The 288,358-nt window shown below is 38.0% G+C and overlaps 11 protein-coding genes and 1 long non-coding RNA gene across 28 annotated transcripts; 6 read left to right on the top strand and 6 right to left on the bottom strand.

Moving 5' to 3' along the window:
- Nucleotides 1-20,417: 20,417 nt before the first annotated feature.
- On the top strand, nucleotides 20,418-23,136 carry LOC127944915 (uncharacterized). Its single transcript, XR_008150475.1, has 4 exons — nucleotides 20,418-20,729; nucleotides 21,055-21,122; nucleotides 21,230-21,273; nucleotides 22,665-23,136. It is a non-coding gene; the product is annotated as an uncharacterized LOC127944915 (long non-coding RNA).
- Nucleotides 23,137-24,911: 1,775 nt separating this feature from the next.
- Nucleotides 24,912-29,208, bottom strand: LOC127957002 (uncharacterized). The gene is made up of 7 exons (XM_052555333.1): nucleotides 29,159-29,208; nucleotides 28,979-29,050; nucleotides 28,324-28,415; nucleotides 28,119-28,205; nucleotides 27,119-27,388; nucleotides 26,778-26,954; nucleotides 24,912-26,162 (listed from the first exon to the last, which is right to left on the bottom strand). Exons 1-7 carry the CDS (start codon nucleotides 29,206-29,208, stop codon nucleotides 25,957-25,959), a joined length of 954 nt encoding a protein of 317 aa, XP_052411293.1. The 3' UTR covers nucleotides 24,912-25,956.
- On the bottom strand, nucleotides 27,356-32,506 carry LOC127944874 (uncharacterized). The gene is made up of 11 exons (XM_052541239.1): nucleotides 32,026-32,506; nucleotides 31,120-31,200; nucleotides 30,624-31,016; nucleotides 30,262-30,363; nucleotides 29,882-30,114; nucleotides 29,159-29,252; nucleotides 28,706-29,050; nucleotides 28,494-28,611; nucleotides 28,324-28,415; nucleotides 28,091-28,205; nucleotides 27,356-27,388 (listed from the first exon to the last, which is right to left on the bottom strand). Exons 1-6 carry the CDS (start codon nucleotides 32,273-32,275, stop codon nucleotides 29,247-29,249), a joined length of 1,065 nt encoding a protein of 354 aa, XP_052397199.1. The 5' UTR covers nucleotides 32,276-32,506; the 3' UTR covers nucleotides 27,356-27,388; nucleotides 28,091-28,205; nucleotides 28,324-28,415; nucleotides 28,494-28,611; nucleotides 28,706-29,050; nucleotides 29,159-29,246.
- Nucleotides 32,507-52,172: 19,666 nt separating this feature from the next.
- rasd4 (rasd family member 4) lies at nucleotides 52,173-53,824 on the top strand. The gene has a single exon (XM_052538727.1). It carries the CDS (start codon nucleotides 52,402-52,404, stop codon nucleotides 53,026-53,028), a length of 627 nt encoding a protein of 208 aa, XP_052394687.1. The 5' UTR covers nucleotides 52,173-52,401; the 3' UTR covers nucleotides 53,029-53,824.
- A 4,002-nt stretch (nucleotides 53,825-57,826) lies between these two features.
- LOC127944762 (phosphoribosyl pyrophosphate synthase-associated protein 1) lies at nucleotides 57,827-69,716 on the bottom strand. 2 transcript variants are annotated; one of them, XM_052540992.1, is made up of 11 exons: nucleotides 69,422-69,704; nucleotides 68,954-69,006; nucleotides 68,380-68,446; nucleotides 68,107-68,279; nucleotides 67,770-67,885; nucleotides 67,606-67,661; nucleotides 66,881-67,026; nucleotides 65,369-65,407; nucleotides 61,445-61,515; nucleotides 61,217-61,363; nucleotides 57,827-59,550 (listed from the first exon to the last, which is right to left on the bottom strand). In XM_052540992.1, exons 1-11 carry the CDS (start codon nucleotides 69,502-69,504, stop codon nucleotides 59,392-59,394), a joined length of 1,110 nt encoding a protein of 369 aa, XP_052396952.1. In that variant the 5' UTR covers nucleotides 69,505-69,704; the 3' UTR covers nucleotides 57,827-59,391. The 2 variants fall into 2 exon arrangements, with proteins under 2 accessions (XP_052396952.1, XP_052396959.1); XM_052540999.1 differs by lacking the exon at nucleotides 65,369-65,407 and having other exon boundaries at nucleotides 69,422-69,716.
- An 11,183-nt stretch (nucleotides 69,717-80,899) lies between these two features.
- LOC127944755 (luc7-like protein 3) lies at nucleotides 80,900-89,181 on the top strand. Its single transcript, XM_052540978.1, has 11 exons — nucleotides 80,900-81,117; nucleotides 83,265-83,331; nucleotides 83,409-83,448; nucleotides 83,616-83,760; nucleotides 83,949-84,023; nucleotides 84,103-84,207; nucleotides 84,349-84,510; nucleotides 84,999-85,345; nucleotides 85,707-85,888; nucleotides 86,498-86,694; nucleotides 88,697-89,181. Exons 1-10 carry the CDS (start codon nucleotides 81,019-81,021, stop codon nucleotides 86,659-86,661), a joined length of 1,386 nt encoding a protein of 461 aa, XP_052396938.1. The 5' UTR covers nucleotides 80,900-81,018; the 3' UTR covers nucleotides 86,662-86,694; nucleotides 88,697-89,181.
- A 3,563-nt stretch (nucleotides 89,182-92,744) lies between these two features.
- LOC127944746 (ras-associating and dilute domain-containing protein) lies at nucleotides 92,745-127,275 on the top strand. 2 transcript variants are annotated; one of them, XM_052540957.1, is made up of 16 exons: nucleotides 92,745-93,271; nucleotides 94,228-94,551; nucleotides 95,263-95,498; nucleotides 97,619-97,947; nucleotides 101,116-101,778; nucleotides 102,101-102,138; nucleotides 104,150-104,325; nucleotides 104,513-104,625; nucleotides 108,464-108,683; nucleotides 109,029-109,201; nucleotides 116,666-116,810; nucleotides 117,028-117,206; nucleotides 117,958-118,297; nucleotides 120,727-120,851; nucleotides 124,813-124,952; nucleotides 126,369-127,275. In XM_052540957.1, the coding sequence occupies exons 1-16, from the start codon at nucleotides 93,144-93,146 to the stop codon at nucleotides 126,454-126,456; spliced, it is 3,417 nt and encodes a 1,138-aa protein (XP_052396917.1). In that variant the 5' UTR covers nucleotides 92,745-93,143; the 3' UTR covers nucleotides 126,457-127,275. The 2 variants fall into 2 exon arrangements, with proteins under 2 accessions (XP_052396917.1, XP_052396927.1); XM_052540967.1 differs by having other exon boundaries at nucleotides 92,758-93,271; nucleotides 120,742-120,851.
- Nucleotides 127,276-130,853: 3,578 nt separating this feature from the next.
- Nucleotides 130,854-214,397, bottom strand: LOC127944675 (NACHT, LRR and PYD domains-containing protein 12). 15 transcript variants are annotated; one of them, XM_052540858.1, is made up of 14 exons: nucleotides 214,238-214,333; nucleotides 213,335-213,387; nucleotides 210,422-210,534; nucleotides 199,948-202,045; nucleotides 192,221-192,304; nucleotides 189,781-191,721; nucleotides 184,154-184,324; nucleotides 177,553-177,720; nucleotides 177,184-177,357; nucleotides 170,882-171,043; nucleotides 156,353-156,526; nucleotides 151,506-151,673; nucleotides 132,542-132,588; nucleotides 130,854-132,197 (listed from the first exon to the last, which is right to left on the bottom strand). In XM_052540858.1, exons 4-14 carry the CDS (start codon nucleotides 201,987-201,989, stop codon nucleotides 131,650-131,652), a joined length of 5,679 nt encoding a protein of 1,892 aa, XP_052396818.1. In that variant the 5' UTR covers nucleotides 201,990-202,045; nucleotides 210,422-210,534; nucleotides 213,335-213,387; nucleotides 214,238-214,333; the 3' UTR covers nucleotides 130,854-131,649. The 15 variants fall into 15 exon arrangements, with proteins under 15 accessions (XP_052396818.1, XP_052396800.1, XP_052396808.1 ...); XM_052540840.1 differs by lacking the exons at nucleotides 210,422-210,534; nucleotides 213,335-213,387 and having other exon boundaries at nucleotides 130,854-131,543; nucleotides 131,654-132,197; nucleotides 214,238-214,396; XM_052540848.1 differs by lacking the exon at nucleotides 210,422-210,534.
- A 22,662-nt stretch (nucleotides 214,398-237,059) lies between these two features.
- On the bottom strand, nucleotides 237,060-237,909 carry im:6904045 (protein NATD1). Its single transcript, XM_052540786.1, has 3 exons — nucleotides 237,712-237,909; nucleotides 237,419-237,537; nucleotides 237,060-237,337 (listed from the first exon to the last, which is right to left on the bottom strand). The coding sequence occupies exons 1-3, from the start codon at nucleotides 237,863-237,865 to the stop codon at nucleotides 237,218-237,220; spliced, it is 393 nt and encodes a 130-aa protein (XP_052396746.1). The 5' UTR covers nucleotides 237,866-237,909; the 3' UTR covers nucleotides 237,060-237,217.
- A 310-nt stretch (nucleotides 237,910-238,219) lies between these two features.
- Nucleotides 238,220-241,755, bottom strand: dhrs7ca (dehydrogenase/reductase (SDR family) member 7Ca). The gene is made up of 8 exons (XM_052540733.1): nucleotides 241,610-241,755; nucleotides 241,197-241,231; nucleotides 240,719-240,875; nucleotides 239,750-239,862; nucleotides 239,428-239,638; nucleotides 238,898-238,990; nucleotides 238,601-238,756; nucleotides 238,220-238,493 (listed from the first exon to the last, which is right to left on the bottom strand). Exons 2-8 carry the CDS (start codon nucleotides 241,215-241,217, stop codon nucleotides 238,285-238,287), a joined length of 960 nt encoding a protein of 319 aa, XP_052396693.1. The 5' UTR covers nucleotides 241,218-241,231; nucleotides 241,610-241,755; the 3' UTR covers nucleotides 238,220-238,284.
- A 1,379-nt stretch (nucleotides 241,756-243,134) lies between these two features.
- LOC127944584 (splicing factor U2AF 65 kDa subunit-like) lies at nucleotides 243,135-263,913 on the top strand. Its single transcript, XM_052540631.1, has 11 exons — nucleotides 243,135-243,400; nucleotides 252,956-253,130; nucleotides 253,309-253,412; nucleotides 253,966-254,117; nucleotides 254,375-254,491; nucleotides 254,889-255,027; nucleotides 255,253-255,332; nucleotides 258,506-258,628; nucleotides 258,718-258,804; nucleotides 258,962-259,204; nucleotides 260,419-263,913. The coding sequence occupies exons 1-11, from the start codon at nucleotides 243,352-243,354 to the stop codon at nucleotides 260,548-260,550; spliced, it is 1,401 nt and encodes a 466-aa protein (XP_052396591.1). The 5' UTR covers nucleotides 243,135-243,351; the 3' UTR covers nucleotides 260,551-263,913.
- An 11,647-nt stretch (nucleotides 263,914-275,560) lies between these two features.
- On the top strand, nucleotides 275,561-288,100 carry unm_sa1261 (un-named sa1261). Its single transcript, XM_052540657.1, has 4 exons — nucleotides 275,561-275,751; nucleotides 280,532-280,754; nucleotides 283,908-284,110; nucleotides 284,992-288,100. Exons 2-4 carry the CDS (start codon nucleotides 280,583-280,585, stop codon nucleotides 285,838-285,840), a joined length of 1,224 nt encoding a protein of 407 aa, XP_052396617.1. The 5' UTR covers nucleotides 275,561-275,751; nucleotides 280,532-280,582; the 3' UTR covers nucleotides 285,841-288,100.
- Nucleotides 288,101-288,358: the final 258 nt, after the last annotated feature.

The raw sequence follows: 288,358 nt of genomic DNA, 5'->3' as shown, positions 1-288,358 counted from the left end.
TATGCCTAAAGCAAAGCAAAAGACCAAACATATAAAGGGCGATTCCAAGCCACATTATAGATTGTGTGTTCCTCCTTGCCCTCGCTACATTACGAGCGGGCATACACACAATCTGTGCGTGGCTTGCCTGGGATCGAGAGCTGAGTCGGCTCTCGAGGGGGCCGACTGTCCGCATTGTGAACGATTGCCAATGCGGACACTTCGATCCCGGAGGGCTCTCTTCGAGGAGGGAGCTTTCACCAGCGTTCCTCGCGGTGCTGGCCACGCTTCTGCCGAGGCAGAGCGGATGCTGCACTCGTGGGGTTTGCAGGTGGATCTGTCAGAGGGAATGGAGACGGGCCAGTCCTTATCTCCTTCCTCATCTGCCAGATCCGGCGCCCAAACCCTGGGTTCGGAAGCACGCTCGTCGGTTTCTTCCCCCCAGGGTGAGGGAGCAGCTCTTCACCTCTCTTCCTCCGAGGAGGTCGATGTGGAGACTGTTGCTGGGGATTCGCCACCCCTATCGCCCCAGTATGAGAAGCTTTTGGAGGTGGTTACTAGAGCAGTAGATAAATTAAAAATTGAATGGCCTGCTGAAAAACAAACTCAGTTATGCCACTGAAGTTCAAAATGCTCACTGTCAAGCAGGTTGTAGCTCAAATCAGATCCGAGGACTGGTTTGTCACAATAGATCTCAAAGACGCATACTTCCACATATCCATCCTTCCACAAAACAGGAAGTTTCTGAGGTTCGCTTTCAGGGGCAAAGCTTATCAATATCGAGTACTTCCCTTCGGCCTTGCACTCTCACCCCGCATGTTCACGAAATGTGTAGATGCGGCTCTGGTATCCCTCCGTATGCAGGGCATCCGCATTCTAAATTATATCGACGATCGGTTGATCCTAGCTCAATCAGAGCAGATGGCGGTTCGACATCGAGATGTTGTTCTCGCACACATGGGGGAGCTGGGTTTGAGACTAAATGCCAAGAAGAGTGTACTTTCTCCAGTTCAGAGAACCACCTATCTAGGCGTGGTGTGGGATTCGACCACGATGCAGGCACGTCTGTCTCCTGCTCAGATCAAGTCGATCCTCACATCAGTCGAGAGAGTCAAAGAAGGCCAGTCACTCACTGTCAAACAATTCCAGAGATTGTTAGGGCTGATGGCAGCTGCGTCCAACGTGATACCTTTTGGCCTGCTGCACATGAGACCCCTACAGTGGTGGCTCAAGTCCAAGGGCTTTTCCCTGAGGGGAAATCCACTTCGAGTTATCAAGGTCACGCGGCGATGCCTTCGTGCTTTAGACATGTGGAAGAAACCTTGGTTCTTGAATCAGGGCACGGTGCTGGGAGCTCCTTGTCGCCGTGTAACGCTAGCGACAGACGCGTCCCTCACCGGTTGGGGTGCGGTCATGAGTGGCCACCCTGCCCGCGGTCTGTGGAGTGGTCGCCATCTGACATGGCACATCAATTGCCTAGAGATGTTAGCAGTCTATCGACCATTAAAATATTTCCTCCCAGACCTGAGAGGTCACCATGTGTTGGTGTGCACCGACAACACATCAGTGGTCTCTTATATCAATCACCCGGGGGGTCTGCGTTCACGCCCCTTGTACAAACTGGCATACCAGATCCTTCTCTGGTCCCAGGGCAAACTCCTCTAGATCAGAGCAGTGTATATTCCTGGGAGATTGAATGTGGGAGCAGACATACTGTCGAGGCAGGGGCCAAGGCCCGGGGAATGGATGCTTCACCCCGAGGTGGTGAAGCAGATATGGAGAGTGTTTGGCAAAGCCCAAGTGGACCTCTTTGCGACTCAAGAGACATCGCAATGTCCCCTCTGGTTCTCTCTAGTTCATCCAGCTCCTCTGGGACTGGACACTATGGTACAGACCTGGCCGAGGCTTCGTCTGTACGCATTTCCCCCTATCGCTCTGCTCCCGGGAGTTCTGGCGAGAGTACGCCAGGACGGGGTCCGTCTGTTGTTAGTAGCCCCGTTCTGGCTGGGCCAAATATGGTTCTCAGATCTAGTCTCGCTCCTCGACGGCTCTCCGTGGGAGATACCGATCAGGAAAGACCTACTCTCACAGGCGCAGGGCACGATAATTCACCCTCGCCCGGAGGTGTTCAAGCTGTGGGTGTGGCCCCTGAGGGGGCACAACTGTTAGCAGCTGGTCTCTCAACCGAGGTTGTTGAGACCCTCCTCCAGTCCAGAGCTCCTCCAGTCTCAGAAACTCTTCACTTCATGGTGCAGAGATCGCCACCTTGACCCTGTTAACTGCCCAGTTGGTACAGTTCTGGAGTTTTTACAAGCTAGGCTCTCTGCGGGGTTATCCAACTCCACCTTAAAGGTGTACGTGGCGGCCATAGCTGCTTTCCATGTCCCTTTCAATGATCAGTCAGTGGGTAGACACCCCCTAGTTACACGTTGAGGCTAAGACCTCCAGTACGGTCCCATGTTCCCCCCTGGGATTTGGTTGTGGTTCTAGAGGCTCTTTGTAAAGCTCCATTCGAGCCAATATAAGATGTCTCAGATAGACATCTGACACTTAAAACTGCCCTGCTACTGGCAATCACCTCACTAAAAAGAGTTGGAGATCTCCAGGCCCTTTCGGTGGCCCCTACTTATCTAGACTTTGCCCCTGGTATGGCCAAAGCATTCTTATACCCTCGAGTGGGTTATGTTCCAAAGGTTCCCTCTGTTACACCACAACCTATCGTACTGCAGGCCTTTTGTCCTCCTCCCTTTCGGGAGCCAGACCAAGAGAAGATAAATTGTATGTGTCCAGTGCGAGCACTGGACGCATACGCCCACAGAGCTGCCCTGTGGAGAAAATCCGACCAATTGCTTGTTTGCTATGGTCCTACTAACAAGGGTTCTCCTGCCACCAAGCAGACCCTTAGTCGTTGGATAGTCGAGGCTATCAACGTCTCCTATGAGTCCTCTGGTCTTCCCCCTCCTTTGGGTGCCAAGGCTCACTCTACTCGGGGTATGGCGGCCTCCAAGGCCTTCTCAGCAGGTGTGTCCCTCTTGGACATCTGCAACGCTGCGGGGTGGTCCACGCCTTCTACATTTGTCAGATTCTATGATCTAGATATGCGAGCCGCTCCGGGCTCTTCTGTTCTCTCGCCTCAGCTGTGTTCTTCGGATACACACTAGGCAGGGATTTGGTAGTCTGGCAGCATGGGCACATCGTTCCCCAAGCGCTTCGACGCAGCTCGAGTTCCTGAAAAGGAACGCCTCAATGTTACGTATGTAACCCTAGTTCCTTGAAGGAACGAGACGCTGCGTCGCAGAGCCATACTTCCGGCACCCCTGCCGGTGCTTGCTTCCCCTTCCCTTCCGAACCTGAAGCCAGCCGCACGGCACGTGCTTTTATAGCTTCCTGGTCGCTACGTCACCCCGCTCCGTGACGTCACGCCCTTCCATTGGACAGATTGCAAAGATGTTCAGAGTCGGTCTCGTCAGGGACGTTCCCCAAGCGCTTCGACAAGCGCTTCGACGCAGCTCGAGTTCCTTCAAGGAACTAGAGTTACATACGTAACCTTGAGGCGTTATTCAGTACAATATGATAATTACTTTAATTTCACCTGAAAACACAAGTTAAGAACGACTGAAACCATAGATGTCTCTGTAGAGTTTAATTATGATTCAACACTTACCCAAGGATCAAAACAAACTACTCAGACTACTACTGGTCAGAAGAAATCACAGAGGGTTTTATAAAGCACCTACCACAGACATCCCATACTGAATAACCCATGATCCATCATGATGATCCATCTTTTATTTAATGGCACGCAATGTAGTTCAATAAAACAGACAGAAATTGATTTTATTTGTAGATATAAGTTTCAAAATCAGTCTGATGGTAAACTTAATTAGATTAAATACTTCTGTTTCTTTCCCATTCAGATCACAACATCTGTTCTGTAAGGGTGCTTTCACACCTGCCTCATTAAGTTCAGCTGAATCGCACTAGAGTTGGTTGTCCTCTTGGAGAGGTTCACTTGAGCATGTGTGATTGCAGCAATCGCAAGTGGTGTGCACTGAAAGTGGTCCAAACTAGGGTAACAAACTAGGGTAACGAGACCTCCATGAAGAGGTGGTCTATGCTTTTAATTGAACACTGGAGTGGTTCATTTCTGAAGGAACATGATCTGACCTCAAACAGACCCAACTGCAAAAAGCACTGTGCATTTTTGGACTAAACTAGCTGTGCTGTGGATTATGGGATGAGAACAAGTGTTTGTTGACAGTTTGCACTTTAGCAGCATATCACTATGGAAGCTTGCAGACAAACTTGGAGTTGTGAGGAGCTCTGGAGCCTCATAGAAGTTTGATCTGATGAGCTTATTAAAAAGCGGCATGTTGTCTGCCGTTTTATTTACATGAATAAATATTTGTATAGATAATGTGTATTTGTGTGTAAGATTAGAAAAAAGGAAGAAAATTATTAATAAACCATGACTGCATAACAGCTAAAGAAGGTGGCGATATGCTCACTGGATGCAATGCACCCAAAAAAAAAAAAAAAACCCAGGAAGAATAAGAAGTCATGAAAATACACAAAACTTCAAGCAGGGGCTTATAAAAATATGCCAATAAAACAAGACAAAATAAAATTATCTTTCTAGTGGAATGATTTGAAGTTTCTGCTGATAAGACTATAAAGGATGAACAGAGTTGGGTAAACTATATTCTTATCCATTAAAACGGGTTAAAAGAAATTATAATATTGTGTAAATAGGTAACAATCTGCTGATTTTCTTCATCAATCTGTGGTGGGTGTTCTGGCGCACTATGGCTGCCGTCACATCATCCAGGTGGAGAGGAGAGGAGATACCCCCTGACAATGTAAAGTACTTTGAGAGCCTAGAAAAAAGCTATATAAATGTAAGGAATTATTAAACCGACTGTAGAGTCTTTTGTTATTAGGTTAGAGCTGCTCACAGTGTGTTTCAGGGATTGTTCTCAAAGCCCAGTCAGTCTCACAGTCACACACCCTAGCTTCTGCCGCCAGAGCCACTGTTGACATGGTGAGCTCAGGTTTACAATGCTTCTAATGCCAGCTACACAACAACAGCTGATTAGCTCGAGTTATTTGATTCCAATGCACTCGAATTAGCCAAAGACACATTTGAAAAATCTGCAGTGCATTGTAAGAACAACCAACACAGTCTGATGACTAGCTGTAAGTCTCTAATGATTGCAATTGTTTTGTACATGTTTGTGCTGGTGGGCTTCTCACACCTATACTCTGAATAAATGTTGGTCCTTTCAGCCTGTACACCCAGAGGACAATCCCAGACATGAGTTGTACAAGTGAGTCAAATTTCATCAGCATAAACTGGTTGGTATTATGTCAGTTTTTTAAATAAACAAAATACATAAATGCCTTCGCAGCTAAAAGCAGAGAAAAATGAATTGTGCTAAGTTTGCTGGAGGACGCTGCCTCTGTCATTCTATTCCAAGAAGTACAGCTCACATAGCATTTATTTTAAATTTTTTATGACCTTTCCACAGTCCACACAACAGTGTTTCATTAACTGGTCAGAGCTGCATCATAATGTCTCTGCAAAGGTTTAATTTAACACAAGTAAACCTAAAATTATCAATGTTCTATTGTTAGGCTTTATATTATTAAGCCTGTTCATGTTAATAACTTCAATGTCTGAATTTGAGGACATTTAGATTTACTTTTGCACAGTAAGTTAGCCTGACTACGTCAGACTTCATACTTCCGCTCAATTTCACTTCTGTACTTAGTCTGAGATAGCAAACTATCTCCCAATTTTCCTCCAGCTCCAAAACAGCCAGCCAATCAATGAACAGAGGGCGGACTGAGAGCAGTGATGTAGACGCTAAGCGCCAAATTTAGGATTGTAGTTTAGGTTAAGGAAATCGAAAACGACAGTGGACATGGAGACACGGGATGCTACTCGCTCTGTTGTAGAGAATATTCCTGGCATTTGCCAAATGAAGCCAGAACAAGAAGAGTGTTTGTTTCAAATTTTGAATGGAGGTGATATAGTGGCCCTACTCCCGACAGGTTTTGTTTTTTACAGCACAGACTGGTTTACAGCGGAAGTTTTTTTTTTACAGCATAGGCTGGTTTACAGCGGAAGTTTTTTACAGCATAGGCTGGTTTACAGCGGAAGTTTTTTACAGCATAGACTGGTTTACAGCGGAAGTTTTTTACAGCATAGGCTGGTTTACAGCGGAAGTTTTTTACAGCATAGACTGGTTTACAGCGGAAGTTTTTTACAGCATAGACTTGTTTACAGCGGAAGTTTTTTACAGCATAGACTGGTTTACAGTGAAAGTTCGAGGCTGAGCCAGCACATAACACGTAAGCCAACACATAATTTGTGACTGCAGTTGTATCTGATCAAATGCTCATTATTATTCTTATGCTTGGGTCAAGCTAATTAATTGCTGTTAATAGTGTTCATCATCTGGTTGACTATATCTTGTATTTATTTTTCTGCAAATTCCTGTGACATAAACTGACAGTCACCACTTATGAGCTAGAAAACATAATTTTCTGTAAAGTATAATTGTATCGTAAAAAGCGCTATACAACATAAACTTGATTTGAGCCTAAAAGGCCTGGAAGAACCAGACGGAGAGAGCAACTCCTCATCTTTCCCTGGAATGTAGAGTAAGCCTATGTAAAGTATGACAGTAGGCTGGTGTTCTAATCCAGGTGGGTCTAGTCCTGTGTTTCGAGTCCCAGGCTGTTCTCGCTGGGTCTGATTGCCCTTTGCTCTGACCCCCAAACACTAGCTGGCTCTAAGGGTCCTGTGTTCTGACCCCCAGACTGTGTTCTAACTGAACTGGTTCTATCTGTCATCTGAATTTCATTTAAACATTTTGAATATTAGTCAATCTTCTATTTGATTTGTTCAGAGTGTGATTCTGTTACTAGTCCGACTAGTTCTGGAATGTGTGGTTGTCAAGCTAGCTGTCAGGATTCTAACTGTCACAATGTGTGGTACAATGTGTGTAGTTTGTGTAGTTAGTAGTGAGACCACTTTTTTAAAAACAATCATATTTTCACTCCCCTTCATCCTGAATACATTACGATAATTTCCATTGCTAGGAAATATCGCTTAGAGAGAAGCAAATGTAAAAAGATGTCTCACTTTACCCCACTCTCCCATATCATGATTTGCTGACTAAAACATTTCTGATAATTATCAATGTTGAAAACAGTTGTGCTGCTTCATATATATATATATATATATATATATATATATATATATATATATATATATATATATATATATATATTTATTTATTTTTATTTATTTTTTTTTGGAAACAGTGCTACATTTTTTTCAGGATTCTTATATGAATAGATTATAGTATAGAATAAATATTAGAAAAACTTGACCAGTTTATCGTGTCCGTACAATATATTAATTTCTCCCTTACTTTCATACGGCAATATTCATCTTGATGTCTGAATAATATGTAGTTCACTATGGAGCTGTAGGGGTTAAATTGCCAATATTTGTATTGAAATAAATCATGTGTAAATAGAGGCTATTTTAATCTTGCATAAGGTGGTAAAAGTCAACACCACCAGCAAAGCAAACAATTATTAAGGAAAGTGGTGAGCAACTAAGTGTTGAGGGTTGTTTAAGCAGATTTTAACTGAATGTAATATTGTTCACGTGAGCAGAAATAAATGCTCTTGCATAACAAGCATTCAGTACAGAGGTCAGTGTTTGTTTCAAATGCATTACTCCTTGATATAAGGATCTGTCTCCTAATCCAAACTCTGATCTTTCACGAAGAGCAATAATCATATTTGGACCCCTGGGATATAAAGCGCTGTAGAAATGCTTGGATCTGCACTCCTAATAATTGTCAGCTAACGCTCAAGAGTCTGATTTTCTCAGTTCTTCTAAACTGCATTAGTATCACAACCTTGTACAATCACACTCAGCAACTGAAGTGGTTTTATTCTCATGTATCTGAAAAGTCACTTGTGCTCACAGAAGAACCTGTACCGAAGCTCTTAGGAACACCACAACACTTTCTCATTAGACTCAGTGGATTTCCTGATTCTGAGATCAGAGATTCTGATCAGTGTTGCAGAACCGCACACACATTTAAATACAAGTTACATCTGTCTACCCACGAGTAACTGAAAAGTTCAGGAAATATACTTATTAAATTAATAATAATAATACTTAACTACTGATATGTAAGTGTTTAATGAACATACAATACTTCCCAAATGCTGTACAAGGATTTCACTACACAAATAGTTCAGAATCTCGAATTGATTCAATTTATAATAAGTTGATATTCTTAATCTTAATAAAGGTGCATACATTTATTAAGTCATTTTAAATGATGAGATTTTTTTTACTACTATACACTAAGTAAAATAAAAGAGCTAAGCGTGCATGTGTAACATACTCGAATAATCTTCAAAAAATAACTTCAATATTTTTACAGTGAGGATAATCTTAATATGCCCTGTAAGAGATGGATCTGTACTGTTCTTGTCATTATTTTGTTTCAGAGGACTTCCCTGTTTTCCTTTTTGATCAAACAATCGATGAGAACAAATTATCCTAGCTGCTTGAAATAGACCTGATATATAGATCTTGGTATGATGTTATTAAATATTTGTTTATCAAGAAAGTGCTTTGTCTTTGTTTGCTCCACATATTTCCTCTTCATTATATAAAGACGAGGAAGCAAACATTGTCTGTCAGATGAACAGGTTTACTTTTCCCTACCTTATTGATCGACACACATCTGTGTTCATGCACTTCACCTGACAAGGCCAGTCAGCACTTTAAACTGTTCATTTAGTGCTTTCATGCGGATTTTAAACTTAGTCGTGTGACCCTCTCCGGGTTTAGTGGTTGACGTCATAGCTGGCATTGTAGCCCATTAATATATGGCACATTAAACCTGCAAACACATCATGACCACACGAGCGCTCAAACCCAAACACTGAGTCAGTATGGTTGACTACGCTGTGTTGACACTACCGCAAATCTTACACATTTACACACATGTTTTGTGTTTTTATACATGTCATGCCCTTAATACCCTTTATGCAACACTGAAACTCGATGATGCATTTTCAAGTCAAGCAGGATATTCAGTGAGAGAATAATTTAAATCTGAGACTTCACTGCACAGGCTTGCCAAGTCTGCATAACCAAACCATCCCAATAGGTACTCAAAACTAGCTTAATCACGTTCCGGGTGAAAATGGTTATTTGTACTCTAAACCTCCTTCCTGGGGTTCAACATATGTCAAAATTGCATTCCGGTATCAGAGGCTTTTTCGGCCCATTTCTGATGGAAAATGGCAGACTTGGCAACACTGTTACCGTATCGATTGGCTATTGATTAGATTGTGAAAATGAGGCATTACTATTATTAATTCAGGTAGTTGAAACATGCAGGAAAATGCTTTAAGAAAGGAGATTGGGTCAATTTGAATGTTGAAATTTAAAGGGGGGGTTAAATGCACTCAATCTCCTGTTAATCTTGAGTACCTATAGAGTAGTACTGCATCCTTCATAACTCCAAAAAGTCTTTAGTTTTATTATATTCATAAGAGAAAGATAGTCTGTACCGATTTTTCCCGGAAAAACACGACCGCCTGGAGGCGTGACGTGTGGGCGGAGCTAAAGAATCACGAGCGCCAGTAGGCTTTGAGAGCTTTGAGAGCATGTGGAAACTGTGACATTACCGTGAGGGAAAAACCATCATCCAAAACAAACCATGGCTTACAGTCAGATTCAGCTGTTTATTTATGATCCAGAATCAGATCTCGAGGCTGAAACTGAACGAGAGCAGCAGCAGCAACGACTCGCTCCGAGCGGGGCTCGAACCCGGGTCTCCGATGGAAGGCGGACGCACTAACAAGGAGGCAGAGATATTTGAAGCAGTTTTACTCACCGCATGCGGTTCCAACACACGATCGTGACCCTTTTTCGTTGGGATTGCATCATCCTTAAGAAATAAACGATGTGCAAATCCGTCGTCAAACTGGGCCTTGTTTGTAAAACAAGCATCTTCGAAATGCAGGGAACAAACACAAACACTTGCACAACTCCGTTGATGCTCTGTAAAAATAAACTCCATCCACTGGTTCCTTGATGCTGTTTTTTTTTTTTTTTTGGTAATCTGTCCAGGGTTGTCTTGCCCTGGCAACCAAAAACACACTTCTTTTGTGACGTTTTGATCTCTCGCTCTGATCAGTGAAGTCTGTTGTGCTCTCAGTGCTCTGCTATACGGGAGCGCGCGCTCTTCCGGCAGAAGTGCGTCAGGACCCATATAAGGAAATTCCGCTCCATCTAACATCACACAGAGCCATACTCGAAAAAAACTTTCCGAAACTTGTGACAAACCGGAAGGAGTATTTTTGGAACAGAAATACTCCATCAAACGTACAACTTAATTTTTGAAACGTTGTCCATGTTTAGCATGGGAATCCAAATCTTTAACAGTGTAAAAAACTCAGTATGCATGAAATAGCATTTCACCCCCCCCCCTTTAATGAACATAAATGTAATTTGTTAAAAATTTTAATAGAGTTATTAGAGAGTATAGGCAACCGTAAATGTTAAAAGGACTTGAATTACAACTAGATATTATAACTGAAGGCAATACAACTTGACTGTACTGTATAATGTGAATCGGTCTATATGGCAGTTGTGCATGATGCTGGATCTTATTAACAGTACTGTTTGAAGGAATGAAATACAGCAGTCTGTATGGAAAAGCTGTTGTGATTGGTTATTGTCCTTTTTTTTTTTTTTTTATTAGAGGGTTATCCTTAAATATTTTTCTCCTGTGTCTGAGGGATCATCTATAATCTCTCATCTCTGTAGGTCCTGAAGGAAGTGCGGAATAAAGCCAGTGAATCTTTCCAGACTTCCATCTTTCCATTTGAATGTCAACGATGCAAATAAAAAGACTAAAAGTAGCCAAACAGAATTCTCAACGCAACTTAACTTGGTGACACTATTTTATATGTTTGACTCACTCATGTGGACTGCAAATGCAAATTAATAAAATGTTAATTCCAGTCTACTAGTTTAACAGGTTATACAAAATAAAAAATGGTGATCCTATCAGATTGCTCTGGTAGTTTAGACATGAGGAGGGATGTTTTATTGCACATCCTGTAATGAATTTATACAAAACAGTATAGTAACCATAAAAAAGTCCTGATTTCTTCCTGTGAATGACCCTTTGATTGCATTCCATGTGTTTAGTGTTGTGTTCTTACTTATGTTTGCCTTATTCTGTGATGTATCCTCAATGCTCACTAGAGAGGGAACTAAACAAAGTCATTAAGTCAGTTCACTGGAACAGGATCATTATACTCACCTCTACCCCATATCAAAGAAAGAACAGTGCATAATTTGTATACCTGAGTTACATAATGCTACTCCTTGTCAACACAATATTTGCTTTTTAGTTAAAGGTAAACTAAGCCACTAAGAGCTGTAAGTGTGAAAATGTGTCTAGAAGTTCATGAAAATTCAACATGAAGTCCAAATCTAAACAGTTTTTAATGTTCTTGATCTTACTGTGTGTGATTCATCAGTGCATGATATATAAAAAAGAAATAGTATGATTATTAACTTTGTAATACATTTATTACAAACGTATTGTCTTACAGCATTTGCTTTATATCTTAAAAAAACATATTGTAAATCTTTGAAAAGTGATATGTACAGCTGAGAAAGCATATTGAAATGAAACCCTGGAACAGATGATATAACCATCTCTGGAACACAGTCTTCTAAAAGTTGCACCTCCGAAGGCAAAGGTTGCTCTGAAATATCCAGCACAAACAACATGCCAGAAAGCTGGCAGTGAAGGACAGGCTGTGAACTTCAAGATTCAAAGCCAGCATTGTAGCAGATATCTCTGTCGCCAAAGGGAGTGTGATAGCATCTCATGGATATTCATGTGGGGAAGAAGGAGATAACACTGGCAGATTTAAAGTGCAGTGTTGTATGAAGTGAAATCCATCCACAGGGTCGGTTGCTATTCCTGTAGTATTCAGCTGGGCTAATCCATACGTACATCTACAGGTGATGTACTCAAACCCTTGCCATAGCTGCACTGCTAATAGCAGCCCTGCTGTCTCTAAGCCTTCCATGTTTACAGCCAAGCTGACGAGACAAGGTTTGTGATGATCCACAAAGGCCAATTCAATCCTCACAACAAAACCACTATCTACCAGTTCAGAGAACCTGGTACTTTCAAAGTCATCTTTGAATTATGAATCAAGACGATACCAGAATATCAAATGTCTTAGAATGTAACATTCTGTAATTAGGAGCGTGTTATCAAAAAGCCTCATTAGCCAACTATGGCCAGTTGTCACCCAACATAGTTTCCTGAATGCATAGTTAGAACATTTGTTAATTATCAGACCTTATCTGCTTGATCTGCTTTATTAACGAAAGTTCTTATCGACCTGACTATACGCACAGTAGCCAATTAAATGTATGTATTTAAGAGTATATTTGCATATGTGATGCGATAGTACATTAATATATACGTACACAAACATCATGTTTATTCATTAACAATGTCGTAATGGCACAATGGCACACTTTTAATGTGATGGAAAAGCCTGATGCTTTGCATAAAATAAACAATTCTGTTCATAAAGATACAGAATATAAATACTTTGGATGTTAAAATATGTCCTCAGAGTGGTTTACTGTTTGTTTATGGAGGCAGATCCCCACCAAACACGATTTCAGCTTGGGTCGAGAACCAGAGATGTTAAGGATGGAAAGAGAATAACTGGGACTGATCGATTGCACGTGAATGACTTCTTTTTAATGTTGAATTTTTTATTTCTAACATTTCTTAAACAAGTTTAAATGTAGGCAACATGTATAGCCTACGTATTAGTAACGACACAAACAATGCTGTAAATTATATAAATAAGGAAGTTATGCAAACCAGTGGTTGTGTGGAGTATTTTACAAAAGTATAGAGGATTTAAATTAATCTTTAAACATCATTTCATGTATGAAGTAAAAAATGTCAGTATTATAGTAAAAATTAATCAACCCATTATGCTGGGTAAAATGAACCCAAAATTATATTTATTTCCCATATTTACCCTGCCTTTGGGTTAAAAATAACTCAAATTGGGTTGTTTTAACAGTGTTTTATAGAGTGTATGTGTGTTCATTAGGGATAATGCATGAACAGTGTGACATCAGTCTTATTTCATGATTTTTCATGTCCTTTTTAGTTGTTTAGTTCAGTGTTTCTTGTTAGGTAGAAAAGGCTTACTTTGTAACATTAATTAGTTCACTCTAGCACAATAAATATAAGTAAAACAATGAATAAATACAAAAACAAGAATAATTTTGGGTAAATCTAGAGGTAAATCTACTTTTGAAAGTATTACATGTTTGAACATGGCCAGAATGTGTATGCATTGAGAAAAACATATTCAAATTTGTCATCTTAACAGGGTAAAAACTATGTCTTTAAATGTTTTATAGAAACAGCAAAAACTGATTCATTGAAGGCACTGACAACTGCCTTAGCACAGGCAGAATATGCGTGTCTACATATGCAAAAGAAATATTTTAAGAAGTGCCACGTTATCATGGTCAAACATATCAAGTTGACACAGTCAAATTTTACCTGTCCTGTTTGAAGAATTTTGGCTCCAGCTGCCTTCCATACGAATGAAGAATCTGCGACGGCTGTGGCTGGTTAGACAGCTTCAATTCATCAGTTACGCTACAGACAAGACCTTGATACCTGTGCAAATGTTTAGATATGCTGAAATTAGAAGATTTTGAAAGGTTTCCAGTGAGGACTGTAAATGAATTAAATGCCACTAAGCACACTTTCTAGCCTGCAAATGGCAGATCTTTTCTTCTAAAGGCAAATTCAAATACACCAACAAACAGCAGTGGTTGGTGGGTTTGGTTAAGTCAGTGACTCTAGTTGTTCCTGTTTTTCTGATGGTTTTTATTTATTTATTTGTGTCTTTTTTTTTTTTTGTTTTTTTTTTTTTTTCTGTTGCCATTTGTTGGTATTTGTTTTCACTGACTGAGCATGAACAGTCATGTTTGTTGGTATGGTGACCCATACTCAGAATTCATGCTCTGCATTTAACCTATCCAAAGTGCACCCTCACGGAGCAGTGAACACACATGCCTCAAGGGCACCTTAGTCATGGTATTGCCAGGCCGAGATTCGAACCCACAACCCAAGGGTTAGGAGTCAAACTCTCTAACCACTAGGCAACAACTTCCCCAAATAGTAATTAATTAATTAACACCTTTATACAGGTTTTTAGTACAGTTTTGCACTTCTGCAGCCAAGTGTATGTGTTGTTTCTAGTGTTGAACACACAGGCGTGGTCACGCAGCTCCTTAGAGAAGCAAGGGAGAACAAGGGAGATCAGGTGGTCCTCTGGTGAGATCTGGCCAATGCCTATGGCTCTATGCCCCACAAGTTGGTGTGGGAAACACTGGAGAGGCACCATGTTCCAGCTACAGTCAGAGACCTCATTCTGGATTATTACTGCGAGTTCAGTCTGAGAGTCTCACCAGGGTCAGCAACATTGGAGTGGCACAGATTGGAGGTTGGAATTATCACAGGCTGCACCATCTCCGTGATCCTGTTCGCACTAGCAATGAGCATGTTGGTAAAATCTGCTGAACCAGAGTGTAGAGGCCCCAAGACCAGGTCCGGGATCCGCCAACCACCAATCCGTGCGTTCATGGACGACCTGACAGTAACCACCGAGTCAGTGCCTGGAGCCAGATGGATCTTGAGAGGACTAGAGAGGCTGTTGGGATGGTCCAGGGTGTCTTTTAAGCCAGCAAAGTCAAGATCCTTGGTCCTGAAGTAGGGCAAAGTGGTCGACAGGTTCCGGTTTTCAATCTTCGGAACACCGCTGCCTACCATCTCTGAGAAGCCTGTGAAAAGCCGAGGGAGGTACTTTGACAGCAGCCTCAGGGACACAGCTTCAATAAAGAACACCTGTGAAGAGTTGGAGAAATGGCTGAAGAGCGTCAACAAAACAGGCCTACCCGGCAAATTCAAGGTGTGGATCTACCAGCACGGGATTCTGCTGAGGATACTGTGGCCACTGCTTCTATATGAATTCCCGATTTCCACCATTACAGACCTGGAGAGGAGAGTTAGCCGCTATCTGAGGAGATGGTTGGGTCTACCGCGGAGCTTAAGCAACATCGCACTCTATGGAAACAGCTGAAAACTGACACTACCTCTGAAATCTATCGAGGAGGAGTTTAAGGTTTTGTGTGCAAGAGAGGTGCTGCAGTTCCGGGAATCAGCAGACCCAAAAGTCTCTGGGGCAGGGGTGGTAGTTAAGACTGACAGGAAGTGGAGAGCAGAGGTTGCAGTGGAGCAGGCAGAGTCCCTTCAGCACTTCTTTGCGCCATGGAGTCCTAGTGGGAACTGTGGACAGAGGAAGGGCTGGACTAGTAGCCGTTGCAGCCCCCCGTAATGACCAAGCGTGGGGGAAGGAGCGGCGGCAACTGGTTCAGAAGGAAGTCAGAGCAGTTGTGGAGGAGGAGAGGACCAGCAGAGCGGTGGGGATGAGACAGCAAGGTGCATGGACTAGATTGGAGCAAGTTGTGGAGAGGAAGATCTCGTGGACTGACCTGTAGAGGGCAGAACCACACCGCATCAAGTTCCTGGTACAGGCAGCCTATGAAGTTCTTCCCAGACCGTCTAACCTGCACTGCTGGGGCTTGGCCGAATCACCAGCATGCTCCCTCTGCCAGAAGAACAAGGGGACCCTTGAGCATGTATTGAGTTGTTGCCCAAAAGCTCTGGAGGAAGGGCGATACCGCTGGCGTCATGATCAGGTGTTCAAGACTATAGCAGAGAGCATCTCTAGTGCTGTTTCCATCTGCCAAAAGTCCAGACCTAGGAAGCAAACCATCAGCTTCATTAGAGCTGGAGAAAAGCCAGGTACAAAGAAAGAAACAGCAGGGCTTCTCCAAACTGCACAGGACTGGCAGCTGTCAGTAGACGTTGGCAAGCAGCTCAAGTTCCCCCAGCATGTATTCAAGACCTCACCCAGACCTGACATCATCCTGGTATCTTAGGCAACAAAAAATGTTGTCATGCTAGAGCTCACCATGCCATGGGAGGAGCGAATGGAGGAGGCCTTTGAGCAGAAAAAGGGGAAATATCAGGACTTAGTCAGCGACTGCCACAAACGAGGCTGGAAGGCAAGGTGCTTGCCTGTAGAGGTAGGGTGCAGAGGCTTTGCTGGACAGTCCTTCTGCAGGGCATATACTGCACTTGGCATCACAGGTGAAAGGAGGAGAAGAGCCATCTGTAACAGCACAGAGGCAACGGAGAAAGCCTCTAGGTGGCTCTGGATTAAGAGAGCGGAACCGTGGTTGAGCTGCCAGGGCACAAGCCTTAGGCTTGATCAACCTCAGCTGTGTCGCCTGAGTGAGGGTGTCTGATGTTCAAGAGACCCGAAACACCCGATGACCTCAGGATACATCACTGATGATATGCCCTGGTGCATCAGAAGATGTATCAGTACAACATTAGGTCAGTAAACACAAGTCTTAATGCATAATTTGTATTATCAGTGTGAATATTAAAATCTCCCACGATTATCGCGTTATCAGCTGTAACCAAAAGGTCTGAGAAGAAATCTGCTAATTCTTTTAGGAATTCTGTATATGGCCCTGGTGGTCTATGCACAGTAGCCAGAGCAAGAGATACATTAGATTTATTTTGCATATCTGACAGTGTAACATTAAGCTGAAGTGTTTCAAATGATTTAAACCTGTATCCTGTTTTCAGGGTAACATTGAGGATATCACTATATATTGTTGTAACACCTCCCCCACGACCAGTCTGACGGGGCTCATGCTTATAACAGTAGTTTGGTGGAGTCGACTCATTTAGACCAAAATAATCATTTGGTTTTAGCCAGATTTCAGTCAATCAGAGTACATCAAAACTATTATCTGTGATCATTTCATTTACAATAGCTGCTTTGGCTGTGAGTGATCAAATATTTATGAGCCCCAAATTTTTCTTGGTTCATTTATTTTTAATGTTTCTGGTTTAATCACGATAAGATTTTTTCTAGACCCTTCATTAACAACACGGTCTCACTCCCAACTCGTCACATATGGACGCTTGGTCAGGACCCCTTGGCGTCACATTTTAACGCACTGGGTATCCCTTTGGCGTTATTTTTCAACGAGCAGGGCAGTCCAATTGACTTCTATGGAACCCTGAACCCGAGCCTGAGGCGCCGAAATTTGACGTTTTGGGTAAGCACGCGCAGCCCTTTGTTTGCTGTGGATGAAAAAAAAAAAAAAAAAAAAAAAGTTCGCTGTGGATGGATCTAGACTACAATAAATACGAATAGATAGGAATAGGCTACAATAAATGATCTATGCTGAGGCTGGTTAAATGGTGTCCCCCATATCATCTTTATCTGGCCACACAACTAGGTTTTAATGTTAAGAAATCCCTCGCTGTCTGATATCAAAGCGCCCTCTGAGAAATAGGGGGAGCGTTCGTCGTGCTGTTTAACAGCATTCAGCGGTGAGTTTAACAACGCTCTACTGCAGGTAGAACAGCATCCAGATGTGAGTTTACCAAAACAACGCTCAACTGCAGGTAAAACACTATTCAGAGATGAGTTTAACAACGCTCTACTGCAGGTAGAATAGCCTCCAGATGTGAGTTTACCAAAACAACGCTCAACTGCAGGTAAAACACTATTCAGAGGTGAGTTTAACAACGCTCTACTGCAGGTAGAATAGCCTCCAGATGTGAGTTTACCAAAACAACGCTCAACTGCAGGTAAAACACTATTCAGAGATGAGTTTAACAACGCTCCGCGGTGCGTGCAGTAAGCAGTTTAAGCGTTTTCTGCCAGGTCACAGGGTAAGTGACTAATTATAGGTGATGCATGCTGGATAATGTTTATTTTTATTTTTATAGGAGTCTGGTATTGATAAATAAATGCACATATGCTTGTGTTCGATTAATCAATGTCTTGTTTATTTATTTATTTATTAAATATCCTCTAAATTAATAACTCTGACGTCATTGTATGGCGCGATCGTGATCCCGAGGTTCATTGCGTTTTTCCCTTTCCACTCGGTAAGTATAAATTAATTAATAGAGATCGAGACTATTCTTAAATTTACACAATAAAACTGTAGAATCAGGACAAGTTGTGTTTAGAACTTTTAGACGTGTAAGGCAGCAATTTATTAGGACGGTTAATGATAGAAAATTAAATATATATATATTTAAATTACTTGCTGCACCACATGTGCAGTAGGCTAGCAAAGTTAGCTAATTAAATTCAAAGTTAATTTTTTTTCGCATATAATCATGAAGGTGCAATCATGGGGAATACAAGATTTTCAGTACTGATGTGTTTCCAGTTACCTATTTTATATAGCTCAAACTATTAAGCCATTTTAGCTAACATTATAAATGGTCAGGCCAGTAATTGTTTAAAATCCACGGATAATTTGATAATAAATGCCTAAATATTATCTATAATAATCAGTAGAAACAAATTCATAACAACAACAGTTTTGTGTCTCAGCACAATTTCTCACTATAAAATAAATAATTTAAATGTTCTTTCAGAGGTTATATAGGAGGCTATGTTGAACATTGCAATTTTTCTATTTCTTTCTTTTGTATTAAAATAACAAAATTCCACCTTCCCAAGCTCATTTATTCACACATGGTGCAACCCAAAATCAACCAAATGGGTGGAAACACTGTTAAATCTGGTAACATTAATGAAGAATACTGGTGTAAAGTGTAAGGCATAGGTGTCAAACTCAATTCCCGGAGGGTCGCAGCCCTGTAGAGTTTAGTTCCAACCCTAATTAAATGCACCTTACTCAGCTAATCGAGTCCTTAAGGTTTATTTGAAAGTTAAAGGTATGTTTCCTGGAGCAGGGCTGAGCCCCTTCAGGAACTGAGTTTGACACCTCTGGTGTAAGGTGTTCAATTATTAATATATTTTTTTTCTCTCTCATCAGGTCTTTCAAATTTGCCTGCTCTTTATTCCAAACCTCGACCACACATACAGACAAACACACTCACTCACTCACTCACACACAATAAAGGCACTTTTAAGAGCCACGTCTGTCCTGTTTACCTGTCTGTGCTGTAGTTTACTTGTCACTCTCTTTTTAGCTCTCTCTATATCTTTATCTCTATTTTCATCTTTATTTGTTTTATTTGACCATCCTTCCAGTTCTCTTAATAGTTCCTAAAAATCCTCTTTATCGTAACAGTTTGTCCATCTGTTGTTTGTTTTTGTGTATATTTCTTGTCTAGTCATGACAAGGCCCAAATTCAGGCCCTGCCCTTCTTGCCAGACTCCCAATCAGGCAAGCAGGAAAACTTGTCATGTCTGCTTTGGAAGCCTGTCCACCAAAAACAAAATAAAAGAAAAAGTGGCATCACTGGATAGCCAGTGGGGGAAATCTGTCCTTAAAAGCAGAAATGCTGGGCGTATAATTGATTCTGCCCGTATTGCAGTAAGTTAAAAGTTCATATTTCATACATTATTGTGAAGTGAAACCGAAAGGCCATGTTTTTGACATACTAAATATCATACTAATATGATCTGGCCTTTACAAACATATTTACATACATCTTATTTCATACATGGAAGAATCCATCTTTACTTATACATTTTGTTAAAGAGTTACTAAATTGTATTCTGTGTCAAGTATTAAATAAGTCATGATGGCAATGGCAGAAACTAGCAGTACCTCTGTCCTTACCTTATATTGATGATCGATTGTATACAGTTCAAGAGTAATGTGTCTTCTAAAATAATCTTAATGAAACGGGTTATGGCTCATTTTCTTGCATTGTTTTTCATTAAATGAAATTTATTGTTTCTAATACATCAGTGGGTGTACTGTAACTAATTAATGTGTGTAATAACTAATGAAGTTTAATAACTGCTTTTGTTCATTTCAGGTGCTGAAACTTGAGGCTGTCGGATACAAGCCAATTTTATTTATTGGGAAACAGGACAAAAGGGCTTCAAATAAGTGGGTGGCAGATATTATCACGCATCTGCACCCCACTCCTGTCACCAAAGTGTTTTTGGAGAAGATGCGGAGGGCTTATGAGTTTATCTTAACAAAAGGTAAGAGTAATGTTTTTGTTTAGAATACATGTATATTTCTTTGTTACTATGTACATATTAAATTTGTATTTTAGCAACCTCCACAGCGGAGCGGCCGGAGAGCGTCCCCGCGGAGCGGCCGGAGAGCGTCGCCGCGGAGCGGCCGGAGAGCGTCGCCGCGGAGCGGCCGGAGAGCGTCCCCACGGAGCAGCTGGAGAGCGTCCCCACGGAGCAGCCGGAGAGCGTCCCCGCAGAGCGGCCGGAGAGCGTCGCCGCGGAGCAGCCGGAGAGCCTCACCAAGCAGCCTGAAACTGTATTTGTTCTCAATCTTGTTCCTGTGCCTTGCTCGCTCTCTCCAACCTCTCTCTGTCCTCCTTCCTCTGCTACTTCTACAACTGTTCTTCCCTCACTTTCTTCCCCTCTTCCACCTCCACTGCGGCAGAGGAAAAGAAGGTTAAACACCTTTACCGCGTCAAACTCTACCACCCCTGTCTCTCCTCCATATCCATCTGCCTCTTCCATTTCCAAGCCTTTGAGTCAGGAGGTGCCACTGGTAAAGAACAGAAGAAAAGGTAACTTTTTGCATGGTACAACTTCACACTATTAATAAAATTGCTCCCAGTCAAAGCTGACTTCATCATTGATAGCCAGTTCACAGTATTTTGTTATTTACATATTTATTTAGCTCTGTGTTAGTGGCCAATGTCCAAGGGCGTTGGGAAACCAATCCTGTACATTTTGCTTGATTGACAAAAACAGGAACAAATTCACTTTGACACGAATGGAAAAGACTGCATATCTCCTCACATGTGAATTTATAAATATGGGCTTGTGTGATTCAGCTATAAAGCATGATGGCATTCGTGGCTTAAAAAACTTGTCTTTTCATTATTTCAGGTTGTCAAAAATGTAGTAGGCAGAAGGTTTTCCTTTTTGATAAAATAACTGGGGAATGAATAAATGAGGTAAAATGTCTTATTAGGCCATGTGCTGGCCTTTCAAAGGTAATATCCAGTGATTGCTTAAACAGTTAAAGTTAAATTATTACTTGTGTTTGTTTGTGTTTGTGTAGGGGAAAGCTGAATTGAAAGTTCACTGGTTGCCTTGCACTGTGTGGTAAGTCATGTTTTATTTCCTAGTTAATTCCATTTCAATGCAATGGATTAGTCCATTCCATGACCCAATACAATCAAGTATCGAGCTAAACTCTGCAGGACTGAGAGCTACAACAACCATCATGTTAACACAGCGCACACAACACCTCTTTAAATCTTTATTTCTCTCAACATTAGGACAGGAAAGCTGTCAGTCAATAAATGTGAAAAAGTAACTTCGATTTTTTTTGTTATAAGCTCCCAGATTTTGGCAGTAAATAATCCTCTGAGGTAGCCTGTAGAAAAACTGGTGTGAGGTCGATGGTCAGTACTCTGATTTAAATAGCGATGAGCTAGAGGCATTGGGAAGAGCTAGATCTGCAATCCTGAGGATCAGACAGAAAAAACAAATAAAGGGATTGGTGCGGGTGCCATTCACATAAAAAAAGAGTTATAGTATGTAAAGTGTGTTTGTGTGTGCGTTCTTGTATACATGGTTGTATACAAGGACACAAATGTGTGTAATGACATGGGTATTACAATATAAACATGGTTTATGAGGACACACTAAACAGTGTTTTTTTTTTTTTTTTTTATTAAAAAATGCTGACAGTTTCCTGTGATGGGTAGGTTTAAGCCAGGCACACACTTAAGGATTGTAAGGCTTGTTATGACTGTAATTTAATACTTACGACTGATCATGCCCAAGTGTGTCAAGTCATAGCCAGTTGCGTTTAGTCAGTGTTTACAGTCGCATTTAAATTACTTGTTAAATGTGCTTTAGTCAAAGAAAACTGTCTTTGTGTGTTGAACTCAGAATGTTTCAGCTAGTTGTTAAGTGTGTCCCTGGCTATAGAGGCAGAATATACAGTTTGCTAATGTAGAATATACAGTTTGTACAGTGTAAAAACATTACGCCTATAAAATGTCCCCACAATTCACAAAAACAAACCACTACCCTTATCCAGAGTTGGTAGAACTGCCAAATCTGCTTGGAACACAATATGATAACGTTGAAATTTCTAAACTTATTCTGCCTCTGCACGTCAGAAGTAGCCACTTTTCAACTAATCCAAGAGTGTTTTTTCTCCTAACAAATAGGAGATTTTCCTCAACCCACTAATATAACTTAATCCCTCAGTTTATCAGAAACAATTTGAAATCACTAAATTTTTAAGTACATTGCTTTCAGTGTACAAGAACTGTATGGAAAATTGTAATATTAAAAGTAACTAGTAACACTAGTAAATAAAGCTGCCAGACCTTGTACTTGAGAAAAAAGAGATGTAACGTTATAGAAGTATAAAACTGTGTAAAATGAAAATATGCCAGACATTAATCATAAACCTGACAGTGATCTTGATTTTTGCTCTGTGTTCTAATAACATTATGTGCACTTATGATGTTTTACAGTGGCAAAACCTGGGATGACACATGGGAGCCTGCGAGTGAATTCCAACACATTGTGCCAAAGTCCCCACATCCCAACCAGCTTTCAGCATGACAACATAGTCACCATAGACACCTGGACTCATCAAGCACCCTTCAATGCAGTTTATTTTTGAGTGTTTTTTCTTGCTGTTTGTTCTTCAGTAAAGTTTTTGCACAGTACCCAGTCTCTTTTAGTGTTTAGTCTCTTACAGTTGTCTTTTTAAAAAAAATTTTGCATTGGTCTTGAACTGCTTAACAGTGTACCTTGCGAGATCTTAAGTTTCTTGTCCGTGAGCATAAGCTCATAAATACCAAATAATACTCCAAAAGCTACTAAATTGTCACTCAAGTTTTGTAGTCATGTTTGAAGTGTTTGATTACAATAATAGATATGAATTACTTTATTATTTATAGTCATAATTGTAATTGCCAATTTATTATAAGTTTCCTTGCATTTAGTCTTTTTTTTTGGGGGGGGGTGCTTCTTTAAAGGGAAGAAAATAATATGTTTCCTGATGGCAGACTTGCATCTCCTGGTTTGTAAAAAAAAGAGAGGTAGGCTTTAAAAAGTTTTTTATTTAAAGCCTGTTGGGTCACATACCTGCAAATGTTACATAAGTATTTTATGTTTAATAGATTAACATACCTCTTATAAAAATTACTGCATGCTAGAATAACTATGACAGTAATTTTCATTTTGTAATAAAAAATGAAATATTTTGATATATTGAATTATTTAATTCACATACAGTGCACAGCTGCAAAAATTATTTAATATTAGTTACCCTCTGCTTCATGCTATGGAAACCAATGGACTTGGAAAAAATGTTTCACTGTAATCTGTTTCAGTGAATTTTATATTTATATATAAATTATATAATAATTATTTTTAATATTCTACTACATAGTAAAGAAACAAAAGGGCCCTGTAGACCTGCCAATCACACGTAATTCCATAATACCCGCAAGTCAACTCGACAAGAAAGACTAGAACGGAATGGGATATAGCTACGGCAACTGGACATGCGCACATCAATATTGCGTCATTTAATATTTATTTAATTAATTTGATAACTGTATTTGCAGTATTGTAATGGTAAGTTTAGGGTTGGGGTAGGGGTTGGTGTTAATAAAACACAATTTGATAAGTAACAAGTTTATTTCACCGTTATTTACCCTGAAACGTTGCATCACTTCCGGCCGTAGCTGTACTGTAATTACCATTTATGGACAATTATGACGTGACACAGCTCTAACAGGACACGCTGTGATTGGAGTAACTTTAAGGCCAAAATAAAAAGCGATTAATGTTGCAAACTATGTTTTGATATCTTTATTACGTAAGTCATACTGTCATTTATCAATGAGGTATTGCTATGTTAAAAGAAATTACCCTTTTACAGAGATCCTAAACCTAACCCTAGTGTAATTTCAATGAACTACAATTTACTGCGCCATTGTTTTCCGTTCCATTGATAGAATTACAGAGGCGTATGGGTAATGCAGTTTAAAAACATTTAGTAATTAAATTAAATAAATACAATCTTTAATGAGCAAAGGGGCATCAAAATATGTTCAGTGTATAAACCTCTATGACATATTTGAGAGTCAGAATGAAATTTGGTATTGTACTGTGAGCACTTTTTAAAATGCTTTTATAACGCTTTTCCATGCATGTCAGAAATCTCTGTTCAACATCATTTAGTAAACATAGCATAAATAGTTTTTCTACCAATTTTCTCTTCGATATGCTTACCAGATTTTGAGTTACAGCCATTTGAAATGTGCATTTTTTGGCTCTTCCAGGGGGCGCTACCGGGTCCCTGGGGGAGGTAAGACAGTAAAAATTACACAGATATGCTCTCTTCATTATGAACAACAAACTGTTGATTCACATTTATATCTGAATATTGTATTCTTTTCCCCATTTTCTATATTTACATCATGCTTGTGTTATGTTTTGCTGATATTGTGAGACTCTGAATACAGTAACATAGGCACAGGATGGTGCACAATAAAAAGAATCAGGGTATAAAAGACAACAATAGTTCATTATTGTCTCAAATTCCATTAATATGACTAAAAATGTGTATGTAAAAGAAGCATGGTAAGTAATTACAGTTGTTTTATTTTATTTTTTTACAAAATCATGAAATTTAACAAACTCATAAGATGATATAGTGCATTTTTTATTTCCAAAACAATTAACAAAATGTACTATACAATACACCATGTAAATCATTTTATTGTAGACTACAAAATAGAATAAAGATACTTTATAAAATAGTATAAAGACAAATTGGATTCATTAGAAATAAAAAGAGACTTAAAAAGTGCTATCATCATGCTGTTTATCAGGTCACAGCTGATGAAGCTACACAAGTGGTGAAATGTTTTGAGCACCACAAAATCAAATCAGTTGACTCCAATACTTTTACTAGATGACACATAAGCAGATGTAATATTAAACTGGGAAATAATGATTCCTCCTTATCATAATGCTTTTCTTCCTCATAATTAGCTTCTTCTGTCTCTAAAAAGGTTTCAGTTGTTATATTTGAAATACACTCTACACTTCCACAGCCACAAGCTGTGTTCTAATATTTCATTCCCCCTGTGAATCATATAACCTTAGATTATTATTACTCATGCAAGATTATTATTCATTATTTTGTACACAACGTACACTAATGATTATTTTCATAAATTAATCTGCTATTTATTTCTCAACAAATGAAGAGTTTTGTTTGTGAGCAAGTATGAAAATGAGAAAAACAGACACAATTACACAAAACCCCAAAAAGATGCATTGATAAAAGCTGTGAACAGTTCAAACCTCAAATTAAAAAAATACATGCTGGAACCATTAAATGTTTTTGCGTGAAAAATATTTGGCAATTCATTTTCTGCCAATCAACTAATTGTACTGTTGAGAAGTTTCTTTTGCAACAAAATGTCATTTAAAAGCTCTCCATGTGCTGTCAAGTGCATTTTTTCTCTCTCTGAATTGCAGTGGAGTATAAGTAAAGTTTGGATGAGAAGAAACTCTTACCTCAAATCTCTAAGTACCATACAATACTTCAATTAATGCACTTAATTTCCACCACATACTGGTTCTAGAGGCATGCATGCACACATTTCTATGTATGTGAAAGAAGAGGCAACACTTTTGGTTCCATTTATAAAGGTGATGAAAAGCAGATTTTATTACATTCTTTATATACAGAGTTAAGGTCATTGTCCAGAACGATGAAAGGTGTCACAGTCTTGTGGATTACAGTCCGTCATCAGACATTTCACAGTCACTGTCATACTCATCAGCTGAAGCACTGTACAAAAAGTTGATGTTGCCTTCTCCAGACAAAACTTGCAGGTAACAGTCTCTTGCTTGCACCTTCATTTCTCTGACTTTATGTTGCTTTCTCAGGATGACGCTCTGCAGACCTTTCAAACCCTCTTCACTTAAGCCACATGGTGAATCTTAAAAGAGGAACAAAATAACATTAAGCATGCTTTAGAAACTTTATAAACATACATCATAGTTATGTATATGTATTAGGGCTGCCCCAAAAAGTCAACGAATTGTTAGTCAGTCAGAATGACCATAGTTGGACAAATAATTGTTTTTCCTGCAAACAACACAACCAAACATAGCCATAGGTCTTGGTAATAATCAGACAGTCACGGACAGCTATTATGGATTAAACGGCTGGTCCTCATTTTCACTAGATAGTAAATGTCATGAAGGAAATTCAAAGTTTGAGCATTGCGAGGGCATCAAGGACAAGAAAGCATCATTCTCTAATTTCAGCTACCAGTTGGAGTGGAGTGGAGAATTAGGCCAAGTGTAATGACTTATAGAGCTAAAAGCCACTTATCGTTCAATAATATATATATTTTTTTTTAATTACTAGGCTACTTACTTTAATGAGAGGACATGTCCTATATGTAGTTATGGGAATATGCACTTTAGTAGATTTTAGTTAACAGATCACTCTTACTAACTGTATAAAAAAAATATTCTGACAGTTGGAAATCTATGGTCATAGCAACCCTAAATGTTTATGCCATTTTTTGTACAAATACAATACATACTTCTCATTGTCTCACTGGCAAACATGTGGGACAGCTCTCTGAGGGTATCAGCACGAGTTGAAAGAGATTTCCAGTGGTGGTCCATCTCTGCCACAAGAATCTTCAGCTCCTCCTCAAGTCTTCTTACTGACATGATGATGTCAAACGCTCTTCTTTTTGTCCTTAGATCGAAAGAGTCTGGAATGCATTTATGAGAAAGACTTAATTCATATGTATCAAACATCAACCTTTAAAGAATCACAGAAAAAAAGTCACAGAATGACATTTGAAGCATTGTGGGTAATGTGTCATAATGTGTATATCAGATTTGTCAGAAGCAGTCAACAGACTAGTGTACACACCACTGTGTGGTAGCTGCCATGGCCAAGCTGTCTCACCAGACAGAATGGTTTCCATGCAAAGACTTTCTGTGCTTGGAACCATTCTGTTGTATTTCTCCACAACAGATGTCAGGATGCCCTTCTCCTCCCTGATCTTGCGGCGGATTCTGGCACGACCTTTGTTCCCATCGGTATCTTTGTAGAGCCGATGGGAACGTCTCTTGATACTCGCTACCAGGACCTCAATTCTGCTGGTCAAGCCATCAGCATCATTTGTGGTTGTTACTCTTGCTGCTGAGAAGAAATAGGTAGTTTGCAGTTTAAATTAAAATAAAAGTAACAATTACAATTATTTGTGCACTGTAAGACCAAACAGTGTAATTAATTAAATGAAATGAGTTAGTTTCACTCAAATAATAATGGAAGTTCTCTGTATTTAATAGAAAAAAAAAGTATTTGGAACTCAAAATTTAATTGTAGTAAGCAGTTTAATTGCAGCACATTTCTAATTTCCTGCATTCTTTGTGTTAGACAGTATAAATAAATGTTGAAATTAAGTGTTATTTTGTGTGTTTTTGCAGATTATCATAGGCTATTCTTTAATATTGTTTTATTCTGGGATTTACAGGAGGTTCTGTTAAGTTAGTTTTGTAGGGTTACTACTGTGGTGAAGAGTAGAGCATGTGTTTTGGTTGAGGATAGGCTGCTAAACTTTTGAAACCACATGTACTGTATGTTGTTTGATTATATACATATAATGACAGTCTCTTTTATAGTTATATTAGCATGTGTTATTTGCCATCAAACATTGAAACAAGATCTGAATGTGATGTTTATGTAAATTAGCTGTTTGCAATTAACACTATGACGAGTGGGGTAAGGCTGATAACTGTGGGAGTGATGGGGTGTCTGTGATTCTGAACTTGAAAAATTAGTTTACCTAAATGTTTTAAGTATTCTGAACTTGAGGTTTAACAGTAATCATTTCCTCACCGCCTGCCCACTCCTTTACATCACTGACCCAGTCTTCCAGTTAGCTCTCTGTCACTGCCAATTGGGCTTTCAAGGACTCTAGGTTTTGTAACTGGCTTTGCAGAGCTTTTCTGGTCTACAATGACAAGCAATCACAGAACCAAGAAACAAGAACCAAATGTTCAATGCACAGCTTCATACACTGCAAACACACAATACTGACCATGTAAAACCAATTCTACAGTTGTCATTACCTTCTGATATCGGCGAGTCAGTGAAACTGCCAAATTTCGGAACTTTTGCTGATTCCATCGCATGGCCATGAGAGTCAGCATGTCTGTGCGTCCTGCAAACACAAAAGATATGATGCATAAAATATGTTATTATGTGATTATGTAACTAGAGCACTATGTGGTCATCTTACCTGCTTTTGACATATGTTTTGTTGTCACTGCAATCCTAGAGAGGAAGGCATTGCACTGTTCCACCTCCTCCCCTAGTGTTAGTCCAGCCCCATCCTGATACGACCCACTCCATTTCACCTGAGTAAGAAAACATAAATAAACAAAGAACAAGAAGTTTGCAGATGTTTGGTTTAAGATAATGTGGTTCTGTCACATAGCAACATTTTCTTACCTCACATTTAAAATCATGGGCTTTGGCATGAAATACCGAAAGGAATGGTCTCATGTTAAGGAGGTGCTGGAGCTCTGGGCAGCTTTTTGTAACTCTTTGCAGGTAGGGCCAATATTTGCAGGTCACATCCATACAAAAAAAAGTGACTTGCCTACTGGCCAACTTTTCTTGAAGGTACAGGGGATAGGCAAAAATTTCACCCCTGTACATATTTAAAGCACAGAGAAGCACTCCGTGCCGACAAACCGCAACCTCCAATCCCTCTTCGTCTACCTTGCTGGCAGATCTTTGTGAGGTCTCTCTGGCTGCTGACCACTCCCCTCCACAAACACCTCTCCCACTGACCTACAACATGGATAATGGTCAATGAAAACAAGACTCTTTTAAACAAACTCTTCAGTAAGAGGTTACTGTAGTATTGTAGTTTTATTTATCATCATATACACTTTTTACATGTTTGGTTGTGCTGTGAATGTGGTCCACAAATCTTGTAACATCTTCATCTTTGGCTATAAAGATGCCTTCAAAGATGGCCTGTTCCTCAGATCTAAAAAAACAACAACAACAAAAACAACAACAAAGGTACAAAACAGTTTATGATAACTTATTAGAGTTGTCATAAGTACCAACTTCAGTACCAGTCTGAAATTTAAAAAACGTAATGCTTTGAGCGCTGTTGAGCGGATTCATAAACACCTCTGATTGGCCATTGTGTTCACACACTCATTGGATATGTCTGAGAATGGCTTTAAATGATCAGCGCTAAAAGCGTCAATTTTTATAAGTCAGTATTTTCGACAACTCTATAACTTATAATGTAAGATTACTTAGTGCATAATAAAGAGCCATGTTATCTTATTAATATGTAAGAACACTGTGACACACAGTTTGAAGTAATGCTTGCGGTTTCCATCTACGGAAACGGCGAGCATATTTGGGGAGCATGCAGGGCAGATGAAGGGCTCTTCCTTGCATATACTGTCCACCTCAAATCGCACAGCCTCCCACTCAAAAAAACTTTTCTGAAAACTGTCTGCAGAGATCTTGCCAGTCTATTAAAAATAAAGAAACCAAAAGCTTATAAATGTACAACAAATACATTAACATCAAAGAGGTTTTCAGCCCACAATTCGAATACATTAATGATACTGCAGGATTTATACATTCAGTACTCACACGACCAAAGCGAACAGTTCGCTGATCCAGCATTCTTAAAAATGCTTGACAGGACAGTCCTGGTGCCACCATCTTCATTTCCTCAAATGAGAAAAATATATCGGTAGTATAAATTGTGGCAAACTGAAGAGTTGCCGGCCAGTAGTCACTGCTGTTAAGGTCGGCCACTGCAGCAGTCCAAGTGGCTTGGCATGCCTCACAAAATAACTCGGGCATGCTTAGATCATATCGTCCTGGAAAAATCAAAAACACATCCACTGTAATGCAATCCTTTGCTGGGTCAGTCAGGGTTTGGGTTCTTAATATAATTTATACATTACTTTGTATACTTCATAAGATGCTTATCAAACAGGACAAAATGAAGTTCTTCACATTCTTACCATTCATTGTGACCACAGCAACAGTCTTTCCTGGACTGACCCTCAATGACTCTGGTGAACAACCACAGATTTTGTCAGGCATTTCCACAGGTACAAGCCGCACTGAAAAAGATCACACAGTACATGTGAATTAACATAATTTGTATTGACTGAGTAATATAAGATTGTAATGGATCAATGTTATTGAAGCACATTGCTGAAAAAGAACACAAGATATGCTCAAAAAGCCGATTGACACAGGGTATCTACATAAATTCAAGCTCAATCAAAAAGAGAAAAAAGTGATCATTTAAAAAATAAAACTTATGAGCTTAACTATTCTGAAAATGAGATATGTTGTACAAACACAAACCAAAACTTACCACATTGGGAAAGAGCCTTATCGACCACGACAGTTGTTGGAGGCAATTGCTGGAAGAAGCCAGCAGTCATGGCATCTCTATTGTGGAGGACATGTCTGGTGTGCATGCTGATGTCACATTCAGCACAGAAGAAGGGGTGTGGTCGACAGTCACTGCACCGGATAACTGCTGGACTGCTCCAACACTGCTGGCAGATGTGTGTTGCCACACTTTCTTTTGCTGCAGCCGTGTTTACCAGACGGGGTCTCTCTGCCCTCCACCTCTCTGAAAAGAGACTCTGACGAATGCCCCAGTTCGAGGATGCCAGAAGAGGATCTCTTGGGGTTCCAAGAGGTGATGCCTCATCACCTGAGGAATCGCTCAGTGAGTGCTGGAGATCTTGTAGAAAACACTCTGTTAAAATAGCAAATTTAAAAATACAAACATTTATTAACATTCTAACCCACTGTCAGATATAAATGGAAACAATGAAAATGGTGTACAATGAAGTACACACCAACAGTCTCTGGAGCAAAGGCCACCTCACAGTTAGTGTCAGGAGCATTGAAGGTAGGATCAGTGTTCTGAATGTGATCAGCTGTAGAGGATAAAAACAACACAAATCAACATTTACATATATTATTCAAATTTACAACTGAAATTACCAGACTTAAATGGCACAAGCTCACTGTTTAGTGGGATAGTTCACCCAAAATTTTTAATTCTGTCATCATTTACTCACCCTTAAAGAGTTCTAAACCTGTATTAATTTCTTTGGTCAGCTGAACAAAAAGGAAGATATTTTGAAGATTGTATGTAACCAAACAGTTGCTGGACCCCACTGACTTCCATAGTATTTCTTTCTCCATACTAAGGAAGTCACCGGTGTCCCACAACTGTTTGGTTACCCATATTCATCAAAATATATTCCTTTGTGTTCAGCAGAACAAATAAATGAATACAGGTTTGAAACAATTTGAGGGTGAATAAATTACGAAAAGACCAGTAATAACCAATAACCAAGACCAATAACTTGCAAGCGATTTATTATGATGGTAACCAGGCAGGCACATTTTACTGCATAACCACAATATTGACAAGATTTCCTAAAATGTCATAACAGCCCACAAATAAAAAAATTTTTATGTGCTAATTTTGTAGTTCATACTGCTTTACAAAAATATTTAATATTAACATTAATGCCCCACTTTCACTTAATTTTTCACTTTCACTTAAGACTAGTGACATATTTAATAAATCTACTTTTTATGTCAGAAATCAAATCACTAGTTCTGGTTTGATTGTTTCCCTGAAATATCAAGCTAAACATGTATTCCTTCATTTTCTTAATTGCTTTATTACAAAATTAAGGTCCTAAACAATGTGATTTCTCAAAAAATCTTTAATGAAAAACAATACTGACCCTTTTTTGACTGATCCCTGCTTGATCTCGGCCTTGCATAGACAATATTTCCATGCACGTCTCTTTTTCTCCAGTGCACCTTTGGTTGCCTTGGCTCAGGTGTCTTTGATGGTGCTGCTGCCGCCTCCTCTTCTTGCAGCTCACCAAGAAAGTCATCAAGACTTTGGAGCTCATCCTTCAGTTCTTGATGATCAACCAAGTTATCCAAGACCATTAGATTTTCTTGGATTTCTGAATCACTCATGGACATAGTGATGGACAGAAAAACAAACAGACAGAAAGACTCACAACAAAGAGATGGACAAATAAATAAATATACAGGGAGGGGGGACAAAGAGAGACAAAGAGAGGAGAGGGGAGCGAGAAAGAGAGCTGAAGAGAGTACAGGTGATGGGTAAAGGTGAACAAGACGAACGTGACTCTTAAAAGTGCCTTTGTTATTTATTTGTGTGTGTGTGTGTGTGTGTGTGTATGTGGTGGAGTGTTAGAATAAAGATGCTGGCAAATTTGAGGGACCTAATGATAAAGAAAAAACATACAAACAGACAAACAAAACAAAAAAAACAGAATTTAACATTTTACACCAGTATTCTCTTCACCTGTGTTGTCAGATTGGGCTTGAATGTATGTAAAATTGATTTTATTAATTGTTAATTGATTGTGATTGTTAATAATGTAAGTTTTGCTCTATTTCGCCAACAAAAATAGTTCCAAACAAAACCACAGCAGAACTCACTGTAAAAAAGTACATGAATCAATCAATAACTTATGACAACATCATTTATTATTACATTAATTATACACATGGTTTTATTCTATAGTGAGAAATTGTGCTGAGACACAATACTGTTGTTGTTATGAATTTGTTTCTACTGTTTTTTATAGATAATATTTAGGCATTTATTATCAAATTATCCGTGGATTTTAAACAATTACTGGCCTGACCATTTATAATGTTAGCTAAAATGGCTTAATAGTTTGAGCTATATAAAATAGGTAACTGGAAACACATCAGTACTGAAAATCTTGTATTCCCCATGATTGCACCTTCATGATTATACGCGAAAAAAAATTAACTTTGATTTAATTAGCTAACTTTGCTAGCCTACTGCACATGTGGTGCAGCAAGTAATTTAAATATATATATATTTAATTTTCTATCATTAACCGTCCTAATAAATTGCTGCCTTACACGTCTAAAAGTTCTAAACACAACTTGTCCTGATTCTACAGTTTTATTGTGTAAATTTAAGAATAGTCTCGATCTCTATTAATTAATTTATACTTACCGAGTGGAAAGGGAAAAACGCAATGAACCTCGGGATCACGATCGCGCCATACAATGACGTCAGAGTTATTAATTTAGAGGATATTTAATAAATAAATAAATAAACAAGACATTGATTAATCGAACACAAGCATATGTGCATTTATTTATCAATACCAGACTTCTATAAAAATAAAAATAAACATTATCCAGCATGCATCACCTATAATTAGTCACTTACCCTGTGACCTGGCAGAAAACGCTTAAACTGCTTACTGCACGCACCGCGGAGCGTTGTTAAACTCATCTCTGAATAGTGTTTTACCTGCAGTTGAGCGTTGTTTTGGTAAACTCACATCTGGAGGCTATTCTACCTGCAGTAGAGCGTTGTTAAACTCACCTCTGAATAGTGTTTTACCTGCAGTTGAGCGTTGTTTTGGTAAACTCACATCTGGAGGCTATTCTACCTGCAGTAGAGCGTTGTTAAACTCATCTCTGAATAGTGTTTTACCTGCAGTTGAGCGTTGTTTTGGTAAACTCACATCTGGAGGCTATTCTACCTGCAGTAGAGCGTTGTTAAACTCATCTCTGAATAGTGTTTTACCTGCAGTTGAGCGTTGTTTTGGTAAACTCACATCTGGAGGCTATTCTACCTGCAGTAGAGCGTTGTTAAACTCACCTCTGAATAGTGTTTTACCTGCAGTTGATCGTTGTTTTGGTTAAACTCACATCTGGATGCTGTTCTACCTGCAGTAGAGCGTTGTTAAACTCACCGCTGAATGCTGTTAAACAGCACGACGAACGCTCCCCCTATTTCTCAGAGGGCGCTTTGATATCAGACAGCGAGGGATTTCTTAACATTAAAACCTAGTTGTGTGGCCAGATAAAGATGATATGGGGGACACCATTTAACCAGCCTCAGCATAGATCATTTATTGTAGCCTATTCCTATCTATTCGTATTTATTGTAGTCTAGATCCATCCACAGCGAACTTTTTTTTTTTTTTTTTTTTTTTCATCCACAGCAAACAAAGGGCTGCGCGTGCTTACCCAAAACGTCAAATTTCGGCGCCTCAGGCTCGGGTTCAGGGTTCCATAGAAGTCAATTGGACTGCCCTGCTCGTTGAAAAATAACGCCAAAGGGATACCAAGGGGTGACGCCAAGGGGTCCTGACCAAGCGTCCATATGTGACGAGTTGGGAGTGAGACCGTGTTGTCATTAAATGTATATTTTGACCTCAACTATTCGGGGAACAGACACAGTCGTAATAGATTGTACAGCGCAAGTACTTCTATCATTTGAGCATGCAGAACAAAAATCATCATAATTGTATTTGAGAATTGGCTTACTAGTCATATGGAGTGAAGTGTCCTGGAGATGTTGTCAGAGAACAGCTCCGCTCCGACTCTGCTGGGGTGCAGGCCATCAGCGTGAAAAAGCCTAAGACGCTCCCAGAAAAGATTCCAATTATTAACAAATTTACTGTTCTTTACGCTCTCTCAGCTGGGCTTGCCTCACCTCCAGGTCACGAATCTGCATCTCCACAGCCTCCTGCTTGAGCTGCATTCGGTGTCCTCCCCTGCAATCAAAGGTAGACATACATCCCCCATTAAAGTAAGTAAAGTGAGTAAAGCAATGGTAATGTGTCTCAATAGAATATTAGTAATGCAAGTGGTTTAGCGGCTACCATGCTGCGGATGCTAATGGGCTATAACAGCACTTCTCAAAGTCCGGACTCCGGTCTGGAACCGGACCCGGAGGAAATTCAGTCTGGACCCGCCTCCATTTCGTATTTCAACAGCAGTAATTGTGTGTAAGGGATTAAAAGTTTGGGATTTCCTACTTTGATAAACGCATTTCAAAATAATTTGTTTAGTTTATGTCTTTTTTGGGATGATTATGCATTATGCATTATGAAACAAAACATGGTCATTTTAAATGGCAATATCCACAAAATACAGAGGTATGGACACCAAAACTACGACAGTTAAAGTCTTCATATGAATCAACAAATAAGTTGCTTAGGAGAGTTGTGACACAGCAAGAGAGAGCTGCAGAACCATGTTTCTGTCTGGCCTGGGTACTAGGCAAAAGCAAGAAGCCATTCACTGATGCAGAGATAGTTAAGGAGTGTTTAGTGGAGATAGCATATGCTTTGTTTGAGGGAAAGGAGAGACAGGAGATGTCAGAGAAATTAAAGAAAATTCCACTGTCAAATGACAGTTCAGCCATTAGGACAGAGGTGCTTGCCCATGACTTAGTAAAGCAGTTAACTGATGATATCAAAGATGCACCCTGCCTTTCACTTGCAGTGGATGAGTCAACAGATAGCACAGACCAAGCCCAGATAAAAGGCACCTTATTTTTACATAAAATGAATGTTGATTTTTTTTATACATATTTATTAAATTAGTTAGTTTTGTAATTACCAATAGTTCTGGACCTTTGTCATTGATGAAAATTCATATTTGGACCTTTGAATGGAGACTTTGAGAACTGGTCTATAAGCTAATAGCGGACCGGGGAAATCAAAATAAAACTAGTGATATCGAGGCGCTCTGATTGTTCTTGTTGTAGAATACGATAGAGGATATATTCACATGTTAAAGAAACAAAAATTATGGTGTATAAAATAGATATTTAAGATAAAAAATAGTCTATTAAAAATATAGTGATGGAGCTCAAACACAGTACACAGGGCTTCCAACTGGTGATGGATGAGGAGATACACCCTGACAATGGAAAACACTTTGAGTGACTAGAAAAGAACTATATGATTGTAATGGATTATTATTATTAATAATAATAATTTTATTTTATTATTATTATTATTATTACAAACCCGATTCCACAAAAGTTGGGACACTATAAAAAATAAGAGTAAAAAAGCAATAGAATAATTTTGAAATGTCATGCCAAATATTGGCTCATTTTGGATTTCATGAGAGCTACAGATTCCAAAAAAGTTGGGACAGGTAGCAATAAGATGCTGTAAAGTTAAAAGTACATATAAGGAACATCTTGAGGACCAATTCGCAACTTATTAGGTCAATTGGCAACATGAATGGGAATAAAAAGAACCTCTCAAATTGGCAGTGTCTCTCAGAAGTCTAGATGGGCAGAGGATCACCAATTCCCACAATGCTGCAGTAAAAAAAAATAGTTTTTCAGAGAAAAATTGCAAAGAGTTTGAAGTTATCATCATTCTACAGTGCATCTAAAGATTCAGAGAATCTGGTACAATCTTTGTGCGTAAGGGTTAAGGCCGGAAAACCATACTGGATGCCTGTGATCTTCGGGCCCATAGACGGCATCACATACAGGAATGCTACTGTAATGGAAATCATAACATGGGCTCAGGAATACTTCCAAAAAACATTGTTGGTGAACACAATACAACCTGCTATTCACTGATGCCGGCTAAAACTCTATAGGTCAAAAATAAGCCATATCTAAACATGATCCAGAACCACAGGAGTTTTCTCTGGGTCAAGTCTCATTTAAAATGGACTGTGGCAAAGTGGAAAACTGTTCTGTGGTCAGACGAATCAAAATTTGAAGTTATTTTTGGAAAACTAGGATGCCATGTCATCCGGACTAAAGAGGACAGGGACAACAAGTTGTTATCAGCGCTCAGTTCAGAAGCCTGCATCTCTGATGGTATGGGATTGCATGAGTGCGTGTGGGCAGCTTACACATCTGAAAGGGCACCATCAATGCTGAAAGGTATAGAACAACATATTCTCCCTTCCAGACGTCGTCTCTTTCAGGGAAGACTTTGCATTTTCCAACATGACAATCCAAGACCACATACTGCATCAATTACAACATCATGGCTGTGTAGAAGGATCCGGGTACTGAAATGGCCAGCCTGCAGTCCAGATCTTTCACCCATAGAAAACATTTGGCGCATCATAACGAGGAAGATGCAACAAAGAAGACCTAAGACAGTTGAGCAACTAGAAGCCTGTATTAGACAAGAGTGGGACAACATTCCTATTCCTAAACTTTAGCAACTTGTCCCCTCAGTCCCCAGATGTTTGCAGACTGTTATAAAAAGAAGAGGGGATGCCACACAGTGGTAAACATGGCCTTGTCCCAACTTTTTTGAGATGTGTTGATGCCATGAAATTTAAAATTTTTAACTTAGTTTAAACATTTGATATGTCATACAGTACAGAGCAAAAGTTTGGACACACCTTTTCATTCAAAGAGTTTTCTTTATTTTCATGACTATGAAAATTGTAGATTCACACTGAAGGCATCAAAACTATGAATTAACACCTGTGGAATTATATACATAACAAAAAAGTGTGAAACAACTGAAAATATGTCATATTCTAAGTTCTTCAAAGTAGCCACCTTTTGCTTTGATTACTGCTTTGCACACTCTTGGCCTTCTCTTGATGAGCTTCAAGAGGTAGTCACCTGAAATGGTCTTCCAACAGTCTTGAAGGAGTTCCCCGAGAGATGCTTAGCAGCTCACCCCTAAACCATCTGGATTGGGTTCAGGTCCGGTGACTGTGGAGGCGCAGCACCCCATCACTCTCCTTCTTGCTCAAATAGCCCTTGATGCCTTCAGTGTGACTCTACAATTTTCATAGTCATGAAAATAAAGAAAACTCTTTGAATAAGAAGGTGTGTCCAAAATTTTTGTCTGTACTGTATATGTTGTATTGTGAATAAAATATAGAACATTTATAGAGAATTGCATTCTGTTTTTATTCACAATTTATACAGTGTCCCAACTTTTTTGGAATCAGGTTTGTATTCCACACTGAACTCTGAACAGAGGACATTTTTTTATCGCTCAATAGGGTCATTTGAGTTGTGGATGGCAGAGAAACATGCCAGAGGAGTATTTTTTCTAATAAAAGGTTCTTGGATGTCAAAACGATGAAATAAGAAGTGATTGGTTTGACATCTTTTGCTCTTGAGGCATAAATGACCTGAACCAAAAGCCTACTATCAACTCTTGATAGACGATGGCTTGACTTCTTCATGACACAATTATTCCAGCTAATGAATTTAAAATAATGGGATAATTATAAAGTATTAGCTAATGTCATGACTTAAGGCTTTAGATAAACTAATTTATTTATTAGCGATCAGAAGGTTAATAATAATAATTTGAATACACCCTATAGACAGCATCCCTATTACTACTGCATTTATTTTCACAAGTACATTAATGGTAATGAACAGACCATGAAGGTAAACCAAGTCGAATTTCTGCATTTAAATGAAATGACAAACGAATATACAATAATTAACCTTTTTTTATTAAAAGTAAATCATGACACCACAGAAAATATAAAAAAATTGTAACAATTTATACAGTTTAATAAAATAAATGAACACTTGTAAAATAAAGTTACAAACGCAAAATGACTATGACTATAAGCCATTCACACTTCCCATAAAGGACTGATTGTGGAAATATATATATATATATATATATATATATATATATATATATATATATATATATATTTTTTTTTTTTTTTTTTTTTTTTTTTTTTTTTTTTTGTGCTGTCCAAATATGATATTTGTCTCTGAACTGCTGCTAAACATTATTCTTTTGTCTATAATATTCATTCTGACCATTGGGGCCCGTCTCACACTTAGATTGCATACAATTCATATTTTCAGCATTGTTGTTTACATTATTCTACTCCCTGCCTCCAGCATGTCAGAATGTTCGGAAAAAGTCTACTGTTTTCCATAATGTTGTGGTTTTTCAATGTGGCTTTTCCATAGTGGTATCCCATTAAATAAGTAAATGCATACATACATACATACATATAGATAAAAAGTGTATGAGAAAATTTACTCTGACTGAACAATGTGTTTAAACATGATTAAGCATATCCTTAAATATGATGCTGAATAGATGTTTTTTTTTTCTGAATAACTTTGTTGAACAGAAAGAAAATTTCAGTATTTTCTCAGCAAACTACAGAGAAATTGAGATTAGTGAACCTATTAACAATATAAAGGTGATAAATAGGGATATGCAAACTAGCTAATGCTCATGATAAACATTTAAACATTTCATTTCAAACTTTATTCTGAATTTCCTATGAAATACATTCAAATATAAAAGTTTGAAAGTTAAAAAAATTATAATAATTATATCAGTATATCATTTGGACACAAATGGGGCACAAATGTCACTGTTTTTCCTGAGAAACAGCAACCAAGATATGGACACATTTCAACTATTAAAGAGAAACACTTTTAAAGATATACTTCAAAATAAATTGTAGATTTCCAGAGGAAAATAACAAAAGGATCCCAGAGTAAAAGTGGAAAAAGTCTGACTTCATTCCTATTACTGCTGTATAAAGAATGAGTCAGCAAAGCTTCTCTTCTCTCCCCACTTCTTATCTTTTGTGGTTTCAGACCAAAAAGCTCCTGAATGATACAAATTCAATTAGACCGCAAGCATTCAGAGCTTCTGAAACTAGGTCATGGTGAGGAAGTTCTTGTGTGCAAATAAAAGAGTGCTCACTTTAACATTTTGGATGAGTCATATGGGTCAGTGCCTGTCTGACAAAGCGGCCCGACGGACCCAGAAAACGAGCCTCTCATCTTTGAGTGTTTCTGCCCATGAGGCAGATGATGAACTGCTTCATCACAGTGAGAACGAGTGCACAGTGTTCTCATTACGACAAATAATCGTCAGTGTGATCTGCCTCTCAGTTGCATGGTTTGCTGATAAGTGCAGTCCTCAAGGTACTTGTTCTAGAGATCAGGGACTTCAGAGTCCCTCCAAAGCCAGCCAATTTTTTTTTTGTTGAAACATCTATATATATTAACTCTCACCGGGGCAGTACCCGGTCAAAAGCTTCTAATATATGCACCTAATGTATACATATGTACTTTTACTAATAGTTTTAGGGGTAAATGGTCCAAAGATGTACCTTAGCTTTCGTACCTGTGGGGACTGCCCTAGTCACAGCTTTCTACCCATTTTTCTGAGAATATATTTTTGTTGTACATATTGCTAGCAGTTCTGAGTTTGAGGAAACAAAACCTGACAGCAAAACCATGATGAATACCCATTCATTTACAGTAATATTTTTTTTAACAATAACATAAAAAGGTCTGAGGTTATTTGATGATACATACTTCTCTACAGAAGTCCAAATTCATTGTGATTTTAATAGTTCTAATAATAGTTCCTTTTCCCATTTTCCAGTATAGAACAACACTGTAAAAGGTGTGGTTTTACATTAGTGACAGTTTGGCAGAATTTTGCAAGTCTATTCATTGCCTGTTGTCAATACTGTAGTGATGTATGAAGCGCAGCTCGGTCCCTTTCAAACTAAGCAGCTTTCTGTTGGTCAACACTAAATTTGCGTCACCGACTTGAACCCATTGCAAAATCCAAATGGGGAAATCATTTGCCCTTAAGTGGGCATAAATTTTGAAAGGCCTTTTGGAAAACATAAATGGGAAAATATTTCTGAAACCAAGGCTGCTGAAAAACATACTGACAGACACTGCTGTTCTCTTGACCCACTGTATGAACATTGAGATTAAGTGTGCTGTTGAGCTTTTCACTGCCGTTTCTACCATTGTCAACTTATCCTGGATAATAAAATGCAGATGCAAGTGGGTGACGCATCACAACGATATGTCTGAAGAGGGTCTTTCAGGTACATCCACAGTCTGTACGGCTGATTGTAAACATGAAAGATGTGGAACAGGAATAGGATACTTTGATGAATCTCATCCTGTCAACACACAAGCTTTGAAACTTCTTACATTTTGACACTTTATGCTGGAAGGAGTGCATTGTGTCTCACATCATGGTTTATTTACACCATTATGTATGAAATGTATTAAACAAAACATCACATTAAAAATACAACCTAATACTTGGTAAATGAGGCAGTCCCAGTTGGACCAACCAGAGGGCTGGGCAACATACTGAACGTTCATTATATATTCATGATGATTTTCCTGGTGAACGAAATATTTGCATTCTCAATATCACAATGATTTCAACTGCCTTTCAATCTGCCTTTTGCCAATATTTCCTGAAGAACGCCATTAGACTTGTTTTTCATCCTTCCTTTTTAAGAGTGTTAACAATGTTTTAATTCTATAAAGCCTACTATATCATTTTTTATATTTTCAACAAATTTTAAAGAACATGATTTGGTGTAATGAGATGTGTTTATATGGTTTAAGTTTATGTCAGACACAGACGAGGACACAGAGGATTCAGTGAAACAGTATTTAATTTAAATCAGAGGTTTCAGACACAGGTGAATCTTGACACGTGGAAGACACTGAGACAACACAACTTTCCTTTAGGTGAATGGTGGTACAGATGGTGACTCAGACAAAGACGATGGTAGCGGGAATTCCGATGAGGATGAAGAGGGTAAGGCAGATCAGGTAGATAGACGAAAGGCGTATCAGGGTAGTGAGGAGATCGGTGCAAGACCAGACACTGAGTGCTGGTGACTGGTGGCTTTATATGTGGTGCTGGTGATGATGCACAGGTGTTTAGAATTCTGGTGATTGGGGACGAGTGGGTGTGGCGTGAGTGTCCGATCCTGGGAGTGTAGCAGGTGTGGTTGTGACAGTACCCCCTCCTCCACGGGCGGCTCCTGACGGCTGGGATCTTGTACGACGACGGGGTCTACCTCGGCCACGGGGAGCGGGGCGGTCTGGATGGTCTCGGTGAAAGTCAGTGAGAAGGCTGGGGTCCAGGATGTCGTTACGATTAACCCAGCAACGCTCCTCCGGGCCGTAATTCTCCCAGTCTACAAGGTACTCCAATTGAGGACCCCGTCGTCGAGAGTCGAGGATAGCTCTAACCCGGAAGATGTCGTTGTCTTCTTCTATGGCTGGAGGAGGAGGTACGGCATCATCACCAGGCTCTGTGGATGGAGGAGACAAAGGTTCAGTGAAGGGTTTGAGGAGTGAAACATGGAATGAGGGTGAGATGCGGTACTGTGCAGGTAGCTGGAGTCTATAGGTCACTTCATTCAGTTGCCGTTCAATTGTGAATGGTCCGATGTATCGGGGACTCAGCTTACGGCAGGGCAGCCGGAGGCGGATATCCCTCGTCGAGAGCCAGACTCGCTGTCCAGGTTGGTATTGCGGTGTAGGTCTTCGACGAGCGTCCGCTTGTTCTTATGCCTCCGCACTGCCCGCTGGAGATGCACGTGAGCCGAGTCCCAGACCCTCTCGCTCTGTCGGAACCAGTGATCTACCGCTGGGACCTCCGAGGGCTCACCTGACCATGGGAAGAGTGGAGGCTGGTATCCGAGGACACATTGGAAGGGGGTGAGCCCGGTGGTGGATTGCTGGAGGGAGTTCTGAGCGTATTCGGCCCAGGGTAGGTACTGGCTCCAACAGTCCTGGTTACGGTGGCAGTATATCCTCAGGAACCTCCCAAGCTCCTGTATCTTACGCTCCGTCTGGCCGTTGGTCTGTGGATGGTATCCAGAAGAGAGGCTGACTGACACCCCTAGAAGACGGAAGAAAGCAGACCAGACTCTGGAGATGAACTGGGGACCCCGGTCGGAGACGATGTCCTCAGGAATGCCAAAGTGGCGGAATACATTGTGGAACAGTGCCTCTGCCGCTTCAAATGCAGTGGGAAGCCCTTTGAGAGGGATGAGTTTACATGACTTTGAAAACCTGTCAACCACTTCCAGCACACAGGTGTAGCCTTGAGAAAGAGGGAGGTCAGTCATGAAATCTATACCTATATGGGTCCATGGCCGTTCAGGAATGGGCAGAGGCACCAGTATACCTTCCGGGAGTCTTCTAGGGGTGTCTGCTATGGCGCAGACGGAGCATCCCTTGAGGTAGCGGACAGTATCCAGAGCCATCGATGGCCACCAGTAACGTTGTTGAAGGAGCGAGAGGGTCCGCCTCCTGCCTGGATGTCCAGATCCCGGAGAGGTATGAGCTAAGTCCAGGAGGGTAATCCGATGTTGAGGAGGGACGAAGAGTTTCCCTCCTGGACCTCCCGGCGGAGCAGGGTGTTGAAGGTTTTCTTGTTCAATCAGATGATCAATATTCCATTGGATAGGACTTACAATCATGGCTGGAGGGAGGATTGGTTCCGGAGATTCGGGTTCAGGATCTGCTTGATGAAGACGGGAGAGGGCATCGGCTCTATTGTTCTGGGATCCAGGACGATAAGTGACCTTAAAGTTGAATCTCGTGAAGAACAAGGCCCATCTGGCTTGGCGATGATTCAGTCTCTTAGCTTGAACTGGGCTCCCTCCAGCCAATGACGCCATTCTTCCAGAGCCAGCTTGATGGCCAGTAGTTCACGGTTACCGATGTCATAATTCTGCTCCGCCGGGGATAGCTTCTTCGAGAAGAAGGCGCATGGATGGAGTTTTGGAGGATCCCCCTGCCGCTGGGATAGGACTGCACCGACCCCGGTTGATGAGGCGTCTACTTCCACAATGAACTGTTGCTTGGGATCAGGGTGGACTAGGATCGGAGCAGTCTTGAAGGCCTGCTTGAGTAGGTGGAAAGCTTCAGTGGCTTCGGGATTCCAGGACAGAGACTTGGGCCGGTTCCGGAGGAGAGAAGTTAGAGGGGAGCTGAGTAAACTGTAGTCTTTGATGAATCTTCTGTAGAAGTTGGCAAAGCCCAGGAAGCGTTGGAGTTCTTTAATGGAACCAGGTTGAGGCCAGTGTGTAATGGCGTCCACCTTCCCCTGGTCCATCTTCACGCCTTGTGGGTCGATGATGTATCCCAGGAACTGGACTGAGGGCGTGTGGAACTCGCACTTTTCAGATTTGAGGTAGAGATGGTGTTCCCGGAGTTTTCGGAGTACGAGTGTGACATGTTGGATGTGTTCCTCCTTGGAAGTGGAGTAGATGAGGATGTCGTCGATGTAGACAATTACGAACTGGTTAAGGTATTCTCTGAAGACTTCATTCATGTAATTTTGGAAGACGGATGGACTGTTGGATAACCCATACGGCATGACCCGGTATTCATAGTGCCCGGAAGGAGTAATGAAAGCAGTCTTCCACTCGTCTCCCTTCCGGATGCGGATTAAGTTGTAGGCGCTCCTCAAGTCCAGTTTTGTGAAGATCTTAGCTACGCGTAGTTGTTCTAATGCCGCTGGGACCAGGGGAAGAGGATAGCTGAATTTGATGGTTTGAGAGTTTAGGTGGCGATAGTCGATACACGGCCTCAAGCCTCCGTCCTTCTTGGCCACGAAGAAAAAGCTGGAAGCGGCAGGGGAAGTAGATGGTCGGATGAACTCCTGAGCGAGGGCTTCCTGTATGTACTCCTCCATGGCCTTCTGCTCCGGGATGGACAGTGGATAGACTCGTCCTTTAGGAAGGGTTGCTCCAGGCAGGAGGTCGATGGCGCAGTCCCATGGCCTATATGGTGGAAGTTTCGTTGCCAACCGCTTACTGAACACATCCTGGAACGCCCGATATTCAGGAGGGATGATATGATCAGCCTTGGTGTCAGGGCTTTCCACTGATGTGGACTGGACCGGTAGGGATGACTTCTTAAAGGGAGGAATGACCTTGGGAATTTTAGCTGGGGGAGTGATACAGGTAAGATGACAGGATTGTCCCCATTTCAGGATCTCACCAGTGGGCCAATGGATGTGAGGTTGGTGTTGATTGAGCCAGGGGCATCCCAGGATGATGTCTGCGGTGGATTCCTCCAGCACCATAAACGTGATGTCTTCCTCGTGCAGGAGTCCCACGCGGAGGATGATTGTGGGGGAGAAATAGTGGACACGACCCTTGCCCAGCGGTTTTCCCTGTATCGTCGTTAGTTTGAGTTCGACGGGGCTAGGATGATGTTTGGCATTTAGACGAGTTAATGTTTGCCGGTTGATGAAGTTCCCCGCCGAACCGGAGTCAATGAGGGCTTGTACTGAAACAGAAGAATGGAGATGTCTTAGAGTAACCCAGGTTTTAGTCAAAGGAGCAGTTAGAGGTGGAATATGGATGGTACTCACCGCTGGGCGTGGAGGTCGTACTGGACAGGATGGTAAGAGGTGTCCATCTCCCCCACAGTAGAGGCACAGCCCGGTGTTAATCCTCCGCTGACGTTCCGATGTGGATAGGTGGTTAGAATCCACTTGCATGGGCTCAGGTGCTGGAGGAGCGACAGATGGTATAGCGGGCGGAGGAAGTACAGCGGGAGTGAGCTGATGACAGGCAGTGAGTCTCTGGGCAACTCTAATGGATTTTTGGATTAGACACTCAAGTCCCAGTGAGTCTTCATATACCACAATCAACCCTTGTACCTTGTCACACAAACCGTGGCGATATGCTGTAATTAAGGCAGTTTCATTCCAGCCGCTTATGTAAGCGAGTGTACGGAAGCGTACGGCATAATCACTCACGGATTCATCTCTCTGTTGGCGTATTGTAAATAGTTGATCATGGACAGATAATGCCGAAGTTTGTTGACCAAAGACGGATTTTAACTGAGAACAGAAATTTGTGACTGATCCGATGGCTGAGGAGTTAGAGTCCCAGAGAGATTGAGCCCATTGAAGAGCTTTACCTGAGAGCAGGTTGATGATGAATGCTACTCGACTGCGTTCAGTGGTGAATAAATGAGCGTTGGATTCCATGTAGAGGGAACACTGTAGTAGGAACCCGCTGCAATCCTCCGCCGTGCCACTGTATGTCGCAGATTTGGCCATGGGACTCGCAGGGGCAACTGAAGAAGTGACCGGCGGTGTAGCGGTAATGGAACTGTTGACAGTAGGTGCAGAAAGTTGAGTTTGTTGTATTAGTGAGGACCGTACAGCGTGAACCAGTTCAGTGAAGGGATCCGCGGTGCGGTCCTCGCCTGTATCTGGAGAGCTCTGCATTTGGTCTGGTCTTCTGTCAGACACAGACGAGGACACAGAGGATTCAGTGAAACAGTATTTAATTTAAATCAGAGGTTTCAGACACAGGTGAATCTTGACACGTGGAAGACACTGAGACAACACAACTTTCCTTTAGGTGAATGGTGGTACAGATGGTGACTCAGACGAAGACGATGGTAGCGGGAATTCCGATGAGGATGAAGAGGGTAAGGCAGATCAGGTAGGTAGACGAAAGGCGTATCAGGGTAGTGAGGAGATCGGTGCAAGACCAAACACTGAGTGCTGGTGACTGGTGGCTTTATATGTGGTGCTGGTGATGATGCACAGGTGTTTAGAATTCTGGTGATTGGGGACGAGTGGGTGTGGCGTGAGTGTCCGATCCTGGGAGTGTAGCAGGTGTGGTTGTGACAGTTTAAAAAACACATTATTTTCCACATACTGTAGATTATTTTCTCCTCTGTTCATTATTTTCTCCTCTTCTGAAACCTGTTGTTTTATACAAAGCTCATCGGTCTGAAAACCGAGGTGTGCTCTGATTGGCCAGCTATCCAGTGCATTGTGATTGGCCGAATACCTCAAGCGTCTGACGGTAATGTGACGCCCCTTAACATATTGTGATGCTCTGTCCGACGGGAGTGACATCACATAAACATAAAACTCATTACAAACGTGATATAAACATGATTTCTAGTCGTGTCCTCTTTTGGAAGGCCAAACAAAGTAGTTTTTCTTTTTCAACAAAACAAAATATAAAATTTGTCATCTGGAAGCTGAATAAATAAGTTTCCATTGATTTATGGATGTTAGGATTGGACAATATCTGGCAGAAATACTACTATTTGAAAATCTGGAATCTGAGGGCAATATCTCAAAATATTGAGAAAATCGCCTTTAAAGTTAAAATAAAGTTAAAGTCAAAATAAACTCCTCAGCAATGCATATAAATCAACAGTAGGAAATGTACAAAATATCTTCATTGTGTTGTTATAGGAGAGATAGGGCCAAAGGAAAGGGAGGGCGTGTTTTAATTTATATTAGGGGTATTTATGTTAACACTTTAAGGGCCCTATTTTAACGATCTAAATGCAAAGTGTAAAGCGCATGGCGCAGGTGCACTCAGGGCATGTCCAAATCCACTTTTGAAATTTTAACGACGGAAAAATGTTTAGCTTTATTCTCTTAATGAGTATAGGGTGTTTTGGGGGCATAACGTGCAATTAACCAATCAGAGTCTCATCTTCCATTCCCTTTAAGAGCCAGTTGTGCTCGTGCCATGACGGATTTGCTATTTACACACCGGAATTGTTTAAGAAGCAGCGTGTACGTGCATTGTGGACCCGTCTATACTAACACGCTCTTTAAATAACAAAGAAAAAACATTGCGCCAGACTTTAGGCCATGTTTGAGTCGATCTACGGCACAGTCTATTTTAGACTCCTTTAAATAGCTGTACCTGAACACACCTCTTTTTTAGACCTTTTTTAGACGGTGCACAAATGGGCGCAAATGCATTTGCTAATTAAACGACGTGGCGCTGGATGGGAAAATGCGAATGCCGGACTGCAACTAGCAAACACACTTGCGCTGCACCTTGCGTCGCATTGCGCCTGGTGTATGATAGGGCCCTAAATGTTTAGAACTTGATCTAAAAGTGAACCTGGAATGATTAGGATTGAACGTAATTCTTTCTTCAAATATGAAATTTAATATAGTTGTGCTAAATAATCCTCTATGTCATGATGTCTATTTCTACAATGAACAATGAAATGACGTTTGGATAAACGTTTAGATAAACTGGATGGTTAAAAGTAGTAAATCAAAATTAAAATCAACTGCGGAGAAATTTAAATTCAAACAGCTGTTTGATAGATCCACTAGAATAACAAGAAAGAGTGAAACTCATATATATATATTCTTTTTTTTCTTTTTTTTTTACTAACAGGAAGAAAGAGTAACAAAAACATATAATCTCATTACTGGTCTTTCAGATCATAACATGACACTGATTGTAAGAAAGTTAACTAAAAACCTTCTACTTCACCATAATAAAATAGACAATTCAATAACAACAGGTATTCCCAAGTCAAAAATAGCCAGCTTTAAACATGTTTTGAAGGAATTTAAATGGGAAGAGCCAAGGTAATTAAAGAATCAGACTTAAACAAGAGCGCGAGCAATTTTGCCTCTAATTTAAGTGAATTAATAAGTAAACATTCAAAACCTGGAAAAGTAAGCCTAAGAAATTTTCTCTTCCATGGTTTAACAGTAACATCATTCGGATCATTAAAAAGCGAAATCTTGCTCTTAAAAGCTCCTTAATAACAAAAACTAATACTGATCACCTTATTTTTACTGGTTCGAAAAACAAGTTAGTATCAGAGCTGTGAAAGGCTAAGACTAATTATTTTTCCAAATTAATTGAAGAGGCCAATGGCAGCAGTTCTAAATTGTGGTAACATATAAATAGATTAACCATTTCAATAGACAAAAACGTTTAAAAATAAACTGTCTTAAAGTTTGTAATAATCTGATTCATATGAGGCTATTGCAAATGTTTTTAATAGTTTTTTTATTGACTCTGTACATGAATTAGCAAGTAATTTTAAATATACCGAGTCATCTCCTGAAGAGTTTTACAATGCTCATACAGGCTCCTTTTATATTAAAGAGGTATCTCGTGATAAAGTAAAAATGGTGATCACAAACATGAGTAACTCCAAGTCTAAGGACATTTATAACATCCATGCTGCATTGTTAAAGAGATATGAAAGTTCTGTGTTGGAGCCAATTTCTTATTTAGTCAATTTGTTGATACAAACAACATTTTTCCGAAAACAGCAATAATTACGCCGGTCTATAAAACTTTAGATAAGGATATAGCAAGTAACTGTAGGCCTATTCCTATCCTTCCTGTAGTCTCAAAAGTTCTGGAGAAGATTGTCGCCGAGCAATTAATGGAACATTTAGAGTCTAACCAGTTGCTTTATCAACAGCAGTTTGGATTTAGAGACAAATATTCCACTAAAGCTGCTAACTGCTATTTGAAAACATAAAAGCCTCATTGGATAAAGGGAATGTTGTTGGAGCCGTGTTCTTGGCCCTAAAAAGGCCTTTGTTAATCACAGTAATTTACTAAAATAATTCAATTAATTCAGTGGTTTAGGTCTTATTTGGATGGAAGACAGCAGTTTGTCAGGGTCAATGGGGTTAAGTCACCTCTGCAGACAAACAACACAGGAGTACCGCAAGGTTCTATACTCAGCCCTCTTTTGTTTACAATGTACATTAATGACTTACCAAATTGCTGTCCAGGTGACTGCTGCCAGATGTATGCTGATGACACTGTCATCCATGTGTCCACTACAACACCCAGCCTGGCAGGTGAGCACCTGACTCAAGCATTAAATAGCATCTCTAAATGGCTTGAGTTTTCTCATTTAACTCTTCATACTAAAAAAAATTTTTCCATGTGCTTCTGCATAAGAAATAGGCCTACAAGGGATGTATTTGAGGTGCAGATTAAAAATAAAGTAATTAAGGTAGTGAAAGAAGTCAAGTATCTATCTAGGGATTTTTCTAGATAAGAATTTTAAATTTGACAGTCACATTGAGTACATCTGTAAGAAGGTCAAACCAAACCTAAATTGTTTGTGTGTTATTAGAAGGGACTTGTCATGTCAAACTGCAAACCTGTACATGCATGCAATGATTTTTTTTTTTTTTTGATGTTGTGTCACATCATGGTCCCCAGTCTCTCCAAATAAAGTAAAGCCTATTATTTCAATATACAAACAGGCAATACAAGTTATGGACCAGAAACCCATGAGATGGTATCATTGTGATGTTCTAAGAAAGCATAACCTTCTTAGCTTTGATAGTTTCATTGATTTTAATTATCTCAAATTGCTTTTATAGCAAGTAACTGTAGGCCTATTCCTATCCTTCCTGTAGTCTCAAAAGTTCTGGAGAAGATTGTCGCCGAGCAATTAATGGAACATTTAGAGTCGACGGGAAGTCGTGGCCTAATGGTTAGAGGGTTGGACTCCCAATCGAAGGGTTGTGGGTTCTAGTCTCGGGCCGGACGGAATTGTGGGTGGGGGGAGTGCATGAACAGCTCTCTCTCCACCTTCAATACCATGACTTAGGTGTCCTTGAGCAAGGCATCGAACCCCCAACTGCTCCCCGGGCGCCGCAGCATAAATGGCTGCCCACTGCTCCGGGTGTGTGCTCACAGTGTGTGTGTGTGTGTGTTCACTGCTCTGTGTGTGTGCATTTCAGATGGGTTTAATGCAGAGCACAAATTCTGAGTATGGGTCACCATACTTGGCTGAATGTCACTTCTCTCTCTCTCTCTCTTTTTTTAAGTGTCTAATGAATCATGTTTCACCACTGTTTTCTGAATTGGTCAGTAGGCGGTCATTTTTCTTTTTTTTCAGAAGTAACATTATTATTATTTTTATTGTTAACATTGTTATTGTTATTTATTATTATTAGAATTGTTATTGTTTTTTGTTTTTGTTTTTCTTATAGGGAAAATCTCCTGTGTACTGGTGTTGAAAATTAGCATGCAAGTGCATATGGTTTGTCCAATGTAACTGTGATGTCCATGATAAATAAAAAATGTAAGTAAAAATAAATAAATAAATAGAACATGATCTTTACTTAATATCCCCTCATTATTTTTTGCACGAAAGAAAAATTGCTAGTTTTGACCCATACAAGGTATTGTTGATTATATTGCTACAAATATACAGCACCTGTGCAACTCATGGCTGGTTTTGTGGTCCAGGGTCACATTTGTTTAATGACACAGGAATTACAATGTGAAGGTGGTTTATGAGCACACTTCCTGTGTCCCCATAATTCAAATGGCTTAAAAAACATACTAAATGCAGAATGTTTTGTGTGAGAGGTAGGTTTAGAGGGATTCCGCTTTTATAGTAAAGAAAGCATTACACCTAAGGAGAGTCCCCGAAAATCAATTTATCAACGTGTGTGTGCACACGCACACCCCTCCATACACCACATGAGCTCACTGTGCCATATTATCTTTCCCAAGTCTCTTCCATGCTCATCTAATGAGTAAATTACTGTTCACATCAAAAATGTGAGAGGAGAAAGACATGTTCACATTTAGCCGAGTAACCCTCTCATTATTCACAACTGAACCTCTGAGAGTCATATCTATTCCGACACATTTGACTTATGGATCTAAAATCCAGAAAGCATTTACATTTTTTATTTTAAATACCTCATTTAAATGCAAATGATGTGCAAGCATACCCATTTCATATGCAAGATCACTTAATTTTGTGCATTACACATACGCTTCTTGAACAGAGGAAACTCAAAAAGGGCATAAATAAATGATAATTGTCATATGAATAAATATACTGGTTCAGACAAAATTATCTTATGCAATGCAGAAAATGTGCCTTTCCACTGAGAAGTTCAGAATTGTTCAATTATTAAACCATATTTTATCACTATATGTGTAATGACAGATAGATTTTACAGGACTCATAAAGAATATTTTTATATTAGAAAAACATTGTTTCAATGATAAGTCCATCCTTTGTATTCACAAGATTGCCTTCTGCCTGAAGGATACACTCTAGTGCATCAAAATAATGTAACTTGACAGCCAGTATGTGAAGAATAACACCCGTGATGCCTTAAAATCCAGCTGGATTGTGTTGGAACAGTGCTATGGTGTGCATTATAGATACACATGATGCTTTAATGACTGATGCTGTTTATATAATATCAGAAAAATAAGATTAACTACTTCTGGACTAGTCATGCAAGAACTTTACAGTGTTCATGCAAATATAAAAAATGGGCAAAATGCGAAATCCAAGCTCTTTGCATATTAAACTCACAAATCGTATTCCAAAACGCCTGATAACTTAAGTATTCAAGGCACAAAACACATTTGACAGCTCTCCTTCAACAGCAAGAGCTTGTATCTCATCTGCATAGCGTCTTGTGATTGGCAGCAGGAGATGCTGCTGCGAGCTGATTGGCTGAGCTCTGGAGAGGGCGTGGAATCCCTGCTATTGAGAAAGGCCATAAATAGGGCACGAGAACACACAAAACACAGATGGAGCTGCAACAGCTTACCGTTTGACATTTCACACGCTCTGAGACAGATACAATCAAAAGATCCAGAAGTCCGAGGTCTTCACAGGGAGCTGCAGGCAAATCCAGACTTTAAGACTTAGATACAGTAGAGAGAGCTTGGCTTTGGGATTGGGAGGGATGTCTCTGGAAGTGAAGGAAAAGACTGAAGTGCGCTTGGTGTTCATGGGAGCCGCTGGCGTGGGAAAAACAGCTCTGATTAAACGCTTCTTGCAAGACAGCTTTGACCCAAAACATCGACGCACGGTGGAGGAGCTCCACTTCAAGGAGTATGAGGTGGCTGGAGTCAAAGTGACCATTAACATCATGGACACGAGCGGCAGCTACTCCTTCCCAGCCATGCGGAAGCTCTCCATCCAGAATGGTGATGCATTCGCCCTGGTCTACTCCGTGGATGACCCCGAATCGCTAGAAGCCGTCAAGAGACTGCGTGAGGAAATCCTGGAGGTCAAGGAGGACAAGCTCACACCCATCGTGGTGGTGGGCAACAAAAAAGACAGACAGCTGGAACGGAGGGTGTCGGCGGATGATGTGCTGGTGAAGGTGGAGCTGGACTGGAACAACTGTTTCCTGGAGGCCTCGGCTAAAGAAGACGAAAACGTGATGGAGGTGTTCAAGGAGCTGCTCCAGCAAACAAACCTCCCCAGCCGCCTCAGCCCAGCTTTACGCCGTCGCAGAGAGACATTTCCCATGGACATCAGTCTACGGCCGCCCATGAACAAGACCAACAGCTGTTCTGTCTCCTAAAGTTGGCAAGAAAAAGATTATTGAGAACAGAGAGGGTTAAAGCAAAGCAGTGATGTGGAAGGCTCTTTCATGGCATGCAAAGATGCTTTTATTACATAGGGAAATATCCTATAATCCTGCTCAAAAATCAGCATCCTCCACGGTGATGAAGGGAAAGGACAATGATCAAAAGTCAATGAACTGTTGCATTTGTACAGTGAATCTCTTGAATGTTTTGACAGTGGTTTTGAGTTTAGTTGAGTGATGTGTAAAGAGCTTCTGCAATATTCAATCATGTTTATATCACAATGTTTTGTCTTTTATGACATTGCTTTTTTTTTTTACTCTAATTTCAAATTTGACTGTATTACATTCATTATTTTACAAATCATTGTACCAAGTATTATACCAAGTATTAAAGTCACTGTGTCCATTTTTCAAAATGTTTGGCACTGTGCACATGCACTTTTACTCTTTGAAAAACTCATAAGATGCATTTTATTTTATTTTGTAACTTGTAAAGGAAAATGTATGTATGTATATATTTGTTTTCCAATCTCCATTCATCTCAGAAAAAAAGGTACAAAAGCTGTCACTGGGGTGGTACCTCTTCAAAAGGTAAAAATATGTAACATCTAGTAAATTAAATGTACACTTTAGGTACAGATGTGTACCTTAAGGCACCTTTTATGGGTAAATAAGGTAGAAATGTATAACTTCTGAAAGTAAACTAATCTATTTAATAAGAATGTTTAAATTTTTGTTGTTGGATATGTTTTGAGATCATGAGAAATAAAACCAGTCCAGTGACCTCAAATTGTGTCCAGATCTCATTTAATTATGAAATTTTATCAGTCCTAAAATCCAGAGAGCAATCAAAAACCAAGTGTCTCCCACAGCTCAAATTCCATGTCAGCAAGGAAGCATTGAGAAACCTACAGGAATTGTCAAATATTGCCATCTTGTGGTGCATCGACTGACTTAAACTTTCTCACCTCACTTCACATGCTGTGTGTGTGATATGCAGTGAATACAGCAAACAAATAAAGCAACGGGGAAATGTGTTGTGTGTAACAAAGGCTCATTGTTCCTTATAGCCACAACAGGAAGTCAACTAGTTCCTAAAACACAGTTAATGACCTGCTGAATGACAATGTAGGGCCCGTTTTATGCGTGTTGCATCTGCGGCACATAACGTTTGTGCTGCATTAGAGCATTGCAGCTCTTGCAGAGTTGTTTAGTTTTTCAGACTCAATACTGCCTGAGAGAAAAGCTGTTCTTTTATCTGGCCGTTCTCGTTACTCAGTGTTTTACAGTGCTAACAAGAGGGCAAAAGTTAATAGAGAAAGGGGGCTGGATGTGTGGGCTCTAAAGTGATTTCTCAGCCCTTTCTCTCACTCTGGAGGTGTAAAGGTCTTAGAGTTTGTGCAGGGATGCACTCATTAACCTCTCAACGGTCCTGACTATTTGTCTCCTGATGTCTGATTTGGTGGCTGAACCAAAGCAGAGAGTTATAGATGAACACAGGAGGTACTCAATGACGGCCGAGCAGAAGTGTGTGAGCAGCTCCTGGGGCAGGTTGAAGGAAGTACAAACGCTGCTGGCCCTTTGCTTGAGAAGCAACACTGCTTAAAATATTAAAGGAATAGTTTATCAAAAAAAAAAAAAACATTTTCTGATTAAACTAACTTACCCTCAGATCATCCAAGATATAGATGAGTTTGTTTCTTTACAGGATTGGAGAAATTCAGCATTACATCACTTGCTCACCAATGGATCCTCTGCAGTGAATGGGTGCCGTCAGAATCCAAAAAGCAGAGAGAAACATCTAATAATCCACAGAACTCCAAAGCTGCGTAGTCATAATAAACAATTAAATCTTTTTTTCACCTGACCATTGCATCCAGCAAAAATACCAAAAATCCATAAGATTGCTTTCCTCAGTGAAAAGGTTGTCTTGTCTGAATCAGGAGAGAAATATACACAGATCCAGCACTGTTTATAGGCAGAAAGAGTCCAGAATAGTTCTACACAAATGACTTTTTCACAGGCAGAAGTCTTTTTATGGATTTTATGATTCTTAGGAGTGATGGTTTGAATGTTGTTAAACTGTCTTTAACGGATTTGTTTCTTACAAACACATAGCTCTCTTCTTTAAAATTCTATAATTGATGGACTGGAGTCATGTGGATTATTGTGATGTTTCTATCAGCTGTTTGGACTCTCATTCTGACGGCACCCATTCACTGCAGAGGATCCACTGGTGAGGAAGTGACATATCCACTCCAGTGAAGAAACAAACTCATCTACATCATAGATTGAAATGTCCAGCTTTCTAACCTTAACCTGCTTTCACTTTCTACACTTTCTGTATAGATAAAAACAAGTTAAATAGTGTTCCTGTGTCTCAGTGGTAGAGCATTGCATTAGCAGTGCAAGGTTGTGGGTTCAGTTCCCAGGGAACACATGTTAGATTAAAAAACTGTTAGCCTGAATGCACTGTAAGTCGCTTGGGATAAATGTTTGCTAAATGCATAAATTATTAATTCAATTAAATATGCCATGAAAATGTAACCGCGAAAAACACTTTAATTAATTGTTTTCACGTGACGTCACACTCTTTCATCAGGAACGCCCACATGGAGGGCAAAACACGCTTTCCTCCACTGACCACCAGTTATTTTTGTGAGGTTTGCATTAATGTGGTAAGCCAGTGATATATTAATGCCATAATCAGTATTCACCTTACTGATGACGCATACTTTGTACAGGCAAATAGATGAACTCAGAATAAATGCAATGCACAAAGATATGTTAAATATTTTCCCATAGCAAACGGTTAAAAAGAACTGTTAGATGAAAACACTTTCTAGCACATCTTGTTCAGACTCCGCTTGCCTATAATATAAAGTATGCATCATTAAAAAGGTCTATACTGAATTTGATCTTTCAATAATGTTTTAAAGGCACTTAAAGTGTTTTCACATGAAACGTTTTAGAATGAACAGCTGTTTCTAGTTAAAATATTGTTTTATATGTATTGCAAATGGCCAAACTCACATATCTTTGTTTTATCCTTTTGAGAGGTGATCTAAATAATTGTGGATCGGAGACAAATGGAAAATTGTTATATGGATGTTTTTAAGTCATCTTTGGATCTTTTCAACATGAATTATGCATTCTGAGATTGCCTTGAAACAATACATTGTGCCGGACATCTCTTTTTGCGCTGCACAGATGAAAGTCAGTCATGCAGGTTTGGAACAACTTTTCTAAGTAATGAAGTTTCACAAAATGTCTATGCACTAAAATACAGTTAGCCATTTATACACACAAACTGTGAGTGTTTCCTCTTTCATATGAAGAGTAGAGACAAGGTGTATTGTTTCCTGAGGCCAAAAGTGGGAAGTGACCTCTAAATGCTGCTTGTCTAGTTCCTCTTCGAGTCTGGTTTAAACACACAGCTGTCTGTTCATCAGTCCTGACCTACAGCCGTCCTCACACAGATAAGTGCTGCTCTCTCAACACCGTTTCCCAGATAACAGAGGTTTAGTCCTGCTGCAGCTGGACAACAATCAGAGGTATGGCTTTTTATGTTTGCACATTTGTACATCTTTGTTCTTTTGAGATGTAAAGATTCTTCACAAATGTATATACAGGGTTCCCACACCTTGATTTACTTCAAATTCAACGACCTTTCAAGGACTTTCCAGGTCCAATACCCTCAAATTCAATGACTTGATTTGGGGACACATTTCAAGTGAGAGCGAGGTTACACGGTGTTATCTTGTAAGATACATGGTTACAGTTTCCATGTGTCAAACACAGCTATGCAGAAAAGACATTTGATATTCTATAAGTTGTATTTCTGTTTTGCATTGAATATTCATTAAATCATATACTGTATTCTAAAATGATCTGATATTAACTTTTGCAAGAATTTGATTGAAAAGTAACCAGAAGTTTCACAAACTTAACATCTAGCACAGTTTTGTCATAGGCACAATGCAAAATGTTTCAATCCAAGCATTTTAGTCAAATGTAATTAAGCAACATGTCAAACCTTTAACCCACAGGGAAAATCAACCCATTAACCGTTTAAAAGTAGCCAAAGAGAGAGAACACAAAGTCCCAACATTTTGTGCATTCAGAAAAAAACGGCCAGAAGCATTTTTTAGGTCCAAAAAGAGGACATGTCCGGGAAAAACAGGAAATATGGTCACTCAAACATCATGGAAATATACAACACAAAGTACCTCACGCGCGAAACACTTAACGTAAACGCCTAACTAGTGTAAATCAAGTAAGCAGTCTATGCATTGGCCATAAATTGTTGGCAAAATAACACATTAAAGGACCATAGGGAATTTTGATTTTTTTTCCAGAAAACTTCTTGCACAAAATAAATTCAAGCACTTTCAAAGACCTGCATCAATGTGTTTACTTTCAAAAACTTTCCAGAGCCTTGAAAACAAGTTTTCGTGGGAACCTTGTATATATATATATATATGATTGTCAATAAAAGGTTGATGGCTTTAGTTGTGTAATGATCTCAGTGTTGAATATCACAAAAACTGTTTAAAGTGTTCAACTCTTTTGTTTGGGTCCCTTGACTTGGTCTAAGCTCCTCAGTGTCATGCGAATAAACCTGAGGAGTTTAGAGCAAGTAAAGGGTCTTTTACGAACTCATCCTCTAATACTGATGACCACTGATGACATCACATCCTGAAATGATGGAGATTCTCAGACAGCACCGTATCGCTCGAGTAAATCACATGCTTTTTTGTTTTCAGTTCAATAAAGACACACCTGAGCAGCATGAAGCAAATCACTTGTGTTTATTTACAAAAATAAGATAGCAAAGCAACAACAGATTCAACACATTGTAGCAAAAACGTATGTTCTCCGTAAGGTTGGACCATATTTGCGCTAATGCAAAAATATAGCTAGAACAGCTCTGAATAAGGTTGCCATAGCAACCAGACTCGCTCTCACAGAGTGAGGCACTGAGAAACGGCTAGTTGATGAGGAACATAGAGAAGTGGAAAACATTGTTAAAAGAAAGAAGTGTAGCTGTGCTTCAAACGAACACTGACCCGACAGCTCGAAACTCATGCATTGTGGTTATCAGCTTACCATTCGGTTTTACAATCCTGTCCCAACCTCCGCTGAGGTTTCATCAGGAAGCAAAAGCGAAATGGTTTTATCTGATTGGGTGGATGTCACTGATACCAAGCCAAGTGATCACAGTATACTGAATTTAGATATGCTAATATGTCTGCAGTATATAACTGGCCTATTGCTAACATGGTTCATTTAAGATCAAACCCAAATGCAATGCAGATCTTACAGTTAGCACACAAATGTAATCGACTGAAACTGAGGAACATGCCATTTTTGCTGGCTTAGTTTTGTTATGTAGGAGTACAGATGCGTTTTATGAGAAGTATGCACAGTACTTGGTTCATTTAGAGCTCATCTGTTTGTCGTCTGGAGTCGACCAAATAAAACCATTTAGAAACCAGCATTTTCTGTAACATACTATATTTTGATTCCTTAATGTGGACCGTAGATTTTAAGTGTTTAAGGAATAGTTCACGCAAAAATCAATATTTACTGTATTCACACTCCAATCCTGTATGACTTTGACTCTCACATGGAACAACAGAAATATATGCTGGACACTCTTATAATATTAGCAAAAATGGACGGTTTGCCTTTTGTGTTACACAGACAAACGTCATACATGTTTAGGAGACGAGTAAATATGAAAAAGACTTCAAAATGAAAGGGATGGCTCATCCAAAAATGAAGCAGCTATGGCACAATTAAACCAAAATGGACCAGAAATACTGGTAAGCAGTAAAATCATCAGTTTTCTAACAGTAAAGTAGATGTGTAACACTTTACAATATGATTCCAGATGTTAACACTAGTTAACATCAACTAACAAATAAGAATACTTCTGATTCATCACTTCAAGTTCAATATTTACTAATATTAAAATCTATAACAAATTAACAGCTAATTGCTAGTTTATATAAGTTGATTAATTAATCTTATTGTAAAGTTTTACCATTAGATCTGAAACTGTTGATTTTACTGCAGAGTAAAACTTAAAAAAAAATAAAAAAAAACACTTTCATAAATGTTGTTTGCATTGGATTATCATTTCATATCTATGTTCATATCTGCACACCGGGGACTGCTTGAATTTAAAGGTTTAAGTACGTCTTCATTTATTTTATATCACCTGGCAATGGAAGTTTATTTCAATTGTTTTGCTGAATAAAAGGGTTTTCTTTGAGGAATGAAGGGGATTGAAGTGTTGGGAATGGGGAACTTCATTGGCCCACCTCCCTCTGTCTCTAATGTGCTTGTTGGCTAGTCGTCTACTGTGATATTGCGGAACAGGTAGGCCATGGACTCCCCATTGTGAATGCGTCGGATAGCCTCGGCCAGGATCATACTGACATCCACTGTCTTGATCTTAGGACACTGGAGCTTTTGCACCTCGTGAGGGACAGTGTTGGTCACCACAACCTGAAAGACCATAAAGATATCCCAAACATTTTGTCATCATTTTATACACTTTTGAGTGCATCAATATTTGAGTCACAGTAAATCTGGGATTGTCATACTTCAAATATGAAAAGCATCACTAGCCGCATTTGCACTGTCGGGCCAGTGCGAGCCAGGGCTTAAAGCGGGCCGGGCGGGGCTCATAGCCCGGGCCAGTAGCACGAGGCCAGAATAGCGCAGGGTTTCCATAGTGGAGCTTGAAGCACCGCTGCACGTCACTAAAACACGCCCTTACACGCCTCTCAGAACAACGTCATGCAACCTCATTATTTCACCAACAAAGAGAAGTTATCAGAAAACTAAGAAATAAGTCACTGGAACATGCGCGATCACAAAACGAACATAATAAAAGCGGCCGTTTGTTTGCATGCTTTGTTATATATATTTAAATTCAAAAGCATCGATGTTTTAACTATAGAATTGATTTAATTTATCAGGACTCATAATTAATCACACATAAATACACTTATTACTATATTATTTATTTATTTATTTTTAACGCTTATGAAAATAGCCTGCTTATTCAGTCGAGTCTGTTTCTGTTTATTAGCCACAGTAGCCGTCACATTTAGAATTAATGATAATATCTCTATTTTTATGAAAACTCCCGAACAAAAAACATTATTAGGCTATATTCTTTTATGATAGGCAATGTGAGAAAAATTCTCGAGACGAGGCTTGTGACAGATAATATAAGTTACTTAATAAATACACGACTGTGATAGAGAATAAGAAGCTGACGTCTGATTTCTTCAAGCGGTCATATTTTACCATGTTTACTATATGTTTAGCGTGCATATCTTTTGCATAGCTTATAAATATTTCTGCCTTGTATGGTGATTATCCACATTGGATCAAGTTATTTCAAACACTCGCTGCTGACTGAAAGAGAGTTTTGAGCTCAACTTATTTTAAAAAAAAGTGTTTAATGCTGGTGTTAAAGCTGTTATCTTTCTGAAATGATCCGCAGTGCAGTCTCGCTATTTTTATAAAAGCTCCCGAACATAAATCATTACTAGGCTATATTTTGATGATATGCAACGTGAAGCTAAACTTTTGAAACGAGACGACAGATAAAATGTTGCTTAATAAATACACAATTGTGATAGAGAATAAGAAGCTGACGTCTGATTTCTCCAAGCAGTCATATTTAACATCTTTACTGTGTAACGTTAATGTTTAGCATGCATAGTCTTTTACATCGCTTATAAATATTTCTGCCTTGTTTAGTGATTATAATCCACATCGGATCAAGTTATTTCAAACACTTGCTGCTAACTAAGAGTGAGTTTTAAGCTCAATTTATTTTAAAACATCTTTAATGCTGGTGTTAAAGCTGTTGTCTTTCTGAAATGATCCGCGCTGACACTCTCCAGACATGGAGAAACTCCGCCTTTGTTCATAACCCCTCCTCTAGCCCCAGCTGGCCCGCTTTAGCCCAAGGTTTTCGTCGGGCCAAAAAACCTGGCCGTTGGCCCGAGGAAGCCCCGGCGAGGCACGATCAAGCCCCGGAAGTGACTGTGGAAACGCGACTGGCCCTGGCACGCACTAGCACACCCGGTCCTAGCTCGATAGTGGAAACACGGCTACTTAGTGTTAAAGTGCAACGATTAGCTGAAAGACTCACTTCGTCTATGGCGGACTCCTCGATGAGGCGCGGGGCGTCTGCAGACAAGAGGCCATGGGTGGCCATGACGTAGATCTTATAAGCTCCTCTCTCCTTCAGAATCTCAGCTGTTGCCACAAAGTCCTCCACATCATCGATGATATCATCCTACAGGATGAACACAACATGCAATGTTTGTCCAGTCAATCAAAAATGATCGTCACACTGAGAACTAGTCCAATTTCTTACGACAATGATGGCGATGCGGCCTCCAACATCTCCGACAACAGTGATGGGTGGTTTCTCCTTGGCCATCATTACTACAAAGACAAACATCAACTAGTTTGTCATATCTTTCCAGAAAACAGTTCTCAGACCAAGAGGCCAATCAATCACATGTCATCATCAAAGTAGATTGGGTAAGATGGGTTCAAGTTTATGTGGTGGCCTGGAAGTTTAGGCAATACCCCAACCAACCCATATACTCAAATGGTAAAACTAGAATTTAAGGAGTCCAGCATGTACCCCAAGTACACATTTTGTAGCACTAGCCTGCTGGAGAATGCTTCCCATTTTACCCCAACTACAAGCCAATCCAAATTGGAATGAAAAACTCATGCCATGCAGAAATCAAAATGATCAGTTCTTGGTCCCCAATATACCCAATCATAGAAGCGAATATCTAAAGGTTTACACTAGAGTCAGTGCAGGAAACTACACATCAATCTGTCCTCGAGTCAGCATGACAGACTCCAAGACATTGCTGTAATTTAGGAGTGGTCAAGAAGGGCTAATGTCATTCATCCAGAGGAAAGACACAGGAACAAGCCAAAACATACACTCCAATCCAGGTAACCATGAGAGAGAGAGACTGGTGGGTCGATTTAAGAATAGAGGGGGGTTAGAGGAGTTATGCATGCCTTCAAAACATGCCTTTTGAGCAAGAGCACGACCCACAGAGCTATTCCATATTTATACCTTCGTTTTTAAAGGCTAATGAGGATTACAGACACCTCTCCTAATTATAATTTATAAGGTGCCATTCACAGAGGACGGGTTCTTGGCTTAAGAGGTACAGTAGCCGGGGGGCAATGATGGACCGAATTTTGTTTCATGTCAGAACATGCACGAGACGCTGCAAATGTTTACTGTACGATATTTGCCTTCATATTCCATGCATCTTTTCTGCAAAGATATTTAACAAGTGAATTTGTTTGACATTTAAGGCATGTGGACTACTTCATGTGTGCTGCACTGGAAGAAGTTTCATTAAAAAGATGGTTTTTAATACGTCATAATGTTACTTGAATCATGTTGTAGTTGCATTTTTAGACTTACTAATTAAATGTATAATAATAACAATATATACTGAATCAGTAAAACATTCTATAGAGAGAGAGGGAAGAAAAGAGATTTTATATTTTGCAATATCCAGTCCTAATCTTTCTCCACAGTCTAAAGTACATTCAAATTCAGTTTTTTCAAACAATTAAAAGTGAAATTGCGGTCTGCTATCTTTGCAGACATCTTGTGGTGTCATCAGCCAATGGTACTGATGATATAATTTTCCTGCAGTTGTTAGTTAGATGGCAGAGATTCAAAGGAGAAGTGACAAATGCAGCGACTACTAATGCAGACAGTGATCTGCTGTCTGATGCGGTTGGATACTGCATTAAACAAAAGGGAAATTCTGCTTAAGCCAAAATAACTGAAGGGGCCAAAATCATTGACCACAGTGTGAAATTTTATGAACACTTTTCCGGTGACTCATTTTGACTCTCAGTGACATTAGTCCACACAGTGTGAATAAACTACAACTAAATGTCAGCAGAGATATTAAAAAGGATAGTAGAGTGACAAAGTTTAACATTTGTTTGCCTAAAAATATCAAGTTGCTGAGGAACTTTACTACAGCTGGTTTCATTTTCATCCGAGAACACTACACCCTGAACAGCATAAAACAAATTACAATGTAAAAACTTTTATGTTTTGTTTTTTAACTAAATGAAAACTTTAATTTTGCTTTCAATGTTTCAGCTTAAAAAAAAAAAACTATTTTGGTGTAGGGGTGGGGGATTTTGCAAAAATATATCATGATTTGTTTTCAGAAATGATTATTATTTTTTTTTTGTCATGTTGATATAACTATTTTGCATGTTGTCTGCGCAGTACAGCCAACATTATTTCCATATTTTAAAAACAAAGCTTTACAAAGTAAAAAAAAAAATATCTATATTTAGGCCAAAGTAGGTGGAGATCTTTGTAATTTTATGTTTGTTATAAAAATAACAAAGAACAAAGATAGACATTAAAAATGCACATAAAATACAAATAAAACAAATAGTGCTTGATTTTTCTGGTAGGGTAGGTGTATTTAACAGGAGTTATAAATGTATACATCGATTCTTATTAACAACTGTATTAAAGGTTTTCAGTCAAAACCAGTTTTTTGTTTTTTTTGTATTTTTTTTTAGATTAACGGAATAGTTCGACCAAATATGAACATTTTGTCTTCATTTACTCACTCTCAAGTTGTTTTAAACCCGAATGAGTTTCTGTTGAACATAACAGTTCGTTTGAAGAATGTGGGTAAGTAAACAGTTGCTGGTCACCAATGACTTTCATACATTTGGGTGAACTATCCCTTTAATGTCAAGAGCCAGCATGTTTAGTACTATTAGACTGCTGTCACTTTAAGAGCTCCACGCATATAACATACAGACACGCAGCCGTTTTTCTCTCAACTGTTTGCTTTCATTTTAGACATAACCAACTGTGTTTATATATAAACCATGTGTGTTTTGGAAAGTATTAGTGTAATCAGATGTCAAAAATAAATTAGCAACCAGGTGCTGTATGACAGGCTTTTTAATGTTTAACTGACAAGGCTTTAAAGCACATGCAAATATGGTACTTTTGCGATTGCGAATAAGTGCAGTGTGCCGTGATTGTAACTCTACCAGAGTAAACATTTGATGTGAATGAATGTCTTGTTGTACAGTTTATTGCAAATAGATATAATGTGCTCTGTAGCACGATGATACTATATATTAATAGTACTTCAAAAGCAGATTGTGGAGACATTTTAACTGTCCACGATCAAAAATCGTTATATCGCACATTTCGGTGCATCACTAGAGAATGTGGAGCTCATGGCACTAGACAATGAATATACATACAGTAGAATATCAATAATTAAAACTAAATAAACAACAGTGACGGAATCAAAGATGACGTCCAGTGTGAGTGACCCCAAGAAGTGCTGATATATAGCAAATTTCAAGTAGGACAATAGATATTTAACAATTTTCTAAATACGGTTTCTCTCTTTGTACTTTTTAACAAAACATATGCTGACTCCATATATGTTAGCATATTTTTATCTATTTATTGTCAAACCCTATAATTCTACATACTATATGAACTAACAGTGAACACCTTCCTCTATTTATTTAAGGTCATGTGTTTCCAAGACAATGCAGGGCCCTTGGTTACAAGCAGCTAAAAGACTACCATTTGAGAACTCTAGTCTAGGGGTGTTCAGAAGCAAGCATGACTGGCAAGATGAGCCTGGTCACAAATAAAGGCATTGCTCTCGGACACATTCAATGGTTCCAGTTCTGAACGATGGTAAATACATGGAATTTGAGAAGCAGCACTTCATTTGAGGCTTCTTAGTGCTGTTTGACTGAAGCACTCTGAAGCATAGACATCCATTTTTAACATTATTAGTACAAATTATTAAGGATGGGCGGTGGAGAGGTAGATTCATTAATGCTGCTATGTGTGTTTTTATTGTCTATTTTACAATGGCTTCTAGTGATCAAAATTGTCACAAACTATGTTTTATTTCAAATGAAAATAAATAAAACTGTATTAAATGAAGTAGTCATTAAGACATTTTTATTAAATTGTTTTATTGAAAATAACTAATGTGATGAATACTGTTAGCATGATATAAAAATACTTGTCTTGTGATATATTGGACATACCGCCCATACCCACTCTTTGTAATAATTACTAACTGTAATTAGTAACTGCTCGCTCTGTGTCGGGCTTCAGAGTGCTGGGATCACAGACACTGAGAGACCTCACCCACTGCACACATGCAATAGGGACCATCGGAGCGCTTTCACTGCTGTGATCGGTAGCAAATAGAGTTAACCATCATACTTGGGAGCTCTATGCCTGGGAACGGAGCTTGTTGTTTGCCTATCACCAATAAATAAACATCACGTTAAACAAAAATCCACACACAAATGATAAAACATACAGACAACAAACCAGGACTTCAACAATCCTTATTAAACCTTGCCCAAATGTACTATATATACAGCTTTCAAATTAACTTCTTAAACTTTTCTGTTGAATTTAGTGCTTTGAAATTGAGCAAAGTGAGGGACTTTTTTTAAAGGACACAGAGCCACTTGAAGTGAACTTCTCTCAGACATTGTTCATATACAAAGGCCAAACACACATCACACTGGACCTGCTCAGATATTAATATGCTAAATATCAGTTTCTTTATGATCTTAATTCCCTTCTACACTGAGGCAACTGTGTGTGCAAGGAGATACATAAGTGAGAATCTTGAAATCTAGAACGATTAGCACACGAAACTGTAAAAATAATAATGGTGTCTCAAAACCTAGATGACTGTCTGACGTATCGATTTCACTTACTGGTGTCGATCTAAACACACCAGAACTGAACTTCATCATGGAATATAATACTTCTAACAGGAAATAACATGTTCTGTTGTGAGTTTGTGCAGTTTTAAACTGTTGGTCCATAAATGCACATGCTTCAGACAGATCTATTTTTAAAGAATTGTTTTAAAACCACAAGACCATAAAGTGTCAAGAGCTGCTGATTATCTGAAATGAAGTACTGAAGCCAAACTAAGACCCCATTTTGACATATTTGTGTGGAGCTATTACTCATAAATGTACAAGTATCGTGCAATTAATGAGTTTTCATTATTGCTCATTCCTGTCACTTTTGAGTTTTTGTTTTGTTCCAGTTGGATCGCTCAATAGGTTTGGAACTGAACAGAGGAGACTCAGTGCCGTCTCAGCAGCTCATTTCAGAAGGTTTTGAGATAAAGTCTTTGCAAACATCTAGAAACAGTGATAAATGAATGGAGGATTTAAAAAAAAAAAAAAACCTCTTGACCTATCCTGAACTCCTTAATCTCGGGAATCAGTCATTTTGTATGAACTCAGCTAAAACTTACAAAAACATGTCCAGGTCACATTTCACCCAAAATCAGATCATCGTAATGCAATAGAGTCAAATATTACTACAATACTATGTTTCTTCTTATTCAAAGGCAATACAACAAATACTACCATTAGTTACAAATGACTCACAAATGAATGACATACCGCTCTTTTTATTACCATAATGAGATTTGTTTTTCCATTTTGCTGAAAAAACGTCAATATAAAATGTAAGTGTGCCACAAATATTAATCTTAATTTTCTTTGTGAAAAATACCATAATCTACTATTGCGTTCTTTTGATTTCAGGGGTGAAATACAATCAGGACATATTTTTGGCAGGTTTAGTGTTGTCTTTCTGCTCTAGTTTGTGTGTATGACCTGGGTGTGTTATACTCCGTGTGTTTGGATCTGTTGGGATGTTCAGAAACAGGACACAGATTCACAGTGTGCTGGCTCTTACATGGCAGCTCCAGTCCAGGGTGACCGATGGTGTTGCGGACACACGGAGGAGAATGCCTCCCATCTGCCATGTCTGACTCTGAACACTGAGCTTCCCCGTGCATGACGGCCAGGCCGAGACGCAGACGCTCCGCATACGACTGAGCCCTGGACAGACAGCGGAAAGAGAGGGAACACAAACAGAGATTTGTAGATGAGTGGCTTGTTATGGTGTCCTGAAGACTTTAAGATCACTCAAAAATGAACATTTTGTCTTTTTCCCCCCACTCTCAAGACATTCTCTGCAAGAATTTATTTTTTCTAATAAACACAAAGATATTTTGAGGAGCCAAACAGTTACCAGAAGTTTTTGTTTGCTTTTTCTTCCAAGGTTGTTGTTAAATCATTTGTTAAGCATTAGTTAATTATACACACCTTTTCGATTTGAAAAACAATATCTTTTACTCAGATTTTTAAGGTAGCAGGTGAACCTTTGTTTCTAAGTTTAACCAACTCTAAGAGTGCGATCAACTGTTCAAAATATCAACATTCTTCAAAATATCCTCTTTTGTAGCCATTGCATGTTTTCTTTCTTCTTTTTGGCTGATGTAATAATGCTTCTGGCTACAAATGTTGTGCTCTCATCTCTCTTCAACACATTTCACTACCCTCCACATCCAGATGTCCCGTTAAAATCAGAAAATGTACATTTAAGATTCCTTCTAGCACAATTCCAGGAGCCGTTACCTTTTTGCAGCAGATGGAGACTTGGCAACAATTATAGCATTTCTATAATCAGGAATCTAGGCAAAGCAGAAATGAGAAGAACAGAAAATTATATTATTAGTTTTTTTTTCTGTTTTCCTTTATATATATCAAAAGTGAAGTTAATGTCTGTAAATGCTGCCCACCTCCTCCTGAATGTACTGCAGCAGGAACGGAGAAGCCCGCAGGTTGTCCACGGGGAACGTAAAGAAGCCCTGGATCTCTTTCTGGTGCAGATCCATGGTGATTATATGAGTCAGACCTGGTGAACATGGAAAACTGTTATAAGCTGCTTAAATGACACTCTTTATCTGTAATGATAAAGCCTAACACATTTCTATATCAGTGAAATATTAACACATATTGGATACTGTTTATGTATTTTTAATTTGGAGCAGTCAACCAGTGTCTATGATGCATGTATAATAATAAAGACTGACTGTTAGAAGTAGGAACACGACAGCCATCATCAGAAGCCATTACCTGCTTTAGCTAACATGGACGCGAGCAGTTTGCACACGATAGATCCTCTCTTCCTCATCTTACACTGTTTGCTGTAGGGGAAGTACGGGATCACGCCGATGATGTTCTTGGCACAGGAGGTCTTCAGGGCATAGGCCATGATCAGCAGCTCCATGATGGCAGTGTTGACATCTCTGACAGACACAGACAAACAGACTTCAGCGCTTCTGAGCCTGCTGAGAGCTCACGGCACGTATCTGGTGAATATATGGCTTATAAAGCTCGAAATCTGACCTGGGAATGGTTTGGATGATGAAGATCGTTTGGCCTCTCACAGACTCTTTGATCTCAACCCTCGTTTCTGTCAGATAAAAGCAAAAACATCAAAATATCAATGGAAAAGCAATTATTTAGATGACTCTTACCTGATTGGGTCGACCCTAATGAAGAAAATGCTAATTTTGTTTGAAAATCGGAATTTTTAAGAACAAATCATTATTTAGCAATGACTTTCATACTAAAACTAATTCTTCATTCAAAAAAACAAATCAATCTGGGTGGCCATTTAATTATGTTAAGATGAAATTTTATACACTGATATTTCATCTCAAATTAATTGCATCATAGAAGTTCTCCTGTGCATACAAATACAAAAAAAATGCAATTAATAGTGAATGAGAACTGTTGAGTTTTGTGTGATGCATTGAACATTATTGTAATATGAACTGTGCTGACTTTGAGACCGATACACATGAACTATTTGAAGACAACTGTAATGAGACATCCATTTAAGTCCATGTCAGAATGTGACCGGGTGTAGGGTCACTCTAACATCAGAGTATGTGTGTAAATGAAGTGTATTGATCACCTCTGTTGGACTCCTGGTAAACCACAGATTTCCCCAGTTCAACTCCAAGACGCCTGCTCAGACACAAGCAGAAGATCAACACAGACATGACAAACCTTCCTGACATCAGAGTCACTTTGAAGCACAGCTGCATGACAACCCGATTGAATTATTTCAGGCTCTGTTTGTAATGAATGCAGACTACTTTCAAGAGCCCACTGTATGTGAATAGACCAATATTATGTGGAGAAAACATTGTATTTACTTTCCACAGTAAGTAATCCCAAACCCTGGTGCGCATATACTTTATAGATCAACAGCAGCTGGCATCAAAATAATGTCCTGAAGAAAAAGCACAGGCCACTGAATCTGATCAGACCTACAGGCCGAGATCCCAGTAACACCGCTGTATATTCATACAACATCAAGATCCGCATCTGAAATCAAGGTCTTTGTGAAATACTGAGCAGCTGGGCACAGGACACTTACTCGGTAATCTTCTTAGAGAGCTCAGTGCACGCGGGCGTGGAGTTGGCACAGAAAACGTGGTAACCACTCTTCGCCACGTTCATGATCAGCTGACGTTACCTGACGACCACCGGGAAATCTGAGAGGTTTACGGGTCCAGCGCTTCAGAGCCGCTGTCTTATCTAGCAATACGAATGCTATAATAGCCGCTGAAGAAGTACAACGGCAGCTTTGCATGCAGGTTCCCAAACAACAAGTCGATTTCTTCTGCGCTAGTTCCGCTGTTGACGACTCACAACTACTAACTACAGCCGCCTGCTGGCCGGAAGATCACAGCAGCTCGGGGATGTCCTGTGTGTGGACATTTCAGGCTAATATATAAGAGATTTTAAACAAACATTTGCAGTTAACCAAATGAAAAAAATACACATTTTAATGCTATAAAAGTGTGCACATCGAGAGAAATAAACAACAGATGTTCATGGTAACAACTTCTTTAACTTGAGCCAACGCTGCTAATACACATATACATTAGTAGTCCTATCATACACTTTATCTCAAGTCTTGATGATTTATGACCCTGATTTATGGCCTGATTTATGGCCGTACAGTCCGTGTAGATTGACAGGTAGTCAGAAGTGTGCATGGTCAGTTTGGATTGATTTATGACTATAAGGCCTGTCAGTCAAAGCGGTTGCCATGCCACTGGGTCCTGTGACCCTTGATTGACATGGCAGAGGTGTGTAAATCAAAAGATCAAAGAGATCTCAGATTTGACTTGTGTTGTGTTTATTACTGGATATATGATGGTTGTATCTGTAACCAGTGCAGTGGGGGGGGGTTTCTTATGATGGTTGTATCTGTAACCAGTGCAGTGGGGGGGGGGGGTTTCTTATGATGGTTGTATCTGTAACCAGTGCAGTGGGGGGGGGGGGTTTCTTATGATGGTTGTATCTGTAACCAGAGCAGTGGGGGGTTTCTGTGAAGTCCTGTTGTTCACACCTAAAGACAGTGGGAGGTGTTTGGGTTCTTCCTGGGGGAAAAAAATGGCTGTGCAAAAGTGAGGGTTTTGACGTCTTGACAGGATCAATGTTTGTTTGATCTATATGGTGTTGATACCTAGGCACCAACAGGCCACATGCTCCCCGTCTACAAACACATTTGAAAAGGAGGACGATGTCTGGTGTCTTTCCAGGTGAGAATTTCAAAGAGTGAGAGAGACAATTATCTAAATCATCAACTAAACCAAGCCGCTGAAGAGATAAATAATTGAATGTTATCTGGAATTAATAAAATCAAACAGGCATTCCTTAATGTTAAGAAAATACTATCCATAATATGTGATGTGTAAAAGGAGTTGAAATCTCACGCTAATTTTAAAACCGACTTTAAACACACACACACACACACACACACACGCACACACACACACACACACACACACACACACACACACACACAAATTGGTTTTCCATGTTCTATGGGACATCCCGTAGACGGAATGCTTTTTTAGACTGTACAAATTGTATTTTGCATCACCATACACCAACCTTACACTTAAACCTACCCCTTACAGAAAATTTCGTTAATTTTAAGATTTTCAAAAACACTTCATTCTGTATGATTTATAAACTTGTTTCCTCACAGGGACAAAAACAATCCCCAAGGATTTTGGATATTGCCATCATTGTTCCCCCATAACATGGGGTATACCTGAACCACACAAACACACACACACACACACACACACACACACACACACACACAGTAAAACTGAGTAAACTAAATTTTATTTATGAGCAAATTCGTATTTGTTGTTTTTACTTTGTGTTATGTAAGAAATGTTTTAATTTAATAATCTAACCTGTAGTATGTGTACTGTAAATGAACAAATATACATTTAGCTTAAACGCAGTAAAATAATTACACCTACCATTTTAAACATGTTTAAAAGATTACACATTGTGTGTCACTAAAGCAAGGCACACTGTCTATTGTCTTAAAAAATGTTTAAATAACCTGATGACCAGCATTGTTTCTTTAGATCATTTATGCACACAAGTGCTTTTTTCGCACGAGTAGAAAACTCTTTGGATGTGTTTGGCAAAAACATCATTTCTACATCTTAAATGCATGACTGAACTTTTCTCATTCGACAGAAATACTATTTTCTAATTATTTACCCGGCCTATAACACTCGGTGTAAATGTTCTTACCTAGAACAGAAAACATACACTTTGACTATTTGACTATTTTGTAGGCATCATGCAATGTTAAATGGTTTACAAAAATTTTTTTTGCACCAGCAGCTGTGATTATCAAAATTAAAGAAATGTACAAGCTAAGGATGTTTCAACTATTATCATCATTTCCTTTTGACTCTGATAAACTGGTAATGAATTTTCTATGCAAGTGACACGATATACAGTTCTCATACTATTTGTGTAGATAGCTGTGCTAAAACATTTATGACTATTTTTGCACGCCAGCAGATTATGTCAAGGGTGTTTCACATCTAAGAATCACAATGTTTTGTAAATGACATTTTTCTTACACCTCAAGATTTAGCCATATCAAGATTTTGAACGGCCGTTCACAATTTGTTTGTTGGACTGTACGTTTTTAGGTGATCTCTGTGTGGTGTCATCATAATAGGAATAAATGAAAATTAAGAAATTAAGTTACAGTTTTTCTCTTCGAGATATTTCTTTTAGTGCAACTTTGTGTCTGTCCAAAAAGTGTGATCACATGAAGCATCGACACAACAAAAAATTAAGTCTAGCTGTTTTACACTTAAAACTATTACAACCTAAACAAATGAAACGGTTCCACTGAAAGATGCCCACTCGTTTAAGTTTGAGCATGTTAAAGTTTCCACACTCCTGTGTAGAGATAAATTTTATCCATAACCTTTTGTGTATTCACGTGACCAAATCACTAAGAAAGAGAGTATAGCAAGAAAGCAAATGTTTACAATGCATATAAAATTCAGAATACAATTGTTAAAAAAATTATGCTGATTTGTAAATGGTATTTTTATTAATCCACTAGATTAAGTCATCTTGTTCAGATAGCAGATGAAACCATTCACATTTTGTTTGTTTGGCCGTTTTTGTTTGAAGACTCCTGTAAATTCATGCTAACTCTCGCGTGGGAAAGAGAGCAGGGTGAGCACATCCTATTCATTTAAGAAAAAGTATTAAACATTTGACCAAACTTTTTTATTATTTTGACAAAACACAACAACATTAAAGAATGTTATCCGTTCCTATGGCCATCTTCTTTGACTCAAATGAAGCAACATCTCTGGTGTACGTAAGCATCTACAATGTGTGTATGTGCTAAACATCTGTTTCTCCACTTCTGCCAGATTTGTTAGATGGGCTTTTGTTGAAATACAGACACATTTGAGAATTATGATGTTCTCACTTTTGTAATGGTTATAGAAAAATTCAAACATAACTTTTGCATACGGAGCAAAACTGACTAAAAAAAATCACTGAATTAAAAAATGCAAAAGTGTGTACGGCATTTGGCAAAACAGGATTTTAGCTGTAATGAGCACATAAGACAAAAATTGTCAATGTGTGACTTGTAAATATATTCTATTTTATTTTATTTATTTATTTATTTTTACCAGAGATAGTCGACTGATCTGTTTACATGTTGTTTTGCCGTTTTCTGATGAAGAGTTTTCTCTGACTGTGGTCAAACATACAGTGCCTGTTCATAGGAATTTTTACAGCATAACTACAGCATAAAAATATCGCCCCTACATCTAGAGCTCTTGTTCATATAGCTGATGATGATGTTCACATTTTTATTTGTCGTACTCGTTAGTTTCAACATTTCTACTGGACATTAAAGAGTAGGCCTATGTGTACTCCCTTTATGTCAGAAGCATTAACATCTACTGTGTGCTAAGAATTTTCTGCTTTCTCCACTTTTGGTGGATTTACTAGAGGGACTATGTGACCTTGTTGTAACGTGATTACGTTTAAGATCCATATGATTGCACTAAACCCCCCTTGAATAGGTTATAGACATACTCTTTTATACAGGAAATATGTTTCCACAACAGAAATATGTATCAGAATAACAAATACCTAATTTGAAAATATGAAATCCTCTCTTCTAAACTATTGTGAAAACTTTTAATGTTGATCCGGCCCACCAGCCGTGTATCTTTTTCATTGTTTTTAGATAAAGACTATTCTCAGAGTTTGGTAAACAGGCAAAAACATGAACAAAATGTAGTACAAGATGATTAAATGATTGTCAAGAGACTGTTTAAACTGGGATTGTGATGCACTTTAGAGCTTTTTCTGGTCTACCAGTGTCACAAAGACACAAAATTTTCAATCAACTTGAAAATGAGTCCTGCCATTTTCTGTTCTGACTGTTACACTTAATACAAACCCGTCTATTACACTTAAAGTTAGACATTAAAAGTCATGGATGCCACAGGAACTATTTCCTTTCTCTGTTTCTCTAAACATCACACTAAATAAACCAGAGATCACATGTAGAAAGAATTCATTGAAAGGGGCATGTTTTAGTCTCATCAAAATCAAAGTATGTTTCAAAGTCCTCCCGACATTTATTTATCTGCATGAGATTCCAAAACGTAGAGCTTCACAATCTGCAACTCTTTGTCAAACACAAATCTCCCCACACGATCATAAGACACGGTGAAATCTTGTTTCACAATATCTTCATCTTCACTGAGAACTTTTCTTATGCTCTTCGCTTGATTTTTTTCCTTGGTACAAAAGTCAGCTCCTTTCTCATTTCAGCAGAACTTCTTGGCGGTGTTACACACATCATTCTTCTAGATGTTTCAGGACTGTTTGGAGCAGCGGCTGCCATTGTAACAGGAGCATGCAGAAAGTCTTCTGTGGTTAACTATATGCCCCTAAAGCTTTTTTAAATATCACACTTGGAAAGTAGGTAGGACCCCACAGGTGTGAAACAAACAAGGATGTGACACCTTCAGTAGTCATAAAACATTGGATGCTTTAGCACATTCAGTGAGATTATTTTCTCTTAAACAATGTATGTTTTCCTTGCGAACAAAGCATCAAAATTATCTTTCTAGTAAATCTAAAGTACACTGTTGCATGGTGGTTTTGTTTACACCTTAAGTTTGTGATGACCACTAATATAATTTAATAATGTACAAATCGGACGAGAACTATAATTATTATGAATGTGTTAATGTTATATTTAAAAGAAGCAGTCTTGGTTCAGAGTGTTAGATGGATATTTCAAGAAAAAATATTTGTAAAGATCCTCTATATTCACACACACTCACATTACCCAAAACTGTGTTAAATACTTTAATCGAGCAAATTTAAAGAAACCTGACGTATATAAACACAGTAAAGCAGACAACACAAAGAGCTCGCTAACATTACACCAGTTCTGTTTGCAAAAAAAAAAAAAAATCCAGATAAAAAAAAAAGAATATGGAAAGATAAAAAGAAAACATTTTAATTCTGCTACAACTAAGGCTCAAGCAAATTTTTGTTTGGTCTGGTTTCAGAGTTGGACTACTACAGTGAAAAACTTTTTATACAGTACATATCTTCACAATGGAGTAATGCGGTGTTAAACATGTGGAACAGTAACAAACACTATTCAACATAAACTAGAACCCAAAACTCTAATGTAACTGTGAGCTAGTTTCACATCATGTAGATTATCTCAGTAATGAAATCTCGTCTCAATTGCATATTCTGGCTAACAGCTGAAATGTGGATTGATGTTAAACCCGCTTTTCAGGCCTCAAGGTTTGGTGAAATATATGTTATAAAACTTGAAAAACAATAAACTACATCAGATGTGCTTAAAAATGTAAACGTCGGACATGACAACTTTGTAAACACGTAATAACTAATATTTTAAGATAGATAAATGTTTAAATACAATAAAGATATACTACAACATTTCAGGGGCCCATGCTGTCGAAGACCATAATTTCACACTGTGTTGTTTTAAAAGTAAAAGTAGATCAATTATAGAGACATGACAACACTCAGTTCCAGTTGTGTGTGTTTCTCGAATCAAACCTGTTAGTCTGATGAATACCTAAAACATCTAAAACATGTGTTGGTGCAGACCATCTAAAATGGACTAAAACATGCCCCTTTCAATGAATTCTTTCTACATGTGATCTCTGGTTTATTTAGTGTGATGTTTAGAGAAACAGAGAAAGGAAATAGTTCCTGTGGCATCCATGACTTTTAATGTCTAACTTTAAGTGTAATAGACGGGTTTGTATTAAGTGTAACAGTCAGAACAGAAAATGGCAGGACTCATTTTCAAGTTGATTGAAAATGTTGTGTCTTTGTGACACTGGTAGACCAGAAAAAGCTCTAAAGTGCATCACAATCCCAGTTTAAACAGTCTCTTGACAATCATTTAATCATCTTGTACTACATTTTGTTCATGTTTTTGCCTGTTTACCAAACTCTGAGAATAGTCTTTATCTAAAAACAATGAAAAAGATACACGGCTGGTGGGCCGGATCAACATTAAAAGTTTTCACAATAGTTTAGAAGAGAGGATTTCATATTTTCAAATTAGGTATTTGTTATTCTGATACATATTTCTGTTGTGGAAACATATTTCCTGTATAAAAGAGTATGTCTATAACCTATTCAAGGGGGGTTTAGTGCAATCATATGGATCTTAAACGTAATCACGTTACAACAAGGTCACATAGTCCCTCTAGTAAATCCACCAAAAGTGGAGAAAGCAGAAAATTCTTAGCACACAGTAGATGTTAATGCTTCTGACATAAAGGGAGTACACATAGGCCTACTCTTTAATGTCCAGTAGAAATGTTGAAACTAACGAGTACGACAAATAAAAATGTGAACATCATCATCAGCTATATGAACAAGAGCTCTAGATGTAGGGGCGATATTTTTATGCTGTAGTTATGCTGTAAAAATTCCTATGAACAGGCACTGTATGTTTGACCACAGTCAGAGAAAACTCTTCATCAGAAAATGGCAAAACAACATGTAAACAGATCAGTCGACTATCTCTGGTAAAAATAAATAAATAAATAAAATAAAATAGAATATATTTACAAGTCACACATTGACAATTTTTGTCTTATGTGCTCATTACAGCTAAAATCCTGTTTTGCCAAATGCTGTACACGCTTTTGCATTTTTTAATTCAGTGATTTTTTTTAGTCAGTTTTGCTCCGTATGCAAAAGTTATGTTTGAATTTTTCTATAACCATTACAAAAGTGAGAACATCATAATTCTCAAATGTGTCTGTATTTCAACAAAAGCCCATCTAACAAATCTGGCAGAAGTGGAGAAACAGATGTTTAGCACATACACACATTGTAGATGCTTACGTACACCAGAGATGTTGCTTCATTTGAGTCAAAGAAGATGGCCATAGGAACGGATAACATTCTTTAATGTTGTTGTGTTTTGTCAAAATAATAAAAAAGTTTGGTCAAATGTTTAATACTTTTTCTTAAATGAATAGGATGTGCTCACCCTGCTCTCTTTCCCACGCGAGAGTTAGCATGAATTTACAGGAGTCTTCAAACAAAAACGGCCAAACAAACAAAATGTGAATGGTTTCATCTGCTATCTGAACAAGATGACTTAATCTAGTGGATTAATAAAAATACCATTTACAAATCAGCATAATTTTTTTAACAATTGTATTCTGAATTTTATATGCATTGTAAACATTTGCTTTCTTGCTATACTCTCTTTCTTAGTGATTTGGTCACGTGAATACACAAAAGGTTATGGATAAAATTTATCTCTACACAGGAGTGTGGAAACTTTAACATGCTCAAACTTAAACGAGTGGGCATCTTTCAGTGGAACCGTTTCATTTGTTTAGGTTGTAATAGTTTTAAGTGTAAAACAGCTAGACTTAATTTTTTGTTGTGTCGATGCTTCATGTGATCACACTTTTTGGACAGACACAAAGTTGCACTAAAAGAAATATCTCGAAGAGAAAAACTGTAACTTAATTTCTTAATTTTCATTTATTCCTATTATGATGACACCACACAGAGATCACCTAAAAACGTACAGTCCAACAAACAAATTGTGAACGGCCGTTCAAAATCTTGATATGGCTAAATCTTGAGGTGTAAGAAAAATGTCATTTACAAAACATTGTGATTCTTAGATGTGAAACACCCTTGACATAATCTGCTGGCGTGCAAAAATAGTCATAAATGTTTTAGCACAGCTATCTACACAAATAGTATGAGAACTGTATATCGTGTCACTTGCATAGAAAATTCATTACCAGTTTATCAGAGTCAAAAGGAAATGATGATAATAGTTGAAACATCCTTAGCTTGTACATTTCTTTAATTTTGATAATCACAGCTGCTGGTGCTAAAAAAATTTTTGTAAACCATTTAACATTGCATGATGCCTACAAAATAGTCAAATAGTCAAAGTGTATGTTTTCTGTTCTAGGTAAGAACATTTACACCGAGTGTTATAGGCCGGGTAAATAATTAGAAAATAGTATTTCTGTCGAATGAGAAAAGTTCAGTCATGCATTTAAGATGTAGAAATGATGTTTTTGCCAAACACATCCAAAGAGTTTTCTACTCGTGCGAAAAAAGCACTTGTGTGCATAAATGATCTAAAGAAACAATGCTGGTCATCAGGTTATTTAAACATTTTTTAAGACAATAGACAGTGTGCCTTGCTTTAGTGACACACAATGTGTAATCTTTTAAACATGTTTAAAATGGTAGGTGTAATTATTTTACTGCGTTTAAGCTAAATGTATATTTGTTCATTTACAGTACACATACTACAGGTTAGATTATTAAATTAAAACATTTCTTACATAACACAAAGTAAAAACAACAAATACGAATTTGCTCATAAATAAAATTTAGTTTACTCAGTTTTACTGTGTGTGTGTGTGTGTGTGTGTGTGTGTGTGTGTGTGTGTGTGTGTGTGTGTGTGTGTGTGTGTGTGTGTGTGTGTGTGTGTGTGTTTGTGTGGTTCAGGTATACCCCATGTTATGGGGGAACAATGATGGCAATATCCAAAATCCTTGGGGATTGTTTTTGTCCCTGTGAGGAAACAAGTTTATAAATCATACAGAATGAAGTGTTTTTGAAAATCTTAAAATTAACGAAATTTTCTGTAAGGGGTAGGTTTAAGTGTAAGGTTGGTGTATGGTGATGCAAAATACAATTTGTACAGTCTAAAAAAGCATTCCGTCTACGGGATGTCCCATAGAACATGGAAAACCAATTTGTGTGTGTGTGTGTGTGTGTGTGTGTGTGTGTGTGTGTGTGTGTGTGCGTGTGTGTGTGTGTGTGTGTGTGTGTGTTTAAAGTCGGTTTTAAAATTAGCGTGAGATTTCAACTCCTTTTACACATCACATATTATGGATAGTATTTTCTTAACATTAAGGAATGCCTGTTTGATTTTATTAATTCCAGATAACATTCAATTATTTATCTCTTCAGCGGCTTGGTTTAGTTGATGATTTAGATAATTGTCTCTCTCACTCTTTGAAATTCTCACCTGGAAAGACACCAGACATCGTCCTCCTTTTCAAATGTGTTTGTAGACGGGGAGCATGTGGCCTGTTGGTGCCTAGGTATCAACACCATATAGATCAAACAAACATTGATCCTGTCAAGACGTCAAAACCCTCACTTTTGCACAGCCATTTTTTCCCCCCAGGAAGAACCCAAACACCTCCCACTGTCTTTAGGTGTGAACAACAGGACTTCACAGAAACCCCCCACTGCTCTGGTTACAGATACAACCATCATAAGAAACCCCCCCCCCCACTGCACTGGTTACAGATACAACCATCATAAGAAACCCCCCCCCCCACTGCTCTGGTTACAGATACAACCATCATATATCCAGTAATAAACACAACACAAGTCAAATCTGAGATCTCTTTGATCTTTTGATTTACACACCTCTGCCATGTCAATCAAGGGTCACAGGACCCAGTGGCATGGCAACCGCTTTGACTGACAGGCCTTATAGTCATAAATCAATCCAAACTGACCATGCACACTTCTGACTACCTGTCAATCTACACTGACTGTACGGCCATAAATCAGGCCATAAATGAGGGTCATAAATCATCAAGACTTGAGATAAAGTGTATGATAGGACTACTTTTATCCAGTGAGATATGGATTACATCTGTGTCGAGTATGAGCCAAAACAACAAGTTAGCTGAGGTAAGCATATAGTCAGCAAATATTGGGCATATAAGGAATAATATTGGCAGTGAACACTTCAACTTTCAGTAAAGGACAAACTAAATAGAAAAAAATTAAAGCCCTCCTTTAATATATTCCATTGTGCGTTTGTGAAAATGTTTTAGCTTTAAAGGGATACTCCACCCCAAAATGAAAATTTTGTCATTAATCACTTACCGCCATGTCATTCCAAACCCGTAAAAGCTTTGTTCGTCTTTGGAACACGATTTAAGATATTTCGGATAAAAACTGGGAGGCTTGTGACTGTCCCATAGACTGCTAAATAAATTAAAGTGTCAAGATCCAGAAAAGGTATGAAAAGTCTTTGTCAGAATAGTCAATCTGACATCAGACGTGCAATCTAGGTTATAAGAAGCAACGGGAATACTTTTCGTAAGCTAAGAAAACAAAAATAATGACATTATTCAGTAATTCCTTTGTAAACGGTCTCCTCTGTGTCTCTCAATATCACTGTGGCGAGGCTGACACAGAGGAGACCATTGACAAAGGAACTGTTATTTACTTGGCAGTCTATGGGACAGTCACAGGCCTCACGGTTCTCATCCAAAATATCTTAAAGATGAACAAAGCTTTTACAGCTTTGGAATGAAAATTTTAATTTTGGTGTGGAGTATCCCTTTGAGTACTTAAAAAAAAAAACTTAAATAGAAAGTCTGACACACTTTGCATCTGTATTCAAAAATATGTATTAGTTTAGTGTATTTTTATTTGATGTGTTTTGTACTTCTGTTGATCCTTTGTTTTTCTCTTCACTCATTGTTGCTATTTTTTGTTGTGACTATGATAATGATTATATTTATGATGATTATTTGTATAATTTATGCCGCATGTGCCTTATGTTGCTGAGTGTTTCCTGTCTTGTTATGTACAATTTGCAATAAATAATAATACTTATAATAATAAAAATATTCCCTCTGAGCCATGTGGAGTACTTTTAGGATGGATTTACGCTCTTTTATTGGACTTCTATTTAACTGTTGAATATCACCACCCATTCACTGCCATTATAAAGCTTGGAGGAGCCAGGACATGTTTTAATTTAACTCCGATTCTATTCGTCTGAGATAAGACAGTCATATACAACTAGGATGGATTAAGTGTGTAAATCATGAGGTAATTTTCATTTTTGGGTGAACTAACCCTTTCATTTGAAAAACACAAGTCATCCGATGCGCTAGATGGCGCACTAACATCTGTTTCTCGCGGTGTCTTATGGGTAACATCCGCTGCGCGCTGATCCTCCATTTTGTTGTTGAGATCAGAGCAGGGGACTCAGCACACATTGTTCTGTAAATGAATAACACACTTCTCTTATAGCGGATCAGAGATAAGGCCCAGGCACGATGCTTTCAGCTGCCCAGTTACTGGATGAGTTGATGGGCCGGGACCGGAACCTGGCTCCGGACGAGAAGCGCTGTAATGTTCGCTGGGATCACGAGACTGTAAGTGAGCGGACGGCTAGCAGCGGCCGCGCTTCGTTTAGTTAAAGTACTCACGCGCAGCGCTCTGCAGTTCACCGATCGACCCGGAGAACGAGTGTAGATGAGTTTGTAGAGATGTTGAGATGACCGGGGTGTTGTGTGTTAGTGTTGGGGTCAGTTAGCATGCTAGGCTCGACACGCGCTAAACACGCGACTGCAGCGTCCAGCCCTCGCCTTCATTCGTGTGTTACGAGCAGAAACACTTTTATTAGCCCGCAACAACCGCTAAGTACAAAACTGTTTGTCTAACACTGTTTGAGCTACAAATGAATGACTGTTCAAATAATGCGACTTAAAGATAATGCTACAATTCTGTGGAGACCTTAGCAACAATATAGAGACGCCTTGACAACCACCAACAACATCTTTTCAACGTGGTGACGAGTTTGCGCCTTTAGTTTAAGTGTTAATTCGTTTGTTGTAAACTTTGGCTTAATTTTCATAATTTAATGTAAACGTAACTGCATGCTTTTTGCCATAAATTATATATATATATATAATTACTGCTTTTGTCTAGATATAGTTCAGGTATAGCGCAATATGTAATTTAAGCGTGTATGTAATACTGGATAACATTACAGTTGAAATTATAATCAAGTGCTTTACATGTGCTTTATTATATTAGTTTAAAATACAACTAAATAGTGTTAAAATGATTTAAAATGTATTATAAGCAAAGCTTTTAATTTGTCATTTTTGCTAAGTGCACTTTAAAAAAAAGTCATTGAGGTAAAGTCTAAGTACTCCTAAAGGGACAATTCATACAAATATGAAGATTTTGTAATTAATTATTCACCTTCAAATTCTTCCAGTGCCCTAATGCGGTGTTCACACCAAACGCAAATAGAGCGTCAAATTCGCGTCTACCGCGTCTAGTTTGCCGCTTGACCATTTTGAGATCATTCGCTTCATTCGCGCGAGTAATTCGCTTCATTCGCGCGTGGAATTAACTTCACAACAGACGCGAATTCGCGTCATGGGGGGGCTTCTGCCAGCTGAGTTCACGCAGCATTTTCAACCGCCATTTTTATTCGGATAATTTTCAAAATATTACTGTTACTGTGTCATGAAATGTAGTTTTAAAAGTATTTCAGGCGAGAATGTAGTTGTTTTAAACTCAGATATGCGGTTTATTTATAATGACAGCGTCTATTTAAAAAAATGTGTTTCGCCGATCTCGGAGATGAGCTCCATGCGACCAGCGGGAGCTCCGTCATCATGTATCCGCCGAGAGCAGCCTCGGCTCGGCTAGACCTTCTGACATTTGCCGCTGGCTCTGATGTCTCTTTAGTGGTTCAAGATAAAATATAATTCGTTTGGGGTAAAATGAAACGTTTCTTATCAATTGGCCTTTATTCAATTTATCTATTAATATGTTTTTTATATACATATATGTCCTTTTTATTCCTGTCTCTATAGAAATATGAACTTTTGTCATATAGCTCCGGTTGACTGCTCACTGACAACATCAGTCGTTCCTCCATGTTGAATGAGTGGAGAAGGGTATTCCTGCACAACCGGAGGCTGCAGGAACATACTGTTGAATGAGTGACTCCTAGCAGGCTCCTGATTGGTTAACGCGGCGCGAATTGACGCCAAAGTTCAAATTTTTCAACTCGGGCCGCAGACGCGAATTCGCGTCAAACGCTAAATGCACAAAAAGCACCTTCGCGCTTAACGCGCGTTTCGCGCGAAACGCCCTATTCGCGCGTCGAACTAGACGCGCGAATGAGGCGAATGCGCGTCTTCCGCGCCGCGCTTAACGCCCCATTCGCGCCGCGAGACCTCCAGACGCGCGTAAACGCGCCTTTGCATTGACTTAACATTGAAATCATTCGCGCCAGACGCTCTATTCGCGTTTGGTGTGAACACAGCATAAGACTTTTGTTCATCCTCTGAACAGCTGAATATATTTTAAATGAAATCTGGGTTACAGTGAATGCATGTGCCTGCTGATGTCACCGGGGTGATGTCTGCGTTGATGGCTTGGGCCCGTCATCATTTCTTACAGCTATATTTCTGTTTGTCATCTTTTTAGGTTGCAAACCACATAAAGAGAGATTCACTACTCGTGAGGATTTAACACAAGTCTTCACTCTTTTCTTTAGGTCTGCAAATACTATCTGTGTGGCTTTTGCCCTGCTGAACTCTTCACAAACACACGATCAGACTTGGGTAAGCACCGCTTCTCATATACCTTAGTCTCGTTTTATTCTTGCGATCCACATTGTGATGTATCATTTATTTTCCAGGTCCTTGTGAAAAAATCCATGATGAGAACTTGAGGAAAATGTAAGTTAATACTCTATATTTGTAAGCGTCATGAAAACCTATCAATACCACATTTATCTCCCAAATTAGATGATTTAATGAATGAATTTTTGTATAGTTTTGCTTATTCTTATTTGGAATGAGTTTTCTTTAAGCCTGTGACTCCTGATTGTCTCACATTGTCTTAGGTATGAGAAGAGCTCCCGCTTCATGAAGGATGGCTATGAGCGAGACTTCCAGCGATACCTGCAGAGCCTCCTGGCCGAGGTGGAGCGCCGAATTCGGAGGGGGCATGCGCGTTTAGCCCTGTCCCAAGCCCAGCAGAACTCTGGAGTAAGCACTTCTGTAGCCTCCACTGTCTTTACATCTTTATATTACCAGATTTCTTTGCCTGATTCTTCATCTTGCACATCTGCTTAGGACAGTCTGTTATATTCATATGCTGCTTTTATAATAACTTAAAAGTGAAATCCACACTATGCTTGTATGCGGCGTGTCTCACTCCGAACTCTGATTTCCAGGCACCGGGTCCAGCTGGGAAGAACGAGGAGAAAGCTCAGGTCCTCACCACGAAGATTGAGGAGCTTGTTGTTCAGGTGGGCTCTTGGTGTCATAAGCTGAGATACAGGTGTGGTTTTGTTGGAGAGGCATGTAAATGTGTGTTTGTGTGCTCAGATTGAGGAGTTGGGCTCGGAGGGCCGTGTCGAGGAGGCGCAGGGCATGATGAAGCTGGTGGAGCAGCTGAAGGAGGAGAGGGAGCAGCTCAGCTCCAATCCTTCAGTGAGTTACACATCCAGGTTTAACCAGACATATGTGACCTGTTTATGTATTTAATTGTTAAATATATCCGTATGTCATGGGCTTTCAGTTTGAAATCGAGACGAGCACGTTTGGGCACTGACATGTTTTCTTGTTTGTCAGACGATTGAGAGCTTTGCTGCTCAGGAGAAGCAGATGGAGGTGTGTGAAGTGTGTGGTGCGTTCCTCATCGTGGGTGACGCTCAGTCCAGGGTGGATGATCATCTGATGGGAAAGCAGCATATGGGTTATGCCAAAATCAAAGCCACGGTCGAGGAACTGAAGGTGAGTTGATAGTCAATCTCATGACTTGGGGTCCATTATAGACATTTCCACCAATCCTACAAGTATTTTTGATGAAAATATGGAAGGGCACATTCTAAGTAAATTTATTAAAACTATTGAATAAAGTTGTATACACACACGCACATAATATATCCAAACAAATACTGAAACATGAAGGTCTTAGCTTTATGGTTTAACGTTTTAGTTCTTAATTAAACTTTTTAAATAATAAAAATATAAAAGATATATGTTTGTTTTTAAATCACTAGTGCAGCACATTATTTGACTAAAGCTTAATGTAAATTAATTGTATTTTCATTTGATTAAAAGTTTTTTGTTTTGTTAAACTTGTATTAAATCATAAAATATATAAAAATGTATTATGTAAAAAAAAAAAAAAAACAATTACCACATTTTCATATGAACTTCATTGGTGCAAATCTTAAGTTGTTGATTTTTAACCCCTGATTTTCTGTTTGATCGCACAGGAGAAGCTGCGTCGGCGCTCTGGGGAGCCAGAGAGGGAGGAGCCAGGGAAGAAAGAGAGGGAGGACCGGGAGCGTGAACGAGAGGATCGAGAGAAAAGACGCAAAGAGGAAGAAAAGGAGAAGGAGAAAGAGAGGGAGAGAGAAAAGGAGAGGGAGAGAGAGCGGGAGAAGGAGAGGGAACGCGAGCGGGAGAGAGAGCGGGATAGGGACAGGGAACGGGAAAGAGACCGGCGCAAGAGGAGTCACTCCAACAGTAGACACTCCAGCCGCACGTCTGACCGGCGCAGGAGCCGCTCGAGAGACAGGAAGAGGTCCAGGAGTAAGGAGCGCGACAGGAAGCGCAGCAGGTACAACTCGGGACACACAAACTGAGCTGGGTGCATGTACAAAATATTATCATTTTTTGTTATATTGGAAAGGGAAAGTTATTTTGTTTGTGTTATTTTAGAATTATTTATATGCTTTTATAGAGTTTACTAATTTTTTGAATTAGCCTTTATTTTTATATTATCCTTTTTTAAAATTAAATTAAATTTTCTAGTTTTTTATATATAATATTCATATTTCAGCTATATTGTAGTTAACAAAAATGTTTTTTTGATAGTTTGATTTAGTTATCAATAACAATACCAGTTTAACATACTTTACTAGATCTTCACCTGTTGTGGCTTAGCTTGTACTGCTAGATAAACTCTCACACATCAACAGGAGTCGTGAGCGAGAGAGGAGGCGCAGCCGGGAGCGTTCGGACAGGAAGAGACGCTCTCACAGCAGGGAGAGGAGGAGGTCCCGCAGCGCCGAGCGCAAGAGCCACCGGCACCGCAGCCGCAGCAGAGACAAGGACAAGGACAGAGGAGACCGAGACAAGGACAAATCCTCTAGGGACAAAGGTGTGGCCTTTAATCTCCATTAGTTCCAGGAGACTTCTTTGTTATTGTTAGCTTTTGATCAGAGCATTGTGTCTTTTGTTGCATTTTAAATAGGACAAAATCTTTTTTTTTTTTGTTTAAGTTTGGTTTGTATTGTTTTGTTTGGCACCCCTCACCCACCACCTTTCAAAAAGAGGAAACCTTTGGTAACTTTTACCAGTTAGGTTACAGTCATTTAATGGAAGTAAACTAAAGAGAAAATAAACTTTTTAGGATACATTTTTGCATTATATAATGTTAAATCTACCCTTTATGATGTCAAGAACGGCCATGCTCCAAAAAAAAACAAAAAAACTACCTAAACTTATTCAAATGCAGAAGGAGTCTATTTGCCACAGAAATACTCCGTTATACATCATTATAAAATGGCATTTTAAGAAAAAATGTTCGAGTCTTCATTAAACATACAGACAAATGAATCATTGCATTAGAAGTTTGGAAGAATTTCATTGAAACACTTTGAACTGACTTGTGAAACTCAATCAAATTTTCACAAATCTAACTCTATTTTTCTGAATGGCCCAGATACCGATGTCTGTGTACTGAAAGCAGTTGTGATTCCTCTCACAGAGCACAAGGACTCCTCCGATGAGAAAAGGAGCAGCAGAAAGGGCTCGGTTGAGAAGTCTAAAGAGCTCTCCAAGCCCGAGCCCATGGAGGCCGAGCCTCCCAAAGCGGAAGTGAACGGCACCGCGCAAGAGCTACATTCTGAAGGTGACACACAGTCCAATTAAAACTGGTCTGATAGGACCTCAGATCAGCCCCAGGTAAGTGCACCGTCCCCCCCGGCCCGGGTCTCTCCCCCTCTCCCCTTCCCCCCTTTTCTTTCAGTTCTGTCTGTGATTTTTCTTCCTGTTTTTTAATAGTGCATCGTAAGTATGCACTGAAGATGGGGACTAGGCTGATGAAACAGAAGAAAGTAGAAAGAAACAAACCCAGAGGGAAAGGCCAGTGTAGTCCTGAAAAACATGCTTGGAGGTACCTCGTTTTGTATCGGTCATACATCTGTCTCCTCAGACAAGTTCTCTTCCAAATTTACGTGTTTATTTTTATTTGATTTATTTTTTCCTAACTCTGCCTTTACTACCTCAACCTGTTTACTCTTTGCTCGCAGTAAGATTAAACTAGTTATTCACACATCTATTTGCACATGTAAAATGATTGTGTGCTCGTATGCATGTACATGCATAAGCACACAGCATTTTACCATCTGATGTCTGTAAGGTGTTAATAAGAGGATCATTGAATTGCAATGAATCCAGATATATGTATTTACATTTTTTTTGTTGGAGTTACATGGACATGTTGCTCTCTTAATACCGTCTGTTCTTAAAGTTGAGATCCGGTAGCTTTGGGATGATGGAAGTGTAGGGTTAATGAATTATTGCAGCTGACTTCCGCACCTCACACAGCGTTGGTGTTGTGATGCGACCCCATTTAAAAATCAAGGATACTGTCAATCTGTGCAGGTACTCACCAAGGTACTCCTTTCACTACCCACATCCATTTGATTGCTGTTTCCTGTGAACGTGTCTCAGAGCTTGATGTTTGTTTTACCCTATCTCTTCTTTCCCAATTTAAATGTTCTCAGTTTGGGTTTCAAGTGCCAATGGGTTTTACTCTACGCCTAAACGGGTGGATGTCAGGTTTACAGATTGATATCCCACAGTAACCTATCACACCAGATTGAGCTCAAAACAGATCTTTCTCCTTGTTTGTGTCGCTTATTTTCATTTTGCCTGTTTGGTAACCAGTAATAGGTTTGATTTAGGGCTGGGTGATGTAGCCAAACAAATGTGTATCAGTTCATCTTAATGGATGAACTTCTCAAATGGCCTAAACTAGCTTTTTTTTTTGTCTTTTTAGAAAGAGGAGCCATCATTTTGCCATCATAGCCTGTTCGAAATGGCTACAAAATTTAAAATGAAAGTAGTAAAATAGTGTGAATTAAAGGGAACACAAAACAACAGTGAAATGTGACGACTTATGCAGTTAAGTTTGCATGAGGTGAAAGATGATGTACACATTTACATGTTAAATCTTCAGCCCTAATATGCACTAATATGAGTACACAGGAATAAACATGAATATTTATCTATTAATGCTGAATCACAGTTTTGATTTGATTCATAGGATCAATCAGACTTGGTAAACTTTCATGCATTTCATGCTCCACTTAATTTTTAAAGCCATTCAAATCATTGAGTGTATATACACACGAGTGTTTTATTGTATATCATGGCTGAATCTATCAGGGATCTTGGATATATCGCTCAGCCCTAGCGTTAATTAGCTTGTGTTTTAATGCAGGTGTGTCTTTTGGAAGTAAACTTCCACTTTTACGTTCTCTCTCTTCGTGTCTTGATTAAATTCCCTACTTGTGTTGTCCTTAAAATAGCAGTGCATGCTTTCAGAGCAAGATCAGCCTACAGTGTCAGAGTCTGGCCTTGTAGAAGAGGGATATCAATTCTTTCAAAATGTCATTGTTTTCTCTGTGTGCTTTCCTTCAATCATTGTTACTTGCAGCCGAGCAGTTGCTATCGCTGCTGCTGCCATTGTAAATATGAACATTGAAATCTCTAGGTTTTAAAACGGATAAAGAAAGGATATTTATAAAAGTGATCAAATGTGTCGATTGCCGATTGGAGAGTTAAAATTTGTAGTTTGATAATTTTTGAAGAGTTGTGTAAATGCTGTTTGTGATTGTGCTGTGCATGTGTCTGGTTTCACACACTAATGGCGTTCTCTCTGACCGTTTGTGACCATCAGGAGGAGTTTGAACAGCTGCGAGAGGAAGATTTGAAGACGTCCATCTGACAGCTCAACTCCGCTGCTTTAAAACAAGGTGAACCACAGATGTAGTGGCCTATATGATAAAGATGTAAATGTAAAATCCACAATGTTTCCACAGGACCTTGTTCTTTTTATTATGTTTGTTTGGGTTGTTTTGTTTAGTTTTTTGGTCTTACTGCTATAAGCTGGCATGGTCCACCATTACTTGTGTTAGTCTGCATTCAGAGTGAATAAAACACTTGTGGCATGTTTGCTCTGTACAGTCCGCTCTCACACATTGGATTTACTGAAGATCGGTTCTGTTCAGTATTTTGACTTGAAGACTTGACGGTCTCTCAACTGCTTTATCTCTTATTTTCCCCTCTGTATGCTCAATCCCAAATTTATACGGTTTTAGAGAAGTGTTTTCATTTTGTTCGTTATAAAACCTGTATTTGTCATGAATAAAAATGAAGAGAAAATGCTGATGTAATGTTGTTGTTTTTCAAAATGCAATTGGTGCATGTTGGGGAAAAATAATGATTGGAAATATAACTGCTACAGATACTAGAAGGTTTTTCCTTGTTGAACTTACAAAAAATGAGTCATTTGTCTGCAAATCTACAGAAAATCAAAAGCTGAGATGTTCTAGGTGTATTTCAGTCCTCTGGTCGTGTGTGTGTGTGTGTGTGTGTGTGTGTGTGTGTGTGTGTGTGTGAATTCATGATTACTTGAGCAGGCTTGTCAGTTCATTAGATGGCCATCATTAAAGGAAATCTCCAAAGCTGTTCAGAGTAAGTTTCAGTACATACCTGCAAATCCCTCTGTGTGTATCAGGGTAAATGGGATACATCTTGATCATTTAACAAGTTGACACTTAATGGGATGCACAACGTTTTCTCTGATTGGGCCCCTGTGAAGTGGGTGAAGATAAAATTATTAGTCTTTATTTTATCTTTATTGAAAATAATATAAAAAACAAAGATACGCATTACAATTACACATACGAATAAAATAAACGCTTTATTTGTCAGCTACATTGTGTATTTTGCAGTTCACTGTGTAAATTATACATTTAAAATGTATTAAAGTTTACATATTACATATTTACATATTAAAGTTTTTCAGTCAAGAGCAGTGAGTGGTGACTCTTTGTTTTGATAACATTGATAAGTTGTTTTATTGTATATTGTAAGACTCGCCTCAGAAAAGCTAACGTTAATTCTCCTGTCAGACACAACTGAAGTGAAAAGTGCTTCAAACAAACGCGCTGTCCTCCTGATACAGTATCTGCGGCAGATGAGATGGTGTAGCCAGTCTGTGTCCTTATTTCACGTTCATAACTCCTTACAAAATAGAAAGTTTCACAACACCGAAAAATGTTATTTACTTGTCAATACTGTGCGCGCGGGGCGTCAGTTGAGGAAGCGCGCGCGCTGTAGGACACGTCACTAAAACATGTCCACATTCTGACTTGGTGTAAAGAAATACATTTTATCTTTAAGGAACGTTTAATCTTGTGTCTTTAGTTTAATTATACTTTTTAAATAGCACTACTCAGAGAGCATAAAAAGAACGTACAAAAATTCTGGAAATGAAATTACGTCCATATGACGTTGTAGTTACGTTACTAAGGCATGAAGTTAACAAAATATTACCAATAGAGAACCTATCTGGGACGTTTTTGGTTATCTGGTCACGTTGGAAGGACGTACGGACGACGTTGTGATTTGGTAATGTAACATTTGGTAATGTTTGGTAATGTAAATGGTAATAAACTTACGGGCATGCGACGTCGTAGTTACGTTGTCAGTTGGTAATGGAATTACCAAAAATTACCAATACGTGACGTAACTGTGACGTCGTGTGTTAGCAGGGATACATGTCCACTGTACACCAGGACTAAAAGCATGTTTATTGCATATTTTAGGGGAGACACAACGAATGAAAATGGAAATAATTTATATTTCAATATTCCTTTGAAATATTAGATATTATTATGAAAAAATTGGCAATTATTACTACCATTATTGCACTTTTTTCATTACATGTTGCCCCCAAAAAAATTAAAATGCAAATTGTATACAGAGATACATTGTACATAATGGGATAACCAGTTTATGGCCATTTTACCCTCATGTTGCATAAAAAAAATGGTACATCAAGTCTGTTATTTCTTTCATAAAATAGTTGAGAATGATTTTTATACAAAGGTTGGTATAAAAAATCAAATGAATTTGGGATTAAAAAAAAAAGTTTTGAATGTCTTTTTGTTTATTATTTAAAAGTAGGAATCTTTAAAGAAAAAAAAATCTTATGCTCTTAATAATGTAACGACATGGAAAAAAAATATCAAATTCAGCTTTTTTTTTATTTTTTATTCTGGTAGTCAGGAGGATACTGCACAACCCTAGTTTGTACATTAAAGTAGCATCATTTTTTCCAGTCCAGAGTTTGCTCTTTGAGATGGCTCTTTTAATAAAAACCTGATGACCTGATGTGAATTAAAACCATAATGCTGTTGGTTGACAAGTTATTTTACATTTGTATAGTTTTTTGTGTTGAATTAATAGATGTAATCGAATATATTGTTTCTGTGACTCAAAGCGCCCCTTGAGGAGGGAAGCGGATTGCCTCGTGTGGAGTTTTAGCCATGTGTTAACTGATCACTGCCTCTAGAGGGAGGAATTAAAACAAAGACGTGCTTGCAGAACGACAAAGCAGAAAGATGGATTGCATATTTTACATTGTTGAGTCCTTTCACAGCCAGTGCAAGGGAAATCCTCTTCCACCCTTCCCCTTTCCTCAAACTTCAGATCAGATCTCTGTCCAGTGAGGGAGCTGACATATGGGCTCTTTCATAAGCCATTTCCATGGGTTTATATTAATGATTAAATACCACAGTCATTAAGTGACGCTCCCACGTATTAGTTACTCACCATAATGTATGCTATTTATTGAATGAATAATGTTGTCCACCTCATTTATAAATAAAAGTAGAACGAATGCCTGCTGTAATATAGTTTTACCTAAACTGTATCTTTCAATTAAATTCAACAATTTACATAAGACTTATGTGTGTGTGTATTCAGGAATAGCTGACACTTCAATATATTACAATTAAATCCTAATTTAATTATGACAAAATATATATCGTTGGAAATGTATAAGACTCCTAAATGGATATTTTAGAACTGTTTGTTAAAAAAATTATGTAGGAATAGTAATAGATTATTTATTACAAGAGTGCTCCTCAAAAGTGCTCCTTTTTAAGTAATCATCATAGATTATATATCATTCGAAAGCATCAAACCTCTATATCATCCTGCGAAAACCATTTTGAAATTGGATAATGCGTTTCCATGTCATATTACAATTGTATTTTGTCTTTTAGAATCAAAACTTTTTATAATCTTGACAAAATACATATCGTTGAAAAGGTCTGAGTCTTAAGATTCCATATTTTGTGATAAATGTAATACTGAGAGATAAATGTAAACATTTGTGACCGAAAAATGCATCCAAATCCATCAATTTTTGTATAACCTAAAAAACTGCATATAGGAATATACATTTTTTTTTTATATCAACTTCAAATTTGAAGCACAACTTATTTAGACATATGGCTTTAATTTTATAACAATTTTGGAATTCAAAACCATTTTGTAGAATATTTATTTTATATGTAATAAAAAATAAAAATACAATCGACAAAAATTTCTTTACAGTAAATCTAACTTTCTTTTTTATTATTATTTAACTTTTGCAATAATCTGCAGATTGACGTTAGAAAGAGATCGCCCTTAGGTCTGCATTCAAAAGCGTTCATGAATTATGACAATTTAAGTTTAAAAAGTGCACTTTCACGTCTATGTTGGGGTTAGAGGAAAAACGCGCCTCTTTTGTTACTGCTGTGGCGAAGTTTGCGCTCATGAATATTAATTAGTTCAAGCTGACGTTTGCTCTTCGTGCGTCCAGTCACATACCCTAATTAATATTCATGAGCTATAGATATGCCATAGTAGGATTTGACTTCCGGCTAGAGCGCTTAACTTTTCACACGGGACCCAAACACACGCTCACAGGGACGGGACACTCAACGAAAAGCTTTCAGCAGACTATTTCGTTATTTCTATGTCGGCTTAATCATTCGTCGGACATGTCTAATTAAAGAGGACTTCTTCAAACCGGACAGGATAACAAATCAGCATTACTTAATGGCGATGTGGATAATGTTCTTCTCTTAAACGTCGCAATGGTTTATATTCATGAAGGCGATCAAAGGACTGAGATGATAGGCAGCACGACTGATGATGTTTAGAAGTGACACTTTCACGCGCAACATGTGTGGTTACTCTGACAGCACACAGAGCGCGCAGACTGGGAAATAGCTATTAAAAACCTGACATTTGCACTAATACATTCTATTCTTGAACATGTTAAAATGATCTCGGAGGAAAGAAGCAATCACATCCCTAAACAAGCTCTTGGTTTTCCAGTTGGGTTATTGATCCGCTCGCCCAAAAAACGCCTGGCAATGCTAAGCAGAAAGACCAGCAATGGATCTCTACAGTGAGTTATTCATACACGTATGCATTAATTTAATAATTAATATAGAATTGAATTATAATGCAGTCATTTGATGAAATAATGAAAATGAAATCCATAGTGTAAAAAATACTAATCCTCTCTAACTTCTCCGATAATAGAGTTGCATCTTGGCAAGTTTGAAGGGAGCAGACCAAGGCAACTAACTTTTCTTCTTCATCATTCAGTAATAACCCCAATAGTGCTACACATACCCTGGCCATCAAGTATAAGTAGCATGCATAGGTTATGTAAAAGCATAATATTAAATTATTTATATGAAAACACTGATATATAATTGCAATTATCAGAATAGCACATTAGTCCATGGTACATGAAAAAAACACTGAATGTCACATTAAAGTATGTCTCGGAGTGTAATTGTAATTAAAATTATATTTCATCTGATTTTCCTCTTAATTGTATGTTTATACTTAATGTATTAATACATATTAATATCTCTGTATGGTTTTGTCTTTATTCCTTTGTCTGTCAGGAATAATAAAAGCGGAAGTCTAAATTGTACCTGTGTTATAATTATTTGAAAATACGTGAATTAGCTGATGAGTTAAAAACCTTCTCATTGATGCTTTGAAAATAATATATATTTAATAATAATAAAATATTTTGAAAGTCAAGCATTTAAAAAAAAAACATCTGTCAGTCAAGTTAGCTTCTAAACAACAACCTTAAGTTATAGAAAAAGATGCAAGTTTAAAATGACACGTTAAAACTCAATTATTGACAGTATATGAACAGATTAGTCAAATCAGTATACAAGGTGAATCAATCACAGTTGTTCTTCTCAGGCAAAGACGGGTTTGTATTTGATCCGCAGTCTGTTACACTCATTCTGTCACTGTTGTGTCTAAAGCAGACTGTGTGCAGATGTTAACAGCAGTGGCAAGCTTTTAAAGTCATCTCAACCTTGTGTCTCTGAGGTCCAGCACGTCTGATAGCACGGCTCAGTCTGTGGAGAGCACTGGAGTCCGGCAGCCGGCCAAGAGCAAGATACGCCGACACAACAACAGGCTGTCCATGGTGTTCAATCGAAGCCCTGTTCTGCGAAACCGAAGGCCAGGTCAGGACAGCAGAACCCTAGACCCGCAAGCAGCGGACGACCCCGCAGAGCTGTCCTGTCAGAGGACTATCCCAGGGATCCTCAAGATATTTGGCAGCGACATCTGCCAAGGAGCCAACTACAAGAGCGTGCTGGCCACCAGCCAGTCCAGTGCCAAAGAGCTGATCAAAGAGGCTCTGGAGAGGTGAGGGAAGCGCTCTTGCCAGATTCAGATCGAAGCGTCAGATGAGAGTGAATTAGGGTGCGTCCATGATTGGACTAGGGATGGTCAACTAGGGATCAGAACTCCAAAAACCGAAATGAAAGTTTTCATTTTAGCTAAAAAACAGTAAATAAATTTAGATCATTGGGGGATTTTTGGTCACACTGCTGACATGTTTACCTGTTGTAGTTTATCCACATTGTGTGCACATAGAAAACACAGTCAAAACACATCATCAAAGTGCTAAGGGCCAGTCATAACAAAGTTTCAATAATCATTCTTATTCTGTTCTAATGGTGAAGTCTACACAAAGCTACAGTGATAGTGACACAGAGCAACCTTACAATTTGAATGAATTTAGTTTTTTTTTTTTTTCATCTGATGAACAAAAAACATTTTCAGCCAATCAGAATACACCAGATTTTAGAAAGTTAATAATCATCTGTTGGCGTGGATGCCATTATAGATATCTTTATACTCATTGTTCTTGATGGGAATGGGCCTTGATTGTTTTGGTCAATGACTTTGGCCCTGCAAATCTATTTCGCACACAAAAGCTTTTTTTATGTTAATAGTTATTAAGTTATTAAGACCAGAAATGTATTTAATATGCCAAGTCACTGGTCGCTTCTTTTGTATACTCGTTATTAGTCTAGCCAGTGAGGTCAATGGAGCTGTTCTCTTGCCTCACAGGTATTGCTTGGAAAAGGAAGACTCCAGTGCATATGTGCTCTGTGATGTGATTGGCCGAACTGGGTTGGACCACGAATGGAAGACGGAGTGCTGTCGGGTTGTCGGTGACCATGAGAAGCCCCTCATGTTGCAGTCGCTCTGGAAACCCAAGGAGGGATTCTCCAGGCGTTTCGAGATCCAGAAAAGAGAAAACGTGGAGGTGCTAAGTGCCAAGAATACAGACACCATCACTGCAGGTATTACAGCGAATTATTGTATGAATGGTACCAGTCGTTTAAGGCCTGTTCACACCAAGGATGATAACTATAGCAGTAACTATAAAGTTTGAGTAATCATTCTAATTCTGTGAGAATTGGGAAGTTCAGTTCAAGAACCCACAGCTGTTAATGGTAAAGCCACATGATATTTTTGAATCACATTGTACATTGTACATTGACAGCCATTCAGAATCCTTTAAAGAATTTGAACTCTCTTTTTGTGTCAGGAGACAAACCTTGGCGTGCTTGTTATAAACCGAATGTTTTCACGTGTTGGCGTTGACACTAATTTAGTTATCGTTCTTGGTGTGAACGGTCTTTAGAGATGTTTTGACTGGTTGACCTTTGATCTATGTTCCAGTTGACACAATTAAGGAATGTTTTAACAGTGTGAGGTAGGTACCTCACGGCTTATCCCAACAAAAGCCTGTCAGCAAGAAGCTTAGTGAAATTGCTCTGTTATTGGGAGAGTCCTATCAGCTCTCACACTGAGCTTTCCAACCTCGTTTCAGCCGCCAACATCGAAATGACCGCTTGTTTTTCTTTCTGAGCGTGTTTCCTGCACTCTTGAGGGTGTTTTTTCTTTGGCATGGTGTTGTGGTGTTCCACAGGGTTCCCTTTGAGAATCGGTGACTGGGGAAGCTCAGCCCCAATCGCTGAGCAATGTAGAACAATGTAGAAGACCGCCCACTTCCATGGCTGATAACGCCCAGAGAGTCACTGGGTGTGAACCTGAGCTCTGAGAACATTTCAGTCCAGTTCTGTTTATGTTACGTCACCAGTGGTGGAGAAAGTAACTTTTAAAAGTACTGCATTGCAATATTGCATCACTCCTTAAAAGGAACTTATTGCATTACTTAGTTACTTGTAATGTAAAGTAATGTGTTACATTTTTGTATACTTTTACCAATAACATATACTTTTTCCAATTTGGGCTGGGATTGCTTGTTTGTTATTAATCTAATAAAGCCCTTTCATACAAAATTGCTTATTAGTATGGTTAAATTGGATCATTGAAGGTCAGTAGCATTGGTTAATAAAATGGGATTTAATGCATAAAGGATATTTGTGCTATTTAACATTTAATTATTGCAGGTTTCCATAATATTCTGAGTTTGCTTTTCACTGTTTGTAGTAATTTTGAGGAATATGAATCTGTTTTTGTGTAAGTGAGATATGAGTTAAAATAGAGCTGTCAGTCAATAAGAGGGAAAGCAGAGTAGCTAGTGTTACTTATCTGAAAAAGTAAGGTCACTCTCCTATAGCAGATTACCTTAACAAAATATGGCAGATTTACAGCTATACCTATAAGAACGTATGAAAGCATACTATTAATTGTATTTTATTTAATAATTTTAAGCAGTTATGACTTTATGCTGCTTTTTGTTGCTCATGCAGTAAAACGTCTGAAAAATGAATACTCTAACGTCCTCTTAAAGGGGTCATATGATGTTGCTAAAAACAACATTATTTTGTGTATTTGGTGTAATGGAATGCATTTAGGTGGTTTAAAAAACATGATTTTCCACATACTGTACATTAATGTTACTCCTCTATGCCCCGCCTTTCTGAAACGCAAACATTCTGTAAAGCACGGTGTGCTCCGATTGGCCAGCAATCCAGAGCATTGTGATTGGCCGAATTCCTCAATCGTGTGGCGGAAATGTTACGCCCCTCACCAGGTTCAGAAAACTTTCCTCCATAAAATGCGCTGCACTCTTAATATTTGGGTTGTACTGTTCTGCAACTTAACCACTGATTTCTAGCTGTGTCCTCTTTTGGAAGAAAAAACAAAGTAGTTTGGATTTTGCAACGAAACACAGTATCTCCACGACACGGGGGCGGCAAAAATACAACAGCAAGAATAAAAGTTACACCTTCTTTCTTTGCGTATACATTTGGGCGGTGTTATGCAAATTGTCCCACACAGTGACGTAGACGTGTGGGGGCTTGTTTAAGTGAGGCGTTTTGGGGGGGGGCGTAACAAACTGTTTTTAACCCTCCAAAGACAAAGGAAAACATGAAATCGCATCATATGACCCTTTTAAGTAAATGTTGTCTATAAACATTAAATATGTAAAATTAATGTATCACCACAGGCCTCAATGCTCAAGCCCGAAAGCTGCAGCACGCCCGTTCGCGGGTCACCTCCCTGTTTGTGGATAGGGCGAATGAAGGGCTGGATGCTCTGGGAATCTGGAGGAGCTTGAGTGACATGGACGTCTCAACCATGGGAAAAGAAGCCAGTGAGACCCATAATGCACCTCTACAGGAGGATCCTGAGGCAGAGGCTGATAAAGACGATCACTGCCTCAACGCAGAGAAAGAGGAGACGGAAAGCAGCGATGACAACAACACACAGTACTCCATCCACCTGCCCTTTGATTTCCCATATTTCCTTCTGCTGCAAGGATTCAACCACAGACAGGTAGGACAGTGGCTGTTTTGACTATGTGGGTACATCAGTGATTTATCTGATCATGTGGCTTTTTGAGAAGAGCTTTTGAAGACATATTCAGTAGTTTGTTGCTATTTTAAAAAGATTTTACATTTTAAGATATAAAGTGTGATTTTGTTAAAAATTCAACTAGATGGTGTACACTTCATGAGATGACGACTACGTAAGAGTTGTATTTGGTGCAGGTCGCTCCCTCAGTGTGTTTAGCCATGTTGAATTGATGTGACTGATGGTGTTTCACTAAACATCCTCACACGCACTAAAGAAGCAGAAAAAGACAGAAAAAAGGGCAAAGGAAAAAAATGTAAACATACCATTAGGGAATTTGTGATATTAGTACTTAAATACACAAAGAACAGTGATGCTAATGCTAGGAAAATAACTACTGAATGCCCTTTTGAAGTGGATGAAAAAACTCTCACTTACCTTAAAAGAAGGGCCATATATAAACCTTGTATTAATGGGTCAGTTTAACTCATTTCAAGTTTTTAATGGTTGGAAATACTCATTAACCCATGATGTTTTTGAAATTGTGTGTCTTTTTCTAATTTAAGGTCATGAAATTGCCTGCAGAGTGGTGAAACTTTAATATATTGTGGAATTTGGGTGCAAAATGTAGGCTATATTATTATGTCTTGCCAATTTGACCCAGATATTTCATTGTTAAAAGAAGCTGAAAACTTTACACATGTATTTGGTTTGAGGCTATTTATCTGTTAATTTATGCTGCATTGAAGGCTTACAATTTGATCAGGTTTTTGCACACCCCATTGAACAAGCTGCGTGTTATTTCAAGCTTTTTTGTTCTTTTAGCATTGATATCTTACTAGCATCAATCTGAGATGCTAAATATGTATCATATAATGGTCGAAAATTGCAATATTTGTCCAAATAACAAACTCAAATGCTCAAATGTCCAAGACCCTAGTTAAAGACGCTTTCCTAAACCTTACACAAGTCATTGGCGCATTCATCCCATGTTATTGACAGTGAAGTCAAGGCTTGACTTAAACAGTTTAATCTGGCGAGGAATATCCTAGCTGCTAGCCACTCACTGTACTAGAGAGTTATTTTCAGGTATGTGTGAGTTTATGCATGTACAGACTACACTGGAAAACCATAACTATCCAACGTAACCACAGAAAAGAAAAAAAGCCATAGACAGGAAACTCCATTCACAAGCCTTTTTTTTTGATTGTGGTATATTTAGAGTTGAAACAGAACATTCAATGAGAATCTTATCTGAAGACAATCATTTTCATTCTGCTAAAAGCACATGTATGAGAGAGAGCGGTACATGGGTTTGCGTTTCTAGCGGTAATTATATGTGTATTGTCTCAATGTTTACATGCTGAACTATAATCAGCAGTTAAAATTCCAGTGCCGTGAGGACACGTGCAACACTGCACTTTACTGTAGGTAATAATCAGCATTGTTTACTAAGCCTGCGGTGAGCCATGGCACTGACACGTCTCATTCTACCTCGCACTGCTGTTTCTCTTGCTTTTGTCTTTAGTCCCTTAAGCCTCTACGTTTCCGTTTTTAGCTGGAAAAATAGTTTTCCTCTTGCACAATTTCTACACCAGATTTCTCCCATCCAGTTATAATCAACAAAGCAGCTTATACTGGAAACTCTGAAATTGAGGAAATCTAGTAATTAAATCAAAATAGACATAAATTTAGTCTCATATGGGTTTGTTTTTCCCCACACAATTGACATGAAAATCTACTGACTGCATGAATCTGAATTCGGGGAAATATTGATCATGTGTTTTTGATATCAGTGGTCCAACAGCTAAACTGATGAATTATTTTAATTAGTAATACAGGATAATTCAGGACAGACTCTTGACATTTACATTGTACCTGGTCTTGAAAGTGGGCTTAAATCTTAGCTGCTTGTAATAGCAATGATGGGGTCCTCCGTCCATTTCATGTCAAGCAAAAGAGTTTTAGAAAGGGGTGAATGAGGGTGAGTTTATGGTGTAAAGTGCTTGGGAGATTATGTTCGGTTAAAGGACTTAGAACAGCTCTATGTCAGTCACTTATAGTGCTAAGAGCTGCTTCTTCAGAGCAGCAGAATCATGTGGTTTAGCGGCTCACAGTGGATCAATCGATTAACAGTGCAGTGTTTTGACACCTCCGTTTAAGCAGATGAAGAATTTAGACAAGGGCATCCTTGTATTTGACTTCCTCCTCCTGTTACAATCAGTTGTCAGCACACTGGGATTACACAAAACATTTATTCTTGAGACACACAAAAAAGCATGTGTCCCACACCTTTAACTGACATTAGTTTAAAATATAACAGCATTTACTATTTAAAATTCCACAGACACACACACAAAGAAATCCCACTAAAAGCACCTCTATAAACCGTAATTCAATACTAAATGTGGATTAACATATTTTATTTTGAAATATGTATCTTTAAAAGTAACATGGTGCAGAAGAGGTTTTCTTAAAAACCATAAAAACATTTCGCAAGGTTTCATTAATGTACCTCAAATCTATACTTTTTGTCAGAACTACAGATATTTATAAAAATATATATATATATTATTTTAAATTCTGTATTAAATGGAATTTATAATATTAAACTCCTTTGTCATGAAGGTCCTCTTTTAGTGCTATTTCAGCCACATTAATTCTGATAAATCTTATAGTTTATACTGTGTATATATACATGTATAATTTTAGGTAATCACATACATTGTAAAGAAAATTTATATTTTATATTATTATATTGTTAACACCATAGGAACACTACTCACAAATAGTTCATAACCAAATGCTAATACTAGCGTTTTCAATATTGTAATGAATATTTAACTTAACAGTGCATAACATTGTTGTATCAAGACCATGTTGACACATATTAAGTGTTAGACAAAGAAAAACTTTTTTTTGAGAAAATGAAAAATGCAGGAAGTGTCACCAAAACAAAAGGCACATACGTGTTTTACAGATTTATCCCAAAATCTCTAATCCTTGGTTTATAAATAATTTTCCCCAGACTGTTTGTCCAACTACTTAACAATGAGTGAATTCACTTTAAGTTTTATTTAAAATTCTACTGGCCAACACTTATGTTTCGGTTAATAAAATCTCCTGTTTTTGCTGTTGGTCTCTTCTCAGGACTTTCTGGTCTACCTGATGAGTGGGAACAGTTGTATATTTGGCTCCTCGATTGGTAAGAATGATGAGCCCCTTAAAGTGGACGTCCTACTCTTTGCTCCTGACATCCTAGCTCAGCACTGCTGTGTACAGCGCCTTGATGCCACCAGTGACCAAACCAAGGGAAGTAGCAAGATGCAAACCATGCTCAGACCCCTCCACAGCGCACATGTTACGCACAACGGCGTCCCCCTTGATGACGAGGTTGAGTTGTGTCCAGGGGACCTGGTGGGGCTCGGTCAGCACTATCTATTTATGTTTAAGGACCCTACAGCCTCAGGAGCCTTTCAGACCCCATCCTGGATGGCCACGCTGTGTCCTCCTGCCACAGCATCACCCTGTAATGAGTGTCGAACATCCGTCAGAAGGAGGAAGACTCAAAAAATGGCCGCCCGCTGGAGGGACTTGGACGGAAGGGTGGTGTCGCTGTCCTATCAGGTGCAGCACGAAGATCAGGTCTTAGAGAAGATTCTCAGTATGGTGGACCCAGAAGAGGAAGAACCTAAACTTACTCCAGCTTTTCTGCTCTGTCTGTGCATTCAGCACTCTGCCACCAACTTTGAGTTGGTTCACCTCCGGAAATTGCTGCTCTCTATTGCTAATCAGATCCAGCTCACCATGTGGGTGAGTGGGAGATTATAGAGTACAAATAGCAGCCAACAATACCATTAACAAGAAAAGCACAATGCTATATTATAAGAAAGTTCCTTGGAGTATACCATGGTACCATTATATATAGCATATATCATTAATATAGTAGTCATGTAGTACTATGATGTATAAAAGTCTATGATGTCCATATGATGCTATTTAAAGGAAAAGAACATGTCCTGTTTTACACTCCTTTTGATAGCTGAAATAGGTCATTGTTGTCATCAGAGATGAAAGGTTGTGGCACATTTAAACAGATTTGTTCTTCATAGATCTTTTTTTTTCTCCACTTCAGGAAAGAACAAAAGAACTCGCAGCTCTGCAGCCAGACATGTGAGAGAGCTTATATCTTTCTGCAAACATTCTTCTTTCACACGCCTCTCTGAAATAAGCGCAGGGGACTTAAAGAATGGCAGTAACTAGCTCATTATCACTCATGGTGCTGTGTGTGTTCCATTCACTTTTGTTTTCTCTTTGGCGCCCAATCATGACCCGAGATGGGGCCACTTCAGCATGTCATTAACTGTTGAAGTGTCCAGTAATAAATCTGTCTGCAGACAGACAGCAGTGTTAAAGTGCTTCAGGCTCTGATTGTTTCATGTTTAAATTGTAGATTTGGCTAGCTGAGAGCTGGCCTTTTCTTTCACTTTTTTTCACTTAGTTCGGATCCTGATTTTTTATCTTTTTCTCCACATTGTAGTGAGGTATAGAGATTAGTGGTTAGAATGGAAGTATTAAAGGGGGTGGTGGGGGGGGGGGGTATCCTCAACATCTTGGATTATGGCTTGCTTGCTTTTTTTGGAGGCTATTCAAAGTATAGAAGCAAAAAAATAGAAAGGTTTTGTAAGCGTTTGGCTATAGGGGTTTGTTTAGCCAGTCAAACCATTGCACAAAGCTAAATCATCTTTTCTTTGTTTGATTTAGCTAGTTGTTAGGATGGTTGGTTGGTTGGACTTTTAGATAGATGTTTGGTTCATTGGATGGTTGGATGGACAGTTGGACAGACAAAAATGGTGAGATGATGGTTAGTCACTTGTTGGTGGGACAGACACATTAATGGATGGATGGTTGGCTGGTCAGACATATACATAAATGGTTAGATTGATGGTTGGTGATTGGTTTGTTGGTTGTTCAGACATAGAGACTAACTGAATAGTTGATAGATGAATGGTTAAACAGTAATCAGTGCAGCTGGGTGATTTATTGGATAGAGCCAAATAAATAGGTTTATATAGACAGGCAAATGGTTGGTTGGTTAGTTGGTCCGAGGGACAGAATTTTTGATGGATAGACAGATAGATGGTTGGTTAGAAAGAAAGATATGTCGTTTTTTGGACAAATGATTTATTAAATGGATAGAGAGATGGATGGTTGGTTGGTTGGTTGTATGGATATATATTTAGACTTAAAGACTAAAGGTAGATCGGCGGTTTGTTAAACAAATGGAGAAATATGTGGATTGTTTACAGATAGGTGTTTATATTATAGATAGATGGATTAGTCTGTTGGATGAATGTATAAATTGGATGGATCTTGGTTAGTCAGATCAAGGGCTGATTATTTAGTTCAATGGTATTTTTTTTATTTTTATTTTTGGTTAGACGGATAAATTAATAGATGGATTTTTGGATCAGATACATAAATGGCTATATGAAGAAATGGTGATTGGTTTGTTGGTTAGACAGACATGTAGACAGACAGGATGATGGATGGATGGCTAGTTAGATAGATGATTGGTTAGTTGGTTGGGTGTATATAAATGTTGATGGATAGATATCTGGATAGATTGTTGATTAGATAGAAAGATGGATGCTTGGTTGTTTAGCTAGACATAATAAAATGTAACAGAGGTAAATTGTTGGTTGATTGGTTATTTCTGCGGACTTAGACTGGCAGGCAAAATGTAGTATGGTTAGTTAGACAAATGGATAGATGTATGGTTGGACAAGCTTATAGACAGGTGTTCATAGACAGGTGTCTGGTTGGTTGGATGTACAGATATTTTTTATATATAGATGGTTGGTTGGTTACTCAGACAAATCAAGGAATGAATGTTTAGGTCAATGGTTGATTGGTTAGACAGGTCAATGAATAGTAGTTTAGAGATAAGGATAATTGGTTAGTTAGATGGATGGTTGTTTGTTTGTTTGTTTGAACAAAAATATATATAGCTGGACAGATGGTTACTTGGTTTGGAGAATCGTTGGTTGGTAGGTCTGATGAAAAATAGATAATTGGTTTGTTGGATAGGCAGACAGAGTGATGGATGGATGGATGGATGGATAAATAAACTTACACAAGTCTATATTTTGATAACATGAACATTGTGCTCTCTATGCTGCAGAAGCACCAGTGATATGTCGGCAGAGCAGCATGTATTGAACATCCACGATCTGATCTCAGGCCTGCAGCCGCTGGTGCTGTGGATGTCCAACTCCATTGAGCTGCTGCACTTCATCCATCACGATGTCCCCCTTCTCCTAACGTGGAGACAGCAGGACAGTCAGGAAATGGACAAAGGTATCAGCCTTCCCTCTGTGTTGTCCTAAATTACACTAAATATGTGTTAGATCACTGTGACACATGGCCTCTTTGGTTCATTGCTTTAGTTATTTGTTTATTTCAGCTTTTGGTTTCAGAACAAAAGAATGCTGGTATGTGAGCTCTTCCTAGAATGTACAATAATATCACGTCTTCATCTGCTCAGAATCAATGGATTGTCAGATCCAGTCCACATGTGCTGCCAGCGAGGAGGCCATGACAGTACTAGAGGAAGTCATCATGTTCACCTTCCAGCAGTGTGTCTACTATCTCACTAAAGTAAGCACATTACAGACCATTATGTTAATTTATTGATAAACTTATTTAAATATTTTGTGTGAAAACTTAATATATTAAGTATAATCTTTTAGTAATTGACCTTGATAGGTAGTGTTTATATTACATTAAATATGTTCCTCATAGTCCAAAAGGATGTAAAATATGTGAAACAGGACATAACCATGTAAACACCTTTCTGCACTTCCAGTCTGTAAGCCAAAATAAAGTCATAACAAGGCAGTGGAGACATAGGGTTTGGCCATAGCTATTGATGAGCGAGATAACTCCTCTCCTCCCAAAGAATCAAAAACAAACACATTAACAGTGTATTTTCTCAAGGCTCAAGTTAATGACAAATCCCTGCCTCTCTCCGATGAGCGTGGAATGTTTTGGAACACGATGTCGACAACATTTATTTTCTTGCTGGATTTGTCTTTTGTTGTACTTGATAAATGTCTTAAAGACAACTTCAGACTGAAATTGTCAGTTTCTGTCCATTGTCAATTCTTTCACGGTTCTCAAGTCTCAAGTCTCATATCTCAAGTCCTGCCCTATAAAACAACTGGGATATCAGGGGTTAAGTAGACAGGAAGGCCGTAGTTACCCATCCTCTGCCTGATGGGGAAGCAGCTGTGGACCTCCACTTGTGGACTCAGAGTTCATCTGTTTCCTGAGCAGGAAATATTCTGTTCTCGTCACCAGAAAGGGAGAGGAGTGTCCAGTTAAAGCAGTCAGAAAGTCTTTCAGGGAGATTACAGTTGCATGGAGTTTAGTTTCTGGATCTTTAGCATGTACATGTCTTTGAAGAAGCCAGCTGTGTGAGGTGATTGGATGGTGACAGGAAATTGTATTTTCCTGTTAAAAGAGCTTATGGATCAGTTATCAGCATAAGGATCATTGTTTCTATTAAAACAGATTTCATCGTAGAATTTAGATATTTTGGTTGTATATCATTTGTTGTGAATGCTGGAATCCAGGCATCACTTAGTCATGATAATGAATGCTATGATGTCATGACTATGACATAAAGGGAAGAATGTGTCAATCAGTGATGAGTAATGGGGGCGGGACCTATGGTTCTGGTTAGTTTCTCAATGACATCATATGGCTGAAGTGCATAGAGTGAGAAGCACTTGTTTCGGCTTCATTAACCTTTGCTGTGCCCTGACAAATTGGCAATGTGTGTATTTTTTAAGAGTTGTGTTGAGGTGCTGTCACTTTTACCCATGTTTAAAGAATTTACATGGAAAAAATCCAGTCATTTCAATAGGAATCCATGCGATTGGCAATTTTGAGTGAGGGTGAAGAATGTCCTCATGCAGATTTTGGTGATGTTGAATGGGGGTGGGGGGGGGGGGGGGGGGGCTGGAAAACCAAGCCAGTCGATTTGGTCATGGCAACCAGATACAATGCATGCAAATTAATTGTAAAGGCTGTAAATTGTAGTCTGCTGCACTAGCAATAAACACATTGAATAGAATTCAACATATTTGCATTTGCTAACAGAATTTCAAATTAGATTTTAAGCAAATCAATGAGTGAATTACCCACTGCTTTAAAACAGGTATCTTTTGGACATTATTCAAGTTAAATGCACAGGCACACAAACACATTTAGTAACATTAAATCTTACTGAAAATGGCAGATTATATTCTGAAACATATTTCTAGGTTGTGTTCTGTGTGCATTCAATTACATTTGGATGTAATTTGTCCTTTTCCTGACATAAATGTAAAACACTGAGCTGGTATGAGAGCGTCCTATGGATCAACTTTATGATGCTGTCGGGGTCTGAAGTTGGGCATCTAGCTACATCTGTCTTTATTTTGGTTAGATTCAGATTCCTCTGCAGTTGTTGTATGTTGCAAATAAATAAAAAATCCATTCATGTCATGCAACATCATGCAACAAGCAAGCATAGGCTATTATGCGCCAAAATACAGATTCATTTCGCACCAGCTTCTTATGCAAATAAGATTGGGAAAGCCTATAAGTACGTCTGATTTTATTTATTAATTTACTTACAATAAATAACAGAAAAAATATTATTTATTATATTATATTACAATAACTACATTATATACATATTTACCTTTTAGTCGAAAACATTATTAATTAACAAATATTTAGTCAAATCTTTCAATCGTTAGAGGGGACCCTAACTTTAATGACTGAAAATAGTTGGATATTTTGCTAATTACTTATTGCAAATAGTTGCAATTATATGCATCTCAGCATTGTAATACATTATAAACCAATATGAGTTGAGTGTAAATTGACTGTAAGTTTTAATTCAAATTATGAAATGAATGCCACCTTATTGGGTAAAAAGCACTCCCTACACCTACCCTAACCCTACCCGATATTTTATTTTCAACTTTTTGATGATTTTCTTCAATTGTATTAAAAATCAATGCTTTTCTGATGTGATTAGAAATCTGCAAAGGGAGAAAAACTTTTTGGAGAAGGATGCAGATTCGAACCCATATTGATCACATCAAAAGGAATTGAATGGCTTTACTTTATTATAGGCTTGCAATATTGTTTAATATTGATGCAAATGTTTGAAAGTTTGAAATCTGGTGTTTCATTTACAGTGGATGGTAATCTCTTGCCAGAACTTTTCTCTTTCCATACGCCCTCTTTATTTCAGGTTTTGGTTAGAATGCTGGATATTTCTTTTATAACTCTGTGATAAAATATGTTGTTGCTATGCTCTCAGCCTTGCCTGAGTTCCCGTCTGGCACAGTTTATCTGCTTGGTCTTATTTGTTGACAGAATCCTTTATCTGTTCCCGAGGGGCAGCAGTGGGAAAAGTGAGTGTGGATGTGAGATGCATCTGCTGGCTCAGTCTTATCTGAATGATTGTCAGGACTCTCACTGGTGCTGTAACAATGGGCAGTCAGACCAGAGACAATCTCCAGAGTCCAGTCACAGCCACATATCACCCCGCTGAGGGGAAGTCAGCCTGTGCCGTACTTCCTGTCGGCTCAGACGCGACGTTCAGGAATTGCACTCAGCTCTGCTCCTGGCTACGTCCTCTGTGCTGAAAGCACAAATAATGTGACCTGTCTTGCTCTGTGCTGTTACATCAGAGTTACATTTATACATTCAGAATTTACAGGTTTTTAGAGTTACATATTATGTATTCAGCTATACATTCAGGATTTATAAATATAAATATATATTCTGATATTGATACATACACACTATCAAATTAAAGTTTGGAGTGGTAAGATTTTTTTAATTCGTACCAAGGCTGCATTTTACTTTAAATATTATTACAATTTAAATGAACTGTTTTCTATTTAAATATATTTTAAAATGTTATTTATTCCTGTGCTGCAAAGCTGGATTCTCAGTGTCACATGACCCTTCATTGAAATAAGCTGATTTGCTGCTCAAATAACATTTCTTATTATTGTCAGTGTTGTGCTTCTTATTATTTTTATGGAAACTATAATTTTTATTTTTTTAATAATAGCTTCAAAAGAGCAGCAATTATTTACAATAATATTATAAAATTTCTCATTAATGTCAGTATTAATCTATTTCAAAGAAAATAAAAAAAATCATACTGACCCCAAACTTTTGCACAGTAGCTTGTTTTGAAATTTACAACAATTCAAGATTTATTATTATTATTATTAATATACCTTCACATTTACAAGTATATATTTAGAATCTGGATAGATATCTTTTCAGAAATATTTTATTTTATTTATATAGTTTCTAAATGATTTATTATTGTTATATATTCATATTTGAAAGGTAAGATTTCTCATATTTATAAAGTCATATTAACAAAACCAATCCTTTCCCCCGTCTCCTCTGTTAGAGTCTGTATGCTGTGCTGCCGGGGCTGCTGGATAGTAACCCTTTCTCCGAGAGCGGTCAGCTGCGCATGCCTGCGGGAGTCAGACAGATCCTGGACGTCCTGAAGGAGGCACTGCACCTGCTCAACACTTTCCAGGTGCACAGCGAGATCACATCTCAACTGCTGACCTACCTGTTCTTCTTCACCAACGCCTCGCTCTTCAACACGCTCATGGAGAGAGGTGAGCACATGCACTGAAGCCACTCGGAGGACTTGTGCAAGCTGTTTTCATCAAAAGCACAATGGCTAAGACAACATATAAGATGAGAGAGCGTGGTGTGAACTGCTTTGTCGAACCGTCTGTTTCCTGCTCTATTGGGATGGGTATTTTTCACAATGGTGAGAATTTTACCTAGGTGTAAATATTCACTGGCCGCATAGCACAGCTGTTTGTGTGACAATAGTCTACTGAAGCTTTAATTATGACAAAATGTTTTAGTTTAAATTGAGCTTTTGACTGAAAAACTATAATGAAGCTACTTCTTGACCTGACTTCTGAATAAATATTGATACGGGTGTTTTTAAGGGTCTGGAGATGGCTTCTACCAGTGGTCTAGAGGAGTGCAGATCCGGGCCAATCTGGATTTGTTGATGGACTGGATTCAGAGCATTGGTATGGGAGATTTGGCTGCTGACTTCTTCCAGAGACTCTCTTCTGCCGTCAACCTGCTCGCAACTCCCAAAGAGACCCTACTGCAGGTCAGAAACCCTTTAAACTGCTGCACAAATACATGCACTGATGCAAATACAGGAGATTTACAGATGTATTGTACTAGAGATGTGCCTTTCATTCATATTCCAGTGCCATGCTCATGCACTCGTACACAATAAAATATTCTGACACCAAAAAAATTAACTTCCAATTAAGCATTCGAACAAGAACTGATTGTTTCAGTGATTGATTGTTTGAGTGAGAATGTTCCATCTATCTATCTATCTATCTATCTATCTATCTATCTATCTATCTATCTATCTATCTATCTATCTATCTATCTATGTGTGTGTGTGTTACTAGAAATACAACTGTTCATTTTTCAGAATCAGAATCAGAATGAGCTTTATTGCCAGATATGTTTACACATACGAGGAATTTGTTTTCGTGACAGAAGCTCCGCAGTACAATAGAATGACAGCGACAGAACATAAAACACATAATAAAAGAATAAAAAATACAAATAAGTAGACAGTGAATGACAATATACAAATTGGCAATTGTAGGCAGGTATATTACAAAATGCAGTTATGTGTGTACATATATATTGTGTGCAAAAATTAAGTGTATACTAAGTATGTGTGTTAGATAAATAAAGTGTATGTGTATATAAATATAAAGTGTAGTGTGTTCCACAGTTATTGTCAGCTGTTCATAAGATGGATTGCCTGAGGGAAGAAACTGGTCCTGTGTCTGGTCGTTCTAGTGCTCAGTGCTCTGTAGCGTCGACCAGATGGCAACAGTTCAAAGAGGGGGTGTGCTGGATGTGAGGGGTCCAGAGTGATTTTGACAGTCCTTTTTCTCACTCTGGATAAGTACAGTTCTTGAATAGAAGGGAGGGTTGTACCGATGATTCGCTCAGCAGTCCGGACTACTCTCTGTAGTCTTCTGAGGTCAGATTTAGAAGCTGAGCTGAACCAGACAGTTACTGAAGTACAGAGGATGGATTTGATGATGGTGGAGTAGAACTGTTTCAGCAGCTCCTGTGGCAGGTTAAACTCCCTCAGCTGGCGAAGGAAGTACAACCTCTGCTGGACCTTTTTCACAATGGAGTCAATGTGAATGTCCCACTTCAGGTCCTGAGAGATGGTGGTTCCCAGGAACCTGTATGACTCCACTGCAGTCACAGGGCTGTTCATGATGGTGAGTGGGGGGAGAGCAGGGGGGTCTCTCCTGAAGTCCACGATCATCTACACTGTTTTGAGCGTGTTAAGCTCCAGGTTGTTGAGACTGCACCAGACAGCCAGCTCTTTTACCTCCTGTCTGTAAGCAGACTCGTCACCGTCCTGAATGAGGCCGATGAGTGTGGTGTCGTCTGCAAACTTCAGGAGCTTGACAGAGGGGTCCTTAGATGTGCAATCGTTGGTGTACAGGGAGAAGAGCAGTGGGGAGAGAACGCAGCCCTGGGGAGCTCCGGTGCTGATTGTACGGGTGCTGGATGTGTATTTTCCCAGCCTCACTAGCTGCTGCCTGTCTGTCAGGAAGCTGTTGATCCATTGACAGACGGAGGTGGGCACGGAGAGCTGATTTAGTTTGGGCAGGAGGAGGTTTGGGATGATCGTGTTGAAGGCCGAGCTGAAGTCCACAAACAGGATCCTCACATAAGTCCCCGGTCTGTTTAGGTGTTGCAGAACATAATGCAGTCCAATGTTTACTGCATCGTCCACAGACCTGTTTGCTCTGTAGGCAAACTGAAGAGGATCCAGCAAGGGCCCAGTGATGTCCTTCAGGTGGCCCAGCACCAGTTTCTCAAATGACTTCATGACTACAGACGTTAGAGCCACAGGCCTGTAGTCATTTAGTCCTGTAATTTTGGGTTTCTTAGGGATGGGGATGATGGTGGAACGTTTGAAGCATGAAGGGACTTCGCACAGCTCCAGCGATCTGTTGAAGATCTGTGTGAAGATGGGGGCCAGCTGGTCAGCACAGGATTTCAGACAGGCTGGTGTAACACAATCTGGGCCTGGTGCTTTTTTCCTTTTCTGCTTCCAGAAGACCTGGCGCACCGCATCCTCACTGATCTGAATTGCAGGTGTGGGGGAGAGGGGGGATGCAGGAGGTGAGAATGGTGAGAGTGCTTGATTGGAGAGGTGTTCAGGATGGATTGCAGGAGCTGTTAGTGGTGTGAACGTTTGTTTGGAGAGGCATTCAGGGCTGGATGCAGGAGTTGTGAATGGTTGTGTGGGGAGGCGTTCAGGGCAGGTGATGGGTGTTCTTTCAAACCTGCAGTAAAACTCTTTCAGATCGTCTGCCAGTCGTTGATTCTCTACGGTGCTGGGGGGTGGTGTCTTGTAATTGGTGATCTCCTTTAGACTTTTCCACACTGATGCGGAGTCGTTGGAAGTGAACTGAGTCCTTATTTTTTCAGAATAATTCCTCTTTGCCACGTTGATCTCTTTTTCCAGTGTGTATTTAGCCTGCTTATACAAGACATTGTCCCCCTTCACGTAAGCATCTTCTTTGGCCTGAGGTAGCTGTCTGAGTTTTGCAGTGAACCACGGTTTGTCATTATTGTAAATTATTTGAGTCTTTGTAGGAATACACATATCCTCACAGAAACTGATATATGATGTTACGGTCTCTGTGAGTTCGTCCAGATCGGTGGTAGCAGCTTCAAAAACACTCCAATCAGTGAGGTCAAAACAAGATTGTAAATCCTGCTCTGCTTCATTAGTCCATCTTTTAACAGTCCTTGATACAGGTTTAGCTGATTTTAGTTTCTGCCTGTAGGACGGTATTAGATGAACCAGAAGGTGATCAGAACGTCCCAAAGCTGCTCGTGGAACAGAATGAAATGCATCCTTTATTGTGGTGTAACAGTGATCCAATATATTACTGTCTCTTGTGGGACAAGTAACATGCTGTCTGTATTTTGGCAGTTCACGGGACAGATTGGCTTTATTAAAGTCCCCGAGAATGATTAAAACAGAGTCCGGGTGTTGTTGTTCTGTCTCTGTGATCTGATCAGCGAGTTTCTGTAAAGCTGAGCTCACATGCGCTTGAGGATGGATGTAAACACTGACCAGAATGAACGAGTGAAACTCCCGCGGCGAATAGAACGGCTTGCAGTTGACAAACTGCATTTCTAGATCAGGACAGCACATCTTCTTTAACACAGTTACATCTCTACACCACCGTTCATTGATGTAAAAGCATGTCCCGCCGCTGCACGATTTCCCCGTTGATTCTGCGTCACGATCCGCTCTAAACAGCTGAAAGTCCGGCAGATGGAGCGCGCTGTCCGGTATGGTGTCATTCAGCCAGGTTTCCGTGAAACACAGAGCAGCAGAGTGTGTGAAATCCTTATTTGTCCGAGAAAGCAGAAGGAGTTCGTCTGTTTTGTTAGGTAGAGAGCGGAGATTTGCCAGATGGATGCTGGGCAACGGCGTTCGAAATCCGCGCTTCCTGAGTCTGACAAGCGCTCCCGCTCGCTTCCCCCGTCTGCGCGTCCTGAAGCGCTTGATCAGCGCCGCCGCTCCTCCGATAACAACGTTCACTAAAACATCTGAATAATTGAAATCCAGAAAAACATATTGTGGTGCGTTCTGCCGAATGTTCAGCAGTTCTTCCCTGGTGAAACTGATGGCAGGAATATAACTAAAGAAAGGACAAACTAACAAAAACACAAAAACATATGCAGAGCTCGTCACGAGCTCTTTTAGTTCACGTTAGCTCAGGTCCATTATATAATATTAACAAGTACGACTTTTGATTTTAATATAATAATGTGAATGTATTGGAAAATCTTTAACTTAACATTAATGTATTTGTCATTGTTAGTTTATGTCAACAAATTTAATCTTATTGTAGAGTGTTACAAATACATTTTGGTTGTCACGCTCCATCAGTTAGATATTGCTTTTGTGTAGAGTAAAAGTTTCTTGCAAGCCCCAATGTGTTTTAGAGAAAATATGTTCTCTTTAATTGCTTTTAATTAATTTGACAAACCAGTTCACAAATCATTTAAATGCACTTATCATGTGATCATAATTTACTAGACACAAAATACATTGGTTATGACGTGTGGGAACCCTGAGTATCGATGATTACCAAAAAAAAAATCTTGTTCTGTGCTTGTCAAAAATGGTGTTAGAGCATCCCTGTATTGTCTGTTCAGTTTCCCTTTGACGCACAGTCTGTTTTTGATTGCTGATTGGACAGGTGTGAGTATCAGTTATAGAAATCATGATAAAGCCCTTTTATTGGTCATTAAACAGTTACTATGACTATAAAAATGTTGTGATGTTTCAATAATCGCCACACAAACCTGTTTCATAAGCCAACAGCATTGCCTGGGCTATCAGGTTAATTCAATAAAACCTCATGATAGCATCAATCTCACAACGAAGGTCATATTTACATCTTGAGTCATGCCATTCTTCCGTACATCACATCAATAAAACCCTGTTGAGCTTGTCACAACATGCCAATGGATTCAGCCACGAACACTCGGTCACATAATCCTAAATAATGTGTATTGTTCAACTCAATCATCAAAGTTGAATCACTTTGTAAATCACAATGTAAGACGGTGTGCCGCAAGCAGGAGAGACTTTAGTACCTGGACAAACAGGAAATAGAAGAACTCAAACCAGCTGTTTGTCTGGTCCTAAACCTGTTAACTTCCTTCAGAAGACATTGATAGTGGGGAATGCATTGTTTACACTTTAGTCCATAAGGAAAAGAGTTAAAAGAGTTATCTTAGGTTATCATACCATAAAACAAAGGCACAATAACAGAGGACAGTAAAAAGTTGAGTGTCGCCACCCAAACGAACTCATCCTGTGCCGTGGGGGGTTTACAGGTCTCCTGAAGCGGCTCACAATGGATGATGTCGTTCAGCTGTTGGCCACGGCTCTTGGTCTCAGTGTGTGAACTTTGACCTTTAAGACTTTAAGCTACTAGAGTAGCACACAGCAGACGTGAGAGCTGGATTACAGTTCTGGGTGGGAGCGGCTAGTGTTTGGGGTCTGCTGTGTTTTCGAAAGCCTTCATTTTCAAGGGTCAAAAATGATAGAGTAGTGTAAACGACTTAAACGTAACCGTAGCAAAAGTTATGTGTTATGTGTTTTAAAACCAAAACACACTAGTGTGAACGTAGCCTAAAACTACTACAGTAACTGCTCAGCATCCATATAGTAATAAAACACAACACTCTACAACTCAGAACATTTTAGCAATGCCCTATCAATTGGCTAATAATTGGCTCACCCAACTACTCAGAACATCGCATTTTTTAAACTATTTTAAAGTTCTTGAGAACTTTAGCCAACATGAAAGTTAAAGTTAAGCCTTGAGGAACTGTACTGTTCTAGCTAATTATATTAGCACATGTAGCACTTGTCGAGACAAATAAGACCTCATATATCTGTCAGTATCAACCAGTGTGCAATTACTGAATGTTAACGTCCTCTATCCCATCAACAAACAATGGTGGCATGTCCCAGTTACTAGGAGACTGGTTGTTAGGGTTCCACCCATGGCATGAGGTCACAGTTTGTGGTTTGTAAAACCATTGCTGCACATATTTTCAGATGTATTTTCCCCTTTTCCATCCGTCTATTCTGGGACAGCCATTCGGACTCTTCAGCCCAGACTGTTGCTTGTGGGTGTACATAGCAAAGAAAAATCACAACATATCCTTAATGTCTGAGTTATTTCTTTTAGACAGCAATGAGATCAAATGATAGGTAATTATAAACATATGATAAGAAAAAAAAAATCTGTAAATGTGTACCTCAACAGTGTCTCAAACTGTGCTCTTCGTTTTGTCACGTCTGCCAACATTTCTCATTAAATTCACCACATTCATTGTCAATTGTCTGGTTTGTATCTATGTTTAAGGAAGCTATGAGGAACATCTGAAATTTGATACATCAAATATCTAGACCTGTTGTACTCTTTGGATTGAGTACTTCTTTTTATATTCCAGATATACTTGTGTCAGGTCAGTTAAACAGGTACCTTATATCAGACCTGAATTATATATTAGTAAATATTTATAGTTCTTCTAATGCACATGGTTGAAAGCAACCGCATGTCTGTTTTGACTTCAGTCAGTCTTGCAGCTTTTCCAGACTAACGTGGCACCATCCATCACGTGTTTGAGGCTTTTCTCAAAAATGTCTATGCATCAGCTAAAACTTTCCCACTACATTCATCCTAGAACACTTCATTCCTTAGATGTATATGTAATTGGTTAATGCATTTAAACAATTATCTGTAAATTGTATGCAACCCTTAAAAGAATGTCTTACATATTTAAAAAATAATAATAATTATAGTGTGTTTGTTTTTTGAGTAAGGCACATTAAATTAAACTGAAAGCAGCACTGAAAATCTAAACAAAAACTGTCGTTAATAAAGAAAATCTGTCTGAATTAAACTAAGCTGTAACCTTAAACCATGTGGCAAAAATATCCTGCCAGGTTCTGCAGGAGTCTGTTGTGCTGGTGAGTTTGTACGACATTCATTCCCAAGCTGTTGTTTCCTAAATTTTGTGAAGAGCCTGGTTTAATTACATACAAGTACTGGATGTTGTTTTGTTCTGGATTCAAAATGACACAGAGGAAAACACTACACTGTTATTAAAATTCTTCGGCTATTCTTAGGACACCACTAAAGGAGAATGAAAACACAAATGCAGTGTGTTTTTTGGTGAGCTCTCCTTAGTTTAAGTGTTTTGGCTGTATTTCCTTTTTGGAATTTTAAATATGTTTTGCTTGTTGGAAACTAGCGTTTGCTTGTCAAAGCAAGGCATGTACTGCCAGAAATAATGTACCTTTGTGAAATTAATAATTGTATACCTATTTAAAATTATTTATCAAAAATACTAGGAAATGGTGTTTCCACCCTATTATTCTCATGATTGCATATGAACTGAGGCTACATGATATTTGACGAAAGTTACATTTCTCCAGTTGTTTTACTTGAACTTAGTCCCACTTTTGACAATATAGAACACAACGATATTCTATACTGTGTAAACATTTCTAAAATGGCTATATAAAAAAAAAAAAAAAAAAGACTATCCTATTTTAGATTCTACATGTTTGTGAAAATGTGACTGTGTGAAATATATGATTATCCGATGCTAAAGAAGGGTGTTCCACTAGGCTCAGTCTTAGGTCCTTTGTTTTTTTCCATTTTATATACTCCCTCTAGGTGATATTATTAGAGAATATGGCATTTTATTGTTACAGGTATTCAGACTATACACAGCTTTCCTCTAAATTGATTTGTGTGAACTATGAATGTTTACACCAACTGATAGCAGGTTTGCACCAACACTTATATCCTGAATCTGTGCATGGAGTGCATTGAAATTGCCATTACTCACTGAGCTCAGTACAGTTTATCCCAAAAACTAGTTTAATGTGTGAAATGTTGACCAATCAAAATTAGGTCCCTTGCAGATTCATTCTTGTAAGCATCTACATGTGTGTTTACAGGCTTCATGGTCCACTCTGAGAGCTGAGCTTGTTCATCTGAACCCTGCACAGCTGCATCACATGCTAAGAGAGTACAGCATTGCTCGGACGTCCCCTCCATGCTGGACACCATCTCCAGAGGATTCAGCGGCTGCCCTCAATACCGGTGAGCCCAAATATGAATTCACACTTCATCCTGTAACTGAATGATACGATGTACAATATTTAACCATTGTCATTTCCAAAACTATTATACCAACAACCTTGTCAGTATATAGCACCATTTATGTTTTTAAACATATTGTGAAGTGATGTCGTTAGTTTGCTAAGATTCTCTGTTCCCCTGCCTGAGTGCTGACAACAGGAATGTTTTTTTCTCTTAGCTAATATCCTGGAAAGTTTCGACAGCCATCCTCCTCTAATCCTGCCCAGCAGCATTTTTAATCTGGAGCTGGGGAATCCCATCACAGAGCCAGGGCTGTTCACTCCTCTCCGGCATCTGCAGGAGTTTATCCAGTCTCTCCCAGACAGCCAGACACCGCCTGACCAGCAGCCCTCACAGGTAAACCTCCTCCATCCTGTTAACTCCCTATTGACGCCACAGAAAACACACAGGCAATTATTGCAATGGTTTAAAAATGGTGTGTGATGGTACATAAAGGCACAGAGAAAATATATGGTCGAAATCACTTTCAGAATGATTTTTTTCCAGCTTATGAATGAAAAAAAAACATTGACAGCCAATCAGAATCCATCCTGCTATCACAAGCTAGATAATTTAAAGTGGCTGGCACATGTGTGCTAAGAATAAACAGACGATACCGTTCAATGGTGTGGATGCTAATATCGATATCTTTATAGTTATCGTTCTTGGTGTGAACGGTCCTTTACTCTTGCTTTGAGCAAAAGCAAACAATATTGAAATCTTAATAGAACAAAATCGACCAACATGAAAATCTCTTAACAGAACAAAACTGAGCAATATTAAAATCCATGAATTGCCTTTGAACGCTCAGATCCAAGTATCCGAGTCACTTCAACACTCTCTGATTTCTCAATTAGACTACACAATAAATACAATATAGCCAGATCTAAATCTGAAGGATTCCCTTATTTTTGTTGTGTGCTGTCATATTGCCTAGCAGTAAAAATTGCTCTATGGTAAAGCGCTAATGCATTATTAACAGCATGACTTTCTATAAAGATGCTTTGAAACGTTGTGTATTGTGAAAAGTGCTATACAGGTAAATGAAATCACTTGAAATACTGGCTGATAATTCTTTTTTTTTTTTTTACATCTCGGATGCATTCAGGGCTCCTGCAGTAACTTGACTGAAGAGACAGCATCTGAACCCATGACCCTAGACTCAGAGTCAAAGGATCAGCAATGTGTCAGCATGACACCACCTCAGTTTCAGGGGTCTCACAGTAACCTGAGCTCGTGTGAGGCCGTCCTGACCCAGAAACTCAAGTGCTTGGAGCTCCAAAACAGCCTGGCTGGGAATACAGACCTGTGCTACCACAAGAGTCTGGCTCTCGACCCCTCCTGCCTGCTGACTCCTCCCAACACCCCTCAGAGTCTTGACCAAGCCGAACATGAAGCCAGCCTGCTGGAGGGGGCGTCCCAGCAGACGGCACGCCAGCACAGGAAAGGTAACATCACTTCACCATGAACAAGCAGACACTATATACATTGACCTGCTTCTCTCCTCCAGATTCTGGTGAAAAACTAAAAATGGGAAAATATTATGTTTCTTGCACATGCATATACTTTTACAAAGATGTAAACCTACTTGAGCACTAGTACTAGTCATTCTGTTTGTTTGTCAGCTGTACTCTGAGAAATATCTCATGTTCATCCCATAGCGTGTTCCCTGATTTCAAAGGCAGGGTGTATTATCTTTGGAGGCGTATGAGAGGTGCTGGTGTTGATGTGGAGTTGGGTTTGTGTGCTCTGGCTGCATGAGGAAACCAGCCCTCCTCCTCTCCACAATACTCTCCCACACATAATACATGTGACCCTGCCTGTGATAACCCAGCTAGAGTCTTTTTTTTTTCTAAGAAAAATAAATAAACAATCATCCTTCATAAAGATGTAGAACATTCTGTGAAAAAATAACCTTTATATCTTTAATATTAACGGAGTAAGGCCATGTCAAAGATTGAAATAATGGTAAAATTAATGTTTGAAATCAAACTTTGATGCTTGTTATCCCCATAATTCGATTTTGAGAGTTTGGCCTGGATTTCGCAGACAGAGTCACATATTTATACAATGAGCAAAGGTCGGATGAGGTCACTTGTGTTCAAGAGTGAATCTTTGTAATTGGTGTTGGGTTCAGGTTAATATTCAGAACTGGCATTCCTGAGCATATTATCTCTTACTTAGAATTATTAAATGAATTGTTATTGGAAATTAAGCAATCGAAATGATGCCTTGGTGTAAATATAATTCCCAGGAATCTGTACAAAATCTGTTGTACAGACATTTGTAGGAAAACAATAATAACTGTTTCATCAATGAAGAGAAATGATTTCCATGATGAAATAATAAAACAGTCCATACATTTTTTACAGCACTGAGAGCAATAAACACAAAGGTTTCATGAAATAAAGTGAAGTATCCAAGTCGAACTATGGTTCAGTGATGATAATTCCATGCTAATGGATGTTTGTCATATTCATATACCATGGTACTTCAGAGAATACCTTGGAAAAAAACATTGTGCATGTCAGAAAAACCATTGTACTTTTTTTTTTTTTTTTTGGATGGACCATAGCCAATATTATATTATTATAACTAAAAATAATCTTCCAAGTCATATAAGTGTAATTCATAAGCTTAAATGCATTTATGAACCCCATTGTTCCAAAAGGTAGTTTTAATGAAACCAGAGAGATTTCTGTCCCTCCACTGAAATTCCATTCCACCAAAACAGTCAAGCTCCAAAAAGGTCATAAAAGCATCATTAAAGTAATCCTTCTGACTCCAGTGGTTGAATCCCCATTTTATAAAGCAACAAAAAAACATCATGCCTAATTAATCTTGTCTGCGCATTTGCAAAGATATCTGATGCACATTCACAAGAAACAATGACTCATGTGTGTCGTGTCAGCGTAAGAGTGGATGTTTTCAACTGTATGACTCTTTATACCACCAAGCAAATTGGCAGCTAAAAACAACTGCTTCAAATGCAGTTAAGTCAGAATGTAGAGCTGAAACTCATAAAATAAAGTACATTATGAAGTAAAATCATTTCTACACTCAAATATAGTGTAGTATGTAGTGTAGTATGTAGTAATATGGCCATTTGGCATGACGAGAAGTGATGTGATTGTACATTTTAAATACATACAGATAAGAGTGGTAGAGCTCTACATGTGGCGTCCTGTTCCCATTGGTTTCCCGCCTCATCTTTGGATTTTCCTTATCAAGGTGCTCTGCTTAGACCACACTGGCTTTGGTCGCAGATTCATCCCGCTTTTTGTGGTTGTGGTACAAATCCCATAATCTGGTTCAGGAATTACAGAGAGGTGGTTATGTCAGGAGATAAAAGAGCGGTGGATAAAAGATCATGGGAATTTACAGTTGGCTTGCTGGCTGGAATCTTAACCGGGACGGACATGGTTCAGGACACTGGCTGGGTGGCCAAGCGCTGGAGGAAAACCCTGTGTGTTTCCACCAGCCAAGAGCAGAAGATCTTTATGGGAGCATGAAGATACGTCATAAAATCAGTGTTCATACTTGAGTATCATATGCAATATGCATAACTGACTGATACTTATTATAAACCAAACCTGTTGTGGAAATCTGCATCTGTCAGTTGACTTAAAGGTGGATTTGGAATTTTCCAATAGTACCTTCACTTCGGATTTCATTTTGACTGACATGAAATAATCACAATTATAGTAATCCTCTTAATCCTATAAACAACTTTCCTGTTCTACATGCAAAATATCATTTGTGATTATGAGGTGATGTATAACCTGGAAATTCAGTGACGTTTGATTTGCTTGTGCTTGTGAACTAGAGAAGACCCTAGGCTGATAATGTGATGTGTTTGATTTTGTTTTCTCCCTAGAGAACTGCATCACAGGAAACACAGAGCGAAGAACAGAGGAAGATGAGGATGATAGAGCTGAGGTGTTCACCGTAGAGCTGATGAAAGGACCTCATGGTCTTGGGCTGGCACTGGTGGATGGAATGGTGAGAATGATCTGTGATGTATTTTTCTTTTCTACTTCTCATTCTGTACTTGTGTACTTGTCTCTCGCCCTTATGCTAGTGAACACATCTCCCCTGGACTATGTAAATAATAGAGTAGACTGTTGCTACAGTATATAGTAGGCTAACTGTGCACAGTATGTGAATTACAGTTGAGGCAGATTAATGCTAATGAAAAATATAGCTGCAAGCAGTAATTACGGGGGCAAAGCACTCCAACGGCAAATGTAGGAGCTAAGCATGGCATGGAGCATCACACCAATTGCATTAATGTGCGATAACAGCAATTTTAGGATTATTTTAGTTGAAATGGCTGAAAAATCATAAATACAACCAGTAGTGATGAGATTAAAAGGCCTATCACTTTTGACCAACAGGTGGTGCTGTAATCAAATCATTTTGGTGTGTTCTGTGTGAGATGACAATAACACACAAAAAGTTTAGTGTCAATATACTAAAGCATTGCAGAGATACAGCCTGGAGTGTCATTTTGGCATGATGGCAAAATTTTGTTGCGGTGGTATGCAAAAACTGTTTTGTGTATCGATAATCCATAACATTTTGTCAGCACAGTCTAAAGATCATCGGATTCAATTTTGGTGAAAATCGGACCAACGGTTGATGAGGAGTTCGAAAAAGTAGGTTTACAACATAAATCAAACTGGAGGACAGGAAGTTCAGCTGACTCTGGCATATTTGGGATCTAGGTTGTCGGCATAAGCGAGTTTCATTGCAATAGGCTAATGCATTAAAAAGTTATTAGCATTTTTAAAAGTGTAATGACGATGTGAGGTGACGATGACACATACAAAGGTGCAAATATGTCAAAGCTTTGCAGAGAGATACAGCCTCAAATGCATTTTGGCACCCTTCCAGCAAATTCGTTGATGCGCTAAATGAGAACCATTTCGTATATCAACACTAAATCCATAACTTTTTGCCAGCATGGTCTGAAGATGGTCCACGTCAAATTTGGTGAAAATTGGACTAACGGTCTAGGAGAAGTTAAAAAAAGTAGATTTTCAACATTAATCAAAATGGCGGACAGTAATTATGGTCAATTTTCACATAATTGGTATCGATGTTCTCGGCATGACTCACATAATTTAGGGAGTCCATTTTCATTTCAATAGTCTAATATATTCAAAAGTTATTAGCATTTTTGGGATATTTCATTATAACTTTTGAGTACCTTCAGGGCATGGAGCCAAATATTTTTGTAATTATTTTAGTAACGATACGATGCTGCGTTAAAAAAACAGCATTTTAAAACATAATTCAAAATGGCCGACACGGGAAAATTGGATATCATTTGACTTGACATGACTCACTAAAACTAAAGAGACCAGTTGTGTAATTTTTGGCCATACCATTCAGAAGATATAAGCCAAAATATGCATTTTTTATATTTCCTGACCACTAGGTGGCGCTGCATCGAAACACTGCTGGTAGTCTCAGGTCATGCTTATTATAACACACACCAAGTTTGGTCTCAATACACCAAACCGTTGTGGAGATATAGCCTCACGTGCATTTTTGCGTGTTTTTCGTGAAATTTGTTCACATGTCATATGACAACGGTTTGACGAATCAACTTGAATTCCATAACTTTTTGCCAGCATGGTCTAAACATGATCTGAGCCATTTTCTTTGAAAATCGGACTAACCATCCCGGACGAGTTTGAAAAAGTTGGTTTTTCGAAAAATGTAAAATAGAAAAAAAATTTAACCTTGCGATTATTGAATTTTGGGGTTCACTCAAACACCCCTAAACACCTTCGGTGCTTGGCCCCTAATTAGATAATTTTGTGTCTTATGGTAATGAGAATTTAGTTGTAAAATGACAAATGGACATGTTTTTGTTTGAAACACACACACGCTCTCATTTTATTTAAAAGAATGCCCTTCTGATGAACTGTTTAGCATACTGTCTTTAATGGTTGTTCCTTTGTTGTGGTACGGAAGGTATTTCATATCCTTATCTCTGTAGACACTGTAAAGCATAATATAAACTGTAACACAATTTGAGCACTTGCTGCACAACTTCTCAACACCTTCAAAACTAGGCCAGTCTACAGCTGTTATGATTAAAGATAATCATGGTGTGACGAGTGGGGCGGGGCCGAGAGGCGTGGGAACGAGGAGTGAGGCCAGGTGTAGTGATTGAAGATGAAGTGTCTCCTCCCATGAACCCGGTGGTGAAGGTCCGCAGACGGAGAGGAGCCATCAGCGCCGAGGTCTACACCGAGGAGGACGCCGCCTCCTACGTCAGGAAGGTCATTCCTAAAGACTACAAAACCATGGCTGCTCTCGCCAAAGCCATCGAAAAGAATGTGCTCTTCTCTCATCTGGACGACAATGAAAGAATCTGGAGCCGGTGCAGTTCAAGGACGGACAGAAGATCGTGGTCCAGGGAGAACCAGGGGACGAGTTCTTCATCATCCTGGAGGGATGTGCAGCCGTTCTGCAGCACCGGTCAGAGAATGAGGAGTTTGTAGAGGTCGGCCGGTTAGGACCGTCAGACTACTTCGGTGAGATCGCTCTGCTGATGAACCGACCCCGTGCAGCTACCGTGGTCGCCCGCGGCCCGCTCAAATGAGTCAAGCTGGACAGGCCGCGTTTTGAGCGTGTGCTGGGACCATGTTCAGACATCCTCAAATACATAAAATAATGTCCCAGGCCTGGTCCTCTCTCGTCCTTCACGGTCGTCGCTCCAGTTTTATATCCTTCCATCTCCTACGTGGGACTCGATACTGGCGGTGGGGCGCAGGTGCAGCTCATCTTCAATCACTACACCTGGCCTCACTCCTCGTTCCCACGCCTCTCGGCCCCGCCCCACTCGCCACACACGGCTACACTAGATCTGTCTGGTTGAACACATGTAGGCTCTGTTCCAAAAACTAGTGAGCTGCCTTGCTGGATACAGCCTATATAGACAGCATAAAAACCTTTAAAGGGATACTTCACCCAAAAATTTAATTTCTGTTATCATTTACTCACTCACTGTCATTACAAACCCATTCTCATGAGAGAATTCTGTTCCCCCGTCGTAAATCCATTCACCCAAAATGTTTATACTTCAAAAAGTTCATAAAGAGATTACAAAAGTAATCCACATTAATAAAACCGTTTAATCCAAGTCTTCTGAAGAGACACTATTGATTTATAAATTTAGACACTCATATTTGGTAAAGTAGGCCAATTTTTTTTTATTTAAATGTATAATAAACAGTTAGCATCTTCAGACTAGGCTTCTTTTCTATTTTTTATTCTAGGTGTGTTATGGGATTGTCTTCTATGTACAGGACACTTAATTCTACCTTTGATATCTGCTAAATGTGTTGGTAACTTAGATTTGGTTTTGGCCAAAGATGACGTGGAGACAGCATAATCTTGCCACTTTTAAAGCCTTCACATCAGATTTGCATCTGTGAATTCTGCCTATGTAGGAAGCTCATTAGCTTTTGAAACAGAGCCATAGTCTCTTAGGGCTTCTTTGTTGACTTCCTCAAAGAGTTTGGCCCTGTAAATGACTTGGTATTGCTGACTTAGGTGCTAGCTGTGAGGTACATGTGTGGGGGGTTGGTTTTACGAGAAGCGGCTCAGTAGGGGATGAATTGTTTTGGGTTGGACATGCTGATCTTCTTTTGAAGCAAGTAATGAGTCCAGAGCTTGACTGAACGCTGCGTTTGCCAGAACTGCAGAGTCATTGAAAAAGTAGAGTTGATGTTAACAAAAAGATGACGAATATATGGTTAAGCCTTCAGAGACAACAAAACATCTGCTCTCCCTTTGTGACTCAGGACGCTCTCATACAAATACATGAGTTCCACTAGACTGATACAGATGAGAATCAAACTCATTCATTTCCTGTTGCTGTTGGATCAGCATGCAGTCAGCGCTCATCTTGTGTCTTCACTTTGTTTTGTCTTGTTCATGATAGAAAACTCCTCTGCGAGTGAGTGGGATCTACGTGAAGTCAGTGGTGCCCAATTCTCCAGCAGCCCTCAGTCAGAGACTAAGAGAGGGCGACTGCATCCTCGCTGTCAATGGAGTCAGTCTGGTGGGAATGGACTACCACAGGTGAACACCGAACAACATTGACACTTCTCTAAACATTCAGCATCCTGCCTTACTGCTGAACGGTGTCATATATATATATATACACCAACCAATGGCAGAAAGTTCTGGAAACCGGAGATTTATTTATGCAGTTCTACCTGCTGCCACTAGTGATGCAAAAATGACACACGTCAACTTTAGCTTTCATAACTTCCACTAATACGAAATTGACCACAGTACTGCTTTTGATGCTGGTTTTTTTTTCTGTATTTGTACAATTTTATTACAAATGTCATATTTAACAATACAATCAAAAGTAAAAAATTCTAAATTTGATTTTGTTGAAAGAAAATTAAGGCTATTTTAGGTTTTGATTTATTGATTCCAAAATATTTTGGATGTATTTTTTCTCATTCACATTATTGTCAATGTTTATTGACATGTTGGTATACAGTACAACAAATAGTAGCATGATGTGTAAAGTTCCCCATTTTTGTGTAATACTTCACAATTTAAATAATTATTCTTTATAAATCATAATTTGTTTGTCTTTGCATTATAGTAAAAAAAATTGGGGGGCTATTTTTAGGAATATGACAATTAACTGCGAGTCGGTCAAAAATTGATTCAAATATGTGACGATTCAAATTGGTTGAGATGCTATACAAATCTCTGAGGGGAACTGACTGTCTTTAGAAACTTTTACGCGTTATTTTCTTTTCATCTCGTCTCTGTATATTGTATATTAAAGTGCAGCTCTGCTTGATTTACAGCTGTAACCAAGGAAACACTGTCTCACTGCTGTTCATAAGCGCCCCCTGCTGTCAGAGAGTGAACTGCATCTCGTTCAGATCATCTGCGCTTTCAATTTCATGCAGATATTTTTTTATGTACAGTATAGTTTCACAAAAATAAAGTCAGACCATTCTGATTTTCCTTCGAATTTCGAAATAATACAGTCTAATTTAGTTTAAAAACTACTCATCTTTGTTTGGCTCATGATTAAAATCCAGCGATTGCCTCTCAATTTAAATGGAAAGAGCACAGACAAAGACAAAGTTTGTTCATATAAACATATTTATTTTATTTTTGTAACTTGTTTGATTTGGGGTTTGTTTTAAAATTTCTATTTAGTTTTGTTATATTTAAATTTCCCAAAGAAACTTTAAGCAATAACCTAATTAAATGACACATTTACAGTATGATGTCTTCAGTCTCATTTTCTTGAATCGAATTGTGAGTTGAGTGAATCGTTACATCCATAGCTATTTTCTTAAGCTAAATATAATTTGATATTTCGTTATTTGATTTTAGAGTGAAAAGACTTGGCAATGTTCTGGACAGATTTAGTGAGATTCACTTCATAAGATTTAATAGAGAGGTTTTATAGATGAGATCAATGATCTTGGCACTAAATGCTCTGTCTTTTCCTGTCAGTGGAAGAGAACTCATCCGGACGTCCAGAGATTCGCTCCAGTTACTGGTGGCCAAAACTGAATCCGGGAGCTTGATCACCAGATGCTGAGGAACGAAACAGACTCGTCGGGATGATTGACTGTATCTTTGGACTGATCGTTCCTCACTGATTCATTCAGTCAGATCTCAGGAACTGGAACTCAGATGTATTCCTGTCCATTCAAAAGGATTCATTAATATTGCTGTTTGTGTTCTTGCTCTTGTTGCTTCTGCTGGCTTTGTCTCTTTGTCTCTTTGTCTCCGGCTGTTGTTGGTGGATCTGTCAAAGTCTCAAATGGCCTGAATGATATGTTGATTTCTTATTTTTATAGTAGCAGTTATTTAACACTTTTCTTGGTTTCCTTTTTGTGACATAGTTAACCAGATGTTTTCTGGTGTTTTCTTTATGTTTAGGATCTGTCCGTCTGTCATTTTCTGGTTTCCTGAGAAATGTTGTGGTCCAGACGGGGTGTTTTCAGTTTCCCTAAAGCTCAACCTGGAAGAGCAAGAGTCACACAAACCCATTCTCTGTTCATGACATCCAAATACTGCTGGAAATATCAGTCAGAACTACATTTGTTTTTAGTCCGTTTTTAATATTTAGCCAGTCTCACTATAAATGTATTGATCTTGTGAAACTATGTACCATTTTCACATGGATGCCATTGTTATTATATTGTTTTTAATACTTGTGAGGTTCCTGATGTCATAAATGATGTTCTTCCTCAGTTCCAGAGAAACAGTGTTATATTGTGTCATCAGTGTTCATGATGGCATTAAAAAAGCATTTGTTTGTCATATTTATATTGCTGTTAATGTAATGCTTGTATAATATTTGATTTCCTGAAGGAAGAGAGATAAATTGGTTTTGTCTGTTGTTGACTTTCAATCTGTTTAATTTTAATTTAATTCCATTCATTTTATTAACATCTTGTATGCATATAAACTCCATCAGAAGATCTCCTAATCCTTCTGGACGAGATGATCAGGCCGTTTCTTGAGCTCAAGAGTGAGTCTGGATGAAAATGCTGCTCACTGCAAAGCTCAAAGCCATTTATAAAGCTAAAGAAGTGTCCAAAACCCTTCTATATATATATATATATGAATAATATATAATAACTGGACACAACTCTCTAAATAAAATATGAAGCAAAATAAGGTCATATGACAAAATGTGTCCAGCGATGCACAGTAAAGCACTACATCAATCCCTCAATCATTAAATCATTCATTAAGACTAAAATATCACGATCTCCTGAGATACGGCCTGAGAAACATGACACAATACTGGAGACAACACATGAGGAAACTCTCATTTATACACATCACAAAACCAGTTTCTCATTCATTTTGAACAAGTTGCGATTGCTTTTGTACATTCATGCAATTGATTACGCACATTTATCTGCGGTTTCCTACATTATCAGTTGCTCATGTCATGTTGCTCAAAATGTATTATACAGTTTTCTGTGCAACAGTCTTACCCCCCAAAACATCTAGTCTTTAGTTCATCGTATAAGTCATTAAATGCAAAATGGTTAATCTAGTTGTCATAAACTGCCAAGCACACTTTTTATATTTATTTTTACACATTATTATTAGACTTTTGTCCATTTGGCTTGAATTGTGCAAGTGAATCTTGACTAATGAAGAAAATGTAGATGATAAACCAATGATAAACCATTTCTCTGAAATAGCTCAAAGGTTCATCTCATGAATCTTCAGTTGAAAAGCTTATACTGTAAAGACAGAGGACAACACAAGAGTTACACATTCTGAAAATTGACTTATTTCCATCTTTGTGCCCATATTTCTTTTTCCTTTTCTATATCACAATGGCATTGTAAAGTTTTTTTTAATTATTTTTTTATTCCTTGGGTCAGACCACTAGTAAAAGTGTAACTGTGAATTCTATCCAGTCTCTTTCAATCAACATCCCACATACAGTAATGTGTAAATGTGTACGTTTGAAATGTATATATGGCACACAAGCATATGGCATATTGTTCAATACAGAGGTTTACATCAGAACATCCCTCCAGAGTAAACTGTTATATTGACAACATGACTAAGTGATTTGACTGTCTTATCCGTAAACTATGATGGCACTGATATGTTCATTGACACAGATATTTATTTTTGAGAGATGAACGAAGGATTTTGAGCAAGAGAGCGGCTTTTGCAGGTTATCCATGGTGTTTTGCTTTTTGTACGAGTTGTATATAACACATCTTGAGCGACATGACATTAGCAACTGATAATGTCGGAAACCGCAGATAAATGTGCATAATCAATTGCATGAATGTACAAAAATTAATCTTTATAATTATTTTGATAGATGTCCCACATCCATAGAATGATGTTTCAGTTAGTTTTTCACCATAAGCAGATATTAATTCACTCTTAAAAACATATTCTTTCAGTCTTGTAAACAGAAATGCATTCATTAGTATAAACAGATATTCGTTCACTATAAACAGATACTCTGTCTCCAGTATGAACTGATATCTGGATGATGTTTGTCTCTCTCTGCTGGACTGAACAGACACTTTCTGAGGATTAGAGAAGAAACCATGAAGACAAAGCAGAAGTTACATTAGATATCTCTCATTTATGCTTATGGCAAATGCTTTCTTACCAACGCTGTGCAGAAGACAATGCATTTAAAAGACATCATTAACGCATTTATCATTTTCACAATAACTGCAAACTGCAGAACATTTCAAGTAGCAAGTGTGAGCCAGAAATGAAGGGACTCAGATGTTGATTAAATTTAATGGGGAAAAACAACTTATCAATATTACAATATAATATTAAAACATCTTCAATATTGGAAATAATCAACAGAAAATATTATTGAAAAAAAATGTATTAAATTTGTGTCCCTAAAATTAATTAAAAAAGGGTTTAATTAATTTTAATGGGGTAAAAATGCTCATACTAAATTTTATAAATATTGCATTGTACTATAAAATATCAAAAATACTAAAATATTATTGATCAGAAATTTATTAAATAGCTTTTCCAAAAAATAAATAAATAAATAAATAATAATAATTATAAAATAAAATAAAAACATTTTGCATACCAATTTGACCCAAAAATCAAGTAATCTTAATTGAACAAACAGCTCATAAAAATTTTATAAATATTGCAGAGTATCATAAAATCTCCTCAAATTTTGAAATAATCAGCAAAAAATATTATTGTACAAAAATGTATTAAATTGATTTTCCTGAAAAAAACAACAACATTTTGAGTACCAAGTATGACCTAAAAATTAAGGAACTCAGATATTATTAAATTAAATGTGGAAAAAATAGCTCATAACATTTTATAAATATTAAATTATATGATAAAGAATCCTCAACATTTGAAATAATCATCAAAAATATTATTGAAAGGAAAATGTATTAAATAGATTTTCCAAAAAAATAAGTAAAATAAAAGGAATATTTCAAGTAGCAAGTGTGACCCAGAAATGAAGAGCCTCAGAGATCTTAATGGAACAAACAGCTCATAAAACCTGTATAAATATTGCATCATACTATAAAATATACTGAAAATTCCAATTAATCAGCAAAAAATATTACTGAACCAGAATATATAACATAGATTAAAAAAAAAATCAATTTCAAGTAGCAAGTGTGACCCAAAAATTAAGGGGTTCAGGGTTTAATTCATTTTAATATGGGGAAAAAATGCTCATACAATTTTTTTGTAAATATTGCAAAGTATCATAAAATCCCCTAAAAATTCTAAATAATAATAATAAAAAATATTATTGAACAAAAATGTTACATGTTTGTTCCTGAACAAAAAAAGATAAAAGATAAAAAAGGTCTACTAAATGTGACCCAAAGTTTAATGAGCAAAATAGCTCATAAATAAATGTATAGAAATTACATAATATCATAAAATATCCTCAAAATTTGAAATAATCAATAAAAAAATATTATTGAACAAAAATATAGTACATTGAAGTTCCTGAAAAATAAATTAAAATAAGTAACATCTCAAGAAGCAAGTGTGATCCAAAAATGAAGGGACTCAGGGTTTAATTAATTTGAATGGGTGAAAAAATAGCTCATAAAGAAAATGTATAACTATTACATAGTATCATAAAATCCTTAAAATTTGAAATAATTGACAAAAAAAAAAAGTTTGAACAAAATATATTAATTTTATTTTCCTATTTTGAAAATGCAAAAGAAAAAAAAGAGTTACATTTCAAGTACGAATATGAACCAGAAATGAGAGGCTCAGGGTTTAATTAATCTTAATGAGAAAAAAAAAGCTATTAAACAGTTTATAAATATTCCATTGTACTATAAAATAGCCTCAAAATTTGGAAAAATAAACAAAAAATATAATTGAAACAAAATATATAACATTAAAATATATTTAATATATATAAAAATATTATTAAAATGATGTTCCTGAAATGAAGAGACTTAGAAGATTAAATGTTTTAAAATAATTTATTTAAAGTCAAGTTTGCATAAACACTCTTTTTCTCTAGCAGTAATTTGAATGTTAGTTTCAGACATGTAATAATAATAATAATACTAATGTTAATAATAATGATGATGATGAAGTAATTGGAGTCTGAATTCTGCTGATTGTGTCTCTCTGCTGGAGTGTGATGAGCACATCGCTGTGGTCGTCCTGTGGTTCAGGTGGATGCTGGTGCTGTTTGAGGAGAGACCCCCTCATGTAAATGGAGCTTTTAGTGTCCAGCGATACACAGTAAAGCACTACATCAATCCCTCATTCATTAAATCATTCATTAAGACTAAAATATCATGATCTCCTGAGATACGGCCTGAGAAACATGACACAATACTGGAGACAACACATGAGGAAACGGTCTCGTGTCTGATATTCAACTTCCTGAAGACTGAGATTCTCCCTGAGCTCAGATGAAAACACACACTTTCACACGGTTTGACGCTAATAATGTGTGTAAGAGTGTGTGTGTGTGTGTGTGTGTGTGTCAGTCAGTGTGTGACACAGAAACACTGAAGAGTTGTAATTATCAAGTCTAAATCCAGCGTGTAGTGGCTGAGTGAATGTGTGTGTGAGTGTGTGTAAGTGTGTGAGTGTGTGTGTGTGTGTGTGTGAGTGTGTGTGAGTGAGTGTGTGCGTGTCAGTCAGGTGTGTGTGTGTTTAATGTGACACAGAGACACTGAAGAGTTGTAACCAAGTCTAAATCCAGTGTGTAGTGGCTGAGTGAATGTGTGTGTGAGTGTGTGTGTGTGTGTCAGGTGTGTGTGTGTTTAATGTGACACAGAGACACTGAAGAGACTGGATACTCAAGTCTAAATCCAGCGTGTAGTGGCTGAGTGAATGTGTGTGTGAATGTGTGTAAGTGTGTGAGTGTGTGTGTGTCAGAGACGCTGTAGAAGGACAGAGACCCCCTCGACTCGTCCACATATACTCCTACTCTCTTATAGGAGACTCGAGCTGCAGGTATGAGAGTTTTCTTACGATTGTGATGGACACTGATTGTGTGATCAGAGCAGATCAGACACCAGGAGTTTTCATTCAGTCCAAACCTACAGTCATCACTCCTTCCTTTCCTCTTGATTCCTTTATAAGACACTGATATATGAACATATCCACTCCACTCAGTTTCCCAGTAACAGTGTCCAGTCAGAGTCTCTGAACACAGAACCTGACACTCATCAAATCTGTCCGGATGATCAGGATATGACTGTCGCTCATCCACACGCGTCACCTTTCTGTTCTCCTCAGACAGAACGAGATTTCTGTTTGCTGTGTTTGGATCCAGTGTGAGATCACAGGCATCTGAACACAACACACACATTACAACACACACATTACAACAACTGAACAACACACACATTACAACACACACATTACAACAACTGAACAACACACACATTACAACACACACATTACAACAACTGAACAACACACACATTACAACACACACATCACAACAACTGAACAACACACACATTACAACACACACATCACAACAACTGAACAACACACACATTACAACACACACATCACAACAACTGAACAACACACACATTACAACACACACATCACAACAACTGAACAACACACACATTACAACAACTGAACAACACACACTCAAACTGTGTGACTGTTTCTGGACTTACACTTTTGAGGTCCTCCTCTGATCCTGAACTCTCCTCCATGATCCACACTAGAACACACACACACACACACACACACACACACAGAGAGAGAGAGAGAGAGAGAGAGTCTATTACAAACACTCAGAAGCTTGTCTTCATCTCTTTCTTCCTTTGATTGTTTTACACAAACACTCAAGAATATAACTTATTTAAAAAAAAACTGTCTATACGTTGGATGTTGTGAAAGCTTTTTTTTATTGGAGGAGATTCTTTGAAGTGAAGAGTGAAGTAAAGATAAATGAGAAGTGAATATTTCACAGTGAGGTTTGAGGGCATCGTGTTTTGTGACTGTGTGATTTCCCATCATACACTTCCAGTGTCCTCTAGATCCCTGTCAGAAACCCTTATTTGAGATCACATATATTCAGTTAGCCTAATCTTGTACTTTAAAAAAAATATATTTAAATATATAAAATATTCAAAAAAAAAAAAAACAACAACAAAAAAAAAGCCACAATAGCTTATTTGTCAAGTGCAATATATGGACAGTTAATAGTTAGAAAATACTAACACTAATTTACCTTGTTGTTAGAGTTTGCTAGTAACACTGAAAAAAAATAATAATAATCAAATCTTATGATTTTAAAGCATATTTACTTTTAATCAAGTACATTTAGAAAACCAATATTGAAAAACATGAAACTCACAGCAATATCAATACTAGGTAAAATATTTAATCAAAAAAAAAAGAAAAAACTAAAAGTGAATAAGACTGTATCAATGAAGAAACATCAAACAATATAGCTACACTGCGAACGTGAATTTTGAAAAAGATTAAACTCACTCAGCGATGACATTTATATCCATCTAAAATCATTTTAAGTGCAAAGTAACAACGAGGAAAAGACAAATAATAACAACATTACAAAAATGAATATTAAAGTGGATGAAACTCACAGCAATAACATTGCTAATACAGGGCTCCACATTAAGCTTTTACATGAGCTTGTCCTTCGGACAAGTAAATCAATCATTCACTTGTCCGAGTAAAATAGTATACTTGTCCAGGGAAAAAAAAAATTGTTTTGTTTTTTGGCACAAATGTAATTTATCTAATCAGTGCTCTATCAGGTATTACTTTAATAAGTATATTTTTGATATGTGCCTTAAATTTATTACTTTTACACATTAACTTTATAAAGGAAAATATTTTCCTAAACTGATTAAATGCAGATGTCTACATATAAGATGAATTCTCACATGTGATCAATACATTACGCTAGAATAAAAAGACATTAAGGTTGTTATTATTATTAAAATTAAATCAGTATCAACAAACTCCATCTGTCCAAATGAATAAATTATGTTATTAGATTAATGTCTTACTTTTTTGACATACAAAATATGAAATGTTGGAAAAATGCAATGATACTTTTAAATATGATATTAAACCACCAGTAGGGGGTGACAAGTCACTGTCTTAATGAGTGAATCATTGATTCAACCGATTCATTCAAACGGCTGATTCATTCAATAAATGAAGGAAGTAATATAGACCTTAAAAGAAAGGGAAGTAACCGTTTTATAAATGACTCACTGAATCATTGACTCGTTTAAAAATTAATCAATTAGTAACAAAAGACTGTTGCTCGATTCTGCTTTGGCTTTGCTTAGAATTATTTTTGTTTGAAATGAAGTAAAAATCCACAATGTCTCTTAAATGTAAGTCAGTTAATATTTCTTGTTTATTTAACTGATGTATAAAATCAATATCACATTTGCAGTCGAGCTGAAAGCCGGAAAAACATCAATCCTTGTCGTGTGATGTTGCTCATATTATACAGAATATTTATATTTTTTGTATCGCAATGTTTGTTTCTTTGTGTGTGCTGTTCTTATACTTTTGATTTCTCCGCAAGTCAGACAGACTGCACGAGCCTCAACTGACTCGACCTTGATACTGTCAATACATTATCTGTTATTAGTGACCATTTACACTGAAAGTAATAAAATCAGAATCATTCTCTTCAAAGTTTCGGTGATGCCCTAGTTATTTTTTGTTATTAAAATTTAGATCAGGTTACTTGTCCGGTTGGGCAAGTAAAATTCTCTTTCACTTGCCCCTTCACAAAATCCACTTGTCCCGGACAAGCGTTAATGTCGAGCCCTGGATAATATATAAAGACCATTTCCAGGTCAAATATTTAATCTCAAAACACTTGAAGTGCATAAAGGTAGTAACAATGAAGAAATATCAACATTACAAAAATATATTAAAAGGACATGAAATTCCCAGCAATAACTTTGGTAGGTCAAAGATTTCCATTGACAGCAAATTAATCCATGGTAGGCAGAGTTTACACTGAAAAGTGACATTTTGCCATGTCTTTAAAAAAAATAAAATTAAATGATGTCTGAACATCAAGTGATTAAAGGCTGCGTTCCCCTCCATATTCCAATATCTTGCTGATTTCTTCTGAGCGTGATTCTGACACCCCTCCCCCTCTCCGCCGGAAAAACTCGAAGAATCACGAACGTATATAAGCGGCAGGTTTATTAGGAAAAAAATATAAACGTAAAAAAAAAGGAGAATCAATGATTTGTGAACGACTTATTAACATTGTGTAAATAATATGTAATCATGTAATCCAAAAAAAAGTCGCGTGAACAGCGTCCTAACAAGACGAACTCCTGCACTTCAGCTCCACCAAACAATGCTCTGCGAAGACGCTCTTAATCCGGTTCCACTTTCAACTCATTACACGGGAATTCAGCTCATTACAGGGGAAATCAACGACCTCCTGCAGATTTACGTTACCAGGCGCCTTCATCGAACCAGCTTCTCCTGCCCCGGGAACGCAGACTGACTGAGGCTCGCTCCCGCCACAAACATCCATTACCCACAAAGACAAGAAATTCAGCTCACCTTTCCTGATACTGGCCACCTTTCCTGATATCTTTCCAGACTCCTTCTGTCGCCCAGTCGCTGTTCCGAGTGATTTCCCCGTTCATCCCGAAAGCATTTATAACGAACAGATACCTAAGCGGTATTCCTAAATGTATAATCTGATTCAATAAGTAACGAAATCATGAACGTGTGATGATCTGTCTTAGCGTTGTGTGCTCCTGTGCTACAGAGTATGCTAAATGATAGATCAGTCAATCTGCCTGAACGATCCAACCCAAACGTGCTCCAGCTGTAAATCAGTGGCCGAATGGTCTCTATATCATCCCCACACACCATTCCCTTGATCAAGTTCCCATTGGTCAAATTATTATTGTTATAATTATTATTGTCCAAAGATAGAACATACAACAATCAATGAAAGGGATGAGTGCAATTGAAAATACAATTACAGGTTACAAAATCAGGAAGACGTTATAAAAATGATGCAGTGAGTTTATGCAGGGTTTAGCTTCTTGACACTTAAACATTTGTGTAAACAAAACAAAAAGTGCTAGAAAAATGATTATCAAAAAATATTGCTCGTTTTCTAGTTGTGATGACAAATAAAACAACAAATAAGTAGGCCTACACAGCAAATTATCTAGTGTTGAAATCCTAGTGTTGGGGACTTTTAGAGTAAAGTGTTAAAGTTGTGGTGTTGAATTTTAGAGGATTAACAGGCCTGTGTATCTTTTGGTCATTTGATTTTCTATTTAAAAATAAATAATGATAAAAGGTTTGATTTTTGTTTTTTTTGTTTTGTTTAAGAAACGGAAAACGAAAATGTAGCTGGATTTTTCGTATTTTTGTTTTTAAAAAATGAAATTATGCTTTAATATTTGTTTGAATGTGTGGGTGGCACTGAAACGCCCCTTTCATCCTTTCTGTACTGCACCAACAAGCGGCAACCGCAAGCTCAGTTCATTTTCACCAGGAGAGAAGCGGCAGATATATATATATATATATATATATATTTATTTATTTATTTATTTATTTTTTGGACCAAACTTTATTTATTCAATGACATTTTAATTTTACTGTAGGCCTATATGATCTACAATGACATGAAATATGCAGATTCTTAGCCTAATAATTTTATTCTATGCCTGTTTAAGAAAAACCTCACAGGTAGCCTAACATGTTTTCATTTGCTATTACAAACTACAGCAACTGAAGCTTTATCTTGTAGAGTGTAGTCTGCTGCACTTCTCTAATCGGCGGATCCCGATCCACAGCTTCCATCCCGATAACAGGGGAAAGAGTTTCAGCTCCATCAGTTTGGGTCGTAAAACACCCTAAATAACATGAAAACCTTACAAAACTCAACAGGATGTGCTTTCTGCCATCTCAGTCTACATTAACTTCTTTCTGAAACGTCAGAAATGAACCAGACTCATGCATCAGACGAACCATGTCTAGCTGGACATGTCTACTTTTAAAATAAGCCATTTAAATAGAATAATAATAGTAAACATTTTTATATGTAATTCAAATGAAACCAACTAAAGGTGCAGTGTTTCCCGTCTGAACTCATTATCTGTAATGATGTCACACCATCACTATATTCATACAGTCATCTACAGAATTTGTGAACTCAGTTCATAATTCTAAGTAGCCTATAGCCTGTAAAACATTAAAGTAGACTAATTATTAGGAAAACTTAACTTAGTTTAATATACATTTTATTATAAATGTTGGGTTGGGTTTTTTTCAATTTTTTTTTTTTTTTTTATAAATGGCCTAGAATAAAATAAGTAAGCAAAAAATTAGTAGTAGGCCTATATTTTATTCCATGTCGTTGTAGATCACAGGCTAAAGTAAAATTCAAATGGCGTTTTATGAACAAAGTTGTCAAGTCTGCTTTGTCAATAACATGCAGCAGTTGGAAAAATATTATAATATTTTTTTATTTTATTATTAATTTAATTAATTAATTAATTTTTATTATTATTTTGTCTTGCAAGCACCACTAGCAAAGAATCCGCAGGATTAATAAACTCTGCTGTCTGCCGCTTCTCTCCTGGTGAAAATGAACTGAGCTCGCGGTTGCCGCTTGTCGGTGCAGTACAGAAGGGATGTTTCAGCGCCGCCCACACATTCAAAAAAATATTAAAGCATAATCTCATTTTATATCCACAAAAAAAAAAAAATTCTTAAACAAAATGAAAAAACAAAAATCAAACCATTTCTCATTTATCTTTATTTATTTTTAAATAGAAAATCAAATGATCAAAAGATACACTAACCTTAACACTAGTGTAAACAGCCCCCTCTGGTGGTGTAAATACGCAGAGTTAATAGTCACATCCGGGACATTTGCTCGTGTGCACGCCCGTGACCCATCTGAAATATTTTTCACAGACTCCATATAATTTGCTCACGACTCTGCTCGTATGAGGACGGAATACGGCGAAATAAAGTGTATAATCTTACTCATAAAATGGGTTTTGTAATATATCGTTTTATAACGACATTTATTTTCTGTGTGCGCATAAACTTTTCTCAACGACATTTCATTTCGCTCGATATGCGGAACAGACGAGGACGTCATTTATTTTACAAGCACACTTTTTATTTTTATTTTTACACATTATTATTAGACTTTTGTCAATTTGGCATGAATTGTGCAAGTGAATCTTGACTAATGAAGAAAATGTAGATGATAAACCAATGGAAACCATTTCTCTGAAATAGCTCAAAGGTTCATCTCATGAATCTTCAGTAGGAAAGCTTACTGTAGACAGAGGAAACACAAAAGTTACACATTCTGACAATGCACTTATTTTCATATTTGTGTCCACATTTCTTTTTCCTTTTCTATATCACAATGACATTGTAAAGGTTGTTGTTGTTGTGTTTTTTTTTTTTTTTGGTCAGACTAAAAGTGTAACAGTGAATTCTATCCAGTCTCTTTCAGTCAATATCCCACATACAGTAATGTGTAAATGTGTATGTTTGAAATGGATATATGGCACACATAAGCATATGGCATATTGTTCAATACAGAGGTTTACATCAGAACATCCCTCCAGAGTACACTGTTATATTGACAATATGACTAAGTGATTTGACTGTCTTATCCATAAACTATGATGGCACTGATATGTTCATTGACACAGATATTTATTTTTGATAGATGAACTAAGGATTTTGAGCAAGAGACTGGCTTTTGCAGGTAATCCATGGTGTTTTTCTATTTGTACGAGTTGTTTTGAGAATTGCACTTACTGTTCTGCAAATCTCAAGAATGATTCGAGAAATGTACCAAAGCGACTGAGAAAAACTGTAATGTGCATGCATGACAGGGAGGCGCCCTCTCGATCACTTTTTTTCCTGATAATGATATAACTTAAATTGTGGTGTCTCACATACATGAGAATTATGTAATCTGTGAAGGTTGCATTTCTCTCTAAAGGTGCGTCCATGTGGAGAGAGTCAGCAGTGTGAATTTCGTTTTGCAGCTGACAAGTGTCGGATTGTTTTGTTGCTCACACTGTGTCCTTTGCAGTTTTGTCTTCTTTTCTTGGGTTCTAGTTGCTTGCCTCGTTGGATTGTGTTCGGAGATCTGCCCATTGTAGTCCCTGTGCTGCCAAGGACCAGCTGCACCTTGACTTTCCTGAACTGTCATTGTTACATCGCCTTGTGCTTCGTAATAAAGGAACTTTCACTTGCAATTGAATCTCGAGTTATCTGTCCTGACAGCACGAGCACTAACTAACCCATCTTCACTGTCCGCGGTTTGACTTTACAAAATCAGTGTGAGCCGAATACAACTTATTGATCATGAGCCCAACATTTAGCAAGGCAGGAAAACATTCAACCTACAAAAAATAAAAGTATAGGCTATTCTTAAACTTGGTCCTCATTATATTGAAGTAGCTACACATCCAAACACCAGAAGCAACCTACACTCTCTAAGTGTTCTTTCATTGAAAAGTATGCATTTTGTTTATTCACAGGCTATATAGTTGAAATAATATTTTAGTTCAAAACTATAAGTGTCATTGTTTAAAAAAAAAATGCTTACATTTCATAGAACTTTAGTTGTTATGCTTTAAAATTCCATGGCATTTGTAATTTCGCAGTATTTTCACCTCCTAAATTACTGACCCCTGTTAAGCCACAATTCTATAATGTTAAAATTTACTCAGGACGATGGAATTTATTATTATTATTATTATTATTATTATTAGAATAATTGTAGCATACATAAACGAGTGAAGCAAAACAAATATGATAACTTTTTAACTGCCGGCAGATATAGGCTTATATTATAAGCAGCCAGCCCTCGAAATAAAAATAAAAATAAAGGGGCTGACTGTGCTTCTCGCATATCTAGGACGGATCGAAGACGGCTCTGCCTATCTCCACCCGTATTCCCTAGATTGAGAGTTCATCGAGGTTCGGAAGCACGGGAAGCGGTTCCTTCCCCCTCTGTGAACTCGCAGCTGCAGCAACTTATCTCCGAGGAGATTCATATTGTTTGTGTGACTAAGCGGCTCGCATGTTGCCGAGGCAGCGCGTGTACTACATCATTTTCAGTTTTGATGTAAATCTTACCAAATCCAGACCGTCTTTACTCGTCTGATTGGTTAACTGCATTAATTCTGAGGAATTAAATTCAGTATCTATCTGACTATGAGAAGTTAGATATGAATTATATTAACAATGCAGACCGTGTTTACTCGTCTGATTGTTTGTTTGCATTAAATTCTGAGGAATATAATGACACTTATCTCACTCTGAGAAATTATATATACTGGAGGGGCTGTTGGGTGAGAGCAGCCCTCCCAGTCTATAGTCAGAGCGTTGCCACCCGCGCTCCCCCTGCGTCAGGACCGGAGGCTGAAGCAACGCTCTGAACCAGGGTTTTTTCCAGCCGAAGGCGGATCTGAGGGCCGTACTTCAGGCTGTGAGGCCCTCGGTTAAGAAGTCCTGACACGTTTCGGTCACCACTGCAGAGGGCGGCCCCTACTGGGGTGGAGCGGCGTACACCGCATTACACGGTGCCCGTCTCGCTTCAGCGCCCTCTGGGGGCCAGTCTGCCAACCCTGCCAGTGTTCCAGGGCGCAGCGGTCCCCAGCAAGCATCGTTCTCAGTATTTTCCGCCCGTGCGCGTAGCGGGGCTGAGACGCTCGCTGCCCCTGCGGGGGCCTATTACACCAGAGGTCAGTCTCGAGAGACTGATTCCCTTAGTAGATTATTTAGCAGCGTGAAAACTACTGCCAAATGTATCTCAATGGGTCCTGCACACAGTAGAAAAAGCTACCGTATTCAGTTCGGCTCTGTACCGCCGATATTTAACGGGGTCATTCCGACGATGGTCGGCCCCGGGCAGGGTCTGGTTATGGAACAGGAAGTGAAACCCTATTAGAGAAGGAGGCCATCGAGGTGGTCCCTCCTCAAGACAGGGAGTCCAGGTTCTACAGCCTGTATTTCACAGTTCCAAAGAAGGATGGGGGGTTACGTCCGATTATAGACTTGAGGGTCTTAAATCGTTCAGTTATGAGATTGAAGTTCAAAATGCTCACAATCAAGCATGTTGTAGATCAGATCAGGTCCGAGGACTGGTCTGTCACAATATATCTCAAAGATGCATACTTCCACATTTCCATCCTTCCACAACATGGGAAGTTTCTGAGGTTCGCTTTCGGGGGCAAAGCCTACCAATATCGAGTACTTCCCTTCGGCCTTGCACTCTCACCCCGCATGTCCACAAGATGTGTAGACGCGGCTCTGGTCCCCCTGCACATGCAGGGCATCCGCATTTCTCAACCACATTGACGACTGGTTGAGTTAAGCTCAGTCAAGAGCAGGTTGCGGCTCGGCATCGAGGTGTCGTTCTCGCACATATGGGGGAGCTGGGTTTGAGACTGAATGCCAAGAAGAGTGTGTTTCATGTCCTTTAATATATTTTTGTAATGTTGATATTTCTTCATTGTTACTACCTTATGCACAAAAAATAACCAGGGCATCACTGAAACTTTGAAGAGAATGATTCTGATTTTATTACTTTCAGTGTAAATGGTCACTAATAACAGATAATGTATTGACAGTATCAAGGTCGAGTCAGTGCAGTGCAGTCTGTCTGACTTGCGGAGAAATCAAAAGTATAAGAACAGCACACACAAAGAAACAAACATTGCAATACAAAAAATATAAATATTCTGTATAATATGAGCAACATCACACGAAAAGGATTTATGTTTTTCTGGCTTTCAGCTCGACTGCAAATGTGATATTGATTTTATACATCAGTTAAATAAACAAGTAATATTAACTGACTTACATTTAAGAGACATTGTGGATTTTTACTTCATTTCAAACAAAAATAATTCTAAGCAAAGCCAAAGCAGAACCGAGCAACAGTCTTTTGTTACTAATTGATTCATTTTTAAATGAGTCAATGATTCAGTGAGTCATTTATAAAACGGTTACCTCCTTCTTTTATTGAATTAATCAGTCGTTTGAATGAACGATTGAATCAATGATTCACTCATTATATGTTCATCTTATATGTAGACATCTGCATTTAATCAGTTTAGGAAAATATTTTCCTTTATAAAGTTAATGTGTAAAAGCAATAAATTTAAGGCACATATCAAAAATATACTTATTAAAGTAATACCTGATAGAGCACTGATTAGATAAATTACATTTGTGCCAAAAAACAAAACAATTTTTTTTTTCCCTGGACAAGTATACTATTTTACTCGGACAAGTGAATGATTGATTTACTTGTCCGAAGGACAAGCTCATGTAAAAGCTTAATGTGGAGCCCTGTATTAGCAATGTTATTGCTGTGAGTTTCATCCACTTTAATATTCATTTTTGTAATGTTGTTATTATTTGTCTTTTCCTCGTTGTTACTTTACACTTAAAATGGTTTTAGATGGATATAAATGTCATCGCTGAGTGAGTTTAGTCTTTTTCAAAATTCACGTTCGCAGTGTAACTATATTGTTTGATGTTTTTTCATTGATACAGTCTTATTCACTTTTAGTTTTTTCTTTTTTTTTTAGATTAAATATTTTACCTAGTATTGATATTGCTGTGAATTTCATGTTTTTCAATATTGGTTTTCTAAATGTACTTTATTAAAAATAAATATGCTTTAAAATCATAAGATGTGATTTTTTTTTCAGTGTTACTAGCAAACTCTAACAACAAGGTAAATTAGTGTTAGTATTTTCTAACTATTAACTGTCCATATATTGCACTTGACAAATAAGCTATTGTGGCTTTTTTTGATGAATATTTTATATATTTAAATATATATATATATAAAAAGTACAAGATTAGGCTAACTGAATATATGTGATATCAAATAAGGATTAGCATAAATGTAATCTAAATGTAATCCAAAAGTAATCAGATTACGTTACCAAAATGTGTAATCTAAGAGATTATATTACTGATTACAATTTTGTTCATGTAATCTGTAATCAGTAACTGATTACAATTCATAAGTAATCTACCCAGCTCTGCTTTTCAGTAACAGAAATTTCATACGGACAGGAGAATGGTTTCACGGCCAGGAACTATTTTTCCTTGAATTATAAGAAGTGATAACTTTATTGAAAGTTTATAAGTTAATCTTACGGCCGTTTGCTGGACAAACCCGTGTTTGATTTGCGGTAATTCACAGTAAGAGATGTCACTATAATTGATATGAAGAATGGAATATTGACATATTAATGAGTAAATTACAGTGCCTTGTAATGAGTTATTGATATATACAATTGACCTATTTTTCATCTTTAATAATTTTAATGTAACTGTCAGATATATATATTAATCATATTCCTGATTAATTATTAAAATTCCCTATATATCATTTGAGTTAATTTTAATGTACAACCCAGTGCGGCTAAACTATTAGAGATAAAATTTTAACCATTCAGCCGTCAGCTACAGTATCACATCAGACAGTGCACTATAGAACCCCTGAGGAACTGTTCCACTCATTCTCTACTATAGGTGATGAAGAATTGTATAAACTTGTTAAATCATCTAAACCAACAACATGTATGTTAGACCCTATACTATCTAAGCTCCTAAAAGATGTGCTTCCAGAAGTCATAGATCTTCTTCTGACTATTATTAATTCATCATTGTCATTAGGATATGTCCCCAAAACCTTCAAACTGGCTCTTATTAAGCCTCTCATCAAAAAACCACAACCCCAAAGAAATAGTTAATTATAGACCAATCTCGAATCTCCGTTTTCTGTCCAAGATACTAGAAAAGGCGGTATCCTCACAATTATATTCCTTCTTAGAGAAAAATGGTATATGCGACGATTTCCAGTCAGGATTTAGACCGTATCATAGTAATGAGACTTCTCTCCTTAGAATTACAAATGACCTGTTCTTATCATCTGATCGTGGTTCTATTTCTCTGTTAGTTTTATTGGATCTTAGTGCTGTGTTTGACACAATTGACCACAACATTCTTTTGCATAGACTTGAACACTTTGTTGGCATTAATGGAAGTGCATTAGCATGGTTTAAATCGTACTTATATGACTACCATCAGTTCGTAGCAGTGAATGAAGATGTATCATATCGATCACAAGTGCAGTATGGAGTACCTCAAGGCTCAGTACTAGGGCCGTTACTCTTCACACTTTATATGTTACCCTTGGGAGATATCATCAAGAAACATGGTGTTAGCTTTCACTGTTAAGCTGATGATACTCAGCTCTATATTTCTTCGCGGCCCGTTGAAACACACCAATTTGAAAAACTAATGGAATGCATAGTCGATATAAAAAACTGAATGACAAGTAATTTCTTACTGCTAAATTCTGAAAAAAAACAGAGGTGTTAATTATAGGACCTAAAAACTCTGCATGTAATAACCTAGAACATTGTCTAAGACTTGATGGCTGCTCTATCAATTCTTTGTCATCAGTTATAAACCTAGGTGTGCTATTTCATCGCAATCTTTCCTTAGAAAGCCATGTTTCTAGCATTTGTAAAACTGCATTTTTCCATCTCAAAAATATATATAAATTATGGCCTATGCTCTCAATGTAAAATGCTGGAATGTTAATCCATGCATTTATGACCTCAAGGTTAGATTATTGTAATGCTTTATGGGGTGGTTGTTCTGCATGCTTAGTAAACAAACTACAGCTAGTCCAAAATGCAGCAGCAAGAGTTCTTACTAGAACCAGGAAGTATGACCATATTAGCCCGGTCCTGTCAACACTGCACTGGCTCCCTATCAAACATCGTATAGATTTTAAAATATTGCTTATTACTTATAAAGCCCTGAATGGTTTAGCACCTCAGTATTTGAATGAGCTCCTTTTACATTATAATCCTCTACGTCCGCTACGTTCTCAAAACTAAGGCAATTTGATAATACCTAGAATATCAAAATCAACTGCGGGCGACAGATCCTTTTCCTATTTGGCACCCAAACTCTGGAATAACCTACCTAACATTGTTGGGAGGCTGACACACTCTTGCAGTTTAAATCTATATTAAAGACCCATCTCTTTATCCTGACTTACACATAACATACTAATATGTTTTTAATATCCAAATCCGTTAAAGGATTGTTAGGCTGCATTAATTAGGTAAACCAGAACCAGGAGCACTTCCCATACCACCTGATGTACTTGCTACATCATTAGAAGAATGGCATCTACGCTAAAATTAGTCTGTTTCTCTCTTATTCCGAGGTCACCCTAGCCACCAGATCCAGTCTGTATCCAGATCAGAGGGTCACTGCAGTCACCTGGATCCAGTACGTATCCAGACCAGATGGTGGATCAGCACCTAGAAAGGACCTCTACATCCCTGAAAGACAGCGGAGACCAGGACAACTAGAGCCCAAGATACAGATCACCTGTAAAGACCTTGTCTCAGATGACCATCAGGACAAGACAACAGGAAACAGATGATTCTTCGGCACAATCTGACTTTGCTGCAACCTGGAATTGAACTACTGGTTTCGTCTGGTCAGAGGAGAACTGGCCCCCCGACTGAGCCTGGTTTTTCCCAGGTTTTTTCTCCATTCTGTCACCGATGGATTTTCGGTTCCTTGCCGCTGTCACCTCTGGCTTGCTTAGTTGACCCAGCTTCATCTACAGCGATATCGTTGACTTGATTGCAAATAATGCAAATAAAAATGATGAACTGCCTTTAACTGTCATTTTGCATTATTGACACACTGTTTTGCTAATGAATGTTGTTCAGTTGCTTTGACGCAATGTATTTTGTTTAAAATTAGGTTATTTAAATTAGCAAAAATATGCCAAAGTGGAAGGCTACTCGCGCCGAATGGCACGGTGAATGGCTGTTGTTTCCAATGTGTATATATATGTGTGTGTGTGTGTGTGTTTACTATAACAATAGCATGCACAAGAGCCTTTGTGTAAAGGTCTTTTTTTTATTTTTGATGCATAGACTTGCCTAAGATTATCCCACGTTTTGAAATGAACTCACTGTAAATTTTCTAATGGTTTTTAAGGATGTAATAATGTTATATTATAATGCTATTGTTGATTTACTTCATCCTTTCATCTCCATTTCCAATCTGTCCCTTTGTGCCACCTGGCAGTTGTTTTGTGAATGATTTTAACACGCGACTGACATGAAGTCAACGAGATCCTCAGTGAAGAAAACTCTGATGCCCACACTGTGTTCCACACTCCATCCCTCACCACTCGTGAAGAAAACTGAATAATGGTGGGTCGAAGTCAGGAACTATTTTGAAGCCTCCATCCCACTCAATGAACTGTGTCGATTTTGTTAGCTAGGTTGCGTCTTCCCTCAGGGAATGTAGCTTCACAGATACGGATGGAATTCACTCTCACATCCTCTCATTCTTTCTAACTACACATTGCTAACGTAAATTACAGCAACGGAAATATCTTTACAGGTCACAGAATCAGCACATACAAAGTGAACTGTTTTTTTTTTTTCAAGCCTTCAATTTTAGGGCACTCTGGCGTTTTAGCCCTGGACAGAGTTTCCCACACCAACACATAGTTAATGACAGTCCATCTTGTCAGAATGCTGCAAAATATGCAACATATCTCTCCTTTTATCAGTAGTCAACTTCATGTTTCAAATATCAGGGTAAGCAGAAAGTTAGATGTGGACAATTTTACGCAAAGTTAATTTGAAAGAATTCTATTTATGTTGTTATAAAAGTTGGTCAGCAGAGCTCAGCAAAAAGCTGACTCCATCTTGGACTATCCCACCTCCTGACCAATGTTTTTCAAATAACGCTTGCAACACTGCATCACCACTGCGATGCGATCGTATTCAAGAAGTCAGCTTTAGACAAATAGCATGTCATGACATGTCGTAAGCATTATTTCAGGATCTGTAACACCACTTTATATTGTGCATAGGCTCATTTGAATCAAGATCAACTGCTCTAAACTTTAGTGTGCCATAGTGTTGTCAAAAGTCCCTGTAGTTCGGTCCCAAGTCAGTACTAAAAAAATGAAAATGTCACCGTACCAGGTTCCTTTAAGTACCAGTGGTACCGATTACCTAGTCAACCCGGTCCTTGACGCATACAGCAATATGATTTCCGCGAAGCAAAACAATCTCAAAATCCAGTCATGATAATGAAACTTACATTTTAATATGGACAGTCATGGAATTTGTCAAAGTTAGCATAAATTAATCAAATCAAATCTCCATATGGACCAGTAACGTTATCTGTAAATGTTAAGCCGCAAAAGTTGGTTGAAATATGAATTTTGCATGTTCTGCGATTTTAACTGGTATCGGTACCGAATACTGAACATTTTTGTACCGTGACAACACTAGTGTGCGACTTACTATGCTTTACTAAAGTTATAATCTAAAACGTTGCACAGAGCACACTGTATATTGCTTACATTCACGAATGTGGCATTTTTCTCACAAAAACTTTATATAGTTTGATATAAACTGATTAAAATAATTGTTGTATTCTGCTAGTTCAGATCTCAAGATTATATAAGAAGACTATCCGTAATGTCACTACTGCCGTTTTGCTTTGTCCCCCAAAACACACCCATCTTTACTCCTCTCCATGGGCGGTGCTAAAGAGGGGCTAGCAGGTTCTTCAACACCCCCCAAGAAAGACAAAAGCACCCCCATAGCACCCTCACATTTTTTTTCCTGGAATCAATTATATACATGCTGTAGCCTTTTGTATTTAATAATTAAGATGATAATAAAAAAGAAACAAAACATACAAACAAAGAAACAAAAAAAAAATTGACTAGTGCAAGGGCGTAATGTCATTATAACATATTATTTAGAAAATGGAGCACTTTCCTTGTGCCAAGTAGGCCTTCCCCTGACTAAATATTTTTATAGTTGCACATTATATTAAATTGATTAATTAATTAAGGGCCGGGACTCGATTAAAAAAATTAATCTAATTAATTAGAGGCTTTGTAATTAATTAATCGAAATTAATCGCATTTTAATCGCACATAAATATTTGACCTGAGAACAGTGACAAGTAATTTTTTTTCACATGGATTTATAGTATACCATTGAATAATGACTGAATACATAAGCTTAAGCAACAAAATATTGTTTATTTTTGTTCAACCAAGTCTAGCAGACCCGTGCAATTTTTGCCATTAAGTGTAGCAATGCAGACATCCCAACCTGCAAAAAGTCATTTCAGGGAGGTATCCCGAAGGACCCCCCCCCCAAAAAAAAAGGAAGGAAATACATCTCAGCTGTAGTCACCTTCTCAGTGAGACTTTGCCTAGATCTGAATGGGATAACTTCCCTGCGCTTCGCACACACGCACATTAGCACACACACGCAAGGTCTCTCGCTCCCTCTCCCTCTCTGCCGTGCGCGCGCTACACGGTTTGAAACACAGTATCTGTTTCGCATGCGCGCTTTTGCTCGCTCGGTCTAGATTCCGGAAGATTTTAACTAATTTGCGGGTCTCAGGGAGCCGCTTTCAATATGCGGGAGACTCCCGGAACTTCCGGGAGACTTGGGATGTCTGGCAATGGCATATTTAGAAACAATTTAGAAATAGTACATTTCAGAAATTCAGGTAGCTTATAGGTGCTGGAACCTTCTGTAAAGTGTTTTTTTAAGTAAAACACAATACTGTCAATTACATTCAGAACATTGGAAACCCTGACTATTAGAAAACATCTCTCTGTTGCTTCAGAGGCCATAACATACTAAGTCCAACTCTCAATAACCTTGGCTAAAACAATAAAGAGTTTAACATAAACAGCCAGTTGCACCACTAAAATAATACATAGTTCAACATAAAGTGTAAAGTCCACGCTAGCTGCTATATGTTTTGCGTTGAGGTGATACTTGAGACTCAATGTGCTGCTGCGGTGATATGCAAACGCTAGTTGGTGCTTCAGTATAATCGGTCCGCCGAAACTCATCCAGTGAGAAACGTTCCACGTTGCAAAAATAAGTTATTAAAAATGCGGGAATTTTTTTTCTGTAACAAATTAATCTTAATGCGTTATTTTTTGTGTAATTAATTAATCTCAATTAACGCGTTAAAGTCCCGGCCCTAATAATAATATACTAAGTCATCCTTTAATATATACGCAGGCCGCACTCAAGCTCGCACATAAAGTAATTGCCTCAAAGCACCGGCAAAACGATTATGAACGTGTCGGGGGGAAAAGAAGACATTTGATTATAAATTAATAAACTATTGCTTTCTGAGTCAGTGTAGGGCGCAAAGATGAAGTTGTTAAATGCCGACGCTGACTCGCCATCTCCACATGGTCGTGCCTTTAATAAATATAAATGCACCTTTCCATACAGACTAAAAAATGTAAGAATATTACAAAAATTGAGTGGACGAGTTTTCCTTTTATTTGTTTTATTATTCATATAAATAAAATGACAATAACCTGTTTTGTTTATATTTCCTATTAATTGCAGGAGTCCAGACTGTGACTATTTTTTCTGCCTGTGTGACAAAATTTTGTGAGTGGCTGCACTGTCACAACCACCATATTGTTCAACTCATAGCGCTGCCTTTTCTGTTATATAACCAGAGAAGGTGAAAATGGAATTCTTGAAGGGGAAAAAATGCAAAAACCTTTGCTGTTTACCTCATGTTATGCTATGGAGGCTCTCTTTCGTTATTAATTTATTTATTTTTTAATTATTATTTGATTCCTCAGTATTTGCTAAACTTTCTGTAATTCATTTTGTAGGCCTATGCCATGCCTCATCTTAATAATTTTTTGTTAATAAACATTTTATAAGCTAGTTTGTCAATGTATCTTACTGTTTTATTGTTGTTATGCTTTTTAATTAAAAATAACAAAGGATTCATCTTTTGTTTTAGTCTTAAAAAGCGAAAGGTTTATAGATGTAAGCAAAACAGACAGTTTTCTTTTTGTAAAACGTGACCACAAAAGATCACAAAATCGAAATTAAAAGCATCCAAAGCCCAGCTTATAACAGAAAAAGAGTAACTCCAGTTTACAAGATTAAAATCACAAATAATACTACTTATGAAAAAGAATGGGTTGAATGATAATCACTTTCGTTTCCATACAACTAAAAACTATGATAAAAGTTAATCAGCATGCATTGACAATTTGCATGTTGTACCAAAAAAACCCTGCTAGTGCACCAACTGAGAAAGTTAGTTGCAAAAGAGCGACCAGTAGGAAGAATGAGTCTTGAGCCCTGAATTGCCCATCTTCCCCTGTCAATGACCTAGCACCCCCTCAGCACCTACATTCAAAATTCTCTGGCACTGCCCATGCTCCTCTCCATTTTTCTCCTCCCTCCTTCTTAGTTGTTTATGAAACAGCCCCTAGCGTGAGGCTTTCTGCGCAACAAGAAAACACTCTGGCTACTCCTTTCCATACCTCTCTCGGCTTACTACAACCTTATTTCAGAAGTACCCTAGCGTGAGGCTGCCTCCACAAAGATGCCTGCCTCTTCTTTCCCTTTTGCTACCCATCCACCACCTACATCAGCTGAACTGACATCTTCCATCTTTTTGTCAGACACACATATAGCAACCCCAACCCACAATGTTGCTATGGACCTCCACCTATCTCTTGGTGTTTTCACACCTGGTCTCTTTAAGGGGACTGAACATATTCCACTGGATTTGGCCCATATGTCAGCACCCTAAAATATTGTAGACCTTTCCAAAGTGAACTGAGACTATTTCAGCAGGTGGTCTAAGTATGGTTCACTTCAGCAATCAGTAATGGTCCTCTAAACAGTACAGCATGAAAACAATTGCTCCTGGCTCACTTAATGTTTTTTTATATATATATATATTTTTTTTTAAATCACAAATTCCAATTTAGTTGTCATTTGGTGCTTCTGTACAAATTAGCTGCTCCTTCTGGCACATTTCTACGAATAACGCAAGGTCAAGTTATGCCAAATTAATGCTTTTCCTCAGTTGGTTAATCCAGTCTTCTGCGTTATAACTGAAGCAGAATGTAAATTTAAAGCAAGGATTCAAATTCAACCTGCTGTCTATCTCATTTTTTGGCTTTCAGAAATGTAGGTCATTGGGTCCATGATGCAGCCATGTCTGGGAGATGCTGCGTGTTTCTGTGTGAAATCAAAAGCACTTTATTTGGCCTTCTGGAAGTAGATGCGATGAGGAATCATTGGATAAGATTTATTTACAAAAGAACAGCACAACCTAGATGTTCGAATTTGAGCAACACATTTTATGTACAACAGTTTTGTGAACCTAGGAGGGTAAAGAGTACAATATTTATTGTGCTGCATATTATGCTCATCTTTCTCAATTGCAAGCAATATATTTTTGTTATAGGGTAGTTTGGTTACTCTATCACTCTATCACTGTAAAAAAAAACAAAAAAAAAACATTTGACAATAGTTCCAAGGCGTAACAAGGCAACATGTTCTCTTTCTCCTAACATAAGGTATACTAGGTTTTAGGCATACTGCTCTGTGTCATGCCTAACAACACCCTTGGCATTTATTTTAATGATAATTATTGCTTATTGCTTTATTCTCTCACAGTCACAGAAGAGTGGGTTATTGTTACTGCTTAACTTACTTGAGTTTGTCCAGTTGTTTGAGTATATCAGCTTCATTTAGCAGCTTCAGTCCTGAATCTCCTGGGTGATTATAGCTCAGATCTAGCTCTCTCAGGTGTGAGGGGTTTGAACTCAGAGCTGATGCCAGAGTAGCACAACCTTCTGCTGTCACCATACAGCCAGATAATCTACAATAACATTTCAAAGGTTAATGTTATGAAAAGATAAACACTATCGTAAAAAAGTATCCTAGCAGGCACAAGTCTTAAATGAGTTTAAATGTCTTAAATTGGATATGTTATTGAAGAGTGACTTGACACAAGGAATGTGACAGCTGAAACATATGTCTTGTATACGTCTGTGCGTATGTGGGTTCTTGAAGCACTGACTCCAGCTGCAGTCCACTCTTTGTGAATCTCCCCCACATTTTTGAATGGGTATTGTTTCACAATCCTCTCCAGGGTGCGGATATCCCTATTGCTTGTAGGGATTTTTGTAGGCCTTTTTTGCAATGACCTTTTGTGTCTTGCCCTCTTTGTGCAAGGTGTCAATGGTCGTCTTTTGGACAACTGTCAAGTCAGCATTTTTCCCCATGATTATGTAGCCTACAGAACTAGACTGAGAGACCATTTAAAGGCCTTTGCAAGTGTTTTGATTTATTTTTTAGAGTGTTGCACCAGGTGTCTTCAATATTGAACCTTTTCACAATATTCTAATTTTCTAATTTTCTATTCTAAAGGTAGTGAGTTTGGGATTTTCCTTAGTTGTTATAATCATCAAAATGAAAATAAAATAAACATTTGAACTATATCACTCTGTGTGTAATGAATGAATAAATATAATATATAAATTTCACTTTTTGAATGGAGTTAGTGAAATAAATCAACTTTTTGATGATATTCTAATTATATGACCAGCACCTGTAATTAGCTGAGGTATGGAATGCATATTTGGTGTGCTGTCCGGAGAAGGGCTCCGGGCTCGGGAATGGCCCAAACCTAGAGTCCCCCCCCCCCCTTTCCTTGTCTAGTTGTAAAGTGAACTTGAAGTGAGGAGATGGGATGGAGGAGGGATGCTGATAAACCATCAAAAGCATAGAGGTAAGTCAGCGGGTATTTATACTGTGGTATTGATTACTTGATTGAGGTCCACCAGTTTTGATAAGGCTAAGTATCTGATGCTTACCTTGTTAAGAAAACACAATTTCACGAGTTCACGTTTACATATAATTAGCTGAGGTATGGAATGCGTATTTGGTGTGCTGTCCGGGGAAGGGCTCCGAGCTCGAGAATGGCCCAATCCTAGAGTATCCCCCAAAAAGCAATTAAACAAACAACAACCGCCAGATTATGAACGCCCCTCAAAAATAGCATTGTGAGTATTGGCGGGGGATAATTTTATTTCCTAAAATGTCAGCTGGTTGGCATGCCGGAAGGGCCTACGTACTCCAGTGGGAGTGATTTAAGCATTGGAAGGGTAGGCCCTACTGGCTGTAGGTACTGGATTATGTGGCTGGGGCGCCCAGTCCGTAGAGATTGAGCCAATGCTCAATTGGAGTTCACAGCATTGTAACGGGCATCGAACGGGTAAGCTTTGCTGGCTGTGGAATAGGTAAAGGTAAAGATGTCTAGCCTGGAGGCTCTCGCCAGCATCTGGTGGGAGCTCAATACTCGCGGCACCAGATAGGTAAGTCTCAATGACCATAAAAGGGGAAGTAATGGTAGTTTAGCTGGGAGGTTCTCGCTGACGTTTGATGGGAGCCCAAGACATCAAACGGGTAAGCTTTCTGGCCATAAAATATAAAAAAGGTAAAGTTTTCTAGCAGGGAGGCTCTCGCCGGCATCTGGTGGGAGCTCAATTCTCACTGCACCAGATGGGTAAGTCTCAATGACCGTAAAAGGGGTCGTTAAGGTTGTTTAGCTGGGAGGCTCTTGCCGATGTATGATGGGAGCCCACAGCATCGAACGGGTAAGCCTTCTGGCTATAAAATATGGAAAGGTAAAGTTTTCTAGCAGTGAGGCTCTCACCGGCATCTGGTGGGAGCTCAATTCTCGCGGCACCAGATGGGTAAGTCTCCATGACTATAAAAGGCGAGGTTAAGGTTGTTTAGCTGGGAGGCTCTCACCGACATACGATGGGAGCACACGGCATCAAAACGGGTGTGCCTTGCTGGCCATAAAATAAAAAAAGTAAGGTTGTCTAGCCGAGGGCTCTAGCCGGCATCTGGTGGGAGCTCAATACTTGCCACACCAGATAGGTAAGTCTTGATGACCGTAAAAGGGGAAGTTAAGGTTGTTTAGCTGGGAGGCTCTAATCAATGTACGATGGGAGCACATGGCATCGAACGAGTAAGCCTTCTGGCCATAAAATATGAAAAGGTAAATTTTTCGGTGGTAGCTCCAGTGCTTGTGGCAGTGAAAGGGTACACCGGTAGTCAGACAGAAAGGACAAAAATGCTTGACCGGGAGGGCTCTTGCAGCCTTTGGCGAGATTTCAATATTCACACATGGATGGGTAAGCGATACCATTAGTTGAAGGAAAACATTCACTCAACCGGGAAAGCTCTTGGTCATCTGACGGTATTTAAAACTCATGGCATCAGATGGGTAACTCTGCCGGTAGTTTGGCAGAATAGGCAAGATTTGCTCGCCCGGGGGCTCTCGCGGCATCTGACAGGAATTCAATACTCGCTGTATCAGATGGGTGAGCCTTGCCAGTAGTAGAAGAAATATTTACTCCGATGGGAGCACTAATGGAGCACCTGACAGGGAGTTCAATACTCAGAGCAATTTGAGTTGTCTAAGACGCTCTGAGGATTACTTTGCTTAATGTTTAAAGCTGAGGTGGTCAACTTTTGCCAGCCAAGAGCTTATGATTTAAGACTTTTTTTTCCTCTCTCTCCATATTGATTGCATGATCATTGTTCTACAGTTGGGAGAGAGAATTCATCGAGAGCAATTGAGGTGATTGTGCTTGGAATAATATTGAGCTGATGGATTGATTAAGAGTTTCTCATCCCAGAAGTTTCAGATTAACTACTCCAATGGGCTAATGAGAAACCGAGAAGGCTGGGCTTCAAAAATGCTGATCATAAACCTTTTTTTGATTCATGCCACCTAGGGGGGAAAGCTGAACAGATTATTTCAGTGAAATAGCTGAAACGTAATGAAAGATGGCAACATTTGATGTCACGTCCAAGGAATTGATTGCTGTAGCATGCCTGTCATAAAGAATTGTCCAAATATTAAAGATTGTGTACAATTTAGCCAAACGAGGACTAGATTGTACAGTGACATGTAGAAAGTATTGTCAGGAAGTTGGTGTCCTTTGCAGGCTTTTAATATGTGAGCAAGTACATTATATTGTTAGCGATGCATTATTTTAAGTTTGTTCCATGGAAGAGTATAATTAATTGCTTTTCGAACTTCACTTAAACCAATCACCATTACCTCATTGCTATAATTAAGCAATTTAAAGGTTGTTTGATTGTTTGATTAGGTCTATATATATTTTTTATTTTTTTAACCATCAATAGAAATTATAATTATCTGATTAATCAACAGAATAGTCCACAAAAAACTCTGTTACCCAATTAGTCATTAGTGACCGCTTTAGATGAGGGTTTCATGTCCGCACTGTCAGGATTAGTGCCCGGATTTTGTGGGCCATTGGAGGTTTCTCCAAGGCAACAGAATTTGGTGGAACGGGCAGTGATATTGCTATAAAAAATAAATTTTAAATGAAGATGAGAGCTGTGAGGGAGATGAGCAGGGGCTGCGATTGTCAGGGGAGGCATCCTCCTTCCGCCTAATAGCAACCTCTGTGGCTTGGGGTGGTAAACTGAAGCTTGCGTTGTTGCCAGTTTAGCCATTTGTTGTTTAAATTAAGCATTTTTTGGACTACCCTAGCAACTATTAGAAGTTAAGAAATGCATTTCCTCTTAACCCCACAAGAAGCAAGTACTGAAAAGTTAGCCAAAGTGACAAATTTGCTAGGAACTTGGAGAGAGGTGTCTAGAAATACTCACATCACATGTGAATTATGTTGCTAGTTTTACTTGATCATTAATTGAACTTGTTGGTTGTTTGATTGTTTACTTGTGGGTAAAAACCCCTATACTGTATAAAAACATTATGCGCCTATAATTGTTAATCATTTAGGTACATGGTTGGCTTCATTATCTTGCAAATCAATCTTTCTATTCGTTATCTGAGCGAAGGTTCGCCTCGGACTTAAATATGGTCAGCTTCCCGATGGAGGAACTGTAGGCATGACCGAAGATAAGTGGATGCCGGGGAAAATTGGAAGTGACGCCAGTAGAGGCAAAGACAAGCCGCGTCTCTGAGAGTATGAGTGATGTCATGAGTGATGCGCAATAAAGCCTGTACCTCGGCAGCTTCGTCTGTCAGAAATGGAGCGATCTTTGGGCCGACATATTGGCTGGAGAACCGAAAAATCCCCAGTATGATCTTGTCATTTTATGGGAGAAGCTGAGACTGACACGTAATGGCAAAAGTTGCAAACCGAATGCTGATAAAACATAAAAGGATAGAAGTCAGCGGTATTTATACTGTGGTATTAATTACTTGATTGAGGACCCCGTTGTTGATTAGGTTAAGTATCTGACGTGATGGTTGTCTACAAGTCTGTTGCAGTCTTTACACTTGACATTGACATGTGATCAGTGTGATTTTATCAAGCAGACTGAATCATCACCCAATCAGAATACAACATACAAACACTGGTCTGCATCAAATACTTTCTGCATCTAGATAAGTGATATCAGCTCGTTGTACTTAAAAAATTATCCAGATATGTATGTTTCCCAGAATTATCTGCACTGTAAGTTAAATACACCATTAAATACCTCAGTATGTTGAGTTGACAGTTTGGACTCTCCAGTCCAGCACACAGCAGCATCACTCCCAAATCCTTCAGGTCATTGTTACTCAGGTCCAGCTCTCTCAGGAGGGCATTTGATGATTGTAAAACTGAAGCAACAACTTCACAGTGCTGATCAGTAAGATTACAGCCTGCCAAACTGAAAAATGTGACTGGTTAAAAGGCATGCTGAGCCATATAACAAAAAATATACATTTTTGAGGCCAGAATATATTAGAAATATTTGCTAAACATATGTTGCAAACAGGGAAGCTCAATGAAAAACATTTTTAAAGTTAAGTTAAGTTTAGTGTCAACCTTCATATACCAAAATATATTTTTAAATGTATTTCTGGGGCAAGAAAATGCATTTTCTTGGATTGAAATATATCAAATAAAAATGGTTTTAATATGACTAAAAATATATATTTATGTAAGTTTATTTTGAAACATATTTTAATAAAAATGTGTTTAATAAAATTTTATGAAAATATTTAATAATGTATTTCTTTTTTTAAATATATACTTAAATGTATAAATATATTTTCAAAATTAGATAATTTAAATGTATAAAAATTTCTGAAAAATACACTGTAAAAGAACCCCTATTTTTACAGAATTTATTTTTCCCAAGTTATTTTAAACTGTATGCAAAACCCTAGTAAAATTACTGACAATATTTGTAAAATGAACAATTGAATCCCAAAAATTGGATTGGCAAAATTTACAGTTTGTCACACTAGAATGCTTTAATGTTTAACCAAGAAATTTGTTTTGAAAAGTTTTTTTTTTGAACAAAATTTTTGAAACAGTTTTTTTTAGTAGGCCTCATTGCTCTGAGCCTACATATATCAGTCTTTAAATGGGGAAGAAAAAAAAACATTATTTGTGGATCATTTTGTCAGTATTAAATCATTAAACTATTTTTACACAGTTTTTCATACTAGCATGCTCTAATGTTTGACCATGTTTTGACCAGGAATTTTTAGCCATCTGTTCCATCTGTGTGTAATTCTGCATATGAATGTAATGTCATGTTTCTATCAGTTATATATGTTATTTTTGGTATCTGTTTAATCGTCATGCTTTGACGGACTCACTAATATAAAGGAAATTAATGAAAAATGTATTAATCTGGAATTACGAACTTGATAGAATATCACTGCTGAAATCTGATAAGCCATAACTTAATAGAGTGGGTGGTTCCCCAGAGACAAAGGAACGTTTTTCCCGCTTCAGATCGCAGACGTTCATTGGTTGTTAACGCAAACAGAGGCGTGAACCAGTCAAGCCATAAGAACTGAAACCAGGAAGTTCCTCCCTGTACTTGCTCTTTTTCGCTCTCTTGTCCCTGTCTGGTCCGTCTCAGCACGGCGGCTGAGAGAACAGGCTCCTTCGGGAGATTTCATCTCCGTTGTTTTCATTTCTTTTACTTACTAAGTTCCTCTCTATATGAGCAAGACGAATTCTGAATCATTACATTCGTTGGAACTTTCAAATATTGCGCGAGTCCGCAGCAGCCCCGGAAGACACGAGAGAACAGGCCAAATCACAAAGAGACCACATGCAAGTATTATTTTCAAGAGAGATTAAAATTCTGCTTAAAGTTTGTCTATTACCTTTTCAAGGTGATTTGATTCGTTGTTGTCTTTCAAGGGTTACTGTCTGTGAGTTTGCGAAACTGAGCATGTGAGCATTCTGTGATCGTGCCTAATTCTCTCACCTCTCTCTCTCATCCTCTCTCACTCATTCTCTCTCTCTCTCTCTCTCCCTCATTTGGATTCCGTTATGTCTTGTACAAAGTTTACTGTCTGTATTGACGTATGCGTATTTGCTCTGTGTGATTTGTAGTTTGATGTATTATTAGTTCAATTATTAAAAGCCAATATATAATCATGATTGCATCTGTCTAAAACGCTCACATCACGAGTCAATGAAATGTCTGATCTTTAGCTACAACCTCTTTACTTTTTAGTAACCCAAATTTCATAATGATAGGATAATGTTTTCCTGGCCAGAGAATATTTTTCCTTGAATTATAATAAGTGATAACTTTATTGAAAGTTGGTAAGTTAATCTTGATGCCGTTTGCTGGACAAACCACTATTTGATTTGTGGTAATTTACCGTAAGAGATATCACTATAATTGATATGAAGAATGGAATATTGATATATTAATGAGTAAATTACAGTGCCTTGTAATGAGTTATTGATATATACAATAGACCTATTTTTCATATTCAATAATTTTAATTTAACCGTTATATGAGATATATATATTAATCATATTCCTGATTAATTATTAAAATTCCCTATATATCATTTGAGTTAATTATAATGTACAACCCAGTGCAGCTACAACCAAGAAATTTGTTTTGAAATGCTTTTATCTTCAAGTCTGGGGAATATTAGGGGCCAATCAATGGCATCATTGCAGGGCCATCTAAAAACTGCACACTCTAGCCACTGAGGCCAGGCATTATCATGCACCAGAGTATGGTCTGACAGAAGCTCTGAAGATTTCATCCTGGTAACTATCAGCAGTAAGGGAAGCATTTGCTAACACATAGAGGTCTGTGGACCCTTCATGGATATTCCTCTCCAGACCATTACTGACCCACCACCAAACCATTCATGCTGGATGATGTTACACACAACATAATGTCCCCCACAGCATCTTGTGCTCAGTGTGAACATGCTCTCATCAGTGAAGAGCATGAAATGCTAGTGGCAGACCTACAAATTCTGGTGTTCTCTTGCAAATGCCAATCGAGCTGCATGGTGCTGAGCTATGTGCAGGGGTCCCACTACAGGACATCAGGCCCTTATGCCACTCTAATTAAGTCTGCTTCAGACAGTTTGGTCCAAAACATGCACACCGATAGCCTGCTGAAGGTCATTCTATAGGGATCTAGCAGTGCTCATCCTATTCCTCCCCGTACAAAGGAGCAGATACTGGTCCTGCTGCTGGATTGTTGCCCTTTTACATCCCTGTACAGCATCTCTTTTTCAGTATTTAGGTATCTGTGAGGATTTCCAATCAGGATTTAGACCATAATCATAATACTAAAACTGCTCTCCTTAGAGTTACAAATGATCTTATCACCTGATCATGGTTATATCTCTTTATTAGTGCCATTGGATCTTAGCGCTACATTCAACACTATTGACCACAACATTCTTTTGCATAGACAAAAAAAATTGTTTGTGGCATTAATAGAAGTGCATTCGCATGGTTTAAATCATAGTTATATGACCACCATCAATTCGTAGAAGTGAATGAAGAAGTATCATATCGATCATCATACAGTATGGAGTACCTCAAGGCTCAGTACTAGGGTTGTTACTCTTCACGCTTTACATGTGCAGCAGCTAGAGTTCTTACTAGAACAAAGAAGTATGACCATATTAGCCCGACACATCTCTTTAACCTGGTTTACACATAACACACTAATACGCTTCTAATATCCAAATCCGTTTTTAGGCTGCATTAATTAGGTAAACCGGAACCGGGGAACACTTCCCATAACGCCTGATGTACTTGCTACATCGTTAGAAGTATGGCATCTACACTAATACTAGTCTGTTTCTCTCTTATTCCGAGGTCACCGTAGCCACAAGATCCAGTCTGTGTCCTGGTCAGAGGGTAACTGCAGTCACCCGGATCCAGTGGTGGACAGTAACAGAGTAGCTTTACTTCGTTACTCTACCTAAGTACATTTTTCAAGTATCTGTACTTTACTGGAGTAGTTTTATTTTGAGTAACTTTGACTTTTACTTCAATAAATTCCAAAGCATAAAATCATACTTTTAACTTCACTACATTTCATAAAACATATCGTTACTCCCTATAATATATCACATGGTCCGACATGCAGAAGCGGTGTCTGATTCATCATGAACAAACTGAGTCTTTTCAAAATAAAATTTTTAATTGGATCGCAAATCGCACCAAACGATTCGTTTACAAATTATAATTATCCGATTGCAGCCTACTGTCTATGGATTGCAGCTGTTCTGGAGTCGACCACTCACTGATTCAAATGAACCATTTAGTGCGAGTCTCCAGAAGTAAGAACCGGGAGATCTTGTGAGTGCGCGTGCGTCTGATGTTGCTAAAAGTAAGTTATTAATGTCTAAATTTTGGATTAATTATTGGAACTGAAAATCATATTTAGGTAAAAATTGTCAGTTGTTCGGGAACTAAATCCGGAGTAAAGAGTGATCTCTTTAAGCCCACTGAAATGCTCGAGTGCAGACGATGCAGACACATCAATCTCTGTCTCTGTGTTTTAGGTAAAAAAATAAATTAAAAAATAATATTTAAATAACACAATTAATACAATAACTCATGCACGTTCAAATTCCTCGCTGCCGTAATGGTAACAGTTTTATAAAAATGCTACCATCCATGTCCTGTGACGTCTGTTTTTATATTGTTTATCAACAGTAACGTTATACATATGTTTATTATTTGGATTAACTAGACGAGTAGACAGACATGAATGTTTATTCATAACCGTTCTGAAAATAAGTAAATATTGTTAGCTGATGCTAACTGTCTAGCTAACAAGCTTGCTGGTGTTAAGTTGAGGTAATTTTTATAAATAATGTCCAAATATTTTTATTCAACCACCTATATATATAGATTACATCTGGGGAGAAAAGAAAGGATGTGATGTTCAGAACATGGTAACTACAGTAATTATCAAAGTGGGAAGAGATGCACCCTGGTTGTGCAGGGGTGGACAAGGTTTGAGAAGGAAAAAATCATTATGAAAATATAATTATATTTCCCTTAAAATGTTCTTCCTAACTTCAAGCCTTATTATCATGTCATATACTTTGTTCTTACTGGTAAAAATCAGATGGTCATCTCTGTTTTCTCTCAGGTACATCACAGTGTAAGCTTCACAGTTAACATCACTCTCATCAGCGTAGTCCATATCAACAACAAAAATATATCTTGACTCCATATAAGTGGTTATTTTGGAGAAATCCCAGGTATTTTGAGCAGTAGGATTATAAAAAAATATGTGTTAATATAAAATTCAATTAAGTAGCCTATATACAATTGCAAACATCTATCTTTCAGTACTTTTTTACATAAGTACATAAAAAATTTAGTACTTTTGTACTATCACTTGAGTAAAATTGAAAAAGGAGTACTTTTACTCTTACTGGAGTAATATTTTATTATATGTATCTGTACTTTTACTCAAGTACTTGATTTGTGTACTTTGTCCACCACTGCCCGGATCCAGTATGTATACAGCCCAGATGGTGGATCAGCACATAGAAAGCACCTCTACATCCCTGAATGTCAGCTGAGACCAGGACAACTAGATGAGCCCCAGATCCAGATCCCCTGTAAAGACCTTTTCTTAGACGATCACCGGGACAAGACTGCCTTTGCTGCAGCCTGGAATTGAACTGCTGGTTTTAACTGGCCAGAGTAGAACTGGCCCCCTGACTGAGACTGGTTTCTCCCTAGGTTTTTTCTCCATTCTGTCACTGATGCAGTTTTGGTTACTTGGCGCAGTCACCTCTGGCTTGCTTAGTTAGGGACACTTCATTTACACTAAGTAGCCATTCAAAAGGCCCTTTTTACCACCGCGGGTACCGCCGCCGCGGCGTTTGTAAAGTGCATTTGCAGCTTTTGACCGCTGAGTGGCGCTTTAACCACAAGTTATCAAACAAGCGCATCAAAGCACATTTTTGCAAATTAACGTCAATTTTGCCTCGGTGATGTGTTACACTTGACTGCTTCAGTCTCGGAAAATGAAAGAAAAACACTATAGTTTAATTTTTTTTATAAATTTTATATTTAATAGTCACAGATGAAAGTTTGGTATTTATGAAGTTATATGCATTTCTTAGAACGAATTCAAGCAGGATAAATGTCAAGTCTGTGCCTGAGTCTGTGCTTATATTTTCTAAGCTACATGGTATTAAACCATATTTTAGATTTGACATTTAAAATGTGTGCAGTATTATTTATATTATATTAATTATGCATTATATTATTCAAAAGAAATTGTGGTTTACTTTGCATCGGAGCATTAAACGTGATAGCCTATTTTAGGGGGGTAGGCTACATGGATTAATATGCAAAATGTCAATATTTTAATATATTATGCCTATATTTTAATTTATATTTTAAATATAAATATATTTTTTTCCTTTAATAAAACAACATGTATTTTTGTTATTTGTTACCTGTCCTTTATTTTGACATAATTTATTGGGAAAAAGACATTTGTCTGTAAACTGATTAAGAAATTGCTGCATGTTTAAATGTGAAGCACTGTATAATTTCGTTCCCATTATTTAGGCCTAATTTGCATAAAACAAGAAACAAATAAAATTAAACCGGCGCGATTAAATCTTTGAAACTCTAAAGAATTAATAAAACGTTAAATAACTATTATTGATGAGGTAAATAGGCTGTGTGCATTTCAGTATCGAAGGAAAAAAAATCATGATTAACAATATGTCAAAGTGCTCACGCCGAATGTCTGGTGAACGACTGCTGTTTCCAGTGAATATGTGTGCGAGGCACCAGCACGATAAAACAGCTGAAACAAAATAATACTTAATTTTTGGTCACACATAAGGCATAATTCAAAAATGCAAAGTGTTGGTAGTTTGAAAAAATAATAACAGAGTTAATATTAATTATTGCTAAATGCTGGACCGTTCCCATTTCGCTCTGCATATGGAACCTGAAGATTTTTTAAACCAAGAATGTACTGAAATGAAATTAAAACATTTAGCTTATATATATATATATATATATATATATATATATATATATATATATATATATATATATATATATACATACACACATATGCCTTATATTTATTTACTGTTTAATAAAAATAGCATGCATATGATCCTTTGTGTAAAGGTCTTCTTTTAATTTTTGTTTTGTAGATTGTAGCCTAAGACTATCCTACATTTTAAAAATTAACAAATTGTAATGGCAGGTGGCAGTAGTTTCGTGAATGTTTTTAACACGTGACTGAATTACAGTTACCACCGCCGTACATGCGGTGGTAAGGCCCAGATAGACTGGCCACCTACTGTACAGCGATATCATTGACTTGATTGCTAATGATTGCACAGAAACAATTTGAACTGAGCTGAGCTTCATGATGACATCACTGAATTCAATGATGAACTGCCTTTAACTGTCATTTTGCATTATTGGCACACTGTTCTCCTAATTAAAGGGTTAGTTCAGCCAAATATAAAATTATGTCATTAATAACTTACCCGAGTCAGTCTATTGTTCGTTATCTGGCTCGGCTCGGTGTTAATCTTCAGTTCTCTCTTCACAGTAGTTCAGTCAGTGTACTGTTTGAGTGCATGCATTACTCCGGGATATTGGTTTGTTTGAACTCAGAGGGAGTGTCAGCCACATTAAAAAAGTTAACAGCTTAAGTCATTTGTGGATTAATGCATATTGGAGACGTGAACCGTTTAAATCGATTCAGTTCGATTTGGTCAACTGGTTCAAAAAGATCCGGTTACTTCGAATTATTCGTTTGTGAACCGGATATCACAAACTGCTTTGATTTGAACTTTCTCTCACAACAGACACGGAAGAGAAGACAATTATGAATAAAGTCGTATTTTTTGCTATTTTTGGACAAAAATGTATTTTCGATGCTTCAAAAAATTCTAACTGACCCTCTGATGTCACATGGACAACTTGGATGGATGTTTTTCTTACCTTTCTGGACATGGACAGTATACCGTTCACACAGCTTCAATGGAGTGGCTGAGAGCTCTCGGACTAAATCTAAAATATCTTAAACTGTGTTCCAAAGATAAACGGAGGTCTTACAGGTTTGGAACAACATGAGGGTAAGTTATTAATGACATAATTTTAATATTTGGTTGAACTAACCCTTTAATGTTGTTCAGTTGCTTTGACACAATACATTTTTTTTAAAGCCCTATATAAATAAAGGTGACAACTATTTTATTTCACATAAAAAATATACACAAATAATAAATTTTTCACTCAAAAACAAGTATATAAACTCAGATTAATGAGGTCTACATTAAATCACTTCCAAAAATGAATACGAAACCAATCCTAAAAGAAATTCTGTAGATAATTTCATGTTCAATAAGCAAATGAAAGAACTTTTCTGCTCTGATCTGTCACATATTAGAGGTTCATGGATCACAGTTGACATGCGATATGTACAGATGACTTGAACACTGTTTTATATGCATGTGATTTGCAGATTAATTTGCCATTTGCATGTTCATAGAATAAAAATAAGAAATGAGAACTCAATTCAATACTCACTCGCTGTTCTCGCACACAATCAAAGTCCGCACAAGCATGTAGAGATGTGTTTCAGACACGGAAATACAGAATTGCATACATGTACACAAAATTAACTTATGTCAAAAACACTTCACGGCATTGTCATTGTGCTTTAATTTTTTTTTTTTTTAATAGTTGAACCCCTAAAATACTATATAATAGCCATATATGAACGTAACTGGTTCGTAGTGTAAAAAAGTTTGGAGACCCCTGCTCTAGCAGACACAATGGTGAATGCTGCCAGCATGACCGGTGTCTGAAGCACATGGGAATCAATGGCAATCCTGTTGGATCACGTGGCCCGTGACATCATAGGCGGATGCCCGGAAGCACAAAAGGGCACCTATTGAATATGTCACCAACTTAGTTGTCTGATGGAGATGTAAACAGGCAGGACGAAGGCTTGGCGAGAGGAAGCAGTGTCTCGTCTCCTCTTGGTGAACCATGGTAACATGCATAACCCAAAACATTTCCTTTCTAGGGAACTCCATGTTGCATCCTCTAGCAGTCACATAGGGGAACAAAATGCAGATGATGCCATGCCAAGGCACATCCCTGTCCACCTGGTGATAGACCAAGGAAGTGACCAACATAAACTTTTCAACCTAAGCCAACCTAAGCCACTGATGCCTCGAGCCACTCACATAACTTGACAGAAAGGGGGAACCAGATTCAGATAAAAGGGAACATATCGCCCAAGTTAAGAACATGGCTGTCATCAGATAGCTATGCTACAGTATGTTAGAAATACTAGCCTGGATACACAAGACCACTGAAGAGGCTAAACTATAAAGCCTCTGGGGAAGCTCAAATAGATTGCTACTTAAATCAAGGTGATTAGCTGCTGAACTAGAACACAGCAATCTTTAGATCGCTACATCCTAAGGGTCTTATGGAGGCTCGTACACCAAGAATGAACAAAACAAAGCTAGTCCTGATGGTCAGGTAAAATATTTCTGCAAAGCTGCCCAGACCACAGAGAGTGGGCTGTCTAATTACAACCCAAGAAGAGGAGACAGCACTGTCTAGTAGGGATGTGCAATTTGGGGAAAATATCTAATTTCAATGTTTGAAAGATACTGGTATTACGATTTGATTTGCGATCAAAATTTTGCAAAGTCAATCTTCAGCTTACTATTGTCAATAGTGTGCAGCACAGTATGGGTATCATAAACAATATAAATCATCACAGAAATTCTTATGGTTTCTATTAAAACAACTACAAAATTAATTTTTGTAGTTTGTTTTGGCCATTATTCCAATATGAATTACTGTTGTTCTATTGTTACCCATCTGATAGATTACATCCCACAACTAGAAGCCATCAGATACCAATAGACACCATTATAGATTACATTAAAGCCAAGGTTGCACGTGTGCATCAAGCCTCATCCATATTCACAAATGTGCACATGGAGACTTGAGGTGTGGAGCCACACTTGAGTATAGGCGAACATTATGAGACAGGACGTCTGTGTGCGGCGAGTGTAACATTAAACGGCTCCTCCGTGAGATGCGGCAGAAATGAGCGAGTATAAGAAGCCTTCAGAGACACAGGCAGCTGGCTAGAGCAGTGCTGATTGGGGAGAACAGAGGTGGGCTCACTCTATTAGTTATTAAAACTGTCACTCAAGGCTGGCAGTCAGGCATATGCTCTGGAACAGAGTAATATCACGTCCACATTGCAGGCTTTGCGGTTAGCAAAACCACAACATCTCCAATTGCAATTGCGACTCAATTTAATCGCACAGCCCTACTTTCTAGGAGAGGGCTCAAGGAGACCCCTACTTAAAACCTTAAGCAGGGGAGCAATCACTGAGCTAGCACATAGCTATCCTTAGATAGTTAGGCTATAGGAAAGGGCAACAGCTAGCACATAGCTGTCCCCAGCTATGTTTCCAGGAGAGGGCTCACTTCAACTTGCCAGTTAAAACAAAGCCTCAGATAACTGTGTAAGTAAGCTCGCCCTGCTATAACAGTGACTACAATATAACCATCCATTAGATGGCTATACTAAGGAGGTCCCCAATTAGTGTCAGTACCACAGTAGGCTAGCAAAGCACTGTGTTATAGACCAGGAGTTCACAAGAGGGAGATCCAGACTATCAATAAATGATTTGCTAAAGAGATAACACGTAACATCATTTGCATGATGTAAGCAGTTGCCATAACACTAGTGGCTGGACACAGCTATCCTCGAATAGCAGTTCCCTCACATAAGGCTGAAGTTTGCCATGACCACAGGGTGGGCCATCAGACTCAGAAGGGCAAACAGCACAGCCTAGGCAAAGGGGCTCAAGGAGACCACTACTTAAAAACCCCAAAAGGGGAGCAGTCTCCAAGCAGAAAAAAACTATCCTCAAATAGCAGATTCCTAGACAAAAAATTTGTACTTACTTGAGAGATCTTGTGCCAAGGGACAACCCAACCTACTTTTAGAAGCCAGGCTAGAACATAGCTGCCCACAGACCGCTATATTCCAGAGCAAAGCAAGCTTGAGCTGGAGCATAACCCTCCACAGACAACTACACTCTCAGCAGAGGCTGTTCACTTAAAGCCCTGAAGAGGGGGGAGCATTCCACTCAGTCCAAACTTACTAAGCGGGATTCAGAGGGACCGCCCACTTTCCCCCTAACATTCCCCCTAACCACTCTATGTGCTGAAACACCCTGGGAAAAAAGCTTGCAATCATCTCTACACAGAGCATTTAAATATATCCACACACACTGAGACTCTCCAAAAACAATAACATGCATATTACAGAGGCGGGGCCAAGCTGAATATAGCTCCGCCCGTAATCTAGAAAGATCAGGGCTGAACAACTCTGTTCTCACACTACATTGTCATAATGACCCAAATGCTTTCTGTCGCTAATGACACGTTAGGAGAGGGTGTGCTTTCTCAATGGAAAGACTCATACTGAGTGCATTCAGAGCCCTCAAGCACTGAATGCACAAACCCCTGACCAAGTCACATGATGCATTGATCATGTACTTCTTCAAGTGCCCTTGGGCATGGAGGCACACACTTTCTACACCATTCACCTGCTTTGGTATCTCACACGTACTTCAAACAGATGGCTCCTGAAGACAAAAGTAGGTGACGTTTTCAGCAGGTGCCCTTTTATGCTCCAGAGCATCCAGCTATGATGTCATGGGCCATGTGGACCAATAGAATTGGCATTGTTTAACACGTGTTTCAGACGCCAGTCATGCTGGCAGCTTTTCCCATTGTGTCTGTTGGAGGATGCAGCATGGAGTATCCTGGAAGGGGAACTAGTTGACAAAAGTGGATGTTAAGAGCAAGCTGACTGAGTTAAGTCTGTTTGCTTCTGACTGTTGTCACCATCCCAAGAACTTAATTTACATTAAGACAAACCAACATAAATCAAGACCAATCATGCCTGGTTTTCTATTTTCCAATGTGCACTCCTTACGCTTCAAGTGCGATGAGTTATACAGTATAGCTGTTAATAATAGCTCAGCAGTTATTGCTGTATCCGAGACCTGGCTAAATGCTGATATCCCAGACTCAACTGTAACTCTGCCTGGTATACAATATCTGGATCGTGAGGGCTGTGGGGGAGGAGGAGTCGCTTTGTTTGTCGATGAAAACATCACTCAGATTCGACTGACTCATGTAGAAGAAGACAAACATGAAGCATTGTGGGTCTGGTTACGTCCCAGTCGTCTTCCTCGAGGGTTAAGCTGTATTATTGCTGCTGTGCTCTATTTTCCTCCACAATCTTCAACAACAGCACAACCTGACACACTAATCACTCAGTACCTGGATCATTGCCTTAGGTATATTGAATGCAACTACCAACAGGCTGCAATTGTCATACTTGGTGATACAAATAAGTACAAGTCTGAAACCATCTGCAGCAGACATGGTCTGAAACATATAGTGGCTGGAGCAACAAGAAAGACCAGTCAATTAGACTCAATCTTTACTAACATTTCCTCCATGTTTGAGTCACCAGAGCATTTGCCTCCTGTTGGCTCCTCTGACCATGAAACTATCCTACTAAATGCTGGAAACTGGCCCATCAAGCCTGTTAAGCACATTTTTTTGTAGAAAACATACTTCTGAAACAAACAGGCAACTGGGCCTTCTCATGAATACCTCTGATTTTTCTCACATTTATGAGGCTACGGACCCTGAGTCTAAGGTTAGTGCCTTCACTTCCATGATCAAGTCTATCTTAGATAAAACAATTCCATTTAAGAAAGTCTCTATCACAAATAATGATAAACCTTGGATGACCATACAAATCAAAGATTTGCTAAAAGAAAGACAGCGTGCCTTTTGTTCTGGGAATAAAACATCCTGCAGTAAACTAAAAACAACTATTGCCAAAAAAATTAAGAACGCAAAGAAACAATATTATAAACATGAGGTCGAGAAACGGCAAAAAATCAAGCCTAAGCAATGATTGATTTTACTCGAGCTTTTGACACAATTGATCATTGTCAACTGCTCTATGCCTTAGCTGACATGAATGTCAGACGACCGCTCTGGCTCAGTGTAAGGAACTATCTGAGTAACAGAGAGCAAAAGGTGAAGTGGGGCTCCTGTGTGTCTAACTCCTATCCAATTGCAGCTGGTGTCACTCAGGGGGGTCTTCTATTCCCTCTGCTTTTTGTCATTGCCATAAACAGCCTGGATTCCTTTCTGCCTCCCTCAGTAATTCCGGTCAAATATGCTGATGATTTAACAATTACTGAATTTTTAATGGGATCCCTACCAGGATTAACTCAGAAGGCCTTGGACTCAGTGGCGGATTGGGGACAGGAATTTTCAGTGGCAATGAACAAAGGTAAGACAGTGGACATGATCATTAGCACCAGGAAAGATGAAAACATTCCCTGCCCTCCCTCTCCCGTAATATCAGGATATGCAATTGGAAGAGTTTCCACCTTTAAACAGCTTGGAATCCAAATTTCTTCTGATCTGTCATGGGATGCCCACGTTAAGTACATGATTTCGAAGGTGCGTCCTAGAATACAATATCTCTGTGTTGCTAAAAACGCTGGTCTCTGTAGTGATGTTTTAATGAAAGTATATCTGACATTTATACGGCCAGTCCTTGAGTATGCTAGCCCGGTATGGGGTGGATTACCTAAAGGTCTCTCTGATGAGCTAGAGAGGGTCCAAAAAAAAATTGCTGCCGGATAATAGGTGTTCCAACTTTTACTGTCCCATTACTGAGTGAGAGGTGCTACGAGGCCACTATACGTACTTTTACAAAACTACTCAAGGACAGTTCATCACCTCTGCATTGTTTCCTGTCTGTGGCTCCAAAACCTACTTACCTATTACGGCAGCATAGGGAGTTTGTTGTGCCCAGGAGTAAATCAAAAAGACATGAACTTTCTTTTATTCCACGTGCTCTTAAACTGTTTTCTAAATAATTTACAGTTTGTTTTGTTTTTTGTATGAAGCCTGTTTTGTTTAATTTATGAATTGTATATAAGGTTGTTTCGAGTATGTGTTATGTTTGATACATTTCAGGGTTTTGTTCTTCAATATCCTGCGTTGTCAAACTCTAAATAAAACTAACTAAAAGACTGAATCCCATATTGATAAAATGCGTTCCTGTAGCTCAATTGGTAGAGCACTATGTTATCAAGCGCAAGGCTGGGGGTTCGATTCCCCGGGAACACATGATATGTAAAAATTGATAGCCTGAGTGCACTGTAAGTCGCTTTGGATAAAAGTGTCTGCTAAATGCATAAATGTAAATTTAAAATAGCATAACAAGAGATATACAAGCTAATTTTGACCGTAAACACCACAAGTGTTATAAGGATTTGAACACAACCTGGGGATTAATTTAATGTTTTTTGTTTTTTAGTCTATACAAAAATGTCCAGAAAATATATTTTTAGTAAATATATTTAAATAAATATATTTAGAAATATATTTTTACAAATATAGTTTTGGACATTTTATTGGTATATTTTGAAATATATTTAAAAAAAATATTCTTGCTGTATAGGGGTGTTCTGGTGTCATATCACAATGCATGACATCCTTAGATGACCATGTCCAAGGTTGATCCTTCACTCTCTGGTCTTTACAGGAGGAAAGTGCAGCATTTAAAGTAAATGCATAAATATAAACAGACTGGAATATATTTCACATACATTCTGCTCAACATACTTCAGTTTATTCAGTTGTCTGAGTGCATCAGAGAGTAGCTTCAGTCCTGAATCTCCTGGATGATTGTAGCTCAGATCCAGCTCTCTAAGGTGTGAAGGGTTTGATTTCAGAGCTGATGCCAGAGCAGCACAACCTTCTTCTTTCACCAAACAATGAAATAATCTACAACAACAGTGCAAGGGTTAATGTAATTAAAAAATATACAATATCCTAAACAAGTATCCCAGCAAGCTCAATCTTAAATTTGTTAAAATGTCTTAAACTGGATATTTCCAAATGGATATCAGATCTACAAAAAGCTTTTAAGTTTTAAGGTAACAAATATTTAAAATACACCATCTGTATGTTGTTTAAACATAAATTTGGAAATTGATTTGGAAATTATTACAATAAAAAATACAAATATTGATGTTAGTTGCAATTACATACATTTAAATTACCATATTTTTTGGACTATAAGTCACACCTGAGTATAAGTCCCTTCAGTCCAAAAGTATGTCATGATGAGGAAAAAAACATATATAAGTCGCACTGGACTATAAGTCGCATTTATTTAGAACCAAGAACCAAGAGAAAACATTACCAATGTGTAATAGAGCTACGCTGCTCAGTTCTCCTGTAGTCTACACTGAAAATATGGAGCACCCTCTCGTAGCTGTAGAGGGTAATGTTTTCTTAGTTCATTTCTCTTGGTTCATGTCAAATTAATTTTGATAAATAAGTCGCACCTGACTATGAAAAAAAGTGCGACTTATGGTCTGGAAAATACGATAGTTAATATTTTTAATTGACTGAGAGCACTAATTTCAACATATTCAGTTCTCTGTATAACAACACAAAATTGCATATGTACATTTGGATAATGAGTTTTGTTTGTAAAGATTTTGATGATGACACACTTTTCATTGCTAGAAGACCTGGCTGTGCATGCTCAGGTAAAAGTGCATCTTTATAAAAGCGTCATGAGACTTATGTTTCCTGAGATGACAAAAGGATGTTAAAGCCAAAAGACAAAATATTAACTTGATTTACACAGATAATCCTGCTAAAAGTTACATACTCTTGGTTCTTTATACCAGGTAAATCAATGACTTTTTACAGCCTTTTGTGACAGTTGTCTTGTGAGTCTGTGGCTCTCTTTACACTTGATATTAACCCTCTCGAGTCGACTAACACGTATAAGTGTTATTAGTCATTTTATCCTGAAAACCCCGAAAAGAACTTAAATTACACTTTCATTTTTGATCGTACAGATAAGAACAATACATCAATCAAATCTGTAAAGGGTCTACTTTTTTTGCATACAGACATAATAACAACAAAACTTGCATTTATAAAATAAGGATGTGGCGAGTGGGGCGGGGCCGAGAGGCATGGGAAAGAGGAGTGAGGCCAGGTGTAGTGATTGAAGATGAGCTGCACCTGCGCCCCACCGCCGGTATCGAGTCCCACGTAGGAGATGGAAGGATATAAAACTGGAGCGACTATAGTGAAGGACGAGAGAGGACCAGGCCTGGGACATTATTTTATGTTTGCTTTTTATTTTGAGCGCACCAGTCGTCCGTGAGGGGCTGGTGTGCTGTTTTGTGTTTATTTTTGAATTATTAAAATGTTTTGATTTTGTGCCGGTTCCCGCCTCCTTCTTCCCGATGTATATGGAGTTTTAATATCGTTACAGTGGTGCCGAAGCCCGGGAGAAGGAGGGACGCGCTGCTGAAGATCCCTCGCCGATGTGGTGAATCCGCTGTGCCCTCGAGCTGGCGAATTATGTGCCGCCATGGACGCTCTCACGATATGGAGGGGCGGCTGCCGTCCGTGAGGGAGCGGAGGAGTCGGTGCCGTTCGCCAGGGGGCCGGAGCCTGCTGCCTCCGCGATGGAATCCGGAGGGGCAGGGAACGGGGGACTCCTGCCGCTGCCCAAAATCGGAGGAGCCGTCGCCGTCCATCGGGCGGCGGAGGAGTGTCGTGCCGTCCGCCGAGGGCCGTCCAGTGCCACCGCCAGGCACCGCGGAGGAAATCACCCAGCTGGGGGAGGGCCGAGCAGCAGTGCGTCTGGGAACCGGATTTTTTTTTTAAAATTTTCCTCTCTCCCCTCTCTCGTCCCTGTCGCTCCTCCTTCCATCTCCTTTTCTCTCGCCTTGTCTGTCCTACCCCCAGGTTCCCGCAGGTCCCTGTGAGCGGTCCCCCCCGGAGGGAAGGGTGGGTGGGTGGGTGGGTGGGGGGGAGTAGAGCGCCGTCTCGGGAGCTTTTTTTCTACTTTTTTTGTGGCCTTCTTGTTTTTCAATTTGTCACTGTGCATTCAATGTTAAATAAATTAATGATACAATATGGTTACGACTGAAATTTTCTCGCGAGCCATTGAAGCTTTATGGTGCTTCGTTTGTTTTGAATAGGTTGGCTGAAACGATGGGAGGCGCTCAATATCGTCCCAAAACCTAAAGTCACGTCGCCAGTTTTGGAACATTTTGGCTTTCAACCCAATGAAAAGGGCGAGCCAGCGAATATAGGTGAGCAGATATGGAAAATTTGCTGCAAAAAGGTTCCTGTGACGTGGCAATACATCTAATTTGAGTGCATTCATATTCAGGGCTTATCTGATTTTTTTATAGATAGTATACTTTATTAGTATGATTTTTAGTGAGTTTGGTCTGTTAATATCACTGTATTAGTACATTAAGCCATGTTAAGCGTTTTGGACGGTAAGCGTTTTAGAGTGTCCCCTGACATCCAGCGCAGCTGCCCCCTCAAGCATCAGGTCATGGATCAACATCAAAAATAACAGCTGAGACTGGCCGACAGTTAGGAGTAGCTGAAGCCTTTGTGAAATCTGTCAAATATAGCCATGAAAGTAACAGATAATGAGCTCACACTCTTTCTGCATGAGGAGTGCATTGACTCCAACACGAATCCAGTGTCCTGGTGGGCCAGTGGTGATGCGATAATCAGTCTAGATTTCCCCTGCTGTCCAAAGTCGCGCACAAATATGTGTAATACATGTTATGACTCTTTGATTTCTTTAAAAAAAATTATTGGAAAACGCATGTTCTTTTTGCTGTTTGGCGTTTAAAAATAAACAAAAATGTTTTAAAATGTGTCTCTGTCAGTTAAAAAAGCAACAATATATGCTACATAATTCAACGATAGAGCTTTGTATGCAGCAAAATCAGGATAAATTAGTTATGTAAAAAAAGAAAAAACGGCGGTAATACCGCATACCGCGTTATTGAGCCACCCATAATAACCGCAGGGGAAATTTCTTAACCGCGACAGCCCTACATACAACACAAGACAACGCAGCGAGACTGTAATTCAAGTTTTTTTATTTTACTGTTTGCTTCGCGATGAGACTAATAAGACATAATTCACCCCAAAAAGATGTGATGTGGTTGAGGATTGGAGATTTGGATTTCATCAGAAAAAAAGAATGAAGCACTTTATTCAGAAGAGATCATAAACATGAGTAAGTATCTTTTTATTAATTTATATACTTGTACTAGTTTAATTTATATACTTGTAACGTGTAAACATTTTACTAATTAGACTTTTCCAAACTATAATTCCTGACTAAATGTGTAATCAAGTGAAACATTATTAAGTTTCAATAACGATGTACACTACTATACCATTCAAAAGCTTGATGTAAAAATATAAATGTAACAAATAAATGTAACTCTAACAAATGTTACAAACAATGCTGTTTCTTTCAAATCTTTCAATCCCCCCCCCCAAAAAAAAATCTGTAAAATATTCTCAGCTCTTTTCAAAATTATTATTAATAATAATAATAATAATAATAATAATAATAATAATAATAATAATAATAATAATAATAATGACAATATTTTTTTTTTTTTTTGTAGAAAATCAGATTGTTAAAAGGATTTCTGAATGATTTTGTGACTGGAGTATTGATGCAAAAAAATCAGTTTGAAAGTCATCTTTAACTGCACTCGCAAGTGGATATTGAATTATGTTGTGGGATAATTAAATACATTCTAAATAAACTACAAACATAAAATTATATACATTTATTTTGTCCTCATATTCGTTCTTGTAACTCTTCCCTCTCAGCCATACACCTGACAGAATGGCTCATTATGCAGCTCATTATGCAGGCCTTTGTCTTCTCAGGTGTAAATCACAATGATATTCATGATAGTTGACGCCTACGACTACGCATATGACTTTTACCAACAAAAAGTGTCTTAGAAAATTTAAATCAATATAAACAAGTAAAAAAGACGTTACATAATTTAGAAAGAAAAATTCTAGGCTACAAGCTCCAGTTCTCAAAAGTCCGGGAACCAATGTTCTGTATGTGTTTTTATGGTCTTATTCTAGTGATTTAACATTTTTAGTTTTTCACTAACCACGCATAAAAAATGTTTTTCTCAAAAACAGATTCATGTACATACATGCTGCTCACATAGCAGTTAACATAGCAGTTAGCATAGTTAACCCTCTGGATTCTAAGGGTATTTTGGGGGTCTGGAGAAGTTTTGTCATGCCCTGACATTTGTGTTTTTTTCTGTTTCTTATAAACATCTAAATGTCTAAAGTCGAATCTCAATGTAATGGGCTATAATAATATGTGAGCATATAACCATATGCGTGGTTAGTGAAAAAAAAATGTTAATTCACTTGAATAAGGCCATAAAACACACACAGAACATTGGTTCCCAGGACTTTTGAGAACAGGAGCTTGTAGCCTAGAATTTTTATTTCTAAATTATGTGAAAATCATCTTGTTTATTCACTTACAGAAAACAATATATTGATTTTAATTTTCAAAGACACTTTTTGTTGGTAAAATTAATATGCGAGTAGGCGTCAACTATCATGAATATCATTGTGATTTACACCTGAGAAGACAAAGGTTTACATAATGAGATACCTAATGACCCTTTCAGTCAGCTGTGTCACCGAGAGGGAGAAGTTACCAGAAAGAATGGGAGGACAAAATAAATGTACATAATTTTATGTTTGTAGTTTATTAAGAATATATTTAAATATCCCACAATACAATTTTATATCCACTTGGGAGTGCAGTTAAACAGTTTATTAGGAACAATCAAAGCTGACTTTCAAACTGAATTTTTGCATTACTCAAACAATCCTTCAGAAATCCTTTTAACAATCTTGTTTTCTACAAAAAACATGTATTGTTTTTATTATCATTATTATTATTAATGTTGAAAAGAGCTGGGAATATTTTTTTCAGGTTTTTTAGGGGGGATAAATTGAAAGAACAGCATTGTTTGTAACATTTGTTACAGTTACATTTATTTGTTACATTTATATTATTTAAATCAAGCTGTTGAATGGTATAGTATTGTATATTGTTATTGAAACTTAATAATATTTAACGTCTGGAATTATAGTTGGAAAAAGTCTTTGGAAAAAGTCTAACTAGTAAAATGTTTACACGTTATGTGAAAACTAGTACATATAAGTATATAAATAAATAAAAAGAGACTTACTCATGTTTACAATCTCAGCTGAATAAAGTGCTTCGTTCTTTTTTTCTGATGAAATCCAAATCTCAAATCCGCCACCACATCACATCTTTTTAGGGGTGAATTATGTCTCATTCCTCTCATCGCAAAGCAAACAGTAAAATAAAAAACTTGAAGAACAGTCTGCGCTGTCTTCTGTTTGTATGGATGTATTCCAGCCACGCGTTTCAGTGAAACATTAGAATCTGAATAGCGTTATCACAGAATATTTGTTTTCTGCAGCACTTGTTTAGTTTAAAAGTAGACATGTCAGGCTTTCTATAGATATATCTCTCATGCCGTTGAGTATTCACTGAGTTACAGTTCATTTTAATGATGCGTTTGTAAATGAAGATCAGCACAGACAAAGGCTGCAGACAGCACACCTTGTTTGTTATCTTTATTTTATAATTGCACAAAGTTTTGTTGTTATTATGTCTGTATACAGAAAAAGTAGACCCTTTATGGATTTGTTTGATGTATTGCTCTTATCTGTATGATCAAAACAGAAAGTGTAATACAAGATCTTTTTTCGGGGTTATCAAGAGAAAATGCCTCATAACGCGTATATGCATTAATCGACTCCAGAGGGTTAAAATATGATCAGTGTGATTTGATCAAGCAGACTGGATCATCACCCAATCAAAAATACAACACACAAACACCGGTCTGCATCATGTACCTTCTGCATCTAGATGAGTAATATCAGCCCACTGTACTTTAAAAAAAAATCCTCCACGGACTGTACGTTTGCCAGAATGATCTGTACTGTGATCTGTACTGTGAGTTAAATAAACCATTAAATACCTCAGTATGTTGAGTTGACAGTTTGGACTCTCCAGTCCAGCACACAGCAGCTTCATTCCTGAATCCTGCAGGAGATTGTTACTCAGGTCCAGCTCTCTCAGAGGGGAGTTTGCTGATTGTAAAACTGAAGCAACAACTTCACAGTGCTGATCAGTGAGATTACAGCCTGCCAAACTGAAAAAATGTAACTAGTATAAAGTCACGTTCTAGTGTCACATCAGATCCACATCACATCCTTAGTTAACCAGCCTGACCATACCAGGTAAAGCTGGTTGATCATTCAATCTCTGGTCTTTACAGGAGAAAAGTGCAGCATTTAAAATAAACATCAGACATGATTATATTCAAAATACATTCTGCTCAACATACTTGAGTTTGTCCAGTTGTTTGAGTATATCAGCTTCATTTAGCAGCTTCACTCCTGAATCTCCTGGGTGATTGTAGCTCAGATCCAGCTCTCTCAGGTGTGAATGGTTTGAACTCAGAGCTGATACCAGAACAGCCAAACCTTTTTCTTTCACCAAACAGCCAGATAATCTACAAGCATAGTAAGTGTTAATGTTAACATGCTTCATTTTAACAGATATTTTAGATTTCAGACATGGGATGTGGGGATGTTAAAGGTCCTGTGTAGAGGGCAATAAAAAAATTCTACAAAAAGTATAACAAACATATCAATACATTTTATGTTTTGACTAAGGCAGTTGTCCTCAGTTCCATTCCTCACATACCACCACTCTGCATATTTTGCATTTTGCAGTCACTTCCTGCAGCATCTTAACATACAGACAACACTTACTAGAGAAGTGTGACATAATATACCTCTGTAAATACAATTTAAATTTACATCTCACACACTTCAATGCCATTTGAATGGAACATATACACTCTCTTAGAACTGGGATCATGGTGGAATATCCCGTGAAGTCCACTTTGCAGAGCATTTATGGTTGAATAGAATTTATGTCTGACGTGATAAGAGATACATACAAAATGTACATAGTGGTAGTATGTGAGGACTGGAACTGAGAACCAGTGGACTAAGGTATTTAAATATTATTTATTAGATTTAATTTTTAATATTCTAACCTATATGTAAGCATGTAATCAACTATATCAAGTAAAAAATGAAAAATGTTTTCCCCCGCTATTCAATATGACAACACAACAAACAACAACGATTAAACTAATAAATATTATTATTATTATTATTAACACCAAAGGAGGGTTTGTGCTGATGCAAGCTGTTGGTAAATCTGGCCCTTAATATACTAAAAACATATACATATACATATATATATATATACATATATATATATATATACACACATACAGTGGGTAGACAGCCTAATTGGGCTTTACCGCCGAGTGTATCGTAACTGTAATTCAGTCGCCTGTTAAAATCATTCACGAAACTACCGCCAGGTGGCGCAAAGGGACGGATTGCGAAATTAATGTAATTGTAAAATGAGATAAAAGGAAGAAGTAAAACAACAATAACATTATGATATAACATTGTAACGTCTTTAAAAAAATATTAAAACATTTACAGTGAGTTAATTTTAAAATGTAAGATAGTCTTAGGCTACAGTCTACTCATCAAAAATTAAAAGAAGACCTTTACACAAAGGATCATATGCATGCTATTGTTATTAAACAGTAAATAAATATAAGGCCCATGTATGTATGTATGTATGTGTATGTATATATATATATATATATATATATATATATATATATATATATATATATATATATATATATATATATAGATAGATAGATAAAAAGCTAAATGTTTTCATTTCATTTTCATTTCGGTTCATTCTTGGTTTAAAAAAAAAATCAGGGTCCATATGCAGATTGGAATGGGAACGGTCCAGCATTTAACAATAATTATTATTAACTCTGTTTTTATTTTTTATTTTTTTCAAACTACTAACACTTTGGGTTTTTGAATTATGCCTTATGTGTGACCAAAAATTTAGTATATTCTTTTTCAGCTGTTTGATCGTGCTGGTGTCTCGTGCACATATTCACTGGAAACAGCAGTCATTCACCAGACATTCAGCATTAGCAGAGGTCCACTTACTCCACATATTGTTAATTATGATTTTTTTAATTATCATTTTTTTTTGTTTGTTTATAGCTAAGCCTATATTATTGTATACTGCAATTATATTTATCCATTAGAATTATATATTTTTAATTCTTGTTTTGTTCTGATATATTTGTTAAATTTAAAGTTTTGCTTGGCGAGAAAGTAACCTATCCTTCAGAAAAGCATTACAAACTGCTAGATCCGATTACTTTTCTTCTCTTTTAGAAGAAAACCAACATAACCCCAGGTATTTATGCAATACAGGCTAAATTAATGAAAAATAAAGCCTCAACAAGTGTTGACATTTCCCAACACCACAGTAGTAATGACTTTATGAACTACTTTACTTCTAAAATCGATACTATTAGAGGTAAAATTGCAACCATTCAGCCGTCACCTACAGTATCACATCAGACAGTGCACTATAGACCCCCTAAGGAACAGTTCCACTCATTCTCTACTATAGGAGAGGAAGCATTGTATAAACTTGTTAAATCATCTAAACCAACAACATGTATGTTAGACCCTATACCATCTAAGCTCCTAAAAGAGGTGCTTCCAGAAGTCATAGATCCTCTTCTGACTATTATTAATTCCTCATTGTCATTAGGATATGTCCCCAAAACCTTCAAACTGGCTGTTATTAAGCCTCTCATCAAAAGACCACAACTTGATCCCAAAGAACTAGTTAATTATAGACCAATCTCGAATCTCCCTTTCTGTCCAAGATACTAAAAAAGGTGGTATCCTCACAATTATATTCCTTCTTAGAGAAAAATGGTATATGTGAGGATTTAGACCGTATCATAGTACTGAGACTGCTCTCCTTAGAGTTACAAATGATCTGCTCTTATCATCTGATCGTTGGTGTATCTCTCTATTAGTTTTATTGGATCTTAGTGCTGCATTTGACACAATTGACCACAACATTCTTTTGCATAGACAAAAATGTACTGTCATTTTCCTCACAAACAAAATTTGTACAGCTGATGGGCTAGTATTAACAAAAAAATAATAATAAAAAATAATATATAATAAAAAAATAATAAAATAAAATAAAGGTCTTTCCAGCATTAAGGTAATAACATTACAGTTTTTTATCATCTTGTCTCAGTTATAAGTTTATAACTATATTAAAACTTGTTTTGAAAAATTTCTTTGTCATTTGAATATTGATTTTCTTTTAAATCATAAATCAGATTTTTTTTTAGGCCATATTCTATCGCCCAGCACTAAAAGCAAGTAAAGAAGGCTCCCTTTAAAATCACTTATGTTGTCAGTTAATGAAGCTCTTTTTTTACATCGTGTGCATTTTGTTGATTATAATGAGAGAACTTAAGTTTAATCGTGAGGACAGTTTATTAATCCGTCCATTCTTTAGAGTTTCAAAGATTGAGCTTAATCGTACAGGTTTAATTTATTTGTTTCTTTGTTTTAGGCTAATTAGGCATAATTAATGTGAATGAAATTATACAGCACTTCACGTTTAAACATGCAACAATTTCTTAATCAGTTTACAGACAAATGTCTTTTTCTGTTATCTGGTTATCAGGTTATCTGTCAAAATAAAGGACAGGTAATGAATAGCAAAAATGCATGTTGTTTTATTAAAGGAATTTTAAAATATAAATTAAAATATAGGCATAATATATTAAAATATTGACATTGCATATAAATCCATATAGCCTACCCACCTAAAATAGGCTACCACTTTTAATGCTCCGATGCAAAGTAAACCACAATTTCTTTTGAATAATATAACACATAATTCATAATATAAATAATACTGCACACCTTAAAATGTATCAAATCTAAAATATGTCTAATATTTTAAAATATATCTAATATCTAAAATAAAATAATACCATGTAGCTTAGAGAAAATATAAGCACAGACTCAGGCACAGGCTTGACATTTATTCTGCTTGAAATCGTTCTAATAAATGCACATAACTTCATAAGTACCAAACTTTCATCTGTGAATATGTTTGATCTTTATCAAATTAAATATATAAAATATTTTAACAATAGTCTTTTTCTTTCATTTTCCATGACTGAAGCCATCAAATGTAACACATTAGCGAGGCAAAACTGACGTCTATTTGCGAAAATGTGCTGTGATGCGCTTGTTTGATAACTTGTGGTTAAAGCGCCACTCAGCGGTCAAAAGCTGCAAATGCACTTCACAAAGGCGGTAAAACGGGCCTTTAGGCTGTCTACTTAGTGTATATAAAAGATGCCTCATTGAAAATAACAGATTTGTTTGAAGTCACCATTATGGTGGTTGGTGGTCACTTTAGTTGGACACTTTAGGACTTGACAATTAAGCATTAGTTAATGGTGTGTTTACCAAAGCCCATTATTACAAAAGAAAAAGCAAGCTGAGAACACAGATGACCGAATGATTTTGATGATTCATTAGTCTCATTGTTGAAACAAACTATTATTAACTGTTGAAAAGTTGAAATACTCCAAGACACTCACATAATAAAGATAAACAGCCTTTAATTAGCAAGCTTTAATTAAAGGCTTTTATCTGTATTATATGAGTGCCTTGGAGTATTTAATCTTTTTAGTTTGATATTTACCTGTGGCTACGTGAAGAGACCAGAGCAGCATTCTCGGCTTCTGTTTTTCTGCTAACTGTTAGTAGATTTTCACTCCTACTGGTACATTATGAATTTTAACTTAACTAAATTTCTAAGGAAGCATAGAGGTAGCAAAATTTAATTTAAAATGCAATATGCAAAATGGCAATGCAATATTCAAAATGGCATTGTATTTCTGTACTTAAATGTACCTTTTCCATTACCCATTTATGCACACTTTGGTGCAAAAGGAAAATTACAATTAAATTACATAATTTTACATTTGCCATATCCAACAGTAGTCTTAATATGTACAATGCATACAAATTTTAACGCTTTAAAAATTGCAAAATGAAAAATGTCCAAGCAGAAATGGCAGCAAAATAATCATTTAAATGCTATTTGTTCTAAATGCATTTAGACTAACAGAACACTTAGGATTGCATTTTTGCATTTTTGCATTTTTAGCAATATTAGTGCGGCTTTGAAATGCATTCCAAGCTGACCACGCCCATCATGTCAATGTCAATCATTGCTTCAAGGCAACGTTATGTTTGTTCCATTTTAATTGTTCAAAACATGGCAGCTGGAGATCTGATAAGATTGTTGAATTCCCTGTCAGATAAAGTTGAGTGTGAACAGAGAAATATTTGGCACGTACTCGGAAACAGCTGTGCTGCTTAATATTTTTTGGGGGAAACTGTGATATGTTGTACAGGCAAAAACAACAACAGTCATACCAATAACTATCAATATCAATAACAATAAGTTTTAAAAACTATTCTAAATTTAAGATAATAGCAGAGTCCACATTGCAACGATAAAGGCACAGACAAACAATATCAAAAGATTAACTTTCAGCGTGATTTTTTTCTAGCTCAAGCAAAAAAAAAAAACATTGATAACCAATAAGAATCCACCTGAATTTAAAGAGCTCAAACATTTAAATCAGCATCTGCAGCAGGAGATTAGAATAAACATAACCTTGTTGTCTGTCAGATCTGTATGGATACTAATAATGTTATAGTTAACAAATAGGTTCTTAGTGTGAATTGGGCAATTGTGGCCTAAGGGTTCAGAGAGCTCTCTTCTTCCTTCAATACCCATGGCTAAAGTGCCCTTGAGCAAGGCACTGAACCTCCAGTTGCTCCCCAGGTGCTGGGTATATAGCTGCCAACTGCTCCGGTTGTGTGTTTGTGGGGAAGTCGTGGCCTAGTGGTTAATAAGCTTGACTCCTAAAAGTTGTGGGTTTGAGTCTAGGGCCGGCAATACCACGACTGTTTTGCCTTTGAGCAAGACACTCCCTGGGCACTGCAGCATAAATGCCTGCCCACTGCTCCGGGTGTGTGTTCACTGCAGTGTGAGTGCGCACTTTGGATAGGTTAAATGCAGAGCACTAATTCTGAGTATGGGTCACCATACTTGGCTGTATGTCATGTCACTTTTCACTTTTTTTTAAATGTAGAGCACCAATTACGAGTATGGGTTACCATACTTGGCAAATGTCACGACTTTCGGGCCTAATGTCCTATCTAATAGTGTAATTTCATGAAAACTGACTTGTGGGGACATTTTATGTATCCTCACTAGTTAAAAATATAATTTACACAGATTTGCACAGGATTCTGTGAGGGTTATAAACCTGACATATAAAACAGCGGAAGTCTATGAAAGGTCTCACTAAAATAGTATAACAAACCTGTGTATGTGAACTAGTTTCACCTGCTTTGTGAGGACTAAATGGCCACATATACACTGCAAGTTTCAGGAGTGACAACCGCATTTAAATGCACGAGTGAGTCCTGTAAATTATAGTTCCATTTGTGTACGGAACACATCGTACGCCCGAAACTGGCAGCGTGGTAACCATAGCCATGTTGTAGTGTCTCGGAGAGAATGGATGCTGCAGATTAGCTAGTTTTATGTTAGCTGCTGTTGACAAAAACAAACATTCGACTGAAAATCCGCAAAACGTTATTAAATCGACCTTGGGAGAGGAATCGTAATATACTGTTGTTATTAATCAGCCTATGCTCTCTTGATTGCAACAAATTAACTCCTGAAATAAAACGCCTGAATCTGGCACAACATTTTGTTACTGTGAGAGTATACAAATAAAAGTATACCCTTTACAATTTTGATTATAATTTTACTGCTAAATGTACAAGCAAAAATTAGAGTATTTTAAGTTTTTTTGCTGTTATTATGAAAAAGTGCCACTGTACGGGCTGGCGAATTTGCCAACCTTAAAGGATTAACATATTGAATAAATGTGAAAGCCAAACCTCAGTATGTTGAGTTGACAATTTGGACTCTTCAGTCCAGCGCAGAGCAGCTTCACTCCTGAATCTTGCAGATGATTTTTACTCAGGTCTAGCTCTCTCAGGGAGTTGGATGATTGTAGAGCTGAAGCCACAATTCCACAATGCTGATCAGTGAGATTACAGTCTGTCAATCTGAAAAAGGGAGTACTATTGTTAAAAGGCATATTGGTGTGCTAGTGTCTTCCTTGATTAAAGAAATAACCAATAAAGATCATGCTGGTTGGCCATTCACTCTGGTCTTTAAATCAGGAAACAAAGATTTGACTTAGTTAAAGGTCATATTTTATGAGCATTATGTGTATGATGTTTCAAATATTTAGTTTCTTCTTATTGAAACAGAATTTGTGGAAAGTCTTATTACATCAACCAGTTCTACTGGATGGTTTTATTTCACAAAAAAAGATACATTTTATATCATATATCCTGCACTTTAAGAGAGCTGTGGGACACAAGCAGGACAAAGCCAATCTCTTTGTCTCTTACATGTTTTCTTCCGATAAAGGATAATATCAATAATAAAGATTTTTAAATTGATTATTTCAATCATTGAGATCCAATGTGTGATTTAAGTTTTCCCTTAATTTTTTGAGCAGTGTATTTGCAGGCACAAATGCATGTGTGAACATGAACATGATCAACATGCTTCTGAACACTAAATATTTCTCAGATTTCCAGTCTACCCCATTCATTTTCAATGGATAGTAATTTTTGACCTGTAAAGGCCTTGATATACTTCAAATAAAACTGAAGTACGAACAAACGTCATTTTGAACAAAATCTGGCAGAAGCGAAGTTAGTTTGTTTCAGCAGTTTGAAACAGCTGAACAAAGCGAACTTTCCTTTGAGTTTCTATTGGTCCGTGGCATTAAACGGAGGTCAGGCAAGAGAGAACAACATCCCCAGTCACTAGGATCATGAATACACTGGAGTGTAGAATAGCTGAGCTGGCACAAATATATCCACACCTGTAAGATCACTCGTGGAGAGGCTTTAAAAATTTAGAGAAATCATTAATTCTTAGAAAGAAATAGCAACAAAGCTTGGTGTCGATGACATGGAGTGATGCAAAAAGCATTTTAAAAAGCCATGAAAAGATTGAAAGGAAAGAGTAAAGATAAAAGGTAGCAAGTACCAAATACATGTTTCAAATAAATGTTTCACCATACTGCTCCTGCTGCTGTTGTTCTTTCAATAAGTGAATTTAAAGGGTATACAATAAATGAAATGCCAAACGAGCATACAATAATAAACCTTTGTTTTTATCAAAAGTAAATCATGACACCACATAATATATAAAAAGTTGCAACAATTTATCCCGTTTAAGGCCCCAGTATACTTCAAACAAAGTTCATTTTCGTTCTTCATTTGGGGCCAAAAAGAAGTTTAAAAAGGCTAAGTGACGTTATACTGTTTACGAACATTCTGACATCCCCGCACTGCTGGAGCCGGGGTGTAGATTCATGTAAACATGACTTACGATGCTTGCGTGTATCCCCTAAACACAACAGCAATGAAATGATGAAGTGTAGGGAATCTAGGTGTGAGACGGGCACCAATGGTCAGATCATTATAGACAAAAGAATAATGTTTAGCAGCAGTTCAGAGTCAAGTATCATATTTGCAATACAAAAGAACCATAATCAGTCCTTAATGGGAAGTGTGAATGTCTCATATTCTGTAAAACTTTAGCATGATGTGGATAATTTTATTTATTTATTTATTTATTTATTTTGTGTTCATTTATTTCATTAAAGCTTAGATTTATAAGGCCTACAATCATTCAGTATCAAAATTAAATACAAAACCTGTCCTAATTTATGTCAAATGCAGAATTGTTAATCCATGCGTTAATGACCTCAATGTTAGATTAATGTAATGCTTCATTGGGTGGTTGTTCTGCACACTTAATAAACAAACTCCAGCTAATCCAAAATGCAGCAACTAGAGTTCTTACTAGAACCAGGAAATATGAATCTATTAGCTCAGTTCTATCAACACTGCACTAGCTCCCTTTCAAACATTGTATAGATTTTAAAATATTGTTTATTACTTATAAAGCCCTGAATGGTTTAGCACCTCAGTATTTGACCTCTTGTTACATTATAGCTCTTGTAAAAATGAGCTCTTGTTACATTATAGTCTTCCACATCCACTGCGTTCTCAAAACTCTGGCAATTTGATAACACCTAGAATATCAAAACCACCCAATAAAAATGATCCAAAACCAATATTTGAGCAAGTACATAACCAGTCAGTGTTCAAAAATATCACCTTACTTTAGCCTGATTCTCAATGGTTAGTTTATAAATGTTTTCTAATTTGAGTGCTACAGGTAGGTTTTCGCTGCAAATTTGAGAATGGTGCTGCATAATTAAGTCACCTCTGAAGTTGTCTACGCTACTAGGCTATCACATGTGAGGATCCTGCAGGTGGCAGATAGTATATAACCTTTATTTACAGCAGCTAGAATAATTAAAGATATTTAAAAATCTTCTAATTAAAACAGTAATGGTTCCTGTGCAGTTTAGAAATATTGAAATTGATTTAAGTAATTCCCAGGAAATGCATGGAAAAAGGCAAGTGAAACACAGCTATTTTATTTGCAGTAATTCTATTTATAGAATTTACACTCATTTACTTCACACTGTCATGATCAGGTCACTGAACATCTGTTAATTCACCAGCAGAGGTCATCATCCACAACACAGACTTTCACACTACACAATGCACCCTGGACTACATTTACTATGCTCCATTGCACCAATCACAGTCACCTGATAACAATCACACATACACCTGAGACCAATTACACACACACACACACAGAACATTCTATCAGACACGCTTTATAAGCATTTGACTTGTTGTCACACACTGCCGAGTATTGTTCAGCAATTATCCCTCTCCAAGCGATAGCTGCAATTCCAAGATATTCCGTGTTTGTTTACTTAATCTTGTCTAAGTTCCTTGTTTTTATAGTCTTGTCTCTGTGTCCAGTTTTAATTAGTTTTCATAGTCTTGTTTCAGTTTATATGTTTCATAGTTTAGTCTTTTTCTTGCTTTACCCTGTTTCTCTTGTTTTGACCCTTTGCTCTAGATTAACCCTCTTGCTAAGCCATCTGGATATTGTTTGCTGATTGCTAACCCTTGCTTCCCCTTGGATTATTCTTGTGCCTTGCCCATACTATACCTGTTTGCTCCTGTTTGACCCATGCCTGTTATGACAACGTCTCCGTTTAATAAAAGCTTGCACATGGATCTGCATGTCTCACGACTAGTCAGCCCCATTATACAAACACTTGCTACTGTGCTGTAATATTAGAGATTTGTGTAAATCAAATTGATTCCCTTTGGCTCACTGTTCCTGCGCAGTTTAAAAAAGTAGCAATTTCCCTTAAGCAATTTGCAGGTCTGGAAAAGTATGGGGACAAAAAGAGAACAGAGTATGGAAAAATATTTGTTTTTTGACTATTTGCCCTATTCAGTGTTCTAAAGTATAAAATAAATTTCTAAAAACAAATTTGATCATACAAGTAGAGAGCTTTCATGACAAACGTTTAGTAATCATCTGAACATGACTGAATTAATTCAAGGCTCACTTTTTCTTTACGCATAACTCTAAGCAGTTTTTTTTTTCTTCACTAAACAAATCTGCATGTGCCACGCAGGCCAGCAAAAGATAAACAAGCAAATATGTAGGCCTAGTAAAAAATTTATCTTTATCTAAGCTGATTATTAGCCTACACATGACAGAGAGCTAGTATGGTTTTTGAGAGATGCCCAGAGTTGGCCATGCGGCTGTTTGATTGGTGACCGCGCAGTAATTATTCCATTCATTCATGTATCATATCATAGACTATAAGGTTTAAATCATTGCCTTTTAAATATACACCAATAGTAGAACATATGTGATGTATTATTTTTGTTGATATTAGTCTTGCCAAACTCTGATTTCTCAAACTCTGAAACTACTGATTTCTGAAAGATGCAAAGCAATGTTTTTGTTTGATATGCAGTTTCATATGCATTTTTGTTTACATTCAGTCACTTCACAAACTCAATATTGCGTGACTTTAGGAGGTTTGTGTTAAATATTGTGCAGATCCCCTGGCTCACCTGTAACCTAGCAAATACCAGGGTGTTCCAGCCTTGGCCGAATATTCAGGCGGAGTAATTCATTATCCGTTATTCGTTTGAAGCCATTATCCATGTGCACACCCCTATTGATAATATAACATAGCAAGAGATTTATAAGCTATTTGTTGTAGGCTGGTCATTTTTTACCCGAAAACACCTCAAGTGTGATTTATTTATTTACATTTTTTAAAATATTTTTTCCATATTAAACCTTTTCAAAACAAATTTCTTGGTTAAACATTATAGCATGCCAGTGCAATTAACATTGCAGGTTTTTTTGTATATTTTATTTAATATTGACAAAATTTCTATAAAATATTTTTTTCTTCAAAAACTGAGGTATGTAAAATCAGATTAATGAGGCTGTGATGAGTGGGGCAGGGGACCAGGCCTGGACTTTAAGTTGTTTTGCAGTCGTCCATGAGGGGCTGTCGTGCTATTTTCAGTTTTATGTTTATTTTGTTATTAAATTATGTTTAAATGTTTGCCAGTTCACGCCTCTTTCTTCCCCGAACTTCTTCCCACCCCTGGCAGACTAGTGAACCACGGCGGAGCAAGCAGACTAGGGAGCCATGTAGGAGCAGCCTCCATGGCCTTGGCCCGGCCTCTATGCACGGAGCCTTATATTCCATTACAGATTTGCACAAAACTTTGACAATATTTTATAAATGTCAACAAATAAAAATTGCAAAATGACAGCGTTTCCATTAACCAATGTTATGTGATTAAAACATAATGTTTTGCCTCTCGCAATAAGTCATGGCAACGGATTTTTGTGGGATTTTGATGGATTTTGGCTATATTAATTCAAATGTAGCTTGAATTACAGCTTTCAGAAATACTTTATTCTCAAATTATTAATGTTAACCACACCAGCATTGCGTGGCTATGAGTATAGTGTATTAGAGTGTAGATTTCAATTTCTGTCTAATCTCTAATTGTCATGATTTTCTTTAAAATAAAAATCTTGTGTAATCCCAGGCTATCTGTAATCAGAAACACATTTAAAATTGGAATATCATTTAATTTCATTGTAATCCTTTCCAGATTACAATCTGCCATCAAAATTATACATTTCATTATACTAGCTGCTGTGAATAAATGATATACACGATCTGCCACCTTCACGGGGACAACTTCGTTAACAGGGGTGACATAATAATGCAGCACCATGCTCACATTACCCTTGAAAATGTACCCATAGCACTCAAATTAGAAAACTTTATTATAAACGAACCATTGTGAATCGGTCTAAAGTAAGGTGATAGATTTGAACACTGGCTGGTTATGTACTTGCTCAAAACACTGGTTTTGGATGATTTTTAACCAAAAAATAAAAGTTACGGACTGCAGCTTTAAGAACACACACACTGAAAATTATCATCAAACCTCCATAATAACTTCTTAAATATTATGTACATATAGCAATATTATTTGATTTTCACACTTACACAGCTTTTCTGCAGTTCCTTACAGCAGGTACCAGTCTTCTTCTGCCCTCTTTTGATGATTTGATGTTGTACTTATTAAAGTCTAACTCATCCAGCACCTCCTCTGACATCAGGATCATGTTTGCCAAAGTTGAGCATTGTGCAAGAGTAAGTTTTTTTTCTTTCGTGTCAGACTTTAAAAACGCCTGCATTTCTTCAACAACAGAATTATTCTTCATCTCAATTAAGCAGTGTGACAGATTCATCCATCTTTCAGGACTGACATTGTTTTTTTGACCTCGTTTGAGGTTTTGGATTATTTTCTTGATGCTCTCTGGGTTGTTCTCTGTGTGTATCAGCACATCCTGTAAGAGTCTCTGATTGGACTCCAGTGAGATGCCATGAAGAAACCGAAGGAAAAGATCCAGGTGTCCAGTTTTACTCTCCAAGGCTTTATTCATTGCTCCCTTCAGAAACACATCCAGAGAAACGTCTTCACTCTGAGTTCTGGACTTTCCTGTCAGGAACATTTTCAGAACCTCGCTGCTCTTGTGTAAATAACAGTAAAACACATACAGTGCTGCAAAAAACTCCTGAAAGCTCAGATGTACAAAGCTGTAAACCTTCCTCTGATAAATCACAGATTCCTCCCTAAAGATCTCAGTGCAAATCCCAGAATACACTGAGGCGTCAGTGACGTCTATGCCGCTCTCTCTCAGGTCCTCCTCATAAAACATCACATTGCCCTTCATCAGCTGATTGAAAGCCAGTTCAGCCAGTTTCACAATCACTTCTCTGTTGGACTGCAGGAGTTTCCCTGAATCTCTCTCTTCATATTTCTGGTTCCTTATATTTGTTTGAATGAGCAGAAAGTAGATGTACATTTCAGTCAGAGTTTGAGGGATTTCTGCACTGAGATCTTGTTTCAGGATGTTTTGAAGCACAGTGGCTGAGATCCAGCAGAAGACGGGTATGTGGCACATGATGTGGAGGCTTCTTGCTCTTCTGATGTGTGAGATGATTCTGCTGGCTTGATGCTCGTCACTGATTCTCTTCCTGAAATATTCCTCCTTCTGAGGGTCATTGAATCCTTGAATCTCTGTCACACGGCTGATGTAGTTGGAGGGGATCTGATTGGCTGCTGCTGGTCTGGTGGTGATCCAGATGAGAGCAGAGGGAAGCAGATCTCCTCTCATGAGGTTCGACATTAACAGACTCACTGAAGAAACCTCAGTCACATCAGAAACTTTCTGACAGTCTGTAAACATCAGTGAAATCCTGCTTTCATCCAGACCATCAAAGATGAACACAACTTTACATGCATCATAAATCTTTGAATCCAGACCATGAAGTTCAGAATGAAGGTCAAGCAGAAGTCTGTGAAGACTGAACTGATGATCTTTAATCAAGTTCAGCTCTCGAAATGGAAGCACAAACATGAAATCTACATCCTGATTGGCTCTTCCCTCGGCCCAGTCCAGAATGAACTTCTGCACAGAGACGGTTTTTCCAATTCCAGCGATGCCTTTAGTAAGAACAGTCTTTATTTTGTCGTTCTTCTCTCTTCTCTTCTCCTCATATCCTGGTTCAGGTGAAGGATTAAAGATGTCATTGCAGTTGATTGGAGTGTCTTGGATTGACCTGTAACTTTTCTCAATCTGTAGCACCTCATGTTCTTCATTCAATCCTTCACTCTCTCCCTCTATGATGTACAGCTGTGTGTAAATCCTGTTCAGGAGGGTTTGATTCTCTTGTAGTTTGACTCCCTCAAATAAGCTCTCATACCTGTTCTTCATACTGGTTTTGTGCTGGTCTTTGACTCTTTGAAGATAATAATGCACTGTTTTGTGAGAATCGAGCTGCAGATCTTCTTCTGTGTCATGCTGACTGAAGTGGTTCTGACTGAAGGAGGATGTGAAGGTCTGACAGGACACATCTCTGATCTGGTCAGCTCTCCAGACACTGAAAAGACATTTAGATGAACAGACAAAAACAAACAGAAAAGACCTTTATCAAAATACAATTATTTAATGTATCTAATATTAAATGATTTTATTTTAAATCATTCTACAACCACTTTTAGAAAGAGTGTTTAATTGATAGGCTCATTTATAATTTCTTTAATAATACTGTCAATATAACACTAATACAGAAATCCCACTGTGTCCCATATTTTTTTGTGTAATTAGACAAAAAGGTAAAAGACACAGAGAAGCACACAGGAGCACTATTTAACAAAACATATGTACAGTGTTTAACAAAGAGCCTATTAACTGTTTCCTTTCAATTTACTTTGTATTATTTTCATTTTAGTGTTATATTTGCTGTTAAAAAAGAGAACACAATTTCCATTTATTCTTTGTCTAAAGAACTTCATTGCTAAAATAAAATTAAAATGTAATAGTATCTCTTGTGTATATTTTGTACATTGATTTTTCTCACTTTACATGAATATACTCACACAGGATCAAATGCCACTGATCCATCACTGAGATCAGGGGGCTGCAGTGGGGAAGCTGCTCTCTTTCTCTTCCTGTTGATAATACTGAGGAAAAGAGAGAAATATTGTTTTTCTGCTAATTAAAGGTTTGCTCCAATTAATTAACATTAACATGGGTGTGAACATGTCTTATGGTTGAAAAACGTGAAAATTAGTATTTTAGACTAATGCTCTGTGCTCAATGCTCAGTGAGGCTATTACTAGCTGAGTTCACTGGTGATTGTATGGGAACGGCTCATTGTGAAACTTTCAAAATGTAAACATGGTGGAACCAGGCAATCTCCCAGACTTCGACTGAAAATGTAAACTAGGCTATTTGGAATCATTTTGTCTATCTAAAAAATAATCCAGGAGTGGCTGAAGACGGGTATCCAATATGCAGATGAAAATGTTACAGCACCTGAGGAATCACCTTTCAAAGATTCAATAGTTTTACAAACATATTAAACATATAAAATAACTTAACTTCACGTAACATTATTTGTAGCACGCTTCCCATCCAGAAATCACAATAAGATGCTTTCTTTATTATTTTGATATTAACAGGGTTTCATCTTTTATATTGTCAATTGTCACAAATTCCAAACAGTACTTGAAATCTTTAGAAATCTGCAGATTGCTAAAGATTAATTTCTGTTCAAGCAGAAACACATGAACCTGAACGGATCATCTCTCTTACTTTACTACTCATTATAGAACACATAAACATGAATGAATATCAGAAGATATGCTGAAGGTGCAATTTACTGAAATGTATAATGCATAACGTAATCATGTTTCAACTGTGGAAAGACGATTAATGAAACAGCTTGTGAAAAAACATGTCATGTAATGCTATTTAACTCAGGAAAACCACTCTGTGTCTATAAACTCATTACTTCACAAGAGAAAACACAAAAGATGATATTATGGAGAATGTTGGTAACCAAACAGTTAACAGTAGCCATCGACTTCCACCGTATGGAAATAAAATAGCTTGATAAGTCGATAGCTACCAGCAAATGTTTGGTTACCAACATTATTCAAAATATCTTCAAAATACACAAAAACCTTCTTTTGTGTTCATTAGAAGAAGGGTGATGTAGCTTGTGGACAAATTAGATTTATTCTACAAATAACCCCTAAGACCCATCACTGAACCAACAAGCAAACTATGAGGGTCTTTGGACCCTTCCCACGAAATGCAACTAACACCTCAAAAAGGCAGAACAGGCCCCTGGTTCCATGGCAACCAAAGACAAATCATATTTGATCCAATCATATGATAACCCTGGTTTTACTGCTCAAATGAATGTGGGCAAAGCAATTTTCCTTATAGGAAAGACACAAAATGTCCATAGAAATTGACCCCTCTCTAATTAATTAATAGGCAAACCTTTGAATGAATGCGCAAATCCTCCAGTCATTGTGTATATTATTCCTGTTCTTGTATATTGTCTTTTGCATTGTATATGTTTTATGCATGCTTATGATAGAATCCTTATTGTACATTTAAAGGAGTCATATGATGCGATGTCAAGTTTTCCATTCTGTTTGGAGTGTTACAAGCGCTTTGTGAACAGACAAGGTCTGTAAATTTGCAAAGACTAAAGTCTCAAATGCAAAGAGATATTCTTTATAAAAAAAAGAAAATATCCACTGCCTCTTAAAATGACTCGTTTAAACACACCCCTGCATTTCTACGTTACGATGTGCAAAGATTTGCATAATGCCGCCCAAAGGCGTAACTATGATTCTCGCTGTTGCCGTCGGCGAGACACTGATTCATTGTGAAAGTGAAAATAATTAGTTTGGCCTTCCAAAAGAGGACACAGTGGTAAAGTTTTATTTACAACACTGTTCCAGAACAGTTCAACTCAAATATTTAAATGTGTGCAACACATTTTATGGAGGACTGTTTCCTAATCCTAGGAGAGAAGGCAACAATGCTGGTGCTTCGGACTCACAGACTGTAAGGACGTTTACATTTGTAAAGGATGTGCCACTGATAATTTAAATGTGACTTTTGAGCAATGTAGAGTAGTGGTTCTCAATTCCAGTCCTCATGCCCGCTGCTCTGCACATTTTGTATGTTTCTCTTATGCCTTCAGACGTTTGTTCTATTCGAATGTAAGTGTCCTTCAAAGTGCACATTACAGTATATTCCACCATGATTCCAGTTCAAAGCGAACATTTATTTTCAATTCTAATAGCACTGAAGTGTGTGAGACTTGAATTTAAATTATATTTACAGATGTCACACTTCAGCTTTCTAAAAATCGACATGTTTCAGGAGGCAGGGCATAGAGGAGAAACAATTATGTACAGTATGTGGAAAATAATGTTTTTTGAACATTAAACTGAATAAACACATTTCACTTCACCAAATACACAAAATAATGTGCTTTTTAGCAACATCATATGACCCCTTCAATTAAACGAAACAGAAGTTTAGAATAAGCTGTAGACCCCGTTGTAGTCTATATTTGCATCTCTTTATGCTGCTGGTTTAGTTTTTTTTTATATATATAAATTATTTGAAAATGGAGCAGTCACTGTCAACGCGAGAGTTTTCTGCACGCCCCACTCGGCAGCAGAGTCTGTGAGCAGCAACAACTTCTCCTCCGCACTCAGAGCATTTAATAATCACTCCGATCCGGGCTCCCTGATACCAGAAATACACTCTGACTTCACTCTGTGGATAAAGTATCTCAGTATGTTTGAAATGTTATGTTCATAACGTAGCCTATAAAAAAAAATTAAATAAAAAAATAATAACAGGAGAGTTTCAAAGTGGCTTAGCCTATTGTGTGTAAATTTTTTCCCCCTATCACATGCCAAACTAATAACATTGTAAGCATTAAATCTTTAATTGCTGTTTTCTGCGGTGCAAATTTAGTTTGTGATGAAAATAACAGTACATTTTATCTAAAAAGATCGATGAAGTTCTTAAAGATTTCAAAATCATTACAAATCAGATACTGATAATGCAGTACATTTGTTTGCACTGTACATTTGTTTGAATGCATTATTGCGAAAGCGATTGAATGTGCTGTATCTGTTTAAATCATGCTTTAACCCGAAAAATAATCAGTAAAAGAAACAGACAAACTCCTATAGCCTGTAACATCCCTCTCGACTATTGCAGTCATTGTAATCTTCTGATCGAGCTAGCTAAATATATTTAACATGAATTGTTGCTGAATATGCAGTTATATTAAGTGCTGTTGGCATGGATTTGTTCTCGTGATGGAGCGCTCTATGAGCGAGTGAAAACCGCGACGCTCAGACTCTTAAAAACATCCGCTCCTTGCTCCAGTCAGAATCACCCCGCTCCTCTCATACTTGTGTCTGTGTCAGACACGTGGGGAGGGTTGAGCTCACTCGGAACTACGGGAGCCTGAGTGGAGCGTCAGTGGATGTTAAATAGAAAACCGATTTTCCTTCAAACAAACCGATGTGAATTACACATTTGAGTTAATCGATAAAATCGATTTATCACCCAGCCCTACTTGCTTTCATATAATTTAATAAAAAACAATTGCAGCTGCATTTAAATGCAGGTGTGCAAAATATGTGCAGGATTTGCACTGCATGTTTAATGCTGGATGTGCAGCATTTATTCTTATTTGTTTGATCTTCATTACAAATCTTGTTTGGTTTTATTTTGGATAATTGCATGTAAAAAATTATTTACTTTGTAATACATATGCAAAATGTAAATAAATATTAATATTCAAGTGTAAATAAATATAAAATATTTAGAATTATTAATCCGACAGGGAGGCCATCACTTTATTTTTTTTTCCTGATAAAATTATGGTGTCTCACATACAATAAAAATATATCTACAGAAAGCTTGAAATGTCTTTTAAATGAAAACGAAAGCATTGTGTAATCTGTGAATGTTGCATTTCTCTGGTCGGAGAGAGCCAGCACTGTGAATTTCATCTTTGCAGCTGACAAGAAAACATTTGTTTATAAATAAATAATTAAATTGTCAAATTTTTCACATTTAATAGGCTACTTCTGCATGAGCTTTATGGCAAACTTAATGCATGTCCTTGAGCGCGAAATATTAAGACTTGGTTATGTAAATTTAATATAAACCTCTGATTAATTGAATATAACAAATGAACGAGAACTAGAAAAATCTTACGTGGGGGCAGACCATTTTTTTGTGTATAACCAAACCCGTTCGGCAAGTTCACCCTCATAAGACACTGTGCATGAAAAAACAAGAGATTCACACCTTTATCTCGACCCCCACAAGCCATACATAACTACCCCCAAAAAACCCAGCCCCCTCCAGCTCAACTCAATTCGGTCGATGTTTTGGCTCTGAGGAATGGTGTGTTACTGGGCTGAAACATGCCTGCACTCAGCAGCACTACTCTTTGTATTCGATATTTTCTCGCAGCCCATATAATTATTTTCACAAGACCATAATGGTAATAACAAATTATCAATTGATAATTAATCATTATTTTATGAAATTCATGTTATTTGTGATTTTGGGTGTTTGCAGAAGGCTTTAAGACCAAGCAGAATCCTCATCAGCTGCTCCCCTCACAGCGCGCGGGACTCTGCTATAACTGACGCAGCTTCACTCTCTGCAGTTTGAAATCAGATTGAGGCGAATAAAACTTATTGATCACGAGCCCAAGATTTAGCAAGGCAGGAAAACATTCATTCTAACTGAAGGAAGACGTATTTCATTGAGCTAATGCTGTTAAATAGAGAATTAAATAGAGAGAGAGAGAGAGAGAGAGAGAGAGAGAGAGAGAGAAACTAGTCTAGGGCTATTCTTAAACTTGGAGCTCATTATATTGAAGTACAAATCCAAACACCAGAAACTTTATGCATTTTATGAATAATGAAATGTTATGAAAAGTATGCATTTTATTTATTCACAGGCTATGGTTGAAATAATATTTTAGTTCACAGCTTTAAGTTCCATTGTTTAAAAAATGCTTTATTGGCTAATGTTTCATAAACCTTCGATTGTTATGCTCTAAAATCCATTGCCATTTGTAATTTCACAGTATTTTCACCTCCTAAATCACTAATCTTTAAAATCACAATTCTATAATGGTCAAAATTACTCATGCCGATGGCATTTAAATAAATGACTTTATTTATTTATTTATTTATTTATTTAATAATTGTAGCCTACATAAACAGGTGAACCAAAACAAATATTTGGATCGTCCCTTATTTTTGCCCTTATTTTCTTAAAGAATAAACACTTATTTTCTGTAAGAAAAACATGATAACATATTATTAATTCATAAAAATAATTTAAGCATTTAAAACATTTTTTAAAACTTGAATTTAAATACTATTAAACTAACTTTAAAATCTCAAGGAGTTTATAAGTTAAAAAGGATAAAATGTCACATGTCTCATTCACAAAGGTAAAATCGGACCATTCTGTTTTTACTTCACAGCTTTTAATTATACAATCATAACATGTACTTAGCATCTTTTGTTGGATAGTAATTCAAATGATTTCCTCTGATTTAAAATAGATTTTTACATTTGGTTATTTCTTTTAGTTTTGATTTTTTTATTTACTAGGATTTGTTTTAAAATTTCAAGTTAGTTTTATTATTTAATATTTCAATTTTACAAAGAAATATGCAGCATTTTGTCTTTTGTCTAATTATAAAATGACACATTTTCATTTATAATTTGTCTTATAACTTATTTTGTAATAAATGTATAAATAAATTGTAGGAAAATTTTATGGTGTAATTTGTATTGTGAATTTCATCGCATCAGAAGTTTATTGAATCATGATGATTTGTCCATAGTGAAAAGTTCAGCTAATGTCTTTTTTTGGTTCGACCTATTTAAATTCATTTTTGGCAAACAAAACCTGAAGAATGCCTGCCCAAAGGGCTACCAGGGATTCTGAAATTTTGCAACACCTGAAGTGTGTTTCCCAAAAGCATCATTAACAACGACATTTTGACTCAGCACTTTTGACTCAGCAATTATTTTGTGACTCTTTTTCACTTAAAGTTTGGTCCATTCATTAAACAAATCTATTGTATAACTTGGACAACTATGCCAGTTATTTTGCTACTTTTATTATATGTTTGGTGTGTCTGGATTCATTTGGAATGCAGCATGAAATGCCTCGGAATCCCATTCATTGTATTCAAATTGAATTAATATTGATTGGAAGATTGAAATTACATAACTTTTTTTGTTGTTCATAGAAATTTTGTGGAAAATTGATGTTCTTAAAAATAAAATGCAAAGAAAACACAAATCTTATGACTGGTAGATGTTGGAAAGCATAAAAACAAGACATCAAGTTAATATGATCCTTTGTGTTACAAAGCTTAAGTATTTCAAAGTACTCTTAATTTAGATTAAGTTACTAAACCCGAGTAATCTAAAGAAATACGTTACTGATTACTTTTTAAAGCATGTATTTTGTAATCTGTAGTGAAATACATTTTTAAAATTATCTTCCCAGCCCTGGTTATACCTTCAGTAATTTTGAATTTGAATTAAATTGACTTATTTCCCTCATATTATTTCTGAATACACTATATGTATAGGCTTTTGCATCTTTTCTGCAAAAATATTTAACAAGTGATTCGTTTAACATCATGTGTGCTTCACTTGGAATATAATTTTCTTTAACTAGAGGGATAATAAAGAAAAAGTAACTTGAATCATGTTGTAGTTACATTTTCAAGTCGACTAATCGGTCAAACATTCTGGAAAAATCTAGATAATTCTTTTTTTTTGCAAATTCACCCAGCCCTACGATCGCTATATTATATTCCTCAGCAATGAGGTAAAATGGGAATAACTAAACAGCTTTATTGTTTGTACATCGTGACGCACAGAAGCAGGTAACTCACACACACAACTGTCATCTCTCGATCGATAATTCATTCAAATAAATTGCCAAGATGTCAGTAGAGGGTTTCTCTTCCACAATCACCATGATTTTGCCAAGTAAGACATGTTCCTGGATCAACATCTTTTGATGATCCTGGATCAACATTGTTGTCCAAAAATATAGACTTAACCCAATCCCTACCCCTAAACCTAACTCTACCCATAATTTATTCCTAAATCAGTGGGAAATAATAACTAATTAACAAGGGTGCAGAAGCACCTAACCCTGATTGTAAGCCTAAAACAGATATTTCCTGAAAAGTTATATCTCAATTCTGATTGGTTGATTGGTATGTTGTTCCAGGATCAACAAGGATGTTAATCCAGGAACATGTTGTACATTATGAAGTCATGCTTGCCCTCTTCCACACGCTACACTTCATCACCAGAAAATAAATAAGAATGTTGTCTAACACACTGACTGTAAACAAAAGCACATCTTATCTTTTATTATTAGGACAGGGAAGTCTTGGCTTAGCGGTTAGAGAATTTGACTCCTAACCCTAGGGTTGTTTGTGTGTGTGTTCACTGCTGTGTGTGTGCACTTTGGATGGGTTAAATGCAGAGCACGAATTCTGAGTATGGGTCACCATACTTGGCTGTATGTTATTTCACTCACTAAGTCACTAATTATTTTACTGAAGTAAGTTTATTTGCAGTTTTAATTTCAGAGATTATGCAGGTGTTAACCTTAATTAGAAACATTTTACTATTATTAACATAGTCATGTTCCGAGAAAATAACCTAAATGTTAAATTATTTACATCCAACATCATGATACTCACACAGTGTCAGAAGTCACAGCAAGTTCATCAGTGAGCCCAGGGGGGTGAAACATGGAGTTGTTACTCTTTACAGACACACTGCTGAATCCTGGAGATGCTGCTCTCTGAGCGTCAACATCACTGAGACCAGGGGGGTGAAACATGGAGTTGTTACTCTTCATAGACACACAGCTGAATCCTGGAGATGCTGCTCTCTGAGCATTAACATAACTGAGCCCAGGGGGGTGAAACATGGAGTTGTTACTCTTCACAGACACACTGCTGAATCCTGGAGATGCTGCTCTCTGAGCATCAACATAACTGAGACCAGGGGGGTGAAACATGGAGTTGTTACTCTTTACAGACACACCGCTGAATCCTGGAGATGCTGCTCTCTGAGCATCAACATAACTGAGCCCAGGGGGCTGAAACATGGAGTTGTTACTCTTCATAGACACACCGCTGTATCCTGGAGATGCTGCTCTCTGAGTGTCAACATAACTGAGCCCAGGGGGCTGAAACATGGAGTTGTTACTCTTCATAGACACACTGCTGAATCCTGGAGATGCTGCTCTCTGAGCGTCAACATCAGTGAGCCCAGGGGGGTGAAACATGGAGTTGTTACTCTTCATAGACACACCGCTGAATCCTGGAGATGCTGCTCTCTGAGTGTCAACATAACTGAGACCAGGGGGGTGAAACATGGAGTTGTTACTCTTTACAGACACACCGCTGAATCCTGGAGATGCTGCTCTCTGAGCATCAACATAACTGAGCCCAGGGGGCTGAAACATGGAGTTGTTACTCTTCATAGACACACCGCTGTATCCTGGAGATGCTGCTCTCTGAGTGTCAACATAACTGAGCCCAGGGGGGTGAAACATGGAGTTGTTACTCTTTACAGACACACCGCTGTATCCTGGAGATGCTGCTCTCTGAGTGTCAACATAACTGAGCCCAGGGGGCTGAAACATGGAGTTGTTACTCTTCATAGACACACTGCTGAATCCTGGAGATGCTGCTCTCTGAGCGTCAACATCAGTGAGCCCAGGGGGGTGAAACATGGAGTTGTTACTCTTCATAGACACACCGCTGAATCCTGGAGATGCTGCTCTCTGAGCGTCAACATCAGTGAGCCCAGGGGGCTGAAACATGGAGTTGTTACTCTTTACAGACACACCGCTGAATCCTGGAGATGCTGCTCTCTGAGCGTCAACATCACTGAGACCAGGGGGCTGAAACATGGAGTTGTTACTCTTCATAGATACATAGCTGTATCCTGGAGAAGCTGCTCTCTGAGCATCAACATAACTGAGCCCAGGGGGCTGAAACATGGAGCTGTTACTCTTCATAGACACACTGCTGAATCCTGGAGATGCTGCTCTCTGAGCATCAACATAACTGAGCCCAGGGGGCTGAAACATGGAGTTGTTACTCTTCACAGACACACCGCTGAATCCTGGAGATGCTGCTCTCTGAGCGTCAACATCACTGAGCCCAGGGGGCTGAAACATGGAGTTGTTACTCTTCATAGACACACTGCTGAATCCTGGAGATGCTGCTCTCTGAGCATCAACATAACTGAGCCCAGGGGGCAGAAACATGGAGTTGTTACTCTTCACAGACACACCGCTGAATCCTGGAGATGCTGCTCTCTGAGCATCAACATAACTGAGCCCAGGGGGCTGAAACATGGAGTTGTTACTCTTTACAGACACACTGCTGAATCCTGGAGATGCTGCTCTCTGAGCGTCAACATCAGTGAGCCCAGGGGGGTGAAACATGGAGTTGTTACTCTTCATAGACACACTGCTGAATCCTGGAGATGCTGCTCTCTGAGCATCAACATAACTGAGCCCAGGGGGCTGAAACATGGAGTTGTTACTCTTCACAGACACACCGCTGAATCCTGGAGATGCTGCTCTCTGAGCGTCAACATCACTGAGCCCAGGGGGCTGAAACATGGAGTTGTTACTCTTCATAGATACATAGCTGTATCCTGGAGAAGCTGCTCTCTGAGCATCAACAGGATTCTCCTGCTCTCTCTCCTCATACACACTCATTTTGCAGGCTGTTCTTCTGCATCTCTTTTTCCTAGATGAGGTATTTGATTTCAGGCCTGTATGTGGAAACAAAGAGCATACACATACTTCGTTACAATAAAATTTCAGTTCTTGCTGGTGATCAGAAGTGAGAAGGCACAGTGACCGAAGTGGCTGATAATGTTAAAATGTTTACCTTGATAAGACAGTAAGTCTGGCTGCATCCAAAATGTCCTACTTTCCTACTATGTATACCTACCCAAGAGAATATGCGATTTTGGATGCAGCCATACATTTATTTTATCATGTATGCATGTTTCTTACCCACTCTTAAATTGTCAATAAGTTTGAGCAGCCCTGCATTGCATGGATAAATAAATTTGGCACGGCTACTGTTCATGCAGGGAGTGGAAGCAGAGTGCTGCTCACACACTATCCTGCTCTCACAGATCAACACAACTCAGGAAGTACAACTGTTATTGTAACACATTCTTAAAGTATCGGTACAGTACTAGTAAAATGTGGAATCCTACCATTTTTAAAATGCAGGGTTTTGTGATGTATTTTGACTACTTTTTTTTGTACTTCACCTTGTTTGATTTGTCTTTTTCTTTTATTTGCTAAATTATTTATTTATTACATCGACTTTCCGATTAATGCTGGGTACACACCAAAATATTGTTTTTTACATCTTATACAATTTTCAAAATGTGATAGACCACAAACATGAGGATAAAATATCCTAGAATTAACCGTTTTGCTCCTATAGTGTGTGGTGTGCCATGATGTGACAGACAGCACACCACACATGAACAGATTTTCAACCAAAGTCTCAACTGTGAACAAAGGAAATCTAGCAAAATCTCGTGATACTTCAGAATAAGCATGGCAGACGATATGCAGGAAGAAATTGCAATGATTTTCACAGAAAATACACAACACGTTGTATAAAAATTTGTGCTGTTGCCACAAATCAACAAGCTAATTCTCCATCTCTGCTGTCCACATCAATTTCACTTTGTGCTGCGCCATAACTGCTTCTGTCTTCAATCGTCTCGCTTTCTGATTGGATATTGTTTTGTTCACTTGATAATCTCCAAAGCATGTGTGTTTATTCTCGAGGTTCCCCCAAACATCAGGATTTCTGATCGTAAATATTAAACATGTTGAATATTTACATTTCGCGATCAGGCCGGCTCCAATGTTCTTCTGATCAGATTCGGACACTCTTAACACACCTCACACCAAGAGAAAATCTGATAAGATCATCTGTAGAACCATCAAGATAATCGGGACATAGCTAGGATTGTCAGAAAGGAGGAAATCGGCCCAAAATCAGCCCAATTATCTTTTGGTGTGTACCCAGCATAACTGCCCCCAACTGGCTAGTATTGAATGCAACTTGCAGGTGCAATTAAACTTTAAATAAGGTGTTTCTAAATTATTTTAAACAGTTTATGATATCTAAATTATAATTAACAAAAATGATTAATTCATTATAAATTACAATTACCAGTAATTCCTTTTCATTTTGTAAGATATCATTAATATTTTATATTGTTAATTTGTGCCCGAGTGCAGTTTTGCCATGTCTGCTTATTATACTGCATGTTTTACTTTTTTTGTAAAGCTTTAAGAGTAAAGAGTTCAGTGTTGACTAGAAGGAGAGCAGTATGCAAACTAGTATGCAAATTGAACATCAGCTACTGTTAATTCCCACAAAGTAGTTTAAATTATATACACCCTATAACCGTGACATTATTTGACTCCAGCTCGGTGAAGAGTGACTGACAAGCCCGACATGCCTGGTGACTCATATTCACCGCTCACTGCATCTGCGGCATAGACAAAAAAAAATGAAAAAAAAATGGACACATTGTCCATGATGTCACCCATAGGTTTTTGAAGAGCATTTTTGAAACCTTAAGTGGACGGAGCAGGCCGTCGCCATCTTGGCAGCCCATTACCACGTTACACTCCTGGATAATCGAAAATCTGTTACAGATGACAATTTATAATGAGTTAACAATATATACCATCATCATACCGTCCAGCCCTACACTTCTCAATACTGCTCAAAACACTGAAGTTCATGTTTATCATGTCTCACAGACTCTTTCTAGACACTCACAAATCATTTGATTATAACAAGCAATGTGTAAACATGATGTACCAGGGGCGTTTCCTCCGAGGAGGCAAGGAGACATCTTCTCCTCTAAATATTGGATGATAAAAAATAAAACAATGGCAATATTACAAAATATAAAATTAAAAAGAATGAGTCACAATATTTCTAAAGGAGCACTGTCCAACAGTGACATCAGCAGGTAAAGTTACAGGGGGAGTCCATGTCTCTCTCACCTCCCCTAAGCCCACTGAGTTTTAACAGACCTCCTAAAGCATACGGTTACTAGGTGGTAATTGAGAAAGGAGGAAAGTCATGTGAGAGGAGGGAATGACTCCATCGCGATATGATTGGATATTACTGGTTATGTTTGTTGTGATTGGTACATGCAATAAATCCCGCCTCTTGTGTTAATGTGCTTTCCGTTCGTGAATCAGTCTGAATGAACAATATAATGGCATTAAAGGGAAGACTAATTTAAAAAGTAAGTAAACAACTCCCACACTTAGATATAACCAATTTGTTATGTCAAAATAAGACTTGAAATGGCCTAAAAACAAGATCTGGGATCTTGATGTGGGAGTTTTTATAGAGTAATCAGCTTGATAAAATTTAGTTTGGTTAACTTGAAGTAAATCTCCTTGTCTGTGACCAATATTTACCAAGCTTTGATGACTGATGATCCAAAAAAAAAAAAAACAATAGCTAAAAGTTAACTATTAAAAAGAATAGATGAAAATAAGTTCATAAATAAAATGAGTTATTGAGTTATTATTTTGGAATAAATGTAAAATGCATAAACACACTAACTTAAAAGGATAGTTCACACAAAAATGTAAATTTTATGTTTATCTGCTTACCCCCAGAGCATCCAAAATGTAGGTGACTTTGTTTATTCAGTAGAACACACAAAGATCTTTAACACAAACCATTGCAGTTTGTCAGTCTTATAATAGAAGTGGATGGGAATCACGGCTAAAACAATAAATACACCACAATAAAACGACCAAGAACAAGAAACTGTGCAAGAAACTGAACAGTATTTATATTGTTTTCTTTTTTCTTTTTTTTACCTCTAATGCATACAATGTCCGAACTGTTAGAACTCTCTTGAGCGAGTCCTCCTGGGTGTGTTCTCAGCAGCAGGCGTGTGAGGTATCTTCTTCTTCCTCTTGTTTTATGGTGGATCGCAGACTTATAAGTGTATTATTACCGCCACCTATCTCTCAAGTGGACCATTGACTCTCCTAATTGAGATTGAGGTTGCAGTAATGCACTTGTCTGCAATCCACCATAAATCAAGAAGAAGAAGATGACGCCTCACGCACCTTTGCACTTTCTATTAGGGCTGTCAAACTAAATTTGAATTTTGTACTTATATATATTCAAAATTATATATATTTGGGGAAGTCGTGGCCTAGTGGTTAGAGAGTTTGACTCCTAACCCTAGGGTTATGGGTTCAAATCTTGGACGGGCAGTACCACGACTTAGGTGCCCTTGAGCATGGTACCGAACCCCCAACTGCTCCCTGGGTGCTGCAGCATAAATGGCTGTCCACTGCTCTGGCTGTCCAGTGGTCCGGGTGTGTGTTCACAGTGTGTGTGTTCACTGATGTGTGTGTGCACTTTGGATGGGTTAAATGCAGAGCATGAATTCTGAGTATGGGTCACCATACTTGGCTGAATGTCACGTCACTTTTCACTTTAAGGATAGTGATGTCTGTTTTAACAGGACGATTCTTTTCAATTATTCAAATTATCCAGTCAGACCCAGTCTCGAGTGAATTCACAAGTCTAAAGACAATCCCTTTAAGTAGTAAAAGAAACCATTTAAATTTTCTTCCCATTTCTCCATCCCAGGTTTGTAAAGCTCTGTTAACTTGCGATTATAAAAAATCTGCTGGCCCTGATCAAATAGAGCCTTATTTTCTAAAATTATCTGCGGACTTGATAGCAAGACTGATTGCTTCTATTTTAAATTTATGTCTAAGTAGTGGTTTGATACCAAGTTCATGGAAGTCAGCAGAAATTCGTCCATTATTGAAAGGTGGAGATTGCACTTTGTTGGAAAATTATTGCCCTATTTCCATACTATCTGTTACAGCCAAAGTGTTTGAATCCCTGGTAAATGAACAGTTAAAGCACTATTTATCGATTAATAATATTTTAAGTCAAACTCAGTCAGGTTTTAGACAAGGACATAGTACTATTACTGCTGCAATGTCATTCACAATTGACATTATTACTGGATTGGATAAAAAAAAAAAATTATGTGTTTATTGATTTATCCAAAGTGTTTGATTCTGTGGTTCATGATCTTCTTTTGCAATATGCAAAGGCTTAAATGTGTAGGTTTTAGCAGTACAGTTTTAAAGTGGTTTTCAAATGATTTGACTGTAAGAACTCAATGTGTGTCTGTAGATAGTTACACTTCTAATCCATTAATAGTGAAGACAGGTGTCCCTCAAGGTTCAATTTTGGGACCAATTTTATTTTCTATTTACGTAAATGAACTTGGTTTAGGATTAGAGACTGTAAAAGTACACTTTTATGCAGATGATACTATCATTTATACAATGACTTCATCCATAAAAGTGGCAATGGATTCCTTACAGAATGTTTTTAATTTATTTCAGACTTCACTTGATAATCTAAAATTGGTGATGAATAAAAAAAACTAAATACATGATCTTCACACGCTCCAGATTTTCACTAAATGATTTCATGATTAAAACTTTTGATGGTACTCTGGTTGAGAGAGTAGCATCCTATAAATATCTTGGAATTTGGCTGGATGATAAATTTACTTTTAGTTCTCATATTGATATACTTTTAAATAAATTGAGACCAAGATTGGGTTTTTATTTTCGTTTGAAAAAATGTTTTTCCTTTGTTGCTCGAAAACGATTAGTGCAAAGTACCTTTTTGCCAGTATTGGACTATGGTGATATAATATATATGCATGCGCCCCTAAATACTTTGAAAAAATTTGATGTTGTTTATCATGCTGCTTTACGATTTGTGACTGATTCGAGCACAACACATCACTGTAATTTATATGAGTTGACAAATTGGACTTCACTGTGCTTGAGGAGGAAACATCATATGTTGATCTTTATTTTAAAAGCTTTACTGGGTAAATTACCACAGTATATATCTAATCTATTGATATACTGTACTAGTATCTATAATACTACATCAACAGTTAAACTATTACTCAAGGACTAAATTTTCCATACAGAACTAGGTAGATCAGCCTTCTCTAACTATGCTTATTATGCGTGGAATGAGCTTCAAGGTATATTACACATGAAATATGTTCCATCTCTCACTTCTTTTAGAAAAACTTTAAAGTCTGTTTTTATAGAACGGTGTAAATGTTTTAGTAATTGATTGTGGGTTGTGTTGTCTTTTAGATTTGGAAATTCTTTGTATGTTTATTCTGTTGTGGTATGTATTACTTTGTATTTTTGTTTTGTGCTGACTATCTTGACCAGGACTCCCTGGTAGAAGATATATTATATCTCAATGGGACCTTCCTGGTTAAACAAATAAAAAAATAAAAAAAAATCTGTGGCTTTCTGGTAACGTTACGATTTCACTTCAGCTTAATAATTAAAAAAATACTATGTTAGTTCTGTGACACTGAAAAGGTACTAGTAAGATACACGGTGTGTTTTTATACAGTCTATGGGCAGCCGAAAAGATTGTGGCTCATTTTCAAACAGTCACGGTAGCGATTTTTAAAATTAATGTTAAACGCCTGCATTTCCAGCAATTTCTCGGAAGGAAAATGTAAAAGCGGATTATTAAAGAGAAGTCCTAACTGCTTTTTCGCCGTGTTTTTCACAGTTTTACAGGCTGCCAGAAAGAATCCATCTCCATACGGTGAGCTATTGTTGCTGCTGTTTTTTGAACTTCAAAATTAGTTTTAAATTCATTATTGAGTGATTATTGAAATTAGACTGTAAATTATTAAAGGTAATATTTTATTTCTAGATGTTTGTTTGTGTAAATGCTGTGTGTGCGGTGAGTTCTGTGCGAGCGGGCAGCAGAGTTGCCATGGAAAGGGGACGTCAACACAAAAACCGTTACTGGCAAGCAATTATCTCCGTCTCTCGATGCGGTTTACACTGTTTTTAGGTAAGTTTAGTCGCTAAAATCAAACAAATATTACATACAAACAAATTTCTTACTTGTTATTGACATGTTTCAATCAAATCTAGCGCAGCGTTAGTTCAGTCAGGCCATGGAGGCAAGGCTGTGAACAGCTGATGCGGTCAGCTGTCAAATTGCTCCAATCACCACCACTCTCCTATTAGACACGGGACATATATATATACGTGCCACTACTGTTGGTAAGTATGCTCAATGGCTCGCAACCCTCCCTCCCCATTATAAGCATTAGCACATTATTGTGCACCTTTTGGCTGTTGTCTTCTTTGTTTCAGATCCCTAAGGCTTCCAAAATCTTTGCTGGTATGGACCTCACTGCTGAGAGACACCCATCTTCATAACCAGGCTACAGGATAGACGTCCCACTGCCACATCCATATGATTATCCCTGTTTGCTTTAAAGACTTATTAAAAGTCTTAATTGTTATGTATTTCTTAATTCATGGTTCCAGGGGGTTAATGTTAAAGCTCTTGTATGTTCAATTATTCTGGGAGCAAGAACCCCCATAAGGAACCATACCGCCAAAGATAAATTGTGTTCAATAAACTCAAGTAAACTTGCCAAAGTGGTTCCTGTCTGAAATGTATTTTATAGAAATGGTTTAGTGTCTTCGAAAAAGTCAGTTAGCATCTTACAGTTTTCAGGTAACTTAACATTAGGCTAACTATAGATTGAGCTCTTGTTTATGAAACTCTAGGCTTTTAATCAGATCTTTATGTTTGTGTGTGTGTGTGTGTGTGAGAGAGAGAGATTTTGATAGCTCTGTGAATGTTTTGCTGGAGATTTGTCAGTGAGCTATTGGAAAAGGCTGATTCACTGGACAGATGACGTCACTTACATGGAGAGTGTAATCGGCTGAAAACAAGTTCACATGAGTTTTGATATTTCATGGTAAACAAATAAAAATACAAATTGTTCTGTGATTTCAGGAGGACAGAAAGAAACTATACAGAAGAGAAGTGAAGCTCCATTTCAACATTTCTGAAGGGAGATACTTACTTAGAAATGCAGGTGAACTGAAGAAGCTCATGAAATACATTAATATGCCTTTTTCAGAATATATTTAACCAATTTTAAGAAGTCCCTGACATCAAAACGTAAGTCACACTCAACCTAAAACTAAAAATATAGATTCTGTTATCTTAAGATTATATTATTAGTAGTAGAATCTGTATATTACATATATTATTATAATTGTTATATATTGTTACGTCCCAGGCCCTACTAAGGTGTCTTTTGTGTATGTGCCTTGTGTGTTCACTCTGTCTCTCTCTCTCTCTACCTCTGTGTGTGCACGTGTGCATGCTTGAGGATTGCTGAGTTGTTTGGCGTGAATGAGAGCGATCTTGAGTGAGTTTCTATTTTCTTATTTCTTAAATCTTTATATGCTTTTAGTCGGATAAAAGGCATTTTGTTTGTGAGTGTTGTAAAGCGTTTAGCTGACATTAGTCAGCGTTCTCCGAGTAATGGAGATAAATGCTGGAGACTTTACAAGTATGTCTGTTAGAAATGGGTGTAAATGTATATCTGACCCCACTGTTACGGTGGAAGACTGCTTATTAGCCTTAAGCGCTGTGATCGGTGGGGCAAACATTAGTTCGGCATCTCGAATGAATAACCTGTTGTGTTTTTTCTAAAGGAAGTTCAAATGGTGGACACTTTGATTGAAAATGGTTTAACAATAAATTATACATTTGTGCCTGTTCTACCCCTCAAGTCCAACCAAAAAAGTTTGTAAGAAGCGAAAAATTAGAGGAAATACTTAAAAGACATGGTAAACTAATGAGCCCCATTAAAATGAGTCCACTTGGCTGTAAAAATGCTGAGCTTAAACATGTAATGTCGTTTAGACGACAGGTGATTATGATTTTGAATTTACAGACTGAAGCGCTGAACTCCTCCGTCAAGATGAGCACTGACGGTAAAGATTACATGATTTTTATTAGTTCTGAGACAATGAGATGTTTCACATGTGGAGATTTTGGGCATGTTCGGCAGACTTGTCCTAATAAAAACAGAGTGAATGTAAATAGCATAGCTTCCGCCGCTGCTAATGCAGAGAACAACGGGCAGCCAGATACACGGTAATGATTTAAAAACGGCATCGGTTTCGTCAGAGCTGTCTGTTGTTGAAAACGCTGAATGGAATACCTCACGTGAAGACAGTGATGTGGCAGGCGGCTCAAAACATGATTCTGTCGAGTCAGTTGAGGAGACTGTTGTTAGCAGTGTCAAAAATAGGGTTTCACAGTCAGTATCAGGCCCTAGTGGAGTACAGACAGATAATGATTGCAATTCTCATAATGAGATAACGCAAACACAGCTTTCCATGACCACAGAATATATTGAGGAGTTTATATAATCAAATATTGACTATGCTATTGTACAGATGCAGACAACTGGTGATGAGAGTAAGTTAAAACTTTACTCACTTAAACAATGTAATGATTTTTTGGATTGTCCTAAAGGCCTTTGCAAGCCTAAGATTGAGACTTTTTTTCCTGATCTTAAATGGTTTTTGGCATCTGGCACAAAAGTAATGAGAAAAGCTTCATTTGATGAATTTGATAAACCAAAAAGATAGTGTCTTAAGAAAATTAAGAAAAGTAGCGCTGCATCTTTGAGAAGTCACAGTTATCACACACACCAGACGTGTCACATTCAATTCAAGCAGTGGTCTAAAACTGTTTATTTAATCACCAAACGGACATAAGTTTGCTTCAAGAATGAACTGAGGCATATATGAGTTTGAAGTTCAGTGTTTAAAAAAACAGAACAAACGGAAAGAAAACGTCTGATCTGTATTACAGCTCTCTAGCATACAGACTGTATTAGAGTCACAGAAAGACCAACGTTTTGCTGAAAAATGCACAATACAAAATTTATAGCCTAGGGTGAAGTCATTATGTAAATTTACAATGATTTGGGACAAATATAATGTTATTTAATGGAAAACTATGTGAACGGCTGCATTTAAATTCACGTTTGAAGTTTCCCACTCTGTGCAGCGTGCAGTGTCACATGGCAAAACAAATGCAACACGGAAAACTATCTCCATGGATTTTTGCCGATAACCGATAGTTACGCAAATCAACTATCGGTGCCGATTAATCAGCAAAACCGATGAATCGGTTGACCTCCATTATAACAATGTGCATGATACAATACTCATCAAATAATAAAGCACTCATTTAATGTCCCTTGACTCGGATTAAAAAGTAATCATGGCCAACAAAATAACTTGTGCTTGGTGACTGTTAGCCACTCATAGCACTCGCAGTTGCAATCTTTGAAATGGTGCATAAAAACTTTGCTGGCCTTCAGTTTAGGTGTAGGTCTCCCTTTCTCAGTTATTCTCTTTTGTCTGCAAAAGAGCACCTTGAAAAAGCATTTTAGTAGATTGGCAACAAGATCTGTTGTAGGCTGCATTTACTTTTCATTGAATTTCACTTTCATACCTTGGAAATCTGTAAATAAAAGGGCGGTCTAACACCGGGGGTAGCACTGGGCATGTCACTAGATCCAGAGGGAGTGCTGTCATTGAACGTCAAAATTTGATTGGCTGATGATTCTGTCACTAATGCTCGTAACAAATCAGATGTGACTTCTTTCAACAAAAGGGTAGTAGCACTATCTGTAATGCTGGCCATAGTCTTTTTTTATGTAGGATATTCCAGGTCAACCTCAACTAAACTAATCACAGATAATTTGTGGACATAACACAAATGAAAATGATACCTAAATAATCAATTTAAAACATTTTTCACACAATTTTATTTTTATAGGGCCAGCAGAGAAGGCCTCATACATCATGCATCTCCAAGATGCAAACACAGTTTAATGAATGAAATGTATACAATTCACTACAATTTAAACTAACTGTTTTCTATTTTAATATATATTTAGAGAAGTAATTTATTCCTGTGATGGTAAAGTTGTATTTTCAGCATCATTACTCCTGTCTTTAGTGTCACATGATCTTCAGAAATCATTTTGATATTCTGATTTGCTTCTGAAGAAACCTTTCTGATTATTATCAATATTGAAAACAGCTGTGTTGCTTCATTTTTTCAGGATTTTTGATAAATAAAGTTTTAAAACAGTACAGTGTTTATTTGAAACAGAAATGCTTGTTTTAACTTTTGATAATTGATAAGACATTGATAATAATAAAAAATGTTTATTGAGCAGCAAATCAGTATGATTTCTGAAGGATCATGTGACACTGAAGACTGGAGTAATAAAAATTAGCTTAGATCACAGAAATTACATTTCACAATATATTCACATAGAAAACTGTTGTGTTAAATTGTAATAATATTTCACAATATTACTGTTTTTTACTTCCTTTTGATCAAATAAAGGCAGCATTGGTGAGCAGAAGAGACGTAAAATATCTTACTGACCCCAAACTTTTAACGGTAGTGTATACTACAAATAGGATGTTCCACCTACTGAAATGGTACTGTGGCATGTGTATTCCATTCTAAAGAGATGCACGTTCCACAAATATTACATTTACTAAGGGATCACATGAAACACTTCATCAATAAACTGATTTTTGAGAGCATTAGTGGCAGTGTGTCGATTATTGTTTATTGATTGGTGAAGTGTATCATGTGATTGAGCACCTGCCTAAAGTTTTTGGATGTGCGTTTATTAAACCTACTTGTGATTAAATCAGATATATGTAGCAAAATAAGCACAAATGGGTGCAGCAGCAGCTGTGGTGCTTGGCCTGTAGTGAGGCTTATCAAAGTCCACTAAAGGAAGTAGAACTTTTTGGTATTTTACTTTGAAATAGCCTTGCTAATAATATTTGGGGCTCGGACACACTTTTTTTTTTGTTTAAATTAGATTAAAGTACATAGTTTAGTATTCACACAACACATCTAATAACCACACACTCCAGTTATATGTGATTAAATAAATAATCTTTAGTCTGAAATAATATGAACAGCAGCAGCTATGTTAAACTTTTTTTTTTTTTTCTGTTTCTTTCTCAGGATGCCCATCCCAAGATTACTAGAGATTACACCAGCTCCAAACTGAATCCAAACTCACTTTTGAAGACTTCAGATGACACCAGCACTCACAAAAACTACAGACGACGGCGACTGTCCATGAACATACAAAACATTGAACACACAAAACAAATATTTTATATATATATATATATATATATATATATATATATATATATATATATATATATATATATATATATATATATATATTATAACATGCATTTTCTGTAAACCTACTTTGAAATAAGTATTGTGAAAAATGCTATACTTATACAACATTTAACTATGCAAGTACTGTAGCAATGGTTATGGTTTTGTAGTTACTATGGTTTTACTGCAACATTTATAGTTAAACCATGGTGATTGCAGTAAAACTATGGTTGATTTACTATGGTTTTACTGCAAAAGCTGTAGTAAAATTATGGTTAATTTGCAAAAGACTACAATTAATCCCAAATTATCCACTTTTGATCAAAGCATCTGGTAAATGTTAATGTATTTCTACATGTAATATGAAATAAATATTAATAAAGTTGCAACTGTTCTTGAGAGTGGTGTGTAATGTTTTATTATAAACCAGTTCGTGTCGACATCGGCCCAACATATGTGTGCTGTCTGGGCAAATATATATATATATATATTTATATATATATATATATATATATATATATATATATATATATATATATATATATATATATATACATAACATTGTTTGTCAGTAGGATTAGGGAGAGATACATAGAAATGTGCGAGAGTTGTTAATACGCCCTACTACAGGCCTGTGGATGGGAACTGTCCTGTTTAAACAGCCCTGCTCTCCTTCTCGTCGCTTTCAGGATACTATGCGAACATCTTTGAGGGGTTTCAGATCTACATACGGTTCGACATGTTCTTATTGATATAATATTACTGCTATGGAAAGTTTTAACGAACTTACCATAACGTGAAGAAGACGTTGAATTCGAATCACCCGAAATGGCGTCGTCATCTGATGTGATTGCTTTCGGTTTCACTTTGAGGAAGTGAGTTCCGCGGAAAAAAAAAAAAAATATGGCGCAGCAACAAAACGGACTGAACGTAATGACGTTGGAATGTTGGAATCCAGGCTACTTGCTATCTACGTACCCGCTACAGCAGGCGTAATAAATAAATGACAACAAATAAATCCCCGAGCACTGGACTGTGCAGGGCCGTGCTGAGACAAGGAGGCTGAATCCAGCTTCTAATTCGCAGCTTCTTATTGACGCTATCCGTTCCACCTTAAATGACGCGAACTTCCGCGTTTGCTGGCTTCTTATTGACGCTCAACTTGGGGACCGTGCGGTTTGTCTCTTTTTCGCGTTTTTTAACGGAATTGTGTTACTTTTGTGTCTATTTTCAGAATAAAAGAATATATATATATATATTAATGCAAATAACACTGATATATCAGCGAAAATGGACTGTAAAAATATAAGGGCACATAATTAGGCTATAGTATTCTTTAATAATTGTACATGTCATCAGATCAACTTAGGGACCCTTTTTCTCTTATTTACACTTTTTAGGGACCCTGATTATATTGTAGGCCTATCTATTTTCAGAAAAGAATAATACACTATTTTGAAAGGTAAATAACAAATAATAATAACATAAAATGACTGTAAAAAATATAATGAGGCCTATACATCAATCTTTAATTATTGCAAATAACATAATTTGAATGTATTTAAAAATAAATATATTGAATACTTTTTTTTTTTTTTTTTTAATTAGGCTACAAATGAAAATGTAACAAAGTAACCAGAGATTATGCTCCAGCTTGGATCCAGCCCCTTATGAAGACTTCAGACACATTTGAAGAGATGAAACCTATCCTGCAAGGACTCCAGAACATCAAACATGGATGATTATAAATAAATGATCATTTTATCATTGCTTTAAACTGCACACGAATTGTTGCTTAAAATGCATGCGTTTGTAAATACTAATTTGTTCTATCTAATAACTGTACTTTCTGATATCTCATAAAATCCTACTGTGGTTTTGTAACAGAAATCTGCATTTTCTGTAAAGCTGCTTTGAAATATGTGTTGTGAAAAGTGTTATACAAATGAATGTATGAATTAAATTGAATTGACTTGAAAGAGCCATTGGATTGTTACTGTACATTTTAAAGTTACGGACCCAATCTGACAATACAGAAGAGTTATCACATTGTTGGCCCATTTGGGGGTGTTTCACTGATGCTTTATCCTGCATCTGTGCTTGAACATAATCATACACAATTTCAGATATTTATACTGAAGAATTTTGAAATTATGAACCCATGAAATGGGCCAAAATTACCCATTACCCATTGGGGGATATCTCAGCTGCCTTTGAGGGTGCGTTAAAAGTTGCACTGGGGCCTTATACCCATTGTGCTTGACTGTCACCATAAACAAATTTAGACATTTTTACTGTAGCATTGTGAAGTAAGTAGAGCTACTACTCTAACGAAATACAAATTTTAAGCAGTTTTTACTGTAGAATTATTTTTGTATAATTTTTTTAACTTTACACAGTACAATAATCCGCCTATTGCATTTTCTGCACAATTCTCGGTAGCCTGGTAATACTAGACTCTGCTACTTCACTTTGCTTCCCAGAGTCTGGAATGGCATAATAGAGAAGTGTTTTCTCTCTCGCTAGGGGGTGCTTGTCTGAAGTTTAAAATCATTGGTTACCCGTAAGCCAATCAGATACGTTTAGTTAAGACGTATGTTATGCGCCTGTACAGCCGCATCGAAGCACAGACATCATGCATCGAACTCAAATCTATGATTGAACTTCCACTGTAAACCTGTTGTAAACACATGATGATGCGAGCGAAATACCGGAGTGAACATGGCTGTAAACGACTTTTGCAGATTATGCGAAGTTAATCTACGCATCTACGTCAGGGCTCTCAGACCGCCCTCTGTTCGTTGATTGGCCCGGCTGTTTCCAGACCGGTGGCAAACAGAAAGCTCTGACGCTGTATCAGACTGAGTACAGAAGCGAAATGAAATTGAGCGGAAGTAGGAAGTCTGACGTAGTCAGGCTAAATTCTCGGCGCTGTTTCCCGGCAACCTCAGAGGGTGCGTTAAATTGGACATTATCCCGTTAGACTAGAGCTACTACCCTAACAAAATCCAAAGTTTAAGCAGTTTTTACTGTGGATTTTTTTTATGAAGCTTTAAACTCGGCACTTTACACAGTGCACAATGAACCGCCTAATGTATTTTCTGCACAATTCGCGGCACTGTTTCTCGGCAACCTCAGAGGGTGCGTTAGATTTGACATGATTCCTATAGTAAAGCTATGACTCTAACGAAATACAAAGTTTAAGCAGTTTTTACTGTGGAATTATTTTTTTATGAAGCTTTAAACTTTTTTAAATTTGTTCATATATATTTTCCTTGATTATATACAACATTTTATTCCCCCCAAAATTGTGAAAATATATTGTTTTCTGGCTGTTCAAAGTATTTTCTGAATTATGGAGTGAGAAAAAAAGATAACCATAATTCCCTCTGTAAAAACATTTGACTCAAATATGTTAAAAAAATTAATGAAAATTTTTTGAAACTGACTTCATCTAGTGTTCAGATTTTTGTACAAGACAAATTAGCACATATTTCATTAAATAATGCCTTATTTGCATATTTAAACATAACATTTTTGAAAACTTGTAATACAAAAAATGTTTGCAATAATCAATGTAATCAATCAACTGGGTAAGTAAGGTGATAACTATTAGTTTTTTTTTTTTTTTTTGCCCTATTCACCTGCAGTGTCTCACCTTAAATTTACATATAGTGATAACATTTAATGACAAATATTCTAAATTCTATTCTAAATATTATATCTGTCAAAGCCTTGGGTCCATAATTTCAAAATGCTAGAGTAGAAATGTCTAATATTGTGCATGGTCTTGGTCACAGTCAAGCATTTAACGCAACATTTAACGAACCGTGAAAGGCAGCTGAAATATAGCGCCCCTAAATGGGCCAACAATGCAATTTTTCCTTGAACTGTATTATCACATTTGTTAAATTCATGGGTCCTTAAGTTAAAAATGCTACAGTACAAATGTCTGAATTTGTGCATGGTGACAGTCAAGCACATTGGGTATAAGGCTCCAGTGCAACCATTAAAAAAAAATCAAAGGCAGCTGTGATAAATAGCCTCCAAATGGGCAAACAATGCAACGGTTATTCTAAATGTATTGTATTTGACAACATGGGTCATAATAAAATTAATAATAAAATAATTCTACAGTAAAAACTGATTAAAATTTAGAATTCGTTAGATAGTCTAGATGGAAATAGGGGTCCACGTGCACCCCCGGCTTTTTTTATAAAAATAACCATTCCATTAAATTCCTGGGGTCAGAATTGTATGGGAAAATGTGTTAATTTGTCTCTGTATGTTGTTTACTTCTAATGTTATGCCACTTTCTATATAATTTTTAGATTTTTCGGGTTCCGGTCGGGTGCAGCAAAGGGTTAAAAAAGAACCCTTTGGGACATTATTTCAGCTTGGCACCTGGCAGATTATGAAAATAGACACTTTAAAGATTTTTAAAAATCAGGTGGCATAAAAAAAGCCGGGGGGTGCGCGTGGACCCCTATTTCCATCTAGACTAAGAGGAGTAGCTCTACTCTAAAGGGATACTGTCCAGTTTAACGCACCCTCTTCTCACAGTACATTGTGTAATGTGTCAAGTTAAAAAATTCATACAAAAATAATTCTACAGGAAAAACTGCTTAAAATTTGGATTTCGTTACAGTAATAGCTCTACTATAATGGGATCATGTCCAATTTAACGCACCCTCTGAGGTTGCAGAGAAACAGTGCCGAGAATTGTGCAGAAAATGCAATAGGCGGATTATTGTAAAGTTAAAAAAATTATACAAAAATAATTCTACAGTAAAAACTGCTTAAAATTTGTATCTCGTTAGAGTAGTAGCTCTACTTACTTCACAATGCTACAGTAAAAATGTCTAAATTTGTTTATGGTGACAGTCAAGCACAATGGGTATAAGGCCCCAGTGCAACTTTTAACGCACCCTCAAAGGCAGCTGAGATATCCCCCAATGGGTAATGGGTAATTTTGGCCCATTTCATGGGTTCATAATTTCAAAATTCTTCAGTATAAATATCTGAAATTGTGTATGATTATATTCAAGCACAGATGCAGGATAAAGCATCAGTGAAACACCCCCAAATGGGCCAACAATGTGATAACTCTTCTGTATTGTCAGATTGGGTCCGTAACTTTAAAATGTACAGTAACAATCCAATGGCTCTTTCAAGTCAATTCAATTTAATTCATACATTCATTTGTATAACACTTTTCACAACACATATTTCAAAGCAGCTTTACAGAAAATGCAGATTTCTGTTACAAAACCACAGTAGGATTTTATGAGATATCAGAAAGTACAGTTATTAGATAGAACAAATTAGTATTTACAAACGCATGCATTTTAAGCAACAATTCGTGTGCAGTTTAAAGCAATGATAAAATGATCATTTATTTATAATCATCCATGTTTGATGTTCTGGAGTCCTTGCAGGATAGGTTTCATCTCTTCAAATGTGTCTGAAGTCTTCATAAGGGGCTGGATCCAAGCTGGAGCATAATCTCTGGTTACTTTGTTACATTTTCATTTGTAGCCTAATTTTTAAAAAAAAGTATTCAATATATTTATTTTTAAATACATTTAAATTATGTTATTTGCAATAATTAAAGATTGATGTATAGGCCTCATTATATTTTTTACAGTCATTTTATGTTATTATTATTTGTTATTTACCTTTCAAAATAGTGTATTATTCTTTTCTGAAAATAGATAGGCCTACAATATAATCAGGGTCCCTAAAAAGTGTAAATAAGAGAAAAATGGTCCCTAAGTTGATCTGATGACGTACAATTATTAAAGAATACTATAGCCTAATTATGTGCCTTTATATTTTTACAGTCCATTTTCGCTGATATATCAGTGTTATTTGCATTAAAAAAAAAATATATATATATATATATATATATATATATATATATATATATATTCCTTTATTCTGAAAATAGACACAAAAGTAACTCAATTCCGTTAAAAAAACGCAAAAAACCGCACGGTCCCTAAATTGAGCGTCAATAAGAAGCCAGCAAACGCGGAAGTTCGCGTCATTTAAGGGTGTACTCACACTAGCCAGTTTGAACCGTGCCCGGGTGCGTTTGACCACCAAAGCGCGGTTCGTTTGACTAGTGTGAGTGCTCCGAATCGTGCCCGGGCGCGGCTCGATTGGCCGGCCCTGGCCCGCTTGGAAGAGGTGGGCCAGGGCACGGTTCAGTTGGACTCGGGCGCGGTTCGCATGCAGTGTGAGCGCTAAGCGTGCCGGAGCACGGAAAAGGACGCGTTGCGTCACGGTTTTGCGACGCTCCAAAACCAACATGGCAGGGAAAGGGTCGCTTTGGTCTACAGCAGAGGTGCAAAACGCATAAAAAACTAAAAACTGCAAAGTCCTTGCTGCACTTCAGCTGGTACATTGCAAACATCCTCATACGAGCAGCGCGATTACATGAAAATTTTCGCGCCACTAAGGCGACACATCTGTTTAACAACAGGCTGTGGACCAAACAACACAAAATTATCCACAAAGAAAACAGAGCGATGTACTCCATTGCGTTCAGAGAGCGCCGCTGTTCCTGTTTATCCCGAAACCGTCGCACCATAATGACGTAAGCGTGCTCCGGCACGAATGCTGAAACCCTATATGTGAGTGCAGGCCAGAGGGGGAGTGGGGAGGGGGGACAATAGTACTCGGGCCCGGTTCATGGCAACCGTGCCTAGTGTGAGTACACCCTAAGGTGGAACGGATAGCGTCAATAAGAAGCTGCGAATAAGAAGCTGGATTCAGCCTCGTGCTGAGACATCTGAGTATAAAAGTATAAAAGTGGCACAGGAACACGGCTTTAAGGGATGTGCTCCTATTGCTGATCGAAACGGATGCTTCTCTGCTGATACAGCAGTAAATACCATGAAGTTTTGAAAAAGAAACACAGAACAGAAAAGACAATTTTAAGTTAAATAGTTTTTTCTTTACACCTTTATTATTATTATGGTGTATGGTGGGTATGGTGGTTTTGTTGTTGTAAACACTACTGGTGTGGTTATTGTAGAAAAAAATATTTGTCATATTTTAAATATTATTCTATTCTAATCCTTTTCTGAATGTTTAATTTTTTTCTGAATGACAATGATAAGTATAATTTGGAGGATGAGAAAATCAGTATAAGCCTGTCTTATCAGTGTGGTGATAATTGTTTTAATGCATTCTACTTTTTTTATATATATATATATACTGTAGTCTAGATGGAAATGGGGGTCCACGCGCACCCCCCGGCTTTTTTTATGCCACCTGATTTTTTAAAATCCATAAAGTGTCTATTTGCATAATCTGCCAGGTGCCAAGCTGAAATAATGTCCCAAAGGCACCTTTTTTAACCCTTTGCTGCACCCGACCGGAACCCAAAAAAATCAAAAAATGATATAGAAAGTGGCATAACATTAGAAGTAAACAACATACAGAGACAAATGAACACATTTTCCCATACAATTCTGACCCCAGGAATTTAATGGAATGGTTATTTTTGACATTTGACAACATATTGACGTAAAATGACCAAAGATGTGTAGAGGATCAACTATTTTTTTCCTTTTCTCAAGCGCATAGGGTGATTTTTTTTTTCCACAACATATTATTTATTTATCATTCAAGTGTCTATTTTAAGATTAAATTGGGTACCAAGCTGAAATAATGTCCAAAATGCTTAATTTTTAACCCTTTGCACCAAACCCGAAAAATCTAAATATGATTTAAAGTGGCATAACTTTTGATGTAAACAACTCACAGAGACAAATGGACACATTTTTCAATACTATTCTGACCCCAGAAATTTTTATTTGTCATGTTTTATAACATCTTGACCATCTGTGGTCAAAAAGAGAAAAAAAAAGTTCATTTGACAGCGTTTTTATTATACTTAGCAGCCTGAAATAGGGTTTATTTGAACCTTTTACTTCATCTATCCTGAACTTGAAGATATTTAAAATGATTTTACTTTTGAAGTTAACAAAACAAAGCAAATTAACTTAAATAAATAAATAAAAATAATAATCAAATAAATAAAAAACTACAGAAAAAATCCAAAAAGGTCAAAAAAGTTGACTGAGCACAAACTGCAAGTTTTTGAATTTTGGGGCTTTGCAGCTGACAGTTGGTGGTCGTCGGTTCGTACCTGCAGATCACCATCTCCCACTGCTCTCTCTTTTGGAAAAATTTCAGTAAGTATTTGAAACTATAATTAAGATATACCTTTGTAGTCATAACTTAAACTTGTAAAAAAGTGATTTTTCAACAGTTTTTACTATAATCACAGGCTTTCGGAAATCGAATCTGTATTCTTGACTAGCAGTGTTGTTAGCTTAGTTGGTAGCTACAGTATTGTTCAAAATAATAGCAGTACAATGTGACTAACCAGAATAATCAAGGTTTTTCGTATATTTTTTTATTGCTACGTGGCAAACAAGTTACCAGTAGGTTCAGTAGATTCTCAGAAAACAAATGAGACCCAGCATTCATGATATGCACGCTCTTAAGGCTGTGCAATTGGGCAATTAGTTGAATTAGTTGAAAGGGGTGTGTTCAAAAAAATAGCAGTGTGGCATTCAATCACTGAGGTCATCAATTTTGTGAAGAAACAGGTGTGAATCAGGTGGCCCCTATTTAAGGATGAAGCCAACACTTGTTGAACATGCATTTGAAAGCTGAGGAAAATGGGTCGTTCAAGACATTGTTCAGAAGAACAGCGTACTTTGATTAAAAAGTTGATTAGAGAGGGGAAAACCTATAAAGAGGTGCAAAAAATTATAGGCTGTTCAGCTAAAATGATCTCCACTGCCTTAAAATGGAGAGCAAAACCAGAGAGACGTGGAAGAAAACGGAAGACAACCATCAAAATGGATAGAAGAATAACCAGAATGGCAAAGGCTCAGCCAATGATCACCTCCAGGATGATCAAAGACAGTCTGGAGTTATCTGTAAGTACGGTGACAGTTAGAAGACGTCTGTGTGAAGCTAATCTATTTTCAAGAATCCCCCGCAAAGTCCCTCTGTTAAAAAAAAGGCATGTGCAGAAGAGGTTACAATTTGCCAAAGAACACATCAACTGGCCTAAAGAGAAATGGAGGAACATTTTGTGGACTGATGAGAGTAAAATTGTTCTTTTTGGGTCCAAGGGCCACAGGCAGTTTGTGAGACGACCCCCAAACTCTGAATTCAAGCCACAGTACACAGTGAAGACAGTGAAGCATGGAGGTGCAAGCATCATGATATGGGCATGTTTCTCCTACTATGGTGTTGGGCCTATTTATCGCATACCAGGGATCATGGATCAGTTTGCATATGTTAAAATACTTGAAGAGGTCATGTTGCCCTATGCTGAAGAGGAAATGCCCTTGAAATGGTTGTTTCAACAAGACAATGACCCAAAACACACTAGTAAATGGGCAAAGTCTTGTTTCCAAACCAGCAAAATTAATGTTATGGAGTGGCCAGCCCAATCTCCAGACCTTAATCCAATTGAGAACTTGTGGGGTGATATCAAAAATGCTGTTTCTGAAGCAAAACCAAGAAATGTGAATGAATTGTGGAATGTTGTTAAAGAATCATGGAGTGGAATAACAGCTGAGAGGTGCCACAAGTTGGTTGACTCCATGCCACACAGATGTCAAGCAGTTTTAAAAAACTGTGGTCATACAACTAAATATTAGTTTAGTGATTCACAGGATTGCTAAATCCCAGAAAAAAAAATGTTTGTACAAAATAGTTTTGAGTTTGTACAGTCAAAGGTAGACACTGCTATTTTTTTGAACACACCCCTTTCAACTAATTGCCCAATTGCACAGCCTTAAGAGCGTGCATATCATGAATGCTGGGTCTTGTTTGTTTTCTGACAATCTACTGAAACCTACTGGTAACTTGTTTGCCACGTAGCAATAAAAAATATACTAAAAACCTTGATTATTCTGGTTAGTCACATTGTACTGCTATTATTTTGAACAATACTGTACAAGCTAAAGGTTTTTTTTTTTTTTCGTTTTTTTTTTCAGGCTCAATACTTCATACATACTTACCAAGGGGAAAATTAAACATTGTAACACAGCTGAAGTGCCTCCAAAGAGGATTCGTTCCCTAACAGGTATTTTACATGTCTCAACTCTTTCTGAGTATGGTAATTTTACAACACTCAACACATGCAGGTGGGGAGGGCAAGCAAGAAGCTATCATATCTACACAGTATATGAGATATGAGACTCTGTGAAGACGTCAGTTCACCATACCACATGATGGATATTTGTGAACAGGTTCCATTGAAATTAGAAGACTTGTCTTTGGATACAATTAGCCTTTCGCCGGCCCCTCCCCCAGAACTGCCATTGTCCAATCACACATCATAGCAACCGTTACTATGTGAGCAGCTCCGACAAACATTGACTCCAAGCAAGATGGTGAAGCAGTGCGCCCACGGCGTTTGTAAATCGGACACTAGATTCCCCGAGATTGTCTGGAGGAGTTGTGTTCTTTGCATTCCCAAAGCCGAAAACACAACGTGAGCGGTGCCTACAATGGATAAAACAGTGTGGACGGCCCAACTCCCAGTTAAATGCGTCAAACATTACGACGCATAAATACGTCTGCCCACAATATGAGAGCAAAATCCTGGTGAACTAAATTAAGAAGAATTACAGATGTAGCATTAGTTATTAATGTTATTAGTTATGTTATTAGTATTAGCTGTTTTCAGAATCAAAATGTTTTATGTCCATTATTGAATATAATTCACAACTAGGAAATATCTTTGGCTTAGTTAAAGGTGCATAACAGATAATAAAATAAAATGGATATCTGAATGCATTATTTTACTTTATGTATTTCATTTTATTATTTTATCTGTTATGCACCTTTTAAGCCAAAGCAATTTTCTATTTGTGAATTCTGTTCATCAACAATGGAAATAAAACATTCTGATCGTGATTCTCAAAACAACAGAGAAATGTTAGTTAGCTTTGAATGGCTTTGACACACATGTAGGTTTAGCTAGCTAACATAACCTTGTATTTGAACAAAATCGCTACTCGCAATAGACAATAATAGACCATAACATATGAAAGAGAACTTTCCCGGCAGTGCAAGAGCATGACTGGTCCACAAGGCGGTGCTGGTTGCACATGAGGTACAGGTCATGGGGTTTCTCAGATTTCGCTTGAGACCGGTAAGCATTAGCCTCGATAGTAGTCGTGTCTCCTTCATTGCGTATTTTTATATTTTGAATGTATCCCTCCACTGCATACTGTAACCCCTTTTGCCTCGATCTGGAGGATACCGCGGAGGTATTGCTCGAAAAAAGGTCACTGACACGCACTGGTATACCTCTTCCCGTCATGGCAATATGCCGCGCTGGTCGTGTTTGACCATTTGTTTGTTGGAGGTAGCAACAGTAACTAAGGGGGACGGGGCTCGGCAAAGGCTAATTGACTATCACCAATACTGCTATAAAAGCTTTACAGGGAAAATACACTCATCTAAAGGATTATTAGGAACACCATACTAACACTGTGTTTGACCCCCTTTCATGTTCAAAACTGCCTTAATTCTACGTGGCATTGATTCAACAAGGTGCTGAAAGCATTCTTTAGAGATGTTGGCCCATATTGATAGGATAGCATCTTGCATTTGATGGAGATTTGTGGGATGCACATCCAGGGCACGAAGCTCCCGTTCTACCACATACCAAAAATTGGGTTGAGATTTGGTGACTGTGGGGGCCATTTAAGTACAGTGAACTCATTGTCATGTTCAAGAAACCAATTTGAAATGATTCGAGCTTTGTGACATGGTGCATTATCCTGCTGGAAGTAGCCATCGGAGGATGGGTACATGGTGGTCATAAAGGGATGGACATGGTCAGAAACAATGCTCAGGTAGTCCGTGGCATTTAACAATTGCCCAACTGGCACTAAGGGACCTAAAGTGTGCCAAGAAAACATCCCCCACACCATTACACCACCACCACCATCCTGCACAGTGGTAACAAGGCATGATGGAGGCATGTTCTCATTCTGTTTACACCAAATTCTGACTCTACCATCTGAATTTCTCAACAGAAATCGAGACTCATCAGACCAGGTGTTATGTTTTAACTGACTAAAACAAATATAAAACTCTTGGGTTAAACCAAGATCAAATAACACAACCAACATTCATGGATATTCTTCTTCTTCTGGATTTATTACTTTAAGGAACACAACTCACAAAGTGGCAGTGCCACCCACAGGCACAATGGGGAAATCACGATATTACATACATAACATTTCCCTCCCTCTTAATCAACAAACAAAAGAAAAACAATGCATTTTCAGCTACTCAAAAATTATTCTTTTTTTTTTTTTTTTACTAAAACTGGCTGTTATTAAGCCTCTCATAAAAAAAAAACACAACTTGACCCCAGAGAACTTGTTAATTATAGACCAATCTCGAATCTCCCTTTTCTGTCCAAGATACTAGAAAAGGTGGCATCCTCACAATTATATTCCTTCTTAGAGAAAAAAAAAAAAAAAAAGTATATGTGAGGATTTCCAATCAGGATTTAGACCGTATCATAGTACTGAGACTGCTCTCCTTAGAGTTACAAATGATCTGCTCTTATCATCTGATCGTGGGTATCAACTGTTGGCATCAGTGGAAGTGCATTAGCATGGTTTAAATCGTACTTATATGACCGCCACCAGTTCGTAGCAGTGAATGAAGATGTATCATATCGATCACAAGTGCAGTATGGAGTACCTCAAGGCTCAGTACTAGGGCCGCTACTCTTCACGCTTTATATGTTACCCTTGGGAGATATCATCAGGAAACATGGTGTTAGCTTTCACTGTTATGCTGATGATACTCAGCTCTATATTTCCTCGCAGCCCGGTGAAACACACCAATTTGAAAAACTAATGGAATGCATAGTCGATATAAAAAATTGGATGACGAGTAATTTCTTACTGCTAAATTCAGAAAAAAACAGAGGTGTTTTAATCATAGGGCCTAAAAACTCTGCTTGTAATAACCTAGAACACTGTCTAAGACTTGATGGTTGCTCTGTCAATTCTTCGTCATCAGTTAGGAACCTAGGTGTGCTACTTGATCGCAATCTTTCCTTAGAAAGCACAGTTTCTAGCATTTGTAAAACTGCATTTTTCCATCTCAAAAATATATCTAAACTACGGCCTATGCTCTCAATGTCAAACGCAGAAATGTTAATCCATGCATTTATGACTTCAAGGTTAGACTATTGTAATGCGTTATTGGGTGGTTGTTCTGCAAGCTTGGTAAACAAACTACAGCTAGTCCAAAATGCAGCAGCAAGAGTTCTTACTAGAACCAGGAAGTATGACCATATTAGCCCGGTCCTGTCCACACTGCACTGGCTCCCTATCAAACATCGTATAGATTTTAAAATACTGCTTATTACTTATAAAGCCCTGAATGGTTTAGCACCTCAGTATTTGAATGAGCTCCTTTTACATTATACTCCTCTACGTCCGCTACGTTCTCAAAACTCAGGCAATTTGATAATACCTAGAATATCAAAATCAACTGCGGGCGGCAGATCCTTTTCCTGTTTGGCGTCTAAACTCTGGAATAACCTACCTAACATTGTTCGGGAGGCAGACACACTCTTGCAGTTCAAATCTAGATTAAAGACCCATCTCTTTAACCTGGCTTACACATAACATACTAATATGCTTTTAATATCCAAATCCGTTAAAGGATTTTTAGGCTGCATTAATTAGGTAAACCGGAACCGGAAACACTTCACATAACACCGTACTTTCTACATCATTAGAAGAATGGCATCTACGCTAATATTTGTCTGTTTCTCTCTTGTTCCGAGGTCACCGTGGCCACCAGATCCAGTCTGTATCCAGATTCCAAACCAGATGGTGGATCAGCACCTAGAAAGGACCTCTACATCCCTGAAAGACAGCGGAGACCAGGACAACTAGATCCCCAGATACAGATCCCCTGTAAAGACCTTGTCTCAGAGGAGCACCAGGACAAGACCACAGGAAACAGATGATTCTTCTGCACAATCTGACTTTGCTGCAGCCTGGAATTGAACTACTGGTTTCGTCTGGTCAGAGGAGAACTGGCCCCCCAACTGAGCCTGGTTTCTCCCAAGGTTTTTTCTCCATTCTGTCACCGATGGAGTTTCGGTTCCTTGCCACTGTCGCCTCTGGCTTGCTTAGTTGGGGTCACTTCATCTACAGCGATATCATTGACTTGATTGCAAATAAATGCACAGACACTATTTAAACTGAACAGAGATGACATCACTGAATTCAATGATGAACTGCCTTTAACTATCATTTTGCATTATTGAGACACTGTTTTCCAAATGAATGTTGTTCAGTGCTTTGACGCAATGTATTTTGTTTAAAGCACTATATGAATAAAGGTGATTGATTGATTGATACTAGAGGTAGAGGGTAGACTGCCTCATGCCTCGAGCCAGTTCGGGGATTATTCTGCCCCTTGTCAGAACAGGCTCACTAACATAACTAATAACATTTCAGTTCAACAGGAGTTTCTCATGGCTTTATAATGTCAAACGGTTGGGCGGTTTAATCACTCTGGTCTGACCTGCATTGATGGAATTTTGAGTTTGCCATGATTTATCTGAGACTCTGATGCGTCACTGTTAACATCCTGTTCCCTGGTTGGTGGTGCTGAAGAAGTGTCATTTACAGAGGTCTGTAGAGGAACAGATACATCACTGATGTCAGGTGGTTGTGTCACCTGAGTTTCAGCTGTTTGATTCGGAATGGACAAGAGTTGATCAGCATGGCGTCGCCATTCCGCAGAAGTTCCTACATCCACATTATAAGACACTGGACCACTTTGAGCCGTCACCACACCTGATGTCCATCTTTCTCTCCCTCTGTAATCACGAGCCAGAACTGCATCGCCGACTCCAAACTGTCTTGGTTTCGAACGACCAGCACGGCGGAGGACCTGGGAGGTCTGTGAGAGTCGCACGGCAGCTGTCACACTGGGTTTCAAGGCATCCAGCAGTTGTCGTCCCAAAAACAACAATGAAGGGGCCTCTCTAGTTGTTGGATGTGGTGTGTTGCGATACGTCAGTAAGAATGTTTCCAACCGTCTCTGAACAGTGGAAGAGCCCTTAGATGTCTTCAATGCTTGTTTTAGCGACTGAACAAACCTTTCAGCCTGCCCATTGGTTGCTGGATGATATGGGGCTGAACGGATATGCTTCACATGGTTGGCCTTCAGGAAAGTTACAAACTCCTGAGAGACAAATTGTGGTCCATTATCACTCACCAGGACTTCAGGCAGTCCATAATGACTGAAAAGTGTGACTGCATCATATAATAACTATTAATTAATAATATTGATAGTTCATCGTCTAGCTGACTACGTCTTGTATTATTATTATTTATTTTTTTAATAATAACAATAAACTTGAATTGAATTGAATTGAATTGAAAAAGGTTCCGCAAAACTTCAACTTGATGTCATCAACTGCACCTCAGGCCACTTCGAATGTGCATCAACTACGACTAGGTACAATAGGTTGTATGTGTTGTGGCTTCACAAATGCTTTTCTGCATTCCTCGGTTGTAACGAGTGGTTATTTCAGTCAAAGTTGCTCTTCTATCAGCTTGAATCAGTCGGCCCATTCTCCTCTGACTTCTAGCATCAACAAGGCATTTTCAGCCACAGGACTGCCACATACTGGATGTTTTTCCCTTTTCACACCATTCTTTGTAAACCCTAGAAATGGTTGCCCGTGAAAATCCAAGTAACTGAGCAGACTGTGAAATACTCAGACCGGCCCGACTGGCTACAAACAACCATGCCACGCTCAAAATTTCCCATTCTGACATTCAGTTTGGAGTTCAGGAGATTGTCTTGACCAGGACCACACCCCTAAATGCATTAAAGCAACTGCCATGTGATTGGTTGATTAGATAATTGCATTAATGAGAAATTGAACAGGTGTTCTCAATAATCCTTTAGGTGAGTGTAGATTGTTTACAAGTGTCAAAGGCTTCTATATCTGATGAATCATTATCATTGAAAAGGGACTCTCTGCACCATGTCAAATCATTGTCAGTTCAATCCAATCAGTGCATTTTCTGTGACAAAGCAAACTCCAAGTTCAAGGGAAAGACTGAAGAGCTTACAAAGTTTCAGAGTTGGAAACACAAGGAACCAGGCTGGAAAGTTATTGAACCTGGGGCACAGGAATTAAAGAAAGAGGCTCTTTATCGCAAGGTGCAGGGCAAGGACCTTTTTGCAATGGAAGCTAAGTATCATCCATCATGCAGAAACAACTTCAACACAGAGTACCAAACCCATGAGCGTGGAAGGGAGAGAGTAGAAAAGGCAGCAGACAACACTGACAGCCTGCAGGCCCAGAAGATAGCAGCACATAACAATTCATATTGTGTGGTAAAGGATTAAATTCTTAGGAATGTGAATGAATGCAAAGAGGTTGTCCAGCTAAGATCCATGTGCAACTTGTACATGTAGACATTGGAAAATCAAGGTTTTCCTAATCCTGAATACCGCAGTGAGAAATTGGCAAGACGGTTACAGGGAGATAAAGACATCTCTCATAAACTCACATTCTCCCAGGTGCAACAACATGAGTGTATTAAGTCGAACCTCATATACAGCTCAGCGTTACTGTAGATGAAGCAGTTGGATGTGCATACAAACTTGGAACAGCTGACCAACTTCAAGAAGCAGCACTCACCCTCCACCCTCCAAAGAGTCAAAAGAAGCTACCATCAACACCTCTATCGAAGCAAATAGGTGAGTTATAAGTTAATTTACTGCTTTCGAGGTCCTAGATTGTCAATGCTGAACTCTTTTTGATACAGGCATTTGATTTTGATATTTACTAAAGCAATTTTCTGTCTTTCTAGCTCACAACCATCCTTTCACATCTAGGACACTCAGAAACATATGACTTCAGTATGAAACTTGAGACAGCAATGACAGAAAAGACAGAAATACAGAAAAAATTACTTTAGTAAATATCAAAATCAAATACCTGTATCAAAAAGAGTCTGTGTCTTCTCACACTTTTCGCCATCAAGTGTCCCAGTCACCAATGAGCTCGGAAATTGTACAAGATGCTCTGGAAGAAGCATGTCCATCTTCACAGCATCTGGCTCCTGTGCCGTCGTGGGCCATGGTAGCTCCTTTGGCTCTTTGAATGCCTTTATAATGTGAGAATGGAGGGTGAGTGCTGCTTCTTGAAGTTGGTCAGCTGTTCCAAGTTTGTATGCACATCCAACTGCTTCATCTACAGTAACACTGAGCTGTATATGAGGTTCGACTTAATACACTCATGTTGTTGCACCTTGGAGAATGTGAGTTCATGAGAGATGTCTTTGTCTCCCTGTAACCGTCTTGTCAATTTCTCACTGCGGTATTCAGGATTAGGAAAACCTTGATTTTCCAATGTCTACATGTACAAGTTGCACATAGATCTTAGCTGGACAACCTCTTTGCATTCATTCACATTCCTAAGAATTTAATCCTTTACCACACAATATGAATTGTTATGTGCTGCTATCTTCTGGGCCTGCAGGCTGTCAGTGTTGTCTGCTGCCTTTTCTACTCTCTCCCTTCCACGCTCATGGGTTTGGTACTCTGTGTTGAAGTTGTTTCTGCATGATGGATGATACTTAGCTTCCATTGCAAAAAGGTCCTTGCCCTGCACCTTGCGATAAAGAGCCTCTTTCTTTAATTCCTGTGCCCTAGGTTCAATAACTTTCCAGCCTGGTTCCTTGTGTTTCCAACTTTGAAACTTTGTAAGCTCTTCAGTCTTGCCCTTGAACTTGGAGTGTGCTTCGTCACAGAGAAAATGCACTGATTGGGAAACAAGAAAGAACACCTTCTTGGAGCTCCTTCAGATTGAACTGACCGTGATTTGACATGGCACAGAGAGTCGCTTTTCAATGATAATGATTCACCAGATGTAGAAGCCTTTGACACTTGTAAACGATTTATTTTCCCTGTAAAGCTTTTATAGCAATATTGGTGATAGCCACTTGTATCCAAAGACAAGTCCTCTAATTTCAATGGAATCTGTTCATAAATATCCCTCATGTGGTATGGTGAACTGATGTCTTCACAGAGTCTCATATCTCTTATCCCCCACCCAACCAAGCTACCAACACTGCTAGTCAAGAATACAGATTCGATTTCCAAACGCCTGTGATAATAGTAAAAACTGTTGAAAAATCACTTTTTTATAAGTTTAAGTTATGACTACAAAGGTATATCTTAATTATAGTTTCAAATACTTACTGAAATTTTTCCAAAAGAGAGAGCAGTGGGAGATGGTGATCTGCAGGTACGAACCGACGACCACCAACTGTCAGCTGCAAAGCCCCAAAATTCAAAAACTTGCAGTTTGTGCTCAGTCAACTTTTTTGACCTTTTTGGATTTTTTTCTGTAGTTTTTTTATTTTTTATTTTTTTAATTTAAGTTAATTTGCTTTGTTTTGTTAACTTCAAAAGTAAAATCATTCAAAATATCTTCAGGTTCAGGATAGGTGAAGTAAAAGGTTCAAATAAACCCTATTTCAGGCTAAGTATAATAAAAACGCTGTCAAACTAACTTTTTTTTTTTTGCTCTTTTTGACCACAGATGGTCAAGATGTTATAAAACATGACAAATAAAAATTTCTGGAGTCAGAATTGTATTGAAAAATGTGTCCATTTGTCTCTGTGAGTTGTTTACATCAAAAGTTATGCCACTTTAAATCATATTTAGATTTTTCGGGTTTGGTGCCTACGGGTTAACAATAAAGCATTTTGGACATTATTTCAGCTTGGTACCCAATTTAATCTTAAAATATACACTTGAATGATAAATAAATAACAGGTTGTGGGGAAAAAAAATCACCCTATGTGCTTGAGAAAACGAAAAAATTGTTGATCCTCTACACATCTTTGGCCATTTTTTGCTATTTTTGTCCAGAAATAAGGTTAATATGTTGTCAAATGTCAAAAATAACCATTCCATTAAATTCCTGGGGTCAGAATTGTATGGGAAAATGTGTTCTTTTGTCTCTGTATGTTGTTTACTTCTAATGTTATGCCACTTTCTATATCATTTTTTTGGGTTCCGGTCGGGTGCAGCAAAGGGTTAAAAAAGAAGCCTTTGGGACATTATTTCAGCTTGGCACCTGGCAGATTATGAAAATAGACACTTTAAGGATTTTAAAAAATCAGGTGGCATAAAAAAAGCCGGGGGTGCGTGTGGACCCCTATTTCCATCTAGACTACTGTAATAATAGTTCGAAGTATGAATAGTTTTTAGTCAGATAACATACAAAGACAAGATCCCTTGATGCCCTTTAAACTTTTCTCAATCAAACCTCAAGAACAAAAGAGAACAGGCAATTTTGTTTATATTCCTTTCTGTGGAGCAACCTTAGCTGTCTTTTTTATATTTAATAAATATTTAATTTTGAAAAAAAAATGCAAATTCTTCCCCTGTGCTTTATTTGGGCAGGTGTGTTCACACAGAGGTTTCTAGATTTAAATTCAAAGAGTATCAATAGCCTTTTTATGACCTGACGTTTTATTCATATCTAAAATGAAAATGCTGAACGCTCTCATGCAGTGTGTTTCATTCATACTCGAAGCCAGAGGGCACTCTCGGCACAGAAAGACCAAAACAGACTCAAATAAGTAATGACTTAGGACATGCAGGAAATCTCTAATATATACACCAGTGGTTCCCAACCTTTTTCAACTAGCGGCCCACACAACCAAACATATGTTTGCGCAAACCACTGCAACAAAATAAACTGACACCGCTATTGTTGGGTTAATAACTTAGTTCTCAAAAGCTACATTGTTAACTGTCTTTATTGAATGAACTGGCAATGAACAGAAAATAACTCGGGCTGGCACCGCTTGGTACTGCTGTTATTCTGTAGCATATGCAGCAAACATATCAAAAATAAATTGGCGGTTTATTCTTAAACCAATCAGTGAGCTCGAACAGTGGAAGCATAGTTACAGTTTAATCTTAGTTTTTTTGTTAATTTAATTATATATAAGAAAAGATATTATGTAATGACATTTTTAGATATATGAATATTATTATTTATTTTAATAGTAATTGGCGGCCAACCTGCAATACCATCGCCCACAGGTTGAAAACCACTGATATACACAAAATCCATCAATCAATCAATCACCTTTATTTCTATAGTGCTTTAAACAAAATACATTGCGTCAAAGCACTGAACAACATTCATTAGGAAAACAGTGTCTCAATAATGCTAAATGATAGTTAAAGGCAGTTCATCGTTGAATTCAGGTATGTCATCTCTGTTCAGTTAAATAGTGTCTGTGCATTTATTTGCAATCAAGTCAATGATATCACTGTAGATGAACTGAATGAATAGCAGAAACATTTTTACTGATGAAACGTGAAGACAATATACACACGATTGCAAAAACATATGGTTTATATTTGTTTTTCAGGTTATCTCCAGGTAATAAATAAATAAACCATATGAATAATGCAGTACTGACTTACATATCATTTAGTATATAAACTATAAGATATATTTCCTGCCTTATTCTATGATAAAAATGGGAAAAAAGGTGTTCGTAGTAGCCTTTATATACCAATCATGAATTTGTCATTAGGAACAAAAATAGTACTTGCTGCAACTAACGTTACTTCCAAAGGCTACAGTACACACAGCAATATAAACATCCGCTGTGTATGCTCTCTTCACATCGTTCTTGTAAAATAATAACAATTTAATAATAAGTAAACAAGCACACAGCTCCACTGAGACCTTCACTTACCGGCAGCTGCAGACGTTATATTGAAGATATTAGTCCGCTTAATTACTAAAGGTGTCTGAATGTGAGGGATCATCCTGGATGAGATCATCAGGTGAAAGGTCAGCATGTGGATAATTACGGCTAAATTATTATTCATCAATTGTCCTTGGGCAGGCCTTCACAAAAGGGTGTTTAATAAAATAATAATACTAAATTTCCTTGACAAAAGGGCACTTTGGCCATCAAGGGGAAAAGGGGCTGATGCTCAAGCACCCACTGCACCCTCCTCTGCACGTGACTGGGACTGTGCCACTTACGGAAATTAAATTTAAACAAACTTATTTTTACCTTGTCAAAAGTAAAAATCAAAATAAATCACTTTCCTAACTGACAGATAAATCGACATGGGTAAATTAGAGCAATGTGGGACACCTACCTGAAGTTTGTGATGTAGTCATGTAATAAAATGTGAATTTAAACTGTGAAATTAAATTTTTAAATAATAAGAAATTTCCGACTTTACTCATTGCTTTTCAGAAAGTGGAACATCATGATTTGGAACACAAACCTTTGTGTTTCAGATGCTGAAAATAATTATCTTAATAATTATTAATAATTAATCATAATAATTACAGAGGGATTTAACTTAGGTTTAACAAAAAGTGAAGATTTCTGAAATGTATGCATGGAGTTATTGAATAACACCAAAGTCTAAGAATAAGTTCTACAGTCTTTGATAACACCCCCACTTACTGAATTCAGTAGGGCTTTCATATAAAAATAATAACATAATAATAATAATAATAACACTAGTAACATTATTTCTAAGCAATAGAGCGATTGCTATGCACTGAGATGGTTAATAGATTGATAAATTTGTATTTTAATAGTTAACCAGTCTGGATGACAGACAAGTTTAAAATAAAATATCTGACACATCTAAAGTTTCAACACTCTCAGGACTGCATGAATTGAGCCATTCATTCATTTGTATCTCAATCTCGAATCTCCCTTCTCTGTCCAAGATACTAGAAAAGGTGGTATCCTCACAATTATATTCCTTCTTAGAGAAAAATGGTATCTGTGAGGATTTCCAGTCAGGATTTAGACCGTATCATAGTACTGAAACTGCTCTCCTTAGAGTTACAAATGATCTGCTCTTATCTTCTGATCGTGGGTGTATCTCTCTATTAGTTTTATTGGATCTTAGTGCTGCGTTTGACACAATTGACCACAACATTCTTTTGCATAGACTTGAACACTTTGTTGGCATTAACCGTGCATTAGCATGGTTTAAATCGTACTTATATGACCGCCATCAGTTCGTAGCAGTGAATGAAGATGTATCATATCGATCACAGGTGCAGTATGGAGTACCTCAAGGCTCAGTACACACCAATTTGAAAAACTAATGGAATGCATAGTCGATATAAAAAACTGGATGACGAGTAATTTATAAACTGCATTTTTCCATCTCAAAAATATGTCTAAATTACGGCCTATGCTCTCAATGTCAAACGCAGAAATGTTAATCCATGCATTTATGACTTCAAGGTTAGACTATTGTAATGCTTTATTGGGTGGTTGTTCTGCAAGCTTGGTAAACAAACTACAGCTAGTCCAAAATGCAGCAGCAAGAGTTCTTACAGGAACCAGGAAGTATGGCCATATTAGCCCGGTCCTGTCCACACTGCACTGGCTCCCTATCAAACATCGTATAGATTTTAAAATATTGCTTATTACTTATAAAGCCCTGAATGGTTTAGCACCTCAGTATTTGAATGAACTCCTTTTACATTATACTCCTCTACGTCCGCTACGTTCTCAAAACTCAGGCAATTTGATAATACCTAGAATATCAAAATCAACTGCGGGCGGCAGATCCTTTTCCTATTTGGTGCCTAAACTCTGGAATAACCTACCTAACATTGTTCGGGAGGCAGACACACTCTTGCAGTTTAAATCTAGATTAAAGACCCATCTCTTTAACCTGGCTTACACAAAACATACTAATATGCTTTTAATATCCAAATCCGTTAAAGGATTTTTAGGCTGCATTAATTAGGTAAACCGGAACCGGAAACACTTCACATAACACCCGATGTACTTGCTACATCATTAGAAGAATGGCATCTACGCCAATATTTGTCTGTTTCTCTCTTGTTCCGAGGTCACCGTGGCCACCAGATCCAGTCTGTGTCCAGACCAGAGGGTCACTGCAGTCGCCCGGATCCAGTACGTATCCAGACCAGATGATGGATCAACATCTAGAAAGGACCTCTACTGCCCTGAAAGACAGCGGAGACCAGGATAACTAGAGCCCCAGATACAGATCCCCTGTAAAGACCTTGTCTCAGAGGACCACCAGGATAAGACCACAGGAAACAGATGATTCTTCGGCACAATCTGACTTTGCTGCAGCCTGGAATTGAACTACTGGTTTCATCTGGTCAGAGGAGCAGGGAACTGGCCCCCAACTGAGCCTGGTTTCTCCCAAGGTTTTTTCTCCATTCTGTCACCGCTGGATTTTCGGTTCCTTGCCGCTGTCACCTCTGGCTTGCTTAGTTGGGGTCACTTCATCTACAGCGATATCATTGACTTGATTGCAAATTAAAACAGACACTATTTAACTGAACAGAGATGACATCAATGAATTCAATGATGAACTGTCTTTAACTATCATTTTGCATTATTGAGACACTGTTTTCCAAATGAATGTTGTTCAGTTGCTTTGACGCAATGTATTTTGTTTAAAGTGCTATATAAATAAAGGTGACTTTGACTTTGTACATCCATCATTTGTTTATTTGTACCTATTTTGTAGCCAACTTGTTGGCTCCAGAAACTATCTGTTCATCCTGTCAAAACACTGCAGAGTCAGGTTGTAAAGGAGGTAAGATGTATGTAAAATCTTCCTTTAAGTTGTTGTTTAATTATGTCTTTATTCGTCTTCAATATAAGCCTGGTATCCAAGATGTGGATTTTCATCTACATATTTTCTAATGTACCAACAGGATATCCTCGCTGTCAAATTTTCTTCAACAACGAAATCCAGAGCAGCCTAAAGAAAAAAAAGAAAAAAGATGTTAATTATTGAGTCTCAGGAAACGGCAGAAGTGAGTAAGCTGAAGCATGCTCTCACCTTTGCCAGGTGTGCTGCTGCACCTTTACCCCTGTGTGATTCAGGAACCTCTGTAGAGATCAGCTCCACCTGCTGATCCTCACTGAGAGAGTATTTCAGGACTGCACTGCTCACTGCTCCTGATTCAGTAATATTAGTATGTTGTTAACACAATTACAAGGAATTTGATTTGAGCATATACAGCCAGTCTAATAATCGAAAGTGCTGACTAACTATTAGACAGCGCGTTGTGAATCAGCGGTGTTTCGATGGTCTGAATGTCAAAAAGACATGAAAACGTGCTTTTCTCTTACCGCCGCTGTCAAGAGTCACCGTGAAACGCTGATTCTGTCTATCGTGTATCACACTTGTGTTCGAGAAGTTTGTAGATGCTCTGAGCCGCTGGCTGTAGTTAAATCCTCGACTGAACCGAAAGATACATGTTTGAGACAGTATGTATCGCGCCATGATGTGACGTCACCGAACAGAGCAGGGCAATAACAGCAGAGGGCGCTGTAATGATACAGTCCTCTCTCACATCTGACCTCCACCGCTCACGTGATCACATGTGAACTTTAAATACACTAGAAAATACAATAATTAACCAGATTAGTGAATGAAGAAAAACTTCAAAAACATAGATAGATAGATAGATAGATAGATAGATAGATAGATAGATAGATAGATAGATAGATAGATAGATAGATAGATAGATAGATAGATAGATATTGGTTAATTAATTTCAGATTTAGTTTTTAGTTTTTTCAAAGACTCACAAAGTCAGCAAATCCACAGTCATACTTGAAAACTGTATTTTTATTTAAAGACTATACAGGACAGCGACACATGTTTTAATCATATACAGCTCTAGTAAAAACCACTGTCCGTCAGTCATCAGGCATCTCCACAGCTTCAGTGTTTCTGACTCCTGCTGCCATGATGGTGAAGAACAGGTTGGGGAAGAGCGATCTGACATAGAGCGCTGCTTTAGGGATGGAGCGGGCCACCCAAATCTCCTTCTTCTTACTGCTCAGAGTCTTCAGGAGCTCAGATGCCATCTCTTTAGGGGTCACGCCAAGGGAGCTGGGTTTGACGTCTGTAGCCAGTGTCCCAACAGAAAGTCCAAGGCAATTTAGTGGACAAACAAGCCAGATGTTCATTACTTTCTTTGCATTATGAACTGTCAGTGTATAGTTCACTCACCTGTCCACACAGACTTTGCTGTGACTTCATCTTCTGAGTGTGTGCAGGGAGTTTTTATGAAGGTGTGGTTGACAATGCTCACAGTTATTCCATATTCCTGAACCTCAGCCCGCAGACAGTCAAAGAAAGCCTGAACGGCATGCTTGGAGGCCGCATCTGAACAATGCAGAACATCTTACACTGACAAAGATACATGAATTCAAGACATCTTCATATATTTATATAACCGTTGTTTAGAGTTATGAACATTAAGTTTATATTCACTATCATCCAGTTAAACTAGGCACAGGAACTCACAGGTGGTGCGGAAGGGCATCGGCAGTTTTCCCTGAATGCTGTTGACTAGAAGAATGTGACCTGTTCTTCTGCAGATCAGTGACGAGAGAACACCTGTGACGGTAAATATCTAGTCAGGAAACTCCTGAGGAAACAGGCTGATAAGTCTTTTACAAGCAATCTGCTATTTTTTGACATGGCTCAAGCTGATTGGGCCACAGTTGTATCTTCAGCCAGTGAGATACTCAACATTTAAATAGTTTGGTTTAATGTTCGCTGTGAGCTGGTCTTTCTGAAACCCTCCACCTCCCCCAGCTCCACCTGTTTTCATCTGCTACAGTATAACTATTCATGAACATCCTTGATAGGAAGTATCAAGTCCATATTTCTCTGCTGCATCAGTGTAGCATTTTCATTTGCCAAAACATAAATATATTAACACTGTCACATCAAGTTATCATGCGAAAACTATTCAGAGATTTGCCATTATTGAAATACACTTAATTAAAAATGCTTTAACACAACACAGTTGACAGCTGTGGGCGTTTTACCCTTAACCAGCGTGATGGGCCCAAAGTAGTTCACATCCATGACGATCCTGTCCATCTCGAGGGACAGACACTGTACAGGAGCCTTCACCTTCATACTGCTGTTGAAGATGAGAACATCCAGACAGCCGTAACACTCCAGGATCTCAGAAATCACCTCGGGAACCCTCTCCATGTTACTGAAGTCCAGCTCCACTAGTTTGGGGGGAAACGTCTGGGCAGGAAAGTTTGAACTGAATTAAGTCACGCTGAACTAGTCTTCAAAAAAATAATTGCTAAATGTTTCAGACAATCGTCATTCAGATACTGGTGATGATGCACTCACAAGTGTTGGATCTGATTCACTCATCAGCTTCTCAGCTAGAGTCTCCAACCTTTCCCAGTTACTTCCACAAAGGATCAGTCTGGCGCCTCCAGTGTGGAAGAGTTTTGCACATTCTACAAAGATCACAACGTAAACATCTGAGTTAGACATCGAATATGCAGTTCATCTGCAAACATGGCTCATCACAGTCTTGCAAGTGCATTTATTTTAAGCCTTTTACACATTGCACGATTTTAGCAATCCTATAAGATCATCGTTTTTCACGCTGATCTAATAAACTTGCATGTAGACTGTACGATGAGGAGACCTATTGAAGGCTATGATGCACGTTTCTATAGAGGAATAAAACATCATTAGCATGTGCTAGTGGCAAACAAATAGAGCATAATGAATCACACTTTCTTGTAGTTTTTATATGTGCTGAAAAAAGTGGAGCTTGAGGTAAGCAGTTTTTTGTTTCAGTGCCATGTCATGTTGATTTCATATTGCATTTTCATTGGTTGGTTAACTTGGGTCGTAACTGCAAAAACACTGTATTTCTGACACTGACAGAAATGTATTATAGGTTATCTTTGGTCACAAGACTGTGAGAACGGCCGTCTTTGAACCTCTCTTACTGTACGACATAAAACCATGGATTAGGAGCCACAATCACAGAAATCGACACGATTGGTTCATCTTTTGTCTGGGACAGCCGAAAATCGTGCAGTGTGTCTCGGGCTTTAGAGGAGGCCAGTCTGTCATTCCGATTCTTTACTGCATTCTCATGTCCTTACAATATATGTATTAATATATTAAACCTACAGTTTTTAATCCTGCCAGGTTGTGACTATTAAATTTAAGATCATATTTGAAAAAAAATTGATTGATTTACCCTTTTATAGAAATACTTCCTTAATTTACAGTATAGGCATATTGATATTGATTGGCACTGATAGCAATGATCCAGTTGTTCTGAAAGAGCAGCACCATTTCCAAGTGTAGACAGCGAATCCGTAATCAGCACCACTTTGTTCCTCACAGTTGTCTTGGCTAAATGCCTGAGTATCAGACTGTAGAGACAGAAGACACCAGCTGCGACCGCCACCACTGAGAGCACGAGCCAAACTGAGCTCACATCCAGCCTCTGAAACAGACATTAAAACATGAAAATCTACAGAAAAGTCAAGTGGCTTAATGGAATGATTATAGAGAAATCATCTGCTCACACTAATGTCATTCCAAACCAGTATTACTTCCACAGAATGTTTTTTTTTTTTTTTTTACCACCATGATTTCCAAAACTTCATAAAGTTCAAAAAACACCATCAATGTAGTTTACTTAACTTGTGTTCCACAAAAAGAAAGTCATACCGGTTTAGGACAACAGAAGAGTAAAAGATTTTTAATTGGGTCATATAATTGTGAACAATTTGCTTCAAATTTCTTTTAAAACACAGTTTCTTACCATAAAGTCACTAATATCCATGGTAACGTTAGACCCTAGAGAAAGAATATACATTAACATAAATTAAATATAATCTGAGTTTAGGTCTCACCTAAACCTGTCTATAACAGGACAGATTATGAGACCTGATTATGAGGTCTTTCATTAGTCTATCAGGATGGCTTCATGGCTTCATGTTCAAACCGTTTGAGAAAAGCTCTAAATATATTCCAGCCTAGAATTAGCCATGGATTCTCATCCTAAATATGGATTATTGCTGGACTGACTAAGAAACAAACAAACAAAACATGACAAATCATTTTCAGACATTATTAACAGCACTGAAATTACACGTTTTAAACACAGAACATCATATCAGCACAACTAGATACAGTGCACACAACTACAGTGCTCAAATATTATTTATTACTTACCACTATCATGAGTCTATGAGCACCTCTGATGTAAACGTCTGTTTTTTAGCATTAGGCATAAGTGGTTCTGATCGTCTTTGGTTGTGATTGTCTTCCCTAGTGTTTCTGCTCACTGCACAACTCTGAACAGCACACACACACACACACACACACACACACACAAATGGTAATACTGCAGGGTTTTTAATAGCTCACAGCTGAAGCCGTCCTATGTTGTATACATAGCCACCGAAGAAACTGTTGTTGAGTTTCTGGAAGTAAAGCGTAAAATGGCTTGAGTCTTTAAACTGAGACTGAAACTGAATATAAACTGAGCAAGCCCCAATTAATTACCCATATTATGTGTATAAAAGCTAAAACTCTGACCTAATATTAATTGGAGACCAACTGGAAGAAAATCCACAATCTGATGTGTCTACATTTTTACATATCACATCACTAGACTTTTCACCAAAACACCAGCAAGCAGTTTCAACCATGTGACCCTCTTCCTGTCTTTAAGGGAGGCAGTCTCACCACTCCTGATGAATTATACTGGGAAAATTAGTTGTGATTAAACAAATATTACTGGAGTTTGTTTTACAACAAACATACTATTTCACTGTTTCTATCTCAGATTTTCACTTTTAATTCAACGTGTTACTTGCTGTTTCTTTTAAATTAATTGTGAAATTTACTTGCCATTTCTGAATGAAAATAAAAATCGAAAGTAAATCCTACAATCAATTTTCACCTTTTATTTTCTTTCATTGTAGATGTTCTTAAGTATAAGTTCTGAATTAATTGGAAGAAAACGTGTAGCAGTCAGCTTTGTTTAAATAAATAAGTAAAATTTTTTTTCTCCTAATGCAATCGATTGTAAGAAGTTTTTTTTTTCTTTTTCTTTTTTTTAGATGGGGAAGGGGGGGGGGGGTATCTAATAATTATAATGTTATACAGTATGATTGAAAGTTGAGTTTGGCAGATGCAGTTGAGGTATTTGGTGATTTTGCAGCCTCTTGTATTTGTATATAAGCAATTGGAAAATTACATTTAGCCAGAAATAAAGAATACTATGATGTTGTAGATATTTGAAGCACCTGGTTTTTTTTTTTTCTTTCATTCTTTTTTAATATAGCAAAAATGTTTACTGTCTTTTACTACTGACATTTTTTAAGGTATTCTAATTGGGTTTAAAAAGTAATTTTTTGGCTTTTATGTATCCTTAGATTTAGCTTGACTATTATAAATAGAGGGTGTTATGCAACCATTAATAGTAATTAGATCATATTTATTTATGTTTAACTGAGGTCTAAACCTCTGGAAAACAGTTTATGCGATTAATTGGTATGTGAACATTAGAAGCATGTCCATATATGAGTTCTCTCCGTAATTTTTAAATCTCAGTTTGTGTAATTAAACAGCTATAATTATTTGTTTCTTCCTGCTTCGAAGTAACAAAAGTGTAAACCAATCGCAAGACGCGTACCCGCTTGTCTCTGTAACTGACAGCAGTCTCGGCCAATTAGAATCACCGCTCTACACGCCCACAGCTTAGACCCGCCCACACGCCAGACCTGCAGCAGAGAGAAGATTCTCTGTCTCCTACCGAAAGGGATTGATTTCCTAAACAAACACGTTTTCTTCACATGGTGCCACCGCGTCACCGTTATCAGATGAGAAAGCGGAAGCCACTCTATATCAGCGGCTGTGTTTATTAGTTATTACTGCTCATAAGAGCGCCTGCTCCGTCAGGTCTGATCATGTCTGATTTCGAGGAGTTCGAGAAACAGCTGAACGAGAATCGACAAGGTACGGTAAACACATCCGCGGTGTTCATGTGCTGTTATTGGTCAGTTTATAAAACAGCATGTCCCTCATGCACATAAAACAACGACTTTGATGAATAATGAGTATATGATGCGAACTGTCTTAATACAGGCATTTTTATAAAAACCACACAAATACAGCCACTTTATATATAGATATAATATTTGAGCTGTTTGCAGTGTTGTCATCAAAATGTAAATTTTGCATTTACATAATAAAATACTCATTTAAGACTAAATAATACATTTATTCGCCTAGCCCTAATTTACAATATTTCACACACATTTAAAGCTTTTACAGCGGCCTGAAAAAGTGAATATGAATTTAAATGCATAGTTGACAAAATACCAAAGCAAGTGTCATCCATGTCAAATACTACAGGATATCCTTTCTTCACTTTTCAAGATCATTTTCGCTCAAGGACTATTAATCAGCTGGTGTTTGGGTGATTTCTATTGGAAGTATGCCTTCAGTTCAGTGCAGATTGGAATAAGAATTCTTCAAACAATGTAATAATAATGTAATAACTACATTGATTGTTATGGGAAGTGTTCCGGCTGACCTAATAATTGCAGCCTAACAGTCTTTTACCACCATCTACCTTCCACTGCCTAAAAACAGCAATGCAGCCTGCCTCAGTGACTTCCGACCTGTTCCACTGATATCATCACAAGTTACTGTACATTCAGACTTTCATACCAGACACCTCAGATCTTCTTCAGTTTGCATATAGACCAAAAAGGTCAACAGAGGATGCCATCATCACCACAATACACACTGTCCTCACAGACCTGGAAAACAAGGACAGCTATGCTCAAATGCTGTATATAGATTATAGCTCAGCATTCAACCCAGTGGCTTACCAAAAAGCTTTAAATCCTTGGTGTGCCACCCACCCTCTGCAGCTGGTTTCAGGACTTTATAACAGGCAGACCACAGACAGTTAGAATTGGGAATCGCTCATCCAAAACCATAATTATAAACACTGGAACTTTGTAGGGCTGAGTGTTTAGCCCCATGATCTACACACTCTTCACCCACAACTGTGTAGCTTCCCAGAAAACACCAGCATCATCAAATTAGCTGATGATACGGCAGTCATTGGACTGATAATGGGAGGTGATGAGTCAGCATATGGTACAGAAGTGGCCGACTTAGTGACTTGGTGTCAAGAAAACAAGTTCTCCCTAAGTGTCAACAAAACTAAAGCGATGATTGTTGATCTAAGGTGGAGGAAGGAGAAGCACTCAGCACTGTGCATTGGTGGGATAGCGGTGGCGGGAGTGAGCAGTTTCAGATTCCTGGATGTTCCCATCGCTGACGATCTTAACTGTTCTCCCAATATTAAAGAATTTTTGAAGAGGCTAAGGAAATTTGGCATAACAGGACAGATCCTCAACAGGTTTCCAATCAGGAGCCTCCTAGATGCTACAGGAGTTTTAAAGCCATAACATCAAGATTGAGAAACATCTTCTGTCCTCAGGCCATTAGGTTGGTTAAAGACTGCCATCCACTGCCTCTCACAGCAGACACAGACTACCCCCCAATCCCTTTGTATTGAGTACTTTTGAGGTTTTTGTCCTTGTATTCATGTCTTTGGCTGCTAGAGGTTTTGCAGATCAATAATTTAATTGAATAGTGTAACAGAGTGTTTCCTAAACTCTTGAATCTTTGATTTATAGAAATTTGATAGTGTATTATGTGTATGCCAGGTTAAAGAGATGAGTCTTAAGTGTGTCTGCCTCCCGAACAACATTAGGTAGACTAGGTTTAGGAGCTAAATAGGAAAAGGATCTGCCTCCTGCAGTTGATTTTGATATTGCCAGAGTTTTGAAATCGCATCAGACGTGAAGTACTATACTGCAATAAGAGCTCCCTCAGGTATTGAGGAGCTAAACCATTCAGGGCTTTATAAGCAATTAGAAAATGTTTAAATCTACAGTCATGGCCAGAAGTTTTGGATTAATTGTGTAGAGTGATCAGATGCATTTTAAACAATTGCTATAAGCTTCATTGCCCCCCAAAAATGAACTTTTCACACAAAAAAAAAGAAAAGAAAAAAAATCACAGTTTCTTTGATCCTGACACAAAATGACCAGCTAACATTAATTGACTAATCATACCAGCAGCACATGTGAAAGTGTGAATATATATCATATTATATTGTAAAAGCAGACTAATAAAAAGGAGGGAAGGAGCGCTTCCAATCATTTTGTTCTTGTTAGCAATGGTTACGTCCAAAGAAACACATGCAGCCATCATCGCTTTGCATCAAAATGACCTCAAATGCAAGGAAATAGCTACCAAGAATATTGCATCTGAAAGAACTATTAATCGGATCATCAAGAACTTCAAGGAGGGAGGTTTGACTGCAGTGAAGAAGTCTTTAGGACGTCCAAGAGTATCCAGCAAGTGTCAGGATCATCATTTCCTGAGGAGTCATCTACAGAATCGTGTCACCAACAGTGTTTGCTTAGTATTAGAAGCAGGTTGCTGTGAGAGCCTCTGCATGCACATTGAGGCAAAACTTTTGGAAAATGGCCTGATGTCAAGAAGGGCCATAAAATAGCCACTTCTCTCCAAGAAAAACGTCAGGCACAGACTGAAATTCTGCAGAAAATCCATGAATTGGACAGCAGAAGACTGGTGCAAATTATTTTCTCTGAAGAAGCTCCCTTCCGACTGTTTGGGACATCTGGGAAATTGATTGTTCAGAGAAGAAAAGGTGAACACTACCATGAGTCCTGTGTTGTGTCAACAGTTAGATCATCCATGTTTGGGGTTGTCAGGGATTGGTAAGGGAGGAACTCAAGTGCAGACAGGATTCTCAACACAAAAGGGTTTATTTACAAAAAGGGAAAACAAAAACCCACGAGGGGGAAAACAAGGACTAGGGCAGATACAAAAATAACTAAACAGGACTGATTAGACAAGATAAACAAAGACTCAAAACTAGAGAACACTAACTACAAGTAAACACTCACGGTTATACAGGACACAATATCTCAAAGGGGTTACCAGGGTATAATCACAGGTGAGGAACAATCACAAATCACAATGAACCAACGCAAGACAGAGCACACTAGGAGATCTAAATAGGGGGAACAATTAAGACACGACAGGTGACACAGATAGGACAATCACGACAAGACTAGGATAACAAGGGGGGGCAGGGCAAGGGAATGAGACAACACAAGCACATGGCCCAAAGACAAGGCCATGTGCTTGAACACAAAACACGGGTCTGCCATGATCCTGCCTCAAGACTAGGAAAAATCAAGGACACGAGGGCAGGATCATGACAGGGGTTGCTTTTCAACCAAGAGAGTGGGCTCTCTCATAATTCTTCCCCAAAACATTGCTATGAATAAAGAATGGTATCAAAACTTCTTTCAATGATCCATGAGCAATTTGGTGCTGATCCGTGCATTTTCCAGCATGATGGAGCACCGTGTCACAAAGCAAGAGTGATAAAGAAGTTGTTCAAAGATCATTGCATTTAAATTTTGGATCCATGGCCAGGAAACTCCCCAGATCTAAATCTCATAGAGAACCTGTGATCAGTCCTTAAAATGTGAAAGGACAAGCAGAAGCCCACAAACTGTGATCAACTGAGCGAACTAATAAGGCAAGAATGGATCGCCATCAGTCAGGATTTGGCCTGAGTATCATTCAATCAATCAATCACCTTTATTTATATAGTGCTTTAAACAAAATACATTGCGCCAAAGCACTGAACAACATTCATTTGGAAAACAGTGTCTCAATAATGCAAAATGATAGTTAAAGGCAGTTCATCATTTAATTCAGTTATATCATCTCTGTTCAGTTGAAATAGTGTCTGTTTTAATTTGCAATCAAGTCAATGATATCGCTGTAGATGAAGTGACCCCAACTAAGCAAGCCAGAGGCGACAGCGGCAAGGAACCGAAACTCCATCGGTGACAGAATGGAGAAAAAAACCTTGGGAGAAACCAGGCTCAGTTGGGGGGCCAGTTCTCCTCTGACCAGACGAAACCAGTAGTTCAATTCCAGGCTGCAGCAAAGTCAGATTGTGCAGAAGAATCATCGGTTTCCTGTGGTCTTGTCCTGGTGCTCCTCTGAGACAAGGTCTTTGCAGGGGATCTGTATCTGGGGCTCTAGTTGTCCTGGTCTCCGCTGTCTTTCAGGGCAGTAGAGGTCCTTTCTAGGTGCTGATCCACCATCTGGTCTGGAATCTGGATACAGACTGGATCTGGTGGCCACGGTGACCTCGGAACAAGAGAGAAACAGACAAATATTAGCGTAGATGCCATTCTTCTAATGATGTAGAAAGTATGGTGTTATGTGAAGTGTTCCGGTTCCAGTTTACCTAATTAATGCAGCCTAAAAATCCTTTAACGGATTTGGATATTAAAAGCATATTAGTATGTTATGTGTATGCCAGGTTAAAGAGATGGGTCTTTAATCTAGATTTAAACTGCAAGAGTGTGTCTGCCTCTCGAACAATGTTAGGTAGGTTATTCCAGAGTTTAGGCGCCAAATAGGAAAAGGATCTGCCGCCCGCAGTTGATTTTGATATTCTAGGTATTATCAAATTGCCTGAGTTTTGAGAACGTAGCGGACGTAGAGGAGTATAATGTAAAAGGAGCTCATTCAAATACTGAGGTGCTAAACCATTCAGGGCTTTATAAGTAATAAGCAATATTTTAAAATCTATACGATGTTTGATAGGGAGCCAGTGCAGCGATGACAGGACCGGGCTAATATGGTCATACTTCCTGGTTCTAGTAAGAACTCTTGCTGCTGCATTTTGGACTAGCTGTAGTTTGTTTACCAAGCGTGCAGAACAACCACCCAATAAAGCATTACAATAGTCTAACCTTGAAGTCATAAATGCATGGATTAACATTTCTGCATTTGACATTGAGAGCATAGGCCGTAATTTAGATATATTTTTTAGATGGAAAAATGCAGTTTTACAAATGCTAGAAACGTGGCTTTCTAAGGAAAGGTTGCGATCAAGTAGCACACCTAGGTTCCTAACTGATGACGAAGAATTGACAGAGCAACCATCAAGTCTTAGACAGTGTTCTAGGTTATTACAAGTAGAGTTTTTAGGCCCTATGATTAACACCTCTGTTTTTTCTGAATTTAGCAGTAAGAAATTACTCGTCATCCAATTTTTTATATCGACTATGCATTCCATTAGTTTTTCAAATTGGTGTGTTACACCGGGCTGCGAGGAAATATAGAGCTGCGTATCATCAGCATAACAGTGAAAGCTAACACCATGTTTCCTGATGATATCTCCCAAGGGTAACATATAAAGCGTGAAGAGTAGCGGCCCTAGAACTGAGCCTTGAGGTACTCCATACTGCACTTGTGATCGATATGATACATCTTCATTCACTGCTACAAACTGATGGCGGTCATATAAGTACGATTTAAACCATGCTAATGCACTTCCATTAATGCCAACGAAGTGTTCAAGTCTATGCAAAAGAATGTTGTGGTCAATTGTGTCAAACGCAGCACTAAGATCCAATAAAACTAATAGAGAGATACACCCACGATCAGATGATAAGAGCAGATCATTTGTAACTCTAAGGAGAGCAGTTTCAGTACTATGATACGGTCTAAATCCTGACTGGAAATCCTCACATATACCATTTTTCTCTAAGAAGGAATATAATTGTGAGGATACCACCTTTTCTAGTATCTTGGACAGAAAAGGGAGATTCGAGATTGGTCTATAATTAACTAGTTCTCTGGGGTCAAGTTGTGGCTTTTTTTATGAGAGGCTTAATAACAGCCAGTTTGAAGGTTTTGGGGACATATCCTAATGACAATGAGGAATTAATAATAGTCAGAAGAGGACCTTTGACTTCTGGAAGCACCTCTTTTAAGAGCTTAGATGGTATAGGGTCTAACATACATGTTGTAAGTTTAGATGATTTAACAAGTTTATACAATTCTTCCTCTCCTATAGTAGAGAATGAGTGGAACTGTTCCTCAGGGGGTCTATAGTGCACTGTCTGATGTGATACTGTAGCTGACGGCTGAATGGTTGCAATTTTATCTCTAATAGTATCGATTTTAGAAGTAAAGTAGTTCATAAAGTCATTACTGCTGTGGTGTTGGGAAATGTCAACACTTGTTGAGGCTTTATTTTTCGTTAATTTAGCCACTGTATTGAATAAATACCTGGGGTTATGTTTGTTTTCTTCTAAAAGAGAAGAAAAGTAATCAGATCTAGCAGTTTTTAATGCTTTTCTGTAGGATATGCTACTTTCCCGCCAAGCAATACGAAATACCTCTAGTTTTGTTTTCCTCCAGCTGCGCTCCATTTTTCGGGCTGCTCTCTTTAGGGTGCGAGTATGCTCATTATACCATGGTGTCAAACTGTTTTCCTTAACCTTTCTTAAGCGTAAAGGAGCAACTGTATTTAAAGTGCTAGAAAAGAGAGAGTCCATAGTTTCTGTTACATCATCAAGTTGTTCTGAGGTTTTGGATATGCTAAGGAATTCGGATACATCAGGAAGATAACTTAAAAAGCAGTCTTTTGTGGTAGAAGTGATGGTTCTTCGATACTTGTAACAAGAAGTAGAATTTACAATTTTGGCTATATGAAGTTTACACAGAACTAAATAATGATCTGAGATATCATCACTTGGCTGAATAATTTCAACACTATCAACATCAATTCCATGTGACAGTATTAAATCTAGAGTATGATTTCGACAATGAGTAGGTCCTGAAACGTGTTGTCTAACACCAATAGAGTTCAGAATGTCTATAAATGCTGATCCCAATGCATCTTTTTCATTATCGACATGGATATTAAAATCACCAACTATTAAGACTTTATCTGCAGCCAGAACTAACTCGGATGTAAAATCACCAAACTCTTTAATAAAGTCTGTATGGTGCCCTGGTGGCCTGTATACAGTAGCCAGTACAAACATAACAGGGGATTTATCATTAACATTGGTTTCTCTGGATAATGTTATATGAAGCACCATTACTTCAAACGAGTTATACTTGAAGCCTGCCCTCTGAGAAATCCTGAAAACGTTATTATAAATTGAAGCAACTCCTCCCCCTTTGCCTTTTAGACGCGGCTCGTGTTTATAACAATAATCTTGGGGGGTGGACTCATTTAAAATAATGTATTCATCAGGTTTTAGCCAGGTTTCTGTCAAGCAGAGCACATCTATATTATGATCAGTTATCATATTATTTACAAAAAGTGTTTTCGTAGAAATGGATCTGATATTCAATAAGCCAATCTTTATCATTTGTTTATCCATATTGCATTTGTTTTTTATTTGTTGAACCTCAATTAAATTGTTAACCTTAACTTGGTTTGGACGTTTTTTGTATTTTCTAGTTCGTGGAACAGACACAGTCTCTATAGTGTGATATCTAGGTGAAAGAGTCTCTATGTGCTGAGAATTAACTGACCTCTGTGACGGGAGGCAGCTAGCAGACGGTCGGTTTAGCCAGTCTGTCTGCTTCCTGACCTGGGCCCCAGTTAGTCAAGTATAAACACTAAGACTATTTGCCATATTTCTAGACAGAAGAGTGGCGCCACCCCAGGAGGGATGAAGACCATCTCTTTTAAACAGGTCAGGTCTGCCCCAAAAGCTCGTCCAATTGTCTATGAAACCTATGTTATTCTGTGGGCACCACTTAGACATCCAGCCATTGAGTGATGACAATCTGCTATGCATCTCGTCACCACGGTAAGCAGGGAGGGGACCAGAGCATATTACAGTGTCTGACATCGTGCTTGCAAGTTCACACACCTCTTTAAAGTTATTTTTAGTGATCTCCGACTGGCGAAGTCGAACATCATTAGCGCCGGCATGAATAACAATCTTACTGTATTTACGTTTAGCATTAGCCAGCACTTTTAAATTTGCCAAGATGTCAGGCGCTCTGGCTCCCGGTAAACATTTGACTATGGTGGCTGGTGTCTCTATATTCACGTTCCGTACAATAGAATCACCAATAACTAGAGCACTTTCATCAGGTTTCTCAGTGGGTGCATCACTGAGTGGGGAGAACCTGTTTAATGTTTGGATCGGAACAGAAGAGCGGTGTTTTGACCCACGACTACGCTGCCTCACCGTCACCCAGTTGCCCTGCTGCAGGGGCTCTGCTGGAACCGGACAATGTACAGGAATCCCTGAGCTAGACGCATCCAAAGCCGTATCTAGAGCCCTAACATTCTTACTGTCCTCAATTAAAGTTTGGATGCGTGTCTCTAATTCTGAAATCTTCTCTGTCAGCCTAACTATTTCCCTGCATTTATCACATGTGAATCCCTCATCAGCGACAGAGATAGATAAACTGTACATGTGGCAAGAGGTGCAAATAACAATTGTAGGAGAAGCCATTACTCACCGTGCTTGATGAAATATTCTTACTGCGGTTGTTTGATGAACTTGTGGAAAACTGCAGCGTGAGAGAGGAGAGGAGAGGAGAGGAGAAAAGAAAACGCTAATGACAAGCTAACGAGTGCTAACGCTTTGCAGGTGTGCTGCAGTCACGGAAGAGTGAACGATCAAAGTTAATCTGATAAGATTGATCGGTAATATCAGAAATATGGTGTGAATTAAGTTATATTTTACAATTAAAAAAAAAACAAACAAACAAACAGACAGTGATAGTAGGAAAGATTATAGAGAAAAAATCTAAAATAAAAACAGCTACATGGAGCTATGATTAGCTACAGAAGGCCAACAGGAAGTAGAGAAAACACTGTCCAACACTGTCCAACAGCGACACCAACAGGCCAAAAAAAGGGAACTCATCATTAGCATAACAGTGAAATATTACCATGTTTCTTGATGATATCATTCAGGTGTAACATGTAGAGGGTAAAAAGCAAAGGTCCTAGTACTGAGCCTTGTGGAACACCATCGATATGCTACCTCATAAGTTACTGCTACGAATTGATGATGGTCAGATAAGAAACATTTGAAATATTCCATTAAAACATTCCAACACATTAGAGAAACCAACCTTTTCCAAGCTTCGAATCAATTAAACCATATCCTGTGCCCTCAAGCATTGGGCCTGGTGTGGCTGCACCAGTTGCAATGTAAGGACAACCCTGGTCAGAAATGTGTAAATGCAATAAAAACTCAGGGCAAAACACGCAAATAAATTGCAAATGTTTTATTTAAATTATAATATATAATTTAAATATATATTTTGATATTTTGATAGTGCTCTGAAGCACTGGTTTGAAAATAGCCGCACAAAGCAGTGCTTTAAAGGCACACAGCATTAACAACAGCCCAGAACACCCTAGTAAGTACAGCACAGTTCAGAAGACCCTAGCAACTTCATGGCAGCATCCTGGCAACAAACATCAACCCTATGATTGTGCTGGTGATTTTTGCACAGGGATAGATCTAGTTATTTTATTTCAAGATCTGAAAACATGGCATAATTCTGCATAGATATTAAACAGAATTATTTGGAAGTATATTTTGGCATTTAATAATGTGCTTTTGACTTCAATATGAAATATTATTCATGCAGAGAGAGAACGGGAGAGGCATAAAAGGAGGAGTCATAGTAGCTCTGCTGGCCACAGTAAGAAGCAGCGCAGCTGGAGCAAAGACAGAAGCAGTCGCAGCAGAGGAAAGTGCAGCCGCAGTCGAGAGCGTAAGAGCCGTGACCACAGGAGCAGCTCTAGAGATCATAAGAAACACAGGTGACTGTAGACAACACACAACAACAGACTGCCATCGTACATAACAACTACCACAGCACTTACTTATCCTTACCGTTTCTGTTGTTTGTTGCCTAAAAAAGACTAATGAATACGGTGCCATCTGCTGTTGAAGACATTTGCGGCATCTTCTCCAGGCTCTGATTTTTTTTTTTCTCAGCTATTCTCCACGTCGAACAAGGAAGAAAAAGATGTGCAAGTATTGGGATGTTCCCCCTCCAGGCTTTGAGCACATCACTCCAATGCAGTACAAAGCCATGCAAGGTACAGTATGAGTAATTCAATATCACAGTAACAGTCTTGTCACACATACACACACACACACACACACACACACACAAACAGAAAAATTAATGAAAAATTAAACTGATACATTTACAAGTATATCTCAAACTTAAAATCAGTTCAAGTATATTTTATTTGTGTGTGTATACACATTTTAAGGGTTGGGTCAGTCTACCACTTTATTTTGTTTTCAAGTAATTTTGTGGGAAGTCGTGGCCTAATGGTTAGAGAGTTTGACTCCTAACCCAAAGGTTGTGGGTTTGAGTCTCGGGCCGGGAATACCATGACTGAGGTGCCCTTGAGCAAGGCACTGAACCCTGTGTGACGCAACATAGACGCATATTAAGTTTAGTTTATGTTAAAGCTGTATAATCAAAATGGATGGACATTACATGCAACTCAAATACATGCACCAAATTTTGGCCTAAATATAGTTTTAGTGTAAATAATATCATCCATCTATCCTTCATAATAATATATATATATATACTGTTGGTGAACAGTTCTTTCATTTGTTGTGTTTGTGCTGTAGCTGCTGGGCAGATCCCCAGCATTGCTCTGTTGGCTGCGTCCACTAATGTTGGTTTGGCAGTCGCTCCCACACAAGTGCCCATCGTTGGCAGTCAGATGACCAGGCAAGCGCGTCGTCTGTATGTTGGCAACATCCCGTTCGGCGTCACTGAGGTAAGTGTTCCAGAATAGTGTTCCTCTAAGCATGTTGTTTATACAGCTCAGTTCTCATCCTCTTGTGCATGATAAATCAGCTATTACATCTGAAAGTTAGACATGAAAACATCTATTTGTTTTTCAGATTTGTAATAACTAACATACTTTGTTTGCTTTTCTGTACCCAGTAATATTGTCATGATGCAAAGAGTACACTACAATGATAGTGAAAGATGTTTCTCTGGGAATGCACTGCCTTTTCCTTTGTGTCTTAGGAGTCCATGGCTGAATTCTTCAATACCCAAATGAGACTTGCAGGGCTGTCTCAAGCTCCAAGCAGTCCTGTGCTCGCAGTGCAGATCAACCAGGACAAGAACTTTGCTTTCTTAGAGGTGAGATGCAGATTTCACTCACTTAATGCAACATTAAACACATCTGACAAAAACAGACTGCACCTGTTTCTATGCATAACAGCCTGCGACTCGAATATATTACTCTATAATAGCAATAATAAAGTTAGACTTTAATATAGGTAAAGTCTCATGAATTTCCAGTTTAAATTGGTCCATAACTTTACTTCCAATTTGCATAGCAAATAACTAATGTAATTCATAGGCCTAATGGCATGAAAATATCTCTTCATTTCATTATTCTAACTGAAGCTTCTTCTTAAGAGAGGTTCGAAGCCGCCACTGAGAGGCGTTTTGGTGATGCACAGTAAAACATTTTCATTTAATGAGGCTGGGTTACTCAGAGCTACTCCTGACTGAAGCGGTCTGCCTTCCCTAGTTTCGATCAGTGGATGAAACCACTCAGGCCATGGCATTTGACGGCATTATCTTTCAAGGACAGTCGCTGAAGATCAGACGTCCACATGACTACCGCCCTCTGCCCGGCATTTCTGAGCAGCCTGCTTTTCATGTCCCAGGTCAAGACTCCTATCACGCTCTGCTTCTTTAGATGTCTGTTTTAGATCACTTGAGTATTAAACCTTATAGAGCTTTCAAAAGTGCTCTGACTTTGGCTTCATGTGTGTATGTTTGGGGGTGGGATCACCTGCCTGTATTACTTATACATTATTAATGCAGTTATTTTATGTATTCATTTGTGGTTTTTACAGGGCACTTAAAATCCTGATGTCTTTTGTCTTCAGGTGTCGTGTCCACAGTTGTACCAGACTCCCCTCATAAACTCTTCATTGGAGGTCTGCCAAATTATCTCAGTGATGATCAGGTACGATTGAACTTGCTTATCAAGGAATGAATTAATTATTGAGACAAGTTAACAGCCAACTATTTGGGTTTTAGAACACATGTATCAATATGTTTCCATGTGTCTTACATCTTTAGTCACAAATCTTTCCTTAGCCAACGATATCCTGATCCTAAACGTAAACAGGTTGGAAGTAACAAATATTTGAAAAACAAGCTTTTTCCTAAACATTGTATCATCAAGACATGCATCATTTATCACCTATGGTCTGTGGTTGTCTACACTATAGCAAGAGTAAACTATTTTCCTGCTGCCCATTCAAAATTATGTCTATTTTTTTTATGTGGATATAGTACATATAACTTTATTGCCATACAGACAGCCTGTAGCTGAAATCCTTCTAGTCTAACTCATCATCAGCCTTGACACTTTTCAATCTGATTGTTAGTTCATTTGTGATTTTCACATTTTAAGACAACATTAACATTTAGGCTATGTGCACACTGCAAGCTGATTTAAATTGTATGCTAAAATCCATTCCAAATCATTTTCTATAACAAAAGTGTAGCCATATACCAAGTTATTGTAAGGTTGTAACTTTGCCCAGTTTTTATTGTTAAATAAAACCAAAAATAAATAAATTTATCATTAAAATGAAGCTGAAATAAAATAAAATGTGAATATTAGATGGAGATGGAAAAAGTCTTGGTTACCTATGTAATGTAAAATGTTGCTAACTGACAGATATGGTACAATTAATGCCTGAGCACATATAACATCTGTCCCCTAAAAAGTTGAAATAATGTCCAGGTGTTGTATTAATTTAAAATGTTGAGTTAGATTTAAAAAATTGCATGAATGCTGACTTGACTGTTCACACTGATGGACAAATTTGGAACTGAATATGTCTGTTATGGAGAGTGATTTGGGCCACAATGTGCTGCAGTGTGAACAAAGCTGGTCAGATGCCTGATAGGATGTGTGATCAGTTTTAAAAGTAATGCATTACTTATTAGTAACTTGTAATGCGTTACCCCCAACACTGTGCATAATTACAGCAATGGGTGTAGATGCAGTACAGATGCAAAAGTTTCTTGTTTCTATTGCAGACAGTACCGAGGGGGTTTGGTAATGGTGCACCTCAGTGATCTAATTTGAATGTAGCTAACTAACTTAATCAATTGGAGCTGAATGTACCCTGGTATTCATTTCTTTCATATTCTCATATATTTTCTTTCTTGCAGTCACTGTTACTGCTTTGAAACTCACAGCTCTTTCATTTTTTGTTCCCCCACTTTGTCCCCCAGCTAGGGGCCTGTAAGATCGTTAAGTCTGCGCTCATAATTTGTTCAGTAGTTCTGATCTACTGCTGCCATGCCAACATGTAACACAAGGCAAGTAAGACATTGCGTTCCTCACACGGAGACTCCTCCTGTCAGCAGGGACCCTCCCCTCGCTGTCCTTTCTCTTCCTTCACTCTTTCGGAGCGCGAGCATCACTAAAGGGGCTCTGGGGAACCGGGATGGTGAATGGGAAATGTTTGGAAAGTCAGATCTGCAGTAAGAATATAACAGAGGGGGAAGTGACCTAGGAGACCCACTGTAGGGCTCATATTGCACTGAAGTTTGGAAAAAAAATAGCTTTTTTGAAACTTTGTTTTTGAAATATGTTTCTACCTTTGCATGCAAAGAAAGGGCCTTTCATTAAGCACTTCTCTTACATTATTTTAGTATGTGGCTGTTATGAGGTGGGTCACACTAGACTTTGAAACCACCTTATTTTTCACTGTAATGTATGAGATATTACATCACGCTCTGTGACGTGTTTTCTTAAACACATAAATTCAACAACATAATTAAAAATATATAATAATACTAAATCCAATATGTAAAAATATACAATCTGCTCCACTATCGTAACACTGAAAACCTGCAGCTTTAAGGTTTCATTCTTTTCTTTCAGCTAAGAGCTTGCGCTGACATATTCTTTTGGTCACACGTCTTCACAGGACACAAATATGCATGTTTGTAAAAACTTTGAAACACAGCAAAACACAAAACTTCAAACTGTTTCCAGTGTCTCGTATTGGCATGAATGGAAGTCAGTGGAATGAAAAGTGTAGTGTGATGCCCCTTTAGAAACACAGCTCTACTTCTATTGAATAAACAGTGAGCATAAGTCATTTTCATCTTTACGTATGTTAACTTAGTGATTATTGTAATGTTGAGATGGACTGGAGTGAAGACCATTAGAATCGTACCCTTCTTCATTCAGAAAAAGAAGGGAACATCAAACTAATAATGTTTTATATTATTTATCCTGGTGAATGGATGTACTGCGGGTGTAGAGCACAACAGCTGACTTCAGCAGCTTGGCTCTGTTTTATATTCATTTCAAAACCCCTATCCAAACTGTGAATAAAATTAATTACAGAAAGCAAGCAGAGAGTGTACCCAGGTGACTTCATGACTTCAGTCTAGCACGAGTTCTGCTCTCTCGCAAAAACTCCCATTATAACCACTGAAGCTGATTTCTGATTTCTTTTGACACCTTATCAAGAATTTGGGAGGCATTTTGTTCCATTTGGTGGCATTTTTTTCTTGAACCTGTTACATTTCAAGTCTCCAACCCTGATTACAACTTTTGAAACCTAAAAGTATTTGTACAAATGTATAAGACTTTGTACATGAGGTCTACATGAGCGAATAAACTGCTTGTCCCTTGAAGTCCTTTAATATAAGTATAAAATATAATGGATTTTAGTTCAAGTTCTGTCATCATTTCCTCCCCCTCAAGTTGTGATGAACCTGTATTAGTTTCTTTCTTCTGCTAGACACAACAGAAGAATGGTAGCCATGTGACTTCCATATAGTACGGGGGGAAATGTAATGGAAGTCAGTGGCCTGATTACCAACATTCTTCAAAATATCTTACAAAAGATCATACAGGTTCCTCACAACTTAAGGGTGTGTAAATGAGTCCATTTTCATTTGCTATTCTTTTAGGTTTGTGTAAATAGTTTAGTGTGATTATGCAGTGTCTAGTCTTTATTCCTCAGTGAATGAGAAGCAGCTGTTGTGCTCTATCGGTCCTGTGGTCTAGTTCAGCCCCGTCCTGGGTTTATTGGACAGGTAGGGTTTGAGCTGCAGCTGCTGTGGTGTTAACATGCCTGTGCGTCCTCCACTGTTGTGCAGGTTAAAGAGCTCCTGACGTCATTTGGCCCTCTCAAAGCCTTCAACCTTGTGAAAGACAGTGCCACATCACTGTCCAAAGGCTATGCTTTCTGTGAATATGTGGATATCAGCGTCACTGACCAAGTAAGTGAATTTAGGTTCAAGTATTAAAGGAACACATAGATGCATGTATTTTGTGAGATTCACCCAGATAGTTGTACCATTTTGCTCAGGCGGTAGCTGGATTACATGGCATGCAGCTGGGTGATAAAAAGCTCATTGTCCAACGGGCAAGTGTGGGAGCCAAGAACACCAATCCTGTAAGTGCCAGTCCCAGTCCTTCGACACAGTTCAGCCAAGCAGTTACGGCAAAAATCAAGACATTCATGAAGAATGCATTGCTGATTACTTATATGCCCAGCTTCAAGCTATTGATTGAGTTAGAGGTCCAGTCTTTCATGCTGTGTTTCCATGCAGACCGCTGTTGTAGAGACGCCCGTCATGCTTCAGGTGCCAGGGCTGCAGAGGGTGCAGAACTCAGGCCTGCCGACGGAGGTGCTGTGTCTGCTGAACATGGTCATGCCGGAGGAGCTGCTGGACGATGAGGACTACGAGGAGATCCTGGAGGACATCCGGGAGGAGTGCTGCAAGTACGGCACCGTGCGCTCCATCGAGATCCCCAGGCCTGTGGATGGTGTGGAGGTGCCAGGCTGCGGGAAGGTCAGTGTCTGTAGCTGCAGGGAGGAGCAGCACTTTAACTTAAAGAGTCGGAAATAAATGCCTTCAGGGATGAAATGTTGAAGAACCTTTAGCAAGCTCTTTTCCAATGATATCGTCAAACATCCTCCCTATTTTACCTCGTGAATAATAAAAAAATGATGACGGAAGGCTCAGACAGCATCACCAATCTGTTAGCTTGTGCCTAAACCATTCAGAAACTGATTACCAAACACTAATACTGAAACAATAACAAAATAAAATGCACCACAATTTTAACAACTTTTATTAGCAACAAATAGGAGTTTTATAAAAAAGTTCAAATTGACCCACAACAGTCAACCAGAGTTGAATAAACATAACCATCCATATTATAAAAGTTATTGCAAAGCAATAGGGCCAAATAAAAACAAATTCTTTCCAGTCTTCTTTCCAATATTTTTTAAAAGAAAACCAAATAAATATACCTGAATCAATTAAATAAATAAAAATAAACACAGTGCGAATTGGAACTAATGACAAGTGGCATCAAATCTAGTCAAGTTCGCTAGAAAAAACAGCATGCATCATTGATATCAAACCTACTGTAATGCATTTATTTGATTATTTTAGATACAGAAAATTGGCTGGTTTAGCCATTAGTGAGCATGACAGCATCTGTATTTATTTTTCTTTCATTAGATGTAAAAGAGCGATCCAGATGTTCTACCGTTTTGTGTTTTACAAAACACACACACTTTTGGAACAGTTTGAACTGTGACACAATTTTCATTTTGAGAGAAGTAGTATTTTTATTTTATTTCTTTAATTAGCATTTAAAGTAAATAGCCTCGGCTAAACATTAAACCATAAATACCATAAATAAAATAAATGTTAACTGAAATAAAAAATTATTATAATAATAAAAACTTACACTTATTTTGTTTTTAGCTAGTTTCTAAGGCAGTATGTCTCATTTTAATTTTGTTTAACTTGATGTAATAAAATATAACCTATATAGACATAAATAATAATAATGAAAAAACACAGTAAAACTACTAAAACTAGCTCAAATAATAATAAAAAGAAAATACTAATTATTAATACAAACTTTAGTAGTTTCTCAATTATTAAAGTAACACTGTCTGCTTATTTAACCTAGATAATGACTTGTTTTAAGCAGAACTCTAAAGTTTGGCTAATAATGTTGGAATTTAATTTTTGTATCTTTGTTGCAGATATTCGTAGAGTACGTGTCTGCTGCAGAATGCCAGAAGGCCATGCAGGCACTGACAGGACGCAAGTTTGCTAACCGTGTGGTGGTCACGAAATACTACGATCCAGACATGTATCACAGGCATGAGTTCTGAGGGAAGATACTCTTCATCTAAAGAGAAACAGAGAGAGCTGCCTGTGCCATCGGAGTGTGAAGTTTCAATAAGCTCTATGAAAATGTACACATTGTCCTCTACTTCCACTTATCAATTTATTTTCCATATTGAAATACAAAGGATTAGATGTTACTAGCCACGTAGGAGATATTTTTAGAGATCTAGTACAATGAAACAGTGTCAAATGATTTCTTCCATGTTAAGGGGTACATGCAGTGATTTACACTAATGATGTGACCTGAAGTTGGTCTTTTTTAAAATAAGACTTGGTAATTTCCAGAAGCAAGCAGGTAATGTGATGTGATGTGATGCAGGCATGTTCCTCTGTATCCATGTGAACCTCCTGCAGTTCGTTCACAAACCCTTTTTGAGAAACCCTTGCATACTGTAATGTATAATACACTTCATTGAATAGATTTTCTTTTGAGTTAGGACAATGTAATATAAATGTAATCAAAAAGTCATCCGAATAATTTACCTTATATTTGCAAATCCAATAGATTTCAAACTACTCTTTCTGTCATGTAATTTGTATACCATTATAGGTCCCACTTTATATTATGTCCCTAATACCGGTGTACTTGCTTAGTAACTATATGTGTCCATAAAAGTAGCATATAACCACAGTGTAAGTACACAGTGGTACATAGTATATTCAGCTGTAATGCTTCAGTGTAACTACACATATGTAACAACCCACTGAATGGTATGTGTAAGTACAAATGTGTAAAAGGAAATTGGTAACAGCCCTTTTAAATAATGAAATTACAAATATGTAACCAGACTAACAGCAATTTTTGTTAAAGAATGTGTTACACTTAATATTAGATTTATAATGTAATTAATCCGATGTTACACAGCAGCGGCCAGTAAGTTAGGCTTTGTATATAAATTGTGGTTGGTGTCCAGAATGTTACACTTTATATTAAGTGAACAGTTCCTGGGGAGTTATCATGTAAGTACACTGGTATTACAGTGGTGCGCCAACTCCAACTCGAGATCCAACTCCTTCTACTTTATGTTACCCTTAACCTATACATCTCCACCCCCAGGATCCCATTTCCACCCCTAAACCTACCCATCTCCACCCCCCCCCCCCCCCGTATCCTATTTCCACCATAACCCTACCTATCTCCAACACCTGGATCCAGTTTTTCAACCCTGAACCTACCCATTTCCACCCCCTGGATCCCATTTCCAACCTAAACCTACGCATCTCCACACTCTGGATCCCATTTCCAGCCTAAACCTACCCATCTCCACCCCCTGGATCCCATTTCCAACCTAACCCTACCCATCTCCACCCCCCAAATCCCATTTCCACCCTAAACCTACCAATCTCAACCCCCCAGGACACCCTTTCAACCCTAACCCTACCAATCTCCACCCCCCAGATTCCATTTCCAACCTAAACCTCTGCATCTCCACATTCTGGATCCCATTTACAGCCTAAACCTACCCATCTCCACCCCCTGGATCCCATTTCCACCCTAACCCTACCAATCTCCACCCCCCAAATCCCATTTCCAACCTAAACCTACCCATCTCCACCCCTCGGGACACCCTTTCAACCCTAACCCTACCCATCACCTACCCCCGGATCCCATTTCCACCTTAACCCTAACCAACTCCACCCACCAGATCCAATTTCCACCCAAATCCTACCCATCTCCACCCACCAGATACCATTTCCACCCTAACCCTACCCATCTCCACCTCCTGGATCCCAATTCCACCCTAACCCTACCCATCTCCACCCCCCAAATCCCATTTCCACCCCTAAACCTACCCATCACAACCCCCCGGGAAACCCTTTCAACCCTAACCCTACCCATCTCCACCCCCCGGATCCCATTTCCAACCTAAATCTAAACCTATGCATCTCCACCCCCTGGATCCCATTTCCAACCTAAACCTATGCATCTCCACATCCTGGATCCCATTTCCACCCTAACCCTACCCATCACCTACCCCCGGATCCCATTTCCACCTTAACCCTAACCAACTCCACCCACCAGATCCAATTTCCACCCAAATCCTACCCATCTCCACCCACCAGATACCATTTCCACCCTAACCCTACCCATCTCCACCTCCTGGATCCCAATTCCACCCTAACCCTATCCATCTCCACCCCCCAAATCCCATTTCCACCCCTAAACCTACCCATCACAACCCCCCGGGAAACCCTTTCAACCCTAACCCTACCCATCTCCACCCCCCGGATCCCATTTCCAACCTAAATCTAAACCTATGCATCTCCACCCCCTGGATCCCATTTCCAACCTAAACCTATGCATCTCCACATCCTGGATCCCATTTCCACCCTAACCCTACCCATCTCCACCCCCTGGATCCCATTTCCACCATAACCCTACCCAACTCCACCCACCAGATCCAATTTCCACCCAAATCCTACCCATCTCCACCCACCAGATACCATTTCCACCCGAACCCTACCCATCTCCACCCCCTGGATCCCATTTCCACCCTAACCCTACCCATCTCCACCCCCCAAATCCCATTTCCAACCTAAACCTATGCATCTCCACCCCCTGGATCCCATTTCCACCATAACCCTACCCATCTCCACCCCCTGGATCCCATTTTTACCCTAAACTTAAACATCTCCAGCCCCAGGTTCGAATGGTTCCAGTTATTCTTATACATATTGTTGTTACAAAAATGTACTTATATAATTTTTGTTACACGAGTACTTAGTGAAGTGAAAAAAAGTGTTGTTACCAATTTCCTGTTACACAGGTATTAGGGACACTAAATATAAAGTGGGACCCAGAAATATTACTTGACACCTGAAAACACCTTGTCATGTTGTTCTTAGTTAGAGCAAAAAAATGTCAGAAATTAATGCTCAGATTAGATATTGTTTTGTGTCCTTATAAAAATCTGTGTAACCAGTGTTCGAAATTTACGATGATATTGAAGTGAACAACATTGAAAATATCATTCACAGAGACTTCTATTTAACTCTGACACATTACATGCTTTTGAAAATAGACAGTGACTGAGATTCATTATGACGAAGCTTCTGCTTCATACCAGTGACAGCCTATTCATGTTTTTATGAGGATCATTCTCACCAAATATGTCGCGTTGTATTTCATAAAGTAAATAAATTGTTTTTGCATTGCAGTTTTTATTACTGAATGTGTTTTTTTTCTTTGCAGTTCTCATTATTCTCAGTGGTGATTCTCAGAGTCCCACTACTATATTACAGTACTTTTTTTATAAATAGATTATTGTATTTCTTTGCACATTATGCTGAGAATGCTGTTTTTTTTTATTCAAAGGCAATGATAATTGAGGGTGAAAATGTGCTATCACGAAAATGTCACAATAGCAAAAAAAAAATCTAAATTTAATGCATGTATAATGTATTTGTTGATTTTATTTTTGGGCTAAAACATTATCCTGATTGGTAGTTTTGAAATGCTGCTTATAGATGCAGTATATTAATGCTGAATATTTGTACGTGTACATGTGTTTCCTCTGTATATACTTACAGTTTGAAGGAAATTTTCAGTCATGTTTCAAGATATTTCAAAACAGCATTGGGTGCTTCGGACAGCTGCTCCTGCCAGAATGTATTTGTTCTCGTTGGTAAGCTGCAAAAAGGCTAGTATTTCTTCAAAGATGTCAGAACAGATTCAATCTGACAAGAAGACACAGCCTGTTTCTCCCTGTCACGAAGAAAGCAAAAGCCCTGGCAGAAGTACTTACAGCATCTGTAAAAAGATGATCTTACACAGCAGAAGTTCTGTTCCAAGTTTTCTCTCTCATTTCTCATTCTTAAGAAACCAATGTATCAGATGATGACTTATACATACTCCTCATTTCACGTTCACCTAAAATGTGCTTAAATAATTCAGTTTCTATGGCTAGTGCTGCCTTGTTTTCAATAAATGACATGATTTGTAGTGCCGTCAGTTACTCTGTTGTCCTTACAGGATGTTTCTAATCCTGCTCCAATCACATATTTGACAAACGGAGTGAAATATTGTGGGACTGGACTAAATATCTGCAGTGTTGCAAGGCTAATCACCCAATGACATCAAGAGCTGGAACTAACAGCAGTATAATGAATGTTATTCTATACAGATATTGAAATAATACCAACAGTGAGTGAGTGCTTGCTCACACAGGACTTTCATAGAGAGCCAATGCCTGAAAATGTGGCAGGTGACAACAGTTGCTATGGAAGGATTGGCTGTATGGTCAAGTAATCTACAAGCAGTGAGTAAAGGTTGTTGCTCTCCATGGTGCTGAACTACAATTATGGTTGTAATACACTATATAACTGTACAGTTAGGAATAGATTTTAAACCATACATACACTTATCGACTTGTTACTTACTGTAAATAGTTACAAATGTTAAAAGGCTGACTGAATGAACTCGGAGCTTGTAAAGGCATGGGTGCAGGCTACAGCCTCTGCTTCGTCATGTTGCCAGATCTAGTTATTTTAAGCTTTGGCGAATTTGTTTTAATATTTAATGTGATAGCTTTAATGAAGTAATTAAAGCGTTAATAAAGGGAGGAGATGAAGGTTGGGATTAACGATTATATATCCTATTTTTAAAGTTAATTTAGTGCATTTGTCGGGGAATTACTTTTGTTTGTTTTTCGTAGCATTATCTGGCAACACTATCGCCTGCACGTAAACTGACCCAAGAAGTGACAGGCAGGCAGCAATCAAACAATGAGCACACGGATAGTTTGTTGCTGAGGACCACATTCGGTTAGACAAACTAAATGATTATCATGATATTATCTACTTTTTTTTATGCTATCAAAACAATAGCATAATAACCATCCATCGTAAAATAACTGCAACACAACAGTAATGAAAACACTGGCTAGGATGAAAGCTACGCTATTTCATTAAGTTTAGTAGTTAGCCAACCATTTAGAAGGTCATGCTGGAAAATCATAAACATTATAGTTAAACATTCATATAGAGAATAAGATCTTATTTATCGCACCAGTTCTCATCAATGAAAATTATTACAGCAAAAAGTAGCCTACTAGCATATTGATGCATCATGAGATAGATAGATAGATAGATAGATAGATAGATAGATAGATAGATAGATAGATAGATAGATAGATAGATACCATAATTTGGCCTATATTAACAAATTGTCATGCAGTAAGTTATAAATTAATTACTTTCCCTCAATACAGACTGAAGAGAGCACACCCAAAAGTGAAATGGCAAAAAGGCACAGTGGTCTTAAAGTGACACATGCAGACTGCCCCCAAAAATGCAATATACCTTTCGCCCACAGTTCAGAATCTCAGAGGAAATCAGAGATATTCTAATCAATATGATACAGGCAGCTACAGGTACTTCATTGTATTAGCTGATGAGACCATGGATATAAGTGGGACAGAACAGATGTCCATATGTGTCCGTTATGTCAATGAGGAGGAAGAAAATGTAGAGATAAGAGAGGATTTTCTGGGTTTCTGTCCCTTGCTCAGACAAGATGCAGCAACAATAACTTCAGCCATTCTCAATCAGCTAACAAAGTGGGGTCTTTAGACTACCTTGCTGAGAGGTCAGGGCTATGATGGGGCCTTTATAATGAGTGGCAAAGTGAGTGGGGTGCAAAGGAGAATCAAGGAGGTACCCTATAGGGCAGTGTACACAGTCATGCACTTAATTTGATTGTGGTGCATGGATGTACTGATCTTCCTTTAGTGAGAATAACATGTCCACCGTAGAAAAGATTGCAGTGTTTTTCTCAGCCTCTGGCGCCAGGAACAGACAGAAAGTAGACAACAAAGAACAACAGGGATTCCACTGATGTCAGATACTAGATGGGGTAGCAGAGCTAACACAGTAAGTGCTTTTGTGGAGAAGTCCACTGCTATACATTCTGTTTTGGAGATCAAGGAGGCAGAAGTAACTACTATTTCTGGAAAGGCCAGTACTCTCCGGCATAGTATTATAACATTTGAGACTATCATTACAGCTTTAATGATCAACAAAGTGCTGGGTTATATGTGTCCTCTAAACAAACAGCTGCAGACTACCAGCTTAGACATCATGATGATACGAGGAGGCAAGAAATGTACAGGAAGTCATAGCCAACCAAATAAATGAGCAAGGATTCGGTTGGTTTTCAAAAAGCCACAGAACTGGCCAACTTAACTGATGTGGTCCCAGCCATGCAGGATATTGGTGAAACAGAATTACAGACCAAACATAACAACAGAGTCAAGTGTCCGAGTGTAAGATCATCACGTGAATCTCTTCTATCCCTTCATAGATCACATAACTAGTGAGCTGGATGTGAGGTTCTCTGAAAGTAATGAGCCTACAATACTAGCAGCTTACCTGGTACCAGAACCTCTAAAGAAACTGACAAAACAAAGATAGCAAAAGATGGTAAAATGGTACCATGAGGACTTATCTTACCCAGACACAGTAGAGCAGGAAAAAGAATGCTGGAGACACACGTTTCTGTGTGAAGATGGGCCTGCATCAGCACTGGGAACTCGACAGACAACTGAGATTGCCATCTTCCCCAACATCCAGTGTGTCCTTAAAATATTCCTAACACTTCCAGTGATGACATGCTCATGTGAAAGGTCGTTCTCTGCAATGCGCCGGTCATCTTAATGTCTTAGTCATCATCAACATTAATTTCTCTATTGCTTTTGAACTGTCTGAATCTATTTTTTTTTTATTTTGTCATTCCAGTGAACTAAGAAATGAAGATAAAGAGTCTACAGATTCAACACATACACACACTAAACCAAACAGCATGTAAATAATTTGCAACATGTCTGTAAATTGTAAAACATGGTTAAATAAAAAAGAAAAAAAATCACAAACATCTACCTGACTGTCTATTTTCAAGTGTAGCCTATGTATAGTGTATAATGTGTTGCATTTGTAGCTATTATTATTGCACAATTCTTAACAACCCAACCCCCACACCCCAATGATGACCCGCTACTTCCTCTGGATTTCTGTAGTGTGATTTCGATGGTCCCTTTACTATCCCATGAGGCCATGGCAGAAGACTGCTCACTGCAAAAAAGAAGGAGCATTACTGTGATTTCTATTCTTTGACTGAGGCTCGTCCTGCAGTGTTTTATTCTAGCAGAGGGTGGCGTCCCGTTCTACCAGTCCCTGGTCTTGTCCCTTGTTTCACTGTGCTGCACCTCTCACTGTGTCTCAATATGCTGTTCAAAGGTCTGTCTCTCTTTACAGCACAGTAGGTCAGCTGCTCTGTCAGCGGCAGATGGCCAGCGTAGCTCTGAGACATTTGCACAAATGTCAAGGCTTTCAGAATTAACGTATTGAAGTCACAATTATTTAGTGCTTTATACAACACACATTGATTCAAAGACGCTTTGAAGTCATAAACAGGAAAATAATTTGATGTTGCAATATTTATCGATTATGAGCTCTACAGAAGACCATAGTGTCATTATTCAGCTCAAATTAGTTCAGTGTTCATTCATTTCAGTTCAATAACTTTGTCACTTTTGCAAAGTTCATCAGTTATGAAACCAATACAATTCAGCTCTAATAAAGATCTACAAAAGACAATATTGTCAATATTCAGCTCAATTTAGATTTGATTAAATAAAAAAAAGAGATCAAATTAGTTTTGGTTCATTTCGAAATTTACGAAGCCCTGCACATGACATGCAGGAAAAAATACAAGGCTAAATCGTCTGCACAATTTACTAATTCATATTTATTTTTTCTTGCATGTCATCATCGGGGCTCTGTAAGAAATTAATAGTTCATCCACAAATGAAAATCTTTCTCACCCACATGACTTTCTTTCATCCGTTGAACACAGAAGATAATTAGACACAATGTTTATGCCACGTCAGATCAAACAGAACCTTTTCACTTTTTTAATGTCTATGCTCTTATTGTGACCCATTCATCCATGCATGTTATTCTAAAGGAGAATTTAATAACTTGTCCCATCTCGGTAATCACTTTCCTTTTCAGCTGGCATCCCCAATATACCAGCTAATGCATTATTATTGATGCATACCTGGAGAGAACTGTATCATATAACACATCCTTTTTCAAAACTTCTTAACCTTATTCATATTCAGTTGAATCAACACACTCACTGATGTATATATATATATATGGAAGAACAAGATCTCTCTAGAAGAGCAGACGGCTTATTTCTTCTGAACAAAGTACTTCATTCAAATCCAGAGAGCTCAACAGTGCTCCTCTCCACAGTCTGCCATCTGTACTTGATAAAAGTTCACCACTTTCCACTGGGTTACTTTTGTCATTCTAATAAAGATGTTGAAGGGGCTTTTCCCCCTGTTGTCCTGGTTTGCAAGATGTTTTCTTTATATCGGATTGTACTATAACCTACCAACTTCAGATTTCTCAGCTGCGTCTGATCAATGAAAGAAACGATCCTGTCTATCATGTCCTGTGTGTCGTCTCTCAGCAGCAGAACACCCAGCTCTCCATGTGGCTGCGCTCGCAGAAGAAAGACTTGATTGTGTCTTTTGACAACACAAGATCTGCGTGTGGCAGATGGGATTTAAATTAGAGGACGTCCAAGTCTGCACTGGATCCAACTGGATGTATTTGTGTGCAATGTTGAATCTGTAACTCCATTTCTACTCATGTTAATAGACAGAATGTTAATATTCTGCCTGCATGGCCCAAGTGCATTATTTACTCACTGCTGTGTTATTTTCTCACATGAAACATACGGTAAATGGAGGTGTTAGGCAGAATGGCAAAGCTTCTGTTTTCCATACTGCAAAACCCAAACCAATACAACAGTTTTGTGTGAGAACAGATGGAAATTTAAGTCATTGTTAATGAATGAGGTTCCCCTCTTCAAGCGTTGAAATGTCAAATATCATGTAATGCAAATCTGGTGACAATGACACCAAGCAGCTTCGAGAGCTCTGACTGAGGGATTTATATCAGTGAGAATAAGTTCAAGTCGAGCTGTTCTTTACACAAGAGTTATTGTACTCTAATATGATGCTTAAACACAAGTTCGTGCTACTTTTGTAGGGTTTTTCATTCCCCATTAAGGTTGCAAAGGGGTGGAAAAATTCTGGTAAATTTAAGGAAACTTATAAACAAATCCCTGGAATATTGCAAAAAAAATGTTTCCAAAATTTCTTGCATTTTTCAGAATTTTATTACATAAAAAAATATTTTTGTTTTAAAAAATAGAAATACATCTAGATTTAGATGATTTAGAAGATTTTTTTCTTAAGTTAATTCCACCATAAGTTCATAAAGACATTGTAAATATAATCCAAATATATTGAGTAGTTTAGTCAAAGTCACTTTATTTAATGAAAATAGAAAATGCAAATGTCCACAGACGTCGAGTTTGATTCCATCCAGATCTCAAACATTTTAAAACATATATTGTTTGTATTTGTCACGTGTCTCCAAGCAACAAGGCACATTTCTGCATGACTTTGTTGTGATCGGAGCCACTTTAGGGTAATAATGATAATCCCCAGTCGTGTAGTGAATGATGGCCAGCTCCTCTGTCACTACTATTAAAAGTTGTGTAGTAAAGCCTTAAGACACTGTTTTAAATAGCAACCTTCAATGATATCTAATGAGGTGGCCTGAATTTTACTACAGCAGCATCTCGTTGCCTCTGTCACGTTCATGATAGAGTGGTGGGCTCTGCACGTGAGACCAAATCTGACACGCTTGTTGAAGAACCCGGTTCTTGAAGGACAGCTTCATCCCGTGTTGTCTGTGTATGTGGCACATGGCAGAAGCTGCAGGAGGAAGTGCTGCCAAACACAGAGCTGCAGACGTGTTAACCTCTCCAGATCACGTGTGACAGCGCTCGCCTCAGGTGCCGCTCTCTCACTCGTTTCATGCTGTGGGGTTTTACAACATAATCCAACTTCATGTTACACACAAATAAAAAACACTTTTGTCTGTTCTCTGTGAGTCATTCTCAGGAACAGCTGCCATTTGCAATCCATTTGTGTCCTCATGATTTATACTATTACAATTAACGAGTTATGCTTAATCAGTCACATTATTAAGTTAACTTAGTCACATCATTTGATAGATTTAACTCTATCAAATAGGCTACTGGAAATGTTAAAATAAAACTAATGCAATGTTTTCCATCTTAATATCTTCCCATTTGCATTTAACCATTATTCTGCCATTAGTATTAATTGGTAAAACTGATTATGTTAAGAAGACTGTACCTAAATTTAGCTTTAATTTGAGTTAAAATACATTTTCTACAACTACAACTAGTATTTTTTTAACTTTATTTTACATATATACAGTATAGCATAGTACATGTAGAAAGTTAAAGTTAATGTATAGATGTGAGACAAACTGAAACAGAAAGATGTTTTGAAAATGAATTCAACATTCTGTCACTAATAATAATAATAATAATAATAATAATAATATAGCACTTAAAGCTGAAGGTTAGTAGCAATAGGTTTCTCTTTTGCAGGGCCAATGAAACAGTTATGATTGAGTCTTAATTATTCATTATAACTGAAAAATATTAATCAAATCCTCCTATGATGATCCACCAGTATCTATGGCAGTTAGAGTTATGCTCTGTTACTTTGTTCCTGTAGTGGGAAAATATGACTTCTTGAAAGTCAGTCACTGAAAAAAAGACGAAAAGGGATTATTTCCTCATCACATCCCTTGTACTCGACATTGGTGGAGGGTCACAATTGGCCATTACTGCTATCAGACGATTGTTCTTTCACAGTGATTGTGTCCGAGTCATGAGAGTTGGTCCCAGAGGGAACTGCTGTAATCTGGGGACTGTTCTTTGAACCCTTGTTCTGAGAGGAGGAGAACGTGCTTCTGTCTTGGATTCAATAGTTGCTGAACGCTGAATAAACAACAGACCGCCGGCATCTCAGTCTGTCTGCCTGCCACTCGCCAAAAACAGCCAAGATATTAGCCGTCTCATTCCCTTCAGAGTGTCCTTCCACTATCCAAACACTCATGTGCCAAGGCACCGTTATGTAACATTTATCTTTATCAGAGCAGTGAGAGAAAACCCAAGGGGCAGCTTTTTCATAATCACCAGGAGAATACGCTTCACAGCACTGTAAAGAGAGAAGAGAGGAACTGAAGTAGTGGAATTGGTGCTTAGCAAAACTGGAAGAGTCACAAATCAGGATTGTAGTCATGAGTTAAAGGGCATTGGGAGCGCAGTGCACTCTGGGGGATTGGGTCTAACACCATGATGGGACTGAACTACACCCGTGCGACTGACCAATGACAGAGACACTCTGGGACTGGACTTCAGTCCATTTTATTATCTGATCAGTCAGAAGAGAATAAGTACACCTGTCCTCAACACCTCTTTAGATCTAAAAAAAATATTGGGTAGTAAATGGCCTTCCAGAGCTTATGGCCAACAAGAAGCTGTCAGTGAACAGCTCCTAAAGAAACTGACTGATTGAAACTTTTTTGGAATGAAAAGAACCATTGAATCCAGTAAAAAAAACGTTTTTCAGATTGTAACTGAAAATACATATTCACACTTTTATTCCGCAAAGATTCATTAAGTCAGTATTTCAAATAAATGTTGTTCTTTTGAACTTCCTATTTATCAAAGCAACCTGAAAAAAAATGCCTTGTTGATGCTAGAGGTCAGAGGAGAATGGGCCGACTGATTCAAGCTGATAGAAGAGCAACTTTGACTGAAATAACCACTCGTTACAAGTGTGAAGCATTTGTGAAGCCACAAAACACACAACCTTGAGGCGGATGGGCTACAACAGCAGAAGACCCCACCGGGTACCACTCATCTCCACTACAAATAGGAAAAAGATGCTACAATTTGCACAAGCTCACTAGAATTGGACAGTTGAAGACTTGAAAATTTTGCCTGCTCTGATGATTTCTGTTGAGACGTTCAGATAGTAGAGTCAGAAATTGGTGTAAACAGAATGAGAACATGGATCCATCATGCCTTGTTACCACTGTGCAGGCTTGTGGTGGTGGTGTAATGGTGTGGGGGATGTTTTGCCCCTTAGTGCCGATTGGGCATCGTTTAAATGCCACTGTCTACCTGAGCATTGTTTCTGACCATGTCCATCCCTTTATGACCAGCATGTACCCATCCTCTGATGGCTACTTCCAGCAGGATAATGCACCATGTCATCATTGTTTCCACAAACTTATTAAGCATCACAACTGTTTTCCACATTGATCATATGATCATGTGACACTGAAGACTGGAGTAATGATGCTGAAAATTCTGCTTTACATCAGAGGAATAAATTACATTTTAAAATAGACTGTAGAAAATGTAGAATGGAACTCACAGCTATGATGAGCTATGAGACTTCTTTCAAAAACATTCAAAAGTTTTATCGACCCCAAACTTTTGAACAGTGCAGATGAACAGAGATGATTTCAAGCAGGAACTGAGACAGAAAGAGCAGTCTGCTTTGCACACACAATACAGAATTGATTCTGAAGTGTTTCCAACAATGCCATCCAGCACAGCGCTCACCTTGCACTGCATGTGACTGTTACACAGTGCACACTTACTGACAAAAAAGGCTTCATCCTGTGCAAGAGCAATGGAGAAACTCAGCACGTTGACATGTCATTGTTGTTAAGGCCAGTGGATGAGCAGAATCTCCAAGTGTAGAATGAAACGAACTCTGATGCTCACGAACCCACCGAGGTTAAAGTGTGCTCCCAAAGCACGTTTGTGAACATATGTGTGTATGTTTGTGTAACTGTGGCCAACCGCGGTGACACAGGTGAGTTGTTGAGCCTTGGGAATTATTTTTCATTAAAAGAATTCATTAAGGAATTTATTTTGCGCTGTAAAGGACAGTGTATTGACAACACACTCAAACTTCACTAAGGACATCCCAATCTGGGATTTTCTAGACACACATCTGAGTACAATTCAAACATTTGGACACACTTGACTGTGTTTATATATTCTCCTGATCTTTTGATTTGCTTTATCTTTGAAATAATGCCCATGTGTGCATGTTTTTTAATGAAAACATAATTTGATTAGAGCAGATAGTGAAGAGAAGCTTCTTCAATAAACAGCATCTCTGTGTATGGAGCTGGGATCTAGACAAAGTAGAAGCTCAATCAGAAGAGTTTTGTCATTGTGCATTTGTTGTTTTACATATTTTGGTCATTACATAGTTCCCATTTGTGTAATTTCATATTTCATTGTAATGTCTTATTCTAAAATTATGTTACTGTAAAATAAAGAATAGATGTGTACATTTGTGTTTGGTTGGGTTTGGTTGGAACTAAAGTATTTTTATTGGTGAAATAAAAAGAAAAATATGCATAAAGCAGTGAACCTATTGTGGACTTTAGTGTGATGCTGTTCAAATAGATGAGAACTGTGATTTTAAGCATTCATGCTTCACAACCCTTTGCTCTGAGTCCGGCATAATCTGTTCAGTCAAGCTCACATGCACGGACCATATTATGAGGCTCAACATAAGCTGCCTATGCTGACAGACCTCATCCCATCCTCCGAGCTATTCAGCACACACACACACACACACACACACACTGCCGATCACAGAGTCAGGATGTCCATATTTTCTGTGCAGGACATAATTAAATGTCTCCTTCATGGCCATCCTACAAAGCACCAATAACTGAGTTACTTGCATTCAATTTCTGATGCGGAGACTTTTTCGTAGCCTCTGGTGTCCTCACATGTCTTCCACTGGATCATTTAATATCAGCCCCAGCAGAGTGTGAAGGAGCTGACTGAGTGAATGGCGCATTAGTGATTAATCAGAGTAATTTGGCACGAGTTAAGCTGCTTTACATCCCTCACATAAGGAGGACGGCAGGCCTCCACAAGGACACATGCAGATACACAGGTATACTGCTTATATTCAGTAACTGTTCTGTTAATATATACACATAAAGACTACAATTTAGCATGTTACTTTTTTAAGTTTAGATTTAAAATGACTAGCGACTGCTACTAACTGTATGCTACGCTCTCACAGGAACTATATCTCATCAAGCTTTTGAGAGAGAGAGAGAAACATTAACCATTGAAAAAGTGTGCTTTATATTCAACAGGTATTTTTAAATGTAACCATAGTTAACCATGAGTGAGTTATTAAATGATAAAAAATTAAGCAGTTTTTTTTTTACTTGCAGAGCACTTTTATAGAGCATTTGATCAAATGAATTAATTTTTATTTTATTTTGAGGCTATTTTATTTATTTGTCCATAGCTAATCACAGCGTGCCGATATACAGTCATATCACACTGCTACTTGTGTCATATTGCATTTATTTATGTAATTTTTACAACAGTTTGATGGTACAAGTGTGTAAATACAAAAATGGAGTATATATATATATATATATATATATACACACACACACACACACACACACACACACACGTGTGTGTGTGTGTGTGTGTGTGTGTCTTGATTGAAGAATGTTTAGACATTTGCACTACAAAACAAGACAAAAAAAAACACAAAGACATTACATAACATAAATAACATTTTATTTCAGTTGTTATTGTATCGCCTACAAATTCAGGACTGGCATAATATTTATATTTTACGAAAATATTTTTACATCATGTTATAGTTTCTGTATTAAACGTGCAAGTTTCCAGCACAAGAAATAGAGCTACCAAGAAACATTGTATTAATGGCTGTATTTCCCTGACAGTGCGGCTGCAGCTGCTCATCAGTCTCCCAGAGCCTCGCGCAAAAATAAATCTGTACGGAGACAGAACCCTCCGAGTTCAGCGATCCACCACTTTCTTCTCTGATTGGTCAGTTAGTTCAGCAGACGGGTACAGCGCTGTCTCATTCTGGTCGCTGATTTGTTGAGTTTCGCGGTGGGCGTGTTCAGCGCTCCCTCAGTCTGTTCTCTGATTGGTCGATAACGCGGTGGGCGGGAGAGCGCTGTCACTATCGACATCCACAGTCAACGCCACGGAGAGACAATAGGGCAACAGCAGTCGCTCTGTGTCAGACGCATCCGAGATGTGCACAAGAATTAATATCTGTATGTCACTGCTTTGAGAACATAAAAGAGAGGGCAACAGAAAAACTATTACTCCTTGTGTTCTAGTAGTCAACACTGACCACTACGGAATGACAGCGGGGGGTCGCGCATTTGTTTCTTAAAAGGTAGGAAACATTGGATTTAACATTAATATAATGTTTACGAAAAAAAAAAAACTGTATATTGATACCCAATGTCATGCTCATTTGGCACTGCATACCCAGTAACAACCGAGAACTGCTATATAAAAATGAACATTTGCATAGTCTGCTGTTTAGATAATGCAGATATGCCTTATTTCCATACCTTGTGTATTCCATAAATGTGCATTATATTTACTATATGTGTTGTATGTATAATGCATTGCTTTATTTATGTTGCGTAGTAAGTGTAAACAGGCAGCAGCATCCTTTTTAGTCCTTTTTTCTTATTGTTGACATAAAGGTCTCAATGCAGCTGAGCCCATCACCTGAAGCAGTCCACTGAAGAACAATAGACACAAAAGCCAAAACACAAATTGAGCTGCTGTTAGGCGGGTGTAACCCAGACTGAAGGCATGTCATTCAAACAGCTTGACATGTCACACAGTTTTCATGCCTGAGCTGTTTATGAATGCCTTTTATTTTGGATAAACATGCACATGGACACCCACATGCACGCTCACACCAAGCTGAAAGTGTACAGTCAGTGCTCTCATTAAATTGAATGTCTTCATATTGATCATAACAGGTATTGTCTGGACAGGATTTTGCAGGACAGACGACGGCATGTTTATATGCAAGCTTCATGATTAATACTCTGATGTGTAGGGTTAAACCAGGACAGGTGCAATGCTAATATATATATGTGACATAGACTAATGCAATTTTAAATTTGACTGTTGAGATTAGACTTTGACACAATATAAACTTTTCATGAAAAATGCCCAAAGTACTCACATCTAATGACATGAGTCTGTCACTAGGTGCAAGTATTCGGACACACACAGCTCTGTCCTTTGTCTAAATGGGCGTCATTTGAATTCAAATATCTGATATCAGGAATTTCAGCAGTCAGATCAGGAGTCTAGCCTTTTATATATAGTCATATTTAATGACGTTTAAATTAAGCACCACGTTATTTGATCCTATGATGTCCTGTAGTTAAAATTTCATAAAACATTGAAAATGAAATGGCAACATTTCGGTCAAGCAATCTTTGTCAGGCATGCAGCGATGTTTGAAATAAGCATATCAGACCTATGATGAGGGAAAAGACCTTTCATAGCATTTGAGTCATGCAAATAGGTGCAGACAGTGCCAATTGTGAACCAGTTTGCTTCCACTATCTGACATAATTGCATATGGAATAGCACATTCAAACAACAAATGGTGAAAAGTGTTTATTTAATAATAAAACGTTAAAAAGGGACTGTTGAGACAGGGTGTTGTACACATCAGAAAGGAGGCAGGTGGGTTGAATAAGGAAGGGGCCGTTCACACAGAACGTGTTTTTCCAGTCCAGTGCACTACTTTCCATTGTTTTTTGTAAACGTGCTAGACGGACGTGTGTGACAAATTAATAAAAATAATAAATCTGTCCTTTTGCAGCATGAGAGCCGAATTTTTAAGATGCTTTTGAATGGCATGGGGAAGAGTAAATGATGTCAGGAATTTCATTTTTTGGGAGAACTATCCCTTTAGGATTGGAAACATGTCTAGCTGAGGTAGATATTAATTTCCTCTGTGCTCCTGCTACACGTGATTGGCGTTGTGATTAATGGTAGAGGGATTTGTGCTGCTAAACCATTGGCCAGGCTTATATATCTGCCCTCCATACACCGATTATACACTGACTCCAGTGGCAGTTTCAATCTGGTTCTGAACCGCGTCTAGTTCTGTTATAAACACAAGACAAATCTTCTTCATCACAGAGACTGATGACAGAAGGTTTTGTGAAAGTACAAAAAGTCCCAATACTGGTGGTTTATCTGTCAGCTGCTCAGTTATCATGGGAACAGAGTAAATAAAATACACTGCATTCCATGCCGACATACAAGTGCACTTTGTAATAATGTCAAGTTAAAAGTTGTACGTTTAAGTATATTTTTGGATCATTGTATGAATTTTCTTTTGTTGTAATGTAAAGAAGTACACTAGTTTGTGTTGACTAACATACTTAAGCTTATGCTTTACTTGATACTTGTAGTACTTGATTTTAACTGTATTGGGTTATTCTGTATTATGTATTAAAGTAAACTGCATCACAAATGCGTAATCTCAAATACATGACATACACGTTTAATAGAAATGTTTAAATGTGAGTATTCAGCAGAACTTTGTGACCATATTGACATGAGAGTAGAAATTATTATAAAACTACATAAAGATGTACTTAAGTGTGTAAAAAAAAGTGTATTTCATGTATAATGGCATTCAGTATTCCCATACTCAGTTTTATACTACAATAACAAACATTATATATAATAGCTTTTGTAAATTATATAAGTCATTTTTGTTAATTATAATTATTTATATTTATACATAATATAAATTACATATAAGCATGTAAATATTCTTCACATATATACAGTAAATGTATGTTTGTGTATTTATATATTCATAATAAAGATACACAGTGCACACACATATACTGTGTAAACAAAACTTTTATTTTGGATGCGATTAATCACGATTAATCGTTTAACAGCACTAGTTTTTAATTGTGTTATTAAATGTGAGCGATGATTTTCTGTGCAGAAGTCGCTGTCACTAATAAAGTGTTATCAGGTTGCTATAAGGTTAAGATATCTGAGTGTTTTTCAATGTGTTACTCTGCAGTTATTCGGAGTGTTACTTTAATAACCTAAGTCTAAAGAATTGAACCCCAAGGATCTAGATACAGCTCGGGTCTCTCCATCAATATCAGTCTATAGGATTTTTTTTTTTTTATCCATGATATTGTCTGCCAGGCAAAAGGAAAAAAAAGTCAGATCGATTCAAAAATCATTCATCTCAATAATTATGCTTAGGGATTTATTTCTGAAGTTCGACAGGATGTTTCTCTCTTTAATTTGAAGCAGTTCACAGTGGCTACAGGTTTGTACCGCCTATACATGCAGCATATGTAGATATTAGGTGCTAGTGCTCACCTTTAAAGGAGTTAGATGGATATTTACAGCGCGAGTGTTGAGTGTGGTGACCGTGAGAGTCCATACAGCATTGATTAAGCTGTTTGAAATGATTACTACCTTTAAATGGCTAAAAGCACAGGAATTTGGCAGCCACTCCATCTCTGTTAGCATTGCTTTTTCTGTAGAGTCTGGAGGAGGAGAGCCAGAGAAATAAACAGTGAACACAAGATAACGAACAGGTCAACACAGCACCGGTCTCAGCTCACTGGTAATGAAGAGCTGCCAGAAGAAATAAACTGTGGCACAACATGCCACTTTCACTCAAGAGATGAGAAACTGTGTGGACTGCTGTCTGTATCTCCACTGGAAATACATCCAGTCACTGCTTATTATTCTGTTATTGGCCATCTATCTATCTATCTGTCTTTCAAATTACCCATATTCATTCTAAATAGAACATTTTCAATGATGAGTAACCCAAAAACAAAACCTTTCTAGCAGCTCCATCCTCTCTCTCTCTCTCTCTCACACACACACACAGACATTTTCAGATTTCCACAGATGGTGTCAGTGAACAGGAAGTGCTGTCATCCTGTCTCATTCAACACGTTCTTCTCTATTAATGAGCACTGGCAGGCCCGAGGTGCCAGGACTCTAGATTCATTCAGAAATCTCTTCAGACAGACTGTTATGTTCCCATAAATTCCACTGAGCTTTCTTTGAGAAGGCCGTTATGAATCCTGATATCTCAATTTGCATTTCACAACATTTAATTTAATGCCTTTCGTGTTGTATTCCCATATATGCAAAAACAATTGATGTTCTGAGAAATAACAGCAACACAAAACTACATTTTACACACTTTTGCTTGGCAAAACTTAAGTTATAAGTGTGCTGAAAATAGGCTGACTTTTGGCTGACTTTTATTGGTATTTAAATGTTTGATATCACTATGTTTTACTGTCTTTGTAACACGCTACGTATTATTACTATAGTAGTAACTAACCCTAACCATAACTCTAACCCTATCCCTATTGTTAAGTGCATATTGTTAATTAATAATGTGAAGTATACTTAATCGTATAATTGCATTGTAACAAGGACACCCTGAAATAAAGTGCAATTTAATGTGTTTTTTATTAAATTGTTTAACTCACTCAATAACCTTTTTTGAAAACATTATGTCAATTAGAAAAATATCAGCTTCATCGAGCCATGTTTTGGATATCATTCCTGTTCATAGCACAAATGTTACTACTTTAGCGCTATTTGTTGTGTACTGTGACTACTACATACACTGAGCTTACTTTCTGAATGATGTTCTGTTCTTACAGCTCTCTTGTATTCAGCTCATTTGTTGAATTGGTAGTGCATGCTAGCCTAAAACTATGAAATGGTGTTATGCAACAGGCTAGTTGCCCTATAACACCTTTTTGAGAGGGTTTCGTGATGCCGAAGTAAAAAGCCCAACAGAACTATGTGATTTTTGCGTTACAAAGGGGATCGGTCAGGGTCTGTGCCCCTCTGATCTTTTGTTCTGCTTAGTTCCTCTCATACAGTACGTTCTCATTTCGGAGACAGCCTGTGATGTCCTGCAGATAACAGTTCCTCCACAGAACTATAGGATGCACAAGGTTATATACGTTTAGGAGGCGCAACAATTTGTGTAACTGTAATGTCAGCGATAAAGTGTGCGTTCCGTGCAATCATACTCCAAAGCCCAAGGTGTGTAATTGATTATTTTATCATGTACTTCAACAATCTGCCCTTCTTTCCCATTTTCCTACCTTTAGATTTCTAGATCAACTGTTGTTGTGGTACCTGGTCCCTCCGTCTCTGGAATAATGAGCTCCTCGCCCCACGTGTCCCGTTCCTCTGTTGACATCCTGGAAGAGCTGCAGCTCATCACTGCTGAGAAGCTGGAGACGCTGGACTTCAATAAGTACTACGAGGTCATCAGGGAGCTGGGCAAGGGCACCTATGGGAAGGTGGACCTGGTCATCCACAAGATCAGAGGTAGGTGGAAGGAGACGGACAGGAGGTCTTGGCTTACAGGTCTTAGTCAGGAAGCACCGAACACAATTTGATAATAATGAAAACGAGGCTGTGAGGGGAAGAAGTAGAGCGTATTTGACATTGGGTGTTCAACAACATGCCAGTTGCTCAGCTGATGAAACATCTTTCTAAACCACTTTAAGAAGACAAAAAAAAAAAAAAAACAAGTTTGGAAAACTGCATGCGCCATTTATACAGTGTGTGCTAATTTAAAAACCTTGTTTTCATCCATAGGGTTGAAATTCAATGTGGCACATACCCTGATCTATTTGACAGAGCTGTATGTTAATTAGATATTATATATATATATATATATATATATATATATATATATATATATATATATATATATATATATATATATTGACCATGATTAAGTATTTCATGTATTTCATGTAAATATTAATTGATGTCTAGGACAAACAATTGGGATATGAAAGAGATCTCATTTGTGGGAAACTTCCCATTCAAACTGACAAAGACTGTTTGTACACAAGAGAAAAATGAAATCCACCTACACTCACAAACACACACGGGCACACATTTATCTCCATCCTGAAAATAATGCATTATTTATCAGTCATCTGTCATATTTTCAAGATCCCGTAAATCAAATGATTAACGCTCAACTCGCGGCTATGAGCGTGTGCTTTCACACTAGAGCTTTCAGAGTCGACACGAGTCCATCTGACTTATAAATGTATTCAATGTATGTCCATCTGCTGTTCTCTCACGAAAAGTATCTGGTGAAGCTAGTCAACCAGTGCTTGATGAATGACCAAAGCTAATTAAGGACACCAGCAACCCATTCTGGGAACCTCCAACCAAACCACAGCATACTGAATGATGGCGAACATTAATCATTAGACGATCATGAAGAAAAACCTAAAAAACAACCACTTGCTCCCAGCTAGTGTAACTTTCGAGATGTCCACATGTTCTGATCGAGACATAATGTTTACATTTTTGTTTAGAAGTGTAGCGATGTATTCCAGGCTTGTGCTTGCATTGTGCATCCTCCAGATTTCAAAGAGATGCAAAACACACCATCTGTCAGCAGCCAAAACCCCATCCGTCTACACCTCATGTATTATTCACAGAAGTAGCGGTCATGCTACGAGGATGGATGCTGTAGTGGGGGCAGTCCCAGGAATCCTCTGCAGAACTCGTGTGCTGTCGTAACATTTATATTTCCCCATATCTGCTCCAATACCTGACAGTTATTGCATGTGTATTATGAGATGGCCCTCAGAGGAAGAATGTGTTTACCAGCTTGGATATCACTAGAGGCGTAGATTGAATTTGTGTTTGCCATTTTCCATTTGTAGCTTGCTTCAAGCGTCCTCTGATCTTGACGATTTCATAATGTTTGTGGGAATACTCAGACTGTAATTAAATGCTGAAACCCGTGCCAATGTACTGCCAAAATAAACTTTTAGCATATATTTGCATTTAAAACGTACAGTTTGTCTCTTCCAGAAAATGTTGAGCACAGTATCTCCTGCACAGGCTTGTATACCACTTTCTGTTCTCTATAAATGACAATGACCCCTCTCTCTTTTAAGGCGTCATATGATGCAACTTTCCTCTGGAGTGTTACAAGCTCTTGGTGCATGAAGAAGATCTGTAAAGATCTGTAAAGTTGCAAAGACGGAAGTCTCAAATCCAAAGAGATATTCTTTATCAAAGTTAAGACTCGTCCGCACCCCTGTGAAATGGTTTGTTCTAACACGCCCCCACATCTCTACGTCACTGTGTGGGAAGATTTGCATAACACCACCCAAATGTTCACGCAAAGAAAGAAGGTGTACCTTTTATTCTCATTGTAGTATTGTTGTTGCCGCCGCCACCATGTTGTATAGACGCTGTGTGTTTCACTGGGAAAGTGAAACTACTTTGTTTGGCTTCCCAAAAGACAAGAAATCAAGTTGATATTATATTTATAAAGGGTTTTATGTTTATGTCTTGTCGCTCAGGTCAGACAGGGCATCACAATATGTTAAGGAGCGTAACATTTCCTGTCACACGCTTGAAGTATTTGGCCAATCAGAGCACACCTCACTTTTCAGACAGATAAGCCTTGTAAAAATCAACAAGTTTCAGAAGGCAGGACATAGAGGAGGAAAAAAAACTTTTTTTAACCTTAAACTGCATAAACACATTGCATTACACCAAATACACCAAAATAAGTTCTTTTGAGCAGCATCATATGACCCTTTTAATACTGCATTTCATCCAGATGTGGGATGCTCCTATGTTTGACTTGTGACCATTACGATGTGCTATTGCCTGATGCTTGTGTAAAGAAACTAGATGCCAGCACCATTGGGTCATTTAAAGTGTTTTAAACACCTGTTTATGCAAATGTTTGCCAAACAGGTTATATTATCATGTAATGTAGGAACCTGGACTCATTGGTGCATTTCATTTTCTTAAACGTGAATGTTAATCATTAACTGATCTCATACACCTGCAACTTGGGGAAATAAGGGTTGTGGAATTCGGCATAATTTCCCAAGTTGAAAGTCTGAGTTAAAGTGGTGTTAAATCACACTTTCCACAAAGTGGTACACCACTGATGATGTGTCTCACTGGTGTGAAGATCTGGTTTTGGCTTTTCCTTGTTGGCCTAAGTTGACAACTTCAGTGTAGTCAAGGCTACTTGTGTGCTGAACTGTTAGGGATTGTTACACCTAGTCCTATTGAAAACTAAAACTAAAATTTCCAAGTATATTCAGAATGGAATGCTGCATAATATGACATGATGACATCATACTGATGACCAAATATGATGAGTTGAACAATGCAATTAATCAGACTTGTGTAGCTAGAAGCATTTGCATACTTTCAATGCGCAAAAAAAGAAGGAAAGAAATAAACAGAAACAGAAAATAGATTCATGTTATTGGAACTTGCTTTAGGTTTCCTTGAAGAGTTCCCTTGTGAATTGATTTCCCACATTAATACATGACCTGACATTGTCTTGGCGTGACATTTAAAAGAGCACGTTCAGATCTTGCAAGCAGGCCATTATCTCTGTGTCACGGACAGAATAATCAGAAATGCATTAAAGCCAAAAAATGTTAATCTGTACCTCTCTTATTTTTCCTCCAGGCACGAAAATGGCCTTGAAATTCTTGCGGAAGAAAACGACTAAGCTGAAGAGCTTCCTCCGCGAGTACAGCATCTCTCTCTACCTGTCACCTTGTCCTTTCATCATCAACATGTTCGGCATTGCCTTCGAAACGGATGAATATTACATCTTCGCTCAAGAGTATGCCCTGGCAGGCGATCTCTTTGACATCATTCCTCCTCAGGTGAGACAACGAGGACTCGGATCGTTACTTAATAGATATATTCATATTGTGCTACTTTGCACATATGAAAGTGAAATATCCAGTGAATGGCGTTTTAACGATTGTGGCCATGTTTTTATTACATTGCTTTAGGCAGGGATTGTGGCAGCTCAGAATTCAAATGTCCGGGGAGTGACGCTAAAATGGAATGCTCTATCATTTTGGAAAATAACATACCTCTTACACAAAACCCAACCCTAAACATACCCCATAGTCTTGACAAAAGTGAAAGTGATATATATAAAAAAAAAAAAGCCGTGCTATTTTAACTTCCTTCTGCTTGGGTTTGAGCTGTTTTGTCAATCCATAGTTTCACAAAATGTGTGCTTCATGTGAATTAACAGGCAAACCAGTATATGTCAAAGTAACATTCAAAAGTATTACTTTTCGAAACCAGCAGCATGTTAAAATATTTTGAAGTCATAACATAATATTGTGCAAAAATCAGGCTTTCCTAATCGAAACTCTGGCCCTGTAAATCATAACTTGTGTGAAAAGCAATAAAAGTTGTCTGCCTCTAGTGTTCATATCGATTGGAAAGTGAAGCATTTCTTACATATATGTATGTTTTTTTCAATCTTGCAGAAACGTAGGTAGAGGCGCATATTTCCAATTAAATTCAGTTCTTGTGATTCTGTTGATGATGTGCATCACAACTCATGTTCCCTGCAAACTTGTTGCTGCAGTACAGAAAGCCTTAGTTTTAATGGCGATCATGTTTTCAGCTGCGAGGGCTCATTGTGCATCAGATTTGGCGGTCCGTAAGAATTATGATAGCATCTCTTATGTAACCGCATGGTATTTCGGGCGCAGCGTCTAATTCTGTTGTGTCCTGTGTGTAGGTTGGGCTGCCGGAGAGCGTTGCCAAGCGGTGCGTGCACCAGGTGGCGATTGCACTGGATTACCTGCACTGCAAGAAGCTGGTGCATCGTGACATAAAGCCGGAGAACGTCCTCATCTTTGATAAGGAGTGCCGGAAGGTGAAACTGTCAGACTTTGGCATGACGCGGTGCGCTGGCTCTCCGGTGAAGCGGGTGAGCGGGACCATCCCGTACACGGCTCCAGAACTGTGCGACCCCAGTCGGCAAGAGGGCCTGTGTGTAGACTACAGCACTGATGTGTGGGCCTTCGGTGTACTTCTGTTCTGCATGCTCACTGGGAACTTCCCTTGGGAAAAAGCACTCCCATCCGACGCTTTCTACGAGGAGTTTGTGCGCTGGCAGCATCGGCGCAGGCGAGCCAGCACGGTGCCTTCACAGTGGCGTCGCTTCACTGACGAGGCGCTGCGCATGTTTCGCTGTCTGCTGGCCATCGAGCAGGACCGCCGATGCTCCGTCGAACAGGTCTTCAGCTACTTCACTCACAACTGGATGCTCGACACGGAGAACGGCAACACCTCCCATGTCTCGGGCGGTAACAGCGGCACAGCGATGAACGGCCGCCAGGCTGAGCTTAGCTCGTCTTCCTCTGAAGAAGATGAGTTGGTGGACCGTTTGAAGCAGCAGAGCTTGTCCCCTGTGTATGGGGTCACCAAAGGAGGCATCATCATGGAGCCGGTGACGGCGCACTACTCCTCTACATCCTCGAACAGCCCTGCTTCCTCCACTGGAGGCTACGAACGTGTCCACCGAGACAACAACGGCAACAATGGCCGCATCCTGGTCACAACACCTATTGAAATATGTGTGTAGACTTTAACCTGCCTTGCTCATATACTTGGGATAACTAGATGACAATAAGGACACGAGTCCTTAGCGTAAAAGGAAAAGTTAGTCTGAAAAGTCCTAAGAAGAGCGGACTGCTTGAAACCCTTCCTGATGATGGGTATCTCTGAGGGAATCTGTAAGACCCTTGACGAAGTCTGCAGATTGTGCACGGTTTCCACGTATAATAAGACCAAAACTAAAGCAGTTTACACTGGAAACTTTAGAAGAATGGAAAGAAAGAGACAAGCTCTTGTGTGAAAATATGAAGCAATATGTTGATTTCATAGTGAAAACGTGATTAAGTCAAAGAAAGGAACATGGGAAAAAAACTGCAAAAACATTTGATGTGAAGATTCACGTGGTTTCGGGAGCACAGTAGGAACTCGTTGGTATTGTTCAGGATCACGTTGGTGTTGTTTTGTTCTTGTGTATTCCTGTGGTCAGCCGATAAACAATTTTTTGGAAGCTTACTGGATACTTTATAAGTGTGTTGTACTATTCATTTGGTCTTGACCTTTGTGTTATTTATTAAATATCGTAGCATTACTATGTTCGATTATAATTTGCAGTGAATCTGCACTGTCAAATCTCACCGTTAAACCAAAAGTGGCAAGAGCAGATTTCAGACGACTGTTCAGGAGGTTTGAATGGTATATTGAAAATCTCTCTTCTCTTGAGTAACATATTCCTCTCTCTTCAATACTCGGTCAATCTTCACATGGCTGTGGGTGTACCACAAAATACAAGAGTGATTTAGACACGATGAAGACTTCAGAAACCATTCAGCCACTGTGTGTTCATATATTCAGACATTCCTAAAGTACATGATTTCCTCTTTTTGCAGTCTTTCTGTGTCCTGATAGCAGACGTACGTATGTCACTGAAACATCTAGAAGATGTCCGTTTTGGCGTCTCTTGGAGAAGCTCCTGTTGGATGTTATCCAGCCACTGTTTCTTGCGATCTGAGATTGAGATTTTTATATATGAATTTGCTTCTTTTTTTAAGTTAGTCAGATGTGTGTTGACAAAATCGTGATGCTTAGAAGAGCATGTTATGTTTTTGAGATGTGCAGTGTTCTCTTCATAGATGTCCTGTTGATGTTCATGTGATTACTGAGTGAAGTTGAAGGATTTCTCAGGTTTACCATTCACTGTGTCAATGTGAAATCAGAGTTTGCCCCATTTACTTGTTTAACACACATTCCCAGTCTTCATCAAGTGTTGTTAACTAAACTGTATATACCTCTTATTTTCAAACCCTCTCATTCAACCATCTGACTTCATCCTGATATGAAACAGACACTTGTAAAATTCAGCCTACCGCCCACATCATTTTGTTTTCGTAGAGTATCCTCTTTTAAAATGTCAAATTATGGTTATTATTAGTCGAATATTATTTATTCTAACACCATTTCATGTTGTCTTTAACACCTAATTTGTTACTTGAGGCGTAGGAAGGATCTGTTGAAATCTGTATGAAAATGTCATATTTATGTTTCATAACTAATTTATGTCTAAAAGAAATGTGCTGCTTTAGTCCAAAAAATAAAGGTTCAGCTCTATATCTGTATCTTTTATTTGGTCCGTTAGTTGCATATAAAAATGTTACCAGCTGCTAAACCTGATATACTTTGTGTTTAGATTCAGTCAAATTCCAGTGAAGTGGAAATTGCATTCTTGCAGAAGTTTTTCCAGATTTTTATTTAACATTTATACATTTTATTATGACATTTGTTCAATTTCATTCTCTTGTTCGAAGAAACGTAGCAAAAGAAATTAATTTGTTGGAATTATTTGATCCTGTGTTGTTAAAATACAGAAATCAATGTGTCGACAATGTTTGAAAGAGCATTTTACATGGATTTATTAAAAACAAAACCAATGTCAGGAGATCTGTGCTACTTTTTTGAATTGCGACAGTTATTGTGTCATTTAAATCATCACAAGTTTGCATAACTTTATAAAAGTTAAAGGGGAGTCAAAAAAAGAAAAGGTTTTATGTTTTTTAATACTTCAGTACAAAACATATTGATACACTCACAGACAATAACCACGAAGAAGCTGAAAGACATTTTAACCCTGCACAATCTATGAAGTCAAATGTGAAAATCTTTCGTTAAAAGGATGCAAGCAAAAGTCAAATTTTAATGTGTTGCGTTTTTTCTCTTTTTTTCAGAAATATTTGCATGAATCAACATTGCTCTGGAGAAACATTGTAGAAATAAATACTAAAAGTATTGAACGATGTGGCTTTTGTGTCTTTTCTGAAGCAGTGTTTATTTTAAAACCAGCAATATTTGAATTCATGACCAATGCAGTTGATTTCTGAGTTACCGAAAATGTTAAGCATAGTTAGTTTGGCATGTTAATGATTTTTTTTAATGCATTTTTAGATGAAACCCCTCTTTCTGCATGTTACATCAAGATTCTGTCTAAGTGCATCTGTTTTGAAGCATCAGTGTCCATGAGTAAAGATAGCAGCATCATTATAAGATGCTAATGA

Source organism: Carassius gibelio, chromosome A3 (assembly GCF_023724105.1).
Source record: "Carassius gibelio isolate Cgi1373 ecotype wild population from Czech Republic chromosome A3, carGib1.2-hapl.c, whole genome shotgun sequence".
Lineage (NCBI taxonomy): Eukaryota > Metazoa > Chordata > Actinopteri > Cypriniformes > Cyprinidae > Carassius > Carassius gibelio.
Note: the sequence above shows the minus strand (reverse complement) of the source record. Positions and strands in the feature narration are given on the sequence as shown.

Coding starts and splice junctions, on each gene's coding strand:
- LOC127957002 (XM_052555333.1), bottom strand. CDS start 29,208: ATGAAGATGTTACAAGATTTGTGGACCACATTCACAGCACAACCAAAC. Junction 28,206..28,323: donor TGACTCGCCGATATCAGAAG/GTAATGACAACT, acceptor TTGTCATTGTAG/ACCAGAAAAGCTCTGCAAAG. Junction 26,955..27,118: donor ATGGCAGCTACCACACAGTG/GTGTGTACACTA, acceptor AATGCATTCCAG/ACTCTTTCGATCTAAGGACA.
- LOC127944874 (XM_052541239.1), bottom strand. CDS start 32,275: ATGTCCATGAGTGATTCAGAAATCCAAGAAAATCTAATGGTCTTGGAT. Junction 30,364..30,623: donor TAAGGCTCTTTCCCAATGTG/GTAAGTTTTGGT, acceptor GATCTTTTTCAG/TGCGGCTTGTACCTGTGGAA. Junction 30,115..30,261: donor TGCTGTGGTCACAATGAATG/GTAAGAATGTGA, acceptor TGATTTTTCCAG/GACGATATGATCTAAGCATG.
- rasd4 (XM_052538727.1), top strand. CDS start 52,402: ATGTCTCTGGAAGTGAAGGAAAAGACTGAAGTGCGCTTGGTGTTCATG.
- LOC127944762 (XM_052540992.1), bottom strand. CDS start 69,504: ATGAACGTGGCGAAGAGTGGTTACCACGTTTTCTGTGCCAACTCCACG. Junction 67,662..67,769: donor TGCAGTACATTCAGGAGGAG/GTGGGCAGCATT, acceptor TGCTTTGCCTAG/ATTCCTGATTATAGAAATGC. Junction 67,027..67,605: donor TCTCCATCTGCTGCAAAAAG/GTAACGGCTCCT, acceptor CTGTCTGTCCAG/GGCTCAGTCGTATGCGGAGC.
- LOC127944755 (XM_052540978.1), top strand. CDS start 81,019: ATGCTTTCAGCTGCCCAGTTACTGGATGAGTTGATGGGCCGGGACCGG. Junction 84,024..84,102: donor TTGAGGAGCTTGTTGTTCAG/GTGGGCTCTTGG, acceptor TTGTGTGCTCAG/ATTGAGGAGTTGGGCTCGGA. Junction 84,511..84,998: donor CCACGGTCGAGGAACTGAAG/GTGAGTTGATAG, acceptor TTGATCGCACAG/GAGAAGCTGCGTCGGCGCTC.
- LOC127944746 (XM_052540957.1), top strand. CDS start 93,144: ATGATCTCGGAGGAAAGAAGCAATCACATCCCTAAACAAGCTCTTGGT. Junction 104,626..108,463: donor GTGTCTACTATCTCACTAAA/GTAAGCACATTA, acceptor CTCCTCTGTTAG/AGTCTGTATGCTGTGCTGCC. Junction 124,953..126,368: donor GTGGGAATGGACTACCACAG/GTGAACACCGAA, acceptor TTTTCCTGTCAG/TGGAAGAGAACTCATCCGGA.
- LOC127944675 (XM_052540832.1), bottom strand. CDS start 201,989: ATGAGTGTGTATGAGGAGAGAGAGCAGGAGAATCCTGTTGATGCTCAG. Junction 177,358..177,552: donor AAACAACTGGACAAACTCAA/GTATGTTGAGCA, acceptor ACATTTTTTCAG/TTTGGCAGGCTGTAATCTCA. Junction 171,044..177,183: donor TGTCAACTCAACATACTGAG/GTATTTAATGGT, acceptor CTGTTGTTGTAG/ATTATTTCATTGTTTGGTGA.
- im:6904045 (XM_052540786.1), bottom strand. CDS start 237,865: ATGGCGCGATACATACTGTCTCAAACATGTATCTTTCGGTTCAGTCGA. Junction 237,538..237,711: donor GGTGACTCTTGACAGCGGCG/GTAAGAGAAAAG, acceptor TTACTGAATCAG/GAGCAGTGAGCAGTGCAGTC. Junction 237,338..237,418: donor CAGCAGCACACCTGGCAAAG/GTGAGAGCATGC, acceptor TTTTTTCTTTAG/GCTGCTCTGGATTTCGTTGT.
- dhrs7ca (XM_052540733.1), bottom strand. CDS start 241,217: ATGGATATTAGTGACTTTATG. Junction 239,863..240,718: donor GCTGTCTACACTTGGAAATG/GTGCTGCTCTTT, acceptor TGATCTTTGTAG/AATGTGCAAAACTCTTCCAC. Junction 238,991..239,427: donor GCCCATCACGCTGGTTAAGG/GTAAAACGCCCA, acceptor TTACCGTCACAG/GTGTTCTCTCGTCACTGATC.
- LOC127944584 (XM_052540631.1), top strand. CDS start 243,352: ATGTCTGATTTCGAGGAGTTCGAGAAACAGCTGAACGAGAATCGACAA. Junction 254,118..254,374: donor TCCCGTTCGGCGTCACTGAG/GTAAGTGTTCCA, acceptor TTTGTGTCTTAG/GAGTCCATGGCTGAATTCTT. Junction 254,492..254,888: donor AGAACTTTGCTTTCTTAGAG/GTGAGATGCAGA, acceptor TGCCTTCCCTAG/TTTCGATCAGTGGATGAAAC.
- unm_sa1261 (XM_052540657.1), top strand. CDS start 280,583: ATGAGCTCCTCGCCCCACGTGTCCCGTTCCTCTGTTGACATCCTGGAA. Junction 280,755..283,907: donor GGTCATCCACAAGATCAGAG/GTAGGTGGAAGG, acceptor TTTTTCCTCCAG/GCACGAAAATGGCCTTGAAA. Junction 284,111..284,991: donor TTGACATCATTCCTCCTCAG/GTGAGACAACGA, acceptor TCCTGTGTGTAG/GTTGGGCTGCCGGAGAGCGT.